This window comes from Pipistrellus kuhlii, unplaced genomic scaffold (genome assembly GCF_014108245.1).
Source record: "Pipistrellus kuhlii isolate mPipKuh1 unplaced genomic scaffold, mPipKuh1.p scaffold_m20_p_11, whole genome shotgun sequence".
NCBI classification, from domain to species: Eukaryota; Metazoa; Chordata; class Mammalia; order Chiroptera; family Vespertilionidae; genus Pipistrellus; species Pipistrellus kuhlii.
In genome coordinates, this window is record NW_023425416.1 from 19,809,723 (window position 1) to 20,040,594 (window position 230,872).

General features: G+C 44.1%; 8 protein-coding genes, 3 long non-coding RNA genes and 3 pseudogenes across 19 annotated transcripts; 8 read left to right on the forward strand and 6 right to left on the reverse strand.

Moving 5' to 3' along the window:
- Nucleotides 1-3,100: 3,100 nt before the first annotated feature.
- Nucleotides 3,101-16,864, reverse strand: EMC3 (ER membrane protein complex subunit 3). The gene is made up of 8 exons (XM_036431114.2): nt 16,545-16,864; nt 11,386-11,443; nt 10,954-11,047; nt 8,640-8,744; nt 7,871-7,952; nt 7,472-7,551; nt 6,592-6,674; nt 3,101-4,293 (listed from the first exon to the last, which is right to left on the reverse strand). Exons 1-8 carry the CDS (start codon nt 16,697-16,699, stop codon nt 4,165-4,167), a joined length of 786 nt encoding a protein of 261 aa, XP_036287007.1. The 5' UTR covers nt 16,700-16,864; the 3' UTR covers nt 3,101-4,164.
- LOC118715715 lies at nt 5,265-6,585 on the reverse strand (annotated as a pseudogene).
- Nucleotides 13,287-16,421, reverse strand: LOC123652053. Its single transcript, XR_006741110.1, has 2 exons — nt 15,845-16,421; nt 13,287-13,748 (listed from the first exon to the last, which is right to left on the reverse strand). It is a non-coding gene; the product is annotated as an uncharacterized LOC123652053 (long non-coding RNA).
- Nucleotides 16,865-16,982: 118 nt separating the features above from the next.
- On the forward strand, nt 16,983-91,553 carry FANCD2 (FA complementation group D2). 2 transcript variants are annotated; one of them, XM_045579170.1, is made up of 44 exons: nt 16,983-17,123; nt 20,700-20,794; nt 23,590-23,730; nt 25,538-25,605; nt 25,774-25,889; nt 26,266-26,326; nt 27,631-27,683; nt 32,195-32,273; nt 37,009-37,133; nt 38,772-38,859; nt 39,373-39,477; nt 42,500-42,600; nt 43,251-43,359; nt 43,589-43,624; nt 45,002-45,145; nt 47,690-47,824; nt 49,663-49,794; nt 52,758-52,868; nt 55,360-55,469; nt 58,680-58,740; nt 59,371-59,490; nt 60,109-60,182; nt 60,474-60,617; nt 61,084-61,184; nt 61,582-61,697; nt 63,495-63,603; nt 64,316-64,426; nt 64,907-65,019; nt 67,261-67,398; nt 68,584-68,700; nt 69,351-69,479; nt 69,622-69,740; nt 75,211-75,321; nt 76,891-77,021; nt 78,484-78,577; nt 79,289-79,414; nt 80,517-80,610; nt 81,836-81,907; nt 82,624-82,662; nt 83,588-83,662; nt 85,108-85,182; nt 86,397-86,543; nt 87,899-87,994; nt 91,175-91,553. In XM_045579170.1, the coding sequence occupies exons 2-44, from the start codon at nt 20,731-20,733 to the stop codon at nt 91,244-91,246; spliced, it is 4,362 nt and encodes a 1,453-aa protein (XP_045435126.1). In that variant the 5' UTR covers nt 16,983-17,123; nt 20,700-20,730; the 3' UTR covers nt 91,247-91,553. The 2 variants fall into 2 exon arrangements, with proteins under 2 accessions (XP_045435126.1, XP_036286945.1); XM_036431052.2 differs by having other exon boundaries at nt 25,774-25,877.
- An 856-nt stretch (nt 91,554-92,409) lies between these two features.
- FANCD2OS (FANCD2 opposite strand) lies at nt 92,410-96,624 on the reverse strand. Of its 3 annotated transcripts, XM_045579179.1 has the most exons (4): nt 96,349-96,624; nt 95,721-95,854; nt 94,842-94,942; nt 92,410-93,162 (listed from the first exon to the last, which is right to left on the reverse strand). In XM_045579179.1, exons 3-4 carry the CDS (start codon nt 94,895-94,897, stop codon nt 92,619-92,621), a joined length of 600 nt encoding a protein of 199 aa, XP_045435135.1. In that variant the 5' UTR covers nt 94,898-94,942; nt 95,721-95,854; nt 96,349-96,624; the 3' UTR covers nt 92,410-92,618. The 3 variants fall into 3 exon arrangements, with proteins under 3 accessions (XP_045435135.1, XP_045435136.1, XP_036287012.1); XM_045579180.1 differs by lacking the exons at nt 95,721-95,854; nt 96,349-96,624 and having other exon boundaries at nt 94,842-95,122; XM_036431119.2 differs by lacking the exons at nt 94,842-94,942; nt 95,721-95,854; nt 96,349-96,624 and adding an exon at nt 94,635-94,808.
- A 122-nt stretch (nt 96,625-96,746) lies between these two features.
- On the forward strand, nt 96,747-106,577 carry BRK1 (BRICK1 subunit of SCAR/WAVE actin nucleating complex). The gene is made up of 3 exons (XM_036431123.2): nt 96,747-96,908; nt 105,611-105,693; nt 105,948-106,577. The coding sequence occupies exons 1-3, from the start codon at nt 96,791-96,793 to the stop codon at nt 105,972-105,974; spliced, it is 228 nt and encodes a 75-aa protein (XP_036287016.1). The 5' UTR covers nt 96,747-96,790; the 3' UTR covers nt 105,975-106,577.
- A 7,195-nt stretch (nt 106,578-113,772) lies between these two features.
- Nucleotides 113,773-127,345, forward strand: VHL (von Hippel-Lindau tumor suppressor). Its single transcript, XM_045579634.1, has 3 exons — nt 113,773-114,283; nt 118,281-118,403; nt 127,290-127,345. Exons 1-3 carry the CDS (start codon nt 113,773-113,775, stop codon nt 127,334-127,336), a joined length of 681 nt encoding a protein of 226 aa, XP_045435590.1. The 3' UTR covers nt 127,337-127,345.
- A 48-nt stretch (nt 127,346-127,393) lies between these two features.
- IRAK2 (interleukin 1 receptor associated kinase 2) lies at nt 127,394-186,701 on the forward strand. The gene is made up of 13 exons (XM_036431099.2): nt 127,394-127,587; nt 138,842-139,024; nt 158,234-158,380; nt 163,620-163,711; nt 165,664-165,858; nt 166,065-166,129; nt 167,612-167,726; nt 170,257-170,366; nt 172,369-172,564; nt 176,527-176,589; nt 180,585-180,770; nt 184,273-184,564; nt 185,730-186,701. The coding sequence occupies exons 1-13, from the start codon at nt 127,494-127,496 to the stop codon at nt 185,834-185,836; spliced, it is 1,845 nt and encodes a 614-aa protein (XP_036286992.1). The 5' UTR covers nt 127,394-127,493; the 3' UTR covers nt 185,837-186,701.
- Nucleotides 130,106-130,200, forward strand: LOC118715847 (annotated as a pseudogene).
- On the forward strand, nt 139,086-139,251 carry LOC118715831 (annotated as a pseudogene).
- Nucleotides 184,571-185,705, forward strand: LOC123652050. The gene is made up of 2 exons (XR_006741107.1): nt 184,571-184,817; nt 185,030-185,705. It is a non-coding gene; the product is annotated as an uncharacterized LOC123652050 (long non-coding RNA).
- A 5,775-nt stretch (nt 186,702-192,476) lies between the features above and the next one.
- TATDN2 (TatD DNase domain containing 2) lies at nt 192,477-217,948 on the forward strand. 5 transcript variants are annotated; one of them, XM_036431076.2, is made up of 9 exons: nt 192,484-193,113; nt 193,260-193,505; nt 193,560-193,745; nt 202,579-203,073; nt 207,308-208,192; nt 213,200-213,327; nt 216,696-216,879; nt 217,283-217,454; nt 217,588-217,948. In XM_036431076.2, exons 2-8 carry the CDS (start codon nt 193,266-193,268, stop codon nt 217,421-217,423), a joined length of 2,259 nt encoding a protein of 752 aa, XP_036286969.1. In that variant the 5' UTR covers nt 192,484-193,113; nt 193,260-193,265; the 3' UTR covers nt 217,424-217,454; nt 217,588-217,948. The 5 variants fall into 5 exon arrangements, 3 of the variants coding, with proteins under 3 accessions (XP_045435133.1, XP_036286968.1, XP_036286969.1); XR_006741104.1 differs by lacking the exon at nt 217,588-217,948 and adding an exon at nt 217,061-217,158 and having other exon boundaries at nt 192,480-193,113; nt 193,260-193,745; nt 217,283-217,442; XM_036431075.2 differs by having other exon boundaries at nt 192,483-193,113; nt 193,260-193,745.
- LOC123652052 lies at nt 207,629-209,135 on the reverse strand. The gene is made up of 2 exons (XR_006741109.1): nt 208,444-209,135; nt 207,629-208,411 (listed from the first exon to the last, which is right to left on the reverse strand). It is a non-coding gene; the product is annotated as an uncharacterized LOC123652052 (long non-coding RNA).
- Nucleotides 217,949-223,628: 5,680 nt separating the features above from the next.
- Nucleotides 223,629-227,904, reverse strand: GHRL (ghrelin and obestatin prepropeptide). 2 transcript variants are annotated; one of them, XM_036431122.2, is made up of 4 exons: nt 227,727-227,904; nt 227,041-227,160; nt 224,547-224,655; nt 223,629-223,791 (listed from the first exon to the last, which is right to left on the reverse strand). In XM_036431122.2, the coding sequence occupies exons 1-4, from the start codon at nt 227,832-227,834 to the stop codon at nt 223,772-223,774; spliced, it is 357 nt and encodes a 118-aa protein (XP_036287015.1). In that variant the 5' UTR covers nt 227,835-227,904; the 3' UTR covers nt 223,629-223,771. The 2 variants fall into 2 exon arrangements, with proteins under 2 accessions (XP_036287015.1, XP_036287014.1); XM_036431121.2 differs by having other exon boundaries at nt 227,041-227,163; nt 227,727-227,900.
- Nucleotides 227,905-230,872: the final 2,968 nt, after the last annotated feature.

A 230,872-nucleotide genomic window follows, 5' to 3' on the forward strand; every position in this document is an offset into this window, starting at 1 on the left:
TGCACACCCTGCGGAGTTGGAGGGGGCCATAAACAATGGCACTCACTGGTGGTCCCTGGAGAGCTCCCATGGCTCCAGCCTTCTCTTTACTCTCTGTTTGTTGTAGAGAAGGTGGTCCTGTGTAGAAGAGACCTCTCTGTAGGCTCTGTGCTGGGTATGCCAGGTGCTCATGGCAGCGGGGCAGGCAGTAGCTTGCTGAGAGCCTCCTGGCAGGGAGACCAGGGTTTGTGGTGACGTGCTGCTGTTCCTGCTTGCTCCCTTTGTTTAGGGAAAAGGGCTCTGGGCAATGTAGCTGAGAAAGCCCTGCTCCGAGGCAAAGCACCTGAATAGGGCTCCAACCTGCCTATCAAAGTGCAGTGAGAAGTAAACGGTGGTGCTCACTTGCTCCTCAATCCAGAGTTCCTCAGCCTCCCAGCCTTCTCTATTCAGAGTCTTTCTCTTGTTTGTTGTTCAGAAACTATTCTTTCAGTCCCCAGTTAGTTGTTTTTGTTGTTGTGTTTTGTTTTGCAAGAGTAATTGTTCTCTAACTATGTGAATATTTGAGTTTGCTTATGCAGGGGGAGGTGTGAGTTCAGCATCCTCCTTTGCTGCCATCATGTTGGACCTCCTATTGGTCTTTATTATTTGGCTAATTTTCTATGCATCTGTCACTAATACATTCCCCTTAATCTTTCCTTGAAGTAAAAGCAATATGATTTCCCAATCAGATAAGAATACTTTTAAAGAGACTCACAGAATTCTACAGAACAAGCACATGGTTTTCCAACAAATAAGAGACACAAAGGAGAAAATGTTATAAAAGAGGCTAAGAGTCTTAGCAGTCAAATACCACTTGGGGCCTTTGTTGGGATCATCATTCAAACAAACCAACTGTTCAAAGGCATGTTAAGATAATGGGGAGAGCCCTAGCTGGTTTGGCTCTGGATAGAACGTAGGCCTGCAAACTGAAAGGTCCTGGGTTCAATTCTGGTCAAGGGAGGCACCACCCCCAGTGGGGAGTGTGTAGGAGGCAGCAAATCAATGATTCTCTCTCATCATTGATGTTTGTAACTCTCTCTCCCTCTCTCTTCCACTCTAAAATCAATAAAAAATATATTTTATAAGATATTGGGGAGAATATGAACATGGATTGGGCCTTAGAACATGCTAAGGAATGTCTAATTGGGTGAGATAATAGCACTGTGGATTACGTTTTTTAAAAACCCTCATCTGTTAGAGATACTAAAATATTTGTGTGTGTGAAAAAATTCATTTAAAACATTCCAGGAAAAAAAGGGTTTGGGAGATATATGAAAGATTGGCCCAATATTGATAATTATTGAAGCAGGGTGATGGGTACATAATATATTATTCTCCCTACTCTTGTGCATGTTTGAAATTTTTCCATAATAAAAAATAAAAAAGGAATTCACAAAGAAATGGAAGAAGGAAAAATGTTGCCTGGGGCTGGCTGTGCATTATATGAGTTGACTGCAGAAATAAATTGTTTGATCTATTGGGTACTAGCCCATCTTGGAGGGGCACAGGTATAGAATTCTGGTTTTTGAAGCTTGCTGACTCTCCCTGTCTGGGCTGAGAGCAGAGTCAGCAGGAATGGGGGCAGGGCCCTGCGGGTTAAAGAACGTGAGAGGCGTAGGAATATGCTGGCTGACTCAGGATTCCAGAAACCCCCGAGATCTCTGGCACCCATCTGTCCCCTTGATGCCCACCATCTTCAGTCTGTGGCTAGCCTACAAGAACCGCTCATAGCCATGAACATGAGAAATCTTTTTTCTTTAATATTCAAGGATATGTTTTTGTTTTGTTTTTATTTTAGAGGGGAAGGAGAAGGGAGAGAGAAACAATGTGAGAGAGGAAGGAACATTAATCTGTTGCCTCTCATACATATCCTGATCAGGGATGGAACCCACAACCTGACTATGTGCCCAGACAAGGAATCAAACCTGCAACCATTTCGGTGTACGGGACAATGCTCTAACCAACTGAGCCACACTGGCCAGGGCGCATGAGAGATCTGGATGTCAGCTGCCACGGGTTTATGATCCCACCCTTAACAGCTTTATTGAGATATCTCACATACATAAAATTCTCCTACTTACGGTGTATTTATTCAGTTCTCGGGATATTCACAAAGTTGTATAACCATCACCACATTTAATTTTAGAACATTTTTATCACCCCAAAAGAAACCTGTACCCATGAGCAATCACTCTCCATTCTCCGCTCCCCAAGCCTGGCAACCACTAATCTACCTTCTCTGTCTCTACGGATTTGCCACTTCTGAACATTTCATAAAAAATAGGCTCACATATACTGTCTTTTGTGATTGGTTTTCATTTAGTGTGTTTCTAGGTTCACAACTTAGGTTAAGTTAGCACTTCATTCTTTATCGCTGAATATTGCATAGTTTGGATGTACCATATTTTATTTATTATTCAGCAGTTGATGGACATTTGGGCTATATCTACATTAGCCATTATGAATAATGCTCGATGAACATTGGTATATACGTTTCTGTGTAGACATGTTTTCATTTCTCATGGGTATATATCTACCTAGGAGTGGAATTGCTGGGTCATAAGGAAACTTTATGCTTAACTTTTTGATAAACTGCCAGACTGTTTTCCAAAGTGACTGCTATATACAATCTCCATTTCACACACAAGGCTGAGGCCCAGAGGGGAAGTGTCTTATGCAAAGCCACAGGCTCAGAGAGCAGGAGCTAATCATATAAATGGCCTCAACTCCACCTGCACTCTCTCCTCTGATTTCACTACCATCTATCTCACTGTCACACTCACACTCCTCATGCTCACTTTACCCTTCCATTCCTTTCCCCACCCAGCAGCAAATCCTCTCACATTGGTTCTTCCCAGAGGCCTCTGCTGCCATATCGGAACCACATTCTCCTCTGTGGAATGATTTAAAGTTGACTTAAAAATTCAACAGTATCCATTTCTTATGTGTGTCTCTTATAAGTTCACTGAAGGAAGGATCACACTTTTTACCTAAACTTTTCAGCACTTTTTCCACAATAGACACTCCTATCTATTGTCAAAGGCTGTTAATGACGCAAAGAGGCAACATTATTACAGGCAAAGAAGAGAAAACAGGATGGTTTAATTTGTAGAGTCAAGAGTTGTTTGTTCTTGATTACAGCGTTCAACATGCAAATTACATTCACCTCTTGGTACAGAAATGGCACCCTGCCACTTCCCTGGGAGTTAATCCAGACAGAATTCTTCCCGGCAACCCTTCACTGTGTCTGCCAGCAACCGCCCTCCCTCACCTCTTACAGTGATACGTGAACTCTCTTATGCAGAATAGGAAATGCTGTCTTTCATTCAACTGAGCAGCCATATACGGTATAGCACCATTGATTTGTCAATGGATTTGATATATTCTGAGCTCCAGATCAAGACCTCACATTATTTAACCTGTCTATAATGATCCCAAAGGCACTTAAGAATCCGGCAGTGTCTCACAGTCACTGATTTTCACTGGACAGTATTATGAAATAGCAAAGGTTTCCTAAGTCTGTCCCGGCCCTGGGTATTCACTCTGAAAAAGATTTATCTGAATAAGGTTTTGACACATTTGCTTTTTATGTCATTCTGTAGGCTCAAAATGAACATGGGGAGCTTCACTTTTTGCTCATCCATAGTTCTTAAATTTTCTGTGATGAAAATGTATTATATGTGTAAAGGAAGTTATAAAAATACAAACAAAAATTTAAAGGTAAAATGCGGGGTGTTTGGATCCCAAGAAAACAGGAGTCTACTGTGGTTAGAAGTCAGGCTGACTACACATAATAATTAGGTATAATTGAAAACTCCTTTTGCAAAGACTGTATTTTTGCTAAGTTTTATATATTATCACTAGCTTGAGTTTTCCCCCTTTCTCTGACTTTCATTACTAGAGTCGCCAGATGGAAAATTTAAAACATTTTAAAAATAGCTGCTTCTGGGTAAGTCACCCAGCACACACTCCTTGTATTCCTCTAGTTTCAAACATAAAGGGGAACCGGCTCAGACAAGAATGATCCTTGCTGCACATCCGCCAGCTCATGCATCCTCCTTTTTATTCCGAGAGGTTCCTGCTCAAACGAAAGTTACAAGGTTAAGCGCTACTCCGAGTTCCTGTCAGCTAATTCCTGCTCGGTCTTCAAAAAATAGAGGTCTGTAATTCCTTTTTAAACATGCCTTCGAAGTGGAGGTCTTTGGCCATGAGTTCCTCTTCAACATCATCTAGGGCCCACTGGTGATCTGTCAGCTCCAAGGCTTCCCACTCTGTCTGCAGAGAGAACAGCAGGGCAGGGAGAGAGGGGCAGAAGGGCTGTTACTAAGAGCAGTGCTGACCTTCGTGAGCTGCTTATACTTTTAATGTGACATGTAAGAAATCATCGTCTAATCTAAGGTCACATACATTTATACCTACGTGTTCTAACAGTTTTACAGTTCTTATATTTAGGTCTTTGGCCCATTTAAAGATGCTTTTTGTGGTAAAATATATATAACAAAAATTTCCTCTTTTACCCAGTGGCATTAATTACATTTCTAAATTGTTATTTATCTAACAATTTCTAAAATTGTTATCTATTTATTTTTAAATGATAAGACATTTTAGTTTTTTTATTTATTGATTTGAGAGAGGGAGAGAAGGTGAGAGAGAGAGAGAGAGACAGAAACATAGATTTGTCGTTCCACTTATTTCTGCATTCATTGGTTGACTCTTGCACATGCCCTGACCAGGAATCAAATCTGCAGCTTTAGCATATCAGGATGATACTCTCTAACTGAGCTACCCAACCAGGCCCTATTTCTAAAAATTTTAGTTCCCTGAAACCCAAATTCTGTATCCAGTAAGTATAAGACTACTCTCTTTCCCACTGAATTGTCTTGGTATCTTTGTCAAAAGTGAATTGATATGGACTTATTTCTGAATTCTCAATTCTGTTCTATTGATCTATATCCTATCATTATGCTAGTCCACACTGTTTTACTGTAGCTCCTACGTAGGTTTTAACACCAGAAAGTCTGAGGCCTCCAACTTTGTTGTTATTCAGCAGTGTTTGGGTTATTCTAGGTCCCTTGTATTTCCATATGAACGTCGGGATCAGCTGTCCATGTCTGCCAGAAAGGTAGGTGGAATTCTGGTAGGGTTTACATTGAATCTGTGGATCAATTTTCAGGTATTCTTTAATTTTGTCAGCATGTTTAGTAATTTTCATTGTACAAGTCTTGTATTTCTTTCTTTTTGTCTTCTTTTCTTTTCCTGCTACACTTTATTAGGAAGATGACAAGGACTCTGGGTACAGGATACACCAGTGTCGCGGGTGAGGGGGTCTCTGGGGGATCTCCACGGAGGCCCTGTGCCTGGAGAAGGGCCTGGTGCAGGACAGGCACTGGCCAAGCAAGACTGCTTCCAGCCACTATTCAACTTCTTGTCTTTGGTGGCCACCTGGACTCGCTCTTCCAGCAGAGAGAGCTTGCTCAGGAGGTCTTGATGGCACTGGTGAAGGCCTCCTTGGGGCTGTAGTCGGGTATGGTCTGCACACGGATAATGATCTTGTGTCCCAAGGGGTGGGGGTCTTTGTAGCCAGCAAACAGCACCTGTGGGTCCTTCAACAGTGACTTAATGATGTTTCCTAGTGTGTGGTCTTCTTTGCTGATGGTGAACAAACAGGCATTGGGTAGGTACCTTAAAGTCCTTGTTAATGATAATCATCTCACCTTCAAACAACAAGAACAAATCAAGGCAGGAGGAGCATTCATCCTAGTGCCACAGCCACCTCCAAAGTCTCCAAGTCTTGTGTTTATTTTGTCAAATTTTTTCTGTAGTGATATTATTGTAAATGGAACTGTTTTCTTAATCTCAGCACCAGATTCTTTTCATTAATGTGTAGAAATATAAATTTTTTTTATATTGGCCTTATATACTAAGACCTTGCAGTCCTGTTTATTAGCTCTAACAAAGAAAGATAGCTTTACTTCTTCCTTTCTAATCTGCCTTTTATTTCTTTTTCTTGACTAACGTTCCTGGCTAGAACCTGCAGTGCAATGTTGAATAGTGGCAAGAGTGGACATCCTTCAATGTGAGTATGGGTATTTCACAGATACCTTTCACCAAGATGAGCAAGTTCCCTTCTATTCCTAGTTCTTATAATGAAAAATTAGTGAAATTCTGCTGTACAAAAGTTATACTAGATTTTATAAATTATAAAATCATTTCATGAAAAGGCTCGATGTACTGAACTTTTTAAATGAAATTTTCACCTGATGTCTACAGGGTCCAAAAGTTAAAAAATATTCCCAATATTTACCTAGTGCCTCTGATTAGACTGTTTTTATGGCTTCATTTCATGTATAATAGATTGAATTTGGTGAGCATTTAAAAACTAGAAAAAGTACCAAGAATCTCAAATTTACTTAGATGATTCCCCAAGGAGAAGGAGACATGTAAACTAAAATACATTTCTGCTAAATTTAAATAATGGAATAATGGACACTACACTCCCTTCAGAGAACCCATCTTTAAAGTAACTCTGAATGCCTTTTGGAGCTTCAGTGGAGCTGGAAGAAGTGAGTGTACCTTGAAAGCTTTGTTGGTGTCTGCGGGCATGGCCATGGCTGCTCCAGTCATCTGCTCCTGCATCATCCGTGATTGGTCAGCGGCTGCAGAGTAAGATGCACCTGTATGAGCCCAGGGCTCAGTGGCACCCTGTGTGCTCGGAGGAACGGTCCTTACACAAAACTTACAGATGCTCGGTAGAGGGTTAGAGAGCCATATGGCACATTCACCGACTGGTCCTACCTCACACTGGCTATTTGACTCCAGAAAAGTCACTTTACCCCTCTTGAAGAATGCGGATGATAACAGCAGGAGAAAAAAGGTAATGAAAGAAAGCGCTAAACTTTACTTCAAATTTAAACAATAACAACAGCCACCAGTTATTGAACAACTACTATACGCCAAATACTTCACTAGGTAACTTTACAGATTCTACCTCATCTAATCCTAACAACAAACCCTGAAGTTAATTATTTAAGGTTCCTATATTACATCAGAGGATTAGAGAGGTTAAGTAACTTTGCCTGAGGTCTCAGCCATTAAGCAAGACAGTCAGGACAAGTACTGGCAAGAAATCTCATCTCTGCACTAACTAATCAAACCAGGCCTTCTTTAGCTTCCATTTTGCAGGCTTACATTGGTGTGGATCCCTCATTTGAGGGTGTCAGACTGTAGGGACTTCATCTTGACCCTATTATTGCAAGGGAGATCTCAGATCTTTAGTTTGACCCTGGAATTTTTAAGACTTTTTAAAATACCTCAGAAACTTAGTAAATTTAAAGAATGAAGGATTGTATTTGACTATGCTAACAAATAACATAGCCTACATGATTTTTTTGCCTCTGGCATGGAGGACTCACCTATCAGAGTATTTGCTTATTAAACCTGATGTGCTCCTTACCATTATCTTGGCCCAAAATCAGAGAGTAAATGCTCCGAAGCCCGAAGACATTGAGGAAATACCAGGATGCAGAACTCACCCTAAAGCAAAGTGAAGAAATGTAGGTAGTTAGGTCAAAATTAAGGTAATTCACACTTTGCTAACACCCAAAGTTGTCCAGAGTATGTAAGAAATAACCGGGAGTAAGCTATATTCACTCAAAGCACAGCCAAAGAAGAAATACAAGCTGTGAAGGCAATCTTACAAATAGTTATCGCTTACTGCAGGTAAAGTGCACTTAGAGCTATGGAATAAATTCTGAACTGAACTCACAACTGGTGTGCCTCCTTTTAGTTAGAGACCATAAGCTTTGCTTAATTTTCCATCTCTCCTTTGTAAGACTCAAAAGAAAGTTCTTACCAGGATGCATCTAATGTGAGTAGTTCAATTCCTTGCTGTAGCATCGGCTTAAAACGGAGGGTCAGTGGAAACGGGACCTTGGCTGCAAAGAAAGAAAAGTTCATAATCAGTCCTAGCTTCTTTATTTTTAGAATAGTAAAACTGTGAATGCAAATATTCTTTCCCAGAAGAGGTAGGAACTCCGGACGATACAGAGTTGGGAAAACTTGTCACTTTCTGAATACATCAAATGCCATTCTTCCTTGAATACTAGCTTCTCTATTGCTTAAGAAGCATGGATTCAAACTGAGCTGTGACCTAAAATCTCAAAAGAAACATCACTAATCTGTTAAATCTAAAGTGGAATATATATATACAGAGAACTACATTATTAAGAAACCAAATTAATTCAAATTAAATCAACACAACTTATAAACAAGTAAACAAATGACTCACCCCAACACCTAGAAAATGATTTCAAAATATAAATGGGCTTCCCTTTATCCTGCTTAACTAAAACACTAAATTAGTTTCAGATACAAACTAGCAAGCCACTTGTTTGAATTTCTATTAGTAAAAAAGCATCAACATTATGACACTTAACAATCAGTTTGTAATAAGAGCCATAAAACCATAGCACATTAATTTTTTTGCTGTTTCAAAAGATGTTGTTACCAGTTTCCACTACAGAACACAGGACTCATGATGTTAGCACTCTGATTTCTCTGCACAGGGAGAAGGGAAAGGAGCACAGATGAAATAAACCCAAGTCTTGTCAGTGGTGACTTACTTGTGACAAAGCCTGAGAATGTCATGTTGATCCATCCGCCAATGAGAATCATAGGGAGAACGTTTGTTACATTGCCTTTCATCATGTCCGTTAGCATAGTGGGATCTAAGACAAAAACACAGGAGACCACTGCATCTTACCACTGCTGGCAGGGGCTTCCTCCTGATTTTCTGTAACTTTTATTTGATAATTTAAGTAATACAAGTTCATTGTAAAAAACTCAAAAGACATACAAAAAGGATGTAGATGGTTCCCCTGAGTCCACTCTCTAACATTTTAACTGTTGCATATCCTTCCATCGTTTTATTTACACATACACACAGAGCAGTTTCACACACACACACACACACACACACACACACACGAGGGATGTTATGCTTATTCTTTTCCTGTTTTGTTTTTTAGTTTCACCGAGGATATGTTTATTGATTTTAGAGAGAGGGAGGGTGAGAGAGAAACACTGATGTGAGAAACATTGATCGGTTCCCTTCCATATGCACTGCAACCAGGTTCTCTGACCAGGAATCAAACCTACAACACAAGTGACGCTCCAGCCAACTGAGCCACCAGGCCAGGGCACTACTGTGCTTCTTAATTTAAAAAATTAATATGCTGTGAATGCTATTTCCACATTGTATAATAACTCTCATTATTTTTAATGTCTGCATAGAAATCCACAACGTGGTCAGTCATCACTACTGAGTGACCTATAGATTGCTTCCAATTTTTTTTTTTTTGCCAATAAACAATGCTGTCAACAACTACCTTGTACGTAAGTCTGCATATTTTTGTTGATACTGTCAGACTGTCCTTCAACAATTATGAGAGCGCCTTACTTCCCATGACCTTGACAGTAGCAACTTTGGTCAAGCTATCAATCTTTGCCAATTTAATGGGCTATAAAGGATATCTTGTTTTAATTTGCATTCCATATATTTTAGTAGGTCAAGCATCTTTCTGTAAATTTATTGGTCTTTTGTTTATTGTAGGTTTTCTGAAAGATTTATAGTTACTTCTATCTGGGTTTAAAATAGCTAGCTGATAATCGCACCTAAAGAAATGGATACTAACACGAGAGCACAGTGAGTATGGGATAATAACTTTTGTTTCACTTTGAAGATGCTGTGTTTTTCACATGACAGGGGTCAGTGAAAATAAGAAATCTGTTAGCGTAAAAATTGTAGGATGGCCAATAGCTGGTCTGGGCAAGTAGGGAGAGCTCTTCCTCAGCCCAGCAGAAGCGGCATGGCCCTCTGTCAGCAGGAGCCGGGCCCTGGGTGGGAGCCCCAGCTTTTCCAACTGTGCTCAACGGAGCCCTGGGCTCTGAGTAACTGCAAAGGGAAGAGACCCAGAGACAATGGCTCTGGTCTCTTCAATCCCTTAGCTGAGAGTTCTTTACTTATTTATTTTCTTTAAAAAAAAAAAATTTATTAGAGAGGAAGGGATAAAAGAGAAAAATATCAAAAAAAAATTTTTTAGTTCTGCTTATGCATTCATTGGTTGACTTTTTTTTTTTTTTTAATAATATATTTTATTGATGTCTTACAGAGAGGAAGGGAGAGGGACAGAGAGCCAGAAACATCGATGAGAGAGAAACATCGATCAGTCGCCTCCCACACACCCCTATGGGTATGTGCCCGCAACCAAGGTACATGCCCTTGACCAGAATCGAACCCGGGACCTCTCAGTCCGCAGACCGACGCTCCACCATTGAGCCAAACTGGTTTTGGCCATTGGTTGACTCTTATATGTGCCCTGACTGGTGAGCAAACCTACAAACTTAGTGTTATCAGGACGATATTTTAACCAACTGAGCTATCCAACTAGAGCCTGAGAGTTTGTGCGCACGCTCGCTCTTTTTTTTTTTCTTTTGGTTAATTTTTTTCCATTGCTTTTCAGAGAAAGTGAAGGGAGGGAAGGAGAGGGGGAGAGAGAAAGAGAAAAACATCGATGTGAGAGAGACATATTGACTGGTTCCTCTCCCACACACCTCAACCAGGAACGGGGAGCTAACCGCACCCCAGGAATGTACCCCTGACTTGGAATCGAATCTGAGACCCTTGGTGCCCGGGCTGACGCTCTAACCACTGAGAAACACCAGCCAGGGCCCACTTCACATTTTGGAGTTCCCAGAACACGTATTTGGAAAAGAGAACACTACTTCTGTAGATTGCTGTCCTAGATGATACCTAAGGTCCCTCAGATTACTATCTTCAACAGCTGAACATCGAAATCAACTGACACATTCTAACCCCTCTGTCCCCCACTCCTGTTAAAAATCTTCCTTGAAGATGAGAGAAAAGAATAAACATACCAGTCATAGGAGAAGGAGGCACCACCTTCCTTTTAGTTTTTTTGAAAAATCCATCCTCCGGGTTGTTGAAGTAATATTTTCGTGTCAGGAAAGACTAGTAGAAAAAAAGAGCTTTTTAAATCTTAAAACTGTGACATAGCAAATTGTCAAGTTATTCCCCAGAGGTGTGGTCAGAAGGCCCTTGGAATACGCTGTTATACGAAGAGCTGACAGCCCACTTGGCAGCTGAGCTGACATTTTAGCTGAGTCACATTTAAAAACAATTTCCTAAGAAAGATGAGGTCACAATGACAGCAAACACCGTCAGGCCACAGCTTAATTCCTGACTTGCCAGCCATCAGTTTTCCCCAAAGAGTCCCCTTATAAAACATTCCGGTATCTACTGCCTTCAACAGTGAATCGTGGGACTTTAAATAAAAGATAAATGAGTACCTGTTTGGGAATGTATTTTCCATTTTCCCTGAGGACTCTGCTTCGAATTAGGACTTGACTGAAAAATACAACCAAGACAATGAGATTTTTACAAAAGAGAAACACTAGAAGAAAACAAGAGAATAAAGTAGAAGACCTATTTAAACACAAGAGAGGGCCTATTTGGCAACAGTCCGGAATGGAAACTTTTCAAACTCCAAGTATCTTTAAAACCAATCTAACAACCCCCAAATCAGGTTTTCAAAAGAACATTTTTCAGAAGTGACTGTGTTTCTGAACAAAGGTTTCTGAAGAAGGCACATTTGGAACACTCACTTTTCTCTTAATTTATGAACTAAGAAGGCGCTTTCTCTGAGTGAAAAGTGTAGCAGTTGGATGCTTCTCAGATGATTTGGGGGCAGGAGCGGGGAGGAAGGGTGAGGACTGAAGGAACTTTTTAAGTTCCAAAGAGAAATGAGTACAGGACTTGACAGAGTTGCTATCTGACAGACAACAAATAGAAATTTCACCCAGGACTCAGACTGTTAGTAAGCTCTCAAGAAACATAAAAGTAACAAGTGAAATTATTTGGTGATATTTTAACATAAGTGATCATTAAAGATAACAGTGCAATACAAGTGGGTGGTGCTAAGCTACAAATAGTAAACAGAATAGTGATCAAAATACTAATTTTTTTTCTTGTTTTTCAAAAGCTTTTTTCAAAAATTCATTGATTTTAGAGAGAAGGGAGAAATAGAGAAACATTGATTTGTTGTTTACTGACCAAGGATCAAACTAGCAACCTTGGTGTATTGGGACAACACTCTGACCATCGGAGCTACCAGATAAGGGGATTCAAAAGTTGTTTTAATTGGGGGGCTGGAGGGGGGGAGCCTATTTATCTTAATGGAAATCTTTCTTGAAAAGTGGGGGGAAAAGATTGTAACAGAAACGAACACAGGAAAACTGTGATTGGTTTCCTCTCTGCTCCTCAGCATAAACCACCTGCTCTAAGCAATACCCTTAGGATCTCCTTGTCACATTCTAGCTTTTCCATATGCTGGGAATTCTCTAGTGCCCCGCCCCTTCACCTTCTTCAAGCTCCACCTTTTCCATGGAACTCTTCCCAATGCCTGGTGCCCTCATGGGATTCTCTCTGGGTTTCCTCTGTACTGTATGGTTGACTGCTCCAAGCACAGGCTTACCGAGGTGATATGTAATATGTTCTGTTCCCTGGGAGCTAGTCTAACGCTACTCAAAGTGTGGCCTATGTACCAATGCTGATCTGTGATAAGGGTTTAGAGAAGTTTATAGTAATTTGACATTGTTACAAGATCCAAATATATGATCAAAATATTTTATAAGCCGAAACCGGTTTGGCTCAGTGGATAGAGCGTCGGTCTGTGGACTCAAGGGTCCCAGGTTGGATTCCGGTCAAGGGCATGTATCTTAGTTGTAGGCCCATCCCCAGTGGGGGGTGTGCAGGAGGCAGCTGATCGATGTTTCTCTCTCATCGATGTTTCTAACTCTCTATCCCTCTCCCTTCCTCTCTGTAAAAAATCAATAAAAATATATTAAAAAATATTTTATAAAAGCATCAGTCTGTGATAGATTGGAAATTGAAAAATTAAATCAAGGTAAGCTTTAATTATCCTATATATTATAAGCACCCACTTTCTTAAACTGAGATCCACAGATGTAGTCTCTGAGATTTGCAAATTCTACAAGAAGTTTTTAATTTTCATTTTCATCAATACCTAAAAATAAGTCCTAGTACTCGTTATCGAGAAAAGCTTTTCTTCACAGTGGTAATTTGCAACTGAAATACATTTTCTTAAAATAAAAGTTTAGTTTTTAAAGTTGTTATTTCTCAAAGTGGAGTTCCATATTTTTAAAGATCAGGGTGTTTTTGTTTTGTTTTTCCTTTCAAAGGGTCATTATATTCTTCAAGCTTGAGAACTACTTTTTACATACGTTCTATCCTTAAATATGGTCTAATAGATTTTATTTATGTACTTTTCAGGTTTGGTTTAATACATTTTAGAAAAAAATTTTAGTAAGTTTTGAGGCAGTAACAGTTAATTTGTAAAACCCAACATCTCATTTTGGGATCATTCAGGTTACTGGAAACTTACACTGTACTGAGAGGAATGTTTTGCAACTAAAAGACATCTTTTGCCTTGGACTTCGGCCAGTCCAGAATCATGTGGTCAGCATTCTACTCAAGTTCAAATGATGACCTGGTGGGGTATAGTCACACCACTGTCAGAGATGGCATGACTTCCCTTAAGGGATGGAGCAATTATGACCAGAAATGTTGAGTTTTCTTTAAAGCAGTGGTTCTTCATGTAGGTGGCACTGCCCTCTAGAGGGCCTATGGAAACCTGTGGAATTTTTTAGTGTCAAAGTTAAGGGATGGAGAGAAAGCACTAAGCTTCCTCAGTGCTGGGGACAGATGTGCAATACAAAGAACTGCCCCATGTCTCACACTCCCTGTGCTATCTCATCAAACTGGTTTTAATCATCTGAGCCTCAAACCTAATTCCATTTTTTTTGCAATTGTTGGGAGGGACGATTTTTATGTATACTGAATTTCCAGATATGCAACCAGCATGTAAATACAGGAAAAACTGCACTCTGCTGCGTTCAGAACTTTATCAAGAGTAGTTCACCACTTAGGAAAATCACATCCAAGCACTGCCTTCTGTTACATCTACTGGTAAGTAGCTAACACAGTGTATCAGCCTATAATTGAATCTGCTCCAATTTATAGGGATTTTGTAGCTAGGTGATTGCACCTGACTTCCAGTACACTTTCTCCAGGACTGTTTATGCACAAGTACTTATGAAACAGAATTTAAATTATCTTCCTTTTATTTCTCACAATTTTTGCCTTTATGTAAAGCAAGTATGTCAAACTCGTGGCCAGCGGGCCACATGTCTCCTTTATTTAAACTAGGCATATGGTTCACTGGCCGTGAGTTTGACATGCTTGATGTAAAGCATTATGTTGCCCCTTTTTTTTTTTTTTTTAAATTCTTATATAGAGTGCATCAACTATGAATTTCACTTTGGGTTATAAAAGGGAGTTTTGGGTCTGATGTCATTCAGCACCATAACTCTGAAATCACAAGTTGAATTCGGAGCAAAAATTGTGGCAGAGAATCTATGACAGCAGGAACTGTAATCAAGAGAATTTAACTTGACTACAGGCACAATATTTTACTATTTGGTTATCTAGGGAAGGCTACTTAACTTTCCCAGGTTCCCTTTTCTTCAAATGTAAAAATGGTTCAGGATTATCTATCTCAGTGTTAATTTGAGGGTAAAATGAGAACTATTTATTGGTATCAATACATAAATGCTGACTGATCTCTCTCCACTTTACATCTTTTTGTTTGCGTGTGTATGTGTTTTTTTAATCCTCCCGAGGATATTTTTTCTATTGATTTTTAGAGAGTGCGGAAGGAAGAGGGAAGAGGGATGGAAGAAGAATGGGAGGGAGGGATGGATGGGAAAAGAGAAAAGGAGGGAGGAAAGGAAGGGAGAGGGAGAGGAAAAGAGAGAAGGGGAGAGAGAGAAACATTGATGTGAGAGAGGTGCCCTGGCCAGGGCTACTTTACATCTTTGTATAGCCTCCGTTCCCGAGGGGAACTGACTTCTTAAGGTTCTCTACAGGAGGTGGTTTCTGTCAGTTCTGAAACTGATGCCAAAGAAAAGTTGAGTGGCTTCTGTGCAGAGTGGAAAGAGCTCCAGACTCGGGAACCAGAAGGCTTGGTGTTAAGTCCTGAATGTCACTGTGTGTGACCATGTAACCTCTTAACCCTTAGTTTCTATAAAATGGCTCAGTGGTTCAGCATCAACCTATGAACCAGGAGGTTATGGTTCGATTCCCGTTCAGGGCACATGCCCGGGTTGTGGGTTTGATTCCCAGTATGGGATATGCAGGAGGCAGCTGATCGATGATTCTCTCTCATCACTGATGTTCCTATCTCTCCCTCTCTCTCTGAAATCAATAAAATAATATATATATATATATATATATATATATATATATATATATATATATTTTTTATTTTTTTTTTAAACAAAATTTTTTAAAAACAGGATAGCATCTACCACAGAGTTGTTTTAAATTTTAAATAAGTTAATGAATATAAGTGCTTAGCATAGACTAGGTGCTTAATAAATGTTGGTTTATTATTATTCTCAGAATAATTGGAAAGCATAACTGAAAATGATAGCAGTCCTTTCCAAACTTCATTCCATGGTTATTATTCTTATCTTATTTACCTAGCACTAATACTATTAAAAACTTAGTATTTCTTATGTATCAACTTTTCTACTTATATAAGTTTTAAAAGAAATCCTCAAATTACCAGCAAATGTAAAATCAGTATTACCTGCCACAAATAGGAAGTAACTGTTAAAAATAGATACAATAAAAACAAAACAAAATTATTAAATTTTAGCTACAAACTGTTGCCTGTGTAAAGTCCTGAACCTGAAGCTTGCTCTTTGTTAAAAAGAGAGATTAATAAGTGCTAGGAAGTGTTAAAGACATAATAACATTTACCTAAGATAAACTCTGAAAATAGTTGGAACGATTGACTGAAAATGTTTATTTTAATATGGAGGGGCACACGTCTAGATACCACCTACAACCAATCTTAAATTACCTCTTTTTACAAATATTGTAATGAAGCACAGGAGGAAGAATTGCCTTCACTCCAGTAGGGGAAATGATCATCACAATCCCTCACATCTCTATAGTTTGTGTTTGCCAAGCTCTTGGATAGTTGGTATCTCAGCTAACCACCACAGTAGTTTGGTAAAACGAGTATAAACACACCTACCTCATCTATAGCTCATAGATAAGGCTGGCGACTAGCCTCACACTATTCATAAGCAACATCATTTTGAACCCTTAATTCACCCCAGCTAAAGTCTTCTATAGACATCATCTAACATTTAATCCCCACCCCTGCTCTATGAGGCATATCCTGTTATCATCCACATCTGACAGATGACGAAAGTGAAGCATAGAGCTGCTAACTCAGCCCAGGTCCCCCCGCCCGTGGGAGCGCGATGTAGAAATCGGGGGAAACTGGCAGGACCCCCGCACTCTGTTGCTCAAGGTCACGGGGGGAGTGAGATCGCCGGGTCCGGAGGGCGCTGACCTGTCGGAGACTTGTTCCTGGGTGAGCTTTTTGTCGCTCTGCAGTAGGATGGACACGTAGTGGCGGATCATGCCCACGAAGAAGGTGATGATAACGATGGGCAGGACCACCCAGAGGCGGATGTTGGAGTCGAGCAGCAGCTCCGGCCCCGCCATCTTCACAAAGCGCCGGCTCCTGACCTGGGGCAGCTGGGTTCCTCTCCCCACGGGGGCCCGGGCTCCCACTCGAGTTCGCCTCCGAGCCTTCTCACGCCCTCAGCCTGGCTGGCGCGGGAGCCCACTGCAGGTTCAGGCCCGGCGTACTGACCCTCGCCGGGCCGCGCGGCCGCCTACTTCCGGCGCGGAAATTTGAAGTCACGACGACGCGCCGCGCCTTGGTGACGTCAAGGCGGCGCGGCGCCGGGCGGGAAAGGCTTAAATAAGGGGTGGGGACGACCTGTTGGTGTTTGGAGCTGCGATCGTCGTTTCTCGAGGCTTCGCTTCCCTGCGGCCCGGCCCAGGGCAAGCTCGGCCTTTCCCTCCTGGGTTCCGCGCCCTGCCTCGGCTTCCTCACCCGCTCTGTCGTGGGATAGACCTTCAGGTACCTCCCTGCGTCGCTAAAACGGCAAAACGAGAAGGGCTTTTATCCCCAACCCCTACTCCGCTGGCCTAGGCCCGGTAGCCGGCCCCATCTTCCCATCTTCTAGGCTTCTCTGTAAACCAGATGGTGGAATACAGTGAAGGGCGGGCCCTGAAGTCAAGCCGGTCCTGATTTGGCTTTGTTTTGTTTTTTCTCCTGCAAAATGGCTGACGACCCCAGTGGAACCTGGGCCCCTTCAGTCCGCAGGCCGAGGCTCTATCCACTGAGCCAAATTGGCTAGGGCAGGAAAGCATTTTAAAAAAATAGTTTTTATTGATTTCAAAGAAAAGGAGAGACGCAGAAGCATCAATGATGAGAGAGAGCCCTAACCGGTTTGGCTCAGTGGATGGAGCGTAGGCCTGTGGACTGAGGGGGGTCTGGGGTTCTAAGGAAATGCACCTTGTTTGCGGCACATCCCCAGTAGGAGGTGTATAGGAGGCAGCTGATCGATGTTTCTCTTTGATTGATGTTTCTAATTATCTCTCCCTCTCCCTTCCTCTCTGTAAAAAAAAAAAAAAAAAAAAAAATCAATAAAAAATATTTTAAAAAGTGATGAGATTCATTAATCTGCTGCCTACTGGAGTTCGAGTCTGCAACCTCAGCTTGTGCCCTGCCCAGGAATTCAACAGTGACCTCCTGGTTCATAGGTGGACGCTCTACTACTGAGCCACGCTGGTGGGGTCAGAGAAAGAAAAAAATGTTTTTCAGAAAAAAACCTTTATACCACTTATTGTGCTAGGTACTAGGGATACTGAAATAATGACACTTTCAAGATCTACAGTTTAGTATGATGTGGAAAGGACTCCTAGATACCTCAGTGGAGCAGAAAAGCTGGAAGAGCAAACTTCCTTGGGGATAGGAACATTTTTCTTTCTTTTTTTTTTTTTTTTAATCCTCACCTGAGAACATGTTTTCATTGACATTTAGAGAGAGAGAAACATAAGTTAGTTGCCTCCTGTATATACCCTGACTGGAAATCGAACCACAACCTAGGTATGTGCCCTGACGGAATCCTACTGGCGATCTTCCGGGGTATGGGAGGACACTCCAACCAGGGCATGAGGCACATTTTTTCTTAATTTATTATTTTTATTGATTTCAGAGAGCCAGAGAGAAGGAAAGAGAGAGAAACATCAACGATGAGAGAATCACTGATCTGCCTCCTGCACGCCCCACACTGGGGATCGAACCTGCAACCAGGGCATGTGCCCTGACCTGTTCATATGTTGATACTCACCACTGAGCCATGCCAGCCGGGCTAGAGGAACATTTTTCAAGGAAGATGCCATTTAATTGAGTCTTTCAGGACGAATAGTAATTTCCAGGCAAATAGATAGGTAAGAGCATTTGGGGTGAAAACACTTTTCTGGTTTATAGGATAGGCTAGAAGGCCCTGTGTTTCAGCCCTCTCCTGCTTCTGCTGCCTCATTTCTAATTCTACAAGCTCCTTCCTGTGTCACTGGAGTTTTTCTCTTAACTCTTCTACTGCTATTTCAGTCCTCAGGTCCCTGCTTAAAGTCACTTTCTCAGAATCTGAGAAATTGTCACTACTTTTCACCACCACCACCACCCTAACTAGACTAAATTTCCTTGTAAGCCCTCATAGCAGCCTGTGTTTTTCTTGCATAGCACACAACAGTACAGTCATGTGTTGGTTAATCATGGGGATATATTCTAAGAATTGCATCCATAGGCAATTTCATCATTGTGCGAACATCATAGAGTACTCAACACAAACTAGATGGTATAGCCTACTGCACACCTAGGCTGTATGCTATAGCCTCCTGCTTCTAGGCTACAAGCCTATATTGCATGTTGCTGTGCAACACAACACAAGATTAAATCAAGCAGAAGTGAAAATGATGTCATCAAGCAGTACACACTAGATATATGAGGCTGCTGCTTTGCACACAGCAAGTTTTATAGCAAATCTTTTTTTATTTATTTTTAATTGTTTTTTAAAATTTTTTAAATTAAATTATTATCTTTGTATATATACCATTGCCCCCCTCCCATATATGCCCTTCCGCAAATCTTTTTTTAAATAAGTAGAAATAGTATAAGTAATGATAAAATTATAGTGTAATAAATACATAAATGTATAACATAGTTGCATATTATCATTATCAAACAGTTATATATTATATATAATTGTATGCACTATACTTTTTTATAACTGGCAGCATAGTAGGTTTGTTTATACTAACATCACTACAAATGTGTGAATAATGTATTGCACTATGACACAATAACAGCTTTTATGTTACCAGATAATAGGAATTTTTCAGTTCCAGTATAATCTTTTGGGACCACTGTGGTATATGTGGTCTATCATCTGAAACATCCTTGTGTAGGGCATGACTGTAGTTAAATAATTATATGAAGACTACTCATTACTGTGAACTCTGAGGTCAGGCATCATGTCTGGTTCATAATTATAACCCCAGAACCTAGCACAGTCCCTAATGTATAGTGTTGTATTATATATATATTTTTTTATTTAAAAAAATATATTTTATTGATTTGCTACAGAGAGGAAGAGAGGGATAGAGAGCTAGAAACATCGATGAGAGAGAATCATCAATCAGCTGCCTCCTGCACAACCCCCCCCCCCCCCGCCCGGGGATGTGCCTGCAACCAAGCAAGGCACATGCTCTTGACCGGAATTGAACCTGGGACCCTTCAGTCCGTAAGCCGATGCTCTATCCACTGAGCCAAACTGGTTTCGGCTATAGTGTGTGTGTGTGTGTGTGTGTATATATATATATATATTTTTTTTTTTTTTAATTGATTTTTTTTTTTTTACAGAGAGGAAAAGAGAGGGATAGAGTTAGAAACATCAATGAGGGAAAATCATCCATCAGCTGCCTCTTGCACACCCCCTACTGGGGATGTGCCCGCAACCAAGGTACATGCCCCTGACCGGAATCCAACCCAGGACCTTTCAGTCTGCATGCCGACGCTCTATCCACTGAGCCAAACCGGTTTTGGCATGTGTTGTATTATTAAATTATAGGAGAGAGATAGTTTGGGAATAGAAGATGAAGCTTCTTGACTGTCAGAGAACTGTGGGTTTTATCCTTCAGCAAGAGGGAAGTGGTCTGGTCCTGACCTGGTGCCTCAGTTAGCTGGAGCGTTATTTTGTATACTAAAAGGTTTCAGATTTGATTTCAAGTCACGGCACATACTTGGGTTTCGGGTTCGATTCCTGGCTGGGGTGCATATGGGAGGCAACCAATTGATGTTTCTCACATTGATATTTCTCTCTAAAAATCAATAAAAACGTGTCCTCTGGTAAGGATTTAAAAAAAGGAAATAGTCTGACTAAAAAGACAACTGAGTAAACAAGTCTTGAAAGCAAGAGAGTATTGACCATATATAGGGGTTGAAATTTTCTCAACACCTTAATTTAGATAGCATTAGTGTAAATACTAGAACCACTTCAGTTTTGAATAGTTTTCTTAGAGCTATACCTTTAACCTCTCAGAATTTATCTAGCTTTGAGAAGGTCACTTCTGTTCTCTGATTTTGCTGTAGAAAATAATTTAACTGCAGAAAATTGGTCAAAATGGTTTCCAAAAGAAGACTATCAAAATCTGAGGATAAAGAAACCCTGAAAGAAGATGCCTCTAGTAAGTATCTACTCATTTGCTGCTGTATTTTTTTTATAGCAAATGTGTGTGGCCGTATTTCATCTTTTCTTATGGCTGAATACTTTTCCTTTATACCACATCTTTATCCAATCATAATGGGATACTTCGCAGAAATAAGAGAAGATAAAGTACGGCATTTGTGACAACTTGAGTGAATTTTGAGAGTATCATGCTAAGTGAAATAAGTCATATTGAAAGCATAAGAACAATATGATTTCACTTGTGTGAGATATAAAACAGAAAGCAACAAATAAACAAACAAAAACTTATAGACAATAGTCTGGTGGCTATCAAAGGGAAGTGAGGACGGGGATAGGTTGAAGAGGGTAAAAGGAGTCAAATATATGGTGACAGAAGGAAACTTCACTATATGGTGAGCACACAATGCAATATACAGATGATGTTTTATAGAATTGTACATTAGATACTTATATAGTCTTATTAACCAGTCACCCCAATAAAATTAATAAAATAAAAGAAACATGCGAGGCATTTAAAGAGAGATGATGTTCCTATTTTCAAATGCTGGGAGTCATCAAGGCTTAATGGATAGAGCACACAGAATTTATATCAGGAGATTTGGGATTGACTTTGATTCCATGTATGACTTTGGGCATGCCTACAGTCTCTTGAGTATCAGTTTCCACATCTATAAGAGGAGTTAGTATTATAGAACTTACCTATTATACATTATCTAAGTGATAGGATACAAAGATAGAATATAGTCCCAACCCTTTAAAAAGACTTATGGTCCACTGCCTTAAAAAAGTTATGATCTAAATAAAATGCTCTGATAGTGATAATATAAAGAAAGGCATCATACAAAGAAAGCTTATCAGAAGCAAAGAAATAGACTCTGTGCATGTAAGAATGTGTTTGACAGGGCCAAGAGTTCTGACAAGTTGATAAGTTTTTCATTTATTACACTCATCTACCCTATTACGGTGATTCTAACATGTCAAGGGAGAAGAGAGGGAATGTAATCATGTTTAACATCACAGATCTATTTGTTTTGTTTGTTAATTATGTTTTATTCTCATGGGTTGAAAGCCTTGGGATGGTACCAGTCTGGTCTTTTTTTTTAAATTCAATTTAGCGATATAGGGGGCCAGGCGGTAGTCCAACTCCAGTGGGAAAACTACTCACTGCTCTGGCCCTGCCATCTCCTTTTATTGAGGTTTTGAGGAAAACATCTTAGGCAACATAAACAGAAACTTATAAGTAGCCCTTAGGCAGGAAATAACAAAAACTTACATGGGACAAACAAGGTGGAGGCTGCTTCAGCTAACAACATCTCAACTAAAGGTTGTTGACTAGCCTTCCTGGCTTCCTGTCAACATCTCTTTTTTTAGTGAAACTGTTTTCCAGCAGACTTCTTCTTGGGGAATAACTCCAGGCTAACTGCAAACTCTGGCTACCTACACAAACAGTAACAGAGGGTTCATGACCTTTCGTATTTTCCAATGAACCAAGAGTCCAGGCAGCTAATCTGGACACACATTCTCTTTTTAATTTGATTTCCAAAAGAAAATATTACCCAAGATTAAAGAGCAGCTGCCAGTCTCCTCCACATTCCAGCCCACTCGCATGATTGCTTTGACCTCTCCCCTTGAAGAAGCTGCGGTGCCATGCGGTCCCCATGCCAGGCCCGCGTTACAGCTTCCCCCCACCCTGTTGGCGCCTGGAGCGCTCCCAGACCCACAGCTGAGGGGCAGAACCTGGAGGCCAAGGAGAAACAAAGTTGCCCACTTACATTTCTTTACAATGTGAGGCTTTGTTTTAGTGACACAGTTTGGATTCCTGGGTTGGGATTGAGAAGTGATTCGCCAATAATTTACTGTGAAATAAAACTAGAGAGCAGCAAACAGTGTCTATTCATCGGTCTTCCTGCTGGAGAATAAAAACTAACTCAGGATTGCTAAACTTTGGGAAAGGACTTGAAGTGATTGGAGATCAAGTCGTGCATTTCTAAATGTTGCTCTGTGTGTAAGGGATGTAAATTACTAACCCGAAGTTTTCAAGTAAAATTTTTTACAAACATTGTTAGAGTCAGCACCAGTATCTTTTCTCTCCAGAGATTTCTTCCTTCAGAGAACAAGAAACCTAACAGCGGGGGGTGGAGTGGGGGTGGGGGGGTGGGGGGGGTGTCTCTCCCTTTCTCTCTCTCTCTCTCTCTCTCTCTCTCTCTCTCTCTCTCTCTCTCTCTCTCCAGTTTAAAAGATATGATGCAGGAGAATCTGCCCCTGTCTTCTACCGTTATAGCTAGATAAAGATAATTGGCTCTCAAACTTTCGTGTGCATCAGGATTATTACCTAGAGAGCTTATTAAAAATTTAGACTCCCATGCTCCATTCCCAAAATTTTTATTTCATAAGCTGGGGGATGTGACCGGATATGCTTTTAATAAGGTTTCCAGTGGTTCTAGACCAATGATTTGCAAACACCAGCTTGAGAAATGATGACTGCTTTATAATTTGGGTGGAAACATTTCCATGGTTATTGTTAGAAATGGCACATTTTGAATTTTTCTAATGAAAGCTTAATAGATGAAAACAATTATGTTTATTGATTATTCTGTTTGTTTGGAAGCCACTATTGGACCATTGTTAGAAATAAAATTTTACTACACTGTCAATTCTAATATAATTCTTCAGGAACTATCAACTTTACTTGTAGGGTTATTATGGTAGGGTTTACAGTTTTATCTTTGCTTTACTGTTTGTCACTTTCTTAATTTTTTTTTTCACAATCTTGAAAATTTTGTCTATTTTCAGATGCCAGGAAGCAACCACCATCCAAAAAGGCAAAGAAATCACATGTTTATTATGAAGTTGAAGAAAATGACAGTGTATTTATAAAGCTTCTTAAGACATCAGGAATTATTCTTAAAACAGGAGAGAGTCAGAATCAGCTAGGTAATATTTTAATATAATTCTTTTCTCTGGGTATAGTGAATCATGACTTCTTTAAATAGAAAGGAATGAAGATTAGAAATGGGAGCATATTTGTCTTGAAACAAAAATAAAATTGAAATTGCTTTTTAGAGAATATTATTATAGTCTTTGGTCCTGATAAATACATGTTAAGTAAAGTACTTCTAACCCCCTGTCTCCTTTCATAGAAAACTGTTATGTAATAGTATTGCTTTGTGTTTTCTTATGAAAAAAAATAATATCCTTAGAATAGTTAGATCTGTGTCAGAATAATTTTAAAAGAAAATTATACAATTATTAAAAATTATTATAATATGCAATTAGACAGTCAGTTGGATATCCCCCAAGGGCTCCTGGACTGCAGGAGGGCGCAGGCTGGGCTTAGGGACCCCCTCAAGTGTACAATGTTGCCTCTAGTATCCATATAAGCATGTAAGCGCCTGCTTTTGGGGCAGATTATTTCATCCTGCTAAGGTAACAGCATGTCATTTTTAGAACACTTAATAGCTATTCTCTGTCAAAGCTGCCTTTGTTTTTATTGTGGGTTTAGAAGATTTGGCCTTGAATTAGGTTATAAATATCTTTTTCTCTTTTTTTTTTTTTTTTTATAAGGGAGAATGAGGGAGAGAGATAGAAACATCAATGATGAGAGAGAATCCTTGATTGGTTGCCTCCTATTTGCCCTGTACTGGGGGTCAAGCCTGCAACCCAGGCATGTGTCCTGAGTGGAAATTGAACTGTGACCACCTAGTTCATAGGTGGATGCTCAGCCAATGAGCCATGCCAGCTAGGCTATCTTTTTTTTTTTTTTTTTTTTTTTTTTTAATCCTCTCCTGAGCATATGTTTTTACTAGGGGCCAGTGCATGATTTCATGCACCTTGAAAGGAACTATGGGCCATGAGGCTGCAGTGGGCATAGGGTTGGGTGTTGGGCCATCTTCCTCACCCCAGCCCAGCCCCTCCCACCACAGCCCCCAGTCCCCTGTGTGCCGACAGTCCCACTCCCACTGTCACCACTCAAGTGCTGATGGGGCCGAGCAATTGGGGCTGGCACCAGCAGTGGGTGCAAACATGGCTGGCGTTGTCAGCAGGTGTGAGAGGCGGTTGCAGCCCTGATCACCCTGCAGGAGCAGGAGCAGGAGCAGGGGAGGTGGAGAAGCCCTGAGGGGCAATTAGGGCCGGTAGCCACCTCTCATATCTGCTTATAGCACCGAACAATTGGGTTGGTGCTGGGCACCAGCAGCAGGTGTGAGCATCCAGCGAGACTGCAGCATGCAAGAGCAAAGAATTTTCAGTAACCACCAGAGGCTTGCCCTGATGACAGTGACCCTGCTCTGGTGCCCCTGCTCACTTGTTCCACCATCCTGCCTTGACCAATGCCCATCATGTTCTGCGCTCTGCTGCCGATGCCTGACATGTTCTGCACACACTCCCTGGTGGTCATAGCACACATCATAGGGACCTGGTTGTTCGGTTGTTCCACTGTTAGGTCTATTTGCATATTAGGATTTTATATATAGAGATTGATTTTAGATACAGAAGCAGCGATCAGTTGCCTCCCCTATGCACCTTGACTGGGGATCTAACCTACAACATGAATATGTGTCCTGACCAGAAATCGAGCCTGCAGACTTCTGGTGTATGGAAGAATGCTCCAACCAGTGGAGCCATTGGCCAGGGCTAGGTTGTAAATAACTTTATTCATTCAGATAAGAAACAGGTCTTAAGGAAAGTAAACTATGATAGGAGAGGTTAAAGACTGTGGTGACCAGCTGTTCTTTTTTCATAGCTGTGGATCAAATCGTTTTCCAAAGGAAGCTGTGTCAGGCTCTGAGGAAACATCCTTCTTATCCCAAAGTATGTATTTTCTCCCTGGTACTTTTACTTTTCTAGCAGTACTCTGGAATTGAAATTTTAAAGGCATTGGCATAAAGTTGAATGTGCTAAAATGATTTTTAGCTAACCCACAACAAATGTTAAACTAAAAATCTTACCCTGTCCTTTTTTTTTTTTTTTTCCATTAAGATAATAGAAGAATTTGTTAATGGCCTGGAGTCTTACATTGAGGATCAAGACATTTTCAGAAACTGTCTTTTGTCTTGTGAACGTCTGCAGAATGAGGAAGCCAGGTGTGGAGAGAGGTGTGGAACAGTGCTGAAATTTAATCTATTACACTAACTGGTGGGGGTGGGGGTGCAAAATGCAATTTTTTGGAATTTCACTTTTGATTTATAGTTCTCTTTTCCTCGGAGTTTTATCCTGACTTGTAAATTGTTAAGTTTATAGTTATGAGACTAAGAACTAGAGTGTTTTCTAGAATGTTTCTTACTTGTGTTGATAAAATTTCAACTCTACTTTTTCGTGGCTTAAGAGCCATCTTCTGATGTTCTGTATTTCTTATCTACTAGGTTAGTTTCTCTGTAAAGTTTATATATTTAACCGATTTTTTGGAGAAGGAATAAGAAGCATATTAAAACATGAAAACAGAATAGAAAACAAATTTCTTTATTTTTACAGCATGGGCACATCTTACTCTAAGAGCCTCATTAAATTGCTTCTGGGGATTGACATATTACAGGTGAGACTGTGCCACTTTCTTGGTGGACATTTGTTGGCTGTGATCTGTGGTGTATGCCCAAGCATAAGTGGTTGGAGCACACAGGGTAGAGTAGGCTTAATTGGGGTGTTTGGGTTTGCAACAATTTACCACAGCCCTGTTGCTGAAATGCATCTGATAGGACAGTGTCTTTGTCTTTGGACTGAGCTGATTAGCCCAATATATTTCAAAGTCTCATTTATTCCTTTGGCCTGTTTTCTATTTGGAAAAGTTTCATCCGGTGTGCCCTGCATACCCTTCTATATCTCAACCATGTTCACATCTGAGTCATCTCCCATCTAGCTCTTAATTTGCTTATTAAATTAATCTTGCCCTTTCCTCTCCTTTATTTTTTAAAAATTTATTTATTTTTCACTTTTTTCATCATGTGGTCTCTTTTATTTTTGCAAGAAAAATGATCTTACTAGAAGAGTATTATATGCAGTAAGCATTAATATTTCAAGAATAAAAGGATTTTAAGTATATTAACATTACCAAAACTATACTAACATAGTATGATATCACAAAAGTTGTAGGAAATATTAAAAATCTGCGAATAGCAAGATTATTTCTATTTATTCTAGAATACTCCCCCCGCTCTATTTTTGTTCATCAGTTTATGTTCATTATATTCCACAAATGCGTGAGATCATATAATATTTATATTTCTCCGACTTGCTTATATTGCTTAGCAGGATGCTCTTAAAGTATTTTGTCAGATATGAGTATTGCTACTCCAGCTTTTTTTTCTTTTCCATTCCTTCATTTTCATCCTGTGTGTGTCTTTTGTTTTGAGGTGGGTCTCTTGTATAGTTGGGTCATGTTTTTATATCCATTCAGCTACCCTGTAACTTTTGATTGGAACATTTAATCCATTTACATTTAGGATTATTGAGAGGTACTTATTTATAGCCATTTTAATTCTATATGGCTAGGTTTCTCTGTTTCTTCTAAACAATCCCTTACAGCAATCCCTTTAGCATTTCTTGTAATGCTGGCTTTTAGGTGATGAACTCCCTGCTGGCTTGGTCACCCCTGACTTCCCTCCTTTGCCAGCCTGGTTACCCCCAACTGCCCTCCCCTGCTGGCCCAGCCACCCCTAACTGCCCTCCATTGCCAGCCTGGTCGCCCCTAATTGCCCTTCCTTGCCAGCCTGGTTGCCCTGCCAGCCTGGTCGCCCCCAACTGTCCTCCCCTACAGGCCTGGATTACTCTTTATTATATAGGATTATATGTTTCTGTTGTGTATTTTGAGGCCATTCCCTAACTCCCTGTCTTTTTATTCAGCCTGCCGTTATTAAAACCTTATTTGAAAAGTTACCAGAATTTCTTTTTGAACGGTAAGTGGAATTATTCTGGAATGTTTAAATTACCCTAGTATACTTAAGTTTCTGAAAAGATTAATCTGAAATATCATTGATTTCTTAAAGGTCATATTTATCACTATGCCATATTCTTAAATAACTACTAAGATCTATTGGGTTGTTTTTCTTTGAAATTTTACCTACTTAGTATTGGAAGGTATCACAAAGTGATTGGAGCATTGTCCTGTGCACCAAAGGTACTCGGGTTCGATTCCCAGTCAGGGTACCAAACTCTGTCTGGTTCAATTCACAAGAGGCAACCAACCAATCTATGTTTCTCTCTCACATGGATGTTTCTCTACTTCTTCCTTATTGATTCTCTAGAGTCAATAAAAACATGTCCTCGCATGAGGATTTTTTAAAAATCAGTGAAAAAAATTTCCACCTATTTATTTGATTAATAGGCCCAGAAAAATACACTATAAGCTAGTAATAGTAGTTATCTCCAAAAAGGGAGCCAATTGGCTTTAGTCAGATATTTCCTGAATACTGTTCTTTTTTTCTCTTTTTTAAAATATATTTTATTGATTTTTCACAGAGAGGAAGGAAGAGGGATAGAGAGCTAGAAACTTTGATGAGAGAGAAACATCGCCGAGCTGTCTCCTGCACACCCCCAGCCAGGGATGTGCCCGCAACCAATGTACATGCCCTTGTCTGGAAACGAACCTGGGACCTTTCAGTCCGCAGACCGACACTCTATCCACTGAGCTAAACTGGTTTTGGCCTGAATACTGTTCTTTATCTTTTCAATTTTACAATGTTCATTTCAAGGTTTGTGGGTTTGTTTTTGTTTTTTTGTTTTTTTTAACATAGAAAAATGAGCATCCTAATAGAAAAGTAGATAAGGGCATGAATAGACAGTTCACAAAGAAGAAACACAAGAGCATCAGACCTTTCACAAAATGTTCAATTTCTTTAATAATGAAAGACACAAAACAGTAAATACACTTTTTCCATTTGCAAAGGATCTTCCCTATTGAGTGTAATATAGAGGCATGCTCATACATTGCTGATGAACATAAATTGGTTTAATTGTTCTGAAGGATAGTAGACTATACGTATGTATCAAAAACTTATATTTTGGCCGAAAACTGGTTTGGCTCAGTGGATAAAGCAACGGTCTGCAGACTCAAGGGTCTCAGGTTCTATTCCAGTCAAGGGCATGTGCCTTGGTTGCGGGCGCATCCCCGGTAGAGGGAGTGCAAGAGGCAGCTGGTCGATGTTTCTAGCTCTATCCCTCTTCCTCTGTAAAAAAATCAATAAAATATGTATTTTTAAAAAACCTTGCTGAAACCGATTTGGCTCAGTGGATAGAGCGTCAGCCTGCGGACTGAAAGGTTCCAGGTTTGATTCAGGTCAAGGGCATATACCTTGGTTGTGGGCACATCCCCAGTGGGGGTTGTGCAGGAGGCAGCTAATCGATGATGCTTTCTCATTGATGTTTCTAACTCTGTCCCTCTCTTCCACTCTGTAAAAAATCAATAAAATATATTAAAATAAAACAACAAAAAAAACTCTTATATTTTGTCCACCCTTTCATGCTCTAAAATGTCTTCTAATTTACCTTACGGTAATACTTGTGTATGAAAGTAGTAAACTGAGATGTTCAACTATAAGAGATTGGTTTTTTTTGTTTGTTTTTTTAATAAATATGTATTTTATTGATTTTGTACAGAGAGGAAGGGAGAGAGATAGAGAGAAACATCGATGAGAGAGAGTCATCGATCAGCTGCTTCTTGCACACCCCCTACTGGGGATATGCCCGCAACCAAGGTACATGCCCTTGACCGGAATTGAACCCGGGTCCCTTCAGTCCCCAAGCCGACGCTCTATCCATTGAGCCAAACCGGTTTCGGCAACTATAAAAGATTGTTAAGTAAATTAGGTACATCCACACAGCAGAATATCATGTGGACATTTAAAAATCATAAAGAGGTCCTGATCGGTTTTGCTCAGTGGATAGAGCATCAGCCTGTAGACTGAAGGTTCCCACATTCTATTCTAGTCAAGGGCGTGTACCTTGGTTCTGACCACATTCCTAGTAAGGGGTGTGCTGATGTTTCTCTTCTTATTGATGTTTCTAACTCTCTATCCTTCTCCCTTCCTCTCTGTAAAAAACCAATAAAATATATTTTTAAAAAATTACAAAGAGGACTATTTAATACTGTGCATTGCAAATCAGTATTTGTAGGTCAGCTTAGTTTTTTTTTTTTTTTTTTTTTTTTTAATATGTCTACTGATTTTAGAGAGAGAATCATCAATAGGTTGCCTTCCACCCCCACCCTCACTGGGGATTGAACCAGAAATCTGGGCATGTATCCTGACAGGTAATTGATCCAGCAACATTTCAATACATGGGACAATGTTCAACCAACTGAGCCACACCAGCCAGAGATTTTTTTATTTTATTTTATTTATTTTTTTCTTGGATACATCCATACGTACACAATCATAGATACATAATACATAAGCATATCAATAGTGGGCATCTCTGGGATGACAGGATTATATGTCATTTTTATTTTCTCCTTCATATGTGTTTTTTCAGGGATTTATATCTTATATAATAAAAGGCTAATATGCACATCGGCTGAACGGCATAACAACCAGTAAACCATGGGGAGCAGGCCTATGCCGTCAGTTGGATAAGCCGTCAGTTGGACATCCCCTGAGGGCTCCAAGACAGTAAGAGGGCACAGGCCAGGCTGAGGACGCCACCCCTGAGTGCACGAATTTCGTGCACCAGGCCTCTAGTATAATAATAAGCCTGAAGGCTTACATTAAAAAATTTATGCTTTGCCTAGATGGTTCACACTAGATGCTTTATGTTTTGACTAAGTCTTTTTCAGCAGTTGAATTTGACAGTAGTAAACAAAGACTGAGAATGCTGTTCAGAAAATGACCCGAAGGTGGTCCAAAATTTTAGATATAGTAAGTAGCTTTGGAGGAAGCCAGGGACTATTGTTTTGGGGAAATAATAACAGCTAACATTTTTCATCCATAAACTAGAGGCCTGGTGCACGAATTCATGCATGGGTGGGGTCCCTCTGGGTGGCGTGCAGGGCTCGGGCTGAAACCTGCAGTACAATGATGCCTGCAGCTCCTACCTGCTACTCTGCTCATCCTGGCCCCACTGTGCCTGCTGTGGGCTCCTGCCCAGTCAGTCCCGATAGGGATAGGTTTGCGTTGCCACAGCAGTGCTCACCAGCCAAGAGCCCTGCGTCTGGCACCCTCCCAAGGGGTGTAGCCTGCAGGATCAGGCTGAAACTAGATATCCAACATCTCCCAAGGGGTCCTGGATTGCGAGAGGGTGCAAGCCAGGCTGAGGAACCCCACTAGTGCCCAGTCGGGCCAGGGAGGGACCACAGGAGGGCTCCAGAGCATGTCCAGCCCATCTCGCTCAGTCCCAAGGGTCTGGACCCCAGCAGTAAACTAACCTACCAGCCAGAGCATCTATCCCCTGGTGGTCAGTGTACGTCATAGCAAGCAGTTCAGCAGCCTTAGCATATCATTAGCATATTACACTTCGATTTGTTGTTTGGTTGTTCTGCCGTTTTGTCTATTTGCATTATATAGGATGGTTTTCAATACTTAAACAATCTAATTTGTCCCACCATTTTTTATTATTTATTTATTTATTTATTTATTTATTTATTTATTTTACAGCGAGGAAGAGAGAGGGATAGAGAGTTAGAAACATCGATGAGAGAGAATCATCCATCAGCTGCCTCTTGCACCTCCCCTACCGGGGATGTACTCGCAACCAAGGTACATGCCCTTGACTGGAATCGAACTCGGGACCTTTAGTCCACAGGCTGACACTCTATCCACTGAACTAAACCAGCCTCAGCGACCCACCATCTTTTTATAGCAGTATATTCTTACCTTTTTCGTTACTCACCACATTGATGTATTTTCCACCTTTTGAAAATACTCATCTTACTCAATTTGTTAAAATTTATTACTTTATTTTTTTTTATTGTTTACATTATTTTAAGGCCTCAGTGGTTGAGCATTGACCTATGAACCAGGAGGTCATGGTTCGATTCTGCACATATCTGGGTTTCAGTTCAGTCCCCAGTAGGGGGCATGCAGGAAGCAGCCAATCATTGAGTCTCCCTCATCATTGATGTTTCTGTGTCTCTCCCTTCCTCTCTAAAATCAATGATACATAAATATATATTTTTTAAAAACAAGAGAGAAAGATACCCCCAGCCCTTTTTTTCTGTCTCTGTAAGCCTTCCGAGATATAGCCATGATTAACATGATTAGTGCCTCTTCCTGACATCTTTCTCAAAGTATATAAGCATATGTCATGCTTTGTTTGTATCACGTGTGTATCTGGCACAGTGCACAGGCATGGTAAGTGTTCAGTAGATGTTAATTGGATGGATGAAATGTTCACTGTTGTATAAATCAGATGAAATGTTCATTGTTGTATAAATCAGAAAGGCTAAGTTCCTTGTCTTCTCATCCTAATATTTCAGCACGAGCAGTGATGGAATCAACATGCCTCGACTCATCATCAATCAACTGAAATGGCTTGACAGAGTTGTGGATGGCAAGGTAGGCTTTTGGACTTAGATTTAGAGAGTGTGTTTTCCTTTCTTAACGAAACTTTTAGAATTTGCAGTGTTTTCTTCCTTTTCTAAACAGAAAAATTTACATTTTTAAATTCATCTATTAACTTTTCTCAGCTTTGAGATTTTTTTTGGTAGTTCACCCTTTACATTTTCAGAAAGAAAGAGAAAAAGAAAGACATTTACTTTATAATGATAGCTAGGTATCATTTATTAAATTAAATATTTGGAGAGAAAAATATTTGAAATTTCAAAGTACATAAATTTCTGTGTTTTCATTCTCAAAAGTAATAGGATCCCAAACCATTGTACTCACTGTAAATGTTTTAATTTGGTTACGTACATACGTACAGTTGTCTCCACTTATTTGCAGTTTTGCTTTTATTAAAAGTTTTTTGTTGATTTTATATTATTTATTTATTTATTTATTTATTTATTTATTTAATATATTTTATTGATTTTGTACAGAGAGGAAGGGGGAGAGATAGTTAGAAACATCAATGAGAGAGAGTCATCGATCAGCTGCCTCTTGCACACTCCCTACTGGGGATATGCCTGCAACCAAGGTACATGCCCTTGACCGGAATTGAACCTGGGACCTTTCAGTCCCCAAGCCGATGCTCTATCCATTGAGCCAAACCGGTTTCGGCTTTTGTTGATTTTAGAGATATGGAAACATTGATGAGAGGGAAACACCAGCTAGACCACATAATTTTTTTCCACTTTTCCATCTTTTTTAATATATATATATATATATATATATGTATATATATATATATATATATATATATATATATATTTACACGGAAAGGAATTGAGAGGGATAGTTAGAAACATCGATGAGAGAGAAACATCGACCAGCTGCCTCTTGCACACCCCCCACTGAGGATGTGCCCGTAACCAAGGTACGTGCCCTTGACCGGAATCGAACCCGGGACCCTTCAGTCTGCAGGCTGATGCTCTATCCACTGAGCCAAACCGGTTTTGGCACCACATAATTTTTAAAAAATTGATTTCAGAGGAAGGAAAAAAAAGGGAGAGAGAGAAATATACTACCTAATAAAAGAGTAGTATGCAAATTAACCATCACTCCGCTATACCCACAAGCCACGCCAACAACCCAATCAGCGAGTATGCAAATTAACCAAGATGGCTGTGGCCACAGAGAACAGGAGAGAGGCTTGGGTTTTCTGGCAATAGAGGAAGCCACGCTTCTGCAGCCCTAGCCGGCCTAGGCCTTCTCTCCAGGCTACAAAGTTTCAATTATAGAAGATAAACAAATCCAAACAGAAATGACTGCAGCCACAGAGCAAGCAGCAGGCTTGGCTCTGCTCCAGGCTACACATTTTCAATTGTAGAAGGTAAATGATTTCCAGATACCAGGGCCTCCACTTGGGTTTCAGGAGGGTGTGGCCGACCTGCAAACCACCACAGGCCCCTTGCCCAGGCAGCCCCACGCCCCAAGGGAACCCCCAGCCTGATCCAGGACACCCTTCAGGGCAAACCATCTGGTCCCCACCCGTACACCAGGCCTCTGTCCTATCCAATTAAAGAGTGTTATGCAGATTGACTCCAACACACAAGATGGCTGCCCCCATGTGGTCAAAGATCCTGCCCCCATGTGGACACAAGATTGCCACCACAAGATGGCCAGCAGTGAAGGACAGTTGGGAGGGGAGGGACCAGGACTGCAAGGGAGGGCAGTTGAGAGGGACCAGACCTGGATTATGAGAGGGATGTCCCAGATTGGAGAGGGTGCAGGCTAGGCTAAAGGACAAACACACACACCCCCACCCCCCACCCCCCCTACATGAATTTTGTGCATCGGGCCTCTAGTCAACTATAAGAGACTCATTAATTGGCTGCCTCCACACCACCACTGGGGATCAAGCCCGTAACCTGGGCTGTGCCCTGACTGGTTCATAGGTCGACACTTGACCACCCAGCCAAGCACATAACTTTTAAAATTATAATTTCTTACTGTGCCTAATTTATAAATTAAATTTTATAAGTATGTATGTACTAGAAAAATCATTGCAAATATAGGATTTATTACTATTCATGGCTTTAGGCATCCATCAGAGATGAGAGGGGATTATACTAAAATGGAAAATGTCAGGAAGTTTTGCAATTATGTTATTTGTTATCAAGAACTTTGATAAAGGTAATTTTTTTTTTTTTTGCTTTTTCCTTACGAAAATTTACCTTCCATTTTATTGAATTTTAAAACTATAGGTTAAAAATACAGAAAGTAAATTTTGTATTTATCATGTAATCTTTAGTAATGTGCACGATCAGATCATAAAATCACAAAGTGAAAGGTGGGTGAATTAAGATCATAAAAAGTAGAAATTTCTGTCTCAAGTATGTCTCACGAATTAAAATGACAAACTTGAGAAAAATATTGACTGATTCTGAAAAAAAAATGAAAAAATCTAAAAATGGTAAGTTGAAAACTAGGCTAGGATTATAAAAAGTTATTACCAAGAAAGTTAATATAAATGTTTAATAAATGTAAGAAAAAAGTGTTCAGTATCATTAATAATTGATCAAATAAATTTGAATTAATATGTTAATTTTTAAAAACTTCATATTGAATTTATTGGGGTGACTATATCGAAGCCTAAGGAACCATTTGACCTTTTGACCGGTAGCTATAACGTGCACTGACCATCAGGGGTCAGATGCTCAATCACAGGCATGGAAACATGGAACAGACTGATGAATCTCAGGGGAGAGGGTGGGAAGAGAATAACCATGCATACTAGAACCAGCCTGGTGCACAAATCCATGCACTGGGCCTCTAGGGGTTAATAAAATTATATAGGTTTCAGGTGTATAATTCTATTATACATCATCTGTCTATGTTGTATTGTGTGTTCATCACTCTAAATTGAGTCTCCTTCCATCACCATTTATCCATCTATATCCTCTTTAACCCCTCAAACCCCCTTTTCCTCTAATAATCACCATACTGTTGTCTGTGTCTGTTTTTTTTTGTTGCTGTTTTTTTTTAATTATTGTTTTTTTACAGAGGAAGAGAGAGGGATAGAGAGTTAGAAACATCGATGAGAGAAAATCATCGATCAGCTGCCTCTTGCACATCCCTACTGGGGATGTGCCCGCAACCAAGGTACATGCCCTTGACTGGAATTGAACCTGGGACCTTTCAGTCCGCAGGCCAACACTCTATCCACTGAACCAAACAGATTTTGGCTGTTTTTTTGTTTTTGTTCTTTTTTTTTTTTTTCTTCTTCAACTTTTTCATCCAGAAGTTGAATTTATTTTGAGCCTAGTGCTTAAGGCTCATTTCTTTTCAAAGTTTTAAAAAAATCATTCCATTAATTTTTGTCAGATATTCCAAGGCTTAATCTTTACTTGGAAGAACATGGCTGTGGGAGTCTCACTTGGGCTAGAATTTGGGGTCTGTCATTTATTATGTATCATTGAGCAACACTTTTAAAATGGGAATTTTGCAAAATCTCTATATAGTTGTGAAGATTAAATGAAATCATAGTAATAAAAGGCAAAGAGACTTCACAGCCAAAGATCTGTTACTAGCAGATGCATGGAGCACCTCTTGGCCATAACAACCTAACAACCAGTTGCTATGATGACGCCCACTGTGGCCAGCAAATGGCCCCATCAGTCGGGACTGGAGGCTAATCTCATGGCCCCTCCTCACCTGCCGGCCTGCCCCTGTTTGGACTCTCCTACCCAGATCAAGAACTCGGCCTATCAGCCAAATGCTCCCCTCCCCCACCAGCTGGACCCCCATCAGCCCGTCCACCATGATAGGCCTGCAGCTCCTACCCCTAGCCAGTCTGCCCTTGATCACATACCCCCAATCCAATCGGGGGCAGGGCTGTGTGGCCACCCTCTGGGTCCCACATCCTGCCCTGCCAGGTGAGGTAGGAGTCATTCTGGGTTCCACACGCGCGGTGGGTCTGGGTCTCTTGCATGCTGGGCCTCTAGTAAAGTATACACTTAGTGGCAAGATTATGATCTCTGATTGCATAATAATCTGGCCACTCGGGGGGTGTGTGTGTGTGTGTGTGTGTGTGTGTATGTATTAGAGGCCCAGTGCATGAATTTGCATGGGTGGGGTTGGGCCAGCCTAGCCAGGGGGAGGAGACAAGGGCAGTTGGCCAGCCTTTCTGCAGGTCAAACTCTTGGTCAAGGGGACAATTTGCATATTAGCCTTTTATATATAGGATATACATTGTGTGGCCAGATTTTGCGTTCAGAGATCATAATAATCTGGCCACTCATTGTATAACAAACCAGTTTAGGTAAACCATCCACTCTACTTTTTTCCTATTTACCATCCCTTTTATGAAAATTTCTGGTTCATTGCCGAAACTGGTTTGGCTCAGTGGATAGAGCGTCGGCCTGCGGACTGAAGGGTCCCAGGCTCGATTCCGGTCAAGGCATGTACTCTAGTTGCGGGCACATCCAGTAGGGGGTGTGCAAGAGGCAGCTGGTCGATGTTTCTCATCGATGTTTCTAGCTCTCTGTTTCTCTCCCTTCCTCTCTTTAAAAAAATCAATAAAATATATTAAAAAAATTTTTTTCTGGGTCATTGACCTCTGAATTTTAGCTTCTAGTTTGAATGTATGTGTAGTTGGCACAAAATAATTCCAGCTCTACATTCCATGAGTAGGAAGTTTTTCTCTATTCCTGGTAATATGCTCCAGTTCTAATAGTATCCTCCACTGTAGGATCTCACCACCAAGATCATGCAGCTGATCAGTATTGCTCCAGTGTACCTTCAGCATGACTTTATCACCAGCTTACCTGAGATCCTAGGGGATTCTCAGCATGCCGATGTGGGGAAAGAACTCAGGTGGGTAAACACCTTGTTGCCATTTTAAGCAAAGCTCCACTCTGGGAGTCTTATCACTTCATTGTGAAACAGTAATAGTAATGTGTTCTTCTTATGTAAAAGAGGATGATACCTGCCTACAATAAGTAGGATGCAAGATTTGACTTTTTTTTTCTAATAGTATATATTTAGTACACCTATCTACTTTCTTTTAAAGGTCTATCTGTTGTGAATATGCAATCTGGCTTAAGATTAATTATATAAATTTTGTCTATGGGGATTTTAACATGTTCCCTTTGTTTCCTTAGCATTTCTTCCACCCCAGGAGTCCTCAGTCTTGAGTACATATCCAAATCATTGTGGAGCTTATTAAACATCTACATTCTTTGGTTCCTAATGCACATTGCTGCATCAGATGGATTGCCAAAACTCACTACTTACTATCACATGTGTGAAAAATAGTAATTGTGCTAGGGCAGTGATTAAGAGGAGAACAGGTATCTCTATGTAATAGTATTTCTAGTTTGGGTGTTTTTTAAATATATATATATACACATATATATATATATATATATATATATATATATATTTATTTATATATATATATATATATATATATATATTTATTTATTTTATTTTATTTTTCTTTTCACAGAGGTAAAAAGAGAGAGAGAGAGAGAGAGAAAGAAACATAATGATTAGAGAGAACCATTGATTGGTTGCCTTTTGCACAATCCCCATTGGGATTGGATCCTGTAAACTGGGCATATGCCCTTGACAGGAATTCAACCCAGTACCCTTCAGTCCACAGGCCAATGCTCTATCCACTAAGCTAAATGAGCTAGGACTACTGTTTCTGTTTTAATGCAGTTTCACTTATCCTGGAAGTAGTAGCTTTTTAAAAAATCTGGTTTGTAATACTTCCTTTTCTCTAGCTGTCTGCAAAGCTACCTCCAAAAATGCTCAAAGATTTTTTTTCTTTGTGCTTTGGGGCAGGATGTTCCTCTGACTATAGCACTGTACAGTCCACTTTGTCTGCTTAATTCCACTGGTTCTTTTGGGTAGCCTTCTCTTAGAATCTATCACCTTCTCTACCCTTTCTTCCTGTAGCACCCTGCACATATATCTATCATGTTCATCACATGTCATTATAATTGTAGGTTTTCTTTTTCCTTTTCTCAGGAAGAATATGTACCAAACACAATAGTGGGTTTCCTTTGTTTTGGGTAGTGGGGATACTGAGGGAGGATATCTTATTTATACTCTGTTTGAATTTTTAATAACGAACACCTATTTTTTAAATCAGATTAATTTCTAAAACATATCTTATTATTTTTACAGAGAGGAAGGGAGAGGGACAGAGAGTTAAACATCGATCAGCTGCCTCCTGCACACCCCCTCCTGGGGATGTGCCGGCAACCAAGGTACATGCCCTTGACTGGAATCGAACCTGGGACCCTTTTGTCCACAGATCAATGCTCTATCCACTGAGCCAAAGCAATTAGGGCCAGTACAATTTTAAATGGAACATACTATGAACAAATTTAATGGGAAGTAAATATATTCTTTCTTCCCATACTCTTGAGTGATTTTTCCCAAGTTGTTATCTGCCCATCTCTGTTAAAAGGTGCACAACTTTTTTTTATTCACCATTCACAGTGACCTTCTAACAGAGAATACTTCACTTACTGTCCCCATCCTGGATGTCCTTTCCAGCCTTCGACTTGACCCAGAGCTCCTGTCTAAGGTAGGGAAGATTCTGCTCTCCAGAGCAGAGCCAACGCTCTCACCTTCCACAGCCAGTGTCAGTCAGTCATTGCCTGGGAGCAATTGTATGTAATGAAAATTTCCTTTTGAAACAATATTGAATGACATTTGATCTCTTTTGTTCTTTTTAATGAATTTCGTGTGTCATACTATGACAGGTTCACTGCTATGTTTTAAGCAGTAAGTTTTAGTGGTAATCTATGTTTCTTGAATATTTATAAACTGCTATAGAAATAACAATTTTTTAATACTTTCCTCTAGCCAGTGGAAAATTCAGGCTCCAAAATATAATATGATAGCACACATTTATCACAAGGAACTGTGGTGTTAACAATTGAAAGCTTGTAATTAGGAATAAAGTTGTTTTTGTTCCTGAATTACATGTGAGAAAATGGAGTGAGAGAAGTGATTTTTCTAATTTTACCTACCAAGTCAGTATTAGGTTGAAGTATTAATCTGAAATGTTTAATGTTTTCATGTTTTTTATGTTTAGATCCGCCAATTGGTAATGCGTAAGCTGTCATCTGTCACAATGGAGGACTTACCTGTGATAATCAAGTTCATTCTTCATTCCATAACAGCCATGGATGCACTTGAGGTAAACTATTATTTCCTAACAAACATTAGTAGGTTGCTAGACCCTAGAGAGTACAGAGAAGTGCAGTGGTGTTATTGTGAAATTCAGCAATAAAAAAAGACTAACTTAATCCAACTGGCATGGGTCAGTGGTTGAGCGTCGATTCCTAGTCAGGGCACGTGCTCATGTTTTGGGCTTGTTTCCCAGTAGGGAGCATGTAGGAGATAGCTGATCAGTGATTCTCTCTCATTGATGTTTCTCTCTGAAATCAATTAAAAAATATACACACTCTTGCCAAAGCCGGTTTGGCTCAATGGTAGAGTGTCGGTCTGCGGACTGAAGGGTCCCGGGTTTGATTCCGGTCAAGGGCATGTACATTGGTTGTGGACACATTCCCGGTAGGAGGTGTGCAGGAGGCAGCTGGTCGATGTTTCTCTCTCATCGATGTTTCTAGCTCTCTATCTCTCTCCCTTCCTCTCTGTAAAAATCAATAAAATGTATTGAAAAAACACAACCCCAAAATACACATACACACACACGTGTGTGTGTGTGTGTGTATATAGTATATATATATGTATATGTAAATCCTATCTAATAAAAAAAAAGTAATATGCAAATTGATTATACCTCTACTATACCCACAAGCTTCACCCACCAGCCAATCAGGAGCGAGTATGCAAATTAACCCAATCAAGATGGCTGTAGCCACAGAGTGAGCAGGAGGCTTGGGTTTCCCCAGAAATGGAGGAAGCAAAGTTTTCTGCACACCCTGGGGACCCAGGCCTCCACTCAAGGCTACAAAGTTTCAATTATAGATAAATAAATCCTAACATAAATGTGGCAGCCATGGAGCTGGAGAGAGCAGGAGGCTTGGCTTGCCCCTGGTGTTGGAGGAAATCAAGCTCCTGCAGCCCTGGCCTGCCTTAGCCTCCACTACAGTTTCAATTATAGAAGATAAATAAATCCCAACAGAAATGGCTGTGGCCACAAAGCAGGCAGGAGGCTTGGCTCAGTTCAAGGTTACAAAGTTTCAATTATAGCAGATAAATAAACCCCAGATACCATAGCCTCCACTTGGGTCGAGGGGTGGCATGGCTGGCCTACAAACCACCACAGGCCCCTTGCCCAGGCCACCCCATGCCCTAAGGGAACCCCCACTCTGATCTGGGACACCCTTCAGGGCAAACCAGCTGGCTCCCAGCCCCACACCTGTGCACCAGGCCTCTATCCTATCTAATAAAAGAATAATATGCAAATTGACCATCACTTCAACACACAAGATGGCTGCCCCCATGTGGTCAAAGACAGCTGCCCTCATGTGGTCACAAGATGGCCAGCAGGAGAGGGCAGTTGGGAGAGACCAGCTTGCAAGTGAGGGTAGTTGGGGGCAATCAAGACTCACAGAGGGCAGTTGGGGGGGACCAGGCTGCAGGGGAGAGCAGTTCGGGGGAACCAGGCCTGCAGGGGTGAGCAGTTAGGGGCAAACAGACTGGCAGGGCAGCAGTTAGGTATCAATCAGAGTGTTAGGGGCTGATCAGGCTGGCAGGCAGACGTGGTTAGGGGCAATCAAGAAGGCAGGCAGAGGCCCGGAGCAGCCGGGTCGGGTGCGGCCAGGCCCGGAGCAGCAGCTGCCAGGCTGGGAGCGACCAGGCCCTGAGCGGCCCGGAGCAGCCAGACCCAGAGCAGCTGGGTTGGGTGCGGCCAGGCCTGGAGCAGCAGATGCCAGGCTGGGAGTGGCCAGGCCCGGAGCAGCCAGGCCCAGAGCGGCCGGGCCCCAGAGCAGCCGGGTTGGGTGTGGCCAGGCCTGGAGCAGCAGCAGCCAAGCCTGGAGCAACCAGGTCGGGAGCGGCAGTGGCCAGACCCGGAGCAGCTGGTTGTAGAACGGACCAGAGCAATAGAGGTCAGGCCCGGAACAGCCAGGCCCAGAACAGCTCGCTCCTCGCCTGCCCCCGCCCCAAGGCTGCCTCTCAGACATGGCTGGAAACTTTTGTGGGAACTTGAGGGTCTGCTGAATCAAGTGATGAAGGCTTAGATCTGGATATGTTGAGTTAGTATAGCGCTGGGGTGTTGATCTGTGAGTGCCTTGTGTGGGGCCTGGATGAGGTTGGTTGACCTATTTGGAAATGTCTTTTGTGTGAAGTGTATGTTTGGGCTTGTGGTGGTATTATTGATATGAGAAAATGCTAAGTAACTGATTTACTATCTGAAAAGGGATTTACTATCGGGGAAAGGGAGGGAGAAAGAGACTGAACATAAACTGTGCACCTATGGATGAGGACAATGGGGGATGGGGAGGGGGTGAAGGGTGGGGTGGGAACCTGGTGGAGGGGGGAAGAAATGAGGAACCTTTGTAATAATATGAACAATAAAGATTGATTAAAAAAAAATTTTTTTTTAAATAAAAATTTAAAAAGAACAAAAAAACAAGAAGGCAGGCAGGCAAGCAGTTGGGAGCCAGCAGTCCTGGATTGTGAGAGCGATGTCTGATTGTGAGAGGGAGCCAGCAGCTGTTTGTGAGAGGGATGTCCACTGGGATTGGGCCTAAATGGGCAGTCGGAAATCCCTTGAGGGGTCCCAGATTGGAGAGGGTGCAGGCTGGGCTGAGGGACACCTCTTCTCCTGTGCATGAGTTTCGTGCACCGGGCCTCTAATATGTATATGTGACTAACTTAGATGAAGATAAATTATTTAAATTAATAGATTCTAAGTGCTCTTTTCTGTCCAAACTAATTAATTTATAAAGCTCATGAATCCAGATGGTATGCAGGGGAGCTATTGACCAGGTTTATTGCTTATATAAGCTGCTAGAGGATATATTTGCTATTTTAGTGTAATTCCTTCAAATTCTGGGATTCTGAAGGGTATGACATAATATACTTGTATTAGCTCTTTTCATCAATACTTTTTCAAAATGCCTTGTTTAATATTTAATAATCTTATTTCCTCAGCCTTTCAGGACATTGTTACAGTTTCTTTGAGAGAGTGGACTGTGCCTGCCTGCTATGCACGAACAGAACACATAGATAATACTTATTTTCTGTAGGTAATTTCTGAGCTTCGGGAGAGATTGGATCTGCAGCATTGTATTTTACCGTCACTGTTTCTGGTTCCTGAAATCACGATGAAAAGTAAAGGCCAAACACGGTATAAGCTCATCGACTATTACTACCCTTTTTCTAAAATAAGCAAGGAGAGTTTTCTGGCATTCATCCTGAAGCCAGGACAGTAGGTCTTAATATTTACAACTATAAAGAATGGCAGTAATATTATACTCATGGAATACTGTACAGTTTTTCAAGTCCTATCCTTTTATATAATAAAAGGCTACTATGCAAATCAATTGAACGGCAGAATGACCAGTTGCTATGATGTGCATTGACCACCAGGGGGCAGACACTTAATGCATGAGCTTCCCCCTGGTGGTCAGTGCTGCTCAGCCAGAAGCCATGCTCACGGCTGGCTAGCACAGAAGCAGTGGCAGGACTCTCTCCTGCCTCTATGGCAGCGCTAAGGATATCAGACGTCTCCCCAAGGGCTCCCAGAATGTAAGAGGGCACAGGTCTGGCTGAGGGACTCCCCGTCCCTGCACCCTGAGTGCACAAACCTTATGCACTGGGCCTCTAGTGTGTGTGTGTTGGGTATTCACATCAATCCCAGATAGACTGCTTTATAAGTTTATTAGCCATTTAAACATGAAGTTATGATTTGTTCCTGGCTACATGGCTAGTATATAGGAACCAGGTTCCTCTCTGTTAAGTGGAAGAATGATTTTATTCCCTTTTTGCTGCTTGTAGTTCTTCAGGAAACCAAGGAAACAGCGATGAGAGCTGTGTTTTTCTTATTTTTGACGTAATAAAGTCAGCTGTTAGATATGAGAAAACCATTTCTGAAGCCTGGATTAAGGTGAGTCAGCTCTTTGGAACTTTAAATATTAAGGAGGAAATGGGTGGCAATTAGTGATAGATAGATAGATATATAAGTAAAGGTAAGTTTAAATAAAAGTCTTAAAAGTCATTCAAGAAGAAATTATGGTGGTTGCTTGGTTCTCAAATAAGAGAACAAGACATGCTGAATAAAATGAGAAGTATTCTACTAATGTGATGTAATATATTTGTGACCCTTGTTTTTCCAGGCTATTGAACACGTTGCACCAGAGTCTGAACATAAGGTAATGTTCATGTACTATGAATTTTAACTATTAAAATTAGTGAAATTGGCTAGTGAAATTTTTTCCCCCCCTGCTTTTTTTCTTGCTCCCTCCAGTCATCCCTTCTATGCCTTCTCTAGCTGCTCTAATAAAAACAAGCTGTCAGGGGAAGATGAAACGAGGGGGTGACTTGCCAGATGGTCTTCCCTGCTCATTTATTCTGGCAATAAACTAAGCCTAAAATATCCATAAGGGAAAACGTTAACATTTCAAATAAGCATAGTGAGTTGGAAAGAAGCTAAGTCCCACTGCTGAGGAGCTGAAGACTAGAATCACCTGGATCATCAGTCAGGTCCCTGTACCTGTCTGATTGTCTTCCCTCCCACCTAATAGAATTGTTAGAATAATAGCATTCCATGTTTTACTTTTCTTTGCATATGGACCAGAGTGAATCCATCCACTGTCAAGGCAATGATACTGAATCTTTTTAATTCTGGAAATGTTGTCTTCTGTTAAGCCAGATGAGCTGAAACCGGTTTGGCTTCAGTGGTAGAGTGTCGGTCTGCGGACTGAAAGGTACCAGGTTCGATTCCGGTCAAGGGCATGTACATTGGTTGCGGGCACATCCCGGGTAGGGGGTGTGCAATAGGGAGCTGGTCGATGTTTCTCTCTTGACATTTCTAGCTCTCTATCTTTCTCCCTTCCTGTGAAAAATCAATAAAATATTAAAAAAAGAAGCCAGATGATTGAATTTTTTTTAATATGTTTTTTGTTGACTTGAGAGAGAGAGAGAGAGAGAGAGAGAAACATTGATCAAAGAGAAACTTTGATTAGCTGCCTCCTGTACAGTTCCTAACAGGGATCAAGCCCACAACCTGGACATGTGCCCTGACTGGGAATTGAACCATTAACCTGTTGGTACTGGAACGATGCTCAACTTAGTGGAAGGGAAGGAGGAGGGGAGAAGAGAGTCTTATTTTTAATAGCTGTATAATATTCTGGAAGTGCCTGTTATAATTTATTTAACCTTTTTCATTTGACAGATATTTACATTCCAACTTTTCACACAGTTATGTTGAAGTTGGCAAGTTTTTTTTAATCTTTTTTCTTTAAGAACTGTGAAGATATTTCAAGTTCTTTCTGTAATAATGCCATTTTCACTTGTATCCCAATGTTTTCTTAAAATATACCAGTGGTTAATAGTTGTAGCACATGATTTCTCTGAAAAATATTTTGCGATTTGTGGAAATGTAGGTGGCACTTCCATGGGTATGTTGAACAAATGAGTGTCATCCATTCTGTGTTTTAATGGGGAAAATTGAAAACTGCTAATTCATTGTAGTAAATGTATTGATTTGTTAAATTCTTTTCCTGTTGTTGTATATTTATTGACAATAGACACTTGACCTGGTGGTGCTTCTAATCATCTATAGCACCAACACTCAGGCAAAGAAGTACATTGAGAGGGTGCTAAGAAATAAGATTCGATCAGACTGCTTTGATAAAGATCTGCTGCAGAGTACATTCTTTGTTCATCACTTGGTAAGTGTCAGAGAATCCGACAACATTATTGTGAAAGGTATAGAGAGATTATTTTAACCTTTCCTACCCATTGTGGGAATCTTAACACCACCACCTTTGCTGGGTGTTGATCTTTGACAGGGAGCTTGGTATATTTCAAAACCTAATAGGATTATTACTTACTTTGATAGAGACATTATGATGTTAATAAAACCATATAAGATTATTTTTTGACTTTTTAGTGAAAAGATCACAAAATTGGTTTATTTTGAACTTATTAGACGTAAACTCCCAAGTTCATTTTCATAGAAGATATATTAATTCTCATCTTTTGATTACATACTTAATGTAGTAGCATGATTTTAAACCTAAATGGAAGGCTTTACAGCTCCCATCTAATATTTCATATTATTAATTTCAGCCCGTTATTCAAGCTGATTGAGTCTTTTGAATCTTAATTATTTTATTCCCTTTCTGCTTCTGGTAGTTCTTCAAGAAACCAAGAAAACAGTGATGAGGACTGTGTTTCTTATTTTTGACATAAAGTCAGCTGTTAGATATGTGTAGCTCTGTGTTATCTGCAACTTGACAAACTTGTGTGTCTGTTTTAAGATTTGTGGTTTTTTTTAAAGAATAGTTTATTGATTTTTAGAGAGAGGAAAGGACAGAGAGAAATATCTATCTGAGAGTGCAACAATGATTGGGTGCCTCTTGGACTCATTTTACTGGGTATTAAGCCTGCAACTTGGGCTTGTGCCCTTTACCAGGAATCAAACCAGCAACTGCCTGGTGCCCAGGATGATACCCAATCTACTGAGCCACACCAGCCAGGGCCTAAGAGTTTTTAAATCTCCCCAGCATACAGAACCAAAGAAATGCTAATAGAGACATAATCATGCATCTGAACCATTACTATCTGACTATTCAACACTGTGACCTTAGGTGATCATTCCTGTTGAAATATAAACCATTCAAATTAGGATTTTATAAGCTAGGAATGATGTTTTCAGGTGAATTTTTAGGATATTAAGTGTATGCCTTCTTAGAAAATGGTAGCAGTGCTTTGGGGCTTGACTTAGAAACTAATATATATATATATATATATATATGTATGTATGTATGTATGTATGTATATAGTTGGTCCTTAAGATTTTATATTTAGAAATGGATTTAATGTTCATATATATATAGATACACACACACACACACACACACACACACACACACACACATATATATATATATATATATATATATATATATATATATATATAAAATGTACTGGAGGCCTAATGCACAAAATTCATGCAAAGGGGCTTGGCCCCCACCGCGATGGCTTCGTCCGGAAGGACGTCTGGTCTATTTATCATATTGCACTTTTATTATTATAAATATTTTTTTATTAGTCCTCACCAAGGATATTTTTAAAAAATATATATTTTATTGATTTTTTACAGAGAGGAAGAGAGATAGAGAGCTAGAAATGTCCATGAGAGAGAAACATCGACCAGCTGCCTCTTGCTCACCCCCTACCGGGGATGTGCCTGCAACCAAGGTACGTGCCCTTGACTGGAATCGAACCTGGGACCTTTCAATCCGCAGACTGACGCTCTACCACTGAGCCAAACCAGATAGATTCGGCTAGTTTCTCTTCTTGATCTTCCTTTTTTTTTTTTTTTTTTTTAATAGATTTTATTGATTTTTTTACAGAGAGGAAGGGAGAGAGATAGAGAGCTAGAAACGTCAATGAGAGAGAAACATCGACCAGCTGCCTCTTGCACACCCCCTACCGGAGATGTGCCCGCAACCAACGTACATGCCCCTGACCGGAATCGAACCCGGGACCCTTTAGTCCGCAGACCGACGCTCTACCACTGAGCCAAACCGGTTTCGGCCTGATCTTCCTTTTTTTAAGTATATGATTTTTTACAGAGAGGAAAGGAGAGGAATAGAGAGTTAGAAACATTGATGAGAGGGAAACATCCACCAGCTGTCTCCTGTGCGCGAGTGCTCACACACACACACACACACACACACACACACGGGATATGCCTGCAACCAAGGTACATGCCCTCATCCAGAATCGAACCTGGGACCCTTCAGTCTTCAAACAGACACTCAATCCACTGAGCAAAACCAGCCAGGGCCTCTTCTTGATCTTTCAAAGAAATCAATTTAATTAGCATTGAACCTTGTGGATTTCAAATCATAACCAAAGCAGAGCAAGCTTAATATATCACTTGGGGGTGGGGACTGTATAATTGAGTGAGGAAAATTGGGATTTAGAAGATCTGGATTCTAGTCCCAAATTGGGCAGATACAATCAGTGCTATTAAATAGGCTTGTAGTTTAACTTCTTTGAGCTTCAAAGCCAATATTTATATGCTGAATCCTTTTGATCTGAGGTTGGGGGGGAATTCAGAATGATAAAGGATTATTCTGGGTAAAGCAAAGATGAAGGTTTCTTTATTTAACATGAGAGTTGACTGGGAGATATCTCACATTCCAAAAGGATTTGCAATTCTTGGTGCTAAAACTTTTTTCTCTCTTTTCTTCCCCCTCAAGGTTCTTAAGGATCTTTGTCCATCCATTCTATCACTGGCTCAGAATTTGTTGCACTCCCTGGACCAGAGTATAATTTTATTTGGCAGTCTCTTATACAAATATGCATTTAAGTTTTTTGATACTTACTGCCAACAGGTATGTTGAAATATTTATTTTGGAAAAGGGAACGGGGAAAAGGGAAGAAATACTAGCCCACCTGACCTGCATATGATCTGATGTTTATTGCTTGTTGGTTGAAGGCATTGTGGAAGAAAGCTCAGAACTGGGAGTTGGGAAAACTTAGTTCAAGTGGATAGTCTTGATAAAAGAAAGAGACTGGATTGGAGGATTGAACTCTGGTTTGAGCTCTAAAATTCTCTGAGTCTAAAATGAAGATTCAGATCCAGTATGCTCTAAATGAGCTGTGGTCAGGAAGCTTCACAGGACAGGAACTGCAGTCTTAAAATTTAGCTGTAAATAATCAACTGCCAGTGGATCCTGGAGTTTCCTAGGGAAAGAATGTGGCAAAAGACAAACGAAGAAGAAAGGCTGAGGGCATAGCCCCATTTTCATGAACATGCAACACAAAATTTAATAACACATATCCATGGAGGGAGGACTGTACTTATAGGAAGTGATTATGAAATCAAAGAACAAAGTGTCCTATTTTATCTTATTCTATACCTATTATTAACAATGTTAAAACACATTTGAATGGATCTTTTTTAAAAAATGAAGAAAAAGTTTTAAAATTTTACACCAGCAATAGATGCAATTGACATGAGCTAGCTATTGCAATTGAGGAAGCCAGATGACTCTATATGGAGCAGCATTATAAAGGAAAGGGAAAATGGCATCTAAGATTTTTTTTTTTTTTTTTAACCATCTTAAAAACTATCATGGCACATGGTGCTTTGAAACATAGAAGTTTAACAGATAAAAACTTCTACAATCTTTAGATTCTCAGAGGCCATCTTTTCAGTAAATTTCAATAAGTTAAATATAATCACACCATAAAATTTAATATTTAACCCATATGAGATAGAGAAAGACCATTCCACAGAGAAAAATCAGGAGAGTTTAAGTTAGTAATTTTCAAACTTTTTCTGCGGCACACCAAAAAATATGTTTTTTACCAATCTGACAAAAACATAGGTATAATTTTCCCCAAAAAATATATTTTTATTTCAGAGAGGGAGAGAGCAATAGAAACATCAGTGATGAAAGAGATTCATTGATCAGCTGCCTCCTGCTTGCCCCACACTGGGGATCAAGCCCACAACCCTGACCTGACCTAGAACCAAACCATGACTCCTGGTTCATAGATCAGTGCTCATCCACTGAGCCACACGGGCCAGCCAAAAATAGGTATAATTTTGATTCATTCACTCCAGATGGCTATTATTTTTTCTTCTTTTTGTTATAAATATATTTTATTGATTTTTTTACAGAGAGAAAGAGAGGGATAAAGAGTTAGAAACGTCGATGAGAGAGAATCATCAATTAGCTGCCTCTTGCACACCCCGAGCTGGGGATGTGCCCGCAACCAATGTACATGTCCTTGATCAGAATCAAATCTGGGAAGTTTCAGTCCGCTGGCCAACGCTCTATCCACTGAGCCAAACCGGTTTCGGCAAGACGGCTATTTTTTTGGTTGCTGTAAATTTTTTTTATTCCTTTATTAATCTCAGGGAAAAGATGTTAGGGTTTCTGACTAAAATTCTTATGGCACACCAGTTGAAAATCACTGGTTTAGATAATGTTCACTGTCTTGATAATTATGGGAGATGACTGGATGGTAGGGTAGTTAGATTTGGCATAATCTTAAACCTCCTGAATCCAACATTAATGAAAACTAGATAATAAAATTAGTCGCTGGAATAGAGTGGATTGAGATTTTGACTAAGTTGAGATTGGAAGTCTCAGGCTTGACCGTCTTGAAGATGGCTCTACCATATTTTTGCTTCATACTGTCCTATTTACTCTTCATATAGGAAGTGATTGATGCCCTCGTGACCCATATCTGTAGTGGGAATGAAGCCGAAGTTGATATTGCATTGGATGTTCTCCTAGAGTTGGCAGTTATAAACCTATCTGTTATGAGGCTGAATGCTGTCTTTGTGAAGGTATCTAGTCCCTTAATGGACGTATATCGAATCATTTTTCTTTCTTGCAGATATTTGAGAAATAGCTGCTATCAGCAGTAATTTTGTACTTTAAATATTGAGCATTATAATTGATAGGAGGAGGTGAGAAAGAGGTGAGATGATTGGAAATAATACAAAGAAAATAATTCATCTATGTATTAATTTGTTCAGCAAATACTTTTTTTAAAATATATTTTATTGAATTTTTTACAAAGAGGAAGAGAGAGAGATAGAAACATCGATGAGAGAGAATCATCAATCAGCTGCCTCTTGCACACCCCCTACTGGGGATATGCCCACAACCAAGGTACATGCCCTTGACCGGAATCAAACCTGGGACCCTTCAGTCCGCAGGCCAACGCTCTATCTACTAAGCCAAACCAGTTTCGGCAGCAAATACTTTTTTATGATTTGTGATAGGCTCTATTTTTGGTCTGTGGGTGCAAAAGTCAGTCCTTGTCTTTAACGATAGAAAGACTTATAGTCATTAAAAATACATGATGAATTCTCAAGTAAAGATACACCAGAACAGGAATAATTAATTTGACCTCGGAATCTGGAAAAGTTTTCAAAGAGGAGATAACATTTGAGTGGTTCTTGAAAGATGGGAAATATTTGATACAGGAAAGGAAGAAAGTGCATGTAGGCACAGGGCAGTTTGAACAGAAGCAGGTTGGCACCCAAGTCCATGGTTTGCCTGGATATGACTAGTAGATGAACATGTTTGGCAAATAGGATATGTGTTGAGAGGTGGTGGGAAGTGAGCTTAGAAGACATAGGACAGGACCAGATTATGAATGGTCTCAAATCCCATGCTAAGAGTTTCAACTTTATCTTTTTAAAGTTATATATATTGATTTCTGAGAGGAGAGGAGAGTTAGAAACATTAGTGATGAGAAAGAATCATTGATTGGCTGCCTCCTATATGCCCCACCCTGGGTATCGAGCCCTAAACCCAGGCATGTGCCCCAATCAAGAATTCAACTGTGGACGAAATCGGTTTGGCTCAGTGGACAGAGCAGTCGGCCTGCGGACTGAAGGTCCCAGGTTCAGTTCCGGTCAAGGGCATGTACCTTGGTTGTGGGCACATCCCCAGTCAGGGTGTGTGTGGGAGGCAATTGGTCAATGTTTCTAGCTTCTGTCCCTCTCCCTCTCTGTAAAAAAATCAATAATATATATATATATATATATATATATATATATATATATATATATATTTTAATTTTTTAATATATTTTATTGATTTTCCACAGAGAGGAAGGAAGAGGGATAGAGAGCTAGAAACATCAGTGAGAGAGAAACATCGACCAGCTGTCTCCTGCATACCCTGTACTGGGGATGTGCCCACAACCAATTTACATGCCCTTGACTAGAATCGAACCCAGGACCCTTCAGTCCCCAAGCCAACGCTCTACCACTAAGCCAAACCGGTTTCGGCTCAATAAAATATATTAAAAAAAATAAAAATAGAATTCAATTGTGACCTCCTGGTTCATAGGTTGTTTCTCAATCACTGAACTGTGCTGGCTGTGCTCAACTTTATCTTACAGACAATAGGAATTATTCCAAGTTTGTATAAGGGAGCTAACATAATTATGACTGGGCTTTGAAAGGTAACTATCAGCTGTGTTATCCCCATATTAGGGATGAGAATGCTGAGGTTTTACCCAAGGTCAAAAAGTAAATAATTCTGCCCTAGTCAGTTTGCTCCTGAGGACAGAAGGGTCCAGGGTTCGATACCAGTCAAGGGCACATAGAGAAACATATTAATTTGTTGCCCAATATTTCTGTCTTTCCCTCTCCCATTCTCTCTAAAAATCAGTGGAAAAATATCCTTTGGTGATTATTAAAAAAAAAAAAAAAAAGTAAATAATCCCTTTGTGATTCTCCAGAAAGAATTCTATCTAATAAAAGAGTGATATGCAAATTAATCATTACTCTGCTATACACACCAGGCAATCAGGAGCGAGTATGCAAATTAACTCAAAATGTCTGTGCCCATGGAGAGAACAGGAGGGAGGCTTGCGTTTCCCTGGTGATGGATGAAGCTAAGCTTTCTGCACACTCTGGCCAGCTCAGGCCTCGCTTAAGGGCACAAAGTTTCAACTATAGAAGATATGGCTGTGGCTATGGAGGGAGCAGAAGGCTTGTCTCCACTCAAGGATACACAGTTTCAATTGTAGAAGATAAATAAATACCAGATACCAGGGTCTCTGCAAGAGTCGCAGGGATGTGTGGCTGGCCTGCAAACCACCACAGGCCCTTTGCCCAGGCTGCCCTATGCCCCAAGGGAACCCCCTTCCTGATCCGGTACACCCACCCGTGCACCAGGCCTCTTATCCTGTCTAATAAAAGTAATATACAGAGTGACCGTCACTCCAACCCACAATATGGCTGCCCCCATATGGACACAAGATGGCCAGCAGAGGAGGGCAGTTAGGGGTGACCAGGCCGGCAGGGGAGGGAAGTTGGAGGCAAACAGGCTGGCAGGGGAGTGGTTAGGGGCAAACAGGAAGGCAGGCAGGCGAGCAGTGTGGAGATAGCAGTCCTAGATTGTAAGAGGAATTCCCGATTGGAGAGGGTGCAGACTGGGCTGAGGGACACACACCCCCATGCACGAATTTCCGGCCTCTAGTAATATATGAAATAGAACCTGAGATGATACAGGAAAGTCAGAGATATAACTTTTGGCAGAATATTGTTTTCATTAAGAAAAAAGGAAGAATAGAGGAAAAAAATAGGGAGAATGAAGAGACATGTTAAGATGACTAAGGATTTTTGCCCTTTGGGGTCTTAGAGTAGCTGTAGAGAACCTGAGGTTTTTGTGGAATAGATGTCTGGCTATCTGTATATCTTTATAAGGATTAAAAAAATTTTTAAAGGAAAAAAAGTTAGTTCTTATCCATATAATTTGCTTGCTTGCTTTTTTTTTTTTTTTACAGGGCATTTTAGAATATCTGGATAAAATGTCCCCTCGGCAAATACGAAAACTCTTCTATATGCTCAGCACACTGGCATTTGGCAAACAGCATGAAAGCAGCAGTCACATCCAGGTAAGAGGTAGTGTGTTGAGAAAGAAACTTAAACCTTCTTAATTGCAATTTACTGGAAAAAAAATAATAAATCTAGCCTATGTTGTAATAGAAATGGAGTGCATAGTCATAGTCTCAGCATTTGCTTATTATTTTCCAACCACAAACATTAAGTGCTTACTGTGGAGCAAGCACTGAGATGTTTGGTATGTTAGACCTGTGTGGAAATGGGTCTGTAATCGGCTAATTATGAAACTGAGTAAGAAAAGTAATTTATATTCTGTGCTGAGTGCCTATGGTGAAAGCATTGTACATCATCTGAACTTGTTTTCCTTTGTGAAAAAGCCAGACAGAGGACTCAAATAATAGTTAGAATCTTAACACATGGCTTTTTTGTATCTTTGGTGCCACCCTGTGGCAGTAATCGATACTAAATTATGAACAAATAACACGCTTTTAAAAGTAAAAAATCAATTGGCTAGGTAATATGCTCATGATACAAAATTCAAAAGGTATGGAAATGTAGTGAAAAATAAGTCTCTCCTCTCAGTCCTCTAGACATCTAGTTTTCTAAAGACAATCACTGTTACTATATTATAGCTTCCTGAGATGTCCTGAGCATTTACCTATTTATATTTATCTATTATTCTACTCCTTACCCTCTTGTTTTACATCCTGAACATCTTTTTCATGTAGCAGTACATTTTGGTAATAGTTTCATATCATTAATTTAGAGCTATGTCACTATTTTTTTAAATTGTGGTACATACATAACAAATTTTATTATTTTAACCATATTTAAATAAATAATTCAGTGGCATTAAGTACATTCACAATGCTATACAACAGTCACCACTACCTGTATTCAGAATTTTTTATCATCCAAAACAGAAATTCTGTACCTGTGAAGCAATAATCTTCCATCTCCCTTCCCCCTAGCCCCTGATAATCTCTAATCTATTTTCTGTCTCTGAATTTGCATATTAGGTATCTCATTTATATAGAATCATATAATATTTGTGTTTGTCTTATTTCACTTAGTATAATATGCTCAAGTTTCATCTATATTGAAAGATATATTAGAATTTCATTCTTTTTTATGGCTTGAGTAAAAGTCCATTTTATATGTATTATTGTATACTTTAAAGTATATATCACATTTACTTCATTCATTCATGTACACTGGGCTTTTTCCATCTTTTGACTACAGTGAATAATGATACTAGGAACATAAAAATACAGTTCTCTCATTGAGTCCCTATTTTCAATTCTTTTATATGTCTAGGAATAAGTTTGCTGAGTCATATGGTGATTATGTTTAATGTTTTGAGGACCACCAAACTGTTTTCTACAGTGACTATACCATTTTGCATTCCTATGAATAGTTGAGGGTTTCTATTTATCTGCACCCTTACCAACACTTATTTTTCAATTTTTAAATTATAACCATCCTACTGGGTGTGAAGTAGGATCTTACTGTGGTTTTGATTTGCATTTCCCTAATGACTAATGGTGAACATCTATGTGTTTATTGGTCATTTGTATATCTTCTTTGGAAAAACATCTGTTCACATCCTTTGCTCAGTATGTTGTTATTTTTTAATGTGTAATAATTTTTTATGTATTATGCATATTTCTTACTAGATATATGATTTACAAATGTTTTCTCTCATTCTGGGGGTTGTCTTTTTCCTTTTCTTGTTTTTGGTGGGGGTTTTTTTCAAAGAGAGAAAGGGAGAACGAGAGAGGGATAGAAACATCAATGATGAAAAGAATCATCCCCTGCTGGGGTTCAAGCTGGCAACCGGGCATGTGCCCTGACTGAGAATTGAACTGGTAACCTCTTGGTTCATGGGTTGATGCTGAGCAACACTGGGTAGGCCAATTTCATTTTTTGATTGTGGGTATCCAGTTTCTTCAGCATCTTGAAAAGTCTATCCTTTCCCCATTGAATGATCTTGGCACCATTTGTGGAAAATCAATTGACCATGTTGTGAATATGAAGGTTTATTTCTGGATCCTATTCATTGGTCTATATATGTGTCCTCATGTTATTAGTAGCACACTGTTTTGACTATTATAGCTTTGTAGAAATTTTGAAATTGAGAAGTGAGCCCCCAAATTTGTTCTTTTTCAAGATTGTTTTGGCTGTTTGGGTTCCTTGAAATCCCATATAAATTTTAGTATGGGTTTTTCTGTTTCTGCAAAAAATGCTATTGGGATTTTATTAAGGATTTTGTTGAATGTGCATATCCTAACTTTTTATTTCATTATTTTTTTAGCTGCACAGAAAATAGCATTAGGACAATTCACATATGTTTATTGAGCAACTGTCCAATAGTAACTATAGTAACTGTTACTATTGAATGTCTACCATGTACCAGGCACTGTCCTATAAAATTCAGTTAGTGAATGATAAAACCCTTGCTATTCTAGGTGTTTTGGTTCTGATATATGTAGGTTCTTTTACTGTACCATTCCTCTTCTTTCTTGTATCATTGTCTCCTTGTAGGATGACATGCATCTGGTGGTAAGGAAGCAGCTGTCTAGCACCATATTCAAGTACAAACTCATTGGTATTATTGGTGCTATCACCATGGCTGGCGTCATGGCAATAGACAGGTATGCATGGAAATTCTGACTTTTGTCACTCAAGGTCAGTTAACCAAGTTGCTGCCTTACAGAATAAAATATTACATTGTGTAGATATCATTGTAACAGCAGATATTAAAACCACTAGAGGCCCAGGGTACGAAATTTGTGCACTGGTAAGGTCCCTAGTGGCTCCTGGTTGCCAGCCTGGTACATTCTCCCAATATGTGCCTGCCGCCAACAGCTGGGACCTCCCTTACTGGCCCGCTCCCTGGTTGAGAGGACAATTTGCATACTACCTTTTTCCGTGTTAACTTCTAATCTTTTAATTTATACACTAGAGGCCCGGTGCACGAAATTTATGCACGGGTTGGGGGTTGTCCCTCAGCCCAGCCTGCACCTTCTCCAATCTGGGACACCTCAGGGGATGTCCGACTGCCCAGTAGGATTGGGCCTAAATGGGCATTCGGACATCCCTCTCACAATCCAGAACTGCTGGCTCCCAACCGTTCTCCTGCCTGGTTGACCCTAGCTGTTTCTGCCTGCCAGCCTGATCACACCTAACCACTCCCCTGGCATCCTTATTGATGCCTAACTGACCTCCCTTGCCAGCCTGATCGACCCTAACTGCCCTCCCCTACTGGCCTGGTCCCCCCCACCCACCCACCCAATTGCCCTCCCCTGCTGACCTGGTCGCTCCCAACTGCTCTCCCCTGCAGGCCTGGTTCTTCCCAACTGCCTTCCCCTGCAGGCTTGGTCCCTCCCAACTGCCCTACCATGCCGGCCCAGTCACCTCTAATTGCCCTCCCCTGCTGGCCTAATCACCCCTAACTACTCTCCCCTGCAGTCCTAGTCTCCCCCTCTTCCCCCCCACCCAACTGCCCTCCACTGCAGGCCAGGGTTCCCCCCACCTGTTGTCTCCTACAGATTGGTCACCCCCAACTGCCCTCCCCTGCAGGTCTGATCATCCCCAAGTGCCCTCCTTTTCAGGCCTGGTCCCTTTCAACGGTCTTCCCATGCTAGCCTGATGGCCAACAACTGCCCTCCCCTGCCAGCCATCTTGGTGCAGCCATCTTTGACCAAAGGGGGCAGCCATCTTGTATGTTGGAGTGATGGTCAGTTTGCATATTACCTCTTTATATTATATAGGATATATATTTTTATTAATTTCAGAGAGGAAAGGAAAGCGGTCTTTTCTTTTTTTAAAATATATTTTTATTGATTTCAGAGAGGAAGGTAGAGGGAGAGAGAGAGATAAACATCAATGATGAGAGAGAATCATTGATTGGCTGCCTCTTGTATGCCCTCCTGCACACCCCCACTGGGGATCAAGCCCACAACCCATGCATGTGCCCTTGACCCGAATCGAACCCCGGACTCTTCAATCTTCAGGCCAAAATTCTATCCGTTGAGCCAAAATCTTGACTGTATATACCTGATATGATTTTTACAGAATTGTGATCATAGTCATTGCAATCTGATGGTTAAAAACTAGAGATTGCCAAGAAATTAAGTTTTAGAGATTTTTCTACAAAAGGGAAATCCTGATTCTCCTGGGATGCATTTTTCTGTATCTGCTCTATCTGGGCACTAGACAGTATAGGTTTCTTCATTGCTGTGCTCTTCTCTGGGGCATTATGTTTAACACAAAGTCTTTCTGTGAGTGCCTCTTCTCCCCTGCACTTTGATGCCACAATTGTAGCATCAAAAGGATTATTTGATTTGGCGCTTGGTAAGATATTACCACTGCAAAAATGACATTGGAGTTCAGTTCATTATCCCTTTAGTCTAAATGATTTTTCAGGAATTCCTGAAACCTCAAAAGACATCCTTGGAATCAGCATTAGTAATTTGTAGAGGCTGAATAATTTCTGGTTCATTTTCCAGAGCTATACTGTTTCCCTGGGGTCGAATACTAGCTCTGTTTTTTATTAGCTTAATAATCTTAGGCAAGTTACTTTATCTCTTTATGCTTTTGTATTCTCACATCTGTGAATTAAAGATAATAGTATTTACTTTCTAGAGTTGTTGAGAACATTAAACGACTAGAATAAAGCTTAGTGCTCACTTTATGATTATTACTAGTTTTAGTGCCCTTAAAAGAAAAATCTAAGCCTGGCTGATGTTGCTTAGTAGCTGAGCATAGATCCATGAATCTGGTGGTCTCAGTTCAATTCCCAGTCACGGCACATGTCCGAGTTGCAGGCTTGATCCCCAGTAGGGGCGTGCAGGAGGCAGTCGATCAATGATTCTCATGACTGATCTCTCTTTCTTCCTGTCTTTCTTTTTTTAAAATATATTTTTATTGATTTCAGAGAGGAAGGTAGAGGGTGAGAGAGAGACAAACATCAATGATGCGAGAATCATTGATTGGCTGCCTCTTGCAGGCCCCACACTGGGCATCAAGCCTGCAAATCGAGCATGTGCCCTGACCGGGAATCAAACTGTGACTTCCTGGTTTATAGGTCAGTGCTCAGCCACTGAGCCACGCCAGCCGGGCCATTGATGTTTCTTTTGTTTGTGTGTGTGTATTGATTTTGAAGAGATCAATAAACACATACCTTGCCTTCTTCCAGTTCAGCTCATTCTGTTGTGCACCTCTCCAAAATCAATAAAGCATGGTTGTTGTTTTTTATTTAAGATAGCTATTGTTTGTTCTAATCCACATTTTGTGGATGAAATAAAAACTCCTCTGTCTCTTTATGCACTTTTTTGTGTTAATCCTCACCTGAGGATATTTTTTCATTGATTTTTAGAGAGTGTAGACGCAGGGGTCTTCAAACTACGGCCCGCGGGCCACATGCGGCCTGCAGAGGAGTCTGATCCGGCCCGCCAGGTTTTTTGGGCAGTGAGCGCAGCCGAGGTGTTACAGTGGGAATTAGTAGTTCATATAGTCCGGCCCTCCAGCTCTCTGAGGGACCGTGATCTGGCCCCCACTTTAAAAAGTTTGAGGACGCCTGGTAGAGGGTTGGGGAGAGACAGGGAGAGAAACATCAATTGTGAGAGACACACATTGATTGGTTGCCTCCACATGCACCCCAACCAGGTTCAGGGGGATTGAGCGTACAACCTGGGACCCTTTAGTCCTCGAGCCAACACTCTATCCATTGAGCTAAACCAGCTAGGGCCCTTTATGTATTTTTGTCATCACCCTCATCCTGAGGAAGTTGAGATTCTTAAACTTAATTGCTGGTTGTTACAAAATATTACAAAAGTGAAGCTAAATTTTTTTCTTTTTAGAAGTATATTTTCAATTTTGAGCCAAGGAAATGCAGACCTGAGCAATGAACAGTACACACAGGTGAGTTTTTGTAATGTAATTGGATATGTTTATGAGTAATTGAGAAATTGATTCTGGTTACTGTCAGTTTATCAGAAAGTAAGCTGGTTTTTCAATATGTGTTTTTCAGAATTTAAAGAGATTTATAGCACTCTTGTGGCACCTAGAATCTACTGGCTTGTGTTGCATTTATTTCAGCATCTGTCTGTTCTCCCTAAGTAAATCATGAATTCTGAGAGCGATAAAGATGGGCCGTGTTTGAAGAACAGCAGATTGATCAGAGCATAGTCAGTGTGTAATTGGAGAGTTGGAGAGAAAGCCATATTAGAGATAGTAAACAAGTCTTTGAATGTGAGCCAACACATTTTACTTTTTTACTCAGAGGTAGTCCTTAAGGGTTTCTTAGCCTGGAAACAGCCTGACCCAAGCTTTGCTTTAGAAAAACAAATGGCTACATGTGTCTTTGGGATTGGAAAAGAGATTAGACAAAGACAGACTGGTTCAGATGCTCAGGAAAACCTTAGGTGAGAGGTAATAGCATTTTGCCAGTGAAATTGGAAAGGGAAAAACCTACACTGAGTGGGGTGAATGGTTTTAGGGAAGCAGTGGCAGCTAAAGGGCTGAACCATTCTTTGTCTTTGGGTCCCCCAGGTGACCTCCTTGTTGCAGTTGGTTCACTCCTGCAGTAAGCAGTCTCCTCAGGCCTCTGTACTGTACTATGATGAACTTGCCAACATGATTCAAATAGTAAAGCTGGCTCCAAAAGTCCAGGTAAGCCCAAGTATCTTTTCCTTTTTCCAATATATTTTATTAGTTACAGAGAGAAAGGAAGAGGGAGAGAGAGATAGAAACATTAATGACTAGAGAGAACCATTGATGGGCTGCCCTCTGCATGCCCCATAGTGGGGATCGAGCCCACAACCAGGATATGTGCCCTTGACTGGAATCAACCAGGCACCCTTCAGTCCGCAGGCCCATGCTTTATCCACTGAACTAAACTGGCTAGGGCCCAGGTATCTTTTCTTAAAGCAACAAAGCATAAGTGCTGCTTTACTACTCGTTCTTCAATCCCTCTCTCGGTTGTGCTGCAAAAATAAATTATCCTATGAGTTCTAAGTGGGAAGGCTTTTCTGACTCCCCTGCCCAGACCTCTCCTCTGAGGCTGCCTTCACATAATAATAGTAAGCAAGAGGTGTTGATAGTATTGATGATGATGTTGATAGTGCCAGGCAGTGTAGTGAGCATTTTTCATGCATTATGTATAAGGTATTATTGTTATTTCCTTTTTAGAAATGAGGAAATTGAGGCTTAAAAAGGCCAATAGTTTATCTAGGGCTCCACTGCACATACACTGTGGGTTACACGGTCTCTCTTGTTTGCTTCCTGAAGGATTGGGTTGGGCAGACCATCTTTAACGATTTTCAAGATGCCTTTGTGGTTGATTTGTGTGCTGTTCCAAAAGGGTAAGTACTATTTATTCCCTGATTTGATTATACTGGTGAATAAATTATGTCAGTAGCTAGTACAGATATCAGAATGCCCTTGACCTCAGCCAAATATAGCTGATTCCCACAATGTCTTTCATCCCACACCCAGCACTCCCGGCTCCAGAATTGCAAAATGTTTCCCTACTTTATCCTTTCTCCTGGTTCTCATTTCTTCTCATAATAGGGAGATTGATTTGTTCTAATGGTTTCCCCTATAGACTTGTATGCCTTTGAATTGGGGCATCAGATTCTGGTTTCTCTCCACAGTAACTATCCATTTCCTGTGAAAGCGCTCTATGGACTAGAAGAATACAATAGTCAAGATGGCATTGCTATCAACCTCCTGCCAATGTTGTTCTCTCAGGACTTCGCAGAAGATGAAAGTAGAAGGACTTCACAGGAATCAGACAAGTCAGTACACTTTCTTTTCTAAAACCTCTTTTGAATGTTCTTGCAGTCTGGGGGGAACTTAATTGAAAAGGGTTTCTCCCAAGACAGGTAGTATTTGGATGGGTTAGCAGAATCTTTATTTTCCTCTTGGACCTTTTGGTTGGAATTTGCGTTCTCATGACAGTCAGCAGTTTCTGTGAGGCTATTTTGTTTCTGTTTCTATTTCTCTCCCAGGGACATAGTTGTCTTCCTGTACCATTTTCACTCCCTCCTTCGTCACAAATGGCAGTCATTCTGCTCACCTCTACCTTCCGCCACTGTGGCTCACTATGTATCTGCTGTGCATCCATTAACTTCCTTGTCATATGTTCTTAAAGGTAGATAGTCATTTGGGGCAAAATTCCTTTAATCATAAGGTGGAGCTCCCTATAAATGTGAACTAATATGCTTGTAAAGTCTGATATGGAAATGGATTTTTCCTTCCCAGCTTGGTCTCCCCATTGTGCCTGGCTCCCTATTTCCGGTTACTGAGACTTTGTGTGGAGAAACAACATAATGGAGACTTGGAGGAGATTGATGGTTTGTTAGGTATGGGACAAAGTTATCAACCTGTCCTCTTTGTGAACTTTCTTTGGTAAACTTAGGGAAGGGGCAGACCTATGGTATTTGGGGCAGGAATTTTCTAACTTCGCAGAATAGTATAGCAATAATAACAGAGTTCCAAAGACAAAATACATACCAGTCTCCCAACATGTTAACAATTAGTTTTTATAGTTTCATATTACTTTGTGGTCTTTGCTTCTATAGTTGTTGCTAATACTTCTTAATTATATATGTTGATTGCTGCTAATATGGAAGTATTTGGGGACTTGATCTTCACATACAAGTTAAGGGGAAATTACACAGAAGGAGAGTTAGCTCTAGGGGCAGCATCCAGGTTCTCTTGACTTGAACCAAAGAGAGTAAAAAAATTTGTTTCTTTCAGATTGTCCTATAATGCTCACTGATCTGGAGCCTGGAGAGAGGCTGGAGTCCATGTCTGATAAAGAACGTTCATTCATATGTTCACTCATATGTCTTACTGTCAACTGGTTCCGAGAGGTGAGCAGAGTTTTTAGAACATTTCTCCTATTATCTGTAGTTAGTTTTAAAAGTAAACTATTTTCTTGGTTCCCACAAGATGCCTTAAAAAGTCTGCCACACACTAACCTCAGTGTATTTCTCTTGCTGTATGTGTCCCCCCTTCCCTGCCGCCAGTTATATGTATCGTCTGATGCAGCCAAATTAAAATACTAGAATTCACTTAATGTTGCTTATGCTTTACTACTTCCAACCCTTTCTCACAGTATTTTTACTTCTGCCTGGAATAATGTCATCTTCTTCCCTGTGAAAAAAATACTGTTTATCCTGTGTTAAGTACACACCTGTTTCAAATCAGTGAGATCAGTTGAATGGGTTTCCCCCTTCTTTTAGAACATATTTGTGCTTGGAAGGGGGAGGGGAATGGTAAGATATGTACACAGATAATAATTTAATTTAAAAAAGAACATATTTGTGCTTAATGAAATGCACAATAGTCCTATAAAATAAAGATGTAATATGCAAATTAACCATCACACTGTCACAAAAATGTCTGTGCCCACAGTGAAGGCGGTGTTCCTGTAAGGAGCTGGAACCGGTGATCAGCAGGGACCTGAGGCTGCATGGCACTGGGCTGGGCGGGGGGGGACCTGAGGCTGCACCCTCCTGCCCAGTGGGGCTTGATGGGGGACCTGAGGCTTGACACGGATGGGGCCAGCCAAGTCTGGGTCTCGTGCGATTTCAAGCCACACATAGGTGGACGGAGACTTGACTCTGGGTCCCATGGTGACCGAGACTCTATCAGGAGAAAGATTTTCATGTACATTTTACTAATTTTTTTTCATCTCTGACACTTCTATTATAGAGAAAGGGCAAATAGCAATATTAAAATATTTCCTCTAATTAATTCCCTTTTAAAGTGCATGAATTTTGTGCATTGAACCACTAGTATGAAATATAAGGAAAATGAAAATGATGGTATCATCTTATATTTTCATCTCATTTCCTTTCTCATGCATAATATCTCTGAGAAAGTTTATTTGAATTCTCTCTTATCCTCACAATTATATTATGACATAGGCACTAATGAATATTATCCTCTTTTTATACATATGGAATTGTGGGTACAGAGAATTTGGTCATTAAAATTTATCAAGCACTCTACCATGCCAAATGCTGTACTCATTTAATTAATGCAGCTGCATCCCTATAGTATAGTATAATTCATACAACAGTTGCATTCCTATCTTTTTTTAAAAATAAATATTTTACTGATTTTTTGCGGAGAGGAAGGGAAAGGAATAGAGAGTTAGAAACATCAGTGGGAGAGAAACATCGATCAGCTGCCTCCTGCACAGCCTCCACTGGGGATGTGCCCGCAACCAAGGTACATGCCCTTGACCGGAATTGAATCTGGGACCTTTCTGTCCTCAGGCTGACGCTCTATCCGCTAGCCAAACCAGTCAGAGTGCATTTCTATCTTGTAGTTGAAGAAATAAAAGCTCAGAAAGCTTCAAGATTTGGCAGGGTCACACAATTAGTAAGTAGTGGAATAAGACTTGGTTCACAAAGTGTATGCTCTCTAGCCACTGTGCTATTCTGTCTTGTCATTTAACTTGTAATAAATAGAACTAAGACTAAAAGGTCCTATGTATTGGCCCAGGGCTTTTCTCTCTACAGCATCTTGCTGAGAGCATTTTTTACATTATAGACTAAACTTACAGATTCTGCTGCTGAACGGCATCATCTTGGCTCTGGATGAATAAGGTTAAAATCTGAATAGTTCAAAGTATGATAATATAATTTGTATTTTTGCAGGTTGTAAATGCCTTTTGTCAGCAAATGTCACCTGAGATGAAGGTGAAGGTGCTCACCCGGTTAAAGCACATTGTAGAGCTACAGGGAATCCTGGAAAAATACTTGGCAGGTAAGGGAAATATAGTACTACTGGTAGCCCTACTTGGACAGCAGTGAGGAGATAAAGAAGTTAGTTTGTAAGCCAGGCTTAATAATAGCAATGAGTGTGTCCATTTTCCTTCCATCATTATCTCCAAGAGCTCTTTCTGCTTAAGAAAATATAAAACATTGGTTAGGTTTTGGTAAAGTTACGTTGCTTCTTTGGAGGTCAACCAGTAAGTTGCAGTGCCTTTTGACTTCCTAAGCATAGTTATGAACCAGGAGTAGAGCTGAAAGTTCGTAATACCTCTGACCATTAAGTAAACTTGTCCTTCTAAAGTGTTAGCTTGGCCAAGACCAGTTTGGCTCAGTGGATAGAGCATCGGCCTGTGGACTGAAAGGTCTCGGGTTCGATTCCGGTCAAGGGCATGTACATTGGTTGGTTGTGCGGGAAGCAGCTGGTTGATGATTCTCCCTCTCCTTTCCTCTCTGTAAAAAATCAATAAAAATATATTTTAAAAAATAAAGTAAAAGTAGCTTGGTTCTTTGGGGAAAACATGGAGCTCCCTACGTTATCTGTGGCCCATTTTCCTATGCTAGAACAGCCAGGTAACTTGAATGTACCTTATAGGAAGTCGGCCATGCTTGGTAGCTCTAAAACCAGTTTTTAGCCAATTGGATAATTAGTGTTACAGCAGCATATGATGGTTATATATTGAGTTTCTGCCTGCTGTTTATTTCAGTCACACCAGACTGTAGTCCTCCCCTTGCAGCCTTTGACTTGGAAACTTTAGATGTAACACCTCATGCCAGCACTGCATTTTCAGCAAAAATAAAAAAACAAGGAATTACAGGTAAGTTCTTACATATTACTGTCTCGGTTTGAGTCATATTGAATTGACCTAAGAGGTTATATGCATCAAGGCATCAGTATTGGAGAGATTATGTAATTGAACCCTTTCTTTGGCATTTATAATGAACTATAGTGTGGGGTTATAAAATTGCCTCCTCTGGCCCGGCTGGCGTGGCTCAGTGTTTGATCATCGACCTGTGAACCAGGAGGTCATGGTTCAATTCCTAATCCGGGCATATGCCGGCATTGTGGGCTCAGTCCCCAGTGGGGGACCTGCAGGAGGCAGTTGATCAATGATTCTTTCTTGTCATTGATGTTTCTATTCCTCCCTCTCCCTTCCTCTCTGAAATCCTTTTTTTAAAAGAAATTTACCTCCTATGCCTCTAGGGATTTTTTTAGCAGGTTGTTTTCTAAAGGCAGTGATATTTAGTAAATAAGATTATTGATTCCTTGAGTCACTTTTCTCTTTTTGAAACATAAGGAAGAAGGAAGCGAAAAGCAGGTGGCAACAAAACATCCTCCCATGACGTGGTTTCAAAGGAGGATGGTTCAGAATGCGACCCTACGCCATCTAATAGAGGCCAGCTGGAAAAGGTATTGGAATGATGCATATCCATGAAGGTGTGTGACTGCCCAGTGAGATTAAGAGAGGGACCAGCTTTATTGTCTGCATTTCACAGAGAAACATTAGGGAAAGGAGAGGCAAACAAGCTTCTGTAGGCCTTACAGTGTCCCTATCAGTAGCAGAGTTCACATTAGACTCCAAGTTCTTATCACAACCACACTGTTTTCCTAATTATTTTCTTGAATGTTTTTTGTCATTTTTTGGATCCTAGCAGTACTTTGACGAGATCGGGTGCGTTCAGGGTGGTATGGCCGTAGACTCCTAGCAGTACTTTGAATTCTTCCTTGTAGTAATTATCAGCTTCTGTCTTTAAGCATAGTTGTAAATATACTCCTTTTAGCTTCTTTCCCCTTGCAATCCCAGATTGTCAACTTCTTGATAGATTGAGATAACATGAAATACTTTGTACAGTTTCTGGTACTTAATAAACAGTAGTTCCCTTTTCCTATAACTCTGCTACTCACAAAGTGGGTTTCATGTTGTTTCTGATATTGCCTGAACCACATGGATCCCAATTATTTCTGTTTCTTAGCTACTGTTTATTGCATATTATACTTTATCTTAGCCAAAAGCTGAGAAGCAATGTTTATTAAGTATTTATTATGTATAATTACTCTAATCCTCCTAAAATTTCAACATTAGGCCCAGTCGGCTTGGCTTATTGGTTGAGCATCAACTTATGAATCAGGTTATGGGCTTGATCCCCAGTGTGGGGCGTGCAATGATTCTCTCTCATCACTGATGTTTCTCTCTCTCTTTCTCCTTTCCTCTCTGAAATAAGTAAAAATTAGTTTTTTAAAAATTCAAGGTTAGTAATCATATTCAAATTTAATAAATGAGAAAACTTAAGACCCAGAGAGGGTAAGTGACTTAGTCAGGGTCATGTAGTTAATAAGTACATGATCAAGGGTTTGAAGTAAAATATTATTTTAGAAAGTTTAATTTAGCCCTAGCTGGTTGGCTCAGTGGATAGAGCATTGGCCTTGGACTAAAGGGTCCCATGTTCCATTCCAATCTAGGGCACATGCCCCCGGTTGTGGTCTCGATCCCCAGTGTTGGGGAAGGAGGGAGGAGCGTGCAAGAGGCAGCCAATCAATGATTCAGAATCATTGATGTTTCTGTCTCCCACTCCCTCTTTGAATTTGATAAAAATGCATAAAAATTTTTTTTAATTTAGCCTGGTTGGTATTGCTCAGTGGTTGAGCAGCAACCCATGTATTAAGAGGTCACCAATTCTATCCCCATTCAAGGCATATACCCTGGTTTCAGGCTTGATTCCCGGCAGGGGACATGCAGGAAGCAGCTGATTGAGCAATATAGATGTTTCTATCTCTGTCTCTCCCTAAAATCAATAAAAACATTATTTTAAAAATTAATTTATTTCCCAGTTACAGTTAACGTACAAAATTATATTAGATTTAGGTGTGCAAAATAGACATTTATATACCTTATGAAGTGATCGCCCCAATAAGTCTATTGCCCATTTGACACTATGCATAGTTATTACATTATTATTGACTATATTCCTATGCTCTACTTCACATCCCCATGACTATTTTATATTTTGTACTTAATTTCTTTCACCTTTTTCACCCATCTTCACCTACTCCCATCTCCACCCCACCTGGCGACCATCAGTTTGAAGAAGCCAAATATTTCTGGCCATTAAGCTCATAGTTTTCTGTACTATACCATAATACCTTGCTCAATAGTTCATCTCTATGTAGAAAACAACCAAGACCTTCAATGTGTGATGTATTAATATATCCCAGTATAAATTAGATTCTCTGTCTTAGGAATATTTAGAGACTTTGGTGAAAGGAAATTTGTGATATGATGAAAATGTAACTTTTTTGATGAATGCATAATTGCACTTCACACTCTTCATTAAAAATGAAGTTGCCGAAACCGGTTTGGCTCAGTGGATAGAGCGTCAGCTTGCAGAATTAAAGATCCCAGGTTCGATTCCGGTCAAGGGCATGTACCTTGGTTGCGGACACATCCCTAGTAAAGGGGTGTGCAAGAGGCAGCTGATTGATGATTCTCTCTCATCGATGTTTCTAACTATCCCTCTCTTCCTCTCTGTAAAAAATCAATAAAATATATAAAAAATAAACTATTTTAAAAACAATAATAAAATATATATTTTTTTAAATTAGACTAAATAGAATCCTCATTTATTCTGTTGGTTGTTGCTACTTTCTCCCTAGGAGTTCAAAGGTGAAGAAAAGACAGTGTCACTACAGAATTACCATTTATTATTCCGAGAGCTGGACTTGGAGGTCTTTTGTATTCTTCGTTGTGGGCTTCTGACCAAGTTCATCTTAGATACTGAAATGCACACTGAAGTAAGTGACAGCAGTGAGATCCCAGAATTTAACTTCCGTTCAGAAAGCGCCTCAGCTCCGTCCTTATTGCAGAAAGAATACCATGACATTGAGAAAGCTGAACCCTGACTTCCAACGCCTTTACATGAGGAAATCCTGGTGAAAAGTCATCTTGATGCTTATAAGCTTTAAGTGTTTTACAATGTGCTAGACGTTGTAATAGATCATGCTAATGAGGTGATCCTTACTTAGTTACTATCTACAAGCTGTTTAGATTACTTTTGTAGAGTAGCTCTATCTTGATTTATAGAGGTCAGTGCTATTTTCATGGCATTTGATCTGTATCCATGAGATGCTTATCAACACTTTTTGTGTTTGCCAGTAATCTAGACATTTGCACTTCAGTAGTTCATACCACATGATGTTTGCCTTCAGACATAACTAGCACTATGTGCTATGTTGATGGTAAGAACTGAACTGAGTACCAACGAAACTGAGGAGAGAATGGTATTTATGAGGAAGTTGGAAATGGAGGACATTTTCACAGAAAAGCTAATTTTTGATACGGAATTTTGCAAGAGTACAGGTTCTCCAAGTTTAGTAAATTAAGAAATAGCAGATTTTTACAAGAAGGTAAGGTCCTTCAGAATAGAAACAGTATCTCCCCTCCCCCTTTCAGTCTTTCTACATAGCTTGTCCTTGGAGATTTTCTATAAATGTATACTGAATGGACAATTTGAAGTAATGGATTTTACCTGTTTGTTTCTGGAAATGTACTATACTTATAAGAATCCTGCCCAGAGTTAACAGCAGCAAAACATTAAGAGAAAGAATATGGAAGAATTATTTCATGAACAGGGAAAAGTAAAATTCCTTTGAATTACTCATTTTTTTATCTTAGGGTACTTAGGAAATGTACTTCCGGTCTACTGCTAGAAAGATGCACAGAGGCATTTATTTCTAGAGAAAAATTATAAAACCATACTGCCCATTAAAATTTTATTTGATCATTTGAAATTTACATTAGAAATGCTTAACTTTTTTATTTGTTGACATAGCACACTAGGCGGGGAACTCCCCCCCCCCCCCTTTTTTTTTAATGGTCAGGTTCTTCACCCATTGGGAAGACTAAACATAAAAATGTGCTCCCCTAAGTAGATGGTTAGGACATGATTGTAGTTATTCTTTCCTTATTCCTTGTGACAGGCTACAGAAGTTGTGCAACTTCAGCCCCCTGAGCTGCTTTTCTTGCTGGAAGATCTCTCCCACAAGGTGGAGAATATGCTGATACCTTCTGTTGCCAGGAGAGTCCCTTTCCTCAAGGTTAGTATAGGCAGAAGCACAGGCCCTGACTTTAGTGGACTTGAAAACAAGTATGTCTTAGTAGTGAATAAGTTGGCATTTTCTCTGGCATAGTGTTTGGCTCACTGGTAGCATGGTGGCAGCCTCATTGCCAGACCATATTCACCTTGTGTAGAAAGAAACTCTGAAACAAAACAAAAAGCCACCCCAAATAGGAAGTCTATTTCTAAGCATTCCTGAATCCTGTTCTGTGCTTGGGTTTTGGTTTTAACAGCCTCCCAAAACTAAGCTCATCCCATACAAATGTGCCGTAGCATCTGGTGAAGCAATTGGATGGTGCAAATAACAAAATGTGAAAATTTTAGGTGTAAACATTTAGGCATTAACACATCCAATTACTTAATTCTTTCTTGTTTGTACTTACTATTGGCTCTATTTTCTTATCAGCCTAAATAGAAATATTTCTATTTCTGTGTCAGCTTTATCTCATTAGTAATTATGGGTCTATACTTCTCAAACAGTAGTTATACTCTACAGAAGCCAGTATCTTTGTTATTTGATGGCAAAGATCCCTTTTTCAGAATAGAGTCTTAGCCACGCAACTAAGTGAACTTTAATTTCAGAGAAGCTATCCAGCAATTTCTTCCCCAGTAACTCTGGATTTATTATAGGGTAAAGGAAGCCAGAATATCGGGTTGTCACATGTCCAACAGAGAACTGGCCCAGAAATTGTTCGTTGTGTTGTTCAACTGCTGGTCCCAATGTGTAACCATCTGGAGAACATTCACAACTATTTTCAGGTCAGAAGCCTGTTATTCTTACGGAGACTTAGAAATTACTAAGTTACTAAGATACTTCATTTTTGGCTAAGAAATATTGAAAGAAAATGAGGGCAATTGCTGAAGCAACTGTCCTAAAAGCATTTTTTTTTCTTCCTTTAAGTGCTTACCAGCTGAGAATCACAGTGTAGTTGATGGGCCAGAAATGCAAGCTCAGGAGTACCGCCTAATGTCTTCCTGTTATCAGAGGCTACTGCAGATTTTTCATGGGCTTTTTGCTTGGTGAGTATGTGGCAGGTATGGAAGGTAGAGACAATACAGTATGTACTTGCTTTACTTGATTGGCACTCTTCTTAAGTACTGGGAATACGTAAGTTCTTTTCTATACTTCAGTTCTTTTACCAAGGAACTGAAATATAGAAAAGAAGGAAGAGGCTCCAAAAGACAGAGGTAAATATGATGCTTATTATTGGAGTGCTTTTGTCTGCATCATTTTATTTGAACTTGCATCCTCTGAATCTTATGGAGTTGCTATTATTTCTTATTTGAAAATTAGATGACTTGCTTTTGGCTAGCCAATTTTACCATCAGATTCTTAGCTGAGTTTGTAGGGGGAAACTTTTTATAATAACATTGGAGAGGTTGTTACTTAAGAAGTTGTCATTAAACAACCTCTGGATAAATTCCAAATTATGTTGTAAAGAACTGAGCACAGTTGGAGCTGGGGTATTTGTAGGGCCTTCATGGAAGCAATGGTTCCTCATCAGGCCCTTAAATGTAGATGGCCTCTGGGAAGGCTCAGCATGGATGAAAGGAGAAATGAGGGAAGTGTGTTTTTAAATGCTGTTGTTCCTCAGGGCTGGGCCCTGACTCCTCTGTCCTCATAAGTTTCCTGGGCAATCTCACCCAAGCTTAAATTTATGCTAAAATTTTTCTTCTGAGTTACGGGCACTTATATCCAACTGCCTACGCAACAGTCTGTTAGATGTGTCATTAACACCTCATATCCAAAATGAAATGTTTCATCTTTACCACCGCTCCTTCAGCTTTTCCTGGATAGTTAAATGGCACCACCAGCTCTCTCAGGCAGATACCAGAAGCTATTCTTTGTCCCTTCCTTTACTGTCCATATTTTTTCTCTCTCACATCTGATCACAAAATCCTGTTGTTTTATGTTCTAAATAGCATCTTAATAGCCATCTCATTCTCCACTGTTTCCAGACTCCCATCATCTCTCACCTGGACTAGATTAGTTTCACATTTAGTCTCTCTGCCTCCAGTTGCCCTCCCAAGGTCCTTTCTTTACACAGCAGAGTGATCTTCCATATGCAAACCCAGTCTTAATCCTGTCCCAACTTTGGTTTCTGATTGCTCTTAGATTTTACTTATTATTATCATTATTATTATTATTCATTGATTGATTTTTAGAGAAACATTGATTTGTTGTTTCACTTGTTTTTGCATTCATTGGTTGCTTCTTGTATGTGCCCTGATTGGAGATCAAACCCTCAACTTTGGCATATCAGAATGATGCTCTAACCAACTGAGCTACCCAGCCAGGACCCCCTTAGATTTTCCTTAAGTTCAAACTCTTTTACCTAGATTCTAGGACCTTTTATTACCTGACTGCTATTCCACTCGTCTTATACCCTATATAGCTTTTACCTGGAAGGCTTCACACATACTCATCCTTCTACCAGGATCCCCACCTTCCTTGATCCCCTCTTTTCTAACTCAGATTTTTATTCACTTCCTCAGGCATCTTCTCCAACCCTTAGGCCAGTTAAGCCTCCTTGCCTCTCTGAGCCCCAGTTCTCTTCTATTATTCTGGTATCCTCTTACGATGAAACTTATTACTTGGTATTATAATTAATTGTTCATTCATCTTCCCTTCTGGATTATGAGTTTTTTGAGGGCCAAGACCAGTCATTGTTGTATTCCCAGTATTTAAGAACAGTGCTTAACAAAGATTTGAATAGATGCTTCATCATGGAAGCGTATTTATGGCAAATAAACACATGCAAAGATGTTTAATAGCATTAATTATTTAGGAAATACAAATTAAAAATCATTGCATGGTTAAATTAAGATTTACTTTTTTTAAAATATATTTTTATTGATTTTTTACAGAGAGGAAGGGAGAGAGATAGAGAGCTAGAAACGTCGATGAGAGAGAAACATCGACCAGCTCCCTCTTGCATACCCCCCACCGGGGATGTGCCTGCAACCAATGTACATGCCCTTGACTGGAATCGAACCCAGGACCTTTCAGTCCGCAGACCAACACACTACCGGTTTCGGCTTTTTTTTTTTTTTAATCCTCACCTGAGGATGTTTTCCTTTTTTTTTTTTTTTTTTTTTTTTTTTTTTTTTTAGAGGAGGAAGGTAGAGGGAGAGAGGGAGGAAGGTGGGGGGGGGGAGAGAGAGACAGAGAAATATCAATGTAAGAAATTAATTCATTGCCTCCCACACATGCCCTGACTGGAGCTAGGAGTCCACATCACAACTGAGGTACTTGCCCTTGACTAGGAATCAGACCTGAAATCCTTCAGTGCATGGGCCAATGCTCTACTACTGAGAAACACCAGCCAAGGTGGTACACCCACTTTTAAAAACGCTTTCTGTTCCTTAAGAAGTTAGCCCTGCTGAAACCGGTTATGCTCAATGATAGAGTGTCAGCCTGCGGAGTGAACGTTCTCAGGTTTGGTCCCAGTCGAGGGCATGTACCTTGGTTGCGGGCACATCACCAGTCAGGGGTGTACAGCTGATCAATGTTTCTCTCTCATTGATGTTCTAGCTCTATCCCTTTTCCTTCCTCTGTAAAAAAATCAAAATATATTTTTTAAAAAAAATAAAGAAGAAAAAGAAGAAGTTAGCCCTGACCCTTGCCGGTTTGGCTTAGTGGATAGAGCATCGGCCTGTGGACTCAAGGGTCCCAGCTTCAATTCTGGTCAAGGTCACATGCCCAGGTTGGGGACTCAATCTAGTAGGAGGCGCGCAGGAGGCAGCCAATCAATAATCCTCTCATCATTGATGTTTCTAACTCTCTGTCCTCCCTTCCGCTCTGAAATCAATAAGTATAAAAATAATAAAAAAAAGAAGTTATCCCTGGAGCCCCAGCTGGTTTGGCTCAGTGGATAGAGTGTCAGCTTTTGGACTGAAGCATCCCAGGTTTAATTCTGGTCAAAGGCACATGCCCAAGTTGCCGATTCCAACCCTGGTGGAGGGGTGTGTAGGAGGAGGCAGCCAATCAATGATTTTCTGTCGTTATTATTATTGTTATTATTATTTTGTATATCTCTCCCTCTCCCTTCCTCTCTGAAATCATTGAAAATATATTAAAAAAAAAAAAAAAAGAAGCTAGCCTTGGACAGGTAGCTCAGTTGGTCAGAGCATCCTCCTGATACTCCAAGATTGAGGGTTCACTCTCCGGTCAGGGCACATACAAGAAGTAGCCAGTGAGTGCATGGATAGGTGGAACAACAAATAAATTTTTGTCTCTCTCTCTCTCTCTCTCTCTCTTTTTTCCCTTCTCCCTCCCCCTGCCTTCCCTCTCTCAAATCAACAAATAAAAAAAGTAATTTTAAATAAAAAGTTATACACACACCTACCATACAACCCAGACATCCCATTCTTAGGTATTTACCCAAGAGAAATAATAGCATATGTCCACATAAAGTCTTGTGCACAACTAGAAACCGCTCCGTGTCCATCAATCGGTGAATGGATAAACAAATTACAGTATATCCCTATGGTGGAATACTACATACAACAATATGAAAGAAAAAAGACTTATACTGAATTAAAAGCAAGACCATAAGAGCCCAGCCGTGTGGCCCATTGGCTGAGCATCGACCCATGAACCAGGAGGTCACAGTTCGATTCCCTCTCTGGACACATGCCTGGGTTGCCAGCTCGAACCCCTATATATGGCATGTAGGAGAGAGATGATTGATGATTCTCATCATTGATGTTTCTATCTTTCTCCCCATTTCCTTCCTGTCTCTGAAATCAATTAAAAAAAAGGCATGAAAAAACAACAACAAGACCATAAGAGTATAATTTGAGTCCATTTATATGAAACTAGGGGCCCATTGCAGGAAGATTCCTGTAAGAACAGGGCTTCCTGTGGCCTGAGCAAAGGCCACCCAGGCGGGCTTCCCTCCCATCGCCATTGCCAGCACCATCTCAACCCTGCACTTTCCCTCCTGCGCTGCCACAGCCCGGTGCTTTCCCTTCCCTCCTGCCGCCACTGCCCCCCACCCCACTGCGCCCAATGCTTTTCCTCCCACCGCTGCTGGCCCCCCTGCTTGCCCTTGCCCTCCTGCAGCCGCTGCTGCTGCCACTGTTGCTGACCCATGCTTTTTCTCCCTCTGCCATCACCACCCCACTTTCCGCTTTCCCTTCTTTCTTCTATACTTTCTTCACTTCACATCTGTGTATGCAAATTAACTGCCATTTTGTTGGGTTAATTTGCATACTCTGATTTGCTGTGGGCTTAGTGGAGTGATGGTCAATTTGCATGATTCTCTTATTATTGTATATTCTAGAAAAAACATTGTGATAGAATACAGGGCAGTGGTTGATTAGCATTGGGCGGGAGGATGGAGAGAGGGATGGTTTACAAAGGAATATAAGGAAATTTTTGGCAGTAATGGATATGTTCATTATTTTAATTGTGATGATGACTCATGGGTTTATATGTAAGTCAACTGGTAAATTAAATGTTTTTAACAGATGCAGTTTATTGTATAGCAATTGCACCTCAATAAAGTTGTCCAAAGGAGAAAGCACCTGTCCCATAATAGGCCCTCAGAATGTACTTGTTGAAAGGAAGAAAGACTGACGGTCCCTGGTGATGTGGACATTTTTCTAGAGGAGCAGATCTAGGGAGTTAGATTGTTCTAGGCCTTGAAGATTAGGCAGAAGAACTTGAATGTTGTCCAGGGAAGCCGTTTTGAAGTTTTATGAACACACCATGATACAATGAAAGCAGTGTTGTAGGAAAAATTTTTTGGCAGCATTGTTCAGGGTGACTGGAAAGGAATACAAAAAGACCAGTCAAAAGGTGCTGCCATGATCTAGGCTTGTGATGGTAAGGACCTGTCCAAGAGTGATGGCCTTGAGGGTCCCAGGTTCGATTCTGGTCAGGGGCATGTACCTTGGTAGCGGGCACGTCCTTAGTGGAAGGTGTGCAGTACACAGCTGATGGATATTTCTCCCTTATCAGTGTTTCTAACACTCTGTCTCTCTCCCTTCCTCCTTGTAAAAAATTAATAAATATACTTTTAAAAAAAAGAATGATGGTCTTGGCTTGGAAAGGAAGGGACTGAAGGAAAGATAATCTGAAAATAGAATAATTAAGACTTGGAGAAGGAATAAGTTCTTTATTGAGCACCTATTATGGATTAGACATTGATTTTGCAATTTGACAAAATTATTCCTGGTGTTTGTTTGTTTGTTTGTTTAGAGAAGACTGTGACTTAGCCCTAAAATGCAGGGAATGAAGGAGAGCATTTTCCTTTGAAATTAAACCTAGGTGAACTGTTAGATTTTGATGGAAAGATTGTTTTAGGTACATTTCAGTCTGATACTCAGAGCTGTGACTGAATTTGGCTCTTCACTACTTTTAGTACTTTAGTTCTGCTTTTTCTTCTGTTGACTTACAGACTGGAGCCCAGGATCCTCAAATGCTGTCCAAGCAATCTTAACTAAAACTAAGCTAAACCATATTACCTTGACTTTTCCTTAGGAGTGAATTTTCTCAACCTGAAAATCAGAGTTTACTGTACTCGGCCCTCAAGGCCCTTTATAGCCGACTGAAGCCAAGAGAGCTCGACCAGTCCTTGGAGGAACTGCTTAGGTGAGTCCAACTACGTCTCTCAGAGAGTTTCCCAGGACATTCCTAGAAACAAGGTTTCTGGAAATAACAAGTGTCTCTTGGTAGAGAGGGAAATTGATATTTTTAGCTCCTTTTCCTTAGTTATATAAGCTTTCTCTCCTGTGTACAGTATTCAGACAAATCCTGAAGCTTTATAAACTGCTGAACAAATCATTCTAAATCTTCATGCATCTTTCATTATGTAAAGTTTGCCTTTCAGGTAATGACGATGACAGCATTGACCATCTACGGTCAATTCTTGACTATTCTGAGACCTCCTCTGTCTCCCAGTAGCGTTGAGTAATTAGGTAGCAGCTAGTTGTCACTGATCGTCTGTGTCCTTCCCCCAATTTTGGCAGAAACAGAGCCGAGGTTGGGTGCTAGGCAGTGGAGGAGGGAGCTGAGGAGATCTAAGGGGCATGACTCCCAAACTTCTATCCCAACTTCAACCAGTTAATTGAGTCTTTCTCTCACCTCCCCTGAGAGCTTAGGCCAGTGGTCGGCAAACTGTGTCTGGAGAGCCACATGCGGCTTGCAAGCCACGGTTTGCCGCTCTGTTGACTATTGAGTTTTCCGACCACTGGCCTAGGCCATCACTGTTTCTGCAATCAATACTTGTCATCTCTACCTTTAAGGCAGGACTTTATTTCATTTTAAATACTACTTTTAAATTTGTTTGACCTCCTTCCCACCAATCATTCAGAAGTTGACTTTAGCCCTAACTGGCTCAGTGGATAGAGCTTCAGCCTGTGGACTGAAAGGTTCGATTCCAGTCAAGGGCATGTACCTGGGTTGTAGGCACATCCCCAGTGGGAGGTGTGTAGGAGGCAGCTGATCAATATCTCTCTCCCATCAATGTTTGTAACTCTCTATTCCTCTCCCTTTCTCACTGTAAAACATATATATGTTTAGATCTCCTCAGCTCCCTGTTTGGGAAAAAAAAAATATATATATATATATATATAGATAGATAGATAGATAGATAGATATAGATAGATATATAGATATATATAGATATATATATATAGATATATATATATTTTTTTTTTTTTTTTTAAGAAGTTGAGTTTAATTTTATGTCAGTTACAATTTTGGATTAATTTTAATTCCCATCACCCTCAGTATATTGAAAGCTGACCATATATGGTATATTCCCATCACCCTCAGTATATTGAAAGCTGACCACATATGGTATATTTATTAAAAACTCTGCTTTATAATTTCCTTTTGCTTTTCCCCTATGAACCCAGAATTTAAACATTTTTCAGTGTGTTGCTTAAAGCCTTAAAGAGCAAGTAACTGATCCAGGTTTGCACATGTAAACATGGCCTAGACTAGTACATGGGAATCTTTGTATGCATGATCCCTTCAAGGCCAGCATTCTACCCACTGGACTCTGTACTGTTCTGGCTTTATCAATACAGGGAAAGAACGTTGCTACTAAAGCACCTTAAAATGAGGATTCTGATTAACCATCACTTAAATGGACTTTTATAACTCATGAACTTAGATAATACTTGTGATGCCTTTTTTCCCCTTTTTTCCTTACAGCCAAAGTTTCCATTACTTGCAGAATTTCCATCACAGCATTCCTAGTTTCCAATCTGCTCTTTATCTCATCAGACTTTTGATGGTCATTTTGAAGAAATCTAGATTTCCTACTAAGAACAAAGAAAAAATTGGTGATGTACTCAGATCCTCTCTTTTCCCCCTTCACAAATAGGATTAATATCTTAAACTTGTAAGCTTGGGGCTTCCTTGGACTTTATATGTAAACTAGAGGCCCAGTGCACGGATTTGTGCATGGGGGTAGGAGGGGTCCCTCAGCCTCGCCTTGCTCTCTCGCAATCCAGGAACCCTCAGGGGATGTAGTAGTGTACCAACCGGCAGGAGGCCAGGGAGGAGGCTGTGCCTGTCAGCACTATTCGGAGTTTGGAAAGGGTCCTGCCGCTGCAACTGAGCTTGCTATCTATGAGCCTGGCTTCTGACTGAGCAGTGCTCTACCCGTGGGGCAGGGGGCAACGTCTACATTGAGTGTGTGCCCCCTAGTGGTCAGTGTGCATCATAGCAACTGGTCAACCCGTCGTAATGGTTGCTTAGTCTTTTATTTATATAGATATAGATCCCTCCATCATGAGCCTGCTTGCTATGCCAACGACATTTCCCTAGAAAGAGCTATATACTAGTAACTGCTCTCTGGTGACATTGTTTAATGTGAATTTGGTTAGTTCAGTTGGCTAGATAATTTTGTTTGACTTCCATTTGTTCTTTTCATTTTACTTTATTTTTATAATTATGTGATATATTTGACAAAAAGGAATATAAACCATGAGGTTAATAAAATAGGAGAAAAAAGGAGAAATCATGATTAAAGGTAAAGAAAGGCCTGGTCTCATCCATGTTTTTTTCTTTTTCTTTTAACTGTCTTTTGTCATAGCTCTTGGAAAGCAACTCATTGATCACACATCCAAATTGGCAACACAGACAGAAAGCAGGCAGAAAATGCAAAACAATCTTGTTATTTCCTTTTGATTAAAAGGGAAAGTTTGGCCTGAATCCATGAGGCTACTGCTTTTTGGCCTGCCTAGGAGGAACGAAATTGGCTTTCCTTCTGCCTAGCATTATTCCTTTCCTCTGTATATGTCTGTGTAGTTCATATTTGTGTGTGTGTTAAGATGGGGTATTAGGGCCAAAGCCAGTTTGGCTCAGTGGATAGAGTGTCGGCCTGCGGACTGAAAGGTCCCAGATTTGATTCTGGTCAAGGGTTTGTACCTTGGTTGCAGGCACATCCCCAGTAGGGGGGTGTGTAAGAGGCAACTGATCGATGATTCTCTCTCATCGATGTTTTTAACTCTCTATCCCTCTCGCTTCTCTGTAAAAATCAATAAAATATATTAAAAAAAAAAAAAAAAAAGATGGGGTATTAGGGTGGGACATGTTGGGTCTTTGACAAATGTGTTTATTTCTGATAGAATGGTCAATGAAGCAGGAACCCATAATAGTTTTTTTTCAAATTATCTTTTAGATCAGGAACCTTATAGTAAATAGAAAATAATAAATTTTGATCAATAATGATCTCCCAAAGCTGAAAAACAGAGGTCTATTTTCCATGCATGAGATAACTTTATCTTGTTTCTCCAACAGCTTCCCTTGCCAGACATTTCCTCTGTCGGATATGGCCAAGTGGGGGAAAAGAGAAGAGCAGTGTTCCTAATGACCAGCTCCATGCTTTGCTGAGGTGAGGTGCTCCATTCTTCTCCAAGTGGTCTTCCATTTGCCACTGTCGGGGTCCCTCATCTGGTCAAAGACTAAGAAATTACCTTGGTTAGGGAGAACTTGGAAGCAATGAAGTAGATTTGAAATTAACAAAATTTAGGAAAGATAGATCATAAGATGCTTTAGTTCTGTTTTCCATTATCATTATTATTATTATTGAGTCAAACAGGAAGAGGAGACTGCAATTATATCTTCTTTTGCTAACCAGCAAGTCAGTTATTTATTGCCTACTATATCCAAGACACATTCATCACTTCCAAGGTGTCTAACTGTATTTATAATTGAGACATCTTTTTCTTGCCTCCTGTCATGTTTATGGAACCTTAACTTTATTTAAAAATATTTTTAACCCTAACTGGATAGAGCATCGGCCTGCGGACTAAAGGGTCCCTGGTTCAATTCCAGTCAAGGGCATGTACTTTGGTTGCGGGCACATCCCCAGTAGGGAGTGTGAAGGAGGCAGCTGATCAATGTTTCTCGCTGATCAATATTTCTAACTACCCCCCTCTGTAAAAAATCAATAAATTTTTTTAAATCAATAAAATGTATATTTTAAAAATATTTTTATGTCAGTAGTTGTTTTAAAGCTTAATACCTGGTAATAGCTCAAGAAAAAAATCTTGATTTAGAAATTCTGTAACAAGTGTTCATACTCCTGTGGCTGTCAATGCAGCATCTACCTGGAGCACACAGACAGTGTTCTGAAGGCCATTGAGGAGATTGCTGGTGTTGGTGTTCCAGAACTGATCAACTCGTCTACTAAAGATGCATCTTCTTCCACATTCCCTACGCTGACCAGGTAAGAGACTTCTCTCCTCCATGTCTAATATATGTAGTTTCCAAGTAATACGTACCTTACTCCATCTGATCCTGATAGACGTGGTAGGTTCAGTTAACACATGCAATGTTCATAATGCATTCTTTCTAAGGGGCTCTCAGCCTAATTATGTGAGAGGACCTTATTCTTTTTTTTTTTTTTTATTGATTTCAGAGAATAAGGGAGAGGCAGAGAGAGATAAGAATATCAGTAATGAGAAAGAATCATCGATTGGCTGCCTAATGCACGCCCCTCACTGGGTCTTGAGTTGGCAACCAGGGCATGTGCCTTGACCAGGAATCGAGCTTACGACCCTATGTGCACAGGCAACACTCTTAACCACTGAGTAACACTGACCAGGGCTCACTTAATGGGTTTTGTATCGTAATATTAATAGGTATCTTACATTTGTATGGTATTTACAGTTTATAAAGCACTTTTGACATTCTTTATCTCATTTGATCTTTTTGAAGATTCTGTGAGGTGTATCATTGATCTTGTTTTACTGATGAGGAATAGGAAAGTTAGAGGAGGAACTTGTTTAACCTTAAATGGGTAATAAAATAAATATGAAACTAGGAACCTAAAGTTGGATTTTCTCACCACTTCTGCCCTGTTCTTTCCATACCACCACAGTATTTCCCTTCATAAAGTGAATTCCATTGTTTCACAAGCCTTTTTTTTTTTTTTTTTTGGCTCATTTTAAATGATTTAAAATTTTTTTATTTTATTTTTATTATGCTGAGAGGCAAATGAATTGTCTGTAGTGAGTTCCTTTCTGGGCCAACAGTTCTTTTGAGTCCCAATTTCAATGTCAAACAGTTCCGTATGGGTATATGCCAGCAGTAATATTTCAGTTCTGGATGGTGGACAAATGATGATAATGCAGGTCCGACCTTCTCTGGTTTGGTCCTGGGCATTTCTAAATTCTTATCAAGTCCCCATCCTCTTACAGTCAACCCTAGTGAAAGGACATTCAGAGAGGTGGGAAAGGAAATGACGTTTGATTCCTTGGCTTCTTCCCAGGTAGCTCTTTCTAACCAGTGCTTCATTGTGTGGTCATGCATGCCTTTCCCTCTCCTAGGCACACCTTTGTCATTTTCTTCCGTGTGATGATGGCTGAACTAGTGAAGACGGTCAAAGGTCTTCAGGCTGGCAAAGCAGCAGACTCTCAGCAGGTGAGTCAGATACTGCCACTCCAAGAAATAAGTCCTCAATATCATTGATAGGCCCTTGGAAACTACATCTTTAAGTGAAATTTGTATAACTAAACCAATTTTACCGTAGGCTAATTCATATACAAGAGTTAAGTTTTACAGCAAATTTCTGATCACAAAAACAAACTTCTAAATAAAGACCTATAGTACTTCTAATATTAAACATTGAAACGAATGTGAGCTATACATGTATTTAAGAAATACTAATAAAAAGAAGTAAGATAATTATTTTCCAACCCATATATACCAGTTCAGAGTCAGGATGGTGCAGATCAGAATACAAGGAGGGAACCCCCCCTGGACAGGATGCACCTCCACATCAGGGCTCTCTGAGACTCACACACACACACACACACACACACACTCAGACTGGAACGTTAGATATTCCACTTGAACTAATGTGCACATCTTTGGGCAGTGGGAGGAAACTGGAGTGCTGGAGAAGACCTAATCAGACATGAGGAAAATGTGCAAATGGCACACAGAAAGTGGCCCTGGTTGTGAATTGATTTTTCCCCTCCATTGCTACAACAAAATAATTCAGTTATTCAAGGATCTGCTGTACTTTCTTGGGTTTGGGGTTTCTCCTAAGCTATTTCCTTTGATATACTGAGAGCCAGGGTTTTTTTTTTGTTTTGTTTTGTTTTTCTGGCTTCATATCTTTTCCTTCTAATTGGAAGTGAGAATTGGGCTGTTTTCCCTAATTATGCACAGGGAAAAGCCTGGACTGCTCCGTAGGCCCTAGCTCTGGGGAAAAAATGTTTTTGATTGCAGCTTCATGTGCCCAGCAGTGTGCTGCTCATGAGCCGGCTTGAGGTGAACAAGCCTGTTTGAGATGCAGTCGCCCAGGACCTTGGTGTCCTGCTAACCAGAACTAAACTAGAACCACTAAGAGCACAGGCTAGCATAGGGAATCACAGAAGCCACAGGGAGCTGATGGCCAGTAAGTATATTCAGAGGCTTTTCTCCACCTGGAAATTACTGAAGAGGAGTCATTTTATTAGAAATATGTACACAGGCCTCAGATCCATCTGGGGGGTACACTAGTTGCCATATCTATTTAGCAGGGTAATTGGTTTATATCTCTGAATATTTGTATGGTTCAAGAACTATGTATTAGTAGGAATACAAAAAGAGACATATTTTGATGTGATTCGGAGGTGCCTGTATATTTGGCTGTCCCCAGATTCATGAAGAGAAGCTCGTCTACTGGAACATGGCTGTTCGAGACTTCAGTATCCTCATCAACCTGATAAAGGTGTGTATGGAGACTCCTTGACCCATCTCACTGGCTGACTGCAGAAATCAACAAGGGTCCTGGTTTCCAAATGGATTCTCCCTGCCCTGCCTTGGGGACCTGCTCTCTCTGTCGTCTTCCCTTGTGGCCCTACCTCCTGGCTCACTCCTCCTTATCTCCCAGGTGATACATTTTTCCTTCTGTCCCTTCCTCCTCCTCATCTGTGCCACAATAGTTTCTATTTAATGGCTCCTTGCACATATCATTCCCCTACTCTCCCCCCACTCATCATGAGTCCTCTGTAATCTGGCACATATTCTGCTATCTCCCTCTTCCAACCCTGAATGCCTTCGTTATCCCTGAACACACTCTGCTCTCACCTATTCGAGGATTTTGCTCAAAGCTACTCTCCGAGCTTACAATGTCCGACTCCCCTTTCCATTTCTCATTCACTCTTTCTTAAGGCTTCAGATCAAGGTTTTGAATCTCTGTAATGCCCTCTTTTTAATATCCCACTTGGAATCAATTACTTGTTCTTTTTTGCTCCCCTCTTCCTGTTCTCGAACTTTAATTATGATGATTACTTTATTCTTTGTGATTAATTTAACTGTTGACAGGCCTTCTTCATTTTAGAATTCTCAACCTTACCCAGAGTTGTGCTTTGCACAATGAGAAAGAAGCTGAGGTGCTCAATGGAGCAGACCTCAGCTTTGGTTCCTTGCCTTTCATCTCTCCAGGTGTTTGATAGTCGTCCTGTTCTGCATGTCTGTCTGAAGGTGAGAGGTTGACCAGAGCGCACTTGGCATTTACTCTTCTCTGGACAGGGCATTAGCTGGGAAGAATTGCTTAATATTTTGCTCACAAGCCAGAGTCTCCAGAATCTGTGCTAACGATGGTAATGTAGAAAAGACAGTGGGTACATTTTCTCATACTAGTTGGATAACAAGAGAAACCAATTTTCCTATGAGTTTGAAAACTTTTGGTTCAAGTATTAGAACTAGGAGGAGTGGCTTCAAGAACAATTATCACTCCCTGCCATTCCTTCCCAGGCAACAGGGAGGAAAGAGGAATATATGAATACATGATTCCTCTTTTTAAAGCCATGGGGGAAAAATAAAAATTAAAGCCTACAGATGGCTTCTTGGATGTGAGAGCTGATATCCTCGTAACTGCTGAACTTCTCTCGATTGAGTAGCCCAAATTAGCCAAGATATGATGGTATATCCAGTGGGTTAAGAGCTATTGAATGTTATGGGGAGAATGCTTTTCCTCTGCCTTTTTACTCCATCCTGATGCTAGTGTAGGAGATGGATCAGTAGGGGGAGTGATTTATCTGATTGGTAAATTTGGCAATTGGGCATGTGCTTTCTTAGCTCTGTCCAAGTTTTTTCTTCGTGGGAGTAAGTTGTCCTCAGGGAACTGGGATTCCCCTTTGTTCTTCTGAACCCTCGGTCTTAAGGTGAGCAAGGCCCCTGCCATTATCTGTGTCTAGGTTAGGTAAATCTCCCTAATTCTGGGCACAGTTAGCAGGCCCGTTTAGTTTTACTAAGCTGCCTTCTCCAAATTAACCTTTTGGACACCTCCCAGTTTATTTTTTATGACAAATACAAAGTATTTGGATGGTGTTATGTTGTTCTAGGCAGGGGCTTTTCAGGTGAAAGACCTCAGCTAGTGTCATCACCAGTGTTTCTTTTTCTTCAGTATGGACGCCTCTTTGTGGAGGCATTTCTGAAGCAGTGTATGCCGCTCCTAGACTTCAGTTTCAGAAAGCACCGGGTAAGAGCTGAGGGCAGAGGACTGAAACATTCTCTCTACAGTTGGTTCAGAAGATACATGCAGGGTGACTCTTGGTCTGGGCATGGGGGCTCTACCTTTGCCCAGGTTCTGGGCCACGGTTCTACCTGGGCATCTTTGGTCTACTTCACCTATCACCCACTTAGAAGAAATATTCCAAAGTAGGCTGAGCTGAAACCCCTACTGGTTGAAACCCACCTTGCTACTGGTAGTTTCCTATAGCATGGTTTTATTGTGTTGCTGCACTCCCAGGAACTGTTGTTTTAAGAACTCATCTACACTAATAAAAGAGAAACATGCATCACTCTGCTACACCCACAAGCCACGCCCACCAGCCAATCCTGAGGGAATATACAAGTTAACCCTACTAAGATGGCTGCTGGCCACAGAGCTGGAGCAAGCAGGAGGCTTGGGTTGCCCCGGCAATGAAGGAAGCCAAGCTTCCCGCCTACCCTGGCCTGGCTCAAGGCTACAAAGTTTCAATTATAGAAGATAAAAAATCCCAGATACCAGGGCCTCTGCTTGGGTCACCAGGGGGGCGTGGCCGGCTTGCAAACCACCACAAGCCCGTCGCCCAGGCCACCCCATGCCCCATGGGCACCCCCACCCAGATCCAGGACACCAGGGCAAACCAGCTGGCTCCCACCCATGCACCAGCCCTCTATCCTATGTAATAAAATTGTAATGTGCAAATTGACCATCACTCCAACACACAAGATGGCTCATAAGATGGCCAACAGAGGAGGACAATTGGGAGAGACCAGGCCTGCAAGAGAGGGCAGATGGGAGGGACCAGGCCTGCAAGAAAGGGCAGTTAGTGGCAATCAGGCTGGCAGGGAAGTGGTTAGGGGGTGATCAGGCTGGCAGTCAGAAGCAGTTAGGGGCAATCAGGAAGACAGGCAGGCAAGCAGTTGGGAGCCAACAGTTCTGGATTATTAGAGGGATGTCCCAGATTGGAGAGGTGTAGGCTGGGCTGAGGGAAACCCTTCTCTTTTCCCCTCCCCACTCTTTCCCCCCCTCCCCATGCACGAATTTTGTGCCGGGCCTCTAGTTTGTTTCATAAACTCTTTGCTGTTATAATGGATAGTCTTGAGAGTTTTGTTTTTAATTTTTAATTTAGCCAAGTGGGATCCAGGGCTAGAGTGGTGGTATCAGGATAGAAACAGATGATTTCTTACATATATTTGTCAAATTAAACTTTGCAGAACACTCTTACAGTATTTGATTGATCTCTCAGAACTCTGAAAGAAAGGAGGGAGGGCAGTTTAGAAAGCACTTCTATTTATGGCCAAATTAAGATGATTATTGATATACAATTGGAACTTTCAGAGTTTATCCTTTTTAGAGCCCTTGATTGCAAGGGTATCTTGCATCTAAATTGAAATGAGAGTATTTCAAATGGCACTTAGGAATTTTGTTGGTTATAGGAAGATGTTCTGAGCTTACTGGGAACCTTCCAGTTGAACACAAGGATGCTTCATCACCTGTGTGGGCATTCCAAGGTAAGAGGAAAAGCAGATCACATCACCCACGTGCTGACTGGCTTCAGCAGTGTGATGGGGAGATAGAGGATTCAGTTTCTTCCTTTTTACATGCCTAGAGCCTTTATTTCTTTTTTTCTTTTTCTTTTTCTTTTTTTAATATATTTTATTGACTTTGTACAGAGAGGAAGGGAAAGAGATAGAGAGTTAGAAACATCGATGAGAGAGTCATCGATCAGCTGCCTCTTGCACACCCCCTGCTGGGGATATGTCGCAACCAAAGTACATGCCCTTGACCAGAATCGAACCCGGGACCTTTCAGTCCCCAAGCCGACGCCCTATCCATTGAGCCAAACCGGTTTCGGCATTGAGCCTTTATTTCTGAGACCATTTCTGCCCAAAGGCAGTTTATTCCAAGTGATCAAATCTTCAGGTGCTGATTAAGAATGGACAATCATCTAGAGAATTTTCCGCATCTGAAATTTGACCCAAATTCCATAGCTCTATTTCCTTCTTTGGTGAGAGCGATAGAATATTGATGTATGTGTTGCTGCTGCAGAATATATGGGGTAGGAGGAATTATGTAAGTGGTGTCTCTGGGGGAGACAAGAGGTGGTTCTAACAGTAGCTATCCTTAGCACTTTCCAGCTGCACTGCTTGTCAAGAAACACATCTCTCTCCTGTGAGGACATTTTAGCATGAAAATACTTTTCCACTTGCAACCTACAGCTTTTTGTCTGAAGGGGCACAGAAGCTTCATATTGAACCATAGAGTTCTGCAGACACTGGCAAACCTAATGATTTTGGATGCAGTTTGTATTACCTCCTCCCCTGGTTCTAACTTTAGAAGGTACTGAACAGTGAAATTTTAATAACTCTCTGAGCTGAACAGGGCTGATACCTGTTGTTTAATGTCAGTGTAATACATGTTCAAGAATATTTGAGGTCAATTCATTAATAGTTAGTCAATGAGATGTTATGAAGAGGAACCTAGAGGTGGTATGAGTTCTAAGCTCTCTTAGCTTGAAAGACAACTGCCACTCTCTTTGGAGTACTCTTCCAAACTACTGCTGTTTGATGGGAAATGTCTCTGGCCTATACTGGCAAGGCTTATGCTCTTCTATAGAGGGTACAAAAGGCTTATGCTCTTCTATAGAAATGCAAAAGGTTCTGTATAGGAAATGTGGAAGCATGATGAGAAACCAGATGAATTAGGTGCATTTGTTTCCATTCAGATTCATCAGGACATGAAACTCACCAAGCATGTGCCTTTTCTCAAAAAGACCTTGGAGCTGTTAGTTTGCAGAGTGAAAGCCATGCTTATCCTCAACAATTGCAGGGAAGCTTTCTGGCTGGGTAATCTCAAAAACCGGGACTTGCAGGTAAGCCTGGGCCCTGCCAGCGACAATCTCCGCTTCCTTTCTTTGAGAGAGCACTGGGAGGCATATGAGGGAGGGTGCCTAGCCCTGCCCTGTCAGTAAGAGGGCTCTTTTCTTAATTCTGGTCCATTTAGGGTATACTGCCTATGGGCCCTACTCACAGGCCGCACCCCTCATCCCAGCCAGCAGAGGCACAAAAACGTGCCATTGATACAAACAAGGCTTCAGATATAGAGAAGCCAGATCCATAAAACCTCCTCAGCCAGAGAGGTACCAATAAGTCCTACTGAGAGTAGATTCATAATAACATTTTTTAATCTGGACAAACATTTTTTATATGGACAAACTTTAAAAAATTCTTTTGGGTTTTTTCCTAAACCAGTCTGTTTCATCTGTTTTATTCCTAAGGTAGTCTTTGGCTAATTTTAACAAATGAGCGTTTCCAAGGTCATTCAATTGTTTTGACTGACTGAACTCTCATGTTGCTTATAGTACTGCTTTGAAGTTATAGCAGTTTTGAAGTAGGGTTCAAGCCCCTCTTCATATATGTATACATATATGTTTTTATTGATTTCAGAGAGAGGAAGGAAGAGATAGAAACATCAATGATGAGAGAGAATCATTGATTGGCTGCCTCCTGCACATCCCCTACTGGGAATCAAACCCACAACACAGGCATGTGCCCTGTCTGGAAATTGAACCGTTACCTCCTGGTTCGAGGTTCAACATTGAGTTATCCTGGCTGGACCAAGCCTTTGGTCATGTTTATAATATCTGAGCATTATAATCTTAAGTGTGAGGAAAAAAAGGCAGCCCGTAGAATTAGCTTTCTTTCTTCACATTAACTTTATGAGATAAATACTATTGTTTCCATGAGAAAATTGAAGCTCTGAGAGGTTAAGTAACTTACTGAAAGTCATTCAGCAATAGGTGAGTGGATTCAAGGTTTGAGTCCGTACAGTCCTGTTCCAGAGTTGATGTTCTTAAATCACTTCAGTGTACTCTCCTTCAGCCTCTACATGGCTATCCATGGTTGGTGTGTTGGTGCTCATATACCTTAAGGTATTTGGAAAATTTTATAACTATGTTCAACATTAATTGAGAAACCCAGGCTTTGTAAAATGTAGTATGATATTAGAATACAAAGGTGGACTTTTTGTAAAAATTGCTTTTTGTATCAGAGCCACATGTATCTCAGAAACCTTGGGTTGATGATCACTTCTCTTGATGCTGAGTCCCATGTTTGAAGACATTTGAATAGCTAGAATATCTTCCCTTTGTATTGCCTGTAAACTAAGAATTTCTCCCTCATGTGATCACTTTAATCCCACCATTAATCTTGGCCCATCCACATTTAGGGTGAAGAGATTTTATCCCAGAATTCCCAGGAAAGCAGAGCAGATGAGAGTGAGGATGACACATCATCCCAGGTCTCCAAGAGCAAAGCAACTGAGGTATTTGTGCACAAGGCACCAGCGTGGCATTGCTGTTGCATTTCCCTAATTACTCTGAGTTGGTCAAGTGCAGTTGTTTCCCTGTTTCTGTTTACATTCAAAGGCTTCTATGCCTTTCTCCATTCCCTTCCTCCAAAAAAGCTTCTGTGCTTCTATGAGTTCTGTGGGGGCCGGGAAAACCCCCTCCCAATTAAAATCATTCTCGAGTATCTCAAGTTGTGGCATGTGTTACAGAGTTGAAAATTCCCTTCCATTATAACCTATTTTCCCTTAATTCAAGTCTAAAATCATTTTAGAAGGGAGAAAGGACAGAATGTTCTGTGAATAATGAGAAGATTGAGTTAAACCATTTAAATGTTGTTTTACTATATAAAATAGAAATGTGAATACATTTGGTAGAAGCACAGAATAAAAACCTGCCACTACTGAGGACTAAAATAAAAGTAGGGGTCCTTATTCTTTTCTGGGTTACTACAGATACTTTTGGGGGGGAAAATATTTTTTTATTTCAGAAAGGAAGGAGAAAGAGAGAAAAATAAATAAATGATGAGAGAGAATCATCGATCAACTGCCTCCTACACACTCTACACTGGCAGTCAAGCCACAACCTGGACATATGCCCTGACACACACTAGTATAATACAGATATTTCTAAAACTTTAAAGAAAGCTAGAGAAAAAGGAATCCTATATAATAAAAGGCTAATATGTAAATCAACCGAATGACAGAATGACTGGTTGCTATGACGCACACTGACCACCAGGGAGCAGATGCTTGACGTAGGATCTGCCCCTGTGTTGGTCAGTGCGCTCCCACAGGGGTAGCACGGCTCAGCAGAAGCCAGACTCAGCTGGTTACGGTGGCAGTGGCCTAAGCCGTCAGTGAGACATCCCCCAAGGGCTCCCAGACGGCAAGAGGGTGCAGGCCAGACTGAGGTGTCCCCTCCCCCCCATCCCTCCCGCCCCCGCACAAATATCATGTACCAAACCTCTAGTCTATATATATAAAAGCCTAAGCAACCAACCAATAGCTTTGATGTGCACTGACCACCAGGGGGCAGACACTCAATGCAGGAGCTGTTCCTGGTGGTTAGTGCGCTCCCACAGTGGCGGTAACACTCAGCTGGCAAGTGCAGCTGTGAGCCTCTCCTGCAGACACTCCCCCTGTGGGTCCGAGTGGTGGCAGCGGGTGCAGTGAGACTAGGATAAGTGGGAGCAGCGAGGCACCCAGCCTGGGCTCCGGCTCCTTCTGGGCTGCCTGCCGCTTCCTGCACTACTTTGTATTGTGTGGGATCAAATCAGGCTGGAGCCCTACAAGCTGGTGGGTGAGACTGGGCTATGGCTGCACAGAGGTCCACTGAACCCCAGACCAGGCCAAAAGACCATACTGGTACACAGATTTAGTATGTTTATAGTACAGTTCAGCTGAGTTATAGACACCAAAAAACTCAGATTTAGTTTAGAACCCTTGTTATGGAATCTCTATAATGTGATTTGAGGCTGCTGCAGAAAGATCACCTAGTATAAAAAATTATTATATGGTCCTGTGTACAGTATACCTCTCTACCTTTTTCTCATTAAAAAAAATTGAGAGAGACAATATCCTATTTCTCCTAACATCCCTCCCAGGTCAGAGAAAATTTGATGCTGGATTACTGTTGAGGTATATTAGATTTTTATTTTACAATTTTTTTCTTTCATTTCTTAATCCTTACCTGAGGATATTTTTTCCATTGATTTTTTTTTTTAATTGCATTTTTATTGGTTTCAGAGTGGAAGGGAAAGGGAGATAGAAACATCGATGACAAGAGAATCATTGATTGGCTGCCTCCTATATGCCCCCCATTGGGGATTGAGCCCACAACCCGAGCATGTACCCCTGACTGGAATGGAACCTGGGACACTTCAGTCCGCACTTTTTTGACACTTTATCCACTGAGCCAAACCACGCTCCACTGATTTTTTTAGAGTGAGTGAAAGGGAGGAAAGGGTGGGGGGAGAGAGAGAAAAATGGATGTGAAACACACATTGATTGGTTCCCTCCAACACATGCCCTAACTGAGGTACAATACGCTTGGCCAGGAATTGAACCCTCGAGCCTGCTATCATGGGCTGTTGGTCTCTAACCACTGACCCAACTGGCCAGGGCCAGAATTTAAAAAAATGTTTTTCAGGTTTTTAACAGATTTCAGAGAGGAAGGATGAGTAGAGAGAGAAAGAAACATCAAAGATGAGAATCATTGATCAGCTATCTCCTTCAGGTCCCCCACTCGGGATCGAGCCTGAAACTCAAGAATGTGCCCTGACTGGGAATCAAACTGTGACCTCCTGGTTCATAGGTCGACCCCCAACACTGAGCCACCCCGGTTGGGCCAGAATTTTTAATTTTAACAAACATTTTGTTCTATATTAAACTAGAGGCCCAGCTGAAACCGGTTTGGCTCAGTGGATAGAGCGTCAGCCTGCGGACTGAAGGGTCCCAGGTTTGATTCTGGTCAAGGGCATGTACTTTGGTTGTGGGCACATCCCCAGTGGGAGGTTTGCCGGAGGCAACTTATCTATGTCTCTCTTTCTCATCGGTGTTTCTAGCTCTATCTCTCTCCCTTCCTCTCTGTAAAAATCAATAAAATATGTTTTAAAAAAATAAAATATATATTTTTAAATATAAATAATAAACTAGAGGCCCAGTGCACAAAATTCAGGCACAGGTAGGATCCTTAGACCTGGCTGGTGATCAGGGCCAGTTGGAGCCTTCCGGCTGCCAGCCAGGGCCTTCCTTCGTTCTATACTGTCCCCTGGAGGTTAGCACACATCATGGGGAGCGCGCAAACTCCCAGTCTCCTGGTGGAACTCCCGAGGGGACACTTTGCATATTAGTCTTTTATATATATAGATACCCACTATGTTCCTATGTCACATACATGCAGTAGTGCAAAAGAACCATGGCTTATTTCTAAGTTATGCAAATTTGGTTGTTACAGAGTGACAATAATCAGTTTCAAATGGCCTCCATGGTCTTGGATTAGAGGTCATGATAAAAAATTATTCATTTTTCAGATGAATGATTTAAAACCTATTAATTTTGGTAACATTGATACAGTATAGTTTTAAGTTCTGTGGGAACAGTATTATACAGCCTCACCCAGATGACCTAAAGTATTTAATTATCCTTTGCCCTTAGGATGGTGAAGAAGATGAAGCAAGTGATAAAGAAAAGGAGCAAGATAGTGATGAGAGTGATGACTCTGATTAGACTACAAAAAATGGACTCCGCGTCCTTATCTCTGCCAGCGTCTTAGCATTTTGTGTTCAGGATTTGAAATCTGTCTCCCTTTCTCACCAGAATTATCTTATTTTGTCCTTAAAGTGAGGGCTTTATTGATTCAACTTAATAGTGAATTTCATAGATCGGCTAACATCAGAGGCCTGGCTCGGGATTCCAGTGTAGTATTCAGTGCTCTACTGCAGAATAGTCATTGCTCTGGACTTGGGGAGCTAGTTTTGAATTTATTTTGTAATTTATGTTTATAGCAGTTAGACAAATAAATTGTTTTAAGTTCCGCTTCAGCTACTTCTTTTCTTTCTGGATTTGCTTTCATTAGACAGGGATTAGATGAAATTGAATTGGGTTTTCAGCAGAGAAAAAGCGGTGCCAACATTAGTTCTACCAATGAAAATCATGTTTTCTATTGTAAGAATTCTCTTTCTTTGAGATAAGAAGATCTTTGTGTTCTTTTTAGAGGAGTGATAAATTTCTTGTCAAAGCCCAAATAAGATAAAAGTGAGTATTTTGACTGCTTTTAAAAAAGTTTGCTCATCATGTCCATGTAAGACAGAGGGGGAAAACTCTGGTTGAATTTGTATATGTAATGTTTATTTCCACATTATTCTGAGTTAAACCTATAATCTAGTACAACTATGTACAAAATTACTTATAGTTTCTTAGAAATGGAACATTAGTGGTACCTTGAGCTAAAATGGAAAGTCTCACATCTTCAGCCAGAAAGTCCAGTTTCAGTGCTGTTACCAAATTCTTGCTAGGTTACAAATATTAATATTGGTTAATATTTTTGGGTACTTTTTAATATTTGTTAATATTTCTACCCACTTTGGTATTCTCCAGTGGTATTAGGAGGTGGCTGGTTAGGTGTTGGTTGTTTTTAGTAGAGGAGTTGGTTGTTTTGGTTTTGGTTTTGAAAATTAATCCTTAACCCACCTATAGATTTTTGACCCCTTCATTCTCAGGTATATCAAAATTGATGTCTCCTTCCTTGACATACCTTTGTTTCCCCAGTTCGTTATGGTCTTAGATGTTTAAGTGAGTTCACACTAGGCTTATTTATATGGTTTGTTTAATGGTTCTTTATCACATGTACATGTCAATGCTAATTTGACTCTCTTTTAAATAGATGTTCAACATTTCAATGGAAATTGTTCTTCCTTGCTCTATCACTGGCCCTCTTTTGGAGAGGAAGGGAGGAAAGAGGCTCCTGAATTTTCACTGCTTTACAGAAAAGCAAGATGGTTGGGGCAATGTCAGTTTCCTTTCCATGGAAAGGTTTCTGCAGGCTCCAGGCACACAGCGAAGGGAATGGTGTGGGGAAAGGGATCAGGTGGGGGACCCTTCACTTGGAGTGTTGCAAGGCAAAGGTACACTTCTTGTACGTTGCATACAGCAAGAGGATGGAGCGCAGCATCTGTTTGCACATGGTCACTGTCATCTGAATCTGCGGCTCCTTAAGTCCAGTGGGCCACTGGTGCTCCCGGCTGATGATTTTGCAAAAGGCTGACTTGTCTGAAACTCTGAAGGTGCCAGTCCACTTTGGAGGCTGAGCCGTGATGACCCTGCCAAAGACCGAATCCACTCCACTGAGGCGGACTGGCTGGGGCTTCCTGACCAGCCCTTTCTTGTTGTTAATGGTTCGGAGCTCTGATGTGTGGCAGGGTAACTTGGGACTCACCCCGGATTCCAGGAATGGGCTGTCTAGGACTAGAGTAACCTCTTGAAAGCAGAGCTGCACTTCCAGGTCAGAAGGGGTGTGTGGGAAGCAGGGGGAAGCCCTAAAGGGGTGCTTGGAAGAAGGTGTGGGTGTTGTGTGCCGCAGCCATTGGAAGCTCTCATCCAGTGGGGTCCATGGTGACCAGAGCTGGTATCCTGCCATTGACAGTCTAAAGGAAAGGAATCAGAACATGGAATTTCCCTAGCATGGTTTTGGTGAGGGCATGGCCATTCAAATTCACATATTTTTCACACTGACTTTAACTTATTCTAGTCCCCCCAAAACAGAGTCCAGTAGATGTTAGGGTACTAGTATTTCTAAAGAGGAGTAAGGGATGGTGACAAGTCTTGAATCTGTCAAGTGCCATGTGTACTAAAACTTCATTAAACCTTATCACAAGTCTTTGAAGGTAGGTTTTAACTCATTTTACAGATGAGGAATACAGGTGGGCAATAATAAACAATAGTTAATAAGTAAGTAGTACAAGAATAAACTTGTGTATTCACAACTGTAAACATACCTTTGCCCACCCCTGTAGATTTGCCCTAAATGGGGCATCCTAGTTAACCACTGGGACCTGTGCTATGTTGAAAACTGCTAAACACACCTCTGAGGTTGTAGAGGCTGCTGGCACTTGATGATGAGACACTGTGATTAGGAGCTCAGAAAGGCCCCATCTTACCAAATAGGTGGGACTCTGAATCCCATGTACTTACACCAGTGGTTCTCAAAATATGATCCCAGGACTAGCACCTTTCAAAGTCAGAAACACTGGGGAGGGCCCTGCAATTTGTGCTTAAAGTTTGGGGCTTCTGATGTACTTAAAGTTTGAGAACATATAAAGCTCCTCTTAAGGAACTTCAGCTTTCACTATTTTTAATTATCAAGACCGATCCCTTTTCTTTTTATCCAGTTGTATTCCTCTGTCCCTTCTCTTTTCTCCAAAAGGAAACAGCAGCAGATCTTATTCCATCCGGTAATGGTGTGACAAATTAACACTTCCACCATCCTTTGTGAGACAATAAAGTTCACTTTTCAAAAGGAATTGGTAACATTTCAAGCCAGAAGACCTGCCCTAACAATTAGTATAGAGATTTGTTGATTTCCTCCAACTGGTGTTTCCTGACCTATGCTGGCCCTTTTGCACACTGTGTTCAAATGTCTGGGCTGCTTTAGGATGAGAAACTGACACCCCAGGGATCCTTATCTACTCCAAACAGCCTACCAAAGGCGTCTGGTGCTTGAGATCATAACCCTGAGTATACAACCAAGATCAGTGCTACTCTGTACACAACCATGGCAAGGTGGGGTGACCAAAATAAGTATCCTTTTCCTGACTCAGACCTAAGAGCAAAAGGGGCTAGAGGTGTTTTAAAAAAACCTTTCAAATGTCCAGCCTAAGTATTCAGCAGAAGCACCACTTTCAGGCAAGGTTTACATAAAATGGTTCACACCCGCTTCCCCTCATTCCCATTCCCACCATCCAGAACTGTCATCCACTCCAAGGGGGACTGAACCTTGGAAGTCTATTCAAGTTACTCTAACAACTCCCCAGTAGGAAACTCCGTGTTCTGGCCAAAAAGGGTTCCCCTTCATACTTGTCCTCCGGTTCCAAGGAACCGGGTCCCCCAGTGTCCCCACCTGGGAAAGAGGAAGGCAACGCGTCAAAGTGCCGCTGAGGTCCTTGCAAACTGCAATCCGAGGGGCTGAAGCTGCCTGTTGTTGTGGGGAGCTTCCCTTCCCGGTAGGAAAACAGCCTTGTTCCCTGGGAGCCCCTACCCTGGCTGAGGAGGTGGAGGTGGCGGTGGGAGCCCGGGCCCGGTCCCACCATCCGGGCTGGGAGCTCACCTGCTGAACTCCACGGCCATCCGCTCCAGAGTGACAGTTGCTGGTCCCCGCCGCATCTTTTCTCCACCAGGCGCCTGGCAACGGCCTTTGTGACCCAGGACCTTGGGGGGGGGGGGGGGGGGGCGGGAAGGCGGGGGGAGAGACTCGAGCGGCGCAGGGGGGTGGGGAAGTCGGGGGAGTCGAGGATTGGGGCCGTCTGGGCTGGATTCCCCACCGCCACCTCCTTGGAATGCCAGGTTCTGAAGTGCAGGTTCGAACCCCGCCCCCTCTGGCCCCTCCCTTCTTTGCTACATCTGTGTTCCTTAGATCTAGTGGCAGAGCAGGGGCCTGCCCACTTCAAGGGGTGTGGTGAGGAACATGCTTTAAAATCCCCGGACCTATAGTTTAAAAGACTTTATTAAACCCTGCTCAGTACATGTTCTGGCAGTTACCCAGACTCTGAAGGCTTTTTGTTGCTGCATTGGATTGCTCCCCGTGCAAGGAGACAGAATGTATTAGTATAAATGTTCGCCTATCTAGAACAAGAAAAAAGGATTCGTGTCTTCTTCCTTTGACTTCCTGACTCAAAATCTTTCCCTGCATTCTGTTAAATCTCAGAAAAGACGATGCTGTCCCATTCTCACCAAGCTGAAAAACAACCTTTCACCATAGTAAGAGTGATCCGACAACTTTGACAGCATCACTCAATTACCTGTTCCGCTGAGGGAAGACATCTATTCAGTTGACTCATATCCCTGGGGCCTGGCTGTCCAGGTGCCTGACAGTATGCAGAAGGTAACTGGGGAGGAATTAACTAATGGCCCACCTGCTCTTCCCTTAACCACACAGAAAGTTGGCCTTGCACTTGGGGAACTATATAACACAAATCAGGGCTGTCACCTTTTGTCTGGCTCTTTGGGTGAAGCTGAAGTGGAGAGACTGGAGGGAGGGGTCAGGCTGAGATTCGGGTTTGAAAGTCCAGAGAGTCTTGAGAAGCTTGTCAAGAATTGTCAGCTGCTGTGTGTTTGTGAAACCTGTAGAAGGAGAACTAAGTGGAGATTGGGGGAATCGTCAAAATGCAGAGATGGGCAGAGAATTACGACTCTTTAATTCAAAATTAAAATAATTTTGAATTACAAAACCTTTTCAGTAAGTTTTTAATTTTCCTCTTGTTATTTTTAAAGCAAATAAAATATTTTTATTGCCCAATTGTTTTTAATATATATATATATATTTTAATTGATTTCAGAGAAGGGAGAAGGACAGAGAGATAGAAACATCAATGACAAGAGACAATCATTGATTGGTCGCCTCCTGCACGCCCCACTCTGAGGATTGCGCCTGCAATCCAGGCATGTGCCCTGACCGGGAATCAAACCGAGACCTCTCCGTCCACGCTGGCGGGGCAGGATATTTTTTCCATTGTTTTTCAGAGAGTAGAAGGGAGGGAGAGAGGGAGGGAGGGAGAAACATTGTTGTGAGAAAAACACATTGACTGGTTGCCTCCAGCATACCACCCTGCACTCACCTGCGCTCGATCTTGTCTTGCCATTAATTTACAAACTTCCCCTTGCTGGACATTTTGTTCATTTGATGAAAGTAAGGTGGAACATCATATTGTGTTGTTGAAAAGCATTTTTAAAATAACTCGGGCTTAATGGGATTTAATCGGTTATGCCCAACTGATTGCCGACACAGACCATACCCTCAGTCTGGAGCAGGCGGGGACGGGGGCCCACCTGCCCCTGACCGGGAACCGCGGTGGGTGGGGAGCTCCGGGCGCATGCCCACTCCATCTTCCCGGTCGGAGTTGAACAGAGCGAACCCGGCGAGGAGCTACCGTCGCGCAGGCGCATCAGGACGCTCGCTGATACGCGGTCGCCGAGGGAGGGTGTGGGCGGGCGGCGCAGGCGCACGGCGTCCTGGAGGGTCGGGGCGCCTGCGCAGTCGCACTTCCTTAGGCGGCGGCCATGGCGGGACAAGAGGATCCCGTGCAGCGGGAAATTCACCAGGACTGGGCGAACCGGGAGTACATTGAAATCATCACCAGCAGCATCAAGAAGATCGCGGACTTTCTCAACTCGTTCGGTCAGTGGGCGGGCGGCGGGAGGGAGGGAGGGAGGTCTCGGAGGGGTGGCCGGGCGCGGAGACGCTTTGACGGGCTCTCTCCGGGAGGTCTCTGCTCTCGCTCTTCTCTTCCTCCTCCAGGCCCCACCTTCCCCCTCCCTCCCTGGCCTCGGGCTCCACTGGGCAGTCCCCGTAGGGTTTACCCTGCTCCACGCTGAGCTCAACGACCTTAGGGCCACGACTTTGGATCCGTGGACTAGTTCTTCCTTTTCCCAGACCCGTCGGTCGGGCTGGCCCATCCACCCTGTGCGCCCTGCCCTTTCTCCAGGAGTCTTCTCGCCGCCTCCGCGCTCCTCTTCCCTTCCGGGTCCCACTTTACATTCAGAGAGCACCTTCTAGAAAAAACTTAAGCCGTGGCCCTGTCGCTGCGCTGTGTATAGCTTCAGGATCGAGGGGAAACCCTTTAGCTGCCCGCCCCATTCAGCCTTCTCCCATCTGTTCCTTCCTTTCTCCCCTGTTTGCTATGCTGGGAGGTAAGGTCAGAGGTCAGGTCCAGGTCGTGTGGAATCATGGGAATCTTCTCTGTATTGTTAAACATCTGGCAGTAGGTGTTCTTTCTGCTTCTTGCAAAATCTCTTTCCTAGGCATGGCCTGCTCATGACAGTCTTTATTCGGTATTTTTTCTGGACAGCAATCCTGTAACAGAATCCCATCCCTTTCCCATGTTCTTCAAATGTTTAAGAACTGGGTAGACTTAGTAATCATAAGGTGTAGGGATCCCCATCTAGTGATCTTTTCAAACTCATGTGCTTCTGTCCCACGTATTCAGCAAAATCAAGCAATTAAAATTAAGTAGGGGAAATGATCTATTAAAAAGATGTTAAAATGTATTATTTTCTAGCTAGAAGACTGATGAGTTCTAAGGGCAGAACATGGAATTTGTCAGAAAGCATCCACAAGAGAGACTAGTTCTCAGTGCAAGACTCTCTCAGGACCTTGGACGACACAGAACAAGAACCATTTCCTGAGTCAAATAACTTTTTCAATTTTATTTTTATTGATTTCAGAGAGGAAGAGAGAGAGAGTGTGTGTATCATTGATCGGCTGCCTCCTGCATACCCCACACTGGGATAGAGCCCACAATGAATTAAACTGTGACTTCCTGGTTCATAGTTTGACACTTAACTACTGAGCCTTGCTAGCTGAACCTGAGTCAAATAATTTTATCTTCAAAATGAAATAATAGCCGTAACTAGTTTGGCTCAGTACATAGTGCAGACTGAAGGGTCCCAGGTTCGATTCTGGTCAAGAACGTGTACCTTGGTTGCTTGCACATCCCCAGTGGGAGGTGTGCAGGAGACAGCTGATTGATGTTTCTCTCTCATTAATGTTTTTTTTTAATATATTTTATTGATCTTTAAAAGAGAGGAAGGGAGAGAGATAGAGTTAGAAACATCGATGAGAGAGAAACATCGATCAGCTGCCTCCTGCACACCCCCCACCAGGAATGTGCCCGCAACCAAGGTACATGCTCTTGACCTAAATCGAACCTTGGACCCCTCAGTCCACAGACCAACGCTCTATCCACTGAGCTAAACCGGTTTTGGCTGTATAAAATGCAAGGAAAGCATTTAGCAGCTGAACAAATCTGAAACCAGAGTGCATTTTTGTGTACATTATCACCAGACTTTAACTGAAAATACCACCTGTTTCAGTTAACCTATATGACATCTCAACCAAATCTCTCTGTTCCTTTCCCTTCTTCTCTCTCTAAAAGAAAATCAATAAAAACATATTTTAAAAAACAAAACCATCATCTACAACAACCTATTTTTAGAAACTTCAGTTCCAAATACAAAATAGGCCTAGTGCTGGGATGTTATCACTGCTTTATAATCTGTGCATTCTCGGGTTCAGGTGGCCTCCAGCCCTGAGAGAGAAAACTACAGAGATTGCGATTTTCCTCTCACCAGCAGAAATCACAGTAAAAGCTGTCAGACACTACTGGCTATCTTGCAAAAACTCCCCTTTCCAAAGCACAGGGTGAGGCTTGTAGGACTGCTGCCGTTTTCAAAGAGCTCCAGATGTCCTCAAACTAAGCTCCTGTTAAATCTCTGCACCACCAAACCGCAGTACCATAAACTCAACGCCAGCCCCACAGATGCACATCAGAACTAAGGAGTTATGCTAAGGGCTTAGAATAGAAAAATACATCCCACACACTCATCTCCAGTCATCCAATGCCAGGACAGTATACTCAAGCGTATTCTTATGATTTATCTACTTTCTCAGCCTGTTGGTCTTTTGTCTAAACTCTTAATGTGCCAGTATTCACCACCTTTTTAACTGCTAAATCAGATTGCTTTAACTTTTATTCTTGCTTCCTAGTTCTGTTCTTACTTATAATTTTGTACTTTTCTTTAAAGGACTAAATTCACTTACTGAATTTTTCAGAGCCAGGAGTGGTTCAGTGGTTGAGCATCCACCTGTGAACCAAGAGGTCATGGCTCAGTTCCCAGTTAGGGCACATGCCCAGGTCGTGGGCTCAATTCCTAGTGTGGGACATGCAAGAGGCAGCCCATCAATGATTCTTAAACATCACTGATGTTTCTATCCCTCTCTCCCTTACCCCCTCTCTGAAATAAAAAATAAAAAATAAGTAAATAAACAAACAAAATTTTCAAAAACCACCCAGTAATTACTCCAAACATCAGGTGACCATTAGGGCAGGACTGGGCGAGATGGGCTGGACATGACGGGAGACAGCCTCTGAGATTAAGCTAAGGAAAGCCATTTCTTCTGGCTCCTAAAGATTAGAATTCTGTGTCTATTTCCTAAGTCTAAGACTTGTTAGGAATCTTGAATAAAAAGAAAAGTCTTTATTCTCTATCTAATCACAAAATGTAACTCATATACATTTGATAAAATCTCAGAGCAGGTATTTCTTTGCTAATAAAATTTAAAAAAAATTTCTCTTCGGCAAATACTAAATTCAGACTCTTCAATTTTCAGTCAGGTGCAAGACTCACACACTATATAAATTTAATGGCTATGATGATGTCAAGAAGATTTATGTCAAAGATAAAAATTAAAAATATGTTAAGATAGCCAAAACCGGTTTGGCTCAGTGGTAGAGCGTCGGTCTGCGGACTGAAAGGTTCCAGGTTCAATTCCAGTCAAGGGCATGTACCTGGGCTGCGGGCACATCCCCAGTAGGGGATGTGCAAGAGGCAGCTGGTCGATGTTTCTCTCTCATCGACATTTCTAGCTCTCTATATCTCTCCCTCTCTGTAAAAAATCAATAAAATATATATATTTTTAAAAATGTGTTAAGACAGCCCTGGCCAGTGTTTCTCATGGTTAGAGTGTTGCTTGGCTATTCTATGTATACATATCTGGTATTATATACAGATGAAAGAAGTCTTTTAATTCTACCTTTTAAAGTTAAAACTCTCCATGTCAGTGATGTTTCCAACTATTTTCCACTGTCTTTCCAGACCAAATCAAAGCTATGATCTTGTCATCATTCCATCTTTCCTTTGCATGCAACCTTTTGGTTTCTCTTAACTGGTTCTTCTTTTGAAGGAATGTTATGAGTAAAGAATGCCGTGAAGAACCCCCTAATTGTTGGAAAAGCAGAAGAAACCATTATGAGAACATTAAAAAATTTGCATGAAAAATTTTTTTAAAGTCTCTGAGGAAACTCAGAATATCTGAATATTAGGGTAAATGTCAGTATTTCTCAAATGTTTTCAGTTCATTAAAATCAGTCTAGTTTCTTTGAACTTCTTTCTCCTGTCTCCAAACCCACTTATCTTTCACTAAACTGTGTTCCTTCACTCAGTCCTCAAAAAATTTCAGGGTATTTGAGATCTACACTTTCTTTTTAAAAAAAATATATTTTATTTATTTTTTACAGAGAGGAAGGGAGAGGGATAGAGTTAGAAACATCGATGAGAGAGAAACATCAATCAGCTGCCTCCTGCACACTCTACTGGGTGTGTGCCAGCAACCAAGGATACCTGCCCTTGACCGGAATTGAACCTGGGACCCTTGAGTCTGCAGGCTCTATCTACTGAGCCAAAATGGTTAGGGCGAGATCTATACTTTCTTGATATCATTCATTAGTACAAACTCTATAGCAAGTTTTTTTTTATATAAATATGTATTATTGACATATAGTCATACTATTCTCTCAATAATATTATCTTCACCCCCAATCCCTAGAAAGTGAGCAAGTCCACCATATCAAGATACATCAGGCTTATAGCCCTATATACCTTATATGTAAATATATTAATAAAAAACAATGTTCTGCTTTGTTCTGAAGTTATGTCATCTTTTTTAAAAAAAATTTTTTATTGATTTTTTGCAGAGAGGAAGGGAGAAGGATAGTCAAAAACATTGATGAGAGCCGAAAAAGAAATACATTATACATTAAACTTCGGTATATAACCGAAGTTTCTAGAATTGACAATTTAAATTTCTCAACACTGCTTATTCATGTAGGCCAGTAGCATCATGTTCTTGGATTCTGATTCATGACCAGATTGACAGCTAGAACAGAACAACAGCCCAGGAAGGAAACCTCCCTCTAACCACCTGCTTCTTTGGATATTTTTGGCTCCTTTTTATGGGAAATGACAGATTGTCAGTGATAACATTCATGCTGTTACTGAATAGCTACATGATGTGTCTTTGAGCTTCTAAAAACCACACTAAGCCCTAATCGGTTTGGCTCAGTGGATAGAGCGTCAGCTTGCTGAATGAAGGGTCCCAGGTTCAATTCCAGTCTAGGGCATGTACCTTGGTTTTGGGCACATCCCCAGTATGAGGTGTGCGGGAGGCAGCTGATTGATGTTTCTCTCTCATCGATGTTTCTGACTCTCTATCCCTCTTCCTTCTTCTCTGTTAAAAAAAAAAACAATAAAATATATTTTAAAATAATATAGATAGATAGATAGATAGATAGATAGATAGATATTTATTTATTTATTTATTTATTTTTTAAACGACACCACCACCACCACACTGAAAGAGATTTGATCTTGTTGGGCAGTCATGGCAAAGTATATCCAGGAAAAGTAGGGTGCTGAGGTGCTTTTCTACTCAAGCTAGACCTGGGAATTTGAAGAAGCAGTACTAGCAGATAAAAGGACAAGACTGAAAGAAAGAATGAAGAACCCTGGCCAGTGTAGCTCAGCTGGTTGGAATGTCATCCTGTACACCAAAATGGAGGGTTTAATTTCTGGTCAGGGCACATGCTTTGGTAGGGGCAGGTATGGGAGGCAACTGATGGATGTTTCTCTCTTCCTTCCTCTCTGTAAAATGAATTTCTAACAATTATTTTTAAAAATTAAAGAAGGATGTCCAGAATAGGCAAGTCCATACTTCCATATACACCCAACTGGGATCAAACCCACAATCTAGGTATGTGAACTGATCAAGCATCAAACCTGCAACCTTTTGGTGTACAGTATGATGCTCCATCCAACTGAGCCACCCGCTCAGGGCACTAATAGAGGTTTCTTTTAGAGATTATGAAAATTAGATTATAGTGATCGCTTCACAATTCTGTAAATATTCTAAAAACCATTGAATTATATTTTAGGCAGTTGAGCCTTATGGTAATAAATTATATATCAATGAAGCTATTGCTAAAAATGAATAACGAAGAGTAGCCATGAAGATGGATGAGTGAGAAAGGATCTAATATGAAAAAAAAAGAAAAAAATGAACTAGAAAGTGGAAGAGTCAGGTTGCAAGCAAACTTAAGGGATGTGGGGAATAAATATGGCTTCAGAGGCCCAGGAGGATGGTAGCAGTGTAATGGGGAAGTGTAATGCCATGTGAGGAAACTGGGTTTTGATCTCAACTCTGCCACCCTTTTGTCCTGTCAGTTACCCATCATGAATACTCCACTTATCTAGGCCTTTGTTTCCCCACTTGTAAAATTAGTGGAGCCATGGTCTGGTAACTCAGTTGGTTAGTGCATCATCCCGATATGCCAAGGTTGCAGGTTTGATCCCCGGTTGGGCACATAACTCGTACAAGAATCAACCAGTGAATGCATAAGTAAGTGAAACGACAAGTTGATGTTTCTCCCTTCCTCTCCCTCTGAAAAATCAACAAATAAAATTTTTTTTTTAATTAGTAGGCACACTAGAGAGTCAAACTTCTATTCTACTAATATCCCAGAATCTATCTCTCTCTCTCTCTCTCTCTCTCTCTCTCTCTCTCTCTCTCTCTCTCTCTCTCCCTCTCTCTCTCTCTCTCCCTCTCTCTCTCTCTCTCTCTTTTTCAGTAAACATCTATGTGCCAGGCAAGACCCTAAGATTACAAAGATTAATAAAAGGCAATATATGCAATCTTAGATAGTTTGGCTCAGTGGATAGAGCGTTGGCCTGTGAACTGAAAGGTCCTAGGTTCTATTTTGGTCAAGGGCATATGCTTGGGTTTTGGGCTCAATCCCCAGTAGGGGGCTTGCAGGAGGCAGCCGATCAATGATTCTCATTATTGATGTTTCTCTCTCTGTCCCTCTTTTTTCTCTGAAATCAATAAAAATGTATTTTTTTTTTAAAGGCAATATTTGCCTTTGATTAACTCATTCTACTGGGAAAACAGTCATGTATCGATAAATAAATTATAAAGCATAAGCACATAAGTATCACTTGGTTTTGTTACATGAACATTTACTCATGTTATTAATTATTCTTGAAACTGGTAATTTTTTAGTGGCTGTTTTAATAACCTGACATAGATATGTATACTTTACCAAAGCATTCCTAAGTAATAGTGTGAACATTCTTGTTTGTTAAATATTTATCTAAAGCGAGAAATAATAACTGAAGACCAACTTTGTAAGTTAATTTACCAATTAGAAATTCAGCCATAAATATTTAGATAAATAACAGAGGAGGGAAAATTATAACCATCTGTCAAAGACCTCTCAGAATTTAATTTGAACTGAACCTTGAAGGAAAATGTTTAGATGAGGAAGATTTGCATATGATGAAATGAAAATTAAGGCAAGATCAGGGTATAGGAAAATTTGTGTCAAAATGGGTGCCAAAGCATGTTTGCATAACATCCAGGGAAGAGATTAAAGAAAGGTTGTGAGCTAAGTGTTAAATCACTGAGTGGGAGTGCATCTCAGTGAGCGGATATTTTAGATTCAAGTGAAGAGTATTGAGAGATTAGAGGCCCAGTGCACGAAATTCATGCACTGGGGTGGGGGTGGGGTCCCTCAGCCTGGTCTGTGTCCTCTCACAGTTCGGGACTCCTCGCTTCATACCGCCCACCTGCTTGCTGCTCCTTAGCTGCCACTGAGGCAGGAGAGGCTCCCACCACTGCCACTGCGCTCGCCAGCCCTGAGCCCAGCTTCTGGCTGAGCAGCACTCCCCTCGTGGGAGCGCCCTGACCACCAGGGGGCAGCTCCTGTGTTGAGCATCTGCCCCTATTGGTCAGTGCGCGTGGTAGGGACTGGTCATTTCATCGTAATGGTTGCTTAGGCTTTTATTATGTAGATGACTGAACCGTGTTGGAAGAAGTGGTAGGAAATAATTAGCATGCCTAGAAACCTTTTTCTCCTGTGTATTGAGAATAGTTATAGAAAGAGTATACAAGTCTGTTAGAGAAGTTTGCAGAAGACAGGTATTTTAGGGAAATACATTTCCTTTTGGGTAAGGTGGTGAAAGAAGATTGAAAAAGGTAGAAAACGAATTTTGCAGATGGAATGAGGGCTTCCCAAGATATTTGACGTTCAAGTTTTCTCTGATTCTGAAAGGCATCTGCAGATATTGATGAGACAGTAAGTGCCCTGGTAAGCAACGGCAGTGCTGTGGCTTCCATTAGCTTAGAAACACTGGCATCTTCCCTTCTTCCCACAGTCTCTGCTGCTTTCTTGGCCTCTGCTTTTCCTCCCTGTTAAGATTATTTTCTTCCTCTTTTTATTTTTCCTCTCTTGAAACTTAGTTTGCCTATTACCAAATGGTCATCTGTACAGCGTTGGTCTGTTAGTTTCCTATTGCTGCCATAGCCAGTTACCACAAAGGTAACCGCTTAAACCACACCAATTTATTATTTTATAGCCGTGTAGACCAGAAGTCTAAAACTGGCTCACTGCGCTGCAATTATGTTAGCAGGGTGCCTTCCTTCCTGGGGGCTGTGGGAGAGGGTGTGATCTCTTGCTCATTGGGTTGCTGGCAGACTGGTTGTCTGCTGAGAGCTGTTCCTAGCATCTGAGGGTCGCTTGCAGCTCTTGGCTCATTGCCCCCTTTCTCCATCTTCAAAACCAGCAATGGCAAGTTGAGTAGCCCTCACACTTTGAGTCTTTTTCTGCCTTTACTCTTCCTTTCTCATCTACATTTAAGGGCTAGTGATTAGATTGGGCTCATCTAGACAATCCAGGACCTCAAGATTCTTAACTTTAATCATATCTACAAACTCCCTTTGTCATGAAGGGTAATACTCACAGGTTCCAGGGATTGGGATGTGGACATCTTTGGGAGCCATATTCTCTGCCTACCACAGATCCACTGTAAACAGCTGTGTTCCCAAGATGCTTCTCCCTTTGTCCTCTCCATTCCTCTGCTTTGCCTACCTGCTCCCATTCGTACTCTACATGAGATACCTTTTCTCTTCTTCAGCTTAGGGGGGAGAGAGTGTGTATGTGTGTGTGTCTGGAATGACATTAATCCTGAATATCAGTCTCCTTTTACCAGATATGTCTTGTCGCTCAAGACTCGCAACACTGAATGAGAAATTGACAGCCCTTGAACGGAGAATAGAGTACATTGAAGCAAGGGTGAGTATGATGGCCAAGATGTTTCCTTAGGAGGTTAGTCAGTGGCTGTGCAAGAGAGAATGCACATTGCTATATCTTGCTAAAACAAACAGGCAAGCAGAAATAAGTTTAGAGAAGTTAAGTACCTTGCTTTAATGTGAACCAGGTTTCTGAGACTCTAAAGCTATCTTCTTTTCTACCACTCACTATTACCTAGGATCTAAAATACCTCTAATGCTTTTGAATTTATCTAATGGTCCATTTTCCTTCTACAGGTGACAAAAGGTGAGACCCTCACCTAGAGCTGTGCCAGACTGCTGCTGGGAAGTTGCTTTACGGAACACAGGCCTACGTGGGAAAGGTCCCAGCAGCCTTCCACTCCTTCTCTCTCCTTAAAGAGCAACAGGGCTTATTCTTGTTTTTCTTTCTTCAAACATGTGGCCTTTGGGCTCTGCCATGTTCATCTGGCAGTGTGATATGGCATGTGGGGAGAAGTCCAGGGGGACTCTTGAAAACATTTAACCTTTTCAGTAACATTTTGTAAAACTACTTGTCAATGTATTTGAGGCACTCAGAGCCAAAAGCCTGGGACTTTTTATTAAGGTCCTTTCCACCTCTCTCTCTCTCTCTCTCAGATTTTCCTTACAGTTCTCATTGCCTCTGCATTGATTCTATAAACAGTCTTTTCTCCTCCTACCTTGTCGGGAGGTAGCAGACAGTCCTGGCTGAGAGACTCATGCCCTGGCGAGGTGGCTGCCAGAGAATGTTGTTGCTAATCCACCAGTTTTTGTCCTTGGGAGGTCAAGGCCAGGTCCCCACTTGGCTTGAAGGGACAGTTTCAGATTTTTCTTTCTGTCACTTGGGGTGTTTGCCTCCGATATTTCCCTAATAAACTCCTCAACTTTGTCTGACTGCTGTGATTGTGGTGGGAGAGGAGCTAGAGATGGGACTCCTCTATTCCACAGACATCTGTGTGGAATTATTTTAACAAAACTTTCAGGTGTAGCTGCTTGATCAAAACCTAGGTGGCTTACCAGCCTGAGCCCTCATATTTGGACTTGGAGCTGACTAATTTATCCTGGGAATCATTTGGTCACTCAGCAGGCATTTTGCCAAGTGCTTACTTTGTAGATACGTTATGTTCCAATAAAAGGTACATCATTGAATGAAGCGTGATGCTTACAGTCTTTTGCAATACTAACATTCACACAATTTAACCACAATCCAGGGTTTTAAAACCAGGTTTTATAAGGTATAAGCCAAATGTCTACTTTTTATTAAAGCTAATAGTTTAAACAGAACAATGTAAAACTTGTCATTTCCAAAGCTTGCAACCTTCTTCAAAGGCTCATACAGCCACCTGGAAGTCATTCAGTATTGCCCTTTTCCTTTCCTCAGTCCTGCCATCCTGCCATGCTAATACTACAACTCTGGGTTGATGAATTCTCAGAGCTAATTCTCTTAGCGTCTGCCTCCTGCAACATACTTGAGTGTCTCTTCTTAAATTGCCCAGTTGAATGCCTTGCAGAAGGTGGGTAATCAGTAAATAACAATTGAACTGACTTATAGAGCTCAAACTGCTTTGTACTTTTAGAATCCTTGCTTAGACCTTTAGAAAATACCTTAATACTATCTTAAATTAGGTAGTACCTTAATTTAAAAATGGGATTTTAGCCCTATGAACTCAAGAGTCATTTGGGTTCATTATTCATAATATCTCCCCTATCCAGGATAAAGAATTACATACTTCTAAAGTTCCAGTTTTAGGTTATCTGGTTTTCTGTAGTTTTAACAGTTATTTATTGAATTCCTCCTCTGTACAAGGACCATAGCATGAGATAATAATAGGGGCGGAAGTGGTGATAATCTATAAGCTGGAGAAGCCCTCCAATGAGATTACATGTGAAAATGCTTGATAAATTTCTTGTGATAGATATTAATAGATATTAATCAGTTAATCTGTATTTATAAAAGCCTGAGCGAACATTTGACTGGTAATTATACGAGTGCTGACACAAAGGGGCAGACCCTCAACGCACAGGCATGGAAACATGGAACAGACATGAATCTCAGAGGGAAGGGTCAAGGGGGAGAAGAAAAGGGGGAAGAGATTAGCCAGAGATCTTACATGCATACTAGAGGCCCCACGCACAGAATTGTGCACCAGTGGGGTCCCTCGGCTGGGCCTGCAGGGATCAGCCCAAAACCGGCAGTCCAACATCCCCCAAGGGGTCCCGGATTGCGAGAGGGTGCAGTCTAGACCAGGGCACCCCATGCCCTGGGTGCATAAATCCATGCACCAGGCCTCTAGTTTAATAATATCAAAGTAATATTTCTAAAAAAGTTAGTGCCTTAAATAATACCTGTTGCTAAAGGTAATCTGCTGCTTGTAAAGAGAGCCAGTGGTAACATTTGGGATGGGAGACAAGTGAATCTGACCTCTAGTAGTAGTAACTTTTTCATTTTATCTGGCACTTAAAGGTGTCCATGATTTTCTGTGTTATCATCCCATGTATAAAATGCCTTGGCTTGACCAAGGATATACAGCTATAATTTATTGAGTGTTAAATGTGCTAGATGAGCTAAGTGCTTTATGTACTTTATTTTATTTAAGCTTTAAGCTCTGAGAAGGAGGCATTCTTAACTCCACATAATTGGTTTACAACAAGTTTAGAGAGGCTGGAACTTGTCCAGAGTCGTACAATATCAGTGAAGGTGCTGGGATTTCAACACCTACCTGACTCAGGCTGCTCTAACCATTCTACTTCTGAATGTGGTATAACCAGATCTAAAACTTACTTTCTCATATCTAGTCCAGAGCTGTTTCACTCTATGCACAGTATCCACACCTATTTTTGTCTTATATGCCTCCTCACCATCCTTTTGTACAGAAGGCTTCATGGGCTTTTGCTGTACATTGCATTGATGTTTATATTATCTAGTTTCACTTTCCCTAGCTTCCTTTCTCTGAAGGTTTAATAATATATTTTACTTTCTGGAAGTCTTGGAAGTACTGGAATTTAGTCAACTCCAGTACTTCTTCTAATTATCTCTGGGTTAGAGATACATCTGGAGCCAAAAGAAGTCATAACTCTCTTCTGAAAGAGCTTATTTGATCAGGCTCCAGAAACTGGGATTTTACTCTCAAGTTATATACATCTTTGCTCATAGGTCATTGCAGTCTATAAATAGTGTTATGCTTAAACCATTTAATTCTCAATGTGTCACTTCAACTTAAGCAATTAGAGTTCTGATTATAGGCATACCTCATTATATGCCACAAATGTTGCATTGTTTTACAAATTGAAGGCAAGTCCTTCTACCAGCAAAAAGGTTACAACTCACTTTATCGTGATACGGGGATAGGGATGGGGGGTGGTCTGGAACCCAAATGGCAGTATCCCCAGGGTGTTCCTGTACTAAAATATTTTCTCACTGAGGATGATAGTTAATATTTTACATTTTGACCTATGATTAGTAAGTGATTCTATTTTTTTTTTTTTAACAATTAAGGTGTTGACAGGATTTTATTTTAAAATACATTTTCTTATTGATTTCAAAGAGGACAGGGGGAGAGAGAGAGAGAGAAACATTAATGATGAGAATCATTGATCTGCCTCCTGCTTGCTCCCTACTTGATTGAGGCTGCAACCTGAGCATGTGCTCTTGGCCAGAATTGAACCTGGGACTCTTCAGTTCCGCAGGCTGATGCTCTAGCCACAGCTAGGGTAATAGTTGTTTTGATTTGAACTCTAAGGTGAATGGATTTCAGAGATGTGAAATATACCCAGATTTTATTAGTCCAAATTGTTTTCATTCATCTCACCATAATGAAACATTGCACAGAGTCCTTTTTCTTGTTCATACGTTAGACATTGTAGGGAAGTTTTCCACATTGTGCTTGCTTCTCTTACTTTCCTCGTGAAATCTTTTTTTTTTTTTTAATATATTTTATTGATTTTTGTACAGAGAGGAAGGAAGAGAGATAAGTTAGAAACATCGATGAGAGAGTCATCCATCAGCTGCCTCTTGCACACCCCCTACTGGGAATATGCCCGCAACCAAGGTACATGCCCTTGACCGGAATCGAACCCGGGACCTTTCAGTCCCCAAGCCGACACTATCCATTGAGCCAAACCGGTTTTGGCCCTCGTGAAATCTTAATGATTTCTAAAGGATAATTATGAAGGACTTTTCCTGTTTTTTAACTTGAGTGGGAAATGAGCTAAATATGAAAAATCTCTGTTCTTCATAAGAGTCCTCAAGGGAATTTCTTCTTTCCCATACATTTGGAAGTGTTTTCTACCTGGTAATTTGATTTAATTCAATGTTTATTGAAAAAAAAAAAACAAAAAAACCAGAAAGGGATTTGAACTAGTGAGTTATTAAGACATAAATAGATTATAAATATCTTGATAATAAAGCAGTTTTTAAAAATATATATTTTATTGCTTTTTTTACAGAGAAGAAGGGAGAGGGATAGAGAGCTAGAAACATCGATGAGAGACATGACCAGTTGCCTCCTGCACACCTCCCACTGGGGATGTGCCCGCAACCAATGTACATGCCTTTGATCGGAATTGAACCTGAGACCCTTTAGTCTGCAGGCCGATGCTCTATCCAGTGAGCCAAACTGCTCAGGGCATAAAGCAGTTTTCAATCTTTTTAAAAACTAAGCTTGAACGATTTTCAGAAGCAGGAAAATAGGAAACTGAATTTTTGGGCATTAGAGAGGTACCAAGTTCTATTGTCTTGCTCTTGTTTAACATTCACTTAGTTCACTTAAAGTTCAAAGTCATTGACTACTTTGAACTTTCCACCTTTATTTCATAAAGCTAGGCCATACTAAGTGGATAGAAAGCCTATTATTTTTTAAAATATTTTTTATTGATTTCAGAGAATAAGGGAGAGGGAAAGAAAGATCAATGATGAAAGAGAATCATTGATTGGCTGCCTCCTGCACACCCCTTACTGAAACCCAGGCATGTGCCCCTGACCAGAATCAAACCCGGGACCCTTCAGTCTGCAGGCCTACACTCTATCCATGGAGCCAAACCGGCGAGGCGAGAGCCTATTATTTATCTCTAGGCTCCATCCCAGCATTTGTATTCAGTTTCCTACTGTTGCCTGCAAAAAAACAAACAAAAACATTTGCCTGTGGAGAATGTGTTAGGGAAGTCACAGGCAGTTGGTGCCATTAGTAACTACAAAAATACAGCTGATTTCTGAAGGTAGTGTGGCCGTCAGGTAGAGTATAGAATAAGAAAATCAGGTTGGGTTAGTGCTCTCGAGTTTGTTTCCTGGAGAAAAGCCAGCCTGAACAAAGGTTGTCCAAAGGTTAGGATTAGCTTATGGGGAGAAATTTTAGAGAGAACCTAGTCCACTCTGGCCTTTTGAAAATGAAGAAGCAAGCCCAGACAGGTTGGGTGACATGCCCACTAGTTACATGGTGGTGGCAAAGAACACTAAAACCCAGGTCTTATTCCCGGATCAAGTGCAGTGCCAGAGCCATTCAGGGTCTCCCAAGTCAGTTTTATTTTCTGTGCCATTCTGGTCCTTTAATAGCCTCTCCCTGGATCTTATTAACAACCTGAAAGAGTAAAAGGGTAGTTGTCACATGTAGCTAAGTGGTGTCCATTGGCATTAACATTTGCATTTGCAAAAAAATTGGAGCACAGTTTCCTTTGGCACCTTGGGTTTGAGACTACCAAGTGTGAGATTGGTATTGTGCCTTAGTCTGCATCCTTCTGCTATAGAGAATCTGCATTTCCCAACCATAACGTGTTTTTTTTTTAAATATATTTTTTATTGATTTTTTAGAGAGAGGAAGAGAGAGGGATAGAGAATTAGAAACATCGATAAGAGAGAGTCATCTACCAGCTGCCTCTCGCACACCTCCTACTGGGGATGTGCCTGCAACCAATGTACATGCCCTTGACCAGAATCAAACCCGGGACCTTTCAGTCCACAGGTCGATGCTCTATCCACTGAGCCAAACCGGTTTTGGCCATAACATGTTTTTAAAAAAATAATTTTTGTGCCCTGACCAGACTTTTTTTGTGGCTCATTAAGTATGGTCCTGTGCACCAGGAGGTTGCTGGTTTGATTTCCAGTCAAGGTCACACAAGGGGGTGTGCAGCAGATCAATGTTTCACTCTCACATCAATGTTTCTCCTCTAAAAATCAACCTATTCTTTATTTATTTATTTATTTATTTATTTTTAAATAGAAGCTCAAACAGAGGCCTACAGAGGTCAGGATGGGAAAGACCAGTTACCAACGATATTCTTTTTTTCTTTTTCTTTTTAAAAAATATATTTTATTGATTTTTTACAGAGAGGAAGGGAGAGAGATAGAGAGCTAGAAACGTCGACGAGAGAGAAACATCGACCAGCTGCCTCTTGCACACCCCCCACTGGGGATGTGCCCACAACCAAGGTACATGCCCTTGACCGGAATCGAACCTGGGACTTTCAGTCCACAGACCGACGCTCTACCACTGAGCCAAACCAGTTTCAGCTCAACCTATTCTTTAAAGAATATTAATATTTTGTAAAATAAATTTCAGACTTGTAGAAAAGTTTCAAGAATAGTACAAATTATTTCTATACATCATAAAACATTTTTGAATTGAGATTTACTTTTATCCTTAAGTTTGAACTCATTCAATGTGACAATCCCAGGGTGACCTTATGAGTAAAATGGAAAATAAGTACATTATAAGGTAAAATACATTTTGTTGATAAAAATCTTTAAGATGTTCCAGTTCAATAAATGATCAAGTAATTCAGATTGGCGTTGATAACCCTTTTGTCTAAGAAGTTGTTCATTAGCATTTAAAATTTATTTTTTATTGATTTACTTTAAAGAGAGAAGGAAGAAGAGAGACATCAATTTGGCTTCTTGTATGTGCTCTGACCAGGGGTCAAACCCACAACCTTGGTGTATGGAGACAATGCTCTAACCAACTGAGCTATCTGGTTAGGACCTGTTAGTTAGCATTAAATGCATTGTATGTCACCCTGACCAGGTGGCTCACCTTTATTCTTTACTTCTAAGTTCCAAGGGCTCTTCCTTTGCCTCTATAACTTGTTTCCTAAGCCCATTTCTTGTACAAATTACTTTTACTTCTGTATAGTTTGAGTCGTGGCTCTGAATTGTTTCCTTGCCAGAACTCAAGTAGTGAGGTTGCTGAACTCAGGTCTGGTCTAACCCCCCTGGTCTAACAGCTGGGGGTGTTCCACTACTGCCAGCAGGTGTGAACTTCAGAGGGCACACACTGCAGTGTGGAAAATGATTCCCTTTCCAGTTTCCTTTAGTCTTTAAAAAAAAATCTTTCAGAAAAAAATGTGATTATGTTCAGCAGAAAGTTGGTTTGACAACTAACACTTGGCATCTAACACTTGGCTAGTCCCTTTAAAGCAAAATCAGGGTCAAGTGCTTTAAACAAACAATAGATAGCTTGGCCAGGCATGGCTCAGTGGTTGAGTGTTGATCTATGAACCAGGAGGTCGAGGTTTGATCCCCGGTCAGGACATATGCTGGAGGCAACTAATCAATGAGTCTCCCTCATTGATGTTTCTATCTTTTGTTCCCTCTCCCTTCCTAAAGTCAATAAAAATGTATTTAAAAAACAAACAATAGATACAAATTAATAACTTGTTTTCTTTGACCTTAGTTCCATTGTACTCTTTTATGGCAAGGAATAATGAATTTCTATTGGTAGTACTAATATAAAATTTCTTCTCAGACGTGTTTAATTGCTTGCATATGCATAGAATACCTTTGAAAGGAAGTACAAAAAAATTGATATTGCTGCCTTCAGGGACTCTTTCTGGGTGGCTAGGGGAAGAGAGGGAAAATTTTTATGCTCTTCTGCATAAAATTTTAATTTTGTAACTCCCAAATGAAGAGAAAACAACTGATAGTGCAGATGGTAGGGAGAATATGGCAAAAAGCATGACGGCCTTAAGAGAATAAATAAAACTACAGAAACTAACAGGAGGAAAGAAAAATTTCTAGGAGAAACCCGGGAATGGGGCGACCAAGTACCACCCATCGCCTCAGTGAGACTTGGTTTCTGTGGCTAGGGAGATCCAAATGCGCATGCGCATAGCCTCGGCGATCATTGGTTCCTGTGTAGGGAGATCGGTCTGCGCATGCGCACAGCCTCCAACTAGCCATTTCTGCGAAGGTACGCTCCACCCTCCGCCGAGAGCGGGGAGAACGGCGCCTGCGTGCGGAGGTCCCGCCCCGCCCCTTGTAGTCTGCGAATCCCGCGGCTCCGAGGCCGGGGTTGTCTGGGCGCCGGAGGTGGTGCCCTGGCAGGCGGGGGAGTTGCGGGAGGCCGGGGTGGGCGCGGAGGAGTGCGGCCCCTCAGAGGACGGCCGGGCAGAGTCCGGTCTGGAGGCGGCGGACGCCGCGGAGGAGATGGAGGCCGGGAGGCCGCGGCCGGTGCTGCGCTCGGTGAACTCGCGCGAGCCGTCCCAGGTCATCTTCTGCAACCGCAGCCCGCGCGTCGTGCTCCCCGTGTGGCTCAACTTCGACGGCGAGCCGCAGCCCTACCCCACGCTGCCGCCGGGCACGGGCCGCCGCATGCACAGCTACCGAGGTAAGGTCGCCCGTTCGCGCTCCGGCCCGCCTTCCCCTTCGGGCGCCTGCCCGCCCCCTTGGCGCTGAGCTGGCCCCCGCGCTCTAGGCCAGACGGCAGCAGCAGCGGCGGCACGACTCATCCAGTGCCCTCCGCCATCCCGGGAGGCCGGTGCCGTTGTCATTATTGTTCCCATTTACGGCCTCAAAGAGGTAGGGACAGATCCAAGTTGACGCTCAGTGGTAGGCATTCTTCTTTATAAAACTGACTAATTTGCATTCGATGGTGGCTTTCCCCCGACCCCCTTCCACGTGTTGTTACCTTAAAAACAGTGCTCCAGCCGAAACCGGTTTGGCTCAGTGGATAGAGCGTCGGTCTGCGGACTGAAAGGTCCCAGGTTCGATTCCCGGTCAGGGGCATGTACGTTGGTTGCGGGCACATCCCCGGTAGTGGGTGTGCAAGAGGCAGCTGGTGGATGTTTCTCTCTCATTGACGTTTCTAGCTCTCTGTCCCTCTCTCTTCCTCTCTGGAAAATCAATAAAATATATTTTTTAAAAAAAGCAAAAAAAAAAAGCGGTGCTCCATCCCTAATGCCCATTGGTTCAGTCCCTGAATGGGAGAATTTCACATTCTTCCATGTCCTCAGTGGGCCAGGCCCGCGTAGGCGCCCTGTATGCACAGAGAACACAGCCAGCGTCAAATTTGCTGCGATGGGAACAGCACAGAGGATTGCTGGAACTTGCAGCCGGCTTCTGCTCAGTGAGGGGGCGGCAGTGGTGGTGGTGGGAGTGGTGGGTACACGTGTGGTTTCAACTACGGAGAGCTTCTCAGAGAAAAAAAGGGAGTCCTTCCTGCAGGATGAATGGGAGCTACCAATCCAAGACAGTTGTAGGCAGAGGGAACCACAGGGGCTGAAGGAGAAGAAGGTATGATGGAATGGTGGGAGGGGAAGCCCTAAAGGCGATTTTGCCTCTAGAGAAATGGGAGCCATTGCAGGTTTTCCAGCAGGGACACGACATTGCCAGATTTACATTCCGAAAAGCTCACTCAGGTTGGGTTGCAAAGTGGTTTGCGGGGGAAGAGTGCTGTTGAGGAACCAGTTAGGAAGCTGTTGCAATGGCCTAGGGGAAGATTAGGTCTTATTGCCTAAAGAGGTAGTAACCTCCCAATGGCTTTCAAGAAGAAAGTAGTCCTACGCTCCCTTAATTTTCACAACCCTAGAAATAGACTCAGACACAGAGAACAGAAGGGAGGAGAGTTGGGGAGGGGGGTGCTGGGTGAAAAAGTTGAAGGAGTTTAGAAGTACAAATTGGCAGTTATAAAATAGTCACAGAGATGCAAAGTACAGCATGGGGAATATCCTGTCCTATCCTATATAATAAAAGGCTAAAATGCAAATTGTCCCTTCCACCGGGTGTTCTACCAGGGTGTGGGGCTGGCTGTCCAATCAGCTGCAGCCCCTCTCCCTGATGGCCCCCTACCCACCTGGATTGGAGGCAGGCAGTGGCCAACCTCCCACGTCCCCTCCTCTGGCCAGCCTGGGCAGGCTGGCCCGACCCCACCGGTGCATGAATTCGTGCACCTGGTCTCTAGTAGTCAATAATATATATACAATAAAAGCCTAAGTGGCTGTTACAACAGAACGATCAGTTGCTATGACACACACTGACCACCAGGGGGCAGATGCTCAGTGCAGAAGCTTCCCCCAGCCCACAGGAAGATAGGGCCTGCTGGCCAACCTCCTGGTCTCTCTCCCTAGCCAGCAGGCCCCGATTGCCCTATTGGGGCTGGGCCCTGGGCTGGGATGGGGAAACAGGGATGGGCAGTGGCAGATGTGGGCAGTGAGGGAAGAAGAGGTGGGGAGGAGGGGAGGCAGGGAACCTGATCCGTCCTGATTGCCAGCCAGGCCTAGGGACCACACCATGCACTAATTCCATGCATCGGGCCTCTAGTATTGTAATAACTATGTACCGTATTTTTCGGACCATAAGACGCTCCGGACCATAAGACGCACCAGTTTTTAGAGAAGGGAAATGAAGAAAAAAAGATTCTGAAACAAATAGTGTCCTAAAATATTTTATGTGCATTAAAACCCAACATCACAGTCATAAACACATGTAATCAACCCTGTAAAGCACATGTGTCAAACATAAGGCCTGCGGGCCAAATCCGTCCCGCCAGGCCTTGCAATGTGGCCCGCACTGCGCTGTCATCACTGCACTCCGCTGCGTTTCCATCACAATGACAGTTTATGACTGTTCAGTAAACCATTCGGCCCACGATTTAGGCTGGATTTTAGATTTTGGCCCCTTCTCTGATTGAGTTCGACACCCCTACTGTAAAGTAAACAGCAGCATTTAGAACCATTTTAGAGCCGGGCAAGCACACAGAGACCACACAGAGCCGGGCAAGTAAAAAAACTTTTTTTTTAAAGTATATGTGTAGGTTATATTTGGACCATAAGACGCAGGGACTTTTCCCCCCCACTTCTGGGGGGGAAAAAGTGCGTCTTATGGTCCGAAAAATACGGTATTGTGCCAGGTGGCTGGTATGTCTCAGATTGTTGAAGCAAATGTTTCCTGTGCATCAAAGGTCAAGATTTGATTCCCAGTCGTCATATACCTGGGTTTCAGGTTTGATCCCCGGTCGGTGTGTGTGGGAGGCAACTGATCAATGTTTCTCTTCTCTCTCTCTCTTTCAAAAAAAAAAAAATCAATAGAAACATATCCTTGGGTGAGGGTTAATATATGTATAAATATATATATTACCAGGTGAATATACTTAATGTCACTGAACTATACACTTAAAATCGTTTAAATGGTCAATTTTATGTTATGTATATTTTACACAACAAAATATGACCAGTTTACATTTCTTAAATTTTCATATCAAATCTTCAAGTAAGTTTATGTTCCAGGAACACATGCTATATTTTTTCTGAGAGATACCTCCTCCCTCCTTAAACAGAATTAAGCCTAGAGATTTGCCTCCTTTCTCTCTCTGTCTCTGTCTCTGTCTCTCTCTCTCTCTCTCTCTCTCTCTCTCTCTCTCTTGCATGTGATTATTTGTTTCTCATTCAGGAGTAAATTACATAGAATATAAGTGTACAGATCTTAGGGTTTGATGTGTTTTGACTAATGTAGCAACACCTAGATCGAGTTACAGACTAGAACATGTCTGTCACCCAGAAAGCACCCTTTTGTTCTTTCCCTTCCAGAGGCAACCACTCCTCTGATTTTTTTGTATCATAGATTGGTTTCCTCTGTTCCGGCAAAACGTTCACTTTCTGTCTGGCTTTTTCTCTCAACATGGTGTTTTAGCACCTTCTTCTTTTATTTTTTATTTTTTTATTAAATTATTATCTGTGTACATATACCATTGGCACCTTTTTTTAAATCTTCACCTGAGGAATGAGGATATTTTCCCATTGATTTTCTAGAGAAAATGGGAGGGAAGAGGAGGGGGAGAAAAAAACATGGATGTGAGAGAGAGACATCGATTGGTTGCCTCCCACATGCTTCTGATGGGGGTGAGGAGTGGGTTCTGAGAGGATTGGGGTTGGGCTGAGGATCAGAACTGTAATCCAGGTATGTGCCCTTGACTGGAATAGAATCCTCAACCCTCTGGTGCGCAGGCCATGCTCTTACCACTGAGCCACACTGGCCAGGACTGCATCTTCTTGTTTTTGAGAAACACAGGTTTGAGGAGTCAGTGACCTCCTCTCCTTTAGTTTGCAGTGTTGTGGTTTGCTTTTCCTCCGTGGCAGAAGATAGGGATAGGGTTTGGAGCTTCAGGTACATGCCCTTCTATTTACTGGCCCTGTTGCCTTGAGCAAGTCACTTGGCTTTTTCAGACCTATTTTCTCATCTGTAAATGCATCTATTGTGAGGCTTGAGTAAGCTAATATTATGATGTTTTGCATGACACTTAAGCAGAATGGCAAGTATTTCATTATCAGTCCAGGATGATGAAGCAAATGGGTGTGTCCCTACTTAACAGCTTCTGCTTGTATTAACAGGTCACCTTTGGCTCTTCCGAGATGCTGGGACATATGATGGGCTTCTGGTTAACCAAACTGAACTATTTGTGCCATCTCTCAATGTTGATGGACAGCCTATTTTTGCCAACATCACACTACCAGGTACTGTTATTCCATTTTACTCCCCCCCGCCCCCCCCCAATCTTACTTTTTAAAAAGATAAGGCTGTTATAAGTACAGGTAAGGTATGTACACATATAATACCTTAATTTAAAAAAATGAGGGGAAAAAAATAGAGGAAAGGGCACTTACAGGAGCCAAGCCCTTACTGATTTTCTCCTGATGCTCACGAGGTTTTCAGCCTTCCTGTGTCCTATTCTCCACCACAAATAAAATGGAAGTAATGTGTGTGTAGGCTCTGTATTGAGCAAAGGTGTTGTGGTGTTTCAAAAGCTCTTTGGGACAGGCCAGTGTGGCTCAGAAGTTGAATGTCAACCTTTGAAACACGAGGTCATGGTTTGATTCCCCATCCGGGAACATGCTCGGGTTGTGGGCTCGATCCCCATTAGGGGATGTGCTAGAGGCAGCTGATCAGTGATCCTCTCTCATTGTTGATATTTCAATCTCTCTCTCCCTTCCTCTTCTCTAAAATATAAATAAATAAATATATATATATATATTTTTTTATTTTTTATTTTTATTTTTTAAAGCTCCCTGGCCCTGGCTGGTGTGGCTCAGTTGGTTGGGCATCATCATCCAAAGATTCCCAGTCAGGGCAAATGCTGGGTTTCAGGCTCCATCTCCAGTGTGCGGAGTCAGCCAGTCCATATTTTGCTATCACATCGATGTTTCTCTCTCTCTTCCTCTCCCTTTCTCTCTCTCTAAAAAAATTAAAAATTTTTGGGCTTGTCAGAGTTGGGCTAAATTAAAATATCTGATTGTAGACTTATGAATGCATTTTGTTACCCTGGTCTTGAAGCAGAATTATGCCTTGGAGTTTCAGAAGAACAAAGTATAGGAGATTGATATTAAGCACTTGTTTATATGACTTCTGGTGTTGTATTTTTTAATGTTATTTAACCCAGTCAAACTCGGTGCAATCAGGGATTTAAAAAAATAACTTAATTGAACATTGGCCTCATAGTGATTAAGTTGAACCTGCCGATGTGGCTCAGTGGTTGAGCTTCATGCTGTGAACCAGGAGGTCATTGTTCAATTCCCGGTCAGGATACATGCCCAGATTGTGGGCTCGATCGCCAATAGGGGGCATGCAGAAGATAGCTGATCAATGATTCTATCCCATTGATGTTTCTAGCTCTCCCTCTCCCTTCTTCTCTCTAAAATCAGTAAAAACATATTAAAAAAAGAAAGAAAGAAAGAAACTGATGTTCTTGTGGGATTAAAAAACATTACCACATTAAGTATTTGCATCTTTATAAGGTTCAGGCTAATATATAGATCCTGTTTTAAAGAAGTGGGTATACAAAAATGATCATTGATAAATTAAATGAAGTACCCTTAGAGAGTAAGTAAAATCAGAGTTCAGTTCCTCCAAATTCAGTTATATACTGTTTTGGTTACTTATTGCTATTTTAATAACTACCCCAAAACTAACAACCATTTGATTTGTTCATAATTCTGCACTCTGGACTGAGTTCAGCTAGGTGGTTATTCTGCTCATTGGTGTCATTGGTGTGTCTGCCTTCTCCTGGCATGTTGGCTGAGGGCTAGTCTTCTCTCCCATGTAGTCTCAGTGCCTATCCCTCTTTGTATGGCCTGTCCTGCAGGGTAACTCGGGGCTTCTGAGAGGGTAAAAGTGGAAGTTGCTTAAGGCTTAGACTCAAAATTGCCACAGTGTCATTTTACCCACATTCAGTTATTAAAGCACACGACAATCCCAGCCCACTTTCAAGGGGAAGTTAGTACACAAGGTTATGAATACCGTGAAATGCCGATTGGGACCATCATATTACATTCTGCCACAATACATGTACTCGCTTTTTTAATTTTTATTTTTTTGCCCAAAATGAGATCCATCTGTAGTAAATGTAATTGCCATTGTTGGCAAAGCCTCTTGCTCATCCCTTGTCTGAAGACATGCACGAATTTCGCTGCTGAAGATTCGGTTTTCTGCCCTTACAGTGTATACCCTAAAAGAGCGATGCCTTCAGGTTGTACGCAGCCTCGTCAAGCCTGAGGATTACAGGAGACTGGACATTGTGAGATCACTCTACGAAGATCTGGAAGACCACCCAAATGTGATGAAAGACCTGGAGCGGCTGACACAGGAGCATATTGAAAATCAGCGGATGGAAGAGGATTTACACTGAAATATGTACTTCTAAGTCTTAGCTGTGGATGGAATGGGCTAGTCTTAATCTAGATACAGGACTGGTCACTTATGCTCAGTGTCAAGGTCTCATTCTTTGAGTAAAATAAGCTCCATTGCTTAAAAGAAAGTTAACTGACTTCACTAGGTATTGTGATGTTTAGGGGCCAACATCACAAAATGTAATGTCCGCCCTCTTTAGAAGTGTTCATGAAGGGAAAGTAGCTGCCTCTTTGTGAGTCAGGAGAGGGTAAGAACCTTTGTGTAAGTAATTCAGTGAGAATTATAGCATATTCATTGATTGTAAGAAAGCAGTGGCATCTGCTTTTAATTGCTGTATTGTGGTTGGTGATATGTCTGCCTCCTGCTTTGAGAGACTGAGATGTCCTTGAGGCAGGGACAAAACTGTCTGCTCTTTGAGACCCCAGTGCCTCTCACATTATGAGCCTTCATCTGTGTTTGTTGAATGAACAAACCAGTGGATATTTTGATAGAAAGTATTTGGAAGGTTTGCCATTTTTTGCAGGGGGAAAATAGGGAAACTTAAAGTGTATACAGTAAATAAATGTTTTAAAGGGGATCATTTTTATAGAAAGCACTTTTAATAATTTTATAAATTTTGTGCTTTTTTTCTGTTCACTATTGTTCCAGTGCTGTCTTATTACTGTTTCTAAACCCGGATTAGCTTTTTACAGTTACTGTGATGCTAGCTCTTTTGAAACTTTTGACATCTACACAGAAGATAGAAGAAAGGAGCTGTCCTCTTGTTTAATAAGAAGGAGATACTACCATACTGTGAATAGGTCTCTGCCAAGTGTGGGTATTTCTGTTTCTTTTTGTAAATCCATGACATTTCTGTTTGGTTCAACATTTTTAATCCGGCAGGATATGGTGACACTTACCACAAAGCCCTAGCAGTTCTGGGAAGTTCCTGCTCACCCACAGTGGATTCAGAGAGTAGCCTGGAATGTTTTATAGTTTTATACTTCCTCATAGGCTGGACTTAAATTCATTCAGTACTTCTATCTGGCTTCCTTTTGTATAATAGTTTGAAGAAATCAGTGAGAAACTTTTGGAAATGCAAAAAATAAAAGGAAGAGAAAGATCACTACAGATAAACTATTTAAATACAATCACTAACTTAACATTTTGAATTTTCAGCCCCTTTTAGGGCAACTTTTGGTTTGTTTCTACACAGTGGAGGTTATACTGTACGCACAATTTTGTATTCTTTCTCATTTAACTTTATAACTTACAGCTTAAGTATCTTCTATGGCATCTTTATAAGCTCTCCATAGACATTACTATACTCTGTCTTGTAAATAATGCTGGGACATTTCTCGGCATCTTTAGTTCCTGTGCTAACCTTTGAGCACAGTTGCTGAGCTCTGCAGAACGAAGTGAATGAGACAAACCCCACGGTTGTCTCATTATACATTAAGTTTCACCCATTCTGGTTCTCTTCAGCATTCAGCAAAATAGTTGGCTTTTAGGCCGCTCCGAGAGAGAAGAGCCTGTTATAGTACTCGTTCAGTGATATACTTATAAATCTAATTTTTTTATGTAGGGTAGAAGGAATGCTGGTATAGAAGGTAGCAACGTGAGTTCCATAGTTAGATGGGGTGGGATTTAAGGAAGTCTGCTGGTGCTGGATTAGTTTGATGTTGGTGTTATTTTATTTTTTAACCTGTCTGTGTCAAAATGAGATTTCATATTCCAGTTGTTAAAACATGCAATTTTGAGTACTGTGTTTTTTGTGTTGTCCAAGGAAGACTGAAAATCTGTAGCATGAATAATATGTTTTTCATTTGAAGTCTTATGAATGTATTAGATGTATTAAAAGACTATGCTGTTTCCTATTTTGAGTTTAAAAAACCTTTTTAATACATTAAATGGTGCTGAGTAAAGGAAACAGGGGAGGTGTGTTTGGTGTTATTTTAACAAGGCTCTTCTCTGGGAGAGAACTGACAGCCATGGTTATTTAAAGGCGTAAGGTGGGGAGGGAGTAGCAGGCACAAGCAACTCACTTTATTCTCAGTTCCTTCTCTTTACAACACTGGTTTTGTTGTTTTTTTAAACCATTGTTTATTTTAACTTTATTTTTTCTAATAAATATGCTATATCACTAAAAATTGTTAAGCACTACTGAAAAGCATTAAGAAAAATACTTAGGTTGGAAAAAACTTTTTTGTGTTTTTGTTTGTTTTTTCATGAAAACAGAACCAACCTTAACAGATTCCTCACTGAAGAAGGTACACAGCTCTGGCCGTAGCTCAGCTGGTTAGCGTCCTCCGACATGCCAAGGTTGAAGATACATCCCTGGTCAGGTGACATACAGAAATCAATCAGTGAATGCATACGTGAGTGGAACAACATGTTGTTGTTTCTCTCCCCCCTTCCTGTCTCTCTAAAATAAATTTAAAAAATAAATACAAAGAGGATACACAGATAGCAACTAAGAATGTGAAAAGATGCTTCACATCATGTGTTATCAGGGAAACGAAAATTGAAATAAGATACCACAAAGCACTATTAAGAAGGCCACACTCTGTGATACAACACCAAATGCTGGCAAAGTTAAACATACTGTTACCATACTACCGATGGTACTCCTTAGTATTTACTCAAAGGAGTTCAAAACTTAACATTGAAAACCCTGCACATGGATATTTATAACAACTTTATTCATAATTGCCAAAACTTGGAAGCAACTAAGATATCCTTCAGTAGGTGATAAATAAAATATGGTACATCCAGACACTATATATATATTTTACATATATATTTTAAAGTCGATTTTAAAGAAGGGGAGAGCGAGAGAAACCGATTTGTTGTTCCACTTACTTATGTAGGTACTCATTCTTATAAGTGCCTTGACTAGGGATGGAACCAGCAACCTTGGCATATTGGTTCAGTGCTCTAACCAACAGAGCCACCCAGCCAGGGCACACACTGGACTCTTCCGCAGTCAAGAGAAATGAGCTGGCCACCGTGAAAAGACACGGAAGGAAACAAACGTTTATTATTAAACGAAAGAAGCCAATGTAAAAAAGTCACATTCTGTATGATTCTGGGAAAGGCAGAATTATGATGTAAAAACGTTCGTGGTTGCCAGGGCTTGAGGGGAGAGAGGAATGACCGGGCAGATCACAGGATTTTTTTAGGGCAGTGAAACTATCCTGTATGTTTCTATACATGTGCTATACTATGTACTACACTACATGATCTATGACATCATACATTTGTCCAGGCCCATGGAATGTACAACACCAAGAGAGAACTCTGAACTATGGACTATGGGTAATAATGATGTGTCATTGTAGGTTCATTAATTACCACAAATGTGTCACTCTGGTGGGGATTGTTGATAATAGAGGAGACTATATGTGAGGGCAAAAGGTGCATGGGAAATCCCTGTTCCTCTCAATTATGTTGTAAACCTAAAACTGCTCTTTAAAGTCTATTTAAAAAAGAACCAAAGCCGAGACCGGTGTGGCTCAGTGGATAGAGCGTCGGCCTGCGGACTGAAAGGTCCCGGGTTCAATTCCGGTCAAGGGCATGTACCTTGGTTGCGGGCAACATCCCCAGTGGCAGGTGGTACAAAAGGCAGCTGGTTGATGATTCTCTCTCATCGATGTTTCTAGCTCTCTATTCCTCTCTCTTCCTCTCTGTAAAAAATCAACAAACTATTTTTTTTAAAAATAAATAAAAAAGAACCAAAAAAAATGTAAGTGGTTAACATTTCACCAGTGCTTATATTGTAAAGGTAATAAAAGGCTGAAACCGATTTGGCTCAGTGGATAGGGCGTCGGTCTGCAGACTAAAAGGTCCCGGGTTCGATTCCGGTTAAGGGCACATACCTTGGTTGCGGGTACATCCCCAGTGGGGGGTGTGCAGGAGGCAGCTGGTTGATAATTCTCCCTCATCGATCTTTCTGGCTCTATCCCTCTCCCTTCCTCTCTGTAAAAAATCAATAAAATATATATTAAAAAAAAAAAGTAATAAAAGGACAGGGCACTGGGTAGAAATCAATGTGCACTGAAAATATTAAATAGGTATTAATATTTTGCACTCTGGACTTAGAAATAACAGTAAGAGCTTTCCAGATACTTAATTCTAGATTTCTGTGTATTAGCATTCTATATATATATATATAGATAGATAGATAGATAAATAGGTAAATATAGATATAAAAATAGATATATATATATATATATTTTTTTTTTAATTGATTTTAGAGAAGAAGGGAAAGGGAGAGAGAGATAGAAACATCAATGATGAGAATCACTGTTGGGCTGCCTCCTGCACATCCCCTACTGGGGATCAAGCACGCAACCCAGGCATGTACCCTTGATGGGGGAATTGAACCCAGGACCCTTCAGACTGCAGGCCAACACTATTCACTGAGCCTAACCAGCTAGGGCTGTCTTAGCATTCTTAGCACCTCAGTGTTACTCTGCCTGCTACCATGTTATTGTTTCCCATCAAAGTCCAGGGTTAAATTCCTGGTTAGGGAACATGCTTGGGTTTTGGGTTCAATCCCCAGTCAGGGTGCATACAGGAGCCAACTGGTCAATGTGCTCTCCTCTGTTTTAAATGAATTTTATGTCCTTTACTCAAGGGAAACCCATCTATTTATCGGTGGAATACAGCGCCTTCCAAGCAGTGGAGCTCTCTTTTCTGTGAACTTCTCAATGTCCTCAGTGGCAGCTGCCATTTTTTAAGTACATTGTGCAAGTAAGACCCTGGAGCAGGCGTTCTATTTGGCTGTCAATCCACTTCCCTGGCTCACAGCTCTGAGCAGTAGGGATGACTAGTCCCATTTTACAGATGTGTAAAGCAAGGCTTGGGAAGTGAAATGCATTGTCCAGGGTCACAAAGCCCGTTGGTCGCAGAACTGGAACTTCGCCTTAGGACTTCTCATTTCATTTCAGGTCCCTTCTTCTGAGCCACAATTCCATTGCTGATGTTTACAGCTGCAAAGTGGTACTCTTAGTTGTTGATCTGCCTTCGATGATGTTGTCTACACTCTTGGAACCTATTTACTTCTGTGTAAAAATGAGATAATATCTGTAGTATAGGCTTATGAGAATTACATAAAATAATTTAGGCAGCCGAAACCGGTTTGGCTCTGTGGTAGAGCGTCGGTCTGTGGACTGAAGGGTCCCAGGTTCGATTCCGGTCAAGGGCATGTACCTGAGTTGCGGGCACATCCCCAGTAGGGGGTGTGCAAGAGGCAGCTGGTCGATGTTTCTCTCTCATCTACATTTCTAGCTCTCTATCTCTCTCCCTTCCTCTCAGTAAAAAAATCAATAAAATATATAAAAAAAAATAATTTAGGCAAAGCACACTATTAAGTTGTAGTGTTTATTATAGTAGTTATTTTATTAAAGAGGGAGTTTGTAGCCAGTGGTCAGACTGCTAGGTTTCAAATCTCAGCTCTGCCTCTTATACCTGAATGAGTTTAAACAAGTTATTTAACTTCTCTGTGCCTCAGTTTCCTCCTCTGTAGAATGGAGATAATCACCACACCTTCCTACCTCTTGGAGTCATTGTGAGGAATAAGTGAAATAAGCCAGGTGAAGTCTGTTCAATAAACTCTAGTCATTATTTTGTATAAGTTCTCCTCAGACCCTATTTGATAATCCAATTTGCCTCACAGTCCCTCTTACCATATTCCTCCACTAATATTGATCACATTAACAGATAATGAACATGAGAAAATATGCAATTAGCCTCCCCCACTCCCTTTCATTATACTCTACTTTTGTTCTCTAACATTACCTATCATCTATAATACTGTTATATTTAAAATTTTTAAATCTTTATTGTTGAAAGTATTACGTATGTTCCCCTCCCCCCTACTTATTTTTCATTTTTAAAAAAATATATTTTATTGATTTTTTACAGAGAGGAAGGGAGAGGGATAGAAAGTTAGAAACCTTGATGAGAGAGAATCATCGACCAGCTGCCTCCTGCACATCCTCTACCGGGGATGTCCCTGCAACCAAGGTACATGCCCCTGACCGGAATCAAACCCGGGACCTTTCAGTCTGCAGGTCAACACTCTATCCACTGAGCCAAACCGGTTTAGGCTTATTTCTCATTTTTATTGCTTACTGTCTGTCTCTCTCCCTGGCAGGGATTTTGTTTAGAGATATCCCCAGCACTTGGCACATAGTAGCTGCTCAAACAAAAATTAGCCATTATTGTGATAAAGTCTACCTTGGCTAGTCCTCCCCCTCATAGTTCTGAATTCCTAATTTCCCTTAATCAAATTCCCTTTTGCTTTTTGGCAATGGCACTTATTATGTTTTAACAAACTATGAAATATACTTATTCAGTATTTTGATGAGTGATTGCTGCTTCCTCCTATCACCTCGGTCTAGAGTGTAAGTATCATGAAATCAAGGACTTTTTTTTTTTAATTGATTGATTTCAGAGAGAGGAAGGGAGAGAGAGAGTTAGAAACGTCGATGAGAGAGAATCATTGAGCCACACCTGCCAGACTTTTACAGGTTTTCTCTACTTAGGTACCTCCAACCCCTAGAAGAATGCCTGAATTATATGTGGCAGAGCGCCAAAAGCACAGGAAGTGGAGTCAGAAGGTCTCCTAGGACCGACCGGGAATTCTCGGATGGCCTTCACCGTGTTTCCTCCCCACCTTGGGCCTCCGTTTCCACTCCCAGCTCCTATCCTCTTGGTTTGCTTCCCAGCAGCTCTGGTCCCGCCAGCCGGACGGCGCCGCGCCGCCCATGGCCGCTAGGGGGCAGTGTGTCCAGCGCCGGCTCCGCCCACTTCCCGGGGGGGCGGGGCGCGGGGGCGCGGGGGCGGGACGGCCCGCCCCGGAGTCCAGAAGCCGAGTCCCCGCGGCGCCGGGCTCAGTGTCCCGGGAGCTCCCCGCCGGCCCTTCCCGTGCAGCCATGTCCTGCTACATCTACCAGCTGCCCTCCTGGGTGCTGGACGACCTGTGCCGCAACATGGACACGCTCAGCGAGTGGGACTGGATGCATTTCGGTGAGTGGCCCCTCGCGACCCCGCCGTCCGGCTGGGAGGCGCCCTCCCAGCGGGTCCCGCTCCGAGGGGCTCTGCCCCCGCCTCCGCCGGGCGCCCGCAGGCCGGCCACAGGCCCCTCGCTGGCCCCGGGCGACCTTCGGGAGGCGCAGTGTGGCCTCCGAAGTTCCCGCTGTCACTGAGCCCTTCGGAAGTCATGCCGCCTGCTGTGCCGTTCGGCGGGGAGCAGCGACTGTGAATCACCGGGGTGCGGGCTCTGGTGTGAGCACCGGGCGGGGGTCATCTGTCCCCTTTAGTCCCACAGCCTATAAAGGGCACATTTCCCTCACCCGTTTTAGAAAGGGAGCCCAAACCGGTTTGGCTCAGTGGATAGAGCGTCGGTCTGCGAACTGAAAGGTCCCCGGTTCGATTCCGTCAAGGGCAGTACCTTGGTTTCCGCACATCCTCAGTGGGGAGTATGCAAGAGGCAGCTGTTGGATGATTCTCTCTCATCGGTGTTTCTAACTCTTCCTCTCTGTAAAAAAAATCAATAAAACATTAAAAAAAAAAAAAAGAAAAGAAAGAAAGAAGAAAGAAAGTAAAAAGAAAAAAGAAAGGGAGAAGTCACTTGCCAGGACCCTGGCCTTGCAAAGTGGCAGAATGGCATTAGAAGGCCCGGTCAGGCCCCCCCAGGACATTGTAACTCCTTGGCGTGTTTTGTTTGTTTGTGCCCGATGATTGGCTGAGAGCACGTGGCGTCCAGGGGGAGGCTGGGCTTGTTGGTGCTCAGGTTCCCAAGCAGAGGTCTGCAGTTCAGCTGGTGATTTGGGGGGAGTTGCTTAACTTCTCTGAGCCTCAGCTTTTTAATCTGTAAACTGGAGGGTGTGAGGAACAAAAAATTGTTTAGTTGATTTTAGAGAGGGAAAGGAGAGGAGGCAGGGTGGGAAGGAGGGAGAAGGAGAGAGAGAGAGAGAGAAGGAGAGAGAGAGAGAGAGAGAGAGAGAGAGAGAGAAGGAGAGAGAGAGAGAGAGAGAGAGAGAGAGAGAGAGAGAGAGAGAGAGAGAGAGAGAGAGAGATTAGTTGTTCCACTTATTTATGCATTCTTTGGTTGCTTCTTGTATGTGCTCTGACCTGAGATCTAACCGGAAATCATGGTATATCAGACTATACTCTAACCACCTGAGCTACCTGGCCAGGGCCAAGGAATAAAAATTGTCTAAAAGGCACCTGACACTTAAGGGTCATAAATTCTAGAGATTCTTGTAGTAATAGGTGTTAACAATGATCATCTTAGTTTTATGTTTTAATCAGTGTTAACAAAGATCATCTTAATTTTATGTTTTAATCTAAAATCAATTAAACATGCCACTTTATTTTCAAAATAATATTTATCTGTTCTTTAAAATTTAGATTATAACATATACTCTTTATACCAGAGTATATAATGTATATGTACAGTTGAGAGAAATGAACATGTATGTGTTACTCATCTAGTTTGAGCAAATAATATATATTTTAACCCAGCGGTTCTCAAACACAGGTGATTTTGCCCCTTAGGAACATTTGCCAATGTCTGAAGACATTTTTGGTTGACAGAACTTGGAAAATGCAGTGGGTAGAGGCCAGATATGTTGCTAAACATCCTAGAATGCACAGGATGTTCGCCCTCCACAAAGAATTACCCACCCTGCCTTGGCCACTGTGGTCCAGTTGATTGGACGTCATCCAGTGCAAGGAAAGGTTGCTGGTTTGATTCTGGTCATTGCGGGCTCCATCCCTGGTAGCAGGAGGCAGCAGATCGATGTCCTACTCTCACATCAATGTTTCTCTCTCAAAATTAATTTTTTAAAAAATCTTAAAAAGATCAAGAATTATCTAGCCCAAAGTGTCAATAATGCTGAGATTCAAAAACTGCTTTAAACCAGTAACAAAAATAATAAATGTTTGTTGCAAAATATAGTGGGAAACTGAATTCAAATTCCATCACTCAGGGCTACCCATTTTTAATATAGGAGGCCCCTGAATACCACCAGAGTGGTGAGTGTTTTATGTAGTCTAGCCTTTTTTCTAAACATACTTATTTATGTGTATACATTTTTCAAAAATCACGTCATTTTGAACATTGCGATAGCCTGCTTTTTTCACTTATAAAATACATTCCAATCATTTATCTTTGCCAAGCAATATTCTTTAGCAGCATGGATTTATTTTCGGTGTATATTTTTTATTAAGTATTTTTAATGGATAAAAACAACAAATGCGCTAGGGTAAATAATACACCTAAGATAGAAAAAGGTAAATATCTTTCCACTTCCTGGTCCTCAGCCTCCCTGTTCTCCTTAGGGACAGTCAGTGGTGCCTTGTCAGGGCAACTTTGAGAATGTCTGTTACTACCTGATTTTCTTTGCTTGGATGCTCTGTAATTTAACTGCTTTGAGTATTTGCCGGGCAGTGGACAAACTTTGTGTAAGAGACTCCCTCCGGTTTTTTCCATGTTGGCCTCAATTGTGAAGGCCAGAACAACTTCTGTTTTCTAGGAAATGCACTTACAAGGCACATATAGTAAAACTGAAATGATATAGAGAAGGGCCCTTCTGCAAGGGTGGCACCCAGACTTGTGAAGCATTCAATATTTAAGAGAAAAATAAAGTGCACAGTGCATCTTTAATTTCTCCTGGACAATAGTGTAAATATAAAACCTAAAGATGAGTTTAGATGGTTTCAATCGTGTAAGTTCTTCTAATTCTAGATTAGTCTTTTTCAAGTGTCACTTATCAGGCATAGTTCTGAAATGCTGATAACATAAGTAAGAGGTATCTGGATTTCTTAATATTCATAATTGCATTACCCAAGGATGGGAGTGAGTGTTGAAGTTTAAATTCTAGCCCTGAATCTACCTAATCCTATATAATAAAAGGCTAATATGCAAATCGACTGAACGGTGGACCCACCAGTTAGGGGGCAGCTCCTGCATTGAGTGTCTGCCCCCTGGTGGTCAGTATGCATTATAGCAACCGGTTGTCATCCCCTGAGGGGTCTCAAACTGGGAGAAGGCAGAGGCCGGGCTGAGGCACCCCCCTCCCTCCAGTGCTCAAATGCCATACACCAGGCTTCTAGTCTACCTAATAAAAGAGTAACATGCTAATTGACCGTACCTTTGCTGTGCTCACAGGCCAATTAGGAGTGAGTATGCAAATCAACCCAACAAAGATGGTCAGTTAATTTGCATACACGGGTGCTTGAGCTGCTGGGGGTGTGGTGGGATGCAGGTGTTCCGCCCCACCCCTGACATCTCCGGGCCTCTGCGCAGTGCGGGAAGGTGGGAAGGCGGAAAAGTCAGGGAAAGGAAGGCCAATTCTGGCAGGAATCTCTGTGCATCAGGCTTCTAGTTTTAGAATAAAATCTCTTCAGGTACTTGATTGAAATACCAAAAAACATTTCCAAAAAGTGATAGTTTTAAGTTATCCCAAAAATGTCTTAGACTAGGCTAAGGTTCTAAGTGACATGAGAATTCAGTACAAAAGTATTTACTATGAAGTATACTTCTCACAGATATATTTTCAGTTTCAGCCCAACAGTTAAAACATCTTTTTTTTTTTTTAAATAACTATAAATACATTAAAAAATGTGAGAGTGGTCCATTTTGTAATCTTAATTCAAATGAGATTTGTACAGTTGGATTTTGCATCTGATATCTGGTCGGACTTCAGAGCCATTGTGTTAATTTTTTTTTAAATTAAAAAATATATATATTTTATTGATTTTTTACAGAGAGGAAGAGAGAGGGATAGAGAGTTAGAACATCGATGAGAGAGAATCATTCATCAGCTGCCTCCTGCACCCCCCCCACTGGGGATGTGCCTGCAACCAACGTACGTGCCCTTGACTGGAATCGAACCCTGGACCTCTCAGTCCGCAGGCCAACGCTCTATCCACTGAACCAAACCGGCTTTGGCTCGAGCCATTGTGTTAAAAAAAAAAAAAAATACTATATGTAACAAGGAAAAGGTGCTTTTTCCTTTTAATTCCTTTGATCCATATGGATTTTTTCCCCCAAATTGACTAAAGGATCAAAATGAAAGCTTGTTAATGTGAATCAGTTACTAAACTTGTTTTTGTTAGAAATGTTAATGTAATAAATATCAATGTGGGAGATAATAGTAAAATAAGTAAAGTGTACAGTTCGGTGGCAGTATTTGGGAGCTGCACATCCCTCTCCACAATCCATCTTAGAACATTTTAATTACTCTCAACAGAAACCTGTCCTCCTTAACTGTCTCCCCCACATCCCCACACCCCTATTGCTTTAGGCATTGTTTAATCTGGACATTTTATATAAGTGTAATCACACAACATGTGACTCTTTGCGAATGACTTTTCCTTTAGCATGTTTTCAAGGTGCATCATGTTGTAGCATGACCAGTGCTTCATTTCTTTTTATTACTGAGTGATATTCCATGGTATGGATATGCTGCATTTTATCTACCCAGTTATCAGTTGATGGACTTTTGGGGTTCTTTCCCCTTTTTGACTATTGCGAATAATGTTCCTGTGCACATTGATGTGCAAGTCTTTGTGTGGACATGTTTTCGTTTCCCTTGGGTAGCTATCTTGGGAGTGGAATTACTGAGTCATCGGCTAACTCTACATTTAACGTTTTGAGGAACCACCAGATTTTTCCAAAGTGACTGCACCATTTTACATTCCCACCATCCGTGCATGAGGGTTAGTCAGTCTCTCCACATCTTCACCAGCACTTGTTACTGTCTTTTTTATTCTAGCCCTCGGAGCAGGCGCGATGTGGTGTCCCATTGTGGTTTGATTTGTATTTCCCTCATGACTAAGACATGGGGCGTCTTTCGTGTTCCTGTTGGCCCTTCGTACATCCTCTTTGGGCTTCTAACGCTTTAGGCCCCGGAGACACCAGAATTGCTTAAAGTCCTAATCGGCTTTTCATTGTGGTTTAGAATATAATCCAAACTCGTCACTAGACCTGCCCCGTCTGACACAATCTGACCCCACTGGTGCTGACCTCTCCTCTCCTGCCCCTCTTGCTCATCCTGCTCCAACCACACTGGCCGCGTTGGTTGCACTTGCTGTGTTCTCTGCCTGGGATATTCTTCCACCTGTGCTTCCCAGGACTAGCTTTATGGTCTGTACTAGTTTCCTCTTGCTGCTGTAACAGATTACCATAAGTTTAATGGCTTAGGAATTGCACACGTGTGAGGTTACAGTTCTGGAGGTCAGGAGAACTAACACCAAGGTGCTGGCTGCCTCCCATAGCTCATGGCCCTTTCCTTCAGAGCCAACAGCATAGCATTGTCAGATCTCTGCTTCTATCCTATCTTTTCTTTTCTTTTTAAAAAATATTTTATTGATTTTTTTACAGAGAGGAAGAGAGAGGGAGAATTAGAAACATCGATGAGAGAGAATCATTGATCAGCTGCCTCCTGCACCACCCCCACTGGGGATGTGACTGCAACCAAGGTACATGCCTTTGACCGGAATCGAACCCTGGACCTTTCAGTCTGCAGGCCAACGCTCTGTCCACTGAGCCAAACTGGTTTCGGCCATATCTTTTCTGAATCTGCCACTCCTGCCTCCCTTTTTAGAAGGATCCTTGTAGCTGTATAAAAAGCATGTCAAACTCAAAGGCTCACACGGGCCAAATAAGGTTTAAGTTTAGGTGGGCCACAAAAAACACACACAAAAGCTTCAATTTTCATAGAAAGGTAGGTTTATTTCGATAGAGACATGCTGGATATAAAGGGCTGAAATTAACATTTTTTTCTTGAACATGAACTTAGCAGGCATAGAATAATGCACAAATTCATAGGGGTAATGCAAATAAGTCTATGTTTCTTGTTCTCCGAAATCGAAATATTTCCTGTTGCCCACACCAAACAAGTCAGTCCAAGACTAACGAGGTGGCAATCGGCTGCTAAAATATGCGCTGCTGGTATGAGTGGAGAAAAATGGTGCGCCTGCGCATAAGGCACATAAGGGAAATGAATGAAACACAATTATAGTAATCAGTCATTGGCGAACTAATTATGTTCACTAATATATAATTATGTATAGCAATATCCTGTTATACATAATTTTAATAATTATGTATAACAGGATATTGCAAAAATTAAGTTAGGAAATTTTTATTAAGATGTTTCTTACATGCTGTTATATTGGCTGGGCCGCAAAAATATTTGTTGTGCAATGTGAGTTTGACATACTTGTTGCTATATAACCCAGTAAATTTCATAAAAAGGGAAGAAAAAAAAAGAACCCTGTGATTACCTTGGGCCCACTCAGAAAATCCAAGATAACCTCATTTAAAAACCCTTAACTACCCTGCTGGAGTGGCTCAATTAGTTGATGCTTTAAAAAGATTTTTTTAAAGACCTCACCTGAAGATATGCTTTTTTGTTTGTTTGTTTGTTTTTATTGATTTCATAAAGGAAGGAGATAGAAACGTCAGTGATGAGAGAAGATCATTGATTGGCTGCCTCTTGTACGCCTCCTATGCCCTTGACCGAATTGAACTCGAAGCCCTTCAGTCGGTAGGCCCACGCTCTATTCACCGAGCCAAACCGGCTGGGGCTGTTTTTATTGAATTTAGAGAGGAAGAGGGGAGAGTGGATTGGTTGCCTTCTGCATGTGCCCTGTCTAGGCTCAAACCACAACCTAGCTACATGCCCTGACCGGGAATCAAACCCGCACGGGGGCAATGTTCCAACCCACTGAGCCACCCGGCCAGGGCTGCAAATCATTTTAGAAAAGGTAGTCTCTTAGGGCTGATTATGGTCTTGTCTGAGAGGGGTAGGAAGATCCTTAAGGTGACTCAAAAATCACATGGCCACAAACACGCATGCTTTTGGAATTTGACGTTCTTGGCAGATAACATGTTTGCCTCCTGTTCCTTTCCCTATTGTTGCAGCTGCATCCATTTTTGCCCTTAGGGAAAAAACAGGCTTCTTCTCCTCCTCCTCCTTCTTTTAAATATATTTTATTGATTTTTTTTACAGAGAGGAAGGGAGAGGGATAGAGAGTTAGAAACATCGATGAGAGAGAAACATGGATCACCTGCCTCCTGCACAACCCCTACTGGGGATGTGCCCGCAACCAAGATACATGCCCTTGACCAGAATTGAACCCGGGACCTTTCCGTCAGCAGGCTGACGCCCTATCCACTGAGCCAAACGGGTTTCGGCAAGGGCACGCTTTTCTACCGTAGCAGGTGAACTCCAGCAGGATTCAGGAACTCGGACCTGGAAGCACAGTCTCTACGTGGTGTTAACCAGTGAGGCTAAAAACAGATTTTCATCGAGTGCCTGGTCAATGACTTAACGGTTACAGCTAACATTCACATCTCAGTTACCATGTGCCGGCCAGTGTTCCACGTACTTCTAGATTTCAAACGGATCTCATCCTCTCAGCAGTCTCTGAGGCAGGCACTCTGGTTATCCTCTTTAGCAGAGGAGGAAACTGAGGCACAGGGAGAGGGGAAGGGCCAGTGAGGAGCAGGGATAGGATGTGAGCCCAGATGTCTGGATCCAAAATCTGGGCCTGAACCATCATTGTAGTTCTTGCACTGACATGCGCACATATTTTTATATTTATAGAAAAAAATCTGGAAATTTATTGTTGTTATTATTTATTATTTTTTAAAATATACTTTATTGATTTTTCACAGAGAGGAAGGGAGAGGGATAGAGAGCTAGAAATGTCGATGAGAGAGAAACACCCGCTACTGGGGATGTGCCCGCAACCAAGGTACATGCCCTTGCCCGGAATCGAACCCGGGACCTTTCAGTCCGCAGGCCTACGCTCTATCCACTGAGCCAAACCGGTTTGGGCAAAAAATCTGGAAATTTAGAAGCAAAATGCATAAGCTGTGCTATTCTTGGCATCTTTCAAGTGGGATGTCCTGGGGACTTCGATTTTCTTCTGTTTTCCAAGTGTCCTATTGCCTGTGTGTGTGGAGAAAAGAGGTGCCGGTGTAACAGGGCCCTCGGCAGTGCCTTATCCCCCAAGATCTCTATCTTGCTTGAACCCTGTTTTAAAGGTATGGTCAGATGCTGCTGAGTCAACACCTTAAGATACATCACTTTCGCCCTAGCCAGTGTGGCTCAGTGGATAAAGCGTCCGCCTGCAGACTGAAGGGTCCCGGGTTTGATTCTGGTCAAGGGTATACGCCCAGGTTACAGGCTCAGTCCCCAGTAGGGGGCCTGCAGGAGGCAGCCACTCAATGACTCTCTCTCCACTGATGTTTCTATCTCTCTCTTCCTCTCTGAAATCAATAAAAATATATTTAAAAAAAAGATGCAGCCCTGCCGGCATGGCTCAGTGGTTCAGCATCGACCTGTGAACCAGGTCACGGTTCTTTTCCCGGTCAGGACGCATGCTTGGGTCGCGGGCCCCATCTCCAGGTAGGGGGTGTGCAGGAGGCAGCCCGTCACTGATTCTCTCTCATGGTTGATGTTTCTATCCCTCTCTCCCTTCCTCTCTGAAATCAATAAGAAATGTTAAAACAACACACCAAAAACATCTCTTTCATGGAGTTAGGACGTCCAAACGACAAGGCACTTAGAGCTTCTTGCCTGTTTCTCCGAGCTGCCGATGAGGAAATGCCACCCACAGAGCCCGAGGCCTGGCTGAGAGGTCACCCAGTGCACAGCCAGGGGCCGGCCTGCCTTCTGTTTTCTCATGAGCTCATGCTGCCTCCGCAGGGGGAGGAGTCGCAGCCGCTTCCCTCTGCCCTTCGCTCTGAGGCTGGAGGCAGCACCTGACCTGCTGACATCACATCCTATTGGCCTGGGATCTGGCCTGGGGTTTCCAGTGACTAAAGTTGCAACTCGGGAACTTTCCATTCTAGCCGGTTGCTTTCCTGGAGGCTTTCTCCCTGCAGGAGCTGCCACCGCCTTCCCCATTCCTTCGGGGAAGAGGGGCCCCATGCAGCACGGCTCTGAGGTCTCACATGGCTGTGAGGACCAAGTCCAAACCCCTAGCCCAGTGTTCCATGCCCTTGGCTGTATTTTCCTGGCCTTCATCTCTTGTCCACTTACATTTTTATTTTATTTTATTTTTTAAAATATATTTTATTGATTTTTTACAGAGAGGAAGGAAGAGGGATAGAGAGTTAGAAACATCGATGAGAGAGTCATTGATCAGCTGCCTCTTGCACACCCCCTACTGGGGATATGCCCGCAACCAAGGTACATGCCCTTGACCGGAATCGAACCTGGGACCCTTCAGTCCCCAAGCCGACGCTCTATCCATTAAGCCAAACTGTTTTTGGCCAAACTGCAAAATCTTAATCTTACAGAACCACACCTGTGTGTGTGTGTGTGTGGGGGGGGGCTGGGGCTGGGGACAGGGGGTTGGTTAGAAGAGAAAGTACCCTAATAGGATGCCTGCTCCCGTGTGTACACAAGATGGCCAGCAGGGGAGGGCAGTTGGGAGGGACCAGGCCTGCAGGGAAGGGCAGTTGGGGGTGAGGGAACGGACCCAGCCTGCAGTGGAGGGCAGTTGGTGGGGGGACCAGGCTTGCAGGGGAGGTCAGTTAGGGGCAAACAGGCTGGCAGGGGAGCAGTTAGGCATTAATCTGGCTATCAGGGGAGTGGTTAGGGGGCCAGCAATCCTGAATTGTGAAAAGGATGTCCCAGGTTGGAGAGGGTGCAGGCTGGGCTGAGGAATTTCATGCACCGGGCCTCTAGTTACTTTCACAAAAGAAAATGAAAAGAAGGAATGCATCCTTTTTAGTATTGTCAATGGTAGCCCCCTGCACATTTTGTGTGCTTCAGAGTTGGCAAAGTGCTTTTGGATCCACAGGCTCATTTGGTCCTTCTAACTATTCTTTGAAGATGGTGGGCCATGGTGGGCTGGCTCATTCATTCATTCATTAATTCATTCATTCATATTTCCTCTGTCAGGGCTGGGACTTAGAGGTGAGGGTAAAATTTAAGGAGGCATAAGGAGACACCTAATCTTCAGATGCTGCAAGTGTTACCGGCGATATTGGCAGCAAAACAGAACCAGATGTTACTGGCTAAGTTGGACCTTGGTTCATATGTGTGTGTGTATGTGTGTATGTGAGTGCGCATATTGATTCAAAGAGGAAGGAAGAGGGAGAGAGAGAGAGAGATAGAAATATCCATGAGAGCCTGCATAAGCCCCACTGGGGATGGAGCCTGCAACCCAGTCATGTGCCCTGACTGGGAATTGAACTGTGACCACTGGGAATTTCCCCAGTGGCTACAAGCTCTTCATAGGTCGATGCTCAACCACTGATCTGGTCAGGATGGACCTCGGTTCTTGAGTTCGGCAAAGAAAGAATTCAGAACCAGGAACTAAAAAGAGAAAGTTTATCTAGAAAGTTCCAGAAGCAGTAGAAGTGAGCCGGCTGGGCTGCTTAGGCTCAGAAAACAAGTCACAGAAACAAAAGGAGGGCCCTTGAGCTTAGGAGAGAGAAGGCGAAAGGACCGTGTAGGGGCAGAGGGAGGCGAAAGGGGGGAAAGGAAAGGTGCAGGGGTGCAGGCTGGGGAGCCTGAGGGGAGGCTCTCTGGAATATTCATCAGCTTTATGCTGATGCTCCTAAATGAGATTTATTTCCCTGACTTCCATCCTCGGATGGGGATGGCACAAATGGCACTGATGGGATTTTCTGTTATCTACTTCCCTGGGTAGGGCGATTTAATTGCAATTTCCTCGATGGCTGTAAACTGTCTCCATTTCCCTGTTCCACTTGGTCTGCCTTCCTAGCCCGTCTCAGGCGTATGACGAGCCCTAAGAGTGAGTCCCTCCTTAAATTTCACTCCCTGGTGCCCTCCCCTGCCTCACCCTAGTCCTGGCCCTGGCCCGGCTCTGTGCCAGGCCCTGTTCTCTGTCCGGGATCTAATGGTGAACGGGACACGCAAACCCCCTCGCAGGGCTTGTCTGGGAGGGGAGGCGGGCAGAGGTGTTGCCGCGGTGACAGTGGAGGACACAGGCTCCATGGGGCAGTGACTTGCTCAAAGCAAATAAGCAGCTAACGCTCGCGGCCCCGCCCCCCACGCCTAGCGTCTTCCTCCAGAGTCTCGTGTGGCAGCGACGTTGTGTTCAGGTCCAGGCGTTAATGTGCCGCCCGCACCGGGATGCAGTGGAATCGGCGTTGGTGCTGATGATGGGATTGCCGGTCTGGTTGGGGCCGATGGGGGAAACGTGAAGGACGAAGCCTGGCTGATGCACTGACCCTCTCGGGAGGCATTGCTTTTCTGACTCTATCCTCTCCCCCGCCTTCCAGCCTCCTACGTGATCACGGACCTGACGCAGCTGCGGAAGATCAAGTCCATGGAGCGGGTGCAGGGCGTGAGCATCACCCGCGAGCTGCTGTGGTGGTGGGGGATGCGCCAGGCCACCGTCCAGCAGCTGCTGGACCTGCTGTGCCACCTGGAGCTGTACCGCGCGGCCCAGATCATCCTCAACTGTGAGTCCCCGAGTGTGCTCTCCCGCCTTTGACCTTTGTGAATCCTTCGAAAAGTTACGTGAGCTTTGTGCAGTGGCAGTATCATAGCCAGCGAGGTTTCCCTGAGGCACGGTGATTACTAATTGGAAACTTTCCCCAATACTCTGATATGACAACCTGAAATAGGCAGCATTCGCAATTAAAATTTTTTGAATGGAAAAAAAAAAGTTTGAATGAAAGAGTTTACCTTCTAACGAAGACATTAGTCACAGAGTTTATCTCCGGTAGTGGGCGGAGATGGAGGTCACACCCAGGCCGTCTGGATCCAGAACCGTTTTTTCTTTTCTTTTTCTTTTCTAACGGTTTTAATTATAACTTCAAGTCTTATAGATACAGACACTGTATTTCTTCCAGGACAGACACTCATATCTTCATAACACAACAGGGAAGAAAACAAACATTAAGTTTTAACTCTTGAGCCCGTGTACTCTTCTGAGCTTAGACATCGACATATTTTTTTCCTTCTCCTTCACAGCTTGGCTTGCATCTGACTCATTAGCTTCTCCAATTCAATCTCCAGTGCCATGTCTCTCCTTTACTCTTCCATTTTCATGACATGAAGGCCATTGTCTGTTTCTTTTTTCTTTTCTTTTTTCTTTTTTAATATATTTTATTGATTTTGTACAGAGAGGAAGGGAGAGAGATAGAGAGTTAGAAACATCAATGAGAGAGAGTCATAGGTCAGCTGCCTCTTGCACACCCCCTACTGGGAATATGCCCGCAACCAAGGTACATGCCCTTGACCGGAATCAAACCCTGGACCTTTCAGTCCCCAAGCCGACGCTCTATCCATTGATCCAAACCGGTGTTACGCCCAGACTTCATGATCCCCAAGGACCACCAGGGAGCTGAGTCCGTTGCAATAAACAAAAGAGCCTTTTCCATGCTGGCATGGGCTCCTCCCACTCCCGCCGGCAGCATGGCGGAAGAGAGCCCATGCCAGCATGGAAAAGGCTCTTTTGTTTATTGCAACGGACTCAGCTCCCTGGTGGTCCTTGGGGATCACGAAGACTGGGCGTAACATATGGGGGAATTCGTCCGGGATCCCCAGCCAGGACCATGAGGGACCTCGATCCAGAGAGCCTGACTGCCCGTGGTAGGTGTGTGTGTGTCTGTGTCCTTGTGTGCGCGCTCTGAAGGGATGTAAAACCCCTCGTGGAATTGGTGCCTGAATACGCCTGGTGGACGCACCATGAAGGCCACGGGCAGGAGGTTTCAGAAGACGTTCTGACCTCCCAGGAGGGCCCTAGAGAGACCCTCATGTAGGGAGAGGAATGGAAGCTTCTCCCAGGACGTGCCTCACCTGCGGAAAGTGAGCCTTTCCCAGGTCTGAGTTTGGTATCTGTGGGCGACATGGCGCCCCAGGATGGAGCCGGCGAAGTGTGGCCGGCGTGGTGGTGCGGGGCCCCTGGCGGCGTTGGGTCGGAGGGGGGGCTCCCGCGTGGCTCAGTCTGCACGTTGGAGCGTGGCTGGGCAGTGGTGGCCTCACTTGGGGAGCAGGCACCTGGGTTAATTTGCTGGCTGCCTGGGGAAGGGGACGCGGAGCCGGGAAGCCCCTGGGGCGGCCCGCGCGTTCTCCTCGGGGCCACCGGCAGCAGCCTCTGCTCTGGGGGCCTGGGTAGGGGGGGGCGAGGGGTCCTGGGTGGGGACGGGGGGGCCCTGGGGGCCTGGGCCGGTGTGGAGGCCTCGAGGCCTTGGGTCTGGGAGAAGAGCTCGAGGATGAATCTCTGTGCTCAGTAAAGAGAAAAGGCTAGTTCAAAACGAGTGCGCATAGTTTTGGGCTGTGCTTAAAACTTTTCTGTGTACAGAATGAGCTTTAAAAGTGGTGGAGATTAACTGGGAGATAAATTAAAACTGGTTTCCCAAGTCATTGTAAGCAGCTTTTGAAATTCCCTGCCATGAGGCGGAAACTAGATGGTAATGGTAACAAGTTTACGTGAATGGCTGGCTGGGAATCTTCAGCTAAAGAATGTGTTCATTTGCATTTGAATGCTACTCCAGTGATCTCCAGGGAGTGGCAGGTGATTCTGTGGTGAAGCTGCCCAGATGGCCTTGCTTACAATGTTTAGTCTTTGTCATTGGTATCAGCTAAGCAGAGTCATATAGCTACTTAAGTATGAATTGTGATTGACCTATGAACAAAATTCATTCTTTTTTCTGACATTGTCTTAAATCTTAGTAAACTGCCTCTGGTGCGGATAGGTCTAGGGGAGGCCGGAGAGCACAAGACTATTAGCTCTCCTGCAAAGAGATTATTCAGTGCTTTGTTTGAACTTCAGAAGAAAACATTTTGAGATCTGAAAAAATGTATGACCAGATCTGTTGCTGAAACTTTACCCTAAGTAAGCAGGATGTGTTAGAAATGTAATGTTATTAATCTAAAAAATGCCAAATATATTTGACTTGCCAGCTTTAAAAGTTCAAAATATAAATTGAATTAGGAAAAGTTAATTGCAGTAACTATGGCAGGCTAAACTGTATTATATGTGTTAAGAATAAGCAGTAATGATCAAAGATCTCAAGGATTGATTTATTCTCATTTGTCAGACGAAAAAGTATGTAATGCTTACACTTAAAAAAATTACTTTAAGTCAGTGATGCGGTATTTTTTGAAGTCAGTTTTTCTGAAGTAATGTTTAATGTAACATTTGGGGGAATCAGAGCCCGTGCTGGCATGGAAGAGGCTCTTTTGTTTATTGCATCAGACTCGGCTCCTTGGTAGGCCTTGGGGATCACGAAGTCTGGGCGTAACACCGGTTTTGGCCCGTTGTCGGTTTCAGTCTCCCTTGGTTGCAGGATCCTCCTGGTTGGGGCTCCAGTGGGTGTGTGTCTCTCACATCCGTGTTTCTCCCGGTCTGGATCCAGAGCCTCTATTCTCAGCTTTTCTCGTGAGAACATCAGAGAGCTAAGTGCTTGGGTTTCCAGGAAACAGTGCGACATTTTGCCTGTCCCCTTCCCTTCTGCGTAGAACTTTCCTCAGACCCCTCTTTCCTGTCCCCACACCTCTGTCCCCTGGGGGCTGTGAGAGTCTGCCCACCTCTGCTCCCCGCTGCTTTCTCCCCCCCGCTGGGCCTGGCTGGTTACAGCTGCCTGAGGAAGAGAGAGTGAAGCCTGCTTGTTTCCACATCCACAAACCCCCTGGCTGTTCTCCTATTTTGTGAGTTTGGTTGTGTTTTTACTATTGCTTTGGGTCCCCGGGCAAGGTAGCGCCCCTTTCTGTACCTTTTTATTTTCCGGAGGGGAAAAATAAGTGCCATCAGTTTCTGTTACTCTTTGGAGGCAGTAAAGACCGTGTGTGGAAAGCATTTTAAGTTTCTGTATTCCAACTGGTCAAAGCAGGTTTCCCTTCCCTAAGAGTAGTGAGGCAGGAGAGTAAGAAGCTAGGAATAGGGAAACTGAGACAGGTAGTTACTAGTAAATAGCAATTTGCAGCCATCGAGAAAATCCTATCGTCCCTAAACCAAGGGCAGTTAAGAGTAAATGGTTTGGTGTTGGCCAGTGTGGCTCAGTTGGTTGAGCGTCCTCCCATGCACCAAAAGGTTCATTTCTTGGTAGGGGGCAAGCAGGAGGCAGCGGATCAAATCTCTCTAATATCCATGTTTCTCTCTAAAAAATTAATTAAAAGATACTTTTTAAAAATACATGGTTTGCACTTCCCCCCAACCAGAGGGTAAATAGCTTAAATCACCCTACTCAGGGAGATACCGTGTTTCCCCGAAAATAAAACATCCTCCGAAAATAAGACCTACTTACAGGTTTCCTTTGAGTGAAATATAAGGCATCCCCCTGAAAATAAGGCCCCCCCTAGGCTCTGTCTCAGAATGCTATTGCTAAACATGAGAGATTTGGTCCACTGATTCTGAAAGACATGGAGTCAAAAGAAATTCACCAGGAAATTCAGGAATTGGATTGTTATGATGATGTTCCAGAAGATGATGACATGATTGTCATTGAATAAATGAGTAAATTCTTGATACTGTAGGATTCACAGTTTGTCTGGTTTGTGTTGACAACTTCCGTACTACCGTACCGTATACAGGTAATAAATTTCCTTTGTTTTCATTTAACAATAAGTGTGTACCGTATTCTTCTTCATGGAAAAATAAGACATCCCCTGAAAATAAGACCTAGCGCATCTCTGGGAGCAAAAATTAATATAAGACACTGTCTTATTTTCGGGGAAACAGGGTAGATGGTAGAAATCCAATTAGTGCTATTTGCCTGCCACACCCAAGGACAGATAAAGAGAATAAATCTCATTTTGGTACATCAGCACAAAGTTGATGACTATTCTATTGAAACCCTCCTCTAAATAACCAGCCTTTATTTTATTTTTAAAATATATTTTTATTTACTTTCAGACAGGACGAGAGAGAGAGAGAGAGAGATAGAAACATCAATTATGAGAGAGAATCATTGATTGTCTGCCTCTTGCACAATCCCCAGGATTGAGCCTGCAACCCACACATGTGCCTTGACTGGGAATTGAACTGTGACCTTCATAGGTTGATGTTCAACCACTGGGCCATACCGGCTGGGTAACAACCAGCCTTTAAAACCCTCAAAACAAGGTCCCAGCTCACACACACTCTCTCTCTCTCCCAGGAGCACACCTACACCTCCCTCCTTCTCCCCCCACAGGCACGCACCTCCTAAACTCTAAGGGACCCCATGAGGCTTGCAACCAGGGCAGCAAAGGGCAGTGGCATTTCATCTAGGCACCCCCCCCCCCCCAACTTTCCCCCAAGAACCCCCTTTTCTCTGATGTCGCAGTGAGCCAAAGCAGCCCAGCCTAGGCTCATTTCCCCACCTAGTCCTTCTGTTATCCTTGGCCCATGGTCGGCAAACTATGGCTCAAGAGCCACATGAGTCTCTTTGGCCCCTTGAGGATGGCTCTTCCACAGAATACCACGGCCTGGGCGAGTCTATTTTGAAGAAGTGGCATTAGAAGAAGTTTAAGTTTAAAAAATGTGGCTCTCGAAAGAAATTTCAGTCGTTGTCCTGTTGATATTTGGCTCCGTTGACTAATGAGTTTGCCGACCACTGTCCTAGGCCCTTTCTTGTTTCACTGTTCCCAGGTTCAACAAATGTCCTCCAAATGTCCAACAAAAGTCCTCAAATATTTCACTGCTGGGAAGTATTTCCTGCATAAAGTCAAGAACCCAAACACTACCATCCGGGCCAAGTCCCCTTTCCGGTAACAGGCACATTAGTGAAACCTTATTTTGCATGTACTCGTTGAAGATTGCTAATGGCCTTGCTCAGCCTCTGGCAGTTTGAGAACCTGACTTCTGCCTACCACTTAAAGGGCTTTGGCTAGATTTGAATAAAACTGGTGTTTGGCAATCACACCTACAGGAAGTCCTAGATATAAAGTGGCTTCCTCGGCTCCGGCACTAGTGCTTGTATTTAACGGAGGCCCTTCTGAAGGCTGGGCCTGAACTGAAAGGTGATGTGTGGTAACCACAGTCGGGGACCACACAGGCGTCAAGTCTTTTGAAATCACGTGTTGTGGGTGGCTGCTGGCCTGATTGTGCTGGGTATGTGGGTTTCTGCTCCTTGGGATTTTCTTGACCTTAATTGCCGAGAGACCATTATTTCATTCAATTTGTCCAACACCAAGTGTCATAAGAATTAGAGTAAACTGGTACAGGCTTATTACCCAGCTACCCAACCCGTCCTCCAGCAGACCTGCCCGTGTCAGCTCTTTTTACCCTCGCAGCCACTCCTGGGTGGTGCCCTGTAGCAGCATTCCGGGTTCATGCTGTTACTCAAGGCAGACTCCAGTGACTTTTAAATAAAAGAAGTCAGTTTGTTTTCCTCTCCTGTGGCTGCCCGGGGCTGAGAGTGCTACAGGAGGGGCCCAGGCCCCGAGGGTAGGTTCTTGACTTCATGCAGGAAAGATGTGCAGCGCGTGAGTCCAGGTGATTTGGGAGCACGGTTACTGAGGCTGGGGACAGTGAGAGGAGGAGGGCTGGGACAGAAGAGACAGCAGGAGACTAGGCAGGGCTGCTTTGTCTCTCCAGAAACATACGGGAGAGACATGAGCCCAGGCCAGGCGGCTGTGGGCTCACGGGAAAGTCAGAGAAAAAGGGGGCCTTGGGGACAGGTTCAGGGGAGTGGCCTGGGCTGAGCCACCGCTACCCAGTGCTCCCCTGGTTCCAAGTCTCCTGGGGTCCCTTAGGGTCTGGGAGATGCACGCTTGTGAGGGAAGAAAAGGAGAAAGGGCCAAAACCGGTTTGGCTCGTTGGATAGAGCGTCGGCCTGCAGACTGGAGGGTACCAGGTTCGATTCCGGTCAAGGCCATGTACTTGGTTGCGGGCACATCCCCAGTAGGGGGTGTGCAGGAGGCAGCTGATCAGTGATTCTCTCTCATCGATGTTTCTAACTCTCTATCCCTCTCTCTTCCTCTCTGTGAAAAATCAATAAAATATATTTTTTTTTAAAAAAGAAGAAGAAAAAAGAAAAGGAGGAAGGGAAGGGCACGGGCTTGCTCCCAGGAGGGAGTCAGGGTGCTGGGTCCTTTGTCTTGAGAGTTTTAAAGCCTGGGCATTTAGGGGAGGCCTTAGGAAAGGATGGCAAAAGAATCTTCATCAGCTTTTCCAGGCCTGTCGGTTCAGGGTCCTGGTCTTCACTGATTGGCTGACACCAGGGCAGGGGTTTTGTTTGTCACAGCTGGTCTTGTTTCTTTTCTGGAGCTGAAACACAACTGAGGCCTAGGTGTTATTTCTAGGGAGGAAAGGGGGGAGGGAGTCTAAAACCACATGACCAGTGATATGAAGTCACATGGCCAGCCATGTGCCAGGGGAGGGAAGGCCACCCTGGGGGCAAGGTCTGGCACCAGTCTTACCTGTTGCTCGGCACCCAGGGCTTTCCATTCTGGGGACCTGAGTGTGTATCTGGTTGTACATTTCTCGGCCAGTTTGTTTGGTTACCTGTCACAGTTTCCCAATTCCACTTTCCAAAGAATTTCCCTAGCCTTATTTTGTTTTGTTTTGTTAATCCTTACCAGAGGATATTTTTTCCATTGCTTTTCAGAGTGGAAGGGAGGGACAGAGAAAGAGAGCGAGAGAAACATCGATGTGAGAGACACACATTGACTGGTTGCCTCAACTCAGGCATGTGGCCTTGCCTGAGAATCAAACCCGAGACGCTTAGGTGTGCAGGCTGACACTCTAACCACTGAACCACAACGGCCAAGGCTTCCTAGCTTCTTACTGACCCGCTTCAATAGGGCAGCTCAATGGTGTGGAGGACCAGGCTCTTGCTTTTCCATTGCTCTGTGGCCTTGGACATCCGGCGGCTTACTCATACTTGAGATGGCTGCCCCGTGTCCCCGTCAGCACATTCCAGCCAGCCAGCTGGGTGTGCCCAGGAAGCTGCACACCTAATTTCCCTTCACAAGCCACTGGCCAGGACCCAGTCACATGATCACACCTACTTGCAAGGGAGGCTGGGAAATGTAATCTTTAGCTGGGAGGTTATGTGCACAACTAAAGCTTCTATTACTCCTGGAGAGGAAGTGATCTCTCAGCAGTCGCCCTACGATCCTCCCCTTTGGGCCACCCAAATATCCACATACACCTGTCTTCCCACCGGAAAACATGCAAGGGAGACCGGCCTGAAGGCCTCATCAGTTCTTTTAGCTCCCGGCCCAGGACCTGTGGGTGATTTGTAGTCCCTCGTCGGCGGTGGAACCTGAATAGGAAGCCAATGAAAACTCTCCTCTGAAGTACTTGTTGAAGTAGTTGACAAGTCTGGCTGACAGGAACTGTAAAAAGTCCCTTCTGCTAGGGGAGCCAGTCCTTGGCCTGGTCCATCCGGCAGCCCCCCCTTCTTCTCAGGAAGCCAGTGATTCTCACATGGGTGCCCCAGATTTGGGAACTTGTTAGAATGCAAATCCCTGAGCCTCACCTAATCTGCTACTCAGGAACTCCGGGGCGGGGCCGGCTCTGATGCCATGAAGATTGAAGAACCACTGCTCGCCCTGGCTGGTTTGGTTCAGTGGGCAGAGCCTTGGCCCGAGGACAGACGGAAGAGTCCGGGAGGCAACCAATCGATGTTATTCACCACATTGATTTTTGATATTTCTCACTTCTCCTTTCCACTCTCTCTAAAAACCAATGGAACAGTATCCTCAGGTGAGGATTAACAACAACAACAAAAAGAAGCACTGCTCTCACTCGGGGTTCTCTACCCCCTGGCTCTGTCCTGGAGGGTTGGGGAAGGCCAGGCATTGGGGTGGGGTGGGGCGGGGGAAGGCTCTCCTGTTCAGTATTCTCTGTGGCCTCATCTGAAGTGGGAAGTGAAGAGCCCTAACCTACGAGGGACCTTTCCTGACGGCCCGGCTCAGGAGGGGCCTGTGAGCCCGGCAGCGGAAGCCACGTGTCACCATGTGGGAGGCTTAGGCGCGGGGATGAGAGGAGAGGCCAAAGGGTCAGAGCTGTGGCTTCCAGCTAAAGACGGCTTGCCTGCCATCGCCGCTGAGCTCTGGAGCCAGGGAAACGCTGCCAAAAGCAGGCCCAGGAGCTGAGCCTGTGGATGGTTGGGATCAGATGGCTCTAGCCCCAGTTTGGAGGCTAGAAGCCAGGTGTGCCTCACCTGTGAGTTGACACTCTCTCTCGTTCCTCCCCACAGGGAGTTGGATACACAGAGCTGAGCAAGAGACTCAGTGACGAACTAAAGAAATATGTATCAGGTGTGTCCTGCTCAGTGCTAGGCACAGGGGACACAGCAATGGAATGACAGACAAGGTCCTAGACCTCAAGGAGCTTGCCGTCCAGCGTGCATGATGACATGGAGACGCATTACCCACCACGGTGTGAGGGCTCAAAGGAGAAGCGTAGGTAGGGTAGGCGATAGGTAGGACAGGGGAGGAGGGGAAGATTTGATCTCATCGGGGAGGCTTCCCCGAGGAAGTGAAACCGAAGTCTCCATTCAGAGGATGCGTGGGCCGGCCGAAGCGAGAGACCACACAGCATTCCTGGGCGAAGGGGACAGCACCCGCAAAGGCCTGGTGGTGGGAGGAAGCCATGTGTGAGGACCCAGGAGAGGCCATGGCGCCTCCCTTAGCCAGAGGACAGCAGGAGGGGAGTGGGCCAGGACTGGAGAGGGCAGGGCCAGGCCACCCGGAGTTTGACGGTGGTGGCCGTTTGCTTTCCCCTGGAGCCCAGGGGAGATTTCAGAGGGCTTGTCCCTGGGGAGGATCCCGCTGCTCAGGCCCCTGTGTGGAACGGGGGCCCGGGTGGCTCCGGGTATCGGCTGAATAGGAGAGCAAGGAGCTTCTGGAACCGGAAAGGATTTGGGAGGCGACCACGGTTTAGCGTCTCATCTGCTGCCGCCATCCTCCTGGGAGTCTTCCGTTCTCGGTTTTCGGGTAGACTCTCCTTGGTTGTGCAATCTTGACGGCTTCCAGCTTTAGGTTTGGCATCTTGTTCAGCGCCATTTCCTTCCTGGAGCTGAGCTCTCATGGAGTGGGGAATTTTTGGCAGCTGCCTAAAAAGGACACAAGAGAATGGACTCTTTTTTATCCCAAAGAGGCTGAGGTGTTGCAAGGTCAGACAGGGCTCGTGTTTGCTCTCTTGGAAGCGTTCCTGACTGTTGGAAGCGTTCCCGACATCCGCCCCTTTCCAGCTACCCGGGAACAATGAAGCATGTACAGGGCCCTGCCCGGTTTGGCGCAATGCGTGACGTGTCGGCCTGCAAACTGAAGGGTCCTAGGTTCAATTCCGGTCAAGAGCGTGTACCCCAGTTGCAGGCTCCGTCCCCAGCCCTGATCCCCAGCCCTGGTCAGGACAGGAGCCCTGGAGACAGCCGATGGATTTTCTCACAATGATGTTTTGTCTCCCCATCCCTTCCACACTCTGAAAGTAATGCAAACATTTCCTCAGGCGAGGATTAGAAAGAACCAAGCCTGAGGAGTCAGACCCTACGGCCACCAGGAGCTTGCCAGTGGAGCCGGTAGCATTGGGCCAAGGCCTCCCAGGTTAGGAGCCAGTGTGCCTGGGTTCTAGTCATATAACTTGGATTCACCGCACCAATCCTATTATCCCCGCGTTATAATGACGCAGCTAGGCTCAGACACTGAGTAACATGCCCCGGATGGGAACTCAGGCCCCCTTGACCTTAACCCTTACTGGGGTAGGTCCCTAGATGGCATCAAATCTCACTCCCCCCTCTGAAAAATATAAATTCACCCAGTTTATAATTAGATATCTCTTGTTTAGCTAGCTGAAGGGCAGGGTCACGTCAGTTTTATAAGGAATGAAATCCCTAGTCCCTAACACAACAAAAGCATGAATGGGGGAGATGAGTCATTTAGCAGCTGTTGCAGTACGGGTCCATGGGCGGGGCGGGGAGGGGAGAGGGAAAGGGGGAGAAGGAAAACAGAGCATGCCCTCAGATTTACCTGATTTTGTCCCTGGATTGAATTGGTAATTTTGAGACGGGGTGTGTGTGTGTGTGTGTGTGTGTGTGTGTGTGTGTGTGTGTTGTAGTGGGGACAGAACTTTGGATTCCCAGGAGGGCTGAGTGAGCCCAGGGATTAGGAAAGGAAAAGAAAAGGCCTAGAAAGCTATGTATCAGGGTGCTTTAGTTATGGCTGAACCACTTTCATTTGTTTACTCCAACCATCTGAGTCAGCTGAAGAATGAAAAGCAGTGTATAAATGTTGCCTCACTGTTTAACTTGGGGGCCGTGGAGGATGAGGGGATTTCCAGAGTGCGCCCACGGAGGAAAGACCTTATCAGCAGCTCGGGGCCCTTCTGCTCACGTGTGCGGTGCCGGGTTTACTGTCGTGTTAAGCGTTCCTGGGCAGTCGGGGAGGGGACCCCGGACCCCCTCTGCCAGGGGCCCACCATGCATAAGCCTTTCACGGGAGGGCAATGGGGCACAAATAAACAAAAGAACTGTCCCGGGTTTCACTTCCCGGAGGTCTAACACAGAGAGAGCAGCTGGAGCTCGTCCCCAGAGCTGGTATCGCAGGTAAACGGGCCAGGCCTGCAGCAGAGCCCGGGGACAAGGCCTGGCCTACAGCGGGTAACGGCCGGGCGCCGCCTCACCTCCCGCTCATGGCCGCTCTCCGGTGTGGGGACAGCTCCTCCCTCATTTGTCAGATGAGACTTCAAAGGCTTCCCTTGCCAGTGAGCCTGACCACTGGCAGGCTGACACTCTATCTACTGAGCCAAACTGGCTAGGGCTTTTTTTTTTTAATCCTCATCCAAGGACATGTTCTCATTGATTTCAGACAGAGAGGAAGAGAAAGGGGGAGAGAGAGAGAGAAATATCGATTGGTTGCCTCCCATACGTACTCTAATGGGGTGGGGAGAGGAGAGGTTGAATCTGCCCTGACTGGGAATTGAACCCTCGGCTTTTTGGTATACGAGACAATGCCCCAACCAGCTGAGCCACACTGGCCAGGGCGCTTCGGTTCTGTGTGTGTGTGTGTGTGTTTAATCACGTTTATGTTTTTGGGTTGATACTGCAGTCAGGTTGGTGTGGAATCTGAGACTGTGATCCCAGGGGAAAACGTCCTGGGAGCCTGGGGCTGCGCCTCCGCATCGGTCACAGTAACGATAGAACCAGCGTGGCCTTCGCAGACAGGAAACCCGCAGTGCGATCGGAGCTCACCCCCTCCCCTCCTCCTGACCACGCCGGCCTCCTCCACCCTTCGTGCCCTCGAGGTTCTGTTTTTATTTCCAGGACTCTCCGCCTACCGCCTGGCGGAGTGGTGTTTGTCTGATCAGCTCTCAGAGGCGGGTTTCCAGGCAGGAAGGGCAGAGAGCCACGCCTCCTCCCTCTTCTGCTTCTGATGGGGGGAAGGTGGCAGGCAAAGGCCTGCTCTGTACCTTCCCCCTCAGACCGGGTGGCCACCACTCAAGGGTGGAAAGGAAGGTGTCCAAACGTCTTATTTATTGTCTGAAAGACATCTGAGCACCCACAGCTTGCTGAGGCGGGGTTTCACAGGAAACCAGAACCTCTCATCAGACTGTCTCCTGGGACGGACGGACGGACGGACGGACGGGACTGGCATGGGGCTCCTGTCAGCTGAGCTCTCCGAGTGCGAGTGCGAGTGTGACCAGCCAGTGCTGACAGGCTCAGCCTCAGAGCATCCTCCCGGGGGAGTCCACTCCCCACGCCCCCTCCGCTCCCAGCTGTAGGCCACTGCAAGCCACTGAGAAAGAACAAGGTAAACAAGAGAGAAACCGGACTCTCCTTAGAATGGAAACACAACAACGCCTTTTTACAAAATATATTTTTTTATTGATTTTTTTTTTTTTTTTTTTTTTTTTACAGAGAGGAAGTGAGAGGGATAGAGAGCTAGAAACATCGATGAGAGAGAAACATCCATCAGCTGCCTCCTGCACACTCCCCTACCGGGGATGTGCCCTCAACCAAGGTACATGCCCTAGACCGGAATCGAACCTGGGACCCTTCAGTCCGCAGGCCGACGTTCTACCACTGAGCCAAACCGGTTTGGGCAACAACGCCTTTTACGTTCCCCGTGGGCGGAGGCCATGGAGGGCAGCCATAAATGGGCGATTCTGCCAAATGTGTCTTGGCTGAGACAGAAAGACTGAGCAGGAAGGGGAACAGAGTCAACAGGAAAAGGGCCCTGAGCTCAGGTCGGGCCAGGCCTCGCCCTCCCCCCTGTGTGACAGATGCGGAGACACGGGGGGCGGTGCTTCTCCTGGGCCCACGGGCAGTTCGGGGTGCAGTGGGACCTGCGGGAGCCCAGGCAGTGGGGAGCAGCTCCTTGTGGCCTGGCTCTGCAGGGAATGGCAGCCTGCGGTCCCAGAGGAGCCGGGCCCCTCTGCCTTTTTGCCTCATACACAGAATGTGGCCCTTTGGGGAACACCGGATCCTACCCTAGCAGTCTGTGGAGGAAGGGTGCCGGGAAAGAGGCCATGTCCTACACCAGGCGGATTGTCAGGGAAGATAAAGACACACGGACACCAAGTGGCATGGGGTGGCCCCTTCCTGACCGGGGCACAGTATCCGTATCTGTGCCCCCCCCATCAGTCAATGCAGGAATCAGCACTCACCTCAGGGGTGGTTCCCTGTTGCATTTTTTACGGGGACTGTGCTCTCCCCGGCCTGTGGGAGGCAGCCCGTTCCTAAGACACAGCTCGGTGACACCAGAGGTCCTGCCTGCAGGGCTGCTGTGGGTGAGTAACCAGCATCTGGGCTCCCCGTTTGGGCCAGAAGGGCCTCCGCTGAGGGGAGCTGGAGAGAGGGTGGTGTGGTCCATGGCCGCCCCTGTGAGACTCCTGAGGTCCCCAGCTGGGGAGCGTGAAGAGCGTGTTCTCCAGGCACCCAGCCCTGCCTCTTCGCATTCCTTCTGGGAGGGGATCCCACTTCCTGCCTCAGTGCCCCTTGTTTCACTTTCCTCCCTCAGGCGCGTCTCCTCCCCGCCCCGAATCCCAGGTTCTTTCCTCCTAAATATCAGTGCACGTTAGACACTCGGTAGCAAACACCAGAAGGGAGTTGGATCTGAGTTTAGTGACCGCCTGCTTCCTGGTCTGGGCCCGAGGGACTTTCCAGGGCACACGGTTTTTGGTAACTCTAGTTCAGAAGACTCAGTTCCATGCCCTCGCTGGTGTAGCTCAGTGGATAGAGCATCAGGCTGTGGACTGAAGGGTCCCGGGTTTGATTCTGTCCGGTCAAGGGCACATGCCTGGGTTGCAGGCAGGAGGTGGCCGATCAATGATTCTCTCTCATCGTTGATGTTTCTACTATGTTTCCCCGAAAATAAGATATCCTCTGAAAATAAGACCTAGAGCATGGAAAGATAAGACATCCCCTGAAAATAAGCGCAACTTTGGGAGAAAAAATTAAATAAGACACTTATTTTCGGGGAAACAGGGTATCTCTTTCTCCCTCTCCCTTCCTCTCTGAAATCAATAAAACTATTTAAAATAAAAGAGAGAAACATACTTTTCTATGCAACAAACCCATTTTCACTGTTGAAAAATTCTATAATGTGAATAAACTGAAAAATATAAACCTCCCCAAACCTAGAGTGTACATTTATTGATAATTACAACACCTAGAAATAATCATTGTGAACATTTGGTGTACGTTCTTAGGCTCTTTTTCTCTCCGTAGATGGATGTCTTCTCTATTTTTACACATATTTTATCAAAACATTGGTAACACATGTATCCTTTTTTGTTCACTCAATATATTAACACCTTTCCACGTCAATGGATATGCACACAACATCTTTCTATTTGCTGTTAAAGAGTGAAAAGCACACGTGAAGACACTCAGGGCGGGCGCCTGCTGCCACCACTCCGGCCAGCTGTCCGCTGGGGCAGTGGCAGCGGCTAGGCTGTGGCCTCCCGAGCGATGAGGAAACTGCTCCGGAGAAGGACAGGTCCGCCGAAACCGGTTTGGCTCAGTGGATAGAGTGTCAGCCTTCGGACTGAAGGATCCCAGGTTCGATTCTGGTCAAGGGCATGTACCTCGGTTGCGGGCACATCCCCAGTGGGGGACGTGCAAGAGGCAGCTGATTGATGACTCTCTCATCAGTGTTTCTAACTCTTTCTATCTCTCTCTCTTCCTCTCTGTAAGAAACCAATAAAATATATTTTTTAAAAAAGAACAGGTCCTAAGGCCTCTGCCTCCCAGACTCCACGTGGGCCGGCACGCTGGTGGTGACGGAAGACGGAGCCACCGAAGGAGATTCAGCCACTCTGACTCCCTACAGAGACCATCACCCCCGGTCCTGGAGCCCCTGCTCTGAGCTGGGCGTCATTCTGGACACGGGGGTGGATTCAAAAGAGATAAAAGGCACAGTGCTATCCCTCAAGCAGCTTGTAACTTAACTTGGGAGCTGAAACCCACTCAAATGATGTGGCGTAAGAATGGCAAGAAGCATTATGCTACCAGAGTAGGCATTAGGAAAAAAGTTCATGCGTTTATCCTTGTCAAACCCATCGATGTCTTTGCTCATGAAATAATCAGGTACGGGGATGGAAACAAAACCATGAAGATTCACTTAAAAGAAGATACTCAGAGCCCTGGCAGGTGTGGATCAGTTGGTTGGAGCGTTGTCCCATTTATTGAAAGGTCTCAGGTTTGATTCCCAGTCAAGGCACATACCTGGGTTTCAGATTTGATCTCCAGTTGGGGCTCATGCTGGAGGCAACCAATGTTTCTGTCTCACATCGATGTTTCTCTCTCCCCCCCGCCCCCCCCCTCTACCTTCCTCTCTAAAGTCAATAAAAATAGCCCTAACCTGTTTGGCTCATTGAATAGAGCGTCAGCCTGCTGCCGACTGAAAGGTCCCAGGTTTGATTCCGGTCAAGGGCATGTACCTTGGTTGCGGGCACATTCCCAGTAGGAGGTGTGCAGGAGGCAGCTGATCGATGATTCTCTCTCATCGATGTTTCTAACTCTGTCTCCTTCTCTCTTCCTCTCTGTAAAAAATCAATAAAATGTATTAAAAAAATCAATAAAAATATATCCTCAGGCGATGATTAAACAAAAAAGGAAGAGATACTCAGGAGTTGTCAGTAACCAGCAGACAGACTGGTTGTTCAAGCTGGACGGAGTTCTCTGTAATGCCTCCCACATGTGGTTTATGAGACGGCCTCGAAGGATATAGTTTCCTATGCCCTTGATGGCTATATTGGTAATTGGGTTAATGAACTATTTTACTTGAGAACCTGTAGAACCCCCATGGAGGAAGAGGTGCAAGTGTTATACGGTGAATAAAATAAAATAGAAGCTCATTTACTAAAAAAAAAAATAATAATAATAATAAAAAATATATATATTTTATTGATTTTCCATAGAGGAAGGGAGAGGGATAGAGAGCTAGAAACATCGATGAGAGAGAAACATCGACCAGCTGCCTCCTGCACACCCCATACTGGTACATGCCCTTGACCGGAATCGAACCTGGGACCCTTCAGTCCGCAGGCTGATGCTCTATCCACTGAGCCAAACCGGTTTCAGCAAAAAAAATTTTTTTTTTAATGAGTAGTAAAATACATAGAGACAGAAAGTAGGGTGTTGTTGCCAGGGGCTGTGGGAGGGGGAATGGGGAGTTAGTGTTTGATGTGGACAGAATTTCTGGAGATGGATGGTGGTGGTGGTAGTTTCACAGCAATGTGAATGTACTTAATGCCACTGAACTCAACACTTAAAAATGGTTATGATGGTAAATCTATGTTATGTGTATTTTGCCATAATTGAAAAGTAAGTATACTAAAACTGAAAAAAAGGGGGAAACAATTTAGATGAAAATGAAGACTCCCACCCTACTCTTTATGCTCACCATGTGGGCTGTAGGAGAGCTAACCAATGTTTTAATGAAGTTCCTGTGTTTTGAGCTAAGCCATTGGCACGCAGGGTTTTCTCTGAGTTCTGGGGAAAGGCGACTAGAGTCAATATAACTGGGAATGGATGAAACTGGTTTCCATCCCAGGGCCTGAATTCTAAACAGCTAAGCTCTGCTACTTCTTTTATAAGAGAGTTTTATTTAAATGAATACTTTATCAGTGACAGTCAAAGAAAAAGTCACGTTTTCTCCCCCATTCAGCCTTCCTGTTTCTTCTATGCATTCCCTCGAGCCTTTCTTCAGCTCCTGCCCAGTTTTCCTGCTTTTTTGAGCAGGTGGGGGTCCCGGGCAGTGCCCTCTTCAGGTGATGGTAATGACCTTGGTATCTGAGCAATTCTGTCCTAACCGATGAGAGGGGACAGTGAAACCAGTCCTAGGTTTGAATCTTATCAGCTGTTTGATTCAGGGAAAAATAATTTTGCCTCTGAGAGCCTTCATGTGCTCAGAAAAAAAAAAAAAAAAAAATGCAGATAATTGTTAACCAGCCTAGATCGTCATGACCGTCCAATAAATCTGCTTGGTACCATACAAGTGTAGTGCCATGCATTTAGGCATCATTAATATTGTTCTAGTCCCTTGCTGAAACCGGCTTGGCTCAGTGGACAGAGCGCCGGCCTGCGGACTGAAGGGTCCCAGGTTCGATTCCGGTCAAGGGCATGTACCTTGGTTGTGGGCACATCCCCAGTAGGGGGTGTGCAGGAGGCAACTGATCGATGTTTCTCTCTTATCAATGTTTCTAGCTCTCTATCCCTCTCCCTTCCTCTCTGTAAAAAAAATCAATAAAATATATATATATTTTAAAATATTGTTCTAGTCCCAAAGCTTGTGTTCGAAGTGCTTTGGCTCCATGGTAACAACCAGTTTTGTTTAGAGACAGTTTACCTGTTGGAATGAATGCTCCTGGGGTCAAAGGCTGGAGGGGGACTGTCTCGGCTGCACCTGGTGATGCAGGTGTGAGAGGTAAAGGCAGAAGCCTTCCCTGGGACGTGGGTGCCCCCATTTTTGTGGTTCTCAAACATGGGCCCACTGCACATCACCAGCGGGTGAGGGGCCGTGCGTGCAGGGCTGCAGAGTTTGGATTTGCTCGGAGGCAATGGGGAGATATCCGGAGTCAGGTGAAGAGTATATTCTTCATCCAGATGATGGGGTCGTAAAGGCTTCAAGCAGCGGGGTGATGGGGCCATCTCTGTGTGTTAGTGAGACGCAGCCTGGGAGGAATCCGAGGGCCTCCGAGCTGGAGGCAGTGGCTGTGGGGAGAGAGGATGCCAGGGCAGCGATGAAGGAAGCTGCCTGACACAGAGTCGGCCCCGAGAAGCTGGGTGGGAGCGAGTGTAGACACCCTGACAGTATCTTGGGGTTTCCCAAGCTGATGCAAAGGGGAAGTGATCACAGAAGGCAGGTGACCTCCGCCCAGGCTCCTTCGGCCAGCCCTGTCTGCCCAGCGATGTGACCTTGGGGAAGTCACTTAACCTGCCCAGGCCTCAGTTTCCTCATCTCTAACTGGGACAAAGTGGGAAATCCTTGGGAGGATTTGATGCATGCAAAGCCGGGCCTGGGTGTCGCAGTGTTAGTGCTCAGTTGATGTAGCTGCTATTCTCAGAGTCCCTGTCTCTAAAACAGGGAAGGATGCACATGTTTCCACTGCTGCTTGTGGAAGGGGAAGTGTAGGGCTGGCCAGAACTTTTATATCCAGGGGCTCAACTGGGGATTTAGCAGGATGGAGAGCTTTAACTAGCCCATGTGTTCATGGAAATGCATAACTTGCATTTTTCTTTCAAATATGTTTTTATTGATTTCAGAGAGAGGAAGGGAGAGAGAGAAACATCAATGATGAGAATCATTGATCAGCTGTCTCCTACGTGCCCCCTACTGGAGTGGAGCCCGAAACCTGGGTATGTGCCCTGACCGGGAATTGAACCGTTACCTCATGGTTCGTAGGCCGATGTTCAACCACTGAGCCACACCAGCTCAGCCATATTTCCCTCCCAACAGCCTATGAGGTAGGCAAGCAGATAGTAACATGATCTTCCTTTTATAGGTGAGGAAACAGGCCCTTGGAATGCAAGTGACTTTTTGCTCGGCCAGTGTTGCTTAGTGGTTGAGCATCTACCCATGCCCCAAGAGGTTGCTGGTTCAATTCCTAGTCAGGGCAAATGTCCCGGTTGCAGGCTTGATCCCTAGTAGGGGGCATGCAGGAGGCAGCCGATCTATTCTTTTATCTTTCCCCTCTTTCTGTCCCTTCCTCTCTCTCTAAAAATCAATACAAACATATTTTTTTAAAAAGAAAGTGACTTGTCTAAGGTCACACAACTAGTAGGATTACTTTTTTTTTTTAATCCTCACCTGAGGATATGTTTATTTATTTTAGAGAAAGGAAGGGCGAGAGAGAGAAAAAGAGAAAGAGAAAGTGAGAAAGAGAGAGAAACATTGATGTGGGAGAGAAACGTCAATGAGTTGCCTCTGGAATGCTCTGGAATGCACCCCGACTGGGGCTCAAACCCAAAACCTTGGTGTGTGCCCTGACCGGGATCCGAGCCCGAAACCTTGTGATGTAGAGGATGACACTCCAACCAACGGAGCCGCCTGGCCAGGCCCCGCTGGGAGGACAGAAAGCAGTGTTCTGACTCAGAGTGTCAGGGCTGGAGCCATCGCAGGAGATTGCCCTGACCTACCTCTACACTTCCCAGACGGTCCCAGGCTCCGAGGGAGAGCGCGCTGGGAACACGGTGCTTTCGAGGCCGCACCGGGACCAGACCCGCCTCCGGAGGGCTGCTCCACTTCACGGAATGACAACACCTTTCTCCCATTCCACCTTGTTTCAGGGAAGCCAGTGCCTGAAATCAGGCCTTCTCCCCCAGACTTCCCAGGAGCCGAGAAGCCAACCAGGCCCTGGGCAGCGTCTGTAAGAAGCACGGAGGACGGACAGAAGAAGGGGCAGCTCGTGGGGCCAGCTGCCTTGCCGGGCCCAGGTATTCTTAATTAAGTTACATTTTTTAATTTAAAGAATACGTAAGGAAATGATTTATCTATAAGGATATTCAGCTCAGTATTTAACGGCAAAAAATTAGAAACAACAGTGGGAATGGTAAATTTAATGACAGGTCATTGCAATAATATGTTAGCCTAACATTATACTGTTAACATTATTAGCACAATAATGCTGTTAATAACGATCCAGATATGTATGCATACATGGAAACATGCTTACAATATATTAAGTTAAAAAAGTCAGTAAAAGAATATGCCATTTTTTTACTATTTTTAAGGAAAGAAAGAGAGAACTCAGTGAATGAGGGCTGTGTGCCAGACACTGTTCTAAGCACCTCAGGGATGTTAACTTATTTAACCCTTCTCAGCTGTGAGCCTGGTGATTATCTCCATCTCACCGATGAGAAGCTGTGAGTGCAGAGAGTTAAACAGCCCGGCATGGGGCCCCGGTACTTTACCTGTGGTTGCCCATGCCCCCAACACAGACTGGCCCTGCATGCCAGCTCCAGGCTCAGGGGCCTAGTGACTTCTCTGTCTGTTTTCCACAGGCCCAGGACCTGGCCTTCACAGCCATGTGGTGGGGTGCTCCATGCCTGCCCCCGGGTCCTCTTTGCCAGTCACAGGTCCTTTGCTTTGCTCTGTGGCACCTGAAACACCAAGAGGAAAGTGATTTGCTCAAGGTCACATGACTAGGAAGTGGCATCTGAGCAGTGTCGTTTGAACGCTCATGTCCCTACCCTCTGCAGACACTGCTATCCCAGGCCTTTCAAACCACTTCCGATTTGTCTCCATGCTGAGTTATTTCCTGTAGCTAAAGAGGAAAAAGTCCAGGAAAGGGCCCAGGGACAGTTTACCCCATGGTGGCAGGACTCAGCCAGCTGTACTTTCCCTGAGGGGCACTGCCACGCATGCCCACATCTCCATATTCACCATCTCTCCCCTGGTGCCCAGCCTCCCTCCCTTTCTCCTGCAGCCTCCTGCATGTGAGCCAAAGAGCCCAAACCTGTGAAACCTCAGTTCACTAATGTGGATCCTGAAGCCAAGGTCAGCATGGACTGAGGAGCATGCATAGGCTTTTGCATTAGACAGACCCGCATTTGAATCCCAACTTTACCACTTTCTATTAGAATTATTTAGCCTTTCAGTGCCTCAGTTTTGTCTTCTATCACATGGGCATAATAACAGAACCTACATCATCATGTTGTGGTAAGGAATTGTACACTACAGGTTTGCTCATTAAATATTAGCTGATGTCCCCTGGCTGGTGTAGCTCGGTTGGGCTCATCCAGTGCACAGTCAGTTACCTGTTTGATTCCTGGTCAGGGCACAGGCCTGGGTTGTGGGCTTCATCCCAGTAGGGGGTGTGTAGGAGGCAGCTGATCACATTTATGTTTCTCCCTCTCCCTTCTCTAAAAATCAATTAAAAACATTTTAAAAATTATTTAATTATTTTAAAATATTTTTTTGTTGGTCCTCACCTGAGGATATTTTTCTATTGATTTTTAGAGAGAGTGGAAGAGAGAGGGAAAGACAGAGAGAAATATTGAAAGACAGAGAGAAAGAGGGAAAGACAGAGACAAAGATAGGCCCTGGGCCGGGGAGGAGCCTGCAATCGAGGTATGTGCCCTGAACTGGAACTGAACCCGGGACCTTTCAGTCTGCAAGCCAACATTTTTTCCATTAAGTCAAACTGGCTAGGGCTAAAAAAAAATTTTTTTTTAAGTGTTCACTGATGTTAGGAACATTCCAGACACCCTAGATAGTTCAAGTCTGGAAAATTAATTCTAGGCCAAGGAGTCTGAGTTATTTCCTGTAGCTAAAGAAAGAAAAATAAAAAGAGCAGAACTTTGATCAGCAATTAAAGATAAGGGGAAATAGTCATAAAGCAAATGTGATACTGGTTGATGGTCAATGGGAAACATAGTAATAACATAAGGGAATTCCAGGGGAGTGCTGGTCAGGATGGGGAGGTCACAGGTGTAGCCGCCTCTGTGGTTCCTTGTCTGGGTGACTGCCAGCTTCTGCCCCCTTCTGTTTTCTGAGTGCCCCTCAGAAGCACATGTGCCCTGGCAGGTCGAGATGACAAATACAATCTATAGACAGGAAGGAAGTTGATTGTTTATCTTTGCCCAAACTGAAAATAAGAGAGTAATCATTCATCACATCAAATAACCCAAAGCTTGTCCTCTCTTGGGAAAGCCCCCCAGACTTCCTTTGGGCCCCACACTTTAGGCTGGTTACCTTGTAGGAATGGAGATAATTCCTATAAGAGGCAGCGAAGGCTGGGAGGGAATGATAAGTGGGAACAAAGACTGCCTGCCGGAGGTCATGGGTACTGCCTGGTGAGCCACACTGACCGCCGGGGGGGGGGGGGGGGGGGCCCTGTTGATAACTGGGGAAGGATGCAGAGCCTGCCAGAGCCTCCTGGCTGGCTGAGTGGTGGGGTTGGGATTCAGCGCAGGTGAGTTGCCCAGCCCACTTTTTTTTTTTTTTAATTTAGAAAACATTTGATATTTTAGAGAGAGAGAGAGAGAGAGAGAGAGAGAGAGGAGAACACGAGCCATTGGTTGGCTCCCACACATGCCTCAACCAGGGGATCAAACCTGCCGCCTTTGGTGACCAGGAAGACACTCTAACCGCCTGAGCCACACTGTCCACGGCCAGAGCCCACCTCTCACCCCCGTGCACCCCGACCCCCGTGCCGTAGGTGAGGAGGAAGTGGGGAGGGATGTGGAAGAGGAAAAGACTTGAGTCGGTGAGGCACGGACAGACTCTGAGCACCTTGTTAAACACATTCTCAAAGCCGGAGTCCAGGTAAAAGGGCTCGGAGCAGCCGAAATACCTCAAAAAGGCTTCGCCGTGGGCCAGGCTGTCAATAAGAATCTGTTTTACTCTCATTCTACACGGTCCTGCCAGCCTTGGTGCTCCAGGCATACACAGCAGACGGAGGCTGATCTCCGTGCTTTAAAACCGTCGTCTCTCTTCATCTGGACAAGCACTCTGTAAGGAATGGTCTGTTAGTGCTCTTTTTACGTTCGAGGAAGCTGGAGACGTGAAGCACAACTCACCCGGTCCCTCTCGTTAGCAGTGTCAGAGCCAGGACGTGAGCCCAGTTCTGTGTGACGAGCAGAAAGGGGGCAGGGAGGCTGCCGGGCAGGCCCCTGCCGGCCCCAGGGCGGGGGCCAGAGACCCCGCAGGCCAGCGCTGCCCTGTGCTCCGTGCTGAGGCCACAGCGGTGCCCGTGGCCGGGTGGGGTGTGCTGCGTTCGGCCTGGGAAAGATTTTCATAGGAAATGTCATAGGAAATGTTCGTGTTTTTTTGAGGGGGGGGGGGGGGTAAAGGTGTTGTCACCTTAAGGGTTAACGCTTAGTGTTTTTGAAATGACATTTACGTAAGTAGCCCCGCGTCTTCCCTGACCCGGTCCTTCCTTCCGCCAGCATTCGTACCTGCTGTGCCATCCTTGTGGGAGTGGCCCAGATCCCATTCCTGTTCACTGGCAAAACCGGAGGGATAAGTAGACTCAGCCCCTCCTCCAACGAGTGGCCCTCAAAGGTCATGAGAGGGGGCCTCAGGGCTCCCCCCAACCCAAGAGACTGGAGCAGCCCCCAGAGGGAGCCCCAGGCATCAGGTCAGAGCAGAGAATTCTGGCTGTGTGAGGCCAGCGCTGACCTTGGAGCCCAGGAGAGGACAGGGGACTATGTGTGTAGTCCCTCAGCGGCGGAGCTAGGCCAGGGGGAGGGGACAGAAGCCGGAGGGAGGTCGAGCCTGGACCCAGTGGTCCACGGGAACGTGGGTGCTGGAGAAAATACAGATCACGGGCACCAAGAGCTAGCAGGGGTCCTCAAACTTTTTAAAGTGGGGGCCAGATCACGGTCCCTCAGAGAGCTGGAGGGCCGGACTACATGAACTACTAATTCCTACTGTAACACCTCGGCTGCGCTCACTGCCCAAAAAACCTGGCGGGCCGGATCAGACTCCTCTGCGGGCCGCATGTGGCCCGCGGGCCGTAGTTTGAAGACGCCTGATAGGGATTCCAAGGCTGAATGCATAGCACAGTGTGGGAATGAGAGTGGACTGAAAGAAAAACGTCCAGGAGCTCAGTGAGGCGGCACGGAGGCAGGGCCAACATCCAGGAGAGGGATGAAGGCGACAGGCCCAGGGTGGCCCGTTTTGGGGTTCTCTAACGCCGTGTGGGTGTGCACACACGGTGCCTTCTCAAATGCAGTTCTTTCACAAAAACTGGCAAAACAGAAAAAGCCCTGACAGCTCTGGAAGCTGCCGCAGGCCCGGGGAGGGGAGGAGGGCCTGGGGCTCTGTCCCCGAGGAGCCGTGTCAGCTGCCGCGTCAATAGCTCAGCAAGGCTCCCGGCCGTCTCACCGGGTTCCACTTCAGTCCTCTGCATTGTTTTGTGGCCAAAAGTCCAGATCAGTCATCCTTCCCTGATATCGCCAACCAGCACTACGGGAAGCAGGTGCATGTCACCGCCTCCCTGGGGTCAGGGCCAGGTCTCCCTGGGAGGGGGGCCCCCCCGTTACGCAGAGGCCTCGTTCTCAGCTCCGGTAAAGAGCAGGTGATCACGGCACCTCCCTCCGGGGACTGTGTGAGAGTTCATGAGTTAGACAGGGAGGCACCAGAGCTGTCGCTGATGTCAGTGTTTGCAGTGTCTCCCTCCGGTCCAGTTGCACTGCCTCGTGCCTCCCCCCGTGCCTCCCCCCCGCCTCATATCCACTTAGCATTTCCTCCTCTCTCAAGCCCAGGTCACGTGCTCCTTCCTCTGGGAAGGCCTCCTTGGCCTCCCAGCCTCTCCTGCTCGGACTCAGAGGCTCCGTGGGGGAGGATTCCGGAAGGCCTGCTTCGTGGCTAACTTTCCTGTGTCCGCGGATCCTTGTGAGGGAGGTGTGACAGCGCAGGGGTTAGGTGTCACACGGACGATACTCCATTTGAAGGCTGGCTCTGCTCCGCACCATGCGGCCCTGGGCAAGTGGCCACCTCCAGTGCCTCTGTTTCCCCGCCTGTTGAACAGGGACCAATCCGTAGGGCTGTCACAAGGACTCACTTAGGTGCCGCGGGAGGACGGTGTAGTCTGGCGCCTGGGGTGTCAGGAACTGTAGCTGTCATTACTGACAACAGTCAGAGCGTGGTTAGGTCAGGGCACTGACAGGGACCCCTCCCGCTTCCCTCAGGGGCGCCCCTGTCTGACCCACAGCCCCTTCTTTCCAGGGCCTGCTCCAGCCGGAGCCAGCCTCCCGCCTCCTCCCGAAGATGCCGCTGCTTCCTTAAAAACAGACCTTCCTGCTTCACCCGATCCAAAGGTAAGTGCCCATCTGAGAGCCATAGCCCCAGTCTGTGGCACTCAATCTTTCTCAAAACAGCAATGCATTTATTCCCCGAGACCGATCTGGGGTTAGAGTGGGGTGGGGGTGGGGGGATGACTCTGAGCCGCTCAGGTGGAAGTACTGACTCCATAGAACTGGGATGGGGTTGGGGGTGAGGGGGCTCATGCACTAGTGAATGAACGTTTTTAATGAGCTTTTCCTTTATCTGTGTGTAAGCGAGACCCGGTCATCGGCAGGTCTCATTTATATATAAATATATTGGTTGCAGTCGTATTTGCTTACAGACCGCCTTCTGTCCTAGTTTATTTTTTCAACCCAAAATATGTTTGTGTTGTTCTAAATGTTCAAGGACTTGGGTCCAGGCCACATATGACTTTCATGGGTCTTAGGCACCTGTGCTTTCACGGGCCCTTTCTTTCATTAAAAATAATTTCTATTTTATAATTACATTGATGTCAAAGTGAATATAATTCAAGCTAGGTTAAAAACGGAAACATTTTCTTTGACTTTAAAAGTTTGTTTTTGTTCCTCTGATTTTTACAAGAAACTAGAACATATTCACTGGCCCCTAAAAGGGTGCCTGGTGAGGCAGCCAGCATCGCAGGGCTGGGTAAGGAAGCTGTGCCAGAGAGGAGACTCACTTAAACACGGTTTTCATTTTCTCTGAAAATTCATCCTGCCCAAAGAGGATAACGTGGGAGAATGATTATAGTGTAATGTAAGTGGAAACACCAACTATCAAAACAACATGTGCATCAGGATTCTGGTTTGTGAAATAAAATCTGATATATCTGGTCTGCAGGACACTCACTGCACTTGAATAGCTGTTAAGTGAATAATGGGATTAATGGGAACACCCCCCGCCACACACACACACACCAGCACTAATTTTCTAAAACTGTTTAAAAGAGCATAAAAAGTTTTTTGTTTTTTTTAAGTACATTTTGTATACCTCTTTTTAAGAAGGAAGTGTTGAAGCAGAGCTGCTGCTTTTCATAGGCTTACCCACACAAGCAGCCCCGAAGCTCTGATTCCAGAAGTGTCTTTGGTTCCGTGAACCTCTATCCTGCTTCCCAGCACACGAACCAAGTATAGGACCAGGGAACCAGCTTGGCCATCGACCAGCCGTGCGATCTCACCTCAGCTCTTTGACCCCCTTGGTGCTACCTTTGTAAACTGAAAAACAAAAAAAAAGCAAACATCAACCATTTGCTAGTAATACTCACATTTTAGTTAGTCGCCAGCATTTCTCTCCAGGCTACAATGGTTGTGATGTTCATTTTTGCTGATGCAGTTAGAGTTCATAGAGGTGAAGTGACTTATCCAAGGTCACAGAGCAAAGTAGTGCCTGAGCTTGGATTTGAGCTGGCCCTATTCATGTCCTTTGTTTTGTTTTTAAATCCTCACCTGTTTTTATTGATTTAGAGAGAGAGAGAGAGCGAGAGAGAGAGAGAGAGAGAGAGAGAGAGAGAGAGAGAGAGAAATATCATTGTGAGAGAGAAACATTGATCAGTTGCCTTCCCTATGCTTCCTGTCGGGATTGAACCCACAACCTAAGTATGTGCCCTGACCAGGAATCAAACCCCCAACCTTTTGGTGTCCAGGAAGGCACTCCAACTGAGCTGCAGGACTCATGTACTTTTTTATCATTTCCCCTCACTGGATAAGATGATCCCCTCCATCCCTTCAGCTCTGCTGTTCTAAGACCCCTGAGATACGCGTGTTTCCCCAAAAATAAGACATCCTTCGAAAATAAGCCCTAGCGCATGGAAAGATAAGACATCCCTGAAAATAAGACGTAGCCCATCTTTGGGAGAAAAAAATTAATATAAGACACTGTCTTATTTTCGGGGAAACAGGGTAATAGGGAAAACAGCATTTTCCATGCTAATTTCATGTTAATCTCCTTCTCCTCTCTAAATCCCCAGGATGTCAGCACCTCCATTCCTAGGCAAGAAACCCTCCTGAGCCTGGCTGTGGACAGCCTTTTCTGGAACCAGGTGGACGTAGTTCACGCAACCGACAACTTCAACCAAACCCACAAAATCAGCGAGGGGACCTTTGCTGACGTCTACAGAGGACAGAGGCAGGGCACCCCATTCGTCTTTAAGAAGCTCCGAGAGGTTAGCTCTGGTTTGTAGCGTGTGTGTGTGTGTGTGTGTGTGTGTGTGCGCGCGCGCGCGTGCGTGTGCGTGCGTGTGTGTGTGTGTGCGTGTGTGTGTGTGCGCGCGTGCGTGTGCGTGTGTGTGTGTGTGTGTGCGTGTGTGTGTGTTGGGGGAAGCTGCCTGGGTGAGGCTGGGTTTTAATGTTTTGCAGTCTTTTCCCACAGATGGCCTGCTCAGGTCCAGGATCAATTGAAAATTTCTTCCAAGCAGAGATACGAATCTGTCACAGGTAAGCCTTCTCTACGGAAAATGCTTAAGCTTTGTTTAATCATGATGACAGCTAACCCTTACATAGTGCTTCCTACGGGGCAGGCACTCTGTGTGTACAAACTCATTTTATCCTCACCAGAACCCTGGAGCGTAGCTGTTGTCAGCACAGTGTTTTACACGCGGGCAGATCGAGGCGCAAAGAGGTTAAGTGTCTTGTCCAAGATCACACAGCAAGAATGTGACAGAGCCGGAATTTGAACCCAGGTTGCTCTGGCACCATAGTCCACGCTTTTTCTGTTTAACAACCTATTAATATATGTGTAGAATAGAATTATAAAAGAAACCTGGCTCGACCTGGCCCAAGTCCTTTCATCCTGGGGGAGAGAAATCTATTTTTATCTCACTTTAAAAAAAATGTGTGTTTTTTTTTAAAATTAATTTCAGAGAGGAAGGTAGAGGGATAGAGAGATAAAAGCATCAAGAATGAGAGAGAATCATCAATCACTGCCTCCTGCACGCTCCCTACTGGGGATCGAGCTTGCAACCCCAGCCAGGAATTGAGCTGTGTCTTCCTGGTTCACAGGTAGACGCTCAACTGCTGAATCACACTGGCCGGACCTATCTCATTTTTTTGAGATTGGCAGGGACTTCCTGGTTCCAATTCTAAGAGTGAATCCATCTTAACATCCAGATCGAGAGCAGGACCTAGCAAATGATGACCCATAAGCTAAATCTGGCCCTGCCTGTGTTGTATGACCCGAGAGCTAAGAATGGTTTGAAAAAAATAATAATAATAAAAAGACTATTTCATGACATAAATTAAAAAATTCAGATTTCAGTGTCCATAATAATTAGGTTGGGGCGGTAAGAGGGTTTTTAGGAAATTGGATGGATGGTGGTGTCCTTTGCTGCGATCGTAACTGTGGGTGGAGACACAGGTTTGGGACTTGACGAGTTTAGATTGTTCGCCTCCTAGAGCACGGAGATGAGCGATTTGGGAGCGTTCCTCATAGAGGCGGGAAGTACCTAGAGAAAAGCTTATAATACAAGATGATGAGCCCTGCCTGGGAGACTCAGGTTTCAGAGGGAGGTGAGAGAGGAGGGTCTCAGGGAAAACGGCCGGGAAGGAGTGGTTAAGAGGGCAGAGGAGTCAGAAGGAATGGGTGACAGACTTAGCGGAAGAGGATTTGGGGGAAGAACTCCAGTCTTGGGGGTCAAACAGACTTGCAGTCTCACCCTGGCTTCACTGCTTACTAGCCATAACCTTGGCAAGTTCCTTAGTCTCTACGCCTCCGCTTCCCAAAGACAGGGCGGTTCAGGTGTCCCATGCCGCAGAGCAGGGAGGCAGCTCCTTGGAGGCACGCCAGTTTTCATCTTCCTCCCCTGGTGCCGGGCCCTCAGGGCAGCGGGGAGGGCACAGGAGGTATGGGAGGTGAGGGACGGGAGCAGTCTTGGATTATTCTGTCTGACGCCTCGCCTCTGCACTAATACCCGATTTCAGATGCTGCCACCCCAATGTCTTACCTCTGCTGGGCGTCTGCACTGGAAAACAGTTTTACAGCTTGATCTACCCCTACATGGCAAATGGTTCTTTACAGGACAGGCTCCGGTGCCAGGTAAGAGGCTGGGCCACGGTCAGAAGGCAGGGACCAGGCAGCACCCAGTTAGAGAATCAATGGTTAAAGACATATAAGAGTCCAGAGAGAGAGAGAGGGGCCTTTCAAGAGAAGTTAGTCCAAGATATATAAGATCTGCCTAAGCATCTTCAGGTAAAACCCTATAAAAATGTTGTTTGGCAACAGGCATTTCGTTTAAGATAAAATATCCCATAGCACTAAATTTACCCAACAATGTTCTGGACATGATAGCCAATACAATAGGATAAGAAAAATAATTAAAAGATACAAAGTAAAAACTGTGGTACTTCTACACAATGGAATACTATGCTGCTATAAAAAAGAAGGGACTTTTACCATTTGCAACAGCATAGATGGAACTGCATTATGCTAAGCGAAATAAGCCAGTTGGAGAAAGATAAATATCACATGATATCCCTCATATGTGGGATATAATGATCAACATAATTTGAACAAGAATAGATCTAAAGACAAATGGTAGGGGGGGTGGTTAGAGAGCAACCAAAGGACTTGTATGCATGCATATTAGCATATCCAATAGATTCAGGCACTGAGGCAGTGGGGGCTTGCCTGGGGTGGGAATGGCTGGGGGGTGGGGGTTAATTGGGAAGAAAGAAGACAAATGTAAAACTTTACACAATAAAAAAAAAGATGCAGCCCTGATTGATTTGGCTCAGCAGATAAAGCGTTGGCCTGCAGAGTTAAGGGTCCCAGGTTCGATTCCGGTCAAGGGCATGTACCTTGGTTGCGGGCACATCCCCGATAGGGACTGTGCAAGAGGCAGCTGGTCGATGTTTCTGTCTCATTGATGTTTCTAACTCTCTATCCCTCTCCCTTCCTCTCTGTTAAAAAAATAAAAAAATCAATAAAATATATTTTAAAAAAAAGATTCAAAGTATTGAAAAGTGGATGCAAAATTTTATTTCAAAATAAATACTTATTAAAATTTCAGCTTTAGCCCTAGCTGGTTTTGCTCAGTGGTTGGAGTGTCAGCCCACAGACTGAAGAATTGTGGATCAATTCTGATCAAGGGCTTATATCTCAGTTATAGGCTCAATCCCCCGTTGGGGTGCATGGGGGAGGCAACCAATATGTCTGTCTCACAGCGATGTTTCTCTCTCTTTGTCTCTCGTTCTCCCTTCCACTCTCTCTAAAAATCAATAGAAAAGATACTTTTGAGTGAGGATTAACAACACAATAACAAAAATTACAGTTTTTATCACTTGATCTTAGCCAAAAGGCTCAGAAATTATAAAGTTACAATTTTATTTTATTTTAAATATATTTTTATTGATTTCAGAGAGGAAGGGAAAGCAATAGAAACATCAGGATGAGAGAAGCATTTATCGGCTGCTTCCTGTACACCTCACACTGGGGATTGAGCGTACAACCCAGGCATGTGCCCTGGCCAGAAATTGAACCATGACCTCCTGGTTCATAGGTCGATGCTCAACTGCTCAGCCACACTGGCCGGGCAGAATTACAGTTTTAAAAGCAAACATTCCCCCCATAAAATTCTCAGAGGGGAAAAAAAATTATTCCACTTCCTTTGGCGGGGTCCAAGTAAAGCAGTTATTCCTGGTGAGATAATGATCATCATATGCCCTCGCTGAGCCCCTCCTGTGTGTGAGTGAGGCACGTGACAAGGGCTTTGCACATGTCTCCTCCAGGCCTTGCCACAACCCAACAGGTTTTTCCCATTTTCTGAAAGAGGAGTGTCCGGCACAGAGAGGCAAAGTGACTTTCCCAAAGGGACACAGCTGACAGGTGTCAGGGCTAGGGTTCGAACTGGTTTCATGTGGCTCCATGTTTCAGAGTTTTTGAGGAGAAATCAGTGAGCAAGGCCAGTTCTTGGAGGATGTGGGACCTCAGACAGGACTTGGGAAATAAGTGCTGATTTAGCTTGGAGACTGTCTTAGAGCAACAGTGGTGGCACCCGAGGAAAGGGAGCAGACGTTAGCCCACCCCACAATGTCCATCATCCCTTGTGAAGTCTCCCCATACATATATATATATATACACACACACACACACACACACACACACACACACAATGGGCATAAGGTCCAGGGCCTGGTGTGCCAACACAAGCTCCCTAGCTCCCCTCCCAGCCTGCCCCTCCTAGAGAAAAATTCCACATGACTGCCTGTGATAGTCATGATAAAAATAGCTGCTGTGTGTTGAGCACCCACCATGTGGCAGACTCTCTAGGAGGGACGTGCCATACACTTCTTTGAACCCTCACCACAATCCTGCAGCATAGGGATTAACAGCTCCATTTTAACCCGAAGAAAGCGAGGCTCGCAGAGGTTGTGTCTTTTCCAGGGTCACAGAGCTAGTGCATGTCTGAGCTGGGACCTCCACCGCCTAGATCTGACAGATACCAGGACTGGCACCCTGCCAGTAACCCATGCGGGAAGGGCTGGAGGAGAGACAGGAGCCCAGGACCCTGCCGCTGGGACTTTAAAGGGAGCAGGTGTCACTGTTTCACCCCCTTTCTTTCTCACAGGGCGGCTCAGACCCCCTCCTCTGGCCCCAGCGCGTCAGCATCGTCTCAGGGCTGCTTCGCGCCGTGGAGCACCTGCACAACCTGGACATCATCCACAGCAACATCAAGAGGTGAGGGAGGTGGCGAAACCGGTTTGGCTCAGTGGGTAGAGCGTCGGCCTGTGGACTGAAAGGTCTCAGGTTCGATTCCGGTCAAGGGCATGTACCTGGGTTGTGGGCACATCCCCAGTAGGGGGTTTGCAAGAGGCAGCTGATGGGTGTTTCTCACTCTCTATCCCTCTCTCTTCCTCTCTGAAAAAAATCAATAAAATATATATTTTTTAAAAATTAAAAAAAAAAAAAAAAAAGCCGGGACTGGTTTAGCTCAGTGGATAGAGCGTCGGCCTGTGGACTGAAAGGTCCCGGGTTCGATTCCGGTCAAGGGCATGTACCTTGGTTGCGGGCACATCCCCAGTGGAGGGTGTGCAAGAGGCAGCTGATCGATGTTTCTCTCTCATCGATGTTTCTAACTCTCTGTCCCTCTCAATTCCTCTCTGTGTAAAATCAATAAAATATATTTTTAAAAAATTAAAAAAAAAAAGAGGTGAGGGAGGAGGGCTGGACCCTGCCACGGGCCCTGGCTGCAGGGACGAGACTGTACCTCATTCCAGGGTCCCCTTCCTCTCCCTCTGTCTCTCTTCTCTTTGCCTTTCTCCCCCCACCTCACCTCTTTCGGGCCTTCCTTTCTTTGTCACATCCTCAAAGAGCAGTGTTTCTGGTTGCTGTCAGCACAAACCGCCTACCTGTCACCACGTTTGTCTTTCTCAGCGGGTGTTTTCCCAGCAAGCACCCCGCACCCGTGATGGAGTTTACTTTCCACCCAGCCAGCTGGTCTGCACCGGGTCCTTGAGGTTTGGGTCCTATCTGCCAAGTCCCCTGGGATTTTGAGCTCTGTGCTTGGGGTCCTCTCGGAGACCCACCTCGCCCGCTTGTGTACCCAAGAGCGAACATGACTCATGTTAGGGGGGGCTTCCTGCAGGTTAGTGTACACGCCAGCCATCACGGTCCCAACCATCCAAGAGTTCCCCATTTGGGGACGGGCAACGCGGGAAGAGATCCCAGAAGGTAACAGAGAATTCGGCAAAATTGAGCTTGAAACCATAGAACCCACGCTTCCCCAAAAGCCCTCTCTCCAGTTGACCAAGGGAAGCCCGTTTTTTTGTCCCTCCCCGTTGATTCTTATTTGGTCGCACAGAAAGGAAGCGGAAGGACTGGGGTGGTCCTGGCTCACCACTCTGACTCATCCACTGGCCCCGTTTCTCCATTTCTTTTCTCAGCCCCTCTTCCCACACAGAAGGCGTGGCCCTATGGTAGCCCTGTTACCTGGTTACCATTTCATAGTCTCTTCCCCCGCTTCACTTAAATACGATGAACATTTTCCCACATGGCGGGTCGTCATTTTCTGTGACTTCTTAGTCTTCCATTGCACGGATCGCCCATAATTTATTTACCCACTCCTAATAGTAGACTTTAGAATTGGAGTCTACTTTAAAAAAAAAAAACTATTAGAGGGTTAGTTCTACATTGAATATTTGTACACATATAGCTGAGTTGTTGTTTTTTGTCCCCTTTAGAGTACTTTCTGAGAGTTCCCTCCCATGGTTTACTAGTAGACGACTAGCTTCAGGGATATTTTTATTGCTCTGATTTTCTACAATCTGGACAGGTTCAGTCACGAAGGATGCTGGCATTTAGACTCGCGTCAGCCAGGCCAGAGCTGGGGGTCGGAGAAGCCTCAGAGGTTACTGAGCCAACACAGCCTGTATGGGTGTGGCCAGCTGAGAGTGATCGGGGTGGGCATCTGTGGGGATCGTTCAGGCTGCACCTCTTTGACCATTGAGGATGACTGAATGCCATCCTCAGGGCAGCAGGGTGAATCTTAGCTCCGTCTCCATTGGCTTGTTGGAGTAGGCTCCTCTCTCAGAAACTCATGGGGAGGATCTTCAGGGACGCTAACTTGCTGCAGCGGACGGACGCTGCTCATGGCTAGGTTGCTTCCCCAAAAGCGTCTCCATGGCAATCACTTCTTGTCCAGCCCCACATGAGAGGGTTCTCTCTGCTTTCTTTCCCACAGCTCCAATGTTTTGCTGGATCAAAACTTCACCCCCATGCTGGCTCACCCAAAGGCTCCCCCGTGTCCTGACAGTAAAAGGTCAAAGTACACCAGGATGAAGACCTGTGTGTTCCAGGCCTCGGCTGCATACCTGCCGGAAGATTTCATCAAAGTGGGGCAGCTGACGAAGCGCGTGGACGTCTTCAGCTGTGGAGTAGTAAGCGTTTCCTTCTCTGCTGAGGGGGTTCTATACTCATCTGTCTTTTCCCTGACTCCCGTGGAAGCACTGGCAATGACAGAAGCTCATAGATATGTTACATCCAAATACAGGAGGGGTTGGCTAACTATGGCCCACAGGCCAAAACTAGCCTATGACCTATAACTAAGAATAGTTTTTATATTCATAAAAAATTAAAAAAAAAATTTTCAAAGGAAGAATACGTGACCGAGACTTGGTTTGTGGCCCGCAAAGCCTAAACGATTGCCTCTCACTCAGCCGGCGTGACTTGGTGGTTGAGCGTCAACCTTCGTCAGTTGCCCCACTTTGATGAAATCTTCCGGCAGGTTGCAGTTCAGTTACTGGTTAGGGCACATGCCTGGGTTATGGGCTCGATCTCTAGTGGGATTCTCTCTCATCATTGATGTTTCTATCTCTCTCTCCTTCTCCCTTTCTCTCTGAAATCAATAATAAAAAAAAAAATACTTAAAAAAATATATTTAAAACTAGAGGCCCAGTGCACAAAATTCGTGCATGGGTAAGGTCCCTAGGCCTGGCCGGCAACCAGGGCCATTCTGTGGGGCAGCCGGTAAGCTGATTGAGGTTTGCCCCCCACCCTGCTAGCACCCATCTTGCCTGGCCTAGCCCTACCCCCGCTCTCCTGCCACCGCCAGTTGCATCCCTCTGTGGGGGCTCCTGCTGGCACCCACTTTGGCTGGCATGGAGCCTGCGGGCTGGGGCAGCCCTTCATTGAGCGTCTGCCGCCTGGTGGTCAGTGTGTGTCATAGCGACCAGTTGTTCTGCCATTCAGTTGATTTGCATATTAGGCTTTTATTATATAGGATATTTACAATCTAGCCTGTTAAAGAAAAAAAAAAAAATCCACCAACCCTTGAAGTAAAGCCCCACATGAGTGTCCAGATTGGAGTAATCTATTATCTCTTGACTTCCCTGATTCCCACCCAGCCAGCCGTCTAATTTTCTATCCAGTTGTGTTTGTCTTTGTTCATTTATCTTTTTGTCCATCTGTCCACCCATCTTTCCAATCATTCATTCAACATTCATCCACTCATCCATCCATCAGCTACACATCTATTCACTGTCCATCTACTCATCCTCACCACCATCTGTTTGGCATTACTATATGTAGAATTTGTGTAGACTACAAATGTGACTTAAAACACAATCCCTCCCCCAGGAGCTCATGGCCTGAAAATAGTCTCCAGTGTGTATTTCTACAGAATACCAATTCCTTGAGATCTCTGTAGGGTTGGTGTGTTTAAAGGTTTTGGGGGCAAATAGGTTTGAGAAATCTGGGTTAATCAAAGTCAAGCAGATTTCTTTACCACAAAATTAATCAGAGCCTTTAATATGATAATGAGCTCTTAATCTGATCATTGTGAATTTGCCACCGCTGGGAAAACAGTAAGCTGGGTTTCCCAAATTAATTTGATAACTGAACCTTGTGTTCTCAGCATCTCTCGGCATCCATGTCCTGGGAACCTGGTCTGGGAAATACTGGCTGAGAAAAGTGACCGTCCATGGCTGACATCTGCCAGGAACAAGCAAAATGCATTTTGGGCCTTGCCTTCTCTCTTCCTCTCCAGCCTTCAATTCTGTACTTCCTCTCTCTGATCTCAGCCCCCTGCCCGTCCATCTCTCCTACTCACTAGTGCCCTCCCTCTGAGCCACCTTCTGCCCTCAGCCCCACATCCACACGGCAGATTTTGCTTCCGTCTGTCTCCCAGTTCGTGGGCTCTTCTGGTTTCCTTGCCCCTGTCAGCCTCACTGGGTGGGTCAGTGAAGCTGATCAGGGCTCCCCCAGACTCCTGGGGGCACTGATCCCCCCAAACCACCAGGCACTGTAGTGCAGAGGTTAAGAGCATGGATTTGGGCCCCAGCTCAGTTACTTTGAGCTGTGTGACCGAGGGCATATCACCTATAACTCTGGACCTCAGTTTTGCCCTCTGTAAAATGGAGATTAAATTATATATGTGAAGATTAATTATATATATAAATAAACTGGTTAGCTTAGTTCTCTGCAAATATCAAGATGATGATGATGATTATAGTGGTTTGTTTTATTATTCCTGCCTTTACACCCTCATTCCTGATTTATGTTGATTTATGTTTACTCTTAACTTTTTAACTCAGCTCTTAGTGTAGCAATTGCTTTCCTTATTCATTCATTCATTCATTCATTCACTCATTCATTCAGTGCCCATTGGCTCCCTGCACTCTCTCTCAGCCCTGCCATTGACGAACAGTGTGATTTTGAACTTTGGCTTCTCTTACTGGGAGCACTGTGTCCCTCAGTGTGTGTGTGTGTGTGTGTGTGTGTGTGTGTGTGTTTGGTGAGCACTAAGTGACCTCTGTAAAGGGCCCTGCACAGGGCCTGCAGGTCAGGGAGGCAGAGGAAATGTTTGTGTATTTATTTCCCCTTCCTTCCTGGCACTGCTGGTGGGGAGTCTTTTCAATGGTCTCCTGTCCACTGGCCGCAGGGGTGCCCGCTACTGCCCCCCTCCTAACCCCTGCCTTCCTGTTACTAACCCAGTGGGCCTTTCTCTGGAAGAGAGGATTTCTCAGCAGTGAGAGGGAACCTCTGTGAGTTGCTTCTAAAGGGGCTTGGAAGAGAGATTTGACACTCAGTCCCTTATACTCACTACTACTGGGTCCTCATTTACCAACGAGGACACAGCTCATTTTAGTCACTTGCCTAAAACTCACCTGCACGTCTAAGGAACAAAGTAATTTGAACCCAGGTCTGTCTGACTGTAGAGTCCTTAACCACCATGCTGTTATCTCTGCCAAGAATTCCTGTTCCAAGCAGGCCTCCCATTTACTAAAACACATACCACTGTTTATCAGTTTTTGGTGGCTTACACTGGCTCAGGTCTCTGTTCCTTTTGTGAATGGATGAAGTAATGAACAAATAATGTCAATAAAGCCATATGGCCGTCCAGTATGGCCCAGTTGGTTGAGGGTCATCCCGGCGTACACCAGGACGTCACTGGTTCGATTCCTGATCAGGACATAATCCCCAACAGGGGGCCTTGCAGGAGGCAGCCAATCAATTTTCTCTGTCATCATCGATGTTTCTGTATCTCTCCTCTCTCTTCGTCTCTCTCTTCTTCCTCTCTCTCTAAAATCAGTAAAAACATATATTTTTAAAAAGGCATATAGATGAAACATGCTATAAATATTGCTGAGATTTTCTGCTTAGAATACATATATGCACATGGATTTTTCTTTCCTGAGATTGATGTAGCAATGCCTGCTTACCATTTCTGATGTTTTTTTAAATGAAATTATCTTTAAAATATAGTATATGCATATGTATGTGTGTATATAGATAAATATAGAGCTATATGCATGTGTGTGTGTGTGTGTGTGTGTGTGTGTGTGTGTGTGTATAATGTGTGTATATTATACAGGGTAGGGCAAAGTAGGTTTACAGTTATGAATATGTGAAACAGAGTTTATTCTTGTATTATTATTTATTAATTATTGTATTATTTTTCATACAAAAAACCCTAAACCTACTTTTGCCCTACCCTGTATGTGTATATGCATATAATTTATGTATACATTCATATAAGTGTGCATATATATATGTGTGTGCGTGCGTATCTATATGTGTGTGTATATCTATATCTATATCTATCTATTATATATCTATATATCTATATCTATATATATATATAGATAGATAGATAGATAGATAGATATATAAATAAAATTGGTGATGATACACACACATTTGGTTTCCATCCTCCCCACCTTGCTATCAGTTCATTCGAACCTTCTATAAGCACTGGATCTCATGTTCCAGACTTTGGGCATGTGTCTATGCTGGCCAATGGCAGAGCTGAGCCTGAAGCTCAGACTATATTATTGAGAAGAAGCTTCTCTCTTGACCTGTACATGCGTGTGTGAACGTGCTAACTCCATGCTCTCTGCAGGTGTTAGCTGAGGTCCTCACTGGCATCCCTGCGATGGAGACCGACCGGAGCCCAGTTTACCTGGTAAGGAAACCGGTCACTCTGGCTGGGCGGTGTGTTTGGGCCTCACAGCCACAAGGGCTCAGGAGGGCACCCGTTTTACAGACGCTAACGAGCTCTCAGACCGGGGTTTGATTCGCATCTCCGCAAAGTAGCTTTAACCTCCCACACCCACCCGCCAGCTAACAATTACTTTTTCATGATATAATAGAACTTAGAATGTTTCAGGAAAACTCATTTCTCCTCTCTACACATCAGGCAATCAAACGGGGTTGTCCTCAAATTGGTAAGTTCACTTCAGCCTTTTTAAATGTTTTTCTGAAATAAATTCAATAACGTCCATATTTGGTAAGTTCAAAGAACTATCCTATGTATAGTGTCACTTCAAAAATATATAACAACACAGTTTGACTCTGGCACCTTCCATAAATTATCTTTCTCTCTCTTTTTTTAAAGATATGTTTTTATAGATTTCAGAGAGAGGAAGGGAGAGGGAGATGTAGGAACATCAATGATGAGAGAGAATCATTGATCGCTGATGAGCAACTTCTTGGTTCTTGGATTGCCGCTCAACTACTGAGCCACACAGGCCAGGCCCATACGTTATCTTTCTAAGTCATCCCAGAATCCCTGTGAGATTGATAGAGGCATTATGTTCATCTATAGACGAGGAAAGCCAGCTCTGAGGTTTGCCTGAAATCTCAGCTGTGCTGAATGCCAGAGCTGGAATTCTGAGTCAGGTCTTCTGGTTTGCAGATCCTGGAGTTATCAGCCCCAACACTTTTGACAGTTTCATTCTCATGGAAGTCCAGACACATGAATTCAGTATTATCATCATCCCCATTTTACAGATGAAAAAATTAAGGCCAAGGTGAAGAGACTTGTCTCATGCTCCTCAGTGAGATCAACGGTCAAACAGATTTGAACCCATGTTCTTGGCAGAGATTGAAATTCTATGCAAGCTCTGGTCCTCTTCATCAGTTTGAGAGGGGAACCCCGTTTCTGACTTGACGTGGAGGCCAGTGGAACAGCTGGCTTTTTGGGCCTGGGCCCCAATAGCATTCCCTGAGCTTTAGGATGGAGAACTGAAGGTCTCCCCTATGCACAGAAGGTCACAATTTGTCTCTCTACTGAGCTCCCTGAGCTCCGCCCCCTTTGGGCACCGAGCTCCGGACACCACAAAGAGGTCAGTTTAAGCAGCTTGGTTGTGGTTTGGGTAGTTTGGGGCAGTTTCTCATCTCCTCACCGTTTTCTTGAGATGCATTTCTTAGCCGTCCTCTAGGGCTTCCTGGGTGAATGTCACAGGAGAAAGAGGCTCTGGAGGCGCTTATAGGAAATTTGCTAGAAGGTTCTTTTTGTTAATGGTTTCTAAAAATGTGAAGGATATCACTTATTAAAAAAGCTAGTTTTGCCCTGGCTGGTGTGGCTCAGCTGTTTGGAGTGTCATTCCACCCACAGAAAGGTGGTGAGTTTGTTCCCAGTCAGGGTGCATGCCCAGGTTGCGGGTTCTGATTTAATGTTGGTTGACAGGAGGCCTCCAGGTGATGTCCCCCCCCACCCCCCTTTTCACTCTCTGGGTAGGCACGGCTAGTTCTTAAAAGCCCTTTTTATTATGGACAATTTCAAATGTAAAGAAAAGAATATAAAGAACATTGGCGTGTCCATTCCATCAGTTATCAACATCATGCTGTTCTTATTTCTTTGCGCCCCCAAAACTTTGTGTGTGTGTACTTTAAAGTAAATTCCAGATATTATGTTATTGCATTCATATAAAGTTTTCTAAATTTTTGAATATTATTCAATGCCCATTCTATATTTAGAATTCCCAAATCATCTCAAAATTGCTTTTTGTTTTCTTTTTAAAATTCTTTATTGACCTTTTCCCCCCATTGACCTCTCCCCGACCTTTCCCACCCCCCTCAAAAATTGCTTTTTAAAAGTTATTTTGTTTGAAACCGATCCAGGCAAACTCCATATTTGCCTTTGGTTATGTTTCTTAAGGCTTTTGAAGAAAAGTCTTAAAAAGTCTTAAGAAACTGTCCCTCTCCCCCCTTTTCTTGTGGGTGTCGTTGCATTTCTGCAGAAAGTGGATCGTTCTCCCTATGGGCTCCCTCAGCCCAGCTTTTGGTGGTGACGTTTGTGCGGTGTCCTTGTTTCTCTGCTCCTCATGTTTCCTGTACAGGGTAGTCAGCTCTGAGACTCGGTTAGATTCATGGTCAGTGCAGCTTCCTGGATGGCGCTGTGTACTTCCCGTAGCGACTGTCCTACTTTCAGGGCTGAGCTTCATCATGGGCTCAGGTGGACTTGCTCATTCCTCCCATTGCTAAATTCCCCCATCGCCCTGCCGCCGAGTGCTCGGCTTCTCCTGATGACTGTTGCTAAAGGGGACCCAGGATTTCGTGGGGCGGGGGGCGGGGGGGGGTGGTAGTCAAAGGGTGAGCATCTCCATCTGTCGTTCTTTTCAGGGCATTCACTTTGGACACGGTGGACACCTTCATATCTGTAAATAATTCGCTCTTTAAAGAAATACACATTTAAAAGGGAGAGCTCACACAAGAGAATTATGCAAAAGGGTGTTAAAAAATGCAGCCCTTGCCAGCAAGAAGCTTTTAGTCTCCTGGTATTCAGCTTCTGATGGGGTCAAGCATTTAAGTATTATTGGATCCTCAGATAATCTGTTTCCTGGAGAGGGAAACTGAGGCAGAGTGGGGACTCTTGTTTTATTTTTGATACAAATATTGTAATCATGTCTAATAATCTGTGATATAATCTTTTTTCTAAGTTGTAAGTGTAATTATATGAAAAGCTGTATAAAGCAATAAAGACTAATTGTTTTATATTTAATTAATAACTTCTATTAAAAATAATAAATTAGCCCTGGCCAGTGTGCTCAGTGGTTGGAGCATTGCTTGCACAAATTGAAGGGTCACAGGTTCTATTCCTGGTTAGGGGCACTTGTCTGGTTTTCAGGTTCAGTCCCTGGTCATGGCTGGGAGACAACCAATCAATGTATCTCTGTCACATCAATGTTTCTCTCTCCTCCCCCCCCCCCCCCGTGACAAAAAAGAAATTAAATAATTAAAATAAAATTACATAAAAATTAAAAGATGAAGCTTATACAAAAAATAAGTTATGTATAATTTGTGAAAACATTTATGAAGTACTGACTGTGCGCCAGGCACTGTTCTTGGTGTAGGAGATACAGAGGTGAGCAAGGTAAAGTTTTTACTCTCATGGGCGAAAATCCTAAAATGTTTATTTTATATTGTAAGAGACTGTCTCTGTAATTGTTAATAAGATCAAATTATTAATGTAAGTTTTCAAATTGTTAATCAAATTGTTAATAAGATCAAATTATTAATGTAAGTTTTCATTATGTAAATACTATATAAATAAAAGATAGCTCTGGCCGGTTTGGCTCAGTGGATAGAGCGTCAGCCTGCGGCCTGAAGGGTCCTGGGTTTGATTATAGTCAGGGCACATGCCTGGGTTGCAGGCTCGATCCCCAATACAGGGCGTGCAGGAGGCAGCCGATCCATGATCCTCTCTCATTGATGATGTTTCTATCTTTCTCTCTGAAATCAATAAAAATATATTTAAAAAAATAAATGAAAGATAGCTATTTTACTATTTATTATTATCACTAAAACTGTTGACTGTTTAGTCAAGTACTACACTTTATGCTTTAGATGTACTATGTCGTTTAATCTTTCTGTTAGTCCTATTATCCCCATTTTCCAGGGTAATCAACTGAGGCCTACCTAGAAAGGTTAAGCCATTGCATGTGTGGTATTTTTTTGTGTACTGTGGAATGCCCTGTACATGCAGGGCATCTAGCTATTCCCCAGTTCTTGGCTGTTTTGCTCGTTTCTGGGATCCTTGAATTTATTTTGAAATTCCTGTTGGTTTTCTGAGAAGTTTTTGCAGCTCTGGTGCAGTGGTGGAGGTGAGGGAGGAAGTGTGCCTGGATCCCACAGCCTGAAGCTCACTCAGGGGCGTGTCCACTGTTCTTCCCACAGAAGGATTTACTCCTCCACGAAATTCCGAGCAGCAGCAGGAGGACGGGCGTGGAGAAGGTGATGGCGAAGGAGATCTGCCAGAAATACCTGGAGAGGAGGGCGGGGGCTCTGCCCGAAGACTGTGCGGCGGCGCTGGCCACGGCCGCCTGCCTCTGCCTGCGGAGGCGGCATGCCAGCCTGGCCGAGGTGAGCCTGATTCTCGGCCTTTCCCCAGCCAGGAGCTCTGACCTGGCCCAGCGGGGTCTCTCTTCCCAGGCTGCATGGGTTTGCTTTCTCAGGGACTAGGCTAAGATTCGGGGTTGATCTCTTCACTGAGATGTTGGGATCATCCAGTAAAATAGCTCAGGCTAATATTTGAAAATTATTAATTATGTGTATTAGGTATGTGTAGTAATTCCAGGGCTGTATTTGGGCGGAAGTAGCAGAACGTGTTGGAACTTACATCAGCAAAACAGGGCAGTATGTGGATAAGGGCGTCTTACGAGCCTGAGGGCCACGGGCCGCTGGCCTGAGGGGCCCAGGGCCACACCCTTGGTTATTAACAGAACTCGGGGGCTTTTGCTGAACCTGCCCTATTCCTCCTCTTCTCTCTCTCTTTTATTTTTTTTAATTTAAAAAATATATATATTTTATTGATTTTTACAGAGAGGAAGAGAGAGAGATAGAGAGTTAGAAACATCGATGAGAGAGAATCATCAGTCAGCTGCTTCTTGCACACCTCCCACTGGGGATGTACCCGCAACCAAGGTACATGCCCTTGACCGGAATCGAACCCGCAGCCCTTCAGTCTGCAGGCCAACGCTCTATCTATTGAGTCAAACCGGTTTCGGCTCTCTTTTATTTTTTTTATTTTTATTTTCTTGGTTAGGAGATGTGGCCATATTCACTTATATGTTATAGTTCTGCCCCATGGAGAGACCAAGTCTCCAGGCCCACATTCCAGCATCTCAGAGAGAGAACTTGACTGGCCTCGCTAGGGTCGGGCTGGCCCCCTTGGCCAGTCAGGTAACATGAGGGGCATAGGGTCCAGTATGGAAACCTGGTGGTCAGGGGAGGTCAGTCCCTGAAAGGAGAAGGGGCCAGGCCCTGGAGAAAGGGAGCATTTCTAGCTTGTGGGCTAGGCAGACACCCCAGAAATCAACCACCGCAGGAGGGAAAACATTTTCTTATGGATGGGCGATGTAAAGGTGGTTTCCATGGTAACAGGTATAAATTTGGACTGGTCTTTCTAAGGTCAAATTTACTGCTTGAGAGGGCTTAGAGATAATCTAGCCGAGTGATTTTTCAAGTGGCGTCTGGCAGAGAGGGGCTCCTAGAGAGTCCCTCAGGCGTTGCTGTTGGCAGCAAGAGGACTGTGGGGAGCTGTAGGCCCCACCTGTGGCTTCAATCAGACACCACCTTAACGGCTCATCATTATATAGGGTTTGTGATCGCTGACCAAAGTCTTCAACACAGCTGCCATAGCCCAAGCCTCCCGTTTTATAGCTGGGGACGCAGAGGCCCAGAGAGAGGAGATGAGGAGGCCGCAGAGTAAGTTTCTGTCAGAGCTCTCCGGACTCCTGGCTCAGCCCCACGTCCATCGTGTCTCACCATGATGCGGCAGGAACTAGAAACCTGAGTCATTGTTCTACGCCTGAGCTCCTCTCCTGTGCTCTGATGCCATAGTGCTCAGTCATGCATCCCGCAGTTGTGTGCTGGGCCCTGGGGGGCAGGTATATCAGTGAACAAGGCCAGTTCCACTTTCCTGGAGCTCACAGACATTGCACAGTGACTGACTGTGTGGTGAGCCCTGGGATAGTGTATGACAGGGGCCCCGCCAAAGAGGACTTTCCCTCGGAAGTGTAAGCCGGTGAAGAGCTGTCCCAGCAGAACTAACAGCTCATGCAAATATAGCGTGAGTCGGGAAAGAGCTTGGCAGGGTCAAGAGAGAAGAAGGTCAGAGAGTCTGGAACACAAAGTCCTTGGGGCAGAGTGGCTCGTGATGAGTCTGCTGAGGGAGGTGTGGCCAATAATAGAGGTAGTGCAAGCACAGTCGGGCTTTTGAGGAAGTCACTATGGGCCTGAGCAGGGGCAGGGCATAATAAGATTTACGTGCTAAAAAGATTTTTCTCCTCAACCGTTTCTTCTTTCATTCAGCCTTCCATTAGTTCTATTTTTTTGTTTTTGTTTTGTTCAGTGTATTAGTTAACGTGCTTAAAGAAACTGCTGTCATGAAGAGACTCCAAAAATACAGTCGTTTGGAGATAGACGATTCTTCTCTTTAGCTTACCAGTGTGGATGTAGGCAGTCCGGAGCTGACGTGGCTGTGCCACAGTGCTGGGGCTCCTATACTGTTGCTCTGCTGTCCTTACTGTGTGGCTTCTGTTTCAGAGACCAAGATGGCTGCTCTAGCTCAGGTCATCACAGCTGCCAGCAACTGAAAGGGGTTAGAAGGAAGAGGAGAACACATCCCCTTCCTTTTAAAGGTGCGGCCTGGAAATGCACACGTCACTCTCTCTCGCACTGCGTAGGCTAGAGCCTCGTTACATGGCCGCACCTGGCTACACAGGAGGGTAGTTTTTCGTGTGGCAGGTATTTATTGGGCATGTATATACCCTGCAGATTTACCTCAAGGGGTGACATTTGAACTGGGCCTTGCAGGTTGAGGAGGCATTTGCTATGGAGAATAAAGGGGCAGAGCACTTTAGATGTTAGGAAGATGAGAGATCAGGAGGGTCACGGACTTGAAGACAAACAGGACTGGGCTCAGTGGTCAGTGCTAGCTAGCTGGGTGGCCTTAGGCAGGGAATTTAACCTCTGATCTTCTCATTTTTTTATCTATAAAAACCTCATTGGGCATCATGTGCTAAATGTGCTTTGTAGATTGTAAGGGACCGAGCGAAGGAGATTGGTTAGGGCTGTTAAGGGTATGTACACTTCAGGCTCGTTGTGTGAGTTTGTGTGTAAAGAAGAAACGCTCCTTCCCTACCTTTATCTAATTTTCCTAACTTCCCTCTCCAGAAGAGCTCTCAAGGACAGTATCTATATTATTTTGGGCATCTCTAGTTGGAAGTGATAGAAACTCAACTCAAACTCTTAGAAACATGAGAGAGAGAGAGAGAGAGAGAGAGGTAGATGGCGGTGATGTGAACAATGAGTGAGTGAATGTATGTGTTTATTAGCTCATCTAACCAAACAGCAGATAGGACAGGCACTGCAAGGGTAGCTAGAATCAGGGTCTCACCAGAAATTGTGCAACTATCTGTGTCAGTGCCTGTGAGGCTTTCTCTCCATCTTTTGTCTCTGCTTTACTCTGTGGTAGGGCTTCATTTTCACCTATTATAAATGGATTTTCTGTGCATGATTGAACATCTGGCTATGTCACTAGAAAGCTTTAGGTGGGAGAAAATCCCAGAGAAGGGTTTTGATTGGCCTGCATTAGTCACATGCCCAAACCTGAACCAATCATTAAGGTTAGAGGAACGGGATACTGTGATTGGTTCACTCTGGTCATGTGGTCTTATCTATAGCTAGGGTAGATTGGGGCAAGTTCAGCTCTTTTCAAAAGAAGGACGCTGTTCTTCCAGGCCAAAGCAGCAAGCATTTGATTCTTCAGCGTCTTTTTCTTCTGAGGCCTGAGAGATCTGTTAGCTTTGTTTTAGTTCAGAAAGAATTCTTGGTGAGTGTCCTTGTCTCTCTCCTCCCCAAGGTGTGTGGCTCGGTGGCTGCTGTGGAAGCGCGGCTCAGAGGTCAGGAGACGTCGCTCCCTTGTGGCGGGCTCTCTGAGGGCACAGGCTCTTCCTCCAACATTCCAGAAGAGACGGACGATGTGGACAATTCTAGCCTCGATGCCTCCTCCTCCTTGAGGACAGCACCCCGGTCTGGGGTTTCTGCTTCGCCTGCCCCCACAGAGGACGAGGAAGGCAGGGTGCAGGCCAGCGGGGGAATGCGGGCTGACTCCTCCTCTGAGGCCTGTGCCAGTCCAGAGCCTCCCCAGGCTGGTGAGTGTGTAGGGGTCTGAATGCTTATACACATGTATATATCCCTGACTCAGCCCATCATCTATTCCTCCCATCTCCCTTATTCACACGTTCATTTGGTTACTCAGCCATTCACCTACCATCTGACTGCACAAAGATAAATCTCTGTTCTCTCCGTCCCCCAATGTCGTCCATCACCAAGTCCTAGCCATTGACCTAAATGTCTCTCGGTCCATCTGCTTCTTTACTTTGCACCCCTCCCCCTAACTCCGTGGTTGGTAAACTGCTACATGTGGCTCTTTGGCCCCTTGAGTGTGGCTCTTCCACAAAATACCACGGCCTGGGCGAGTTTATTTTGAAGAAGTGGTGTTAAAAGAAGTTTAAATTTAAAAAATTTGGCTCTCCAAAGAAATTTCTATCATTGCACTGTTGATATTTGGCTCTGTTGACTAATGAGTTTGCTGACCACTGCCCTGTCCATATAAGCTCCTGTCCTCCTGCTAGATGACCGCACGCCTTCCCTTGTCCTCCCTGATCCGCTCTGGCCCCTCACCAGTCCTTTTTCCAGGAGCCAACCAGAGTGGCTTTTAAAAGCAACTCATGTCACTCCTTGTGTAGCTCCCCATTGCCCTTAGGGACCAAGTCGAAACTCTTCCTCCAGACCAGCAAGGCCCTGTGTGGTTTGTCCCTGCCCGCTTCTCCATCCTCGCTTCATAATAGGAACCCATCCTCTCCCTCTGCTTCTAAAGATACCTTCTATCCAAATACACGGGGCTTCCTTCTGAAAGTAAGCTTGGAAAGCCTTCAATGCCGTGCCCCCTAGTAAACACAGCTCAATGAACGTCCCAGGCGCTGGCCGTTCCTATTGCTCCTCCCCCTCGTGGAAGAAAGAAGAAGAAGAAAGGGTGTAAGTGTTCACTCCCCCTTCCCCTTCCTGCTTCCCCAGCGGGGAGGAACACGAGAGCCCCTCTTCTCTGAAAGTGGGGACAGGTGGCAGGGCTTCCTGCAAAGGCTGAGATGAGAATACTCATACACTCAGACTCAGAAACCCGAGTTAAGTGAGAAACTGACTAAGTCTGGCTTTCTAAGAATTAGGATAGTAGTACCTATTTCCAAATGCGTGCTGTGCAAGTGGCTTTTTAAAAAAACCCCAAAAAAACCACTTTGTTTTGAACATCAACTACAGAGACTTCGTGGAAAATCGAGATCAATGAGGCCAAAAGGAAGCTGATGGAGAACATCCTGCTCTACAAGGAGGAGAAACTGGACAGCATCGAGCTTTTCGGCCCCTGATCGCCAGAACACAGCCGAGGACCCTTGTCCTCTCTTGGAAAGACAACTGTCAAATCAAGAAAAAAGATCCTGGGGCGAAATCCAAGGTCTCCCAGGGAATACAAACCAAACCCCAGCCAACCTGGGGGCAAGGAAACCTCCACTGTCTGGAGTGAGTGAGGGGAGACGGGACCGCAGCTTCCAGAGAAAGCAGCATCCACGGAGCCCCTTCCATCGGGATCTGTTTCATCAGGAGAGGAAAGCACAAACCCTGTACGTGGGCCCAGGATGGGGGCAGGTTCGTGGTTCTGACGTCAGTGCCCCAGCAGATGCCGTTACCCAGTTCTCCCCCCTCAGCACCTGACAGAGCGTTCTGAACGCGGAAGACACTTTCCAGAGTTATAACCTCTGGGTCCTATCTGCCGACGGCCGCCTGCACACTTCCGTGCCCGGAAAGATGTCCGCCTTGTGTCCCAGTGCAGGTCTTGACTCATGTCTCGAGGTCTCGAGTGTGACAAAGGCCGGACACCTGGCAAAGGGCTTCGTGGGTTTTCTGCTTTCTTTTTTGTAAGTCTTGCAACCCACGTATATTTATTTAATGTCTGTCTACATCTTTATCCTCCTGTCCCACTAATGCTAACATTTCCAATGGAGCTTTTATTTTGAAAATATGTGTTATTTATAGCTGGATAAAAAAATCAGAAGAACTGGTTTCATTCTGATTCTGCTGCTAATTACGTCAATCATGTCATTTCTGGAACCTCGGTTTCCTTGTCAGTAATACCTGTTCATTCTCCCTCCCTTGGGCTGTTGGGAAGAATAGGTCAGACATAGCTATAGAAGTACTTTGAAAATGCACTTGTCCTGTTTTATAAAATAAAGACATTAAACATCTATTTCTGCATGTACCCAATGTTTGTGCAATGGGTATATTTCTGAAAAGTCCTGTTGCAGATTTTTTTGTGAAACAAATGCTTTTTTATATTCAGTGTGCCCTATTTTAAATAATCCTGCTATCGTGATTTTTCCCCTTTTATTTTTATAAAATAAATATACATTGATAAAGTCAACCATTATCTTGTCATTAGTTTTGTGTCCAGGTGAATTTGGAGAAGCCCGGGTATCGTGGGATAGCTAAGAGATTGGGTGCTTGCTGTAAATGCTGGCTGTCAATAGCTGTGTCATCTTGGGCTAAGTTAGGGCGTTACTTTGAGCCTCTGTTTCATCTATTCCAGGGGGAGAATAAAAAGTACCTGTTTTGCCAAGACCGGTTTAGCTCAGTGGATAGAACGTCGGACTACAGACTGAAAGGTCCCAGGTTCGATTCCAGTCAACAGCATGTACATTGGTTGCGGGCACATCCCCGGTAGGGGGTGTGCAAGAGGCAGCTGGTTGATGTTTCTCTCTCATCAATGTTTCTATCTATCCCTCTCCCTTCCTCTCTGAAAAAAAATAAGATATATTTTATTTTTTTATTGATAAAAATACATTTTATAACGGAAACCGGTTTGGCTCAATGGATAGAGCGTCGGCTTGGGGACTGAAGGGTCCCAGGTTCGATTCCGGTCAAGGGCATGTACCTTGGTTGCGGGCATATCCCCAGTAGGGGGTGTGCAAGAGGCAGCTGATCTATGACTCTCTCATCAATGTTTCTAATTCTCTATCTCTCTCCCTTCCTCTCTGTAAAATCAATAAAATATATTAAAAAATACATTTTATCAATAAAATATATTTTATTTTTTATTGATAAAATATATATTTTAATCAATAATATATATATATATATATATTTATTTTTTTAAAAATATATTTTATTGATTTTTAACAGAGAGGAAGGGAGAGAGAGAGCTAGAAACGTCAATGAGAGAGAAACATCGGCCAGCTGCCTCTTGCACACCCCCCTCCGGGGATGTGCCTGCAACCAATGTACATGCCCTTGACCGGAATCGAACCTGGAACCTTTCAGTCCACAGACCGATGCTCTACCACTGAGCCAAACCGGCTTCGGCCAATAAAATATATTTTTATTGATTTTTTTACAGAGAGGAAGGGAAAGGAATAGATAGAAACATTGATGAGAGAGAAACATCGACCAGCTGCCTCTTGCACACCCCCTACCGGGGATGTGCCCACAACCAATGTACATGTCGTTGACTGGAATTGAACCTGGGACCTTTCAGTGTCAGCTTTGTACTGATATGTAAACAGCCAGGTGGGCTCCAGCCCAGGTGGACAGTGATCTGTAGGGACACCCCCGTCTTCAGCTCTGGTGGCATGTGGAGAGCACCTCACAGTCAGGAGCAGGGTATTCACAGGGCTCTGAGCAACAGAGGGCAGGTGCTAAGAGGGCACTGGCTACCCAGACATACTTGCATTTCTAGACTCGGGCTTCTGGAGGCATTCATTGAGATTCTCATTAAAGCGGCAGACCTCCCTTTAGCAAGCAGTAAAGACATACACATATATGATTAATTATGTGTATTAACTATATGTAGTAATTCCAGGGGTTCTTGGGCACCACAATGCCCATGGAATTTGGCCTGACATTCTAAAAGATGAATATGATTAAAAAAATCCAAACCGTACACAAAGTCACCTGGTGGAAGGGAAGCCGTTGAACCACTGGGAACTTAGTCTCTCATTTCTTCTTTCCAAAGGCAAACTCCGTTACTAACTTATTACTCATTCCAGAGCTGATTTAAAAACCTATCTTGTTAGTGGACTTCCTTAGTCGCTGTGTGTTTCATGTGCTGATGAGTTGGCTCTGCCTCCTGGCAATTCTGCGAATGAGTGATGTTCACAATGTCCTGTCCTCAGCAGCCCTGCTTGGTTCTTGTAGACTCATGTCTGTGGCTCCTTTTAGTGAGTCAATCCATCTCATATTTGGCCTTCCTCTCTTCCCGCTGCTTTCTGCTTTTCTCAACATTGTTGTCTTTTCCAAGGAACCCTGGTTTTCATGGGTAGTCCAGGGTATTCCTACAGCTTTCCTCTAAAATCATACTTCGAATTAACTACTTTGTTTTCTTCCTTATTTGCCTTCTTCACTGTCCGACTTTTGCATCCATACATGCTAATTGGAAATACAAGGGTGAGGATGATCTTAGCTTTGGTTTCGAATGACACATCTTAGCTCCTGGTGACCTTTCCTAAGTTTCCCATTCCTGAACTTTTGAGTCTCAGCATTCTCTTCATTTCTTGGCTGCAGTCTCCATTTGAATTGATGACTGAACTAAGATAAGCATGTCATTAGGGAAATGTAAAAAAAACAGACACAATGAGATACCACTTCACACTTAGGATGGCCATAATAAAAACAGACAGACAAAATAAATAAATAAATAAATAAATAAATAAATAAATAAATAAATAAAACAGACAGACAATAAAGTGTTGATAAAAAGGTGGAGAGCCCTGACCAGTTTGGCTCGGTGGATAGAGTGTTAGCCTGCGGACTGAAGGGTACCGGGTTTGATTCCGGTCAAGGGCATGTATTGTGGTTGCGGGCACATCCCCAGTGGGGATGTTCTGGAGGCAGCTGATCAATGTTTCTCATTGATGTTTCTAACTTTCCCACTCCCTTCCTCTCTGTAAAAAATCAATAAGATATATTAAAAAAAAAAAAAAAAAAAAAAAGAATGTGGAGAAATATCCATCCAGTGTGGCTCAGTGGTTGAGTATCTATCTATGAACCAGGAGGTCAAGGTTGGGGCTTGATCCCCCAGGGTTGGGGCTTGATCCCCAGTAGGGAGTGTGTAGGAGGCAGCCGATCAATGATCTTTCTCTCTCATCAGTGTTTCCATCTCTCTCCCCCTCTCTCTGAAATCAATAAAAATGTTTAAAAATTTGCCGAAACCGGTTTGGCTCAGTGGTAGAGCGTCGGTCTGCGGACTGAAAGGTCCCAGGTTTGATTCCAGTCAAGGCCATGTACATTGGTTGCGGGCACATCCCCCGTGGGGGGTGTGCAGGAGGCAGCTGGTCGATGTTTCTCTCTCATCGACGTTTCTAACTATCTCTCTCCCTTCCTCTCTGTAAAAAATCAATAAAATATATATTTTTTAAATGTTTAAAAAATTTTTAAATGATAAAAAAAAATTTTGGAGGAATTAGAACCCTCATACTTTGGTGCTAGAATTGTAAAATGGTGAGCTGCTTTCCCCCACATTCTCAGCTGCAAAATGTTAAACATAGTTTCCATATGACACAGCAATTCCACTGGTAGATAGCTACCTAAAAGGAATAAAAACATATGCTCATACAAAAGCTGAACATATGTTTTTGTGCACCAGTGTTCACAGCAATATTCAGAATAGCAGATAGAAACAACCCAAATGTTCATCAACAGATGAATTGATAAATGAATGTGCTATATCCATGCATTGGAAGATTATTAATAAAATTTATTTTATTAAAAGTTATCCATAAAAAAGAATGAAGTACTGATACATGCTACAACATGGATGAACCTTGAAATGATTTTGCTAAGTAAAATATATTATTCCATTTTTTTTTAAAAATAGATTTTTATTGATTTTTTACAGAGAAGAGAGGGATAGAGAGTTAGAAACATCGATGAGAGAATCATTGATCAGCTGCCTCCTGCACACCCCCTACTGGGGATGTGCCCACAACCAAGGTACATGCCCTTGACCGGAATCGAACCCAGGACCCTTCAGTCTGCAGGCCGACGCTCTATCCATTGAGCCAAACCGGTTTCGGCTATTATTCCATTTTTTTGAATTGTCCAGAATAGGCAAATCTACAGAGACAGAAACTAGGAGTGGGGTTGGGGAAGGTTGAGAAGGGAAGTAGTAATGGTCACAAGATTTGGAGGTGATGAAACTCTTGTAAAAGTAGATTATAATTATGGTGATGGTTGCACAACTCTATCCTAAAATATATGTTAAAAACCCCTACCAAACTATATATAGGTGAACTTTATGGTATGTAAATTATATCTCAATAAAATTGTTAGAAACACACAAATACACAATGGTCAATTTTAGGCATTAAAAAAAGTCCTTGAGGTTCCACTCCTCTCTCTTTTTAAATTATTTTTTGCTTTATACAGGTTATTTCATTCATACTGCTCTGGATCCTATGTTTTTTCATGTCATTTTTTGGCCATTCTTTCTCAACAGTACATTTGGGTCACTTCATTCTTTTTGCCCGATAGTCCATTGTATGGATACTCTGCACTTTATATAACTAGCTTTGCTTGCTGCATACTGAGGTGGTTTTCATTTTTTTTTAATTTAAAAAATATATATTTTATTGATTTTTTGCAGAGAGGAAGAGAGAGGAATAAAGAGTTAGAAACTTCGATGAGAGAGAATCATCAATCAGCTGCCTCTTGCACACTCCCTACTGGGGATATGCCTGCAACTAAGGTACATGCCCTTGACCGGAATCGAACCCGGGACCCTTCAGTCTGCAGGCTGATGCTCTATCCACTGAACCAAACAGGTTTCCGCTGGTTTTCATTCTTGCACTATAAATACTCATGCCTTCGTACCAATTTAAATGTCCATCAGTGACCCATGGGGTAGCATTTCCCCACATTCTTAGTTGCAAAGAATCCTATGCTTTTAAAAAATATGTATTTATTGACTGGAGAGAAAGAGGAAGAGAGAAACTGAGACATGGATTTGTTGTACCCTTTAGTCATGCATTCATTGGTTGACTCTTGTATGTGATCTGACTGGGGATTGAATCCACAACCTTGGTATATCCAGATGAAGCTCTAACCAGCTAGGGCAATATTATGCTTTTTAATCACTGCCAATCTAATGGGAAAACAATTTTATTTGTACTTTTTAAATGACTGAAATAGATCTATTAAAAATATTTTGTTAGAGAGGCTTTTGTAATTTGTGTTCATTCCTTTGTCCATTTTAAAAAATATATATATTTTATTGATTTTTTACAGAGAGAGAGAGGGATAGAGAGTTAGAAACATCGATGAGAGAGAAACATCGATTAGCTGCCTCTTGTACACTCCCCATTGGGGATGTGCCCGCAACCAAGGTACATGCCCTTGACAGGAATCGAACCTGGGATCCTTCAAGTCCGCAGGCCGGTTTCGGCCCTTTGTGCATTTTAAGACGAATTCTCTTATTGCTATAGTTTTTACATAATAAGGCCATCAGACCTTTGTCACATGTTTCCAACTATTTTTTTTGTCTTTCGACTTAGGTATTTTTTGCCAAGCGGATATTTTACATTTGCGTGGTCTCATTTTCCCCCCTTGGCTTCTAACGTCTGGTTCTGCTACTTTCTGGGTGGGTCCTTAGGTCTCTCTGAGCCCGTTTGCTGCGCTGTACGTGGATGGGGTGATGATGATGATGTAGGTTTTGTGAGCGTATCCGGACCGGAAAGCGTTGGGCGCCCGCGGGGAGCGGCTCTCCGGAATCCCGGTCCGTGGCCGCCCCCTACCTCCCGAGAGGGCGGCCCCAGGAACCGCGCCGCCCCGCTTCAACTTCGCGGTCCTCTGAGCCACGTGAGTGGCTCCGCCCCACCTCGCTTCCGACCAATGGACGAGTCTTATAAGGCGCAGGGTCCCGCCTCCCAGCCTCCTGACCAACAGGCGAGCTCCGTCTTGCTCGGAGTCCCGCCCCTCGCGGATGGGAGCAATAGGCGCCCTCAGAGCGGCGCGGGCCCCGCCCCGCCGCACGCCGGGCCGCGGGCCGCAGGGCTCGTTCCGGGAGGCGGGCGCAGCGCAGGCCCTTGGATTCGGATCGCGGGCGGAGGCCGCAGTGTGAGGGCGGGCGGCGAGCGGGCGGGACGTCCGGGCCGTGGCGGCAGCGGGCCGACGTCTGGGCCGCGCGCGCGGCACAGGGACGGAAGGGGCGGCCGGTCGAGTCGGCGGGGGTTGTTTCGAAAGCGGCGGACCCGGGCGGCTCGGGCCCCTTCTGGGCCGGGCGGGGCCGCGGGAGCGGGGCGGGGGCTGCGCGCCGGTCCGGCCCTGCCCTGCGGCCCGCCGTCGGCGTTCCGGGCCTCGCGAGGCCGCCCTCCTTCTCAAGGGCCGCGGGTCCGGCCGCCATGTGTAGACCTGAAAGCGCCCGTCGTCTGTGAAGCGCCTGGACACCTCGGAAGGGCTTTCTGCTGCAAACGAAAATCCGGAAGCTCTCGGTTGTACAAACCGAAGCGTTGGGTGATCGCGGAAACAACACGTTGTGCGGGCTTGGAAGCCGCCCCGGAGTCTTTTTAATAAAACCTTGAAGCGGCTTGGCCTCTCCGAAGCGCTTTGGCATCCCCGGAACCCCGAGGACTGTGATGGGCAGTGGAAGGAAGGGGGAAAGGTCAGTAAGGCTGCTTTCCTGGCTCTGACTTTTTCCGGGCTCGCCCTGGGCCCCGCGGGCCCGGGATGGCGGCGGCGGCGGGAGTCCGAGGAGGGCGGCCGGGAGGGGGTGGTGTTGGAAGCTCCGGTCTCTCTCTGCTTTGCCAGGTGCCCATGGCGTCGGAGCGGCGCAAGGTCAAGTACCACAGGAGCAGCTCTACGGACAGGGGTTCCCGCAAGCGCAGCTGCCTCCGGGAGGCCGGTGATGTGGCCCCCTCCCCCCGGCGGCCGGCCCCGAGCTCCGCGACGCGTTCCCCAGGGGCCCGCAGCCCCAAGCGCCTGAGAGCCCAGGAGGAAGACGATGTGGCCTGCCCGCCGCCGGAGCTGTCCCGGGACTCAGCCCGCCGCAGAAATTCCTCCTCCTCCTCCTCTTCCTCCTCCTCTTCTTCCTCTTCTTCCTCTTCTTCCTCCTCCTCCTCCTCCTCCTCCTCCCAGTCCTCCGGCCCAGGTGTGGCGGACGGGGCTGCCTCCGAAGGCTGCCTGACTCGGAGCGCACGTGAGGCCTTCCTTCCGTCAGGGGGCTCCCCTCCGCGCCCCGCCAGCCCCTCTCTAGAGGAAATGGCTTCCCTAGAGGAGGAAACCTGTGGCCTTAAGGTAGGTAGATGCCCGCGAAGCCCCTTCCACGTGGCTTGAGAGGTTGGGGAATGGGGGATTTTGGTGGAGGGAGACTTAAATAAAAAAAAAAAAAATCATGTCCTTTAAGATCTTGGGGTTCTTCCCAGAGGTCGTCTTTGTGCAAACACTGAAGAGCAAGCAAGCAGCTGCCCAGGGAGGTGGCCTCAATTCGTTCACTGGAGAGGCAGTTTTTTAAGCTTGGAGGCACTTGGGGCTACTCCGGAAGCTTTCAAACACCTGGGCCTGCCTCCCCCCCATCCTGGTTTATTTCATTGGGCCAGAGCGGTGGGTGGTGTGGTCTGTTCTTGCACAGTTTCAAATGCTCCTCGGGTCATTGTAATGTGTTTCGCGGTGGGAGCAGCACTGCGGTAGAATGTGGATTGCCTGCTCCGGAGGCACTTATGTATGTATGTGTGTGTGTGTGTATGTTAGTTGTGTAAGTTTAGGAGTTGTGTCCTTGTACTTTGGACCACTCTGAATCCGAACCAGGGGATGAGAGTTTGGGTTTGGTGTGGTTTTTCACTGAAGTTATGGTTTCCAGAATGTTGGAGTTCTGGTTGGTGGGGCAAGGGTTGTTTTGCAGGTTTAAACACTTAGTTCCCCGATGGGAACACTCAGGTGGGATTTTGAGTATTTACAAGGGGACTAAGGAGTGCTTCATAGAGGAAGTTTACGCCTACTCATTCATTTTATATTAACGTGTGTGTGTGTGTGTGTGTGTGTGTGTGTGTTTGAAAGGGGTAATAAGATTTTCCCAGCTTTTGTATGTAAGTGTGTGTGAAAGTTGAACATGAGTCTGTTTGAAATAGAAGCAAATACAGCTCAGTCTCTTGTTTGCTGTTTCCTCATAGTAGAGCGAGCACTAGCTAATAACGCCAGCCATACTGTGTAAGTAAGCTTCATCCACTTACTCAATCAGGTTTTGAACAAATATTTATTGAGGGCCTAGCTTATGTCAGTAACAAAAACAAAGATCACTGCCCCGTTAGAGATTGCATTTTAGGTTTTGGAGCACCTTTGAAAGGTGAGGTGTGCGTGTGGAAGAGAGGAGAAAAAGTCTTTAATTGGGGTGGGGGGAGGTGGGCTGTCTCTAGAAAAGAGTTATTTTGCAAAAGCAATACAAACAAGGCCCCAAGAAAAGTGGGTTTGTCTTTAAGTCTGTTCATTGGTTTTTTTATGTGGAACCGAGCAATGAGGCTGTAGTATTTGGCTGTTTATTCTGGAGAACTCTTGTGCTAAGTGCTCCAAGCCAGGTGTTTTCAGTATGGACCTCACAGAACTATATATGGTCATGTGAATCTTTTACAAAATTTAATGGTGAATTTAAAAGCTTTGTCTTTGGCATAAGAATACTGAATATACGCCAGTGGCAAGTGGATATGGCATTGGCCACTGAAGGGTTCCTGTTTAGATTCTGGTCAAGGGCATGTACTTAGTTGCAGGCTCCCGGGCCCTGGTCAGGAGCTTGTGGGAGGCAACCAATCGATGAGTCTCTCTTACATGGATGTTTCCACTCCCTCCGCTCCCCTGCCTTCCGGTCTCTAAAAATCAATGGAAAAAATGCCCTTGGGTGAAGATAAAGAAAAAAAAAAGGCTAAATATGATTCATTGTAAATAAGGTAAACATGGGGATTTGTGCATATAATTTAATCTTGTCATTAATCCTACTTGATGTAATTTCTGTGGATTTAGTACAACAAAATAGTATCAATTGATTAGCCCTCACTGGTGTGGCTCAGTGATAGAACTGCACGCCAAAGGGTCTTGTGTTCAATTCCTGGTCAAGGGCAGGTACTGGGGTTGCAGGTTTGATTTCCAACCCTGGTCGGGGCTCTCGTGCAGGAGGCAACCGGTTGATGTGTCTCTCTCAGATCAATGTTTCTCTCCGCCCCCCTCCATTCTCTCTAAAAATCATTGAAAATAATATCCTCAGGTGAGAATTAACCAAAGAAAATATATCTATGTGTATCTCAGTGGATTAAATTTAACTTCCATGGCAATTACAGAGAGAGGGAAGCCTGGTATTAGGAGGGGCAGAAAAGTTAACCTTGCTTATTAGTCTTTGAAGTTTGCTACATCTCTGGTGGCCTCCAAGCCAGGTGGGTCTAATCCTAGTATGGACCCACGTTTCTCTCATTTAGTCCTAAGGGGTCTTATTTTGCCAAAATCAATTTAATGGTTAACCATGGAGCAATGACTAGTCCAGGCCTGTCTAGAAGTCTGGGTTTATCAGTGCTTTCCTTTCGGTCAAGAAGCATCTGAGGGTTATTGTGTGCCATACACTCTGTTGGGTCTTGGAGCCATGAAATGGCTTCTGAGGAGCACAGTCTGTTGGGAGTTTTGAGGAGTTATGAGACTTCCTTGATGTGGTATGGTGGAGCAAGGAGCCTAGAATGGAGGCTGAGATCGAGGTAGGGGGCAGATTGCTGCAGGGATTTATTAGCCAAGGGAATTTGTATTTTATTCTAAGCCATTAGTTTATATAGGACTCTGTACTGAGGGAAGGCAGATTTGCATTTTGAAAGATCACTCATGTTGAGTAAGATTAGAATATAAGAATGTTGATACAGTGAACCCTTAATTTTTCTGACCTTGACTTAATGGACTTCGGATTTAATGGACAAAAATGACATAGCCAGTTTGGCTCAGTGGATAAAGCATTGGCCTGTGAATGGAAGAGTCCTGGGTTTAATTCCAGCAAGGATACATGCCCAGGTTGCCGGCTCAATCCCTAGTAGGGGGTGTGCAGGAGGCAGCTGATCAATGATTCTCTGTCGTCATTGATGTTTGTATCTCTCCCTCTCCTTTCCTCTCTGAAACCAATAAAAATATATTTAATTTTAAAAAATTCCAGTTTGTATTTGAAAATTAACACCCTGGTAATTTTAAAATGCGTTTAACTAAGATTTGATTATTATTATATTAATAAGTAATTTTTTTGTTATTCAGTTACTTTGAATTAATTTTAGCATATAGGCCATATGTTGTAAAAAACACTGCAGTAGTTGCACTGACATGAATATTACATATTTACTGCTGTAGTCTACATATTTAAATCCAAGAGCCATTGCTTGCAAGCAGTGTCTGGTGAATGGTTAGCACATGACCACACTGCATTGCCCCAAGGTAATCGGTTCTGTTGTCTCTTGGGGTGACTTTCTGCAGGAGTTTTGACTCATGTTGGTGACATTCTGATGTGCATTAAACCAAGCCCCAGTCATGTGCATTTGTTCACTCAAGGTGACTGGTGAGCGCACGCATTTATTAGACCTATTCAGTATAAATTTAAAATTACAGTAATGCATAGAGAAACTTCTGTGAAATTTAACTTTTCATATATAGTTAACACTAATTATACAGAGATATCTACATAAGTAAAAACTAATTTATCAATTTTTTTTAACGTGCATTTGGAAAATTTTGTTATATAATAGACTTTAACAGACACTCCCTCCCACTTGCTCGAATTAGTCCATTATATTAAGGTTTTACTGTATTATCAATCTTAATTGTCTATCTCTAGCACTGCTGAGGGCTCTCCCTAGAGTGAGTTTGTAAAGAAGGTGTATAGTATTCCACTTATCTTGATGAATTACAAATGCCTCTCTTACTTTCCCCCTCAACCTTACCTCTTACTCCCTTTCTCTGCAGCCCAAAATGCTGGTCTAGTAAGTACAAGCTAAGGGGCACACATAAAAATCGGCATGTGTTTTTTTTTTTAAATATATTTTTATTGATTTCAGAGAGTAAGAAGGAGGGAGGGAGGGAGGGAGAGAGGGAGGGAGGGAGAGAGAGAGAGACATCCACAATGAGAGAGAATCATGGATTGACTGCCTACTGAAAACCCCCCACTGGGGATCAAGCCCACAACCCAGGCATGTGCCCTTGACCAAAATCGAACCTGGGACCCTTCAGTTCCCAGGCTGATGCTCTAACCACTGAGCCAAACTGGCTAAGGCAAAAACTGCATGTTCTTATCTAGGTCCTTCCAAGGTCCCCTCTGCACTCTTCTAACCGCACATCACCTGCTTCTGTTTGCTCTGTAACCTTTGAGGGATACACACTTGGCTTTGTGGTTACCTTTACCCCCCTTTTCACAGCCTCAACACAGAGGCCTCTGTGCCAGGTCATAGAATATTCAGGGGGAAGATTGTTTTTAAAATACGTTTTTTATTTCTTTTAGAAAGGAAGGGAGGTGGGGAGAGATAGAAACATCAATGATGAGAGAGAATAATTGATCAGCTGCCTCTTGCACGCCATACACTGGGGATCGAGCCCACAACCCAGGCATGTGCCCTGACCAGGAATCGAACTGTGACCTTCTGGTTCATAGGTCAATGCTCAACCACTGAGCCATGCCACCCCAGCAGAGGGAAGATGTTAGTCCTAGCCTGCTGTGGATCGAGAGGAGGAGAGAGATAGAAACATCCACTTTATAACAAACATTATAACAAAATACCACAGACTGGGTCACTGATAAACAACAGAAATTATTTCCTACAGTCCTGGAGGCTGGAAGTCTGAGATCAGAGTGCCAGCATGGTCAGGTGATGGTTTTTTCCATGGTCACAGACTTTTCATTTTTCCTCACATGGCAGAAGGGGTCATGGGAGCTCTTTTGGGGCCTATTTTGTAAAAACATTAATTTCATTTTTAAAGAAAATATATTTTTATTCATTACAGAAAGGAAGGGAGAGAGAGAGAGACCTGGTTCATAAGTACCTCTTCATATGTGACCCATTTCCTGGTTCATAGGTAGACGCTCAACCACTGAGCCATGCCAGCTGGTCGATCTAGCTCTTAAGGGCTCCACTTTCATGACTTAATCTTTTCCCAAAGGCTCTTCCCCTAGTACAGTGGTTCTCAACCTTTCTAAGGTGGTGACCCCCAACCATAAAATTATTTTCCTTGCTACTTCATAACTGTAATTTTGCTACTGTTATGAATCGTAATGTAAATATCTTTGTTTTCCGAAGGTCTTAGGCTCTATAGCAGCGGTTCTTAACCTGTGGGTCGCAACCTGTGGGTCTCAACCCGCTGTAGAGCAGGAGACCATTGGAAAATACAGATATTTACATTACGATTCCTTAACAGTAGCAAAATTAGTTATGAAATAGCAACAAAAGTAATTTTATGATTGAGGGTCACCACAGCATGAGGAACTGTGTTAAAGGGTCACGGCATTAGAAAGGTTGAGAACCACTTTTGTAGCATCATCTTGGGGTCAGATTTCAATATGAATTTTGGGGTTCGGGGAGAGACATATTCAGACCATAGCTAGACTGGGGCATTTTGGAATCAGTAGAAAGTCCTGCTGGCCAGCTCACATTGTTTGTTCTTATCACCTCTAGGACAATTGTTTGAGAAGTTTTCTCAAATTCTAATGGTAGCTGATGATCTTTGTGTATAGAGAAAGTTAAATGTGCCTATTATGAACACCTTTACCTACCTTAAGTTAGTCTTAATTTTGACGCAGATTTTATATTCAATAGGAAAGGAAGAGTGGAAGGGAAAATTTGAGCATTTATAATGTGATAGGCTTTGATCAAATATGATTCTCAATGTTTGCCCTATAGATTCATAATTCTCGGAGTCTTGTGAAGTAATGTTATCTTTATATATTAGTTAACAAATAGTTACATGTGATTAACAAATATTTGAGCACCTACTCTGTGAAGGCATTGGGAAAATGAGTCAGGTTAAATAAGTTAAATAGGGCCAATTCCGCTTGTATGTGGCAGAGCTGTGGTGTAATGCCAGAGGAGGCTGGCTTAAACGGCAGGGTTCTTTCCACTGCTGCCCTCCCGAGCACCTGCTCTGTCCTGGCCCAGGATTATATGTGAGGGATGGAGAGATGAAGAGGGCAAGATCCTTCCCCTGTGGTGCTCTTTGCAAGGTGACAAGAGAAACTGTTGTGTCTCTAGCTCGTTTAGCTCAGTGGATAGAGCGTTGGCCTATGGAGTGAAGGATTCTGGGTTCAATTCCAGTGAAGTGCACATGCCCAGGTTGCAGGCTCAATCTGCAGTTAGGGGGTGTGCAAGAGGCAGCCAATCAATGATTCTCTCTCATCATTGATGTTTCTATCTCTTTCTCCCTCTCCCTTCCTCTCTGAAATCAATAAAAATATAATAAAAGAGAAAGAAACCATTGTATACCTTGGATCTTGAATGCTAAAGCTTTCTTCACGTGTGACGTATTTCCTGCATATTCCCTTAGCAGATGTCCTGAGCTTGGGTGGAAGGCTAGATGTGCAGAGAATAAGGCAATGGTAGACTGAAAAAAGCCTTCATAGTGTAGTGCAAGGAATGTTGTAACAGCAGTATTTGAAGTACCAAGGGTCAAAGGAATGGGTGACAAATCACAGGGCAAGTAATTTAGCTTATTTCCTGTGGACTCTGAAATGCCTGCATGTGGAGAGGAAGAGAAGAAAGGGGCTGAGACTTTACTTGCATCTCTGAGGAGATTGGGGTGAGAGGCTAGGTCTCTTGATTGACCCTGGAACTAAGGTACTTTCAAAACCAAGGTTTTGATTTGGGGGAAAGAGTTTGCAGAGAACTTCAAGGAGGCTGGGGATATAGTGGAAAGCACACATCCCTCAGGAGTCAAAAGATTGGTGTTCACTTTTCACGGGGCCATGGGTTCCTTCACTCATCGTTGTGGGATTGGGTTATCTGGTTTCTGGGGACCTTTCCAGTACAAAAATGTTAAACTTTTGTTTTGCCTGGGTGTGTTCTGAAGTTTGTGGTAGTCCTTGCTCTTAAGGAGCTAGTGTTAGTAGACTGTTCTCTTTGCTCATTCCTTCCTACTGTAGTATGAGGATGCTATCTGATAAATGTGAGAAAGTGAACATTAAGAAATAGCACACTGGGCTTTGGGATTCACCAAAGCTTAGCTGTGCCACCCCGAGACTCTGCCCCATCCAAGTGGAATACAGAAACCCTCCTAGCTGACACATTTCTGATCCTAATAGCCAATTGGCTTGGAGATCAATGCTTCCCAGTGATACCAACAACAAGCAAGGCTTAACAACAAGACTGTACACACAGCCCACAAAGGGCTACACCAAGACTGTCCACCTCAGGTAACTGGGAGGCTGACCCACTCAACCATATAGGACACCTTAGCACACAAAGCCACCCTACCAACTCAGGGAAGCTGTGAAAATGCCGAGACAAGGAAACAGATCACAAAAAAAAAAAAATGGAGGACAAAAAGCGACTGGATATAGAGTTCAAAACCACACTTATAAGGTTTTTCAAGAGTTTCCTAGAAAAGGCCGATAAAATAAACAAGACCTATGAGGATATGAAAAGGGATCAACTAGAAATAAAGAATACATTGTCTGAAATAAAAAATATTATACAGAGTCCTAAAAACAGAATGGAAGATTGCAAGAATCAAGTCAAAGATTTGGGACACAAAGAGCCAGAAGACACTCCACAGAAGCAAGAAGATAAGATAATCCAGAAAGTTGAAGATAGTATAAGAAACCTCTGGGACAATTTCAAACGAACCAACATCAGAATTATGGGGGTCCTAGAAGATGAGAGAGAGCAAGATACCGAAAGAATACTGGAAGAAATAGTTACAGAAAACTTCCCACACTTGGGGAAAGAAATAGACTTACAAGTCCAGGAAGCACACAGAACCCCAAACAAAAGGAATCCAAAGAGGACCACACTAAGACACATCATAATTAAAATTCCAAGAGCAAAAGACAAAGAGAACATTAAAAGCAGCAAGAGAGAAACGGGTAGTTACCTATAAAGGAACACCCATACAATTGTCGGCTGATTTCTCAACAGAAACCTTGCAGGCCAGATGGGAATGGCAAGAAATATTCAAGGTGATGAATAGCAAGAACCTACAGCCAAAAATAATCTACCCAGCAAAGCTATCACTCAGAATCGAAGGCCAGATAAAGAGCTTCACAAATAAAAAAAAGCTAAAGGAGTTCATCACTGCCAAACCAAAATTATATGAATTGCTGAAAGGCGTTCTTTAGGAAGAGGAAGAAGATATAGATAAAAATTATGATCAACAAATACGTAACTATCAACAAGCGAAACTAAAAGCCAAAGGAATTTAAAAACTTGAACAATATTAATTGGTGAATATAATAGAATCAGAGGTATGGAAGGGGAGTGAACTGACAATTCTTGAGGAAAAGGGGAGTGGGGGGTGCGTGAAGAGCCTGAACAAAAACTGTACCTATGGATGAGGACAATGAGGTGTGTGGAAAGGGCAGAGGGTGGGGTGGGAACCTGGTGGAGGGGAGCAATGGAGGGGGGAAAAAATGAGGAACATTTGTAATATGAACAATACAGATTTATTTAAAAAAAGAAAAGAAAAAAGAAATAGCACACTGGTGTGGCTCAGTTGGAGTGTCAGCCTGTGCACCAATAGGTGACAAGTTCAATTCCCAGTCTGGACACGTATCCGAGTTTGAACCCTGGTTGGAGTGTGTGTGGGAGGTAACCAATTGATATTTCACACTCATATTAATTTCCCTTCATTCCCCCTCCCCTTTTCCCTTCCCCTCCCATTAATATAAAAGCATGTCCTCTCCTCCCCCTCCCCTTCCCATCAATATAAAAGCATGTCCTTGAGTGAGGATTAAAAAAAGAAAAAAAGAAAAAGGAAATAGTGGCAGTTCAGCCCCTTTTACAGTGGGCGGATGGAAACCATCACTTGAAGAGAATCTTTGCCTTGGCCAGTATCACTTTCCCTTTGATTGATGGAGTGCCACTGGTGTTTAATTTGCCAAGTGCTTCATGTATGAACCCATCTTTTCATGATCTGTGTTTTCCAGGTTAATTCCAAAGATAATTCTCGTAATTCCACGAATTCTGAGTTTGCAGCTGAAGCAGAGGGTCAAAATGAGAAAATTGAGGAACCAGGCAAGGTTCAGAAAAAGAAGAGGGATAGACCTCGAGACCAAGGCTCTACCATGATCTACCTGAAGGCCATCCAGGGCATCCTGGGGAAGTCGGTGCCAAAAAAGAAGGGCGAGTCTGCCACTATGGCAAAACCAGACACAGCAGACCATCCCAACCATGGAGAGGGCCCAGCCAGGATTGGCACGGAGTCTCCTCCGAAAGAGGAGGAGGCAACCCCAGAGGTCAGAGTGAAAGAGGAAAAAGAGGCTGGGCTGGAGAGAAGCAGCTTCTGTGACAGGAGGGTGGTGGTAGACCCTCAGGAGAAACCCAACGAGGAGCCACTTGGTGACCGAAGGACAATTGTTGACAAGTGCTCTCCACCCCTAGAATTTTTGGATGACTCAGACTCTCATTCAGAAAGCCAAAAGGTGAGTCTTGCTCATGCTGAGCATGGGGTTTTTAGTGCTCTTGATTAAATGTAGTATTTGTTCTTTCTGGTTTGAGCCTAACTGTTATTCATTAAAACAGTGCTTGACTTAGGATTCCAGGCAACAAATTGATGATTCTCTTCTAAAATACCTTTCAGAGTTATTAAAAATCTGATTGGTGCTATCTTTTTTTTTTTTTTTTTTTTTTTTTTTTAATATGTTTGTTAGGATATAGATTTGCCAGCTGTACAAAAACCAAAATAACAGTGGCTTACCATTAAATAGAAGTTTGGCTTGAGGAGGATGACTCCTCTGTATCAGGGACCCTGGTACCTTCTGTCTTGATGCTCTGCCGCTCCTCAGCAGTTTCCTTCCTGTGGTCTGAGATGACTGCTCTGACAGGACTCAGTACATTACATTGATCAGTCCAGCCAATAGGAAGAATAGAAGAAAGTGCATTCCCCCCCCCCCCTTTTAAAAAAAATATTTTATTGATTTTTCACAGAGAGGAAGAGAGAGGGATAGAGAGCTAGAAACATCGATGAGAGAGAATCATCGATCAGCTGCCTCTTGCACACCTCTTACTGGGGACGTGCCCGCAACCAACGTACATGCCCTTGACTGGAATCGAACCCGGGACCTTGCAGTCCGCAGGCCGACGCTCCATACACTGAGCCAAACTGGTTCCGGCCTCCCTCCCTTTTAAGAGATTGGCTCAGAACTTGTCCACTCATAGTGTCTGCTCATATCTATTGACAAAAATCTAGGTATCTGGCCAACACCTAACTGCAAGAGAGTCTGAAAAATTAACTTCCATTTGAGCAGACTTACACCCAGATAAACTTTCATTGCTGTTAAGAAGAGAGTGCCGAAACCGGTTTGGCTCAATGGATAGAGTGTCGGCTTGGGGACTGAAGGGACCCAGGTTCGATTCCGGTCAAGGGCATGTACCTTGGTTGTGGACACATCCTCGGTGAGGGTTGTGCAAGAGGCAGCTGATCGATGACTCTCTCTTATCGATGTTTCTAGCTCTCTAGCTCTCTCCCTTCCTCTCTGTACAAAATCAATAAAATATATTAAAAAAAAGAAGAAAAAAAGAAGAGAGTGAGGCTTGGCTGGGTGGCTCAGTTAGTTGGAGGGTTGTCCTATACACCAAAAGGTTTCGGGTTCACTCCCGGTCAGGGCATATTCCTAAGTTGCAGGTTTGATCCTCAGGTTGTGGGTTTGATTCTTAGGTTGGGGTATGTATGGGAGGCAACCCATTGATATTCCTCTCACATTGATGTTTCTTTCTCCTGCTCTAAAAATAAATGAAAACATATCCTTAGGTGAGGATTTAAAAAAAAAGGCCCTGGCTGTTGCGGCTCAGTTGGTTGGAGTATGGTCCCAGGCGTTGGAAGGTCATGTGTTCGATTCCTTGCAGGGCACTTACCTAGGTTGTGGATTCGATCCTCAGGCATTGAAGTTTCTTTCCCCCCTTTCCTCTCTCTCTAAAAATAATTTAAACAACAACAACAAAGAAACAAACAAAAAAAACACAACTGTGGTTTTCAAAAGCCCTCTAGAGATTCTGATGTGAAGCTAAGTTCAGGAACCATTGTACACAACATTTATCCTGAAACTAATTCAACAAATATTTATGAACATTCACTGTGTACTAGACACACTGTTCTAGCTGTTTGGAAGACATCAGTGAAGAAAATTAAAATACCTAACCTTGTGGCACTTAGGTTCTAGCAAACTTGATTTAATGCAATGTATAGTAGTTCTGGTCACTATGGCACCTAGCAATGTAAAATAACCATTTTATTTTGCTCTCAATTTTGTGATTTGGGAATTCAGAAAAGTCCAACTGGGCATATCTTGCTTTTGGGGTCGGGAGGGGATCTGTTATGTGGTTTCATTCATATATTGGGAATGGCTGCAGTCTGAAAGCTCTACAAGACTTGACATCCAAAATGTTCACACACACACACATACACAAAAGGTTCACTCACACATTGGGCAGTTGATGCTGGTACCTATGTATGACCTCTCTAGCAGTGGTCTTGGGCAGTATGATATGATTTCTTACATGGTGATTGGCTTCCCCCAGAGGAGCAAGCTGAAAGAACCAGGGGAAGCTACAGCTTGATCTATCCTTGGAAATTATGCAGTTTCACTACTGCACTCCGTTGGTTACAAGTAAATCAGTAAGTAGGTTGGACCAGGTTCAAGGACAGACCACCATCTTTCATTGGGGAGTAGTGTCATTATTTGCAGACACATCTTAAAACTGCCATAACTGAAACCCTGACCAGGTAGCTCAGTTGGTTAGAGCATCGTCCTGATATGCCAAAGTTTCAGGTTTGATCTTTAGTCAGGGACATATAAGAATCAACCAGTAAATGCATAAATAAGTGGAACAACAGGTTGATTTTTTTTCCTCTCTCCCTTTTTCTCTCTCAAATCAATTAAAACATGTTAAAAACAAGCAAATGCAAAAATGGCTCCAGTTAGTTAGAGCGTTGTCTTATAGGTCAAAAGGTGGTAGGTTTAATTCCTGGTCGGCACATTTCAGTTCAACTGTGTGGTTTTGCATTTTGATGTATTAGAAACATTGTTAGAGATGAGATTCCTGGCACTGCTTTTTTCTAATATCCCCAATACACACAGCAGTTTTTCTTAAGAGGGGTCATTCAGAGAGAGAGTGCTGATATAGCATCCCTTTAGGGATGGCCTTATGAGTTTATCCCTGATTTGACTGTTCATAGCTATAGTTTGGCTCACTTTCTGGAAATATTAGGTCTAGTAATAATTAATGTCGTTTTCTAATACCTTTTTTAAAATCGAATTTATTTAAACAATACAACAAAATTTAATCAACAATATAGTTGCTGCTGTTTTCTACTACTTGTGCCCAACGCTCAGGAAGCATTTTAATCCCTCTGTTGTAAAATTCTTGTGATTTTGATGCAAAAAATTCGGTCAATGCATTTTTGAGGCATTCTTCATTATTAAATTTTTTTCCAAGAAGAAAGTTTTGCAAAGAACGAAACAAATGGTAATCGAAACAAATGGTAATCGGAAGGGGCAATATCAGGCGAATATGCAGGTTGAGGGAGAACTTCCCATTCCAACTGGCGCAGTTTTTCAGCAGTGATTCTTGCAGTATGCGGTCGTGCGTTATCGTGGTGAAGAATGACGCCCTTCTGATTAATCAGCGCGGGTTCTTTTTCTCTTAAAGCTTGGGCTAACCTTTCCAATTGGGCACTATACACTGCACTTGTAATGGTTTGGTTAGATGGTAAAAGTTCATAATGAAGAATTTCTTTAAAATTCCACCAAACACACAACATCACTTTTTTCGCATGCAAGTCAGGTTTTGGCGTGGGCTGCGGAGCCTCATTTTTGTCCAACCATTGAGGCCGCCTTTTCAAATTAACATACAGCACCCATTTTTCATCTCTGGTAACAATTTGCTCTAAAAACGGCAAACGGTTTTGACGAGAGAGGAGCGAACTGCAAATTGTGACTCTTTGATTATGGTTGTCGGTCAACTCATGAGGAACCCATTTTCCAAACTTTTGGACTTTGCCAAGTGCACACAGTTGATTGGAAATTGTTTTTTATGAACAATTTAAAGTTGTCGCAAGCTCTTGTTGGGTAATTTGAGGATTTTGCACCAAAAGAGCTTGAAGAGCTTCTTGATCAAAATTGGACACACGGCCTCGACCACTCTTGTCATCTAACGAAAAATTTCCCTCGCGAAATTTCTCAAACCAACGCTGGTATTTTCTGGCGCTAACTGCATCTTGACCAAGAGCACTACAGATGTTTTTTGCAGCCTCACTTGCTTTTCTTCCTAATTGGAACTTGTAAAGCATGCAGTGCCGAATATGCTCTTCATCCGCCATCTTCTTAGCCCTAGTTTTGCAACAAAAACCAAACCAAACACAAACTTTTTCAAGCAAAACTTGTTAATTGCACTTCACACGTTCTGTAGATACCACGTGTTTGAAGGTTATGTCAATACAAGTCAACGCCAAGCAAGATTTTAAACGAATGTTTAAAAACGACATTAATTATTACTAGACTCGATAATAAGAAACCTAGGTGACAGGTGAGTTAAAGGAACCCATGCAAAGCTTTCACCGTGGCCAAAAAGCAAGCCAGAGCTTATGCTCTGTAGATGACAGTGTGGGAGGCTGTCTTCATGCAGGAAGGCTAACCCTTTGTTGCTTCTTTTCTGCAGCCTCAAGAAAGGGAGGTGGTGATAGAGCACATCTCCTCAGGAAGTGACTGGTCCGACGTGGACGAGGTCTCCACAGCCAGATTCTCTCAGGAGGAGCCCATCTCACTGAAACTCCCAGCAGTTCCAGAGCCTTCTGCCTTTCCCACTGACTATGTCATGTACCCGGCTCACTTGTACAGTAGTCCTTGGTGTGATTTTGCCAGCTATTGGGCCAACACTCGCAAGCCTTCTAGCTACTCCTCCATGGGCATCAGCAGCAGTGACACATTGCAGGCTGGGAAGAGCAGCAGCTGGGGCTTCCTGAGTGATTATTCCTCCAACTCTACAGTGAGCTCCCAAAACACCTCTAGAGATTGGGAGGCGACAGAGGAAGGCAGATCCCAGAATTCTCGCTCATATCATTACTCCAGAAGCTTACAAGAAAAGGTGAAGGAGAAAAGAACATTCCAGGAGGAGCCGCCACCCCGTTCTTATGAAGGACATGCATCTAGCTCTCTGCCAAGGAGCCATGTAGAGCCAAACCTAGAGGCGGGTTTCATTGATACCCATTGTCACTTGGACATGCTCTATTCCAAGTTGGCTTTCCAAGGGACCTTCAGCAAGTTCAGGAGAATTTATAGCACCTCCTTCCCTAAGGAATTTCAGGGCTGCATCTCTGACTTCTGTGATCCCAGGACACTGACAGATACCCTATGGGAGGATTTGTTGAAAGAGGATCTGGTTTGGGGGGCCTTTGGCTGTCACCCTCATTTTGCTCGTTACTACAATGAGAGTCAAGAAAGAAATCTTTTGCAAGCCTTAAGGCATCCCAAGGCCGTGGCATTTGGGGAAATGGGCTTGGATTACTCCTATAAATGCACCACACCTGTCCCTGAACAGCACAAGGTAATGGGGTTCTCTTTAGTTTGCTTATAATTTTGTGGGGTTTCTTTTACGTTCTTAATTTATTAATCCTCTCATGAAAAATCTGTACAGATAAAGCCAATGAAGAATCTTTGCTCATTTTTGCCAGCACCAACATTGGCCTTTGCAGTTCCCCTGACTTCCATTCTGTTCTTGAAGTCTTTTATGGGCTTTTCTTGCAAACCTATGTTTGGGTTCTTTCTCTCCCCCCCCCTCCCCCCCCCCCATAATACAAGGAATCATAAATCATACCAGAGCCACTTGTCTTGCCACCGTCAAAGTGGGTTTTGAATCCAAATACCAAGATGATATTTGTGATCTTAGATATTTTGACTAGTTTTCCCCAAATTTCTGTCTTAAGTACTGCTGCCTTCCTGGGGTGAAGAATGTAGTGAGCATTCGTTTACACTAAAGTAGTCTATTGGTCATGGACTTCCTGGTTTGATAGTTACTATGTTATGATGGCTACCCACTTGCTTACAATTTTAATTAATTTAAATCCGTACCCCAGGATACGTTTTATTGATTTTTTTAGAGAGGAAGGGGAAGGGAGAGAGCAGAGAGAAAGAGAGAGACATCAGTGTGAGAGAAAAACATTGATCAGTTGACTCCTACTTGCCCTCACTGGGGATCGAAGCCATAACAGGTGTGTACCCTGACAACGCCCAACCAACTGAGCCACCTGGCCAGGGCCACTTGTTTACAGTGTTAATTCCTCTTTTTGTTGTTGAAATAAATCTAACCATTGGGTTTTTCTACTTGGGGGGAGTTGCCTATTTTTAGAACTAAAGAATTAAGAATTTCTAAAAATGTAATTGGTCTTATCCAGACCATCTATATGTCATTTCTCAAATTCTTCACAAGCTATTTCTTTCAGCTTTATTATAGGGGAAAGTGATAGGTACTTTGTGACTTCTTATGGCTAATGATATGTATAAAAACATTTTCTTTCTTAGGAGGCAACAAATTTTGTTTAATTTTTATTCTGATTTTAAAGTTAAGTATGCCCATCGTAGAATAATTGGAAAATACAAAAATTTATAAAGGTGATCATTTCCCATCCCACTAGAGATAACAACTATTACCATCTTAATATTTTTTACTCCCAATATCTTTTTGCATGGAGATTTGGCACGGAATGAGTAGTTTCTGACTTAGGCAGGAGCAGGACAAGGAGAAAGATTCTCACAGTATCATGTTGTCAGGTTGAATTTGTTGTGTGCTGTCTTTCACTTGATGCCTATTAATTCTGGGTCTGCATGCCCAATATGCTCAGGCCTTTGTGAGCATGTATGGATTCCAGCCTGGGCAAATTTGGTACCAGCTTTCTCTTTGGTGCTGTCCCCAATCCAACTGAGGCGTCCTCAGCAGTGCACTGATGTGCGCCATTGATACTGGCATCTGTGGATAACTGTGAATTAAAAGAAGGAATTTTCAGAGTCAGTGGTTTCTTATTTTTTCCTTCGATCAAAAAGAAAAAATTCAAGGAAGGTATAGTGCCCTTCTGCTCTAGCAGAAGACTCTAGACCCATAGTCAGCAAACTGCGGCTCGCGAGCCACATGCGGCTCTTAGGCTCCTTGTGTGTTGCTCTTCCACAAAATACCATGGTCTGGGCGAGTCTATTTTGAAGAAGTTGCATTAGAAGAAATTTAAGTTTAAAAAATTTAGCTCTCAAAAGAAATTTCAATCGTACTGTTGATATTTTGCTCTGTTGACTAATGAGTTTGACGACCACTGCTCTAGACTTTGTACACTTTTAGGAGATAGAGATTCCAGTTTGAATACAGTTGTCCATGACAGCCATAAGCATGCCAGGCTTAACAGTTAATTTTCATAAGAAACAACTTCAGATGTTTCTCAAGGATTTTTTTTTTAGATGAATTTGCTAGGACCTATTAAGTTTATTAAATTCTGAGCAGCATGATTTTGACTTGATCTGCATTCAGACAGGTGGGTGAGAGTTTATGTGTGTGAATGTTTTCAGTTTTTTACTTGAATGGATTTCTAGTATAGTGTTTCAATTCAGAATTAGGTTTGTCTTGTACATTCAAATAATCTCTTGCCAGAGTTCCCTTTTGTTACTAACACTAGGATGTTTACAATTTCTGACTTGAGGCAGTGATTTATTAGCCAAAAATGAATGGAACAATAGCTAAAACTGAAAATAGGAAGAATAGATTTTTAAGAAAGTGAGACAAATATTTAACATTCTGCTTTCCCAGTTCGTTCCTATGGCACAGGCAGGTGTGGTATGGAAAGAAGATCACAGTTCAGAAATGTGTACACTAAGGTGACTGGAAAGAGGAGGAGGAGCATTATATTTAACTAGAGGCCCAGGGAGTCCTGCAGTCCAGCCTGCGCCCTCTTGCAGTCTGGGAGCCCTCAGGGAATGCCTGAGGGGAGTGGGCCTAAGCCATCAGTCAGACATCCTTAGTGCTACCTTGGAGGTGGGGGAAGCTTCTGCCACCACCACTGCACTCACCAGCTGTGAGCCCCCGGCTTCTGACTGAATGGCGCTCCCCCTGTGGGAGCTCACTGACCACCAGGGAGCAGCTCCTGTGTTGAGCTTCTGCCCCATGGTCATTGCACGTCATAGCCATTTGGTCATTCTGCCATTTGGTCGATTTGCATATTAGCCTTTTATTATTTAGGATTGTATAGCTGATTATTGAATGCCTGCTATGTGCCAGGAAATGTGCTAAGTATTTCACAGTAACTTTTCCTTTTATTAAATCATTGAGTTATCAGATCTATCTAGGGCATGCTGACTGAACTTGAAGTTATATTATAGGGTGATAAATAGAATCTTGCAAGTATCATTTGGCTTGGTGAAATTGGATTCAAGACTGGAAAATGGTAATTCAAGGAAGTAAATTGTTGGCAGGGGTAGGGCTGAACTATGTGTAGAAGAGAGGAAGATAAGATATTTATGTACAGCTCTACGGGAAGAGGATGCCATGTTCTTGATGTGAATCTAAACTTGGACACCAAAATTAGAAGTGTAGCCGAAACCGGTTTGGCTCAGTGGTAGAGCGTCGGTCTGTGGACTGAAGGGTCCCGGGTTCGATTCCTGGTCAGGGGCATGTACGTTGGTTTCGGGCACATCCCCGGAAGGGGGTGTGCAAGAGGCAGGTGGTTGATATTTCTCTCTCATCGATGTTTCTAGCTCTCTATCTCTATCCCTTCCTCTCTGTAAAAAATCAATAAAATATATTTTAAAAAAATTAGAAGTGTATTAGTTGAATGTTGGCATTGAGTTGCATTTGCCTACAAGCAGAATAGTTGGCAAGTTCTTGGCATGTCCTGATAAATATTTTATCTGGGAAGGGAAGAAGAAAAGCCTATGGAAGGACTGTATCTAGCCAAGTAAGAGGGTGCTAGCTAGCTAGGTCTGGTTTCTTTACCTAATATATTCCAGAAAGATTGGAGAGTAGAGGAAAGCAAAAGAATGGGGGAGGGGAGGATACTAATTATCCTGCTATCCAGAGCAAACCATAGTTAACTTTTCCTTGCTATGTATGTGCATAAATTTAACTGTTTACTGGCCTGTTTATATTTTTATTTTTTTAAATATATTTTATAGTTTTTACACAGAGAGGAATTGAGAGGGACAGAGAGTTAGAAATGTCGATGAGAGAGAAACATCAACCAGCTGCCTCTTGCACACCCCCCACTGGGGATGTGCCCGCAACCAAGGTACATGCCCTTGACCGGAATCGAACCTGGGACCCTTCAGTCCGCAGGCCGACGCTCTATCCACTGAGCCAAACTGGTCCTGGCTGTTTACTGGCCTGTTTAATTCCAAAGAGTTAGTTAGGTCCTGGATAGTTTGTGAGTTGCATATATCAGCCAATATGTTTACCAGACTCCCTTGGTTTCTGGAGTTGGAAAGCCAGGGTGAATAGTTTGTCTCTTCCCTCTTGGGCAGAGCGGGCTGAACTAGATTGCTTCTGTCAGTATTTGTGTTTGACTGGAATGGAGTATTGAGGTAATCCTTATGCAAGAGCTGCCGGGAGGGCCACCCCCAAGAGAGACTGATTAACTATGGAATCCCTGGAAATAATGGATCTATGGGAACCTGATTATGCAAGCAGAAGAGAGTAATTATGCTGGGTAAATAATTTATCTGTACTTCATTCACTCCTGATTTTTTATTCAGCAAGGTTTCTGGTGAGGACAATGCTCAATATTTTCCAGCCCAGCCACAAGCTCCTACCTACTAGCAATTCTTCCATCTTAACTAACATCTGTGAAATTGAGATGTGTTTTACAAAACATTATTTATATATTTCTAATCCTCACCTGAGGGTATGTTTTTATTTTATTTATTTTTCAGAGAGAGAAAGAAATATCCATTATCGGTTGCCTCCCATATGTGCCCGTACCAGTGATCAAACCCGAAACCTGGGTATGTGCCCTGACCAGGAATCCTAACAGTGACCCGTCAGTGTATGGGACGATGCTCCAAATAGCTGAGCCACCTGGCCAGGGCTAAACATTATATTTTAAATACCATTGTCCTTTGGAGAATCGCAAGGGAAAATTGGTGGCATGTTTTATAAGCACTTGTCATAGAATCAAGGAATATGTGTTATATGTACATGCTTTTTAAAAAAGAAATTAGGCAATAAAAATAATCTGTTTGAAATGTAAAAAAATATGTATTTTTTTCCTTTTAAAAATATATTTTTATTTCAGAGAGGGAGAGAAATGTAGAAAAATGAGTGATAAGAGAGAATCATTGATCAAATACGTTCTACATGTACCACTCTGGTGATTGAACCTGTAACCCGGGCATGTGCCTAAAGTGCTTTGAGTACTACCTGGCTCTTTAGTAAGACTCAGTACGTCTTATCTGTTACTGTACATTATAGTTTAAAAACACAGAGTTGGAGACAGTGGAGCTGCCCATTGGACTAGGTGTTCTGGAGGTAACAGACTTCTGAAGAGGCTCTAACCTGCATCTATTGTCACTTTGTTTCTCCCAGGTGTTTGAGAGACAGCTGCGGCTGGCTGTGTCTCTAAGGAAACCCTTGGTGATTCACTGCCGAGAAGCTGATGAAGATCTGCTGAGCATCATGAAAAAATTTGTGCCCTCAGACTACAAGATCCATAGGTTAGGGGGAGCTTCAGTGGGCAAATTAAATGAATGCTTCCTTTGTCTAGGCTGTTAGTTGTCAAAACAAAAACTTAATAGGAAAGTATGGATATTATTAGGTTTTTATGTAGTATCTTTAGTAAATATTAGATTAAATCATATGAAATTTCTGTTATTTAACCATTTTTTACTTACAAAACTGCAACTTCATATGATTTGAGCTAATACCCTAAATCATTAATGAGCAAGAAGGGGGCTTTTGTGACCTCTGTCCTGGTAGTAGGTGAGAATGGAGCCTCAGTTTTGAGAAATGAGGGCTACTGATTTTGGGAAAGACTGCTGTCGTGTCCAGCACACAGACGATTCCCGAGCACCTGGAAAAATTTTTCTTTTCCTTTTTTTAAATTAATTAATTAATTTTATTTTATTGATATTTTACAGAGAGGAAGGGAGAGGGATAGAGAGTTAGAAACATCGATGAGAGAGAATCATCGATCAACTGCCTCTTGGACACTCCCCACTGGGGATGTGCCCGCAACCAAGGTATATGCCCCCGACCAGAATCAAACCCAGGACCTTTCAGTCCGCAGGCCGACGCTCTATCCACTGAGCAAAACCGGCTTCGGCTCTTTCCTTTTTTGAATTTGAAAGCTCATTGAAGTGTGGGATGTGAATAGTATCTAGAGGTTCTTAGGTTCACTTTGACGTACTCTCTGATCTTTTACTGTGAACTTGTCCTGGCTGTTAGTTCAGCTGTGGGAGACAGGCGAGTCAGCTGGTTACTTCTCTACTGTGGAGAAGGTGGGTTTGAGGTGGGCATACGGTACTGTGAGAGCCTGAGCAGGGGCCATTGGCTAAGCCTGGTTCTAAACTTGCACATGTGTCAAACACAAGGCCTGCGGGCCAAATCCGTCCCGCCAGGCCTTGCAATGAGGCCCGCACCGTGCTGTCATCACTGCACTCCGCTGCGTTTCCATCACAATGACAGTTTATGACTGTTCAGTAAACCATTCGGCCCGCGATTTAGGCTGGATTTTAGATTTTGGCCCCTTCTCTGATTGAGTTCGACACCCCTACTCTAAAGGATCAGGAGGCAATGCCTGGGCTGTTTCTATTAAGACGGGTGTGATGAGTTAACTGAGAAAAGCAGGGAGTCTAGAAGCCAAACCGGGTCTTGACAGGTGATAGAAATGGGTAGGCCTGTCAGGCCTCTAAGCTGCTGCCTTTTGGGGTCTAAGCAGAGAGTGAAGCCTCTGACTGGTGGCACACATCAGAGACGAAGCAGTCACTCGGCCCTTCTGGTTGGTTTGTTGGTTTTTCATTGCTTCATTTTGGGCTAACTGTAAAGGAATTCTAAAAACTGGTTGTAGATTGAAGGAGGCTAGGATGGTCCAACAAGATGTTGTGGCTAGAGGAAGGCCTGAATTTCCAGATTGAGATATACATCTTCTGTCTAATAAAAGAGTAATATGCAAATTAACAATCACCCCGCCACACCCTCAAGCCATGCCCACCAGCCAATCAAGAGAGAGTATGCAAATTAAACCAAGATGGCTGTGGCCACAGAGCGAGTTTGGGTTTCCCCGGCAATGGAGGAAGCCATGCTTTCTGCACACCTTGGCCAGCCAGGTCTCCACTCAAGGCTACAAGTTTCTATTATAGAAGATAAATAAATCCCAATGTAAATGGAGAGAGCAGGAGGCTTGGGTTGCCCCCAGCAATGGAAGAAGTAAGCTCCCATAGCCCTGGCCTGCCTTAGCTACAAAATTTGAATTATAGAAGATAAATAAATCCCAACAAAAATGGCTGTGGCCACAGAGCAAGCAGGAGTCTGGGCTCTGCTCAAGGCTACAAAGTTTCAATTATAGAAGATAAATAAATCCCATATACCAGGGCCGCCTCTTGGGTTGCTGGGGGTGTGTGGCCGGCTTGCAAACCACCACAGGCCCCTCGCCCAGGCTGCCCCACACCCCAAAGGAACCTCCACCCTGACCCAGGACACCCTTCAAGGCAAACCAGCTGGCCCCCACCCATGCACCAGGCCTCTATCATATCTAATAAAAGAGTAATATGCAAATTGACCATCACTCCAACACACAGTGATGTCTACCCCTGTGTGGACACAAGATGGTCACCACAAGATGGCCAGCAGGGGAGGGCAGTTGTGGGTGATCAGGCCAGCAGGGGAGGACAGTTGGGAGGGACCAGGCCTGCAAGGGAGGGCAGTTGGGGGCAATCAAACCTGCAGGGAAGGGCAGTTAGGGGTGACCAGGCCAGTAGAGGAGGGAAGTTGGGGGTGATGGGGCCTGCAGGCGAGAGCAGTTGGGGGGACCAGGCCTGCAGTGGATGGCAGTTAGGGGCAAACAGGCTGGCAGGGGAGCAGTTAGGCATCTATCAGGCTAGCAGAGGAGTGATCAGAGTGTGATCAAGCTGGCAGGCAGAAGTGGTTAGGGGCAATCAGGCAGAGGCAGGTGAGCAGTTGGGAGCCAGCAGTCCTAGATTGTGAGAGGGGTTCCAGATTGGAGAGGGTGCATGCTGGGCTGAGGAACACCCTCCCCCTCCCTCACCCCCCCCAGCACGAATTTTGTGCACCGGTTACGCATGCATATTATACTAGAGGCCTGGTGCATGAAATTCAGCCTGGCCTGCACCCTCTCACAGTCTGGGATCCCTTGGAGGGTGTCTCTGTGGGGAGCAGGCCTAAGCCATCAGTCGAACATCCTTAGTGCTGCTGTGGAGGTGGGGGAGGCTCCTGTGCTCGAGAGCCATGAGCCTGGCTTCTGGCTGAGCTGTACTCCCCTGGTGGTCAGTGCACATCATAGCACTGGTCATTCTGTTTGGTTGATTTCCATAGTAGTCTTTTATTACATAGGATAGGATTATATTATATTTATATTTGTTATATTATGAACATGGAACATGAACAGCCTTCAAAATAATAAGAAATTTATTCATAGTCTCACTTCCTGATACATTTTTTTCTCCTTTGAGTTCATTTGACTGCATGGACATAATTTTTACCTACTGTAGTTGTAATATTAAAGGGGCCACAGTTTTAAATTCTGCATTTCTTTTTGTGTCATAAGCATACCCTGTCCCTATGTTGTTGCTGTATGTTCCTGGTAATTATTTCAAGTGGCTGGATAGTATTCTGTGGTATAATGGGTTGATGGATGAGTATTGCTCACCAGGAGTCATCTTGGGTCTTACTGTGTTGGAACTAGTTCTTGTCTGTGTTTACTATGGAGTCCTTCCTTTGGATGCAATCTCTACATTTCTGGATACTTATCCACAGAAAATAATTTAAAAGGGGTTGTATGTCTAGAGGGAGTTGGGGGCTGCTGCCAGGGGATTGTGAGAGTGCTGATCTGGACTTCTCCTCTCAGGCATTGCTTCACTGGCAGCTACCCGGTCATCGAGCCCCTGCTGAAGCACTTCCCGAACATGTCTGTTGGCTTCACTGCGGTCCTGACGTACTCTTCTGCCTGGGAGGCCCGGGCAGCTCTGAAACAGATCCCGCTGGAGAGAATCATCGTGGAAACTGATGCCCCCTACTTCCTGCCTCGACAGGTAGGGTGTCTCCAGGCTGAGTTAAGGCCCTGAGGAGAGGGTGGGGAGAAGGGTGGTCACCCTTACAAGGTTGGCAGGGCCAGAGCCCCAGTGATATCCAGGTCCCACCTGGGCTTGTATTGCTCTGCAGAACCAAAAGTCTAGGGGGTTGAGAAGCTGAAGGGTAACCACTCTCTTCCAGGCAGTGCAAAGCCCTACCCTGTAGAGGGTAGTCCAAGGAAGCGTGGGACCCTGCTCACCCAGAGCCCCCCATGACTAGGACTCTCCCTGCACCTGCAGGTAAAGGGGTCTCTACAGGGCAGCCCCAAAGAGGTCCTTACTGGGGAAGGGCCGGGGAGGGAGCTCTGTGCAGTGACTGAGCGCAGACGGCTCAGCGATGTTCTGGATGCTTGATATCTTCCAGGTTCCCAAAAGCCTTTGCCAGTACGCCCACCCAGGCCTGGCCTTGCATACCGTTCGAGAGATTGCCAGGGTCAAAGGTCAGCCGCTGTCCCGCACCTTGGCTGTGTTGCGTGAGAACACCAGTCGCCTCTACAATCTTTAAGCAGAGAGAGTGCAGGAGTCTTCTATAAAAGGTTATAACATTTACATTTATGTTCTTTAAAATCGCGACAAAAGCTTCCTTTGCTGCATTTTATTAATGTAGAGAGTAGCCTGATTTGTCTTGAGTGAACTTGGTTTGAAACCTTCCTTTTCTCTTCCCTCCAGGATGACCAGTGACCTAACAGCACAGGCTGGGCTTCATCTCTGCCTGGGCCCAGGACAAGGGTGTGTTCAGAGCCCATTGGAATGGAGAAAACCAAGACAGGAAACAGGATGTTTTCCTTGGAACTTCATCATAAGGCTTTTGATCCTGGCTATGGATTGGGTGGGGGGTGGGGGTGGGGGGTAGGGGTGCAGTGGAGGGAGGGTGGGGAGCAGGGGTTGCCTTCTGGCCACATGCTTCAGGGCAGTCAAGGAAGAAAGGTTAGTAGAAGGGTGCAACAAGTTTGCCCATCCAAATCTCTGGTTCTCTGCAGCCTGTGTTTTTGAGCAGTTTGCAAATAAAGTCACCCTCCTACTAGTCTAAGCCCATGTTGGTGTGTAACTTGATTCCTGGTCCTCGGTTCTGAGAATGAGCTCCCAGTGGGAAATCTATGGGGAATTTTCACTGGAGACCGGTGAAGTCATCCCCCTGCAACCAAAGGAGTCACCCCTCCCTCTTCCCTGGATAACTCTTCAGTTTGGCTGCCGCTGTTGCTGGCAACTGCATTGGCACAGGTGGAAGGACTCGACTGCTGGTTTCATTACTGGGTCCATTGCTATCAATACAGAGGGGGAAGAAAGGCACTCGTTGTCCAGGGAAAACCCTGGCTGATGGAGATCCGGACAGATGGGGGAACTCAAGGAAAAGGCCCCCTTGAGGAAGAGGATCCCCAGAAGGTGTTCCTACTTACTGATGCCCGCAGGGCTGCCGCTCGGCCGTGTTAAACTGATAAAGGTACAGCTGGTAGCAGAAGCTACTTGCTAGTCCGCTGGTGAGGTCTCAGCCGCCCTTTGTTCATTTTTGCCCTCTTTCCCTGGAGCACTGGACCGGAAATACTCATTCTTTTTTATTGCATATGACAGCCTCTTGTGTGTCCCTCTCAAGTTAGAGGTAAATCAGTTTGATTCTTCAAAGCTCTGCTGGGGTCACTCAGCCATGTTCTGTTGCCTTTGCCTGTAAATCTTTCCTTCTCCCTCCGGGCGGGCGGTCTCCCTTGCCTCCCTGTGTCCTTTGTGTTGGAAATGAGAAAGACTCCTTTGGCTTTTGAGCAACTGGGTCATCTCAAATTTTAAGCTGTGTTCTGCTCCCTGCTGGTGCCTTGTAAAGGTATATTCATTACAGGCCCTGGAAGGTTACAGTGGTCACGGGGCACATGTAAGGACACTGTACTTTGCCAAAAGGATCCTTTACCCCAGTTTGCAGTGAGACAGGCCACCAAATTCCTTGTGTGTTTCTTGGAACCTGGTGGCTTAAATCATAAAATCCATCACTCGATGCTGGATTTCTCTAGGTGGTTTTGGAAGGTGCATTTGAGCCTGTAAGTTAAAAGGAAATGGGCCTAACGTTTTTCTAGGTGGTGCTTCTCTTTTGCCCCGGGCAGTTGTTGGCCTGAGAAGTGGGCCTTGATTCCCTGTTGGCCTTCCATGGATTAGTGGTGCGTTGTTTGTGCCTCACGTTTGCCAGTCTGTTTGGAAGATTTGGGGAACTGCAGAGTGCTTCATTGTCATCCAAATGAACTGCAGCATGTCTCCTTCATAAGCCCTGTATGTCAATACTGCCTCCCTGGGAAACCAGCTAGTCCTGCTTTAAAGGTTAAAGTGATGACTAAATGGTTATCTCAGAGCCTATGCAGTCTTCCTGCCAAGGTAACGCACAAGGTGCTATACACTTTTATCTATAGGATTTAGGATTACTTTTGTGCTGTGGCGTGAAAGCTGGTTGGCAATGCTTTTTATGTTGGATGGCTGACTTGTTTTTGCTGTGCTGCTGGAATGCCTCTATCGCCCCTATCCCTGGCCATCAGTTTCTGGAAATAAAGGGATAGGATTCCCAGCCAACTCCCATGCTCTCCACGTTTGTTTTGAGTTCTCAGAATGAGAACATGGTTCAGTTGTTGGCCGACTTCGAAACCTGCGAACCCAAAGGTGTGACATTCTCGAGTGTACATGTTCCTCTGCAAAATGTCATGAGATAAGACATGGCATCTTCTTAAAAGTTCTGCTGCCTTTGAGCATTAACGTTTATTTTATACTTTGGGAACTTGGAAATACTGCTGCTTCCTAGCTTTTGGAAACTACACAGATACCGTTTCTTTCTCCAGAGCAGTGCGGTGAGAGGAGGAAGTACCGAGTACACGGGTGTGGTACTGATGAAGCATTTGTACTGTTTTTGGACGATGAAATCCAGTGCCTCTGGGTAGGCTGGAGGACATTCTGTTTTACTACGTGCACACGTATTTAACTCCATCTTCTAATTCTGCATGGAGGTGTTGTTGAACATAAGTGCACAAGCCAAAAGTAAACCTGGAAAAAGGAAGGCTCTGCTGTGAGAATGTTAAACAAATTTGAAATCTCGGTTAATGCGTCATCTTTGAGACAGTCATTGACTGCTTTTTCAGCATATTCCTTCACTTGGGTTCAGTTTCCTCTCCGGTTGAACACACAGTTGACTGTGTCTACTCAGTGATATGTTTGTGGCTGAAAATCTGTTGCTCTTGGTGTTTTATCTTTCTCTCTGTATTGAGTTGGGATTAATACTAATCATTTGCTGTCAGGACTTCATTTTTACGCCACTCATTTTATAAAATAAGGGCAAATGGCACTGATTCCGTGATTAAACAAACTCGGTCAAACAAAGACGGCAGCAGAATTGCCGGTCGGTGGCTAGCAGCCTTGTGGTCTCTGTCAGTGCTCATTTGGAGTGGATTCAGATGAAGGAAGGTAGCTGAGGCTGGGTCCCATTCTTCTGTTTACATGTTGCCATAAGGGAATTTCTGAGCACACACCTGTAAGTGTATGATGAGTTAAATACATGTGCTAGTATACTGATATACTAGGTATATCCTAAAACACAAAATAAGGAGAATTTTTTATAAGGAGAATTTTTTCCTTCAACAGATTTCTTGTTCACGCCAACGGTAAATACACCGCTTTCAAAGAACCTTAAGTTAGTGGTATTAAATGTTAGAGGAATAGGTTTAAGAAGGTGACATAGGACTGTTTGAAATGCTACATTTTTTACAAGTGTGTCCCTTGTTTCCTTTGATGTTTTTCTGCCAATTGTTGACTTGAAGTTGACCCAGTGTATTATGAAAGAAAATAAAAAACAGAAACAAGCCCTAGCCGGTGTGGCACTGAAAGGTTGTTGGTTCGGTTCCCAGTCAGGACACATGCCTGGGTAAGGGGGCATGCAGGAGGGGCAGCGTATTGATATATCACTCTCACATCAATGTTTCTCTCCCTCTCCCTTTTTCTAAAAGTCAATAAACTTTTTCTTTTTTCTTTTTTTTTTAATTTTACTTTAAAAAACAAAAGAAATCTCTTGGACCCTAGGCAGCTGGGCAAGAAAATACCATTGAGAGCAGTAGAATTTGAAAAGCATGGACTCAACCACTACAGCCCTGGATATGAGTGGGCAATGTATTTGCTGTGTGGCCTTGGAAATTTAATTTCTCCAAACTTCAGTTTCCTCCCTCCTAAGTAGCTTGTGAAAATTAGCTGAAATTGCAATAATTACAGTATTTAGAACAATGCCTGGTGCACAGCAGGGATGAAGTAAGTGAGGATTGTTAGAATAGTTGAATGCCTTCCATGTGCCAGGTGCCCTTGAGGGAGATACTGTGTTCAGTCTCTATAGTAACCCAGGGAGGTGGTGGGTATTTTAATTTGAGGAACCTGAGGAATTCAATATGTTGGTTTGGATCAGAACTGGTATTCAAAATCATAGCTCCTAGCCACATCATGCTGCCTGCCCCAGGTGAGATTGGGCTTAAAATTTTTTTAATTTAATGAAAGATGCAGATAAGTGGCAGAGAATGCTTTTGAGTCCTTTGAGAGAAAAGTAAGTCTTTGTTCTTTTGATGGGGTGGAATTGACCAGCATTCCCACCAGGGCCTGTCACACATCTCTCTCCTCACCCCCCCACTCCCCCACCCTGAGCACCACCCCCAGTCCAATCCATGGCTGCTGCTTCCCCAGATCAGCAGCTGGTTTCCTGGGTTAATTTGGTCACACTTGGGCCTTACATTCTCTCTAGCCATTAAGAAGAGGGCGGTGGGTGTGGATAGTGTGATCAGGGTTGTGCCCTACTAAACAATGGAGCTGGGATAGGGCTAAGTTTCAGGAGAGCATGTCAATCTAGGCCTCAGTACTGGGGAGCTGGGTCTTAGGGGCTGGCCATCTGGGGGCTGTAGAAGGACATTTCCCTCTATTTCTATTTCTTTTATTCCACTCCCCCCGCTTAGTTCACTTGTTCTCCAATACCTTAAGTTCCTTTAATGGTGATAACGTTTCAGTCTGTGGCTTAGGTGAAGATGCTTTTGAAAGCAAGGACTCAGTGAATGAAGTCTCTGTGTAGTCATATAATCAGGTGTCTGATCATCTGAGAGATGAGAGTGTGTGTGTGTTGGTGGTATGCAATCTGCCCAACAGATGGACATCGAGTTGACAATAGAGCTGGGACTGAATCGATGGGGAAGAAGGTAAGAAGGAAGAAACAGGACATCTTTTTCATGTGTTCACAGTTCTGTTCACAGAACTAGCCAGGTCTCAATTTTTTTAAGTTTCATAACAATCGACACCCCTTCTATGCCAGGTGGGCCAGCTGAGCTGTGCAGATTGCTGTGCTATCTGAATAGAGTCCAGTTGCTTCTAAGCTACGTTATATAAACCATTTAATAACCTGGGATCTTGTTGAAGTACAGATCCTGATATAGCAGGGCAGGGGTGGGACCTGAGATTGCATTTCTAAGGAATTCCCAGATGATCCACAAACCACATGCAGTTCCTGGATGATGAATAGCAGTTGGGTTTCAGTGTGCCTACTGAGTCTACCAGTGGTTGGTACCTATAGGGGCTGTGCCTTGAGTGCCAGGTGGCCAAAATTTTACTTAAGGCACTTGGCTTCTAGAGCCCTCTGATTTTTCCAGTGTGGGTGTTACCCCAACTCTGCAGAGGGGTGTCCTGCATATTTCTAGGGGATCATGTGTCTGACTGGGCAGGTTGGCAGTGCATCTCTTTGGAATCTCCTTCCTTGTTTGCTTTTCTCTATTGATTCACTCACCCATCATCACCAGCTCTCAGAAATCAATTTGCATGTTTATGCTAAAGTGTAAATGACTGATAGGTGACATTTCCTCCTAGGAAGGCTGGTGTCTTCCCTGGAATTAAATTGTAGAACTGAAAGACCAAGGTTTGATTCACCTGTGAGCTGGAGTTGGAGATGTTTTGGGACAATTACCGGGTGTCAGTGAAGTAAGAAGGCGATGGCCTGCCTTGCCATATGAGTTGATACCTGCTTTGCTGGGCTTCTCAATAGTGAACAGAGAGGAAGCTCTTCCCAGCAGTGGCCAGAAGCCATTATTATCACCCACTTAATAACTTTACACTCATGCTTTGGTATTCCCAGAATCCCGTTCAGATCTTGAATGTATTCAGTGGATTTTAGCTCTGATAACCTCACCTGCACTTTCTTTGTCCATACAGTCTTTTTTTTTTTTTTAATTTTTTTATTTCAGAGAGGAAGGGAGAGGGAGGGAGAAACATCAATAAGAGAGTACCATTGATCTGCTGCCTCCTGCACGCCCCCTACTGGAGAGTGAGCCTGCAACCTGTGCATGTGCCCTTAACAGGAATCGAACCCAGGACTCTTCAGTTCACAGGCCACCGCTCTATCCACTGAGCCAAAACAGCCAGGGCCACACAATCCTTCTTGATAATAAGCTCTCACTGCAGCTTTGCACTTTGGTATTTAAAGGAATTGTGTCTCCTTTCTCCCCTCCCCATCCTCTTCTCTTCCCTTTCCCCTTTCTTTGTCTCTCTCCTCCACTCCTCTTCTGCCATACGTACCCCAGTAGTCTATCAGCTTGTATGAGTTGGACTAATTTGGTTTTCTAAGCATGCACCTGCCTTGCTTCATATCCTTTTCTCCTTCCATTGACCATAGAACAATATTTTTTTCCCCCGTGAAATTTTCCTCCTCGGTGAAATAATTCTCATTATGAACATTTAGCACACAGTTTGAATGTTTATTCAGCTCCTAAGCTCGTACCACTCAGAGCTGAGAGTTGTAGAAGCAGTCTAAATGCCACGGTGAGCACTTCTAAGGCCAGTAGGAAAACAGAGAGAGGCGGGCCGGTCTTGTGGATGGTCACTTGTCTGCTGGGGCCTCTGAAAAGCAAGGGGGAGATGTCAAAATTCCGAGTCTGCTCTCTGGCCAGGGCCATCAAAGATGGTTTTCTTCACAGTCGTGACAGTGAGGTGGGGCCTTGCAATGGGGAAGCCTAGGCCTGTGACTTGGGCAAGTCACCTAGAAGCTCCGAGTCTCCGCCTCCTTGTCTGCGGAGGGGTGAGTGCGATTTCCTGCCTCCAGTGGAGGGTGGGGTAGGTGAGGCCATGCTGGGGACGGAAGTGCTTTGCAGGTTGTAAGGTGCTTCCGGTGGCCTCCTTGATCAGGAGAAAGTTAAGTGGTATCTTTACAAGGTAAGAGGGGATTCAAATAAAAACAAAAAAACCTTTGATTAACTGGCTGCGGAGCCCATTCTGAATGCAATTTTAGAATAATTAGTAGCACTAATTATTTTGTTTGTGAAGTAAAATTATACAGTAAAGGTGGTGTAACACCAAATAATTTTATACTTTTATGGGTGTTAGCTCCATTTTATGGTTAGGAAAATTGGGGTTCACTGGGGCTCCAAAGCTAGTTCTCGGAACTTAGTACCCTCTGAATACAGAAACTGGGCTCAGCACCCTCCGAGCCACCCACGTACCAGTCCAGCCCACTCCTGCCGATATTTGGGGGCCAGGAATTAGAAGCTCTTTGAGAGGAAGGGGTCAGGGAGGAGAACTGTTCTTGTGTCAGCATGATGTGGGCTCACATTTGGGACTGAGAAAACTGAAGTGACTGGCCCCCGGCAGGGACTTACCGTTGGCTTCTTCCCAAAACAGGTCCTGCAGAAACTTCCCCAGGGCCTGCCCATGCCAGTGGGACTGAGCCCCCGACAGCTTGATCCCAACATCAAAGGGGGCGTTGAACTAGGAGAGTAGGGAGGACCCAGGAAATGTCAGAGGTTACAGCCTCCCACACCCCTGCCCCCAACACTTCCATTCCAAAGGGTCAGGGCGATAGGAGGGCCTGTGGGCCCAGCGGGTGCCGCTGAGGGGTAGCTCAGTCCCTCTCCTTTGTAGGCCCCTTCTCACTGCCCCCTCCATCCTGAGGCTGACCTGATTCTCTTCCTTCCCTGCCGAGGTAGGAGCTGTGGTGTCCCCTAGCAAGCCCCTCGCCCTGCCATGCAGTTCTCAAAGACTGGTGGGATCTCAGGTCCTGGCAGGGAGGTTTGGGGGAGTGCACACCCGGTGTACATAGCACAGCCTGGGTGATGGTCTCTGCCCCTTGCTGCCCCCACCTCTCCTTTCCCAGGGGCTCGTCCTCATACGCACAGGCCTCTGGTCAGTGCAGTCAGACAGGAAGCTGACCTTCTCCTAGAGCTAAGTTCGTTCTTCTCGGCTTTAGTTTCTTTCCTTCTGCAGGGAGAGTACACCATTTCTCCTACTTGGCAATCTTTGAGGTGATTTACCATCACCAAGAGCTGTGTTTGCAGCCACATCACTTTTCTCCCTTGAGACGGAGACTGTGTCTCTCTGTTCACCAGTAGCTGCCTCGGCCCTGGCCAGGCTGGGACACCCATGGGTAGGTGGAGGAGGACTCGATGCTGGAAAGGACCCCTGGTCACTGGTCCTTCCGCCCGCTACCCTCCAGACAGGAGGTGTTACCCCATTTTCAGGTAAAGCAGCCAGAGAGGTTGAGGGGCTTGTTTGAGGCCTCTGAGGAGTTGGTGGCCATGGGCGAGGATGCAGGATTCCTAAGTCCGCCAGCCCCACGCTGAGTGAGGCCGCTGTGGCCAGCCCTCGTGCCTCCCCTCCAGGCAGGTACCACTGTGACTCCTATTTTACAGATGAGCAAACATGCTCAGAGAAGTTATTAAAGCAACAAATGGCTGTTTGTTCATTTAGAACAGTTTACCTTCCCCACTTGTCTCCGCTGTGAAGGTGGAGGGCGTGGGGTGGCATGGCTGGTTTTTTAGGGAACTTGTTAGCTCCCTTCAGTAACGTTCAAAGAGTTCAAAGATCCATCCTCCCTACCCGCCGGGCCAGTGTGGGTGGTCCGGGGCGAGAGAGGGGAGCCCTCGCGGGAGGGGCTCCGGGAGGGTGTTGCTGGTGGCCTGCCCTCCCCACCCTCCTCGGCTACACCCCCTCCCGACAGTTCAGACCTCTGGTTCTAGCTGAGGCAGCACGGCCATTTCTTCTGAGGCCGGCCTGCATGGAAACTGGAAACTTCCAGCCCTGCCTTGAGTCAGCCGCCCCTGAAACCTCTTCCCATCTGGGCTAATTCAGAGCGAGCCTAGCTGGGTGAGTGCCCGCCGGCGGGAGCTGGCATCTCACAGGACAGTTCCCGGGTTTTGGCTTGGAGCGGGGATGGGGCGGCTGAGGCTGTCCCAGGTGTGCGGAGGAAGTGCCTGAGGACACCGCCAGGTTTACCGAGGGCCAGACAGCCTGGGCCGGGAGCTCAGCCCTGCAGGAGAGCGGCTGGTGGGTGGTTAGAGACCAGGCTTCGGCTCCTCTCGGGCCAGGAGAGGATGGGGACTGACGTCAGCCCTGACCTTCCGTCCACCGCTGCCGCCTCTGCCTGTGGCATCTCAGCCAAGTGCATTGTCTGAACTTCTAGTCAGTGAGGGCAGTGATACCAGCTCAACAGCCCAGTAAGTGCCATGGTTCATTATTGTTACCATCCAGAGAGTCTTGGTTTCTCTGCATGTTTAAATGCTTGTCAGTACCATCCGCCAACCACACAGCCAGCTTTTCAGGAAAGTTACCTAGATCACCCTCTAAAACCCATTTCTCTCCCCTCCCCCTTCCTGGTCCTCCATTTATCTCTAAACTGTTTCCTTATCTCAGGCAAGATGAGCCAGAGCCAGGGCCAGCCTGGCTGGCCTGTCCTCACCCACGGATGGGCTTTAGGCAGAGGCACCGGGCCTCGCAGCAGCCCTGCCGCCCAGGGAGCGGTCTGGGCGCACTGCAGCCCAGCTGAGGGCTGAGGCCCTGGGCCAACCAGGCGGCTTTCTGCGGGGAAACACCGTTAGTCTGTGACCAGCTGTGCCTCCTGGGGGTCTTTCTCTGGGCACCCCATTTGCTGCACCCTGCGAGCGTCCCCTTCTCTGCTCACAGTTCTGTATGTCCCCTTCTGTGGTAGCAACGTTACTTCTCTTAGATGTTTGCCTCTTCAGGGCAAAGACCACATAGAGCACAGTGCAGTCAACTGCTTTCATGCTGGTAAGTGGACCCCTGTTCATGCCATCACCCCGTCTCCCCTTCCCTCCCCCCTCCCCCGCCACAAAAGCATAAAACGGCAGAGGAACCCACCCGAATTTCCAGCTCATCCTCTGCCCCTTCCTCCTGATTTCCGTCTCCTGGGCGGAGCCAGCCTTCGAGCTCTCGCTCTCGGGGCTGCAGTTTGGCTGGTGGCTTCTTGGACTCCTTTCTCTGCTGGAGGGAGAGAGCTTGCTTTAGGCGCCTGTCCTTCCTGAGCAGAGGCGGGCCTGAGTCAGACAGCGTCCTCCTCTGTGTTCTCAGGCTGAGCCCTGCCACGGCACACGGCGGGCTGCTCTGCGCGGGGCCCCACGGCCGGCCGCTCTGCGCGGGGCCCCCACGGCCGGCCGCTCTGCGCGGGGCCCCCACGGCCGGCCGCTCTGCGCGGGGCCCCCACGGCCGGCCGCTCTGCGCGGGGCCCCCACGGCCGGCCGCTCTGCGCGGGGCCCCCACGGCCGGCCGCTCTGCGCGGGGCCCCCACGGCCGGCCGCTCTGCGCGGGGCCCCCACGGCCGGCCGCTCTGCGCGGGGCCCCCACGGCGGGCAGCTCTGCGCGGGCCCCCACGGCCGGCCGCTCTGCGCGGGGCCCCCACGGCGGGCAGCTCTGCGCGGGGCCCCCACGGCCGGCCGCTCTGCGCGGGGCCCCCACGGCCGGCCGCTCTGCGCGGGGCCCCCACGGCCGGCCGCTCTGCGCGGGGCCGGGTGAGATGCCGGCAGAAGGGGCCTGGTTGGGAGTCTCACCTGCACTTTCTGGTGTTCGGGGCTCAGGAAGCTGGAGCCGGCCATGGCCCAGTCCACGCAGAGCACACTGAGGAGCAGCAGGCTGCACAGGGTCCCCGGGGACGGCATGGCCTCGGCTGGGTGGGGACAGGGGCCAAGAGGAGAGAGAGACTCCAGGTAACATCCCCCCCCCCCCCCCCCCTTCGCTTCCCCGGCCCTTCCAGCGCTCGGAATGCAGGTGGGAGCCTAGCAGACAGGGCAGGGACTTGGACCTGGGCTGGCAGGAATGAATGGAAGGATGTGTGTGTTCTCTTCCAAGACTGTCCAGGGCAGAACCCCTGGCAGTGGGTTCCCCATGTGTTTGCTCAGCCCCCAAGGACCTCGTTCCAGGTTTCTTAGCGGTGACGAAGCTGTCCCAGCACGTCCCCAGGAGACCTGAGCCCAGTGATGTCAGCAGCCCGGCTGCCCCAGCTGTGCCGCCTCCCCTTCGTCCAGTGATAAACCCATAAGCAAACCCGCAGAGCGAGTGAGGGTGCCTACCTGGGTTCCTGGCGGAGGTGGTGCCAGGTGGCTGGCTGGCCCTTATATAGGAAGCCTGTGTTTGCTTTAAACCACAACCTCGGCTCAGGGCAGCCTGGTTTCCAGGGGCTGTTTACATTCCTTGGGTCCTCTGGGTAGAAATCAACAGTGGAGGTCAGATGCGCAGAGATCGTTGGATTGGGTGGGGTGGCCATCTGCTCCAGCTGTCCACAGATGCCTGGCCCTGGTTTGGGGGGGGCGCGGCTGGGGGGTCCGGGCTGGCTTTGCTGCTCTGTGACCTTGGCTCCTTTCTGATGAGATCGGGTGCATTCAGGGTGGAATGGCCGTAGACTTCACTCTCCTTTCTGAATCCCCCTCTGCCCTGGGTAGAACGAGTTTACCGTCACTAGCTGCTAAGAGATCTCTAGTCCTGCACCTGCAGTTCTGTGACCGACGCTGCTCTGGCTCCCACCAGCCTCTGGAGCGAGGGCGCCTGGCTCACGAATTGCCCTGCCTTCCCACGAGGGAAGTCGCACCTCACAGACAGGAAACTGCTGGGAGGGACAGCAGCACAAGCTAACTGTCCTCCGAGGAGCAGGTGGAGGAGTCATTTTAGTCCGTGGTTAAACCTCAGTCTTTCCTCCTGCGTGGAGCACGATGACTCTACATCCTTAGTGGGCTTGCCTCCCCTCCCCAGCCCGGTTCGGAGAGGGAACAGTAGATCTGGAGGCAGAAGGGCTGTGACCTGCTACTGGCGCAGGTAACTTCTCACATTGATTGGCGTCAGGCAGATCACTAATCCTCGTGGCAGGGCCGCCTCTCCGAGTGGCCCTGAGGGTTGATGAGGTTATGTGTGTGAAATTTATAATCTGTAAGGCAGCAGACATGACAAGTATTTCTGTATCAGGCCCAAGACTTTGTGCCAAGCATGTGCGATGGTCACACGTTCTTGGATGAAGAGTTAACAGTAACCTTAATCTGTCCCAGAGCTTCATCCCATTGATGCTCAAGCAGTGACTCCTAGGCTGAATGCAATGTCTGTGTCAAACGTCAGGAGAAGCTCACTTCAGGCCGGGACTCCGTGCAAGAGGCAGATGGTGGCAGTGGAGCAGGCTCTGAAGGGAGGGCATCGCTGCACGCGGAGCGGCATGAGTGATCGGAGCAAACAGGCCTGGTGTGGGCGTGGGACAGCGGTGAGAGGGCTGGCTGGCTTGGAGGATGGTGGTGGGAAGAGGCCAAAGAAAGGCTTCGAAGGTAGAGGGGTCAGGTTCTGCACTGCCTGAGCTCCTGGCACAGAGTGGCTGAATGTGTAGGAGGGCGCCCTCTGAAGGGTTTTAACAGAGGGACAGAGCACAGAATAATGAGCGAGTTGGAAAGACCTAAAAGACTTGGATGCTGGACCTTTTATTTCACTGGAAGAAAATAAAACTCCCCCCAAAGCCACCCAGGCATCAGGGACAATGCTGGGACTCAGTTCCTGGCTCCTCATCCGTGCTCTCTGCTTCCAGGAGAGTCAGTGCTCCATGCAGGGTGGCTGGGGCAGAGGACCAGTTGATGGTTAGACGCCACCGGCTTCAGGGGGCACAGGACCCAGTGGGGGCCCAGGAGGGGCTGGACGGCCTCTCAGTAGGATGTGGGGGGCTGAGTACCTTCTGCTGAAAAACATCTCGTCACCAGCTGCGGTGGGGGCTCCACCTGACAGCACCTGAGCTTAGACCTCTTGGCTGCGGGGCCAGAGGCTGGAGGAGGAGGCCGGGGGGGAGAAGACCCACGGCTTGTTCACAGCCACCCTCGCCCCCACCGAAAGGAAACAACCCGAAACCCCAACTATGGTGACGAGGCACCAGCCGAGACACGAGCCTCTGCTCTTTCCTGACCCCGGAGGCCTCCGGAGCCAGGAGCCGCTGTGTTGATCTTAGATAACAGCGCCAGCGAGCAAACACGCCCTGACTGGTATCTTTGGGAAACAGAGGTGGCCTGTGTGATGGAAACACCCCGACCGAATACCACAGAGGACGCCGTGGGAAGGAAGGAAGATCTGATGGATGGCAGAACCGCCGAGGGAGGGCAGTGGCACCCAGAACAGTCTCTCTCTGCCCACTCACAGTTGGGGAGGGGACAGACCCGGGTGGGAACTGTGTGCAATCTGGACCAGGAAGACCGTAAACTTGGGGAAAGAGCCAGCGTCCCTGGCTCACTTTCCTCCTCCTCCTCCCTTCCAGGGGGTAATTCCAGGCCCAGATTGGCACCTCCCTGCACCCGGGGCCTCCTCAGGACTCTAGGTGCTCTGCAGGCTTCCTCTGAGAGCTTGCTGGCTGGTGGCCTTCTTCCCGTTGCAGGGCCTCAGGGCCGGCTTAATGAATGGAGAGCACGCGCCACTTAATTGTTATGTGTACTTGGTGTCTGAGAACAAATTAACTTTATATACTTTCCACTGTAATTTCATTTGTGCTAATAATTAGTTGGCTTAGCAAGCACTTTTTTCATTGATGAGGCTGAACGTTGGTCTGAATGAGGCAGGTTCTGGGGCTGTAGGAAGAGGTGAGATGGGGCTTTTCGGTGGCCGTTTTCTCCTAGTTCTGGCTCCCATAGCCTCTAGAGCAGCGTTTTTCAACCGCTGTCGCCTGGTGCAGACAAGACAAGAATTT

Coding starts and splice junctions, on each gene's coding strand:
- GHRL (XM_036431121.2), bottom strand. CDS start 227,834: ATGCCGTCCCCGGGGACCCTGTGCAGCCTGCTGCTCCTCAGTGTGCTC. Junction 227,164..227,726: donor CCGAACACCAGAAAGTGCAG/GTGAGACTCCCA, acceptor CTCTCCCTCCAG/CAGAGAAAGGAGTCCAAGAA. Junction 224,656..227,040: donor AGGATGAGCTGGAAATTCGG/GTGGGTTCCTCT, acceptor CTACTCTCCTAG/TTCAACGCCCCCTTTGATGT.
- BRK1 (XM_036431123.2), top strand. CDS start 96,791: ATGGCGGGACAAGAGGATCCCGTGCAGCGGGAAATTCACCAGGACTGG. Junction 96,909..105,610: donor GGACTTTCTCAACTCGTTCG/GTCAGTGGGCGG, acceptor TCCTTTTACCAG/ATATGTCTTGTCGCTCAAGA. Junction 105,694..105,947: donor TAGAGTACATTGAAGCAAGG/GTGAGTATGATG, acceptor TTCCTTCTACAG/GTGACAAAAGGTGAGACCCT.
- TATDN2 (XM_036431075.2), top strand. CDS start 193,266: ATGGCGTCGGAGCGGCGCAAGGTCAAGTACCACAGGAGCAGCTCTACG. Junction 203,074..207,307: donor CTCATTCAGAAAGCCAAAAG/GTGAGTCTTGCT, acceptor TCTTTTCTGCAG/CCTCAAGAAAGGGAGGTGGT. Junction 213,328..216,695: donor TCAGACTACAAGATCCATAG/GTTAGGGGGAGC, acceptor TTCTCCTCTCAG/GCATTGCTTCACTGGCAGCT.
- FANCD2OS (XM_045579179.1), bottom strand. CDS start 94,897: ATGCGGCGGGGACCAGCAACTGTCACTCTGGAGCGGATGGCCGTGGAG. Junction 93,163..94,841: donor ATGGCCGTGGAGTTCAGCAG/GTGAGCTCCCAG, acceptor CCTTTCCTTTAG/ACTGTCAATGGCAGGATACC.
- IRAK2 (XM_036431099.2), top strand. CDS start 127,494: ATGTCCTGCTACATCTACCAGCTGCCCTCCTGGGTGCTGGACGACCTG. Junction 163,712..165,663: donor CTGCTTCACCCGATCCAAAG/GTAAGTGCCCAT, acceptor CTAAATCCCCAG/GATGTCAGCACCTCCATTCC. Junction 166,130..167,611: donor GAGATACGAATCTGTCACAG/GTAAGCCTTCTC, acceptor ACCCGATTTCAG/ATGCTGCCACCCCAATGTCT.
- EMC3 (XM_036431114.2), bottom strand. CDS start 16,699: ATGGCGGGGCCGGAGCTGCTGCTCGACTCCAACATCCGCCTCTGGGTG. Junction 7,552..7,870: donor CTCACATTAGATGCATCCTG/GTAAGAACTTTC, acceptor ACTTTGCTTTAG/GGTGAGTTCTGCATCCTGGT. Junction 4,294..6,591: donor ACACCAACAAAGCTTTCAAG/GTACACTCACTT, acceptor TTCTCTCTGCAG/ACAGAGTGGGAAGCCTTGGA.
- VHL (XM_045579634.1), top strand. CDS start 113,773: ATGCGCATGCGCATAGCCTCGGCGATCATTGGTTCCTGTGTAGGGAGA. Junction 114,284..118,280: donor CCGCATGCACAGCTACCGAG/GTAAGGTCGCCC, acceptor TTGTATTAACAG/GTCACCTTTGGCTCTTCCGA. Junction 118,404..127,289: donor TGCCAACATCACACTACCAG/GTACTGTTATTC, acceptor GCTTCCCAGCAG/CTCTGGTCCCGCCAGCCGGA.
- FANCD2 (XM_045579170.1), top strand. CDS start 20,731: ATGGTTTCCAAAAGAAGACTATCAAAATCTGAGGATAAAGAAACCCTG. Junction 45,146..47,689: donor CATTCTTTGTTCATCACTTG/GTAAGTGTCAGA, acceptor TTCCCCCTCAAG/GTTCTTAAGGATCTTTGTCC. Junction 61,698..63,494: donor CTGTCAACTGGTTCCGAGAG/GTGAGCAGAGTT, acceptor GTATTTTTGCAG/GTTGTAAATGCCTTTTGTCA.